This window comes from Bubalus kerabau, chromosome 1, assembly GCF_029407905.1.
Source record: "Bubalus kerabau isolate K-KA32 ecotype Philippines breed swamp buffalo chromosome 1, PCC_UOA_SB_1v2, whole genome shotgun sequence".
NCBI lineage: Eukaryota > Metazoa > Chordata > Mammalia > Artiodactyla > Bovidae > Bubalus > Bubalus kerabau.
This window is the reverse complement of record NC_073624.1, coordinates 107,471,024-107,742,078: the sequence shown is the minus strand read 5'-3', so window position 1 is coordinate 107,742,078 and position 271,055 is coordinate 107,471,024. Positions and strand designations below refer to the sequence as shown.

At 37.0% G+C, this 271,055-nt stretch overlaps 2 protein-coding genes, 1 long non-coding RNA gene and 1 other non-coding gene across 14 annotated transcripts; 2 read left to right on the top strand and 2 right to left on the bottom strand.

Moving 5' to 3' along the window:
* Nucleotides 1–54,039: 54,039 nt before the first annotated feature.
* LOC129641771 (uncharacterized) lies at nucleotides 54,040–56,865 on the bottom strand. The gene is made up of 3 exons (XR_008709426.1): nucleotides 56,535–56,865; nucleotides 56,199–56,306; nucleotides 54,040–54,165 (listed from the first exon to the last, which is right to left on the bottom strand). It is a non-coding gene; the product is annotated as an uncharacterized LOC129641771 (long non-coding RNA).
* An 11,700-nt stretch (nucleotides 56,866–68,565) lies between these two features.
* On the bottom strand, nucleotides 68,566–97,758 carry TSPAN19 (tetraspanin 19). 7 transcript variants are annotated; one of them, XM_055586494.1, is made up of 9 exons: nucleotides 97,687–97,758; nucleotides 86,668–86,759; nucleotides 86,512–86,584; nucleotides 83,788–83,912; nucleotides 78,467–78,541; nucleotides 74,700–74,810; nucleotides 72,336–72,479; nucleotides 70,967–71,050; nucleotides 68,566–68,771 (listed from the first exon to the last, which is right to left on the bottom strand). In XM_055586494.1, the coding sequence occupies exons 2-9, from the start codon at nucleotides 86,731–86,733 to the stop codon at nucleotides 68,703–68,705; spliced, it is 747 nt and encodes a 248-aa protein (XP_055442469.1). In that variant the 5' UTR covers nucleotides 86,734–86,759; nucleotides 97,687–97,758; the 3' UTR covers nucleotides 68,566–68,702. The 7 variants fall into 7 exon arrangements, with proteins under 7 accessions (XP_055442469.1, XP_055442479.1, XP_055442488.1 ...); XM_055586504.1 differs by having other exon boundaries at nucleotides 97,712–97,731; XM_055586513.1 differs by lacking the exon at nucleotides 97,687–97,758 and adding an exon at nucleotides 88,632–88,866.
* Nucleotides 97,759–97,761: 3 nt separating this feature from the next.
* LRRIQ1 (leucine rich repeats and IQ motif containing 1) lies at nucleotides 97,762–239,230 on the top strand. 5 transcript variants are annotated; one of them, XM_055586425.1, is made up of 23 exons: nucleotides 97,764–97,879; nucleotides 100,734–100,878; nucleotides 103,988–104,099; nucleotides 108,699–108,790; nucleotides 109,977–110,094; nucleotides 110,840–111,063; nucleotides 115,629–115,703; nucleotides 119,833–121,461; nucleotides 129,303–129,455; nucleotides 131,595–131,745; nucleotides 168,333–168,526; nucleotides 169,038–169,165; nucleotides 174,321–174,394; nucleotides 180,830–180,923; nucleotides 195,764–195,943; nucleotides 198,522–198,971; nucleotides 202,563–202,773; nucleotides 211,670–211,789; nucleotides 227,113–227,202; nucleotides 227,849–227,970; nucleotides 228,489–228,584; nucleotides 228,839–228,921; nucleotides 238,781–239,219. In XM_055586425.1, exons 2-23 carry the CDS (start codon nucleotides 100,735–100,737, stop codon nucleotides 238,891–238,893), a joined length of 4,653 nt encoding a protein of 1,550 aa, XP_055442400.1. In that variant the 5' UTR covers nucleotides 97,764–97,879; nucleotide 100,734; the 3' UTR covers nucleotides 238,894–239,219. The 5 variants fall into 5 exon arrangements, with proteins under 5 accessions (XP_055442435.1, XP_055442400.1, XP_055442426.1 ...); XM_055586432.1 differs by having other exon boundaries at nucleotides 97,837–97,921; XM_055586442.1 differs by lacking the exon at nucleotides 97,764–97,879 and adding an exon at nucleotides 97,971–98,115.
* Nucleotides 190,910–191,016, top strand: LOC129642491 (U6 spliceosomal RNA). The gene has a single exon (XR_008709761.1). It is a non-coding gene; the product is annotated as a U6 spliceosomal RNA (small nuclear RNA).
* Nucleotides 239,231–271,055: the final 31,825 nt, after the last annotated feature.

Here is a 271,055-nt window from a genome sequence, read left to right as displayed (position 1 = left end):
TTCATAGAAATAGTTCTTCAACATACTTTTTTTAAATATAATGGGATATAAGCTAAATAAATAAATTTGATAAAGCTTTTCTCTGTTTAAAAATAATTTACTCAAAAAATTTTAAATTTTAATTTTGTAGTTAAAAATTGATTAGGACGATCACTAATTTGCATAAAAACTGGCTCATTATCATACCAGCTGCTGAAAAATTTGTGAAACAAATTTCATGTTGGCAAGCAGAACTGCAGGCTGTCTTAGATGTAAAAATATCTGTGGGCATGAAAGATGTTCTGTGCAATTTAAAGAGAAGTACAGACCCAAATTTCTGAGGATTTCTTTTGTGGATGATTTTCATTCTTAGTGAAGATGAAAAGTTATAAGGAAATGTTGCCTGACAAAGGTGGACATCCTGGAATTAAACTGACCTATTCTTAAATAAAAATATTAAGGGTACAGCATCCTATAAGCTTAATGAGCTGGCTTGCTCTCAGATGTACATTTGCATTAAACAGTTTTCATAATAAACTGAAATCAACAGGTATTTCAGAATTTATTTCTGTATCTTCATATTATTAATTTCTGAGATTGTCCAGAATTTTGAGAAATCTCCATGTGGTCCCACTTGAATTATTTTCCACTACATAGTGAAATAGTCAAAGATTAAAATATCTTTATCTACAAAACTTCTCAGTTTTTAAAGTTTTTTATTATTATTTATTGGATTCGCAAAAAATTTGTTCGAATTTTTCCATACCAGTGTACAGAAAACTCCGAACAAACATTTTGGCCAACCCAATTTTATTTTTAATTTTTGCTTGCAAATTTTGGTAGGCATAAAACAAACAAATAAGAAAACCCACAAGTGTGCCGCTGAAATATTTTTGTGATTGCACCTTATTATCAGTTTGGTGGAAGATACTAAAGGTAAATTTTTTTTTAGAAAAAATTATAAAATTATCCAACAAACTCAGATTTTGGAAGAACATATGCTTCAAAGGTACTTTTAAACTGGACTACTTATGTGACATGAGGTTCTACAAAACTTACTAATTATTTTGTCCTATGTCCTAAATGTCTCCAATTTATCATGTATAGTTGCTAATGTTGTGATTATTTATTTAGCTAGAAAAACTCTGGTTTCAATTACAATGAAATTTAAATATTAATGTAAAAGTGTTTATAGTCTGAGCTTTGTGTAGTCAAAGTGTATTATCTTAATGCAAGCAAGATTCTTTCTCTTATATCAATTAGATATGTTAAATTACTTTCTCCATAATCCCTTACCCCTTTGATTTCTTGGATTATGTACCTTCACTAATATTATGGACTTTTAGATCAAAATAATAAAAGATTTTTAGATCAAAATAAAATAATAAAAGATCATCTCACATGCTAGCAAAGTAATGTTCAAAATTCTCCAAACCTGGCTTCAACAGTATGTGAACCATGAACTTCCAGATGTTCAAGCTGGATTTAGAAAAGGCAGAGGAACCAGAGATCAAATTGCCAACATCTGTTGGATTGTTGAAAACGCAAGAGAATTCCAGAAAAAAAAAAAATCTAGTTCTGCTTTATTGACTATGCCAAAGCCTTTGACTGTATGGATCACAACAAACTGTGGAAAATTCTGAAAGAGATGGGAATACCAGACCACCTGACCTGCCTCTTGAGAAATCTGTATGCAGGTCAGGCAGCAACAGTTAGAACTGGACATGGAACAACAGACTGGTTCCAAATCCGGAAAGGAGTACGTCAAGGCTGTATATTGTCAGCCTGCTTATTTAACTTATATGCAGAGTACATCATGAGAAATGCTAGGCTGGAAGAAGCACCAGCTGGAATCAAGACTGCCGGGTGAAATATCAATAACTTCAGATATGCAGATGACACCACCCTTATGGCAGAAAGTGAAGAACTAAAGAGCCTCTTGATGAAAGTGAAAGAGGGGAGTGAAAAACTCGGCTTAAAGCTCAACATTCAGAAAACTGAGATCATGGCATCTTCCTTCACTTCATGGCAAACAGATGGGGAAACAGTGGAATCAGTGACAGACTTTATTTTTAGGGTGTTTCAAATCACTGCAGTTGGTGACTGCAGCCATGAAATTAAAAAACGCTTACTCCTTGGAAGAAAAGCTATGACCAACCTAGACAGAATATTAAAAAGCAGAGACATGACTTTACCAACAGAGTTCCATCTAGTCAAAGCTATGGTTTTTCCAGTAGTCATGTATGGATGTGAGAGTTGGACTATAAAGAAAGCTGAGTGCCGAAGAATTGATGCTTTTGAATTGTGGTGTTGGAGAGGACGCTTGAGAGTCCCTTGGACTGCAAGGAGATCCAACCAGTCCATCCTAATAGAAATCAGTCCTGAATATTCATTGAAAGGATGATGTTGAAGCTGAAACTCCAATACTTTGACCACCTGATGCAAAGAAGAGACACATTTGCAAAGACCCTGATGCTCAGAAAGAGTGAAGGCAGGAGGATACAGGCATGACAGAGGTTGAGATGGTTGGATGGCATCACAGACTCGAAGGACATGAGTTTGAGTAAGCTCCAGGAGTTGGTGATGGACAGGGAAGCCTGCCATGCTGCTGTCCATGGGTTCACAAAGAGTTGAACACGACTGAGTGACTGAACTGAACTGAACTGAATAAAAGAGAAAAATCAGGCTTAACACATGTAAAAGAATTTTCACTTTATAAATACAAATCATGGTTTGTATTGAATATTTTGTTCTTAGTTTAGGACAATATGTATTCCCACAGATCAATATTGAAGTGTATATTGCCCTCAACAGAAAGTAAAAACAGGGCACATATTTTTCAATTTGTTTTCAGATCTAGAAGCTGTAAAATTGGTTTATCTCATTATAGCTTAAACTATAGAAGGTTGTACATTCAGATCAGATCAGTCGCTCAGTTGTGTCTGACTCTTTGTGACCCCATGAAGCGCAGCACGCCAGGCCTCCCTGTCCATCACCAACTCCTGGAGTTCACTGAGACTCACCTCCATTGAGTCAGTGATGCCATCCAGCCATCTCATCCTCTGTCGTCCCCTTCTCCTCCTGCCCCTAATCCCTCCCAGCATCAGAGTCTTTTCCAATGAGTCAACTCTTCGCATGAGGTGGCCAAAGTACTGGAGTTTCAGCTTTAGCATCATTCCTTCCAAAGAAATCCCAGGGTTGATCTTCAGAATGGACTGGTTGGATCTCCTTGCAGTCCAAGGGACTCTCAAGAGTCTTCTCCAACACCACAGTTCAAAAGCATCAATTCTTCGGCCCTCAGCCTTCTTCACAGTCCAACTCTCACATCCATACATGACCACAGGAAAAACCATAGCCTTGACTAGACGAACCTTTGTTGGCAAAGTATGTCTCTGCTTTTCAATATGCTATCTAGGTTGATCATAATTTTCCTTCCAAGGAGTAAGCATCTTTTAATTTCATGGCTGCAGTCACCATCTGTAGTGATTTTGGAGCCCAGAAAAATAGTCTGACACTGTTTCCCCATCTATTTCCCATGAAGTGATGGGACTGGATGCCATGATCTTCGTTTTCTGAATGTTGAGCTTTAAGCCAACTTTTCCACTCTCCACTTTCACTTTCATCAAGAGGCCCTTTAGTTCCTCTTCACTTTCTGCCATAAGGGTGGTGTCATCTGCATATCTGACGTTATTGATATTTCTCCCAGCAATCTTGATTCCAGCTTGTGTTTCTTCCAGTCCAGCGTTTCTCATCATGTACTCTGAATATGAGTTAGATAAACAGGGTGACAATATACAGCCTTGAAGAACTCCTTTTCCTATTTGGAACCAGTCTGTTGTTCCATGTCCAGTTCTAACTGTTGCTGCCTGACCTGCATACAGATTTCTCAAGAGGCAGGTCAGGTGGTCTGGTATTCCCATTTCTTTCAGAATTTTCCACAGTTTACTGTGATCTACACAGTCAAAGGCTTTGGCATAGTCAATAAAGCAGAAATAGATGTTTTTCTGGAACTCTCTTGCTTTTTCCATGATCCAGCAGATGTTGGCAATTTGATCTCTGGTTCCTCTGCCTTTTCTAAAACCAGCTTGAACATCGGGAAGTTCACAGTTCACGTATTGCTGAAGGCTGGCTTGGAGAATTTTGAGCATTACTTTACTAGCCTGTGAGATGAGTGCAATTGTGCGGTAGTTTGAGCATTCTTTGGCATTGACTTTCCTTGGGATTGGAATGAAAACTGATCTTTTCCAGTCCTGTGGCCACTGCTGAGTTTTCCAAATTTGATGGCACATTGAGTGCAGCACTTTCACAGCATCATCTTTCAGGATTTGGAATAGCTCAACTGGAATTCCATCACCTCCACTAGCTTTTTTCATAGTGATGCTTCCTAAGGCCCACTTGACTTCACATTCCAGGATGTCTCGCTCTAGGTCAGTGATCACACCATCATGATTACCTGGGTCATGAAGATCTTTTTTGTACAGTTCTTTTGTATTCTTGCCATCTCCTCTTAATATCTTCTGCTTCTGTTAGGTCCATACCATTTCTGTCCTTTATCGAGCCCATCTTTGCATGAAATGTTCCTTTGGTATTTCTGATTTTCTTGAAGAGATCCCTAGTCTTTCCCATTCTGTTGTTTTCCTCTATTTCTTTGCATTGGTCGCTGAAGATGGCTTTCTTATCTCTTCTTGCTATTCTTTGGAACTCTGCATTCAGATGTTTATATCTTTCCTTTTCTCCTTTGCTTTTTGCTTCTCTTCTTTTCACAGCTATTTGTAAGGCCTCCCCAGACAGCCATTTTGCTTTTTTGCATTTCTTTTCCATGGGAATGATCTTGATCCCTGTCTCCTGTACAATGTCACCAACCTCATTCCATAGTTCATCAGGCACTCTATCTATCAGATCTAGGCCCTTAAATCTATTTCTCACACCCACTGTATAATCATAAGGGATTTGATTTAGGTCATACCTGAATGGTCTAGCGGTTTTCCCTACTTTCTTCAATTTAAGTCTGAATTTGGCAATAAGGAATTCATGGTCTGAGCCACAGTCAGCTCCTGGTCTTGTTTTTGCTGACTGTATAGAGCTTCTCTATCTTTGGCTGCAAAGAATATAATCAATCTGATTTCGGTGTTGACCATCTGGTGATGTCCATGTGTAGAGTCTTCTCTTGTGTTGTTGGAAGAGGGTGTTTGTTATGACCAGTGCATTTTCTTGGCAAAACTCTATTAGTCTTTGCCCTGCTTCATTCCGTATTCCAAGGCCAAATTTGCCTGTTACTCCAGGTGTTTCTTGACTTCCTACTTTTGCATTCCAGTCCCCTATAATGAAAAGGACATCTTTTTTGGGTGTTAGCTCTAAAAGGTCTTGTAGGTCTTCATAGAACCATTCAACTTCAGATTCTTCAGCGTTACTGGTTGGGGCATAGACTTGGATTACTGTGATATTGAATGGTTTGCCTTGGAAACGAACAGAGATCATTCTGTCGTTTTTGAGATCGCATCCAAGTACTGCATTTCGGACTCTTTTGTGGACCATAATGGCCACTCCATTTCTTCTGAGGGATTCCTGCCCACAGTAGTAGATATAATGGTCATCTGAGTTAAATTCACCCATTCCAGTCCATTTCAGTTCGCTGATTCCTAGAATGTCGACATTCACTCTTGCCATCTCTTGTTTGACCACTTCCAGTTTGCCTTGATTCATGGACCTGACAGTCCCGGTTCCTATGTAATATTGCTCTTTACAGCATCGGACCTTCCTTCTATCACCAGTCACATCCACAGCTGGGTATTCTTTTTGCTTTGGCTCCATCCCTTCATTCTTTCTGGAGTTATTTCTCCATTGATCTCCAGTACCATATTGGGCACCTACTGACCTGGAGAGTTCCTCTTTCAGTATCCTATCATTTTGCCTTTTCATACTGTTCATGGGGTTCTCAAGGCAAGAATACTGAAGTGGTTTGCCATTCCCTTCTCCAGTGGACCACATTCTGTCAGATCTCTCCACCATGACCCGCCCATCTTGGGTTGCCCCAGGGGCATGGCTTAGTTTCATTGAGTTAGACAAGGCTGTGGTTCTAGTGTGATTAGATTGACTAGTTTTCTGTGAGTATGGTTTCAGTGTGTTTGCCCTGTGATGCCCTCTTGCAACACCTACCGTCTTACTCGGGTTTCTCTTACCTTGGGCATGGGGTATCTCCTCACCGCTGCCCTTCCTGACCTTCAACGTGGGATAGCTCCTCTAGGCCCTCCGGCGCCCGCGCAGCCAGGGCTCCTTGGACGTAGGGTAGCTCCTCCCACCCGCCACCCTTGGCCTCGGGGTTGGGGCCTGGGGTATTTCCTCCTGGCCACCGCCCCTGACCTCGGACGTTGGGTATCTCTTCTCAGCCGCGCCCCCGACCTCGGACGCGGGGTAGCTCCTCTCCACCGTTCCTGTGCCGTCGCAGTCTGGTACTCTCAGCCACTGCCCCTGACCTCGGACGTGGGGTAACTCCTCTTGGCCGCTGCCCTTCGGGCATGGGGTCCTCCCGGCTTCTGCCCCTGACCTCGGACGTGGGGTGGCTTCTCTCGGCCGTGCTTTAGCGCACCCGTCGCAGCCGCCTGCGACTTTAAAGATTGATAAATTTTAACAGCTGTAAAGACAAAGGTAACTATATTTATTGTACTAATTTTCAAGTCTTTATGAAAAACAAAACTGTATCAAAGCATAATGTTCACTGTTCCTAAAAATATCTCATTAACTTAAATTCACCTCTCTTTCATGGGCCACATTTAAGCTTAAACTAACATTTCAGTCTTTCATTCTTTTTTTCACACTTCTTTTTCACCAGTAGTATCTTTTTATTGCATATTTGCATCAAGAATGTAAAGAATGTTATGTTTGTTCACCACAATAATATCATAACTGATGAAAACATTTAAATGAATTAACATTTGTCATCATGCTATTTTATTAAAATAATCATGAGCATTTATTATCATAAAACATGTTAGATCTCATAAGTTTTAATCAAAGAAGGCTTAATGAACATAACTGAACAAAATTGGAAATTTTCAGAAAGCTTCCACAAATCTTCATTTAGAAAACTAATGAAAGAATGTTTACTGAGCACTTTGTACAGTTAAGGTAGAGTAATATATGAAATTTGCTCTCTATACTCAAGCAATTCACCATCCATGTACAAGATAATGCAAATATGCCTGAAATGAGCAGTAATGTTCTTTTGAGTAATGTTTTGAGTAAGTGTTTTAGCATTATATGACTATTTTGACTGTCATCTCTAGCTGAGTTCTTATAAGAACAAATTAAACCGAATTAAAACATTGTTAACAGAAACAGACTACTTATATTTTCTCTGCTTTACCTCCCTGATGTATTAATAAACTACCATCTATTTCTCACCTGTATTATTCCCATTGCCTCCTAACTTGTTGACCTAATACTAGTCTTGTTACTCTATATTTCATTTCTAATAGTAGTTGAAATAATACTTAGAGGATGGAAGTCAGATCCTGTCACTCCTATGCTTTAAAAAACTGAGATGGCTCCCCATTTCATTAATGGTAGAGTCAAATTCCATACGAAGTGAAGTGAAGTGAAGTTGCTCAGGCGTGTCCGACTGTTTGCGACCCCGTGGACTGTAGCACACCAGGCTCCTCTGTCCATGGGATTCTCCAGGCAAGAACACTGGAGTGGGTTGCCATTTCCTTCTCCAAAGTCTTCCATGATCTGACCCCTTAACGCTCTGCACAAGCTTATGTACAGTTCTCCCTTGTCTATGCCCTTTGTTCATTCCGATTCTGCCATGTTGGCTTCCTTCTTGCCTCAAATACCTCAGGTGTGCTCCACCCTTAACAGGGACTTCGCAGTGACTGTTCCCTCTGTCTGGAACACTCTTAACTTCAAGTATCTGCAAGTCAGATGGCCTAATCACCACCTCTGCTCCAGTATCCTTGACAATTCTCTCTTAAATTTTGTCTTACTCTTCAGCTCCAGCACTCTCAAGTCTCTTTACTCTGCTCTAGTTATTGTTATTGTTATGGGAGAAGGCAATGGCACCCCACTCCAGTGCTCTTGCCTGGCAAATCCCATGGATGGAGGAGCTTGGTAAGCTGCAGTCCATGGGGTCGCTAAGAGTCGGACACGACTGAGGGACTTCACTTTGACTTTTCACTTTCATGCATTGGAGAAGGAAATGGCAACCCACTGCAGTGTTCTTGCCTGGAGAATCCCAGGGACGGGGGAGCCTGGTGGGCTGTAGTCCATGGGGTTGCACAGAGTCGGACACGACTGAAGCAACTTAGCAGCAGCAGTTATTGTTACTGCATTCTAATAAACTGTAATTATTTCATGATTTATTATGTTTATCTTTTTTTCTTTTTGTGCCCATGAACCTAAAGGTCCTTTGCATTGCCCACTGGTATACCTCAAGTATGTAAAGTAGTGCAGGACTCAAAGTGGGCACTTAATAAAAGTGTGTGATGTAAATAAATGACCATGGGAACAAATAGCAAATGCTAGGGTCTTATTTTTCCTAAATGTGCAATTTCTATTAAAATGAAAGCTACAACTGAAGCTACTCAGTAGCAGCAGCAGTTATATTGTATTTAGATTTTTATTATCTTATTTCCAATCATGAGCTTTTTCTGGAAAAACTGAAGTACCATCACCCATGCATGTAGACTAAGCAAAATAATAATAATAATAATAATGTTAGAAAAATTATCAAGAATCTTCTCTTTATTATTATTGATCAAATATAGTAGTTCAAAGTTAAAATCTAATTATTTGGGACACTTGCTATTTAAAAGAATATATCCCTTATCATGCTAAGTTATTAGTCAGATCGTTCAACAGGCAGATCAAAGTCTGAGCTTTGGGCCACTTTCAGAAAGGGGATACCATATGTAGGTTTAGGGGGGAAAAAAATTAAATAGATTCTCCCCTTTGATAAAATCAGACCTCTGCACACTTGCTTTATTCCCTTTGCTCTTTCACTGGTGCTGACACTCTTTTCCCTGCCAGAATATATAGATATGTGCTTAAAGGTACAGAATTATGTGAAATTCATCCTTATGTTAACTAAAGCTCTACTTATCTTCTACAGAAAAAAAGAACATATTGGAATGCTAATCTGGTAAATAATTTTATATCTAATCTCACTGGCTTTCATACAAATGTTTCAAAATTCTCAAACATTGGTTCTTTGCCTACCTGTAACTACAAGGTAGTGATACAGAGTAGATGAAAAAGCAGCACTCAGTTTTGACATGGAATAAATATTTGCTAGAAGAACATAGGAGGGTGTCGGATTCAATTACTACATACTGGCAACTGACTTGAACTTGATTTATTCATTCATTCATTTGTTCAACAGTTACTGAACTCCATGCCCCAGACAGTGTATTGTATAACTTGGTTCAAAGGTAAGACCTGGTCTTTGCTTTAAAAATGGAATGCAAAATAAATAGATATGTCAAAAAAATAAAATAAAATAAAAAGAATGGAATGCAATTATCAGCTAGTAAGAAACCGAAAAATTTTTTTAAAAAGTAGGATGCAATGTATGAATTTCCCTGGACATGCAAACATATGCAAAACTTCCATAGAACAAATAAAATGAAAATTTCTTTCTTCTGAAACTAAGTAGCCAGTATTCACTTGTGTTAGTCTTTCAGTCCAACCAACCATTGATGGCATCACCGACTCATTGCACATGAGTTTGGGTAAACTCCGGGAGTTGGTGATGGACAGGGAAGCCTGGCGGGCTGTGGTTCATGGGATCACAAAGAGTCGGACACAACTGAGCGACTGATCTGAACTGAACAGAGTCTCAGTCATGCCCCACTCTGCGGCCCATGAACTGCAGCCCACCAGGCTCCTCTGTCCATGAGATTTTCCAGGCAAGGATACTGGAGTGGTTTGCCATTTCCTTCTCCAGGGGATCTTCCTGACCCAGGGATTGAACCTGGGTCTCCTGCACTGCAGGCAGATTCTTTACCAACTGAGCTACCAGCTGCTAAGTCACTTCAGTCGTGTCCGACTCTGTGTGTTCCCATAGACAGCAGCCCATCAGGCTCCCCCGTCCCTGGGATTCTCCAGGCAAGAATACTGGAGTGGGTTGCCATTTCCTTCTCCAATGCATGAAAGTGAAAAAGTGAAGTCGCTCAGTAGTGTCCGACTCTTAGCAACCCCATGGACTGCAGCCCACCAGGCTCCTCCGTCCATGGGATTTTCCAGGCAAGAGTACTGGAGTGGGGTGCCATTGCCTTCTCCAGGGAAGCCCCATATTCAGTAAAACTTAGCTTAATCAGTTCCCTATTTTGAGCATTCTATGATTTTGATTATGTAATATCTTTTTTTTTACCTTAAAATTACACAAGAATGTGCATTTATATGGAGAAGGAAATAGCAACCCTCTCCAGTATTGTTGCCTGAAAAATCCTATGGACAGACGAGCCTGGCAGGTTGTAGTCCATGGGGTCTCAGAGTTGGTTATGACTGAGCGACTTAAGCATGCGTGTGCATGTGCATTTATAAATGAAATACCCATGGTGATATCAACATGGCATTTCTGGAATATACAACTAATTATGTTTCTCTGTGCTTAAAGCCCTCCAGTACCCTCTCCCCCCTGCCACTGACGACAGAGCCTTTCATGACTCAGGCCCAGCCTTTACCTCTCATGTTCTGTCTTCACATTTTGCTTTTCTAAAATCAACCTTCTCAATTTTCCTTGCACTGCGCTACTGTTTGATTCAACAATGTGGAGCTTCTTATATCGTCCTCAAAATCAAACTATGATTTTTTATGCTTTGGAATATTTTTTGCGCTGTTTTCCATGCCTAGAATACCATCACAACTTTTCCCTCTGTTAAACTCTGCTGCTGCTGCTAAGTCGCTTCAGTTGTGTCCGACTCTCTGCGACCCCATAGATGGCAGCCCACCGGGCTCCCCCATCCCTGGGATTCTCCAGGCAAGAACACTGGAGTGGGTTGCCATTTCCTTCTCCAATGCATGAAAGTGAAAAATATAGGGAAGTCGCTCAGTCGTGTCCGACTCCTAGCGACCCCATGGACTGTAGCCTACCAGGCCCCTCTGTCCACGGAATTTTCCAGGCAAGAGTACTGGAGTGGGTTGCCATTGCCTTCTCCCTATTAAACTCTACCTGTCCTTTAAAACTTTCTTATATCCACATTCTGTGAAGCCTTCCCTGAGGCCTGTTCAGTTCAGTTCAGTTCAGTCGCTCAGTCATGTCTGACTCTTGGCGACCCCATGAATCGCAGCACTGCCAGGCCTCCCTGTCCATCACCAATTCCTGGAGTTCACTCCTGAGGCCTGTTACCCACTGCTGATTGTACCCTCAGAATTGCATTTAAGTTTTCCTTTGTTACTTTTTTGGTGGTGAGCACTCTAGTGTATAAAGAAGTAGAAATAGAATATTGTACACGTGAAACTTACATAATGTTTCAAGAAAATGTTCCCTCAATACAAAATAAAATTTTAGAAAGTTTTCTTTTTGCATTTCCTTTGGTATACATGTTAAATGTTTGCTGATTTCATTCTGTCTCTACCTGGCTGGAGCACTTTGAGATAAGAGACATAACATTCATGTATATTTCCGTTTTATCTCTCACAGTATTGGTGATAGTAGTTGTTCATAAATATTAATTAAAATGAGTTTAATTTGGCCATTTTAAAAGTTACTGGTTGTTTTTTTTTGTTTGTTTGTTTGTGCCAAATGGAAATGTTTTTTTAAGAATCTACAGTTTGCCTCTCAATAAGAACTAATTGGTCAGATTTTCCTAGCACAAACTAATCCATGATGTTAGATTTATGTTAAAACTACATTAATACATTAAGATTACTCTTCAAAACAGGAAGCACACCTCAAAGAATATGATCTCAGTAGAGCTAACTTATTTTTTAAGCTCACAACCTTGACCTTGAAATATGTTATAGACATATAGACTCTTTTATTATATTTTCACTTGGAACCACTTTTTAAAACTATCAACATTTATCTAACTTTCATTCACACCTCCAGGTCAGGGAACTATGTATCTTTTTTCCCAATAGAGTAATTACTAGTTAACTATATGAAACTTATGCATTTTTCAATGGTGGAGACTCAATCTGACAAAGAAAATCTGTTATTTTAAAAGGGAAACATTTCTATTTATTAGAAAGTGATATGGATACTTTAAATGACATTTCAGGTCAGGTACCAATTATTTCAGATGGAAAGGGAAATGTAAAGAATTCAGTAATACTACAATGAAAGTTCATACTAGCGCTCCCTGTCTATTGGTGTATCTCAGTGTATCACATTTCTACCTCACTGAAATAACACATTGGTCCAGGTTTGTGTATCTAACTTTTGAGAAATAGTCCCATAATGATTTCTGGATATTATTTGAATTATTTATTAATATTTGGGTAATTTACCTGTCCAGAGAAGGCAATGGCACCCCACTCCAGTACTCTTGCCTGGAAAATCCATGGACAGAGGAGCCTGGTAGGCTGCAGTCCATGGGGTCGCTAAGAGTTGGACACGACTGAGCGACTTCACTTTCACTTTTCTCTTTCATGCATTGGAGAAGGAAATGGCAACCCACTCTAGTGTTCTTGCCTGGAGAATCCCAGGGACAGGGGAGCCTGGGGGGCTGCCGTCTATGGGGTCGCACAGAGTCGGACACGACTGAAGTGACTTAGCATTAGCAATTTACCTATCATTGAGAAATATTTTTATTCTCATTAAGTCATCCTGGCAAAAAAAAATAATAATAATAGTTAAATTAGAATATTTATTTATATGCCAGAAAGCTTCTCTAGTCATTGCAGTGATTTGTCTGTATGAGAATGGGGAAGATACATTTTAAGGAAGAATTATGTCCTTAAGGTCCACGCATTTTAAAATTTGGAAAAAGAAATCCTAATGTTCCTAATCATAGGCTAATTTTTAAAAATACAAATAAATGAAATTAGGATACTAGTAACATACAAAAGCTATAGTTGAGTGACAGTGTCATCAGTACCAAATCATAAAGACAGAGGAGTCAGCTCTAGAATAAACTTGGAGGTGATTTATTCTACACTAGTTTAGTTTGGAAACTTATTTATAAAGTTGGTAGAAATTATAACTTTTAATATACTTTTAACTCACCAAGGGACACATATGGACCTATGATAAAGGAATAGCAAATATTCGGACACCTTTTACCTTTAAAAGTAGTCATGTTCTTGGAATTGAAAGCAATGTTTTGTGACAGTGAATGTCACAAAACAGAGGACTGTGTTAAAAAGCCAGTTTCACTAATCAACATAATAGTACTAAGTACCATCTGGATCCTGTGATTCTGTGCTGTGTTAATACCATGACCTCTAAAGCTTCCCTTATTTGCATCTTCAATTCTCATCCTTTATCACTGAATTTCCAGAAGACCTCTTGCATACTCTGTGTTCCTAACCTCATGTTCTAAACCCCAAACTAGAGTGATTTTATGATCCCATCCTCAACACTGTTACTGCCTAAATCTGGAAACTGGACAATTTTATACACAGATATTTATAGGTGGTACAACATGGATATATTATTTATCTGGAAAACACAACAGTAAAAGAGTGACATAATATCCAACCTTGTTACCAGCTTGTAAGTCAGTATTAGAAAATACACATCTTATATACCAACACAGGTCTCCATATCCATTGCTGTAAATACATCAGAGTCACTCTGGTTGGAATATGCATTGTCCATTAGGAATATATGCACGCATGCATGTGAGCTCAGTTATGTCTGACTCTTTGTGACCCTATGGACTGAAGTTCACCAGTCTCCTCTGTTCATGGAATTTTCCAAGCAAGAATACCAGAGTGGGTAGTCATTCCCTTCTCTAGGGGATCTTACAAACCCAGGAATCAAACCCAACTCTCTTGTGTCTCCTACGGCTTCTTCACCAGTTGAGCCACTGACTTTGTGAATGATATTTGATGAAAACAAATTAGGTGATTAATAACTATCCAGGGATAATGGATGTGGAGAAACATTGTTATAAATTTGTTGTCAAGTCTGGAATAAATTAAAACATAGATTTATTAACAACACTTGCCTAGTGCCTTTTGCCATGGTTATTTGTAGCGAAGATCTCCAAACATATTTACATGACCTACTCAGTTCAGTTGAGTTCAGTCACTCAGTCCTGTCCGACTCTTTGAGACCCCATGAATCACAGCACGCCAGGCCTCCCTGTCCATCACCAACCCTCGGAGTTCACCCAGACTCACGTCCATCAAGTCAGTGATGCCATCCAGCCATCTCATCCTCTGTCGTCCCCTTCTTCTCCTGCCCCCAATCCCTCCCAGCATCAGGGTCTTTTCCAATGAGTCAGCTCTTCGCATGAGGTGGCCAAAGTACTGGAGTTTCAGCTTGAGCATCATTCTTTCCAAAGAAATCCCAGGGCTGATCTCCTTCAGAATGGACTGGTTGGATCTCCTTGCAGTCCAAGGGATCTCAAGAGTCTTCTCCAACACCACAGTTCAAAAGCATCAATTCTTTGGCACTCAGCCTTCTTCACAGTCTAAATCTCACATCCATACATGACCACAGGAAAAACCATAGCCTTGACTAGATGGACTTTTGTTGGCAAAGTAATGTCTCTGCTTTTCAATAAGCTATCTAGGTTGGTCATAACTTTCCTTCCAAGGAGTAAGCATCTTTTAATTTCATGGCCGCAGTCACCATCTGTAGTGATTTTGGAGCCCAAAAAAACAAAGTCTGACACTGTTTCCACTGTTTCCCCATCTATTTCCCATGAAGTGATGGGACCGGATGCCATGATCTTCGTTTTCTGAATGTTGAGCTTTAAGCCAAATTTTTCACTCTCCACTTTCACTTTCATCAAGAGGCTTTTTAGTTCCTCTTCACTTTCTGCCATAAGAGTGGTGTCATCTGCATATCTGACGTTATTGATATTTCTCCAGGCCATCTTGATTCCAGCTTGTGTTTCTTCCAGTCCAGCATTTCTCATGATGTGCTCTGCATACAAGTTAAATAAGCAGGGTGACAATATACAGCCATGATGAACTCCTTTTCCTATTTGGAACCAGTCTGTTGTTCCATGTCCAGTTCTAACTGTTGCTGCCTGACCTGCATACAAATTTCTCAAGAGGCAGGTCAGGTGGTCTGGTATTCCCATCTCTTTCAGAATTTTCCACAGTTTATGGTGATCCACTCAGTCAAAGGCTTTGGCATAGTCATAAAGCAGAAATAGATGTTTTTCTGGAACTCTCTTGCTTTTTCCATGATCCAGCAGATGTTGGCAATTTGATCTCTGGTTCCTCTGCCTTTTCTAAAACCAGCTTGAACGTCAGGAAGTTCACGGTTCACATATTGCGGAAGCCTGGCTTGGAGAATTTTGAGCATTACTTTACTAGCGTGTGAGATGAGTGCAATTGTGCGGTAGTTTGAGCATTCTTTGGCATTGCCTTTTTTTGGGATTGGAATGAAAACTGATCTTTTCCAGTCCTGTGGCCACTGCTGACTTTTCCAAATTTGCTGGCATATTGAGTGCAGCACTTTCACAGCATCATCTTTTGGGATTTGGAATAGCTCAACTGGAATTCCATCACCTCCACTAGCTTTTTTCATAGTGATGCTTCCTAAGGCCCACTTGACTTCACATTCCAGGATGTCTGGCTCTAGGTGAGTGATCACACCATCGTGATTATCTGGGTCATAAAGATCTTTTTTGTACAGTTCTTCTGTGTATTCTTGCCACCTCTTCTTAATATCTTCTGCTTCTGTTAGGTCCATCCCACTTCTGTCCTTTATCGAGCCCATCTTTGCATGAAATGTTTCCCTTGGTATCTCTAATTTTCTTGAAGAAATCTCTAGTCTTTCCCATTCTGTTGTTTTCCTCTATTTCTTTGCATTGATCATTGAAGAAGGCTTTCTTATCTCTTCTTGCTATTCTTTGGAACTCTGCATTCAGATGCTTATATCTTTCCTTTTCTCCTTTGCTTTTCACTTCTCTTCTTTTCACAGCTATTTGTAAGGCCTCCCCAGACAGCCATTTTGCTTTTTTGCATTTCTTTTCCATGGGGATGGTCTTGATCCCTGTCTCCTGTACAATGTCACCAACCTCATTCCATAGTTCATCAGGCACTCTGTCTCTCAGATCTAGGCCCTTAAATCTGTTTCTCACTTCCACTGTATAATCATAAGGGATTTGATTTAGGTCATACCTGAATGGTCTAGTGGTTTTCCCTACTTTCTTCAATTTAAGTCTAAATTTAGCTATAAGGAGCTCATGATCTGAGCCACAGTCAGTTCCTGGTCTTGTTTTTGCTGACTGTATAGAGCTTCTCCATCTTTGGCTGCAAAGAATATAATCAATCTGATTTCGGTATTGACCATCTGGTGATGTCTATGTGTAGAGTCTTCTCTTGTGTTGTTGAAAGAGGGTGTTTGTTATGACCAGTGCATTTTCTTGGCAAAACTCTATTGGTCTTTGCCCTGCTTCATTCCGTATTCCAAGGCCAAATTTGCCTGTTACTCCAGGTGTTTCTTGACTTCCTACTTTTGCATTCCAGTCCCCTATAATGAAAAGGACATCTTTTTTGGGTGTTAGTTCTAAAAGGTCTTGTAGGTCTTCATAGAACCGTTCAACTTCAGCTTCTTCAGGGTTACTGGTTGGGGCATAGACTTGGATTACTGTGATATTGAATGGTTTGCCTTGGAAACAAACAGAGATCATTCTGTCGTTTTTGAGACTGCATCCAAGTACTGCATTTCGGACTCTTTTGTTGACCATGATGGCTACTCCATTTCTTCTGAGGGATTCCTGCCCACAGTAGTAGATATAATGGTCATCTGAGTTAAATTCACCCATTCCAGTCCATTTCAGCTCGCTGATTCCTAGAATGTCAACATTCACTCTTGCCATCTCTTGTTTGACCACTTCCAGTTTGCCTTGATTCATGGACCTGACACTCCAGGTTCCTATGCAATATATTCTTTACAGCATCGGACCTTCCTTCTATCACCAGTCACATCCACAGCTGGGTATTCTTTTTGCTTTGGCTCCATCCCTTCATTCTTTCTGGAGTTATTTCTCCACTGATCTCCAGTACCATATTGGGCAGCTACTGACCTGGGGAGTTCCTCTTTTAGTATCCTATCATTTTACCTTTTCATACTGTTCATGGGGTTCTCAAGGCAAGAATACTGAAATGGTTTGCCATTCCCTTCTCCAGTGGACCACATTCTGTCAGATCTCTCCACCATGACCCGCCCATCTTGGGTTGCCCCATGGACATGGCTTAGTTTCATTGAGTTAGACAAGGCTGTGGTTCTAGTGTGATTAGATTGACTAGTTTTCTGTGAGTATGGTTTCAGTGTGTCTGCCCTCTGATGCCCTCTTGCAACACCAACCGTCTTACTTGGGTTTCTCTTACCTTGGGCATGGGGTATCTCTTCACGTCTGCACCTATTGCTAGGGCCTTAATCCAGTATTGTACTAAAGCAGCCAAATGTGTTCTCTATACACCAATGCTGGAAATATGGAAAACATTTATAAGCATGGTGAAAGTATGATATCCTTCCTGATACAACATCAAAAAATTGACAAATACAGTAGTAATTTTAATTTTGAAAATCAGGCCACTCTTAAATCATGTACTTAAAATCCATTGCTAAGAATGATAGGGTTTATAGAATACTTTGTATAATCAAAAATGCAAACTGATCAAATAAGCACACCATAAAACCAAATAAAAAAATCTATCCATACAGTAAGTTTCCATGTTTATACCATTTATATTGTATGTTACATTTGAAATGATTGACCACATGAGGAAGTGAAAAATATTACTACAATATACATAACATAGACTTAAAATAGAGTGATATTTTGTTTGTCAGATTGGGCTGATACTGTTTTTCAGTTTAGAAATATCTTTAATTTTTTTTAATTAAGGCATAAACCCAACCTAAAAAATCTGATACACATTTATTTTAAAATACAAGTCATGCTTCCAGGCAAATTAGTGTAAGTTCAAAAAGTTCAACCGAATTTTAGAAAGGATTAAAGCCATAGTTGACTAAAATTAGTTTAATATTCATATCCTATTATTTGGAATTTATATGAAACAAATTTAAGATTTCTAAATAGTTTGAAATGTTCAAACATTCTTATGGTATGGTTCGTATAATTCTAAGATATGCCCTTTTCAGCTTAATGTATGCTTGATATTATGAAACATTTATTTATAGTAATAGAAATCCACTCCTTTATTTATTCATCTATTTTATTATGAAGCAATTATTTATAGTAATAGAAATCCATTCCTTTATTTATTCATCTATTAAGCTCATATTTATTCATTGCCTTCTTTTGCCCTACACTGAATTGTTTTTAGGAATGTGATATATAGTAATATCGGGCTCTTTTACTCTAGAAAGTATAAATTTCTTCGAGAAAAAGGACCATTTTTTATACTATGTGTTTCTGGTACCACAGAGTTTGAGTGCAAGATCAGGTCAACAACAATGAAAATACTTCATTCCTTTAACTAGCTGATTTTGTTTTTAGGGTTTGATACAGATTCTAAGAGGGAGTGCAGAGAACATCTCTCTCTCTCTCTCTTCTCCTCCCCGCCCCTTACCCTTTACTCTCTCTTTCTTCATAGATGTTATAAACTTGAAATTGCTGGCTTTAATAACTGGGAAAGCCTGCTTCAGAATGAAGTCTATCTACACAGGGGTAAGTTTAGACAAGATGTGCACAAAGCAGTTACATCCACTGGAAGTCAGACAATATATAGAGTTCAGTCAAATTTGAACCTGATTTTGAGCAAAAGATGGAATATCAATAGCTATAGATGAACAAGAATTATATTTCAGGCCTGTTGTTGTTCAGTTGCTCAGTCATGTCTGACTCTTTGCGACCCCATGCACTGCAGCATACCAAGGTTCACTGTCCATTAGCTCCTAAAGTTTGCTCAAATTCATGTCCATTGAGTTAGTAATGCTATTCAACCATCTCATTGTCTGTCGTCCCCTTCTCCTCCTGCCCTCAATCTTTCCCAGCATTGATGTCTTTTCCAGTGAGTCAGCTTTTCACATCAAGTGTTCAGAGTACTGGAGCTTCAGCTTTAGCATCAGTCCTTCCAGTGAATATTCAGGACTGATTTCTTTTAGTAATGACTAGTGTGATCTCCTTGCTGTCCAAGGGGGCCCTTAAAAGTATTCTCCAGCACCAGAGTTCAAAAACATCAATTCTTCGGTGCTCGGCCTTCTTTATGGTCCAACTCACATCTGTACATGACTACTGGAAAAACATAGTTTTGACTATACAGACCTTTGTTGGCAAAGTAATGTCTCTGCTTTTTAATATGCTGTCTAGATTGGTCATAGCTTTCCTTACAAGGAACAAGCGTCTTTTAATTTCATGGCCACAGTCACCAGCTGCAATGCTTTTGGGGACCAAGAAAAAAAAGTCTGTCACTGTTTACATTTTTTCCCTGTCTATTTGCTATGAAGTGATGGGACCAGATGGCACTTAGTTTTTTAAAAGTTGAGTTTTAAGCCAGCTTTTTTCTTCCCTCCTACATTTCTCTCTTCCTTGCCTCCTGCTTTCCTTCCTTCTCTCTCTTCTTTTTCCTTTCCTTTCTTCATTCCCTTCCTTTCTCTCTCCCTTTCTTCCTACATTAAGCATTTTGAAAACAACAACTATAAATGATAATGCATATTGAGAATAAAGATGAAGACTCCCTATCCTTTAGGACCAGAGGGTCAAAATGTGCTACATTTACATTTCTTTTATGGAAGTGAAAATTATTTTTACAAAAACCCCAACATTTTTCTGTCCTTCTAATAATTCGGATAATAAGGCAATTCTAGAAATATATATGTTTTTAAAAGAATACACTTTATAGAAGGTGGTTTTAAATCCTTAAAGTATGTCAAGAGAGCATAAATTATAAATTGCCTTAACCTTATTTGAACATAATAACTTAGATAAAAAGTAGAAGAAACGTATGTTGCTTTTTACAGGAAATATGTAAATTTGTTTGTGACTGTATGGTACAATTAATAGATACTGTCTGATTTCACTGCTATGCTATATGATATGCATCTTGATAATAATGGTTTTAGAACTTTATTAAAAAACTGTGTTGCTGATTATTTTCCATATAGCTAACAATTATCAAACAAAATTTGTGAGTACAAAATCAAATAGAAAGACATTTTGTTTCCAAAAAATACATAATATTTTTTTAGGGACAGAGGGATAATGTATAAATAAATTTAAAACTTATACACATACACATAAAAACACACAGGAAAAGTGTTCTTACTTGTTAAAAGGACAATTTCACCTTAATGTGACAAAATTTCAATTTCAACTAATTTTAATGATTCTGAGAAATTAAATTTATTTTTTAAAACAAGACTTCTTCAAAACAGTGTAATATATATTTTTTTATATTGCCACCTTTGGAGCTGCTTACATTTTATAGCCAGAAAATACTGCTGACAGATAATTTAAAATGTTTTTTAATAGCATTAACACAAAATGGAGACTAGCGTTAAGATTTGAGATTCAAAGTTATTTCTGTTCAATGTGCTTTACTTTGTTATTTTAACAATTTAATGTTGAGCTGTGGCCAAAAATATTTTTCTACTATTATAAGCTGTACCCTTAAGATAATCATTTCATAATTTTTGTCTCTATAAAAATTGAAAAAAAAGTTTCTCTATATATTAGTCTAATTAATTAAATGGCTTAAATTAGGGGTGTAAGATGCAATTATTCATTTTATTTGACATATAATTTGCATAATATTATTTTAACAGATATTAATCCACAACGAAATCAGATTGATTATATTCTTTGCAGCCAAAGATAGAAAAGCTCTATACAGTCAGCAAAAACAAGACTTGGAGCTGACTGTGGCTCAGATCATGAATTCCTTATTGCCAAATTCAGACTTAAATTGAAGAAAGTAGGGAAAACCACTAGACCATTCAGGTATGACCTAAATCAAATCCCTTATGATTATACAGTGGAAGTGAGAAATAGATTTAAGGGCCTAGATCTGATAGATAGAGTGCCTGATGAACTATGGACGGAGGTTCATGACATTGTACAGGAGACAGGGATCAAGATCATTCCCATGGAAAAGAAATGCAAAAAAGCAAAATGGCTATCTGGGGAGGCCTTACAAATAGCTGTGAAAAGAAGAGAAGTGAAAAGCAAAGGAGAAAAGGAAAGATATAAGCATCTGAATGCAGAGTTCCAAAGAATAGCAAGAAGAGATAAGAAAGCCTTCTTCAATGATCAATGCAAAGAAATAGAGGAAAACAACAGAATGGGAAAGACTAGAGATTTCTTCAAGAAAATTAGAGATACCAAGGGAAACATTTCATGCAAAGATGGGCTCGATAAAGGACAGAAGTGGGATGGACCTAACAGAAGCAGAAGATATTAAGAAGAGGTGGCAAGAATACACAGAAGAACTGTACAAAAAAGATCTTCATGACCAAGATAATCACGATGGTGTGATCACTGATCTAGAGCCAGACATCCTGGAATGTGAAGTCAAGTGGGCCTTAGAAAGCATCACTACGAACAAAGCTAGTGGAGGTGATGGAATTCCAGTTGAGCTATTCCAAATCCCAAAAGATGATGCTGTGAAAGTGCTGCACTCAATATGCCAGCAAATTTGGAAAAGTCAGCAGTGGCCACAGGACTGGAAAAGGTCAGTTTTCATTCCAATCCCAAAGAAAGGCTATGCCAAAGAATGCTCAAACTACTGCACAATTGCACTCATCTCACATGCTAGTAAAGTAATGCTCAAAATTCTCCAAGCCAGGCTTCCACAATATGTGAACCCTGAATTTCCAGATGTTGAAGCTGGTTTTAGAAAAGGCAGAGGAACCAGAGATCAAATTGCCAACATCTGCTGGATCATTGAAAAAGCAAGAGAGTTCCAGAAAACATCTATTTCTGCTTTATTGACTATGCCAAAGCCTTTGACTGAGTGGATCACAATAAACTGTGGAAAATTCTGAAAGAAATGAGAATATCAGACCACCTGACCTGCCTCTTGAGAAACCTATATGCAGGTCAGGAAATACCTGTGGCAGATTCATGTTTATGTGTGGCAAAACCATATTAAGAAATAAAACTATTAAAAAAATAAACAAATAAATAAAAAGAAGAAGAACTGGACATAGAACAACAGACCAATTTCAAATAGGAAAAGGAGTACATCAAGGCTGTGTACTGTCACCCTGCTTATTTAACTTACATGCAGAGTACACCATGAGAAATGCTGGGCTGGAAGAAGCATAAGCTGGAATCAAGATTGCTGGGAGAAATATCAATAACTTCAGATATGCAGATGACACCACCCTATGGCAGAAAGTGAAGAGGAACTAAAGAGCCTCTTGATGAAAGTGAAAGAGGAGAGTAAAAAAGTTGGCTTAGAGCTCAACATTCAGAAAATGAAGATCATGGCATCTGGTCCCATCACTTCATGGAAAATCGATGGGGAAACAGTGGAAACAGTGTCAGACTTTATTTTTCTGGGCTCCAAAATCACTGCAGATGGTGACTGCAGCCATGAAATTAAAAGACGCCTACTCCTTGAAAGGAAAGTTATGACCAACCTAAATAGCATATTCAAAGCAGAGACATTACCTTGCCAACAAAGGTCCATCTAGTCAAGGCTATGGTTTTTCCTGTGGTCATGTATGGATGTGAGAGTTGGACTGTGAAGAAAGCTGAGCACTGAAGAATTGATGCTTTTGAACTGTGGTGTTGGAGAAGACTCTTGAGAGTCCCTTGGACTGCAAGGAGATCCAACCAGTCCATTCTAAAGGAGATCAGTCCTGGGTGTTCTTTGGAAGGAATGATGCTAAAGCTGAAACTCCAGTACTTTGTTCACCTCATGCGAAGAGTTGACTCATTGGAAAAGACTCTGATGCTGGGAGAATTGGGGGCAGGAGGCAAAGGGGACAACAGAGGATGAGATGGCTGGATGGCATCACTGACTCGAATGGACATGAGTCTGAGTGAACTCCAGGAGTTGGTGATGGACAGGGAGGCCTGGTGTGCTGCAATTCATGGGGTCGCAAAGAGTCAGACACGACTGAGCGACTGAACTGAACTGAACTGAATCCCACTTTACATTCTCTGTTTAGACATAAGAGTAAAGCAGTTTTTTCAGGCTTGAACTGAAATTTTCTCTGAAGACTTAAGATAAAAATGATATTCATTACAGTAGAAATAAGCATTATTCTATTGTTGGAGTAGAAGAGGGCAAGTTATAAAAATTACTGTCTATTTTTTTTAAGTCGAGTATGATGGATGTTGAATTTTGGCAAAAACATTCTGCTTTATTGAAATGATCATATTGTTTTTATTCTTTAATTTGTTAATGTGGTGTATCAAAACATACTTTCTTTAATCGATATTCTACCACTTTTCTTGAAGTCTTGCAACTTTTTGGATAATTTCCAATGTTCTGAACAGGTGATTTTTAACAATCAATATTTTTCTCACAGCTCTTATAGAGAAGTAGATTACTATTGTCCTTAATGCATCATTCCAGAAATACTATGTTCCACACATTTGAAGGCCTGGTTTCTATTCTGTTTATTGACTTTGCCTCCAATGGAAATTTTATATTAACACAGATGCTATCCCCTTACCCTTAGTGGTTGGAGCCTTTCCTGTGGTCATAACTGGGTCAAGATGAAAGATCTGTATATAGATGCTGGGGTCAGTTACAAAGAAGATATTAAAGATTATGGCATTAAACATGCTAGACTATATATTATTTAAGATTGCATTGGCGGAGAATTCATTTCTTGTCTGTTGATATTTTGGGGGAATAAGGAACTGAGATAAAAGGGAAATGTTATTTGTCAGAGAACATACATAAATCAAGAATTCTAAATGACAGGATGCTGAACTCAAATGCTGAAGAGTAAAATAAAACCCCATATGATGTCATCAGAGCTCCATTCCTTCCAATCTTAATGAAGATAAGCAGAAAAAAAAATGTGAAGGGAGAGAGCCACTCTATATCCATCATCTACAATAGTCAGAGTCTACCTTCTAGTTAACACAAATGACATAAAGAAATCATACTGCTGTAATAGCGTACAGGCTAGGAAGGCAGTTATAATGAGAAACTAATAAAAGCTTTCCCCAGGGTGTGCTTTGCTAAGTTGCTTCAGTTGTGTCCGACTCTGTGCAACCCTATGAACTTCAGCCTGCCGGGCTCCTCTGTCCATGGGATTCTCCAGGCAAGAATACTGGAGTGGGATGCCATGCCCCCTTCCAGGGGGTCTTCTCAACCCAGGGATCGAACCTGCATCTTTTACATCTACCTGCATTGGCACTCGGATTCTTTACCACTAGTGCCACCTGGAAATCAATCCTGAGAGTTGGACTAGAGTAAATAATAGCCATATATATTAACATAATAATAATGCCAGTTTCTGCAACATACAGCCCTCCAGTTTTACAGGCTTATCATACAAAGTGTATTTCTCATTCACATCACATCCAGTGTGACTCAGGTGATGCATTTACATGATATGTACACACTGCTATATTTGAAATAGATAACCAAGAAGGACCTTCTGTAGAGCACCGGGAACTCTGCTCAATATGGGGAAAGAGTTTGGAAAAGAGTGGATACGTGTATATTTATAACTGAATCACTTTGCTGCACACTGAAACACACAACATTGTTAATCAACTCTACTCCCCTATGAGATAAAAATTTTAAAAAAAGAACTCTGTTCTAAGTAATGACTGAAGAACCCAGGTTGTTTCCATCTTACAACTCTACCTTCTTCAAATTGTTTCCACATCTAAGAGGAGAAAAGAGAATGAAGTGAAGAGATCTACTCATCTTTGGCTGCCTTAAATCAGAGTGACTCATCACTTCACTTCTTCCTGTAAATTGGTGATAAATCACCATCTTTACCCAGTTGACATATGGGGTCTCTGAAGTATAAGGGAACACTTGGGTATCTGATGAATGCTAGCAATCTCTCCTAGAGAGATTTTTTCTTTACAAGCTAAAAGCCAAAGAAAAACCAACTGTGAAAAGAAGTCTTCTATTGTGTTCCTTATCTAGTTTGATAGTTCCAACTTCCACAAAGTCATTTCTAGCAGTTAGGGGCAGTTTCTGGAAGCTTTCTCCTCTCAGTTAGGGACTACTAAAACTTTAAAAATGTCTGCTTAATTTAGCTTATTCTTTTTATATATATAATGGTGATGGTCAGAAATCCATGTTCAGTTTTACTCTATATGAAAAGTTTATGGAAAGTAAGTTTTGTATGTGCGTACCTACTAGTGTCCTGCAAGCTGTGCAGGGTGGCCGTAAAAACAAAAAAAATGTTTTGTATTGAGTCTAGTTTTAGCACTGATACAAAAGTTAATTGTAAGCCTTGAAAGGGCAATTATAGTATCTCTTAAGTTTTTTTTTTTCTTTCACTCATGGTAAGAATACAACATGAGATCTGCATTTTTAACAAATGGAAGTACACAAGAGTATGGTTAGCTATGTATAAAAATGTCACTCATCTTGTATAAATGAAAATTTGAACAATTCCCAGCCTGCCCCTCTCCCCAGCCCCTGGCAACCACCATGTTACATTCTGCTTCTGTGAATGTGACTGTTCTAGATACATACCATAAGTGGAATCATGCCAGATTTAGCCTTCTGTGTCTGGCTTATTTCACTTAGTTATAATGTCTTCCAGGTTCACGCATACTGTTGCATATGGCAGGATTTTCCTGTTTTCTAAGGATCGTTCCTCTTTCTTTTGCCCTAAAGTTTCTTACATCTAACATAATGCCTACCAAGCAAAACTTATTCTGTAAATGCTTATTGAATAAATTAACTTTTGCTAGACTAAATAGGAACACCACAGTCAGCTCTATTACTTTTTATGTGTTCTATTTCTCATTACAAATGAGATCATCTGTTTTTGCATCTAGAAAAAAGATAAACATTTTTCTAGATTTTACATATATGCATTAGTATACAATATGAAATTTGATTTCAGGCAAATTTTAGATTTGCCTCATAGCAAACATGACCTTTTCAAAAAGTTACTTATTTTTACCACTTATAGCTCAAGTTTTATATCTATGACATAGCTAGTTTGTAGGGCTGCTGTGATGTTGAATAAGACAAATAAAAATGTTTTAAAATATTAGCACAGTGCTAAAAGTATAGCAGCCTTTCAACACATGTAAGTAGTAATAATAGTTCTTTAGGAGTTAATCAGTAGGTTTTGGTTTTGCAATAGTAGGTAGGGGAAGTATTCCTCAGAATGATAAAATATTCATTCCCATAAGGATTATAACATGGTAATTCTTTCTGCAGTTATCTTCATAACATAGTAATTATAACATAGTAACTCTTCTGCAGTTAAGTTTTATGGTTCAGTATCCTGAGTAGTCTGTTGTTAAATTTCATGGTTAAATAAATGGGTAGCATAATAGGATTACCTAATGTTGTATTATTTAACTGGAGTGGTACATTTTTATTTCAAGGAAGATGAATAAAAGATCCCAAGTAAGTTTGTCTTTAGATATGAAATGTTTACGTGAATACATAATATTGAGTATACTGGGTCACCGCACTGACTCCTATGCATCAACAGTGCATGTCTGATTTTATTTCCATTGGTAATGTTATTTAATGTCACATTTCTACATATTTTTAAATTAAGAAAAAGGGCATCAAAAGGCCTTAATTCCATTTTATACTCCAAAAAATGCCAACAAAAAAGTCTGTGTTGTGCTGGAAATAAGACATGTTTAACTAATAAATGCCACAGGATTTACTTCAAAACTATAGACTAATATTCGGTTATGAATGTACACTTTGAGGATTAGTCTGTGGGTACAGGAAACAACATGTTCAAGAGATCTCCTTTTCAGAGCAATAAAATACCTAGAGCATTATGAGGCTTAATTGAATAAAAGTTCACCATATACACACTTATAAGCTTACAACTCTTAACAAGTTAAAGCTTCACCAAGAATTCAACATCAAATAAAAATTAATTTCTACCAGCAGTGTTTGCGTGAAACCCTAATCCAGATAGGATGATAATACTAACATCTACACATTCCTTGTCCAGGTCACAATTGCCCTACGTGGATTTATTTATTTTTTTAACTTTACAATATTGTATTGGTTTTGCAATTTAAAAATGCGTTTCTGTTTTCTTCTTTCTTCCTAAAAGAAGTGTCATAAGTAACTGGCATGACATTCTCAAGACATTGTTTTCCAAAGGATAAGACTTTTAAAATTCTGTTTCCCTGGAAGGAAACTTATCTTAATCTAAAATAGTAAAACATACATACATAGCTGCAAAATATTCTTAGCGTGTCTTAAATTAGCAGTAGGAATGTAAAGGACTTTCCGTGTGGCTCAGTGGTAAAGAATCTGCCTGCCAATATAGGAGACACAAGTTCAATCCCTGGGTCTGAAACATCCCCTGGAGAAAAAGATGGCAACCCACTCCAGTATTCTTCTCTGGAGAATTCCATAGACAGAGGAGTCTGAAGGGTTACAGTCCATGGGGTTGCAAAGACTCGGACAGGACTTAGTGACTTAACAGCAAAAGGAATATAAGACTGTTAGTTCAGTTCAGTCACTCAGTCATGTCCAACTCTTTGCAACCCCATGAACTGCAGCACACCAAGCCTTGCTGTCCATCACCAACTCCCAGAGTTTACCCAAACTCATGTCCATTGAGTCAGTGATGCCATCCAACCATCTGATCCTCTGTCGTCCCTTCTCCTCCTGCCCTCAATCAGCATCAGGGTCTTTTCAGGTAAGTCAGCTCTTTGCATCAGGTGGCCAAAGTATTGGAGTTTCAGCTTCAACATCAGTCCTTCCAATGAACACCCAGGACTGATCTCATTTAGGATGGACTGGTTTGATCTCCTTGCAGTCCAAGGGACTCTCAAGAGTCTTCTCCAACACCACAGTTCAAAGGCATCAGTTCTTCAGCACTCAGCTTTCTTTATAGTCCAACTCTCACATCCATACATGATTGCTGGAAAAAACATAGCTTTGACTAGTTGGACCTTTTTTGACAAAGTAATGTCTCTGCTTTTTAATATGCTCTCTAGGTTGGTCATAACTTTCCTTCCAAGGAGTTAAGCGCCTTTTAATTTCATGGCTGCAATCACCATCTGCAGTGATTTTGGAGCCAAAAATAAATAAATAAATAGATAAAGTCTGCCACTATTTCCACTGTTTCCCCATCTATTTGCCATGACGGGACCAGATGCCATGATCTCAGTTTTCTGAATGTTGAGCTTTAAGCCAACTTTTTCAGTCTCCTCTTTCACTTTCATCAAAAGGCTCTTTAGTTCCTCTTCACTTTCTGCCAAAAGGGTAGTGTTATCTGCATGCTGCTGCTACTGCTGCTAAGTCACTTCAGTCGTGTCCGACTCTGTGCGACCTCAGAGACGGCAGCCCACCAGGCTCCCCCGTCCCTGGGATTCTCCAGGCAAGAACACTGGAGTGGGTTGCCATTTCCTTCCCCAATGCATGAACGTGAAAAGTGAAAGTGAAGTCGCTCAGTCGTGTCCGACTCCTAGCGACCCCATGGACAGCAGCCCACCAGGCTCCTCCATTGCCTTCTCTGTGTTATCTGCATATCTGAGGTTATTGATATTTCCCCAGTCAATCTTGATTCCAGCCTGTGCTTCTTCCAGCCCAGCATGTCTCATGATGCACACTGCATAGAAGTTAAATAGGCAGGGTGCCAATATATAGCCTTGACGTACTCCTTTTCCTATTTGGAACCAGTCTGTTGTTCCATGTCCAGTTCTAACTGTTGCTTCCTGACTTGCATACAGGTTCTCAAGAGGCAGGTCAGGGGGTCTGGTATCTCCATCTCTTAAAGAATTTTCCACAGTTTATTGTGATCCACACAGTCAAAGGCTTTGGCATAGTCAATAAAGCATGAATAGATGTTTTTCTGGAACTCTCTTGCTTTTTCGATGATCCAGCAGTTGTTGGCAATTTGATCTCTGGTTCCTCTGACTTTTCCAAAACCATCTGGAAGTTAATGGTTCATGTGTTGCTGAAACTTGGCTTGGAGAATTTTGAGCATTACTTTACTAGTGTGTGAGATGAGTGTGCCACATCCTTTGACTGTGTGGATCACAATAAACTGGAAAATTCTGAAAGAGATGGGAATACCAGACCCCCTGACCTGCCTCTTGAGAAACCTGTATGCAGGTCAGGAAGCAACAGTTAAAACTGGACATGGAACAACAGACTGGTTCCAAATAGAAAAAGGAGTACATCAAGGCTGTATATTGTCACCCTGCTTATTTAAATTATATGCAGAGTACATCATGAGAAATGCTGGGCTGGAAGAAGCACAAGCTGGAATCAAGATTGCCGGAAGAAATATCAATAACCTCAGATATGCAGATGACACCACCCTTATGGCAGAAAGTGAAGAGGAACTAAAAAGCCTCTTGATGAAAGTGAAAGAGGAGACTGAAAAAGTTGGCTTAACACTCAACATTCAGAAAACGAAGATCATGGCATCCGGTCCCATCACTTCATGGGAAATAGATGGGAAAACAGTGGAAACAGTGTCAGACTTTATTTTGGGGGGCTCCAAAATCACTGCAGCTGGTGATTGCAGCCATGAAATTAAAAGACGCTTACTCCTTGGAAGGAAAGTTATGTCCAACCTAGATAGCATATTGAAAAGCAGAGATATTACTTTGCCCACAAAGGTCCCTCTAATCAAGGCTGTGGTTTTTCCAGTGGTCATGTATGGATATGAGAGTTGGACTGTGAAGAAAGCTGAGTGCTGAAGAATTGATACTTTGAACTGTGCTGTTGGAGAAGACTCTTGAGAGTCCCTTGGACTGCAAGGAGATCCAACCAGTCCATTCTGAAGGAGATCAGCCCTGGGTGTTCTTTGGAAGGAATGATGCTAAAGCTGAAACTCCAGTACTTTGTTCACCTCATGCGAAGAGTTGACTCATTGGAAAAGACTCTGATGCTGGGAGGGATTGGGGGCAGGAGGAGAAGGGGACGACAGAGGATGAGATGGCTGGATGGCATCACTGACTCGATGGACGTGAGTCTGAGTGAACTCCGGGAGTTGGTGATGGACAGGGAGGCCTGGCGTGCTGCGCTTCATGGGGTCGCAAAGAGTCAGACACGACTGAGCGACTGAACTGAACTGAACTGAGATAAGTGCAATGTGCGGTAGTTTGATCATTCTTTGATCTGTCTTTCTTTGAGATTGAAATGATAACTGACTTTTTCCAGTCCTGTGGCCACCGCTGAGTTTTCGAAATTTGCTGGCATATTGAGTGCAGCACTTTCACAGCATCATCTTTTAGGATTTGAAATAGCTCAACTGGAATTCCCTCACCTCCACTAGCTTTGTTAGTAGTTATGCTTCTTAAGGCCCACTTGACTTCACATTCCAGGATGTCTGGCTCTAGGTGAGTGATCACACCATCATGATTATCTGGGTCACGAAGATCTTTTTTGTACTAGCAATATTAAAAATATTTTTATTTATATTAATTCAGTGATGATTCAAAATCTCCTTTAACAAAGCATAGCTTATGGCTTACACAATCTTTAAACATCAGCTGTTTACCTATTATGTGAAGGGTATGTTGCTTTCTCATTTATCAAAAATAAGGAGAGGATGGATTAAAGCAGAACTAGTGTGTTTGTTATAGATGATAATTTTGTAGATTAAGTTTTTAGAGACTAAGATATTTTACTCATTTTTTATGATTAATTCCAAAAATGTATAGTAACTATTTTACGATAGGTAATTATGAACTAAACTATGTTTTAGTTCATAAGTGCATTTAATTTAATAAGTGCAACTGTGTCACCCAGATAATCCATGAGAAAGGAGATTTTAAATATATTCAGTTGTTTGTACCAAAGTGTTATTCCCTCTCTGTTTCTGCTTTGATTGTGATTCAACTTAAGATGACACATGCTGAGAAAATAGAGTTATTGTGACTTTTTTTGTCTTACTTGTCAAATGATTTGAAGCTGAATTTAGGTTAGCAGCATTTAAAATTCCAATTGAACTGTGAACAACTGAAGGAATGTTTCAAGAAGGATGGAAAGAAATGAATATAGTCATCCTAGATCCACAGGAAAAAAAGAAAAAAAAAAAAACGGGTTATGAAAAGTGTCCCTATCTTCCTCTACTTTTTTCTTTTTCTTCTTTTCCATTTTAAATGTTTTTTTGATGTGGACCATTTTGTAAAGTCTTTAGTGGATCTGTTACAACGTTGCTCTCATTTTATGTCTCACTTTCTTTTGGCCACAAGGCCTGTGGGGTCCGAGGTTCCTGACCAGGGATGGTACCTGCGCTGGTAGACAGCCTTTCACTGGACTGCGAGGAAAGTCCCTCTTCTTTTTCACTTCGAGATCTATTCAAAAATAGCATTCTTGTTTTTCTCCTTTGGTTTTTAGGAAGAACAGATCCCTTAACCTCTCAGTGCCTCACTTTTATCATCTACAAAATAAGGGAGCAGGATTAGAACATGTGATCCACGAAGTTCAGGGTAAATAAGAACTACAACAAGGAGCATGTTAAGGAGTCCCCAGACCTGCATCAAAAATTCTCATTCTCTCGGACTGGGTAAACCTTTGAAATTGTTTGTTTGTTTGTTTGTTTTTAAACAAGCTCTTCAAGATTTTTGGAGCAGATTGTCTTCAGACCCCATTGTGAAATCTGAACATAATGAAAATTTCTCTCTAAGCCTTTTCTCTCCTCTTATCAACCCCCCAAACATCATTTCCTTTAGATTCCATAGAAAGAATGAAAACTGATTTTCTGGCTTACAAAAGTGAAATAGAATTTTGTCATAATTAAAGTATTCCAATTCATCATTCAATTTGTTAACACCCATGTGGAGGTATTAAAACCTATGGAGAGGCCGTTCTCCAAGTCAGCAGAGCATTGCATGTGAAAGCTACCTCTGCACAGTGATCGTATCGCCACTCAGGGAGCATTTCATTGAACATTACACAACTATACAGGGATGCTATCACACTATCAAAGCAAGCAGTCAAATTTGAAAGTGTGCTAATCTCTAAATAACTTCAAGGTTATGACAAAAATGAAATCAATATACAGCTTGTCTTTTTCATTTTGAATTTCAGTTTATGTTGGGACATCGAGAGCAATCAAAATTACACAGTTTTAGCCTAAAGGAGATTCTAGATATTATTACACACATTTCTATTCCCTATAAGGTGTTATGAGTCCTGTTTTACCAGTAATCAGGATATATTCCTGTTTGCATTCTTATTGCACTGCCTCGCTGTAGACACTCAAAACTGTTCACTAGTGAATGAGGGAATAACATGAATGGAATAGAATGAATGAATCCCATTTATTGATGTCCGTGGTTACAGAGAAGCAAGTAAGGCACCTGACATCACTTACTTGTTAAGAAGCAGAACTAGGTGTAGAATTTATGCATATTTCCTGAGTCCCAAGAGAAGCCTTTAAAAATTTGTGCTGTGGTTCTGTAGCACTTCCCAAGTGGTTCTAGGGATAAAGAACCCACCTACCAATGCAGGAGGTGTAAAAGATGTGTGTTCGATACCTGGGTTGGGAAGATCCCCTGGAGAATTCTTGCCTGGAGAATCCCAGGAATGGAGGAGCCCGATGTGTTATAGTTCCATAGGGTCACAAAAGAGTCAGACACAACTGACACACCATGATTCTGTAGACAGAGAGCTCTTTAAGTTTTAACTAAACGGGTTGAAAACTGCCTCTTGCTTCTCCACTGCCATCTTAGACAACATAACTTGAAATACTCAGGGTAGTAAATTATACGTAAGAAATCCTGCTCCTCATAACCTGCCTAAACGCAGAAAATTTTAGATTTTTTTCTGATGATAGTAGATCTTTGTAGCCCCATCATGTGGCAATGACATAAACTCAGTTTATAAATAATGCTCTGAAATTATGTGATTCATAACTTAAGAGTCATTTTTATTTGTGGGATTTGTATCAGAAAGTGAGACTTGATACTTCCTATCACAAGAGCTCAAGTTTGTATGATCCAGATCTGCACAGAATGCAGCCGCAGTTTTGGCAGTGTAATTCTGGGACAGAGTTTCCAAGCAAGTGGGATAAGGCTGTCTTGGCTCTCTCATCTGGCCACCGGCTTTGTATATGGGCTTGTTTGATAACAACATGAGTAACTAGATCTCCAACACATAATGAGGATTAAAGAACTGGATCATGACTTTAGTAATCCCTGGATGTTCGAGGTCCTTCCTGTAAGGTTGAACAAGTGGGTGCCGTGAAAAGGAATCAGAAAGTGGCTTTTGTTTTTGCCTCTAGGGGGAGAACTTTCTTGTCTCTAGGTGAAAACATGGGCAATCTGGTGATTTTACATCTTACCTGTATGTCATTGCAACTGCCTTAAATAGACATCACAAAAGAGCATCGATTCAATGTTTAGAACATCTGTTTCTATGTAGTAGTAAAAGCTGTTGATTTCATTCACGGTTATAGCCAATCCCTCTCAGCTCTCCTTTTAATCATAGCTGTGCTACCTCAGGGTTGAAATAGAGAGTGAGAGGAGCAAGCCAGGTCTTCCTTGGCTGGTATTCTTGGTTCCCAGGTTCATTCTTTATGCACGTACCGGGTATCTAAAACTGACCATGTCCTGTTTAGCTGTGTGTGTGCATTCTTCAGAGCTTCCTTATTCAGAGGCAGTTCCCTCAGTCTGAGCAATTGCCTCTCTCTTTTGTAGATTCTTGCTTAATCTTGCAAGCCCGAAGAATATAGTGTTATCTATCACTTAATGCTGAGGTGCTTCTGCTCTTCTAAAATTATGCTGCTGGCCAAGACCTAATATTATCTGCATGTTAGCTCTCTTTTACATGTGATCCACACGTGGCCCTCAAGAAACACTGAGACATCCTTTGCTCTTATAAGTACTGAGGGGGAAAGTCAATCCTTGCCTGTGAGGCAGCCGCCCAGCCCATCTCCTCCATTTAGATTCACAGCTGAGAGCCTAGAATAAATCTAATATACTTTCTAACCTTAGGAGACATATTTCATATTTTCTGAGAGACTCATCAAAGCCTCTCCCTGCTCAGACTCTGGAGCTGGATTCTTCACCTTGAAGTTCCAACTTACTTAACTTTACTAGCTTGGTTTTCTCTTCTATAAAATGTTCTTTCCCAATTGGTATTAACGCTGCCTGCTTTGTAAGTTCATTGTGATGATTAATTAATTTAATAGTATAGGACACTGAAAAGAGTGGCCCAGAAGCCCAGACAAGAAGAATCTTGTTTTAACATCCTGTTAACATTCTCATTATCCCTGGAAATGTCAATCAAAAACTAGAATATCAAAAACATAAGAGAATTTATCTCTACAGAAGGTGTGTGCTTAGTCACTCAGTTGTGTCCGACTCTTTGCAACCCCATGGACTGTAGCCTGCCAGGATCCTCTATCCATGGGATTCTCCAGTCAAGGATACTGGAGGAGGGTGAATACTAAGGATATTCCAACTTTGACCCAAGGTTCAATTAGCCAGGACACCTGATCAAAGTTTTAACACTTCCACTGAGTAACTAGGATGTATGTGAAAAGGCATTAGTTTCTTAGTTGTGTCCAGCTCTTTGCAACCCTATGGACTATAGCCGCCAAGCTTCTCTGTCCATGGAACTCTCCAGGCAAGAATACTGGAGTGGGTTGCCATTCCCTTCTCCAGAGGATCTTTCCGACCCAGGATCAAACCTGGCTCTCCCATGTTGCAGGCAGATTCTTTGTCCTGTGAGTCACAGGAAAGCCCAGTAACTAGTACGAACCATAGCAAATCCTTAAGTAACCTGTATGTTTGCTTTTCTCATCTGTATGTAAGAATTTTTCCCATTCTAGGACATGAGACTTCTTCGTCAAGGGCAACTTATTCATTCCACAAATACTTACTTATTAAACATGTACTACGTGCTAGATACTCTAGGCACTGAGGATACAGCAGTGAACAAAAACTAAAAAAAAAAAATCTCAGCCATCATAGAGGTTGTATACTAGTGGCAAAATCCAAAAAAAAAAAAAAAAAAAAATACAAAATATTTGTTATATGTTGGAGTTGTCCCAATGCCCTTACAACCACTAGAACTAGAGATGAGAGGAGGAGAATAGACAAGATTGTCTCACCTCCTTGTTGCGACAGAAGGATGCATAACATTGGGTGGGCTAAAAGGTTCGCTGAGGTCAGCAAGGGTTGGTCTCACATGGAGCACATGTTCTGGGCTTCCTCTTGAATTCTGATGGAGTCTAGAGGGTGAGAGGGGCAGTCTTACTTAAAATTCTTTATCCCCTTGTTCCTTTGTTATTTTTAGTGCAAAAAACCTCTAAGACTGTGGTATCTTGCAGATGGGAACATAAAAAAATAGGAAAAAGAATCATTGGTTTCATAGGATTGTTTGTATCTTGGAATTTATTTTAACTAGAATGAAACTTTCTGTGACCTGTAAAAGAATAACTTAGGAATACAGGAGTCATTTTTAATATATTACAACTATCAGAATGTCTAAAATTTATTTTTAAAAAAAAAGGCTGGCAAAATCAAATGTGGATAAGAATGTAGACCAAACTCAGCCCTCATACATTATTGGTAGGAGTGGAGAGTGGTACAATCACATTCAAAAAGCTCTGGTAATATTTATAAAATTAAGTGTATACCTACCCTGTGGCCCTGAATTTACTCAAGAGAAATAAAAACATATGTTCACACACACAGAAAAATATACAAGAATGTTTACAGCAACTAATTTGTAATAGCACAGAACTAGAAGCAGCCCAAATGCTCACCAATAGTACAATAAATGAATAAGCTGGGGGTTATCTATGAGTGGAATACTACTCAGCAGTAAAAAAATGCATGAGTAACATGAAGGACTCTTAAACACATACTGCCAAGTGAAAGAAATCGTACACAAAAGAGTCCATACTATATGATCTATATGAATTTCTGGAAGAAGAAAGACTAAACTATGGGCAATGAAAGAATAATGGTTATTTCCAGGATGCTGGGTGCAAGGATTGTCTGAGGAAAATGAGAGAACTTTCTGAGGTTGTGGTCATCTGTATCTTGAGAGGAACTTGGGATAGCACTAGAGTATGTACTGTGAATGGTACATGAGTTTACTGAACTGTCCACTTAAGGTTTTTGCATTTCATTGTATATAAATTTTACCTCAAAAGAAAAAAAAATTACTCTGTAAAACTTTACTTAGTGCTGTGATGTGCTTAGTTGCTTGGTCATGTCTGACTCTTTGCAACCCCATGGACTGTAGCCCACCAGGCTCCTCTGTCCATAAGGATTTTCCAGACAAGAATATTGGAGTGGGTTGCCATGCCTTCTTCCAGGGGATCTTCCCAACCCAGGGATCAAACCCAGGTCTCCTGAATTGCAGGCAGATTCTTTACTATCTGAACCATGCATGCTTAAATATTTGGGAGACATACTGGTGTCTGCAATTTGTTTGAAAAACCATCAAAAAATAAGATGCTGACGAGATGGCTAGTAGGATGGTTAGATAATTATGTGATCAAGCAAGAACAGTAAAAAGTTAATCATAGAATCTGGGTGGTGGGTACATGTTTATTTACTATACAATACTTTTCTGTAAGTTTGATAATTTTCAAAATAAAGTTTCAGGGAAAGCAGCCTAGTTTAAGATGGAAATATGATCTGTTATTATCATGGCTTACATACTGTAAATTAAAAAAAATTAGTATCACATATCTTTGTTCTGGACCTCTTTCTGAGATAACAGATGATAAAATATGCATCATACACTCAATTTTTGCTTAATAAGCAACTCATTGTTAGTCTTTAGTAAAATCAGGCACAATAGTCTGTTCCCACTCTTATATTCTAATGGAGGAAGGTAAGATATTTATAAGGTTTATGCTAACAAATAAAATGTCACTTACATTGGTAACAATAATTTTAAGCAAAATAATTTTCCTTTAAAATTCCAAACACTGATTATATATTTTTATTTGAAATATTTTCAAAAAAGAATTATAAATTCCTAGAAGACAAGTTCTAGAATAGGTTTTATGGTACCTCCCCTGCTGAACCAATAGTTAGCAAATTATCTCCAATTAACAGTCTTCATGTAGTATCATAAGATACTAGGTTCTGAAATTAATTAAGTCAAAGTAAAACCCAGTTGACCAAGTAATCATTAAAAAGCATAATTTAGGAATTTTTTTTAAATAAAAAAACTTTTTTTTGAAACACAGGCCAACAGCATCACAAGATTTGTCCTTAATACCTACATAATATAAATTATATCTGGCATGTCTCCTCACTAAAGGCACAATGCCCAGAAATAACTCAAGTAAATAGCTTTAAGCAAGTTAATTTATAATCTCATCTAGTGAGTGTATATGCAGCTGTTAAAAAACATTAGCTCTCTAGTTACTGACTTTAAATACAAATCCTATTATCTCTATTTTAGAGAATGCTAAAAGCCAGTTTTGGACCAGGAAGACCTTAAGCTCAGTCTTCGGCCTTCTCTTCTTTCTCTTTATTCTTCTGTGAATTTACCCACCTTACATTTTCTCAAAGCTTGTTTTAATTCTCAGCCATTTGAATACTGATAATCATTTTTAAATATTTACTGGCCATTGATACTTCTTGTGAATTACTGATTCATGTTGTTAGTCCATTTTCTTCCTTTTCCTCTCTTTTTATATCGAAGTATAGTTAATTTGCCATACTGTTTAGTCTATTTCTTATTAGATACTTTGCCTTTGGCCTATTCATTTCACAATAGTTTCACAATCTGTGTGTCTGTCTTCAGCGTCTTAAAATTCTAAATGCTATGTGCTTTATTAAAATATATATATATATATATATATATATATATATAGCTAGTATATCATTTGTTTATCCAGATGGTGAATTGCTCTCCGTTTCCTACAGAATCAAGACTTTAACGTTCAAGAATTCTAGTTTCTCTGAATACTCAGCTTATCCATAAGTATCGGCAATAATGTGTCCAGCACCAAGGACATGTTCACTGTTACTCTTCCCTAATAGCTCTCCACCTGAACCCTGTCTCTCCTGACTCACATTCTCTATACACCTATTCACGGGAATCTTTCCTTTTCTAGTTTACTTTTCCATTGTGCTCCTGCTGGAAATCTGGGGGCCTTTCCTCACACTTTCCTCCTCTTTACCTCACATATGCAGCCCATAACCAAGGACTCTTATCTATTTAAATTCCCTTACTTATCTTTGCTGACACTGCCACTATCCTGACCGTGTCTTCATTCTAAACTACACACAGTATGAATATCCTTCTTCACTACCTATAGTTTATTCTTAGTAGTCAAAATGGCATTGAAAAGGCAAATTTGACCACAGTACTTACTCCCCTGGTTAAAGCTGTGTCAGTACATTTTTACCGCACTTAGGCTAGAATCCAAAACGCTGTGGCCTACAGCGTCCTGTGGAATTTGGCCACTCTTCATAATTATCTCTTACTCCTCCCTGCACCCTCACCTGGGATCACTAGCCTCCTCAAATGCCCTAATCTTCTTGAGTGAGTGAACTTGCTCAGTCATGTCCTACTCTTTGTGATTCCATGGACTGTAGCCTACCAGGCTCCTCCGTCCATGGAATTTTCCAGGCAAGAATACTGGAGTGGGTTGCCATTGCCTTCTCCAGGGGATCGTCCCGACCCAGGGATCAAACAACCCAGGTCTCCCGCATTGCAGGCAGATGCTTTACCATCTGAGCTACCAGTGAAAGTGAAGTGAAAAGTGAAGTCACTAAGTCACGTCCGACTCTTTGCGACCCTATGGACTGTAGCCTACCAGGCTTCTCCATCCATGGGATTTTCCAGGCAAGAGTACTGGAGTGGGGTGCCATGCCCTTCTCCCAGGGAAGCCCCCTAATCTTCTTTAGACAGTGTTTTCCCATGTTCTTCTTTGTTTCATTTACTTTTCTCTTCTCTTCTCTGTACCTACCAACTTATATGTAACTTCCTCAACTTCTCCAAACTAGGTTGCTTTATTGCTGAGGCTCACAGCATATGGCACTTTGCAGCGCTTATGATCATTTTAATCACTGCCTACTTCTTGCAGTTATTTGTCTAATATTTGTTCCTTTTCGCAAGGGCAAGTACCATGTCTGTATGTTCCAGCATTATATCCCAAGCATCTAGCACCATGCCTTGCAAAAACAAGAGACTCAATAATGTTTTGTGGCCTGGAAAAAAAAATGAAAGTCTGATTGATCTTATGCATACAATGCTTATTTGTTGTTCTCCAAACTGTTCCTTTTTGTTTGTTTGTTTTTTTGTATTTTAGGATTTTTTTTTTTTTGGCCGAAGCATGTGAGATCTTATTTCCCCAACCAGGGATTGAACTCATATCCTCCTTCACTTTGGGGGCTCAGAGTCTTAACTACTGGACCACAAGGGAAGTCCCTCAAATTGTTCTTGTGGTTAAATTTTATTTCCCTAAGCATATTTTATCTGCTTCAAGTGAAAAGCCTGCTGTATACTTCTCTGTAATTCCAATAGCAAAGAAAAGGTCTGGAAAATAGCAGACATTAAATATACACAAGTTGAGATAAATGTGCAGTTGAATAGTTACAATACTGACCTTTTGAAAAGAAATTGAGGGACAGATGGTCAAAACAAAATTTGGTACTGAGAGAAAACAGAAGGGGATAAAACATCATCACTGAAGGTTGATTAATAATCAAATTATTAAATTGAGGATGTTCTTAGTTCTCAAGTTATTGTATGCTTGTTTTACTCTTCACTGACATGAGGAAATCTATTAATACAGAAAAATTAAATTTTCTTGAATGCAATTCAAATAAGAGATTGAATCCATTTTAAAAATTACCTTTTTCTTATACATAATAATAAGTATTAGTAGCTTTTTTTCTTTTTTTTTTTTTTACAGTATTATCCTATCAGATGATTCTTTTAAGGATCAATTCAGTCTGGTAAATCAGTTCACTCAAATTCATTAAGCAGTGGGTGATAAGGTCAAAGAAATAATAATATTGTATTGCATCTTTGAAACTTGCTAAGAGAATAAATCTTAAAAGTTCTCTTGACAAGAAAAAGAATGGATAACTTTATATGGTAATGGATGATAACTAGACTTATTATGGTGATCATTTCACAGTGTTTATGAATATTCAATCATTATGCTGTGAAAGTGTTAGTCATTCAGTTGTGTCTGACTCTTGGTGACCCCTTGGACTATAGCCCGCCAGGCTCCTCTGTCCATGGAATTCTCCAGGCAAGAAAACTGAAGTGGGTTGTCATTCCCTTCTCCAGGGGATTCTTCCCAATCCAGGGATGAAGCCCAAGTCTCCTGCAGTTTGAGCAGATTCTTTACCTTCTGAGCCACTAGGGAAGCATTATGCTGTACATCTAAATAAATATATGTCAGCTGTACCTCAGTTTAAAAAAAATCAAATTTAAAAACAAAAATTAGTTAAATCTTGATTATTTAGTGGCAGCTAAACCCAGTTAGGACACAGTGAAGATCAAGTACCATCTCACTGCCATAATTAAGAATAGGCAACAGCTGATGAGTGTTGCCCCAAAAACTAAAGTCTGACACTGTTTCCACTGTTTCCCCATCTATTTCCCATGAAGTGATGGGACCAGATGCCATGATCTTAGTTTTCTGAATGTTGAGCTTTAAGCCAACTTTTTCACTCTCCTCTTTCACTTTCATCAAGAGGCTTTTGAGTTCCTCTTCACTTTCTGCCATAAGGGTGGTGTCATCTGCATTGCTGAGCTTATTGAGATTTCTTTATTTTTGAAATTTTTTTATTGATATTTCTACTTTATTTTTGGGGGGGGGCTCCAAAATCACTGCAGCTGGTGATTGCAGCCATGAAATTAAAAGACGCTTACTCCTTAGAAGGAAAGTTATGACCAACCTAGATAGCATGTTATAAAGCAGAGACATTACTTTGCCAATAAAGGTCCATCTAGTCAAGGCTATGGTTTTTCCAGTAGTTATGTATGGATGTGAGAGTTGGACTGTGAAGAAAGCTGAGTGCCGAAGAATTGATGCTTTGTGGTGTTGGAGAAGACTCTTGAGAGTCCCTTGGACTGCGAGGAGATCCAACCAGCCCATTCTAAAGGAGATCAGCCCTGGGATTTCTTTGGAAGGAATGATGCTAAAGCTGAAACTCCAGTACTTTAGCCATCTCATGAGAAGAGTTGACTCATTGGAAAAGACCCTGATGCTGGGAGGGATTGGAGGCAGGAGGAGAAGGGGACGACAGAGGATGAGATGGCTGGATGGCATCACCCACTCGATGGACATGAGTTTGAGTGAACTCCGGGAGTTGGTGATGGACAGGGAGGCCTGGTGTGCTGTGATTCTTGGGGTCACAAAGTCGGACACAACTGAGAGACTGAACTTATCTGAACTGATGAGTGTTGATGGACAACACTGAACAACCCAGACTGGAGAGTAACATCTCACTTTGGGAATCAAGTGGAGATGTGACTAGTGAAAGGAATCCCTAGCTTAAGCTTCATCTAGAGCAGAAATGCCAGGGGCTAGCCTCCTCTCCTCAGACCATGAGGGGAGCCATCAGCATCAGTTAACCACAGATGGATTTTTCAGTGTCTCTGGAGATGTGCTTCTCCCAGGGTCTGCCACGTCTCAGATTGTAGCTCATCCTTTCCTCTTGCTCTCCACATCAAGGCATGAGCAAAAGTTTTTATTTTATGTTTTTAATATATGGATACAATGCAAATTCTTTCGAAACAATGTAGTTGTACACCTGCATAGGGGCAGTGAGTTCCTTGGCGAGTTTTGAAATGCAAATTTGAGTTTAGGGCCAAAGGGAACTGAATTCGCTCTTCGCGCTTGAAAAGGAATCACACGTTTTAGGAGGTAACTTTAGGGATAAGAGCTAGAGCCAAGTTAGGAAGAGAGGAAAGAGAGTGGGGTTTGGTGGAACAGCTTGGAAGATTGTCACCTGTTCCAACGATGACTTTTTCTCACAAGTCTCCAGTTGAATGCCCTGCAGCCCATAAAATCTGCAGACCAAGTGGACTGCTGGTGCAAAGTATTGAAGGGGCCAAGACTCATGTCTAAAGTGACCTGAGATCAAACAGGGAAGGCAGAAGAGACAGGATCCCTGTTAGAAGCAAGACTCGAAAGAGTGCCTCCCAAAGACTAGAGCGTCGTACGGTCTTTGAACTTCGGAACTTCACACTAAGTTTAGGTGGCTGCACAGGGACCAGTTATCTAAAATTAGCATCCCCAACTAAAACCTGTGTCTCATCTCCTCTGAGAGAAAGTTCCAGCATTTACCAAGGGGCTATGTAAGAGACACAAAATAGAATCATCTAAATTATTTTCAAGGAAAATTTTTCTATAAAGTATGTTCCTGTTCCATTGAAAAATTATGAAAATTGCAGAAATATGAATTATAATCCTATTTCTTCCAAGTCATTTCACAATCTTATTCAACCTACCTCATTTATAAATGTGACTGATAGTATTTGCAGTATATGACAGGGCTGGATGATCTCCTGAGATGGTTATATCTCTCAAAAATATGATTCTCTGAATAACTGAATCAAATATTTAAATATATAATTTGTTCCTATTATTTGCAATTCAATTAGATAAAACAAGCACATACTGATTAGCCAAATGAATGTTACTAAATAGCTCAATTTTCCCAATTTTAATTAAGGACTCTTATGGAAAATGATATATGTGTAGGCAAGGTAAAATAAAAGCATGGACTCTGAGTTCTGAATGATATGATTAGTCCCATAAATCAATAATTGAAAAATTTATTGTCTTTATTTTATATACCATTATTTGTTACATTATGAGATAGATTCCTCAATTATGTGTAAAAACAAATGTGAATATTTATCTTTTAGATAAAATTTCAAATTATGCTGTTAGGCAATATTTTCCTTTCAAAACTCAAATGTTGTTAATTTGTGGCTTTTTCTTTGTTTTTTCTTTTCTGTTTTGCTCTGATCTGATTTTTTTTAAATGGATACTATGTCTGGTGAAGTCCTAAAACAATAAACCAGCAGCTAACAACAATATATTTATATAAAAATGTATCATTTAAAATCATATTTACATGTAAATGTTCCAAACCCCTCTGTTATTGTTTTATGTCATTAGCATATGAGGAAACTGAGACTCAGAGCAATTAAACAAACTGTAATATCATTTTAGAGTCACAGTCAGTGGAAGAGGAGAAATTCAAATCTGGACTTCTGATTTAAATCCATCTTCTTTTGACTTCACCAAAAAAAAAAAAAAAAAAAATGGAGAAGACAGACATGATACAGACAGAGATAAATGGTACCCTTGCCACAATCATTTTGTGTTCCCAGATAATCAGAGGTTTCAGAGGATTCTGTTCTTTAGTAATATTAAGAATTCATATCTGCAGTAGTGATGTGAAACCAGGTTATGTCTCTGTGAGTTAGATTAGGTGATGTGCTTCATCTTCTCTTTTGAATTAGCTGAATAATTGCTTCTGCTTTGCAATTGTCTTTATCCATAGAGACTTAACTTGAGATTCAACTTTCATTGCATAAAAATCACATTCAAATTTTTCCAAGAAAACCTGTTCAATTTTGTTCACCAAAATGATTGACCACTGTTCAGAAAGAACAAAATCTAGACAAAGCCAAGCACTGAGAAACTGATCCATGAAGGAATAGTTTTTCACACTCTCAAAAAAAAAAATAAGGATTTATAATTTAATAATGTTTATATGATTTTATATATGTATATATTTATGTAATAAATGTCATCTGCTTATACACACACACAGACACACATATATATATATATATATATATATATGGATCTCCAGTTATAAGTATTTTTAGAAGAATATGGGATCCTCAAATCTGAATCATTTTATTCCAAGTAAAATCAAAAGACAACACATATAATACAATGGACTTAGCAGAGATATGGACATTAGAAATTCAAATGTAATATAAACTTGACAATATAAACTTTTTACACATAATCTTGTATATTACATATTCTATATGTTTCTTATTGTCTTTGAAATGAAGTTTAGCCAAGTCACAAATGCAATTAATTAATTGCTGTCACAGTAACAGAGAGGAAGTCATTTTAGTTAACTGGATTCCACATAGTATTTAAAGGTCGTGTGATCACATGGAATATAAAATCCTAACACTTATTAGAGGCAAACTGCCCTTGAATGGTTTAAGCTGTTTCAAACCATCATGCGTCTGTGTGTGTAACATGTGATGTACAATAGCCAGTTTTTGCCATCTGTAGTGTTGCCCTTAGCAACAGAAAAACATGTGACCGTGCTTATGTGACTCTGCTGGCCTGCAACAGTGTGTAGAAGGATTTAAGCAAAATGAAACAGACAGAAATATTGATCCAGGCAACTGGAGTTTTCAAGTGTGTTGTAATGATCCTGCAGATTGTTCAGGGAAGAAAAGAAAGAAAACAGAGAAAACTGGAGTGAGAGTAACAAAGAGGGGTATGCAGTATCACAAAGGAGTATGTTTTCCAGAGATCGCTGTGAAATTGAATTTGAAAAGGTATGTGTAGAACAGATATGATCATTCTATTCCTTTGTCTCTGTCATTTTATAGTTTATGGCTAAATCCTGTTCTGCCATGTGATGTGAAAAGGGGTAGTTCTAGAATCACAAACACCTTCTTCTGTCACCATCACAATTAAGAACAAGATTGAGAATTTAGTTAGATATCACCAAGTCCATTTAAAGGCAGTTTAAATAATTCACTTTCAGAGATTCTTTTCTTTAAATTTTTATTTATTTATTTTTGGCTGTGCTGGGGTTGTTGCTGTGCGTGGGCTTTCTCTAGCTGTGGTGAGCAGGAGCTCTTCCCCAGTTGCAGAGCACAGGCTCTAGAGCGCACGGGCTTAGTTGCTCCACAGCATGTGGGATCTTCCCTGACCAGGAATCGCACCTGTGTCCCCTACATTGGCAGGTGGATTCCTAACCTAACCATTGGACTTGTATGAAATAACATGACATAATCATGTCTACTATAAACCATTTTTTTTTACATATAACATTTTTATTTGAGTTTGGGAAACAATAAAACTAGGAGAGTGTAGATTCTGCGATTCCTGTTAGAAACAAACCCAGTTTACTCACTGTATTAAGAACTCTGGGCTTCCCAGGTGGCACAGTGGTAAAGAATCACCTGCCCATGCAGGATACGAAGAAGACGCAGGTTCAAACCCCTGGGTCAGGAAGATCCCCTGGAGTAGGAAATGGCAACTCACTCCAATATTCTTGCCTGAAAAATTCCATGGACAAATGAGTCTGGTGGGCTACCATCCATGGGGTGGCAAAAGAATCGGACATGACTGAGCACACACACATAAAAAAAACCACATTGAGAACTCTGTAAATCCATATGTCTTCAATCAGAAAGAAAAAAATGCGGATGTAACAGCATAAGAACCAGTGTTAGGACTGTATCACATAGACAAATATGCTTCTGGGTCATATCATTGTTCCTTGTAAATCATGATGCATTTGATAGTCTATTGTGAAGAGAACAAATCTCAAAAGGAAAAATATCTTCACTTTTACTATTTTATGTTTACTATCATAGAAAAGAAGAACTACATGAATTTTACACTGACCAGATAATTCAAATTTACCACAGTAAAAAGAAATAGGTAAGATTCATTAGAAGCTGTAGGAATTAAGAATTTAGATTTAAGAATATATATATGAGAAACGCTGGACTGGAAGAAGCACAAGCTGGAATCAAGATTGCCGGGAGAAATATCAATAACCTCGGATATGCAGATGACACCACCCTTATGGCAGAAAGTGAAGAGGAACTCAAAAGCCTCTTGATGAAAGTGAAAGTGGAGAGTGGAAAAGTTGGCTGAAAGCTCAACTTTCAGAAAACGAAGATCATGGCATCTGGTCCCATCACTTCATGGGAAATAGATGGGGAAACAGTGGAAACAGTGTCAGACTTTATTTTTCTGGGCTCCAAAATCACTGCAGATGGTGACTGCAGCCATGAAATTAAAAGACGCTAACTCCTTGGAAGGAAAGTTATGACCAACCTAGATAGCATATTCAAAAGCAGAGACATTACTTTGCCAACAAAAGTCCGTCTAGTCAAGGCTATGGTTTTTCCTGTGGTCATGTATGGATGTGAGAGTTGGACTGTGAAGAAAGTTGAGCACTGAAGAATTGATGCTTTTGAACTGTGGTGTTGGAGAAGACTCCTGAGAGTCCCTTGGACTGCAAGGAGATCCAACCAGTCCATTCTGAAGGAGATCAGCCCTGGGATTTCTTTGGAAGGAATGATGCTAAAGCTGAAACTCCAGTACTTTGGCCACCTCATGCGAAGAGTTGACTCATTGGAAAAGACCCTGATGCTGGGAGGGATTGGGGGCAGGAGGAGAAGGGGATGACAGAGGACGAGATGGCTGGATGGCATCACTGACTGGATGGACGTGAGTCTGAGTGAACTCCGAGTGTTGGTGATGGACAGGGAGGCCTGGCGTGCTGCGATTCATGGGGTCGCAAAGAGTCAGACACGACTGAGGGACTGAACTGAACTGATATATATATGTAATCAACCAAAATGATAATGCGGGAGGTTGCAAGGGTGAGGATTTCTTAAGTAGTATTATGGATCTCACACAGTATGAGGTGCTTTTGAAACCGCACCTCACATGAAACTTGAACCCACAATCTTCCGATTGAAATTGCACAACTTGCCTCAGATTTAATGAAGTTCAGGTTCTTTATGTCTCCTCACAGAAGGAATTTAGTGAGACGTAAAGTGATAGGCAAGAAGTCTAAGAGGAACTGAAGAGCCTCTTAATGAGGGTAAGGGGGAGAATGAAAGAGCCGGCTTAAAACTAAATATTTAAAAAAACCTAAGATCATGGCATCCGGCCCCATTGCTGCTGCTGCTGCTAAGTCGCTTCAGTCGTGTCTGACTCTGTGCGACCCATAGGCGGCAGCCCACCAGGCTCCGCCGTCCGTGGGATTCTCCAGACAAGAATACTGGAGTGGGTTGCCATTTCATTACTTCATGGCAAATAGAAGGGGAAAATGTGGAAGTAGGAAGTAGGAGAAGTAGAGCCTCTTCTTGGGCTCTAAAATTGCTCTGGATGGTGACTGAAGCTATGAAATCAGAAGATGATTATTTCTTGGCAGGAAAGCTGTGACAAACTTAAGCTGAAACAGAGTTTTGAAAAGCAGAGACATTACTCTGCCAACAAAGGTCCATATAGTCAAGGCTATGGTCTTCTCAGAGATCACATTCTGTTGTGAGAGCTGGACCATAAAGAAAGCAGAATGCCAAAGAATTGATGCCTTCGAACTGTGTGCTGGAGAAGACTCCTGAAGGTCCCCTGGACAGCAAGGAGATCAAACCAGTCAGTCTTAAGGGAAATCAACCCTGGATACTCATTGGTAGGACTGATGCTGATGCTGAAGCTCCAATATTTTGGTCATCTGATGCAAAAAGATGACTCATTGGAAAAGTCCCTGATGCTGGAGAAGATTGAGGGTAGAAGGATAAGAGGGCACCAGAGGATGAGATGGCCGGATGGCATCAACAATGCAATGGACATGAACTGGGGCAAACTTCTGGAGATGGCAAGGGACAGGGAGGCCTGGGGTGCTGCAGTCCATGGGGTCGCAAAGAGTCAGACACAATTGGGTGACTGAACAACAGCAAGAACAAGTAGATTTATTAATATAGGATGCTTGTGAAGAACATAAGTGAGCAAGCAAGAGGGCTCTGCCCTGAGAACTAACTGGGCTATGTTTTTATAATCAAAGGAAAAGTCATAAGGAGAGAACACCACCTTGTCCTCATTCTCTGAGTAGACATCAGGCTCACATCATGGGCTTCTCCTTCACATTGGGTGAAAGAGTGCTTGACCCTATATGGCAAACCAGGACTGTCATAGAGCTTTTCAAACAGTAGAAAGGTGGGAACATTTACTCAAATATATTAATTAATCATCTCAGGTTTCTATTTAATGTGGATCTTCTACTTTGGAAAGGCTTCCCTGGTGTCTCAGAAGATAAAGAAGGGTTCCATCCCTGGGCCAGAAAGATCCCCTGGAGAACGGAATGACTACCCACTCCAGTATTCTTGCCTGGAAAATCCCATATATAAAAAGCCCTATAGGCAACAGTCCATGGAGTCACAAAGAGTTGGACATGACTGAGGGATTACTTTCTACTTTGAAAAGGTGACTTTTCCTTGTATTCCTATCCTTGATACATGTAGAAGTGCATGACCAAAGGATCATTGCGTTGCTGATCTCCATCACCAGGATGCAAGCCTCATTTTTTCACTTAATGGCTTGGGGCAAATCTTCTGCTTTTATTTATGGCTTTATTGTTAGGCAAGCCTGCTTCATTTCCTGAAGTTCTGATAGTTTTCCTGAGTAATCATTAACTTACAGTGATCTCCCAAAGTTCTCTAAAGCTTCCTCTCCATTTATAATCCCATAGTGGAATTTCTAAAACTACCTGTGTAACGGTACTCTATCTGTATCATTTTTACATAATTTTATCTCTTTAATATTGATAATGATCCTAAAGGGTAGGTATTATTAAATCAAGGTTTTAGAAGCAGAGAGAGGAAAAGGTCTTTATTTTTATCCATTCTCACACCTATTAAATGACTTATTTGAGATCCAAAGATAAAGTGTCCAATTCCTAATTCTTTGCACATTTTATTACTATCTTGATTAAATCATTTGAATACTAATTTAAATATATATCTACGTAAATATCTATCCAACTCAAATATTTAATATACTTAATCAGAAGGTCCTGATTATGTCTCCTGATACAAACTTCTCCAACTTGCAGACTCTCCTAGATTTGAACAGATTTTTCAGAACAAAGGTGTGTTCACCTCTGCCTGTCCCCAGGAAATGGCACTGACATTTACTAGTACAGTGTTGCTATGGCATTAGTTCAGTTCAGTTCAGTCAGTCAGTCGTGTCCGACTCTTTGCGACCCCATGAATCGCAGCACTCCAGGCCTCCCTGTCCATCACCAACTCCCGGAGTTCACTCAGACTCATGTCCATTGAGTCAGTGATGCTATCCAGCCATCTCATCCTCTGTCATCCCCTTCTCCTCCTGCCCCCAATCCCTCCCAGCATCAGAGTCTTTTCCAATGAGTCAACTCTTCGCATGAGGTGGCCAAAGTACTGGAGTTTCAGCTTTAGCATCATTCCTTCCAAAGAAATCCCAGGGCTGATCTCCTTCAGAATGAACTGGTTGGATCTCCTTGCAGTCCAAGGGACTCTCAAGAGTCTTCTCCAACATCACAGTTCAAAAGCATCAATTCTTCAGTGCTCAGTCCAACTCTCACAACCATATAAAATATAGGTATACATTTATATATAAGCATATACAACTTAGACTTAACCTTTCATAATTTGCTTTGTTCATAATAAGAGGATATTTTGTACATTTGATGGTTCACTATCATGTTTTTCAAATCTTATTTGGCAAAAAGTCCCATGACAAATGGCTTGTTGGATGCAACCCTAAGATGGTAGAAGAAGCAAAGCTTACTCTGTAGCAATATTGTTTGTTTAAATCTCAGATCATTTTATTTCCTAAATTCAGGTTGTTTTGCAAGTTGTTTCATGGCCCTCTGCCTCAATTTTCTCATCTGTGCACAGGGTACCAAGTATTAGAGGTATTAGGTATCAAGTATTAGAGCCTCAGGGTCTGGATTAATGCTAGAAACTCTGTTAATCAAAAGTCACAAGCTTTTGAAAAGCACCACAGACTTTTTTTTTCTAAATAGAAAAAAAATGGCTTGCATTTTCCTCAACAGAACAAAAAAAAAATCACATTATCTACTATATTCTTATCTGTCCATATTCTTTTGCATCTTATTATTTATTTTAGTTTTTGCTAAAATAAAATTTGTTGTGAAGGCTAAAGGAGATAATTTATGTAATTACAGTTGAAGAATATTCAGGATATAGATTGGTAAAATACCCAAAACTTTTTGAACCTTATTCTCACACAGTCATCATTCAATCTAGACATTTATTTTTCCCTTAAGAACAAGTATTAACTCACACTACACGGTTATAAACAAAATTTTCAAATTAGGAAGCACTGTTAAAGACACATTTGTAAATGTGGAATACATTCCTAAAGTCCTAGGAACTGATTTTAAAATCTGTAGGAAGTTGAAGGCTCCCATATAAAATTATATTTCTATACTAAACTTTAGCGCTATATTTATCTTTGTCTTAGCTTAAAGTTTTAAAATAAAAACTATAAATACACATACACATATGCTGATAAACATGCACACACACAGACTATGTGTGAAATTAGAATTTTACTTCAAATTTGGGGATAAGTTATGGGTGATGGTTAGAATAAAGACTAAACTCTGTAATAAGGGACTAAAAAACACAGTATCTTTAAAAAGTTATTTACTTCTCTTTTAATTGTTGGTGTGTTTCTGTTCCAGAGCTGCTGTGCCATCTCCACTGTGTTAGAGACACAGATGTTTTCCATCTTGTTCCTCTCCCGCTGCTAGCTATTGCTGCTGCTAAGTTGCTTCAGTCATGTCCGACTCTGTGCGACCCCATAGACGGCAGCCCACCAGGCTCCCCCGTCCCTGGGATTCTCCAGGCAAGAACACTGGAGTGGGTTGCCATTTCCTTCTCCAATGCATGAAAGTGAAAAGTGAAAGTGAAGTCGCTCAGTTGTGTCCGACTCTTAGCAACCCCATGGACTGCAGCCCACCAGGCTAGTCCGTCCATGGGATTTTCTAGGCAAGAGTACTGGAGTGGGGTGCCATTGCCTTCTCCACCCACTGCTAGAATAGTGCCCTTCTCCACAGAGCAAAGGGCTTCCTAGGTGGCACTGTTGGTAAAGAACCTACCTGTTAATGCAGGAGACATAAGAGATGCAAGTTTGATCCCTGGGCCAGGATGATCCCCTGTAGGAGGGCATGACAACCATTCCAATATTCTTGCCTGGAGAATCCCATGGACTAAGGAACCCAGTGGGCTACCATCCATAGGGTCGCCAAGAGTCGGACAGGACTGAAGTGACTTAGCATGCACAGAGCAATAGGTAGTTCACCCCTTCATCTACACTCCATTCTTGAGAAGTGGAAATGAGAGATTGGGAAGGCATGAACTTTTCAGCTTTATGAGCAATGCCTAGTTGCTGGAAATGTCACTTCCATTCATTTTCATTGACCAGAAACTAGTTACATCACCACCTTAGCTGCAAGAGAGGTGAGGAAATTTAATCTTAGCTGGGTAAACATGAGTGAGTCCAGTTAAGACATAAATAGAAGTGGAGATCTGATAGAGTGCCTGATGAACTATGGATGGAGGTTCATGACACTGTACAGGAGACAGGGATCAAGACCATCCCCAAGAGAAAGAAATGCAAAAAAGCAAAATGGCTATCTGAAGAGACTTTACAAATAGCTGTGAAAAGAAGAGAAGCGAAAAGCAAAGGAGAAAAGGAAAGATATACCCATTTGAATGCAGAGTTCCAAAGAATACAAGGAGAAATAAGAAAGCCTTCCTCAGCAATCAGTGCAAAGAAATAGAGGAAAACAATAGAATGGGAAAAACTAGAGATCACTTCAAGAAAATTAGAGATACCAAGGGAACATTTCATGCAAAGATGGGCTCAATAAAGGACAGAAATGGTATGGGCCTAATAGAAGCAGAAGATATTAAAAAGAGGTGGCAACAATACACAGATGAACTATAAAAAAAGATCTTCACAACCCAGGTAATCACGATGGTATAATCACTCACCTAGAGCCAGACATCCTGGAATGCAAAGTCAAGTGGGCCTTAGGAAGCATCACTATGAAAAAAGCTAGTGGAGGTGATGGAACTCCAGTTGAGCTATTTCAAATCCTGAAAGATGATGCTGTGAAAGTGCTGCACTCAATATGCCAGCAAATTTGGAAAACTCAGCAGTGGCCACAGGACTGGAAAGGTCAGTTTTCATTCCAATCCCAAAGAAAGGCAATGCCAGAGAATGCTCAAACTACTGCACAATTGCACTCATTTCACACACTAGTAAAGTAATGCTCAAAATTCTCCAAGCTAGACTTCAACAGTACATGAACTGTGATCTTCCAGATGTTCAAGCTGGATTTAGAAAAGGCAGAGGAACCAGATCAAATTGCCAACATCTGCTGGATTATTGAAAAAGCAAGAGAGTCCCATAAAAAATCTAGTTCTGCTTTATTGACTATGCCAAAGCCTTTGGATCATAACAAACTGAAAAATTCTGAAAGAGATGGGAATACCAGACCACCTGACCCTCTTCCTGAGAAATCTGTATGCAGGTCAGGAAGCAAGAGGTAGAACTGGATATGAAACAACAGACTGGTTCCAAATAGGAAAAGGAGTATGTCAAGGCTGTATATTGTCATCCTGCTTATTTAACTTATATGCAGAGTACATCATGAGAAATGCTGGGCTGGAAGAAGCACAAGCTGGAATCAAGATTGCTGGGAGAAATATCAATAACCTCAGATATGCAGATGATACCACCCTTATGGCAGGAAGCGAAGAAGAACTAAAGAGCCTCTTGATGAAAGTGAAAGAGGAGAGTGAAAAGTTGGCTTAAAGCTCAACATTCAGATAACTGAGATCATGTCACCCGGTCCCGTCACTTCACGGCAAATAGATGGGGAAACAGTGGAAACAGTGGCAGACTTAATTTTTTCGGGGGCTCCAAAATCACTGAATATGGTGATTGCAGTCATGAAATTAAAAGATGCTTACTCCTTGGGAGAAAAGTTATGACCAACCTAGATGGTATATTAAAATGAAGAAACATTACTTTGCCAACAAAAGTCCATTAGTCAAGGCTATGGTTTTTCCAGTAGTCATGTATGGATGTGAGCATTGAACTATAAGAAAGCTGAGTGCCAAAGAAAATATGCTTTTGAACTGTGGTGTTGGAGAAGACCCTTGAGAGTCCCTTGGACTGCAAGCAGATCCAATCAGTCCATCCTAAAGGAAATCAGTCCTAAATGTTCATTGGAAGGACTGATGTTGAAGCTGAAACTCCAATACTTTGGCTACATAATGTGAAGAGCTGACTCATTTGAAAAGATTCTGATTCTGGGAAAGATTGTATGCAGGGGGAGAAGGGGACAACAGAGGATGAGATGGTCGAATGGCATCACCGACTCAATGGACATGAGATTAAGTAAGCTCCAAGAGTTGGTGATGGACAGGGAGGCCTGGTGTACTGCCGTCCATGGGGTTGCAAGAGTTGGACATGAGTTAGTGAATAAACCACCAACCCCAGAGCTCAGTTTTGGGGTTCAGGTTGGGAAGTTCCCTGGGTAGGGATAGCAAAATTTACTGTGGGCTTCAGGAAGAGGACATAGGAAATAATACTCAAATGTCTTTTCAGTATTGATAACAAGCTTCAAAGGATGAGTTGTTTATGACCTCTTGCTCTCTTTCCTTTACTAAGACAACACCCCAAAGTTAAACAGCAAAGTCTAAAACAAATAATAAGATGCAAAAGAATATGGACAGTTAAGAGTATAGTAGATAACTTGTGATTTTTTTTGTTCTGTTGAGGAAAACGCAAGCCATTTTTTTTTTTCTACTCAAGAAAAAAGCCTGTGGTGCTTTTCAAAAGCATGTGACTTTTGATTAATAGAGTTTCTAGCATTAATCCAGACCCTGAGGCTCTAATAGTTAATAGAACAAAACAAAATAATGGTTAACCTTTTGAAAGTCTAGTATGTTCTTCCCAAAAGGTGTCATGTTTGCTTAGGATTGAGATGTTATAAATAACTGTATAGTTGATCTTAATTTTAATTTCTTTTTAAAACATTTTAATTTCTTAAACTTTGATTCAAAAAAAACAACATTTCGTGCCTGACAGCCTCTGCAGTCAGTGTAAGCTCTGGCTGCACCATCTGAAGAATGAGCATCTATGTGGCTGCTCCCCAATACATCTTTCTCTTGGATTCTGAGGAGGTAACATCACGTGCTGCGGAGACAGTGGGGTTCCTCCTCCCAGTAAAACATGTGGGCACAGGGAAGAGCAGAACCAGTAATTAAAATAAAAACACCATCAGTGTGAAAAATAAAAGATTAGATACAGTTCAAGAAGGTATTAGTGAGTTGGCATGTCAGATTGAAGAATTATTTCAGAAGGTATCAAGATACCATATTGCCATATTTTTTAAATAATAAAGAACCTAAAAGACATATAGGATAGACATAGAAGTGCATTGGGGTTTTTAGTATGGATGAATTATTAACTCATAAGCAAGTAAGCCTGGAGAAGGCAATGGCACCCCACTCCAGTACTGTTGCCCGGAAAATCCCATGGATGGAGGAGCCGATGGGCTGCAGTCCATGGGGTCACTAAGAGTCAGACACGACTGAATGACTTCACTTTCACTTTCCACTTTCATGCATTGGAGAAGGAAATGGCAACCCACTCCAGTGTTCTTGCCTGGAGAATCCCATGGATGGAGAAGCCGGGTAGGCTGCAGTCCATGGGGTCGCACAGAGTCGGACATGACTGAAGCGACTTAGCATAGCATAGCATAGCATAAGCAAGTAAGCCAAGCACATCTAAGTCATGAAAGTATAAAGCTGTGTTTATTTTTTATGGAAAAAAAAGGGGACAGGAAAAAAAGATGATTTCTTAGATTATTGTTAAACATAAAACAAAAGTCAGGAGATCAACGAAATGGGTATTTTTAGCCAGAAAAATATGTTTAAAGAATGACATATCAAATGACACTTGGGCAAGATTTGGACACGATTCATGACACTGTTTCAGAGAGGGTTTCCTTTCTGACAAAAGATAGTTATCACACAAGAGAAAGAACTTGAGTGAAATTGAAGATGTGGTTAGCTTCACACATGAGGCTACAATGAGTAATATGTTTAAAAGAAATTCAAGAGTTTCTACAAATAATTTCTTGAGGCAACATGATGCTGAAGTCACTACTACCGCCACTGAGATTCACTGGGAGTTGGTTTGGAAATTATATTTGCTTTTGAATAGACAATTGAAGCCATGAAGAGATGGCAAGAGCTGACATGTTGCCATGGTAGCATTTCCTTCCCAGCTGAGGAAGCTATATACAAGAGAGGATATAGGTCAGAAAGCATTTACACTGACAAAACAACTGCATATTAAAATCAAACTCTTTTGTACACGTCATACACCAAAGGAGAATTGTGAGGACTAGTTTCAGGCTATTAAAAACAGACATCTTCAGGGTGATGTAGCAAGCTACACAGTGAGACACAGGACATTTGAGGTCAGGAGTACTCTCTTCTTTGCATATTGGCAGTTCAATTTTAAAAAATGAGGTCATGATAAAACTCTTTCCTATGGGCTTCATCTGAATTCCTTGAAATAGAGATGTATTCAACTGAAGAATTCTCCCAGAAGGCAATTCATTTCACAATAAATTACTTCAGGATAAGAAGAATCAACTCTATGCTCAATAAATATCTGGGCCTTATTACTTCTGTACCCTCATTTATGACCAAAATTTCTTAAATGCAATTGAAGTCAGCTATAACTAAAGAAAAGGAGAAAATAAGGGTGAGAAATGAAGAAAGTGATGGAGTAAAATTAGTCAAATCCCAGATTTAGAAAGAATGAAAGGAAGAAATAACAAAACTGCAAAAGAAGAAAGAAAGGAAAGATGGAAGGAAAAAGAAAAAAAAGGGGGAAGTAAGGAAGGGAGGGAGGGAGAAAAGAAAGATATCAGGGAGTAATAGTCTCCCCAGTGAAGGATGAAGGTGGCGTTTGCAAGACAGAGGATGAAATGAAAATTTGTAGTTTGCCTTCACCATATCCATCAGTCCCCAAGCCATCAGACAAATCTAACTTTTCTTATCTGGGGAATTCACACTTTTTAGTTTTATTAACTTTGTTTTGGATGAGGTTAACTGGATGTCTAGATCTAAGGGTAGTATCTAGTAGGCTTAAACTAGTAATAGATCTCATTCTTCACTGAACAAAGTGATTAATTAAGAGAGAGGCAGATGATCCAATCTGAGTCAGTACTTACATGTTCTTTGGAATTTCTAAGAAAGAAGAACTCTTTCAATATTCTCCTGGAGTGGCAGTATGAAGATTTGAGGTCTCTGCAGCTGTATTAGGACCACTAGGAAAAAGCCTGAAGGTAGTAGAAGCCATCAGTTGAGACTGGGGATAGAGATACCCCAGAGAAAGAAGAACCAAGACATGAATTGTGACATTTCAGCCTCGGAGCAAATCACAGCAGAAGGCAGAGCTGCCCATGGACTGTTTAGTTGCAGGGACAACCATATTCTTGATTTTCCTAAGACAATTTGAGTTTGCCATTTCTTGTTTTGGGAAAGAATCCTGGTAAAATTCTACTTACTTCTCAAACCTTCCCGTCTACGAAGCCAAAGGACGGTAACTGAAGTAAGTGAAGCACAAAATAACGATTGTATCCCTGGGTTCAGAATCCATGAAGATCCCTGGAATGTGCTTTTGCAGCCTCCCATATACAAGGCACTAGAAAGGATAGGAACATGAACAAGATGAAGTCTGTTACATTAAAGGTACAGAAATGAGCAGGAGACTAGGATAGTTAACAGATAATGAGCAATGAGTTAGATATTTTCACAATGTACAAATGAGAAAACCGAGGCACTGAATCTAAGAAACTGCCTCAAGAGGTACCGGAATGGATGCAAGATAGAACTGTGAAGCAAGACACAGGAAGGAGCAGAATCCCAATAAATAGTATTAAGTCCTATGTGCTGTATGTATTAAATTCATATGCCATATATGCCATCTGTTAATTGTTATGTCTATTAGTAATACAAACAGTTTAACTGTTGTTACCACTAAAGAATGGAGATGCAGACATGGAGGATGACATGTGGACACATGGGGGAAGAGGAAAGTGTGATGAACTGAGAGATTAGGATTGATGTATGTATTATACACTACCATGTGTGAAACAGATAATGGGAAGCTGCTTTATAGCACACAGAGCTCAGCTCAGTGCTCTGTGCTGACCTAGAGGGGTGGGACGGGGTGGTGGGGTGGGTAGAGGTCTTAGAGGGAGGGGATAAATGTGTACATATAGCTGATTCATCTTGTATAACGAAAACTAACATAACATTGTGAAGCAGTTATACTCCAATTAAAGAAAGAATTAGATTATATTTTGACTCTGTTTCCTAGGAAACGAAATCCCTTGGTTTTCCTCAGTGATAGAAGTTTCTTGTTACTGATGGTGGGCCCTGATAGTTTATACTAATGACTTATGGTGAACTTATACTAAAAGATGATTTAGGATGGTGCAAGACACCGTAGAGAGACCAATCATGTGATTAAAGGGTTGGAGCTTTGAGCCACAAGCTATCAGCCAAAGTTGGAGAATGAGTTCGTTCAGGTAGTCAGTCAATTGCATCTGTGTAATGAAACTGCAGTGAAAGTTTTGGGACTGGAAACTCAGTGAAGCCTCCTGGTTCATGAATACACTGATATCATGAGAGGTTGAGAGCCTCGGATTCCACGCGGAGAGGGCCTAAACGCTAACTGTTCCTTCCCGGAACTCCCCCTCTATGCCTCTTCACTTGAGTGGTCCTCTTTCTTTGTAATCTTCATAATAATACCATAATCATATGAACAGCATTTTTCTGAGTTCTCTGAGTTGTTCTTGAAAATTATTAAGCCTGAGAAGATCGTGAGAACCTCCAAATTTATAGCCAGTCAGTCAGAAGTGCACGTGGCTCCAACGGCTGCTTCAGTGTGGCTGGCATCTGAAGTAAGATCAGTCTTTTGGGGGACTATGCCCTTTAACTTATGGAGTCTTTGCTAACTTCAGGTACTTTGTGCTAGAACTTAGTATAGCCAGTACTGCAATTTGGGTTTGAAATGAAACAATAACATAATACCATGATGAAACTTCTGGGCCTGTACTAAAGCTAGGACAAAACACTGTACTTCACATCCAAGGGGTATTTAAGGAAATACAGTCGTAGGGCTTCCAAGGTGGTGCTAGTTGTAAAGAGTCTGCCTGCCAGCAGGAGATGTAAGTCCTGTTTTTCACTCCTGGGTCAAGAAGATTCCCTGGAGGAGATCATGGCAACCCACTCCAGTATTCTTGCCTGGAGAATCCCATGGACAGAAGAGCCTGGCAAGCTAGGGTCCGTAGGGTCACAAAAGTCAGAAATGACTGAAGCAAGTTAGCATGCACATACACAATGGTATTTAAGGAAAAATACAAATGTCTCCTTGGCTTTTTCTCCAGTAAGGCATACCTGGGGTTTCTCCAGTAAGGCATACCTGAAGAGTTTTAGGGAGTGGCTGGAACTTTTAGGGAACAGTTTGCTAAGAGACTTGGGAACAGGGTTTTCCACAGCTTCTAAATTAGAGCTACTTTGTTCACAGCTCATGATTTGAGCATGAAAACAAACACGAAATTTGGCTTCATATGAAGGCAGCCAGATATGACTTTCCTTCTGCTCCTGGTTTTGTAATAGGGAGAGAGTGCTTTCCAGATATTTTGCTTGCTGTCACAATCAGCTGAGGTAAGTGACAGGAAGGAGCTTCTGAGACTCAAGGGATTATGTGGCTCCAGAGTCTGTAAGAAGTGGATCCAGAGTTTATCTTCAGGTTATTTCATTCCTACTTCTTATTTTTTGTGCCATGGTATACTGGTCTAACGTGAGCTTTTGCTAAATCCATAAACAGGGAACATTTATTTACATATTCATTATTTATGATCATTTTTATGGTGCCTGAAAGAGTACTTCCTCATTTCTCCTTCAGTCTACAATCTTTTGCAAACAATCTTATTCCCCACGAGAAAAGAACTTTACCAGAAAACCAATAGCATTGCCAGGAAGTAGAGAGTGCTGATTTAATGTCAGTGATTGTGATGTATAGTGCCCTGCACAGTCGTAATATTTTCTCCAGCAAACTTCAGGCACACTAAAGCCAGCACAGATTTGGATGCTGAGAGTGAGTGAGAGATAAGTGGGGCTGTAAAGAAGTACTTAAGGAATCATGAATCTAATTAAGTTTTAAAAAGGAGAAGAAAGATGGTAGGTGTGAATAGTGAGGGTGTGGAGGGGTCCACGGACAGAAGGACTACAAGAGTAAAAGAGACGTTTTTATGGGGCACTTATAAGGGCAAAGTGGTGGGAAGTGTGGGCAGATGCCAAGATATTGTTCTGGTCTCGTCTTAAGTCTTCTGAATCCCAAAGGCCTAGAAGCTCAGCCAGCTTAGTTGGTTGGATTTAGAAGAAAAGATTTCTAACTCAAGCACTGGTAGACTCAGTATAAAAACTAAAACTCAGTATATTTTAAAATCCTACAGACTGAAATGTAAACTATTTACCATTGTGACCATTTTGTTCACAATTTATTTTGAAGTTATTGGTAGTATTAGACAAATTTTCATGTAACAATATATGCTGTACGCTCAGTCATGTCAGACTCTTTGCAACCCCATAGACTTCAGCCTGCAGGGCTCCTCGGTCCATGGAATTTTCCAGACAAGAATACTGGAGTGGGTTGCCATTTCCTCCTCCAGATGATATTCCAGACCCAGGGACTGAACCTGTGTCTACTGAGTCTCCTACATTGGCACATGGATTCTTTACCACTGAGCTACCTGGAAAGCCCATGTAACAGTATACTAGACCTTTTAAAACAGTACTCCCCAAGGCATTCCGGAAATCAGGCACAGAACAACTTACCCCATTCTACCTGTTGATCCAGGAGATTGGAAGTCAGTTTAGTCACTTAGCAAGACATGCAAACCCTTTCCTCTCTCAGTCTGTTCTGTCACCCCCACTTGATGGTCTCAGCCAAGGGCACACCATGTACATTCCAAAAAGCAAATAGGAAGCCAGTATAGTATATTCTTTAGATCTGTTATGAAGCCAGTGTAATTTGTTTTATAAATCTGTGAATGATATTATTTTACAGTGTGCTACAGTTTTAAATATTGAATCATGTAATCCTAAATTAGTAGTACCTACTCTGTGGTTTCACTTTTCATTACATGCATTTTTCAAGTAAATTGAACTATAGAATTTACTATAGAACTGAGCCTTGCTCAAGGTTATAGCTAGTAAGTGGCATGATTTAAGCCCAGACCATCTAGCTCCAAAACCATGCACTAACCCTTTTCTGTCTCTCAGTGGCCCTTAAAAAACAGGCTTCTGCCAGTGGGAGAGTTGGAAGAGATACTCAAGGAAATGAGAACAGAATGGGCAAACATATGGAGAGGAATAGATATTATTTGAAAATTTCAGTGTGTTCAGGTTTATTTAATGATGGAATGGAATAAGAGTAGAAATTGAAAATAGTTATGAGTAATGATATAAATTACTCTAATAACATGCAAAACAAATATTGGGTGAAGGTGAGAAATTTCTGTGTATTGACAGCATCCTTCCTGAAACTCAAGCCCTTGGCTAGAAATGAAATTCCCCTTTCCAAGGAGTGTGTTGAGCGTCTCCAAGACCAGTCCAAGTTCAGCGATTCACTAGAAGGACTGCCATGACTCAGCATGTAATTTTACTCCGGGCTAAGATTTTTTACAGTGAAAGGATAAAAAGCAAAATCAGAAAGGGAAAATATACAAAATGTAGGGGAAACCAGGAACCGAGTTTGGAGAATCTTTTGCCTGTGGAGCCACACAATACTCACCTTATCCAGCAGAGGTTCAGTGTCCAGGAGTCTTACCTAGGACTGGTTATATAGGAACTCTGTCTAGCATTTCCAAATTCTAGAATCCTCAAAGGAGAGTAGGGTTTCAGCATGAACTACATTGTTTGTACAAACTGTTCAGGTACAATGAGACACTCTTGTCACTTAAGGAAGTTTCACATCACTGTTGGGAACTGTTTATCAGCCAAGTTCCCAGGTGCAAGCTAGAGTTAATCCTGCAAGCAGGATTTTCTGTAACTAAACAATCTCAGGCCTACTACACACTTTCCTACACAGAAGGTCTCCAGAGATTTTACAAGGTAAAGGATATTGCCTTTTTTTCCAAGTATGGAATCCCAAGTGAAAGATGCATCCATGTTCTCATCAATAAGTTAATTTATTTGATAGATACTTGTGATATGATGGAGACACTAAATCATAATACTCAAAGTGATCTATCTGTAGACAGTTGTTGAGGCCTCGGGCTGAGAATAAATAGCTGCAAAACACCCTTACGTTCAAAAGTATAAAGTAAGCCATTTTGCATGTCTTGCAAAGAGGGTAATGCAAGTAAACTGGGCAAACCTTAGCCTACACCCTACTTTAAGAGTTTACGGGGTGGTGATGGTAGAGGGCTTAAAGAAACCCATATGCTCAGAAAAATGAGAGGACTCTTGCTTTCATCCTCATGGTAACACATGAATTTCCATATAGAAACCTAGGGAAAGAGAAGGCCCACTAGCTATGGTTGTAATGCTGGGGCTTGTAGATTTTAATTTAGAGAAAATGAAGATAGGTTTGAATTTTCTGATGAAAAGTTGACTTCTGACACAGTGTCTATAGACTAAATGGAAAAATCAGAAATAGTATAGAAAAAAGGATTGATTGGCTTTAAAACAGACCAAAACTGAAAGATGGAAAAATGATGTGGACAATATTTTAATGAATATGGATGAATATGTGATATGATAAGTATCATAGAATAATATGTGTAATAAATTGGTATGATGGGATGCAAGGTTATCTGTTTCTTTTGTTTAGTAAGTATTACTAATGCACAGTTATATCCAGGAATAATCCAGGCAGGTTGGATTTGAAAGAAAATGTCTTTACACCAGAAACTCAAACATCAATAGACATAAAAGTATACACTAAAACTCAGTATCTTTATATCATAGAGATTTGAAAATAACACTCTCAATGTTGGGACTATTTTGTTTGCAACTCATTTTGAGGTTGTTGGTAATGTTTACCAAATTTTCTTGTATAAGTACTCCAGACCTTTCAAAACATGTTGTGTTTTTTAACACAGAAGATATTATTATAATCTCAATAGATGTAAATTTGTGGCCCTTTGACACACTGGCCATTTTTCATTCAGTGGTATTTACACACATTAGATAGTAATATGGGCGTCCCTGGTGACTCAGTGGTAGAGAATCCACCTGCCAATTCAGGAGACTCGAGTGTGATCCCCGGGTTGGGAAGATCCCCTGGAGAAGGAAATGGCAACCCACTCGAGTATTTTTGCCTGGGAAATCCCATGGACAGAGGATCCTGGTGGGCTACAGCCCATGAGTTGAAAAAGAGCTGGACATGACTTAGTGACTAATCAACAACAACAAGATAGTGATATGCTGCGTGCTTAATGCTCAGTCGCGCCCCACTCTTTGTGACCTCATTGACCGTAGCCCACCAGGCTCCTCCGCCCCTGGGGATTCTCCAAGCAAGAATACTGGAGTAGGTAGCCATTTCCTCCTCCAGGGATCTTTCCAACCCAGGGATCAAACCCAGGTCTCCCTCACTGCAGGCGGATTCTTTACCATCTGAGCCACCAGGGAAGCCCAGTGATATACTTAGTATAATGTGAAAGTTGCTGATTTGGTTGTTAAATTTGATTTTGTTGTTTAACTCTTTCCCAATACTTTGTGTTTTCTGATTTTTTAATAATAATGAAATACATTTCAAAATGAAAAAAATAGCATATCCTCTGGAGTGAAATAAAATAAATGAATTAATAGTAAACAACTTACATTAAAATATCAGTTATAAAATCTGATTTACCCATACTATGTGTGGGTAAATTTTCTATACTGTAGAATATTATCATGAAATGAGTGATTTTTTTCATATAGTATCTTCTTTCTAATTCTACTGCATATAATAATTTAAATGCTATTTATTCACATACATTTACAGACATAGTAAACCAATTTTCTAATTAAAAAAAAAACTATAGAGATTCTTACAAACATATTCTCTGATTTAGTATCTTTCATACTTTTTCTCTGAAATACAATGTGAAACTTTATTAATTAAAGAATTCATCAGCAGATGAATGGATAAGAAAGCTGTGGTACATATTCACAATGGAGTATTACTCAGCCATTAAAAAGAATACATTTGAATCAGTTCTAATGAGATGGATGAAACTGGAGCCTATTATACAGAGTGAAGTAAGGCAGAAAGAAAAACACCAATACAGTATACTAACACATATATATGGAATTTAGAAAGATGGTAATGACAACCCTGTATGCGAGACAGCAAAAGAGACACAGATGTATAGAACAGTCTTTTGGACTCTGTGGGAGAGGGAGCGGGGGGATGATTTGGGAGAATGGCATTAAAACATGTATAATATCATATGAGAAACAAATCATCAGTCCAGGTTAGATGCAGGATACAGGAAGCTTGGGGCTGGTGCACTGGGATGACCCAGAGGGATGGTATATGGAGGGAGGTGGGAGGGGGGTTCAGGATGGGGAACACGTGTACACCCGTGGTGGATGCATGTTGATGTATGGCAAAACCAATACAATATTGTAAAGTAAAAAAATAAATAAATAAAAAGAATTTAGCAGTTCTGAATGTTTAATTTCATAAACCTTTTCAGACATTCAGGAGAATGTCTGCTGTACTTGAATGCAATTAGTAATAAGCTTTAATAATTTTCCACAATGATTATTACACACGTGTTTTCAAACTACAAATGCTCTTGTAAAAAAATGTTTCCTTTTACTTTGCTCCAAATATTCATAATACTAGCAAAAGCTTCATCTTAATTTGATTTGTCAAGGAATAACTTCTGCTGCTTCTGGTTTTATCATTTATATGGTACTGAAGCCCATTTTCATTCAATGAATATTAATAGATTTACTGGAAATACGCCATTATCCTCTTTCATTTAATGGGTGACTTCAAAAGAAAAAAGAATAGACAAGAAAAATAAAGGAGGTAAAACAATGAAATATAACAGGTAGTGTAAAGATTTAAAGTGTTTTTTTTTTTTCTTTTGTAGTCTTATATCATGTCAGTGAAAATGTTAGATTTTTGTGCTTTCTTCTTGCCCCGGGCTCTCATGTCCCTGAAGAATTACTCCCTTAAAATCAGAGAGAGAAAATAAAGACATATACGCCTTAAACAAATATTGCGAACATTAAGTAAACAGAACTGTCTGTGTTCTTTAAAATTTCCTTTCAGTGGAATCCTGTTAAAGCAGTTTTTGTTCTGCCAACATTTCTCATTCAGGTGCCTTGGAGATAGGAGGTGTGGGTGGCAGTGACTAACCAAATGAACAACTATTATTTACCAAACAAATGTGGACAGATTATACTTGTGATCGCCTCCTGGAAGGAATCAAAACCACTGACCACAGTCAGACAATCTAAGAGGGCAGTAGGGTTTTTTTGTTTGTTTGTTTGGTTTATTGTTTTTAGCCACACCATGCAACCTGCAGGATCTTAGTTCCCCACACCAGGGATGGAACTCATGCCCCTGCCATGGAAGTGTGGAGTCCTAACCTCTGGACCGCCAGGGAATTCCCGGAAGTGGGGTTTTAACTGGTGGCATACTAAGTAATCTGACCAATTAAAGATCATTAACCTTTGTTGGCCATCTACATTGTGAAGTAATGAGCAAGGTTTTGGAGTTGCAAAGACTCCAAATACCCCTAGCCTTGAGTTTCTTGCAGACTAGTGTGGACTGCAGACATAACATATCACTTTAGTAGGATTTTCAAGTGTTAAGTGTTAAACTTGCTTGTACCACAGTCTTTCCCATTTCTATATATGATTGCTCCATTCTCCCAGTTAAGTCATCTTTGACTCCTCTTTTTTCTCATATCTCTGCGTTGAAGCTACAGGCAAATTCTGATGACTCTACCACAAAACATGTGCAGAATCTGACCACCTCTCACCAACTCCACTTTCTGGCCAAACCCACTATCATCTCTTATTTGGATTATTAAATCCAATCTGTTCTCCCTGCCTCCATTTTTGGGCCTTGTAAGTGTATTTTCAACATGGCAACAAGATTGCTCCAATTAAAATATGTCTGTTGGTTTAACTTGTACAAAACCTGCCAGTTGCTTCCCATTTCACTCAATACACTTCCCATTTCACTCCCTGCTTTCCTCCAGTGAAGGAGACTTCAAGTCTCCTCACTCACTCCACTCCCCATACTAACCCTTCCTTGAACTCAACATGCTCACTTTCACCTCAGGTCCTCTCTCCCTTCCTATTTTGTTTCCTCTTGCTCATAGTGTTCTTTCCCCTTATCTTCTCATCTCCTTTGTCATTTTCTCCATGAGGCCACTTTAGCACAGTTCAGTTCAGTTCAGTTCAGTCGCTCAATCATGTCCGACTCTTTGTGACCCCATGAATTGCACCATGCCAGGCCTCCCTGTCCATCACCATCTCCCGGAGTTCACTCAAACTCACGTCCATCAAGTCAGTGATTCCATCCAGCCATCTCATCCTCTTCCTTTATCTCTTGAAGATTGATCTATCAGATCAGATCAGATCAGATCAGTTGCTCAGTCGTGTCCGACTCTTTGCGACCCCATGAATCGCAGCACGCCAGGCCTCCCTGTCCATCACCAACTCCTGGAGTTCACTCAGACTCACGTCCATCGAGTCAGTGATGCCATCCAGCCATCTCATCCTCTTTCATCCCCTTCTCCTCCTGCCCCCAATCCCTCCCAGCATCAGAGTCTTTTTCAATGAGTCAACTCTTCGCATGAGGTGGCCAAAGTATTGGACTTTCAGCTTTAGCATCAGTCTTTCCAAAGAACACCCAGGACTGATGTCCTTTACAATGGACTGTTTGGATCTCCTTGCAGTCCAAGGGACTCTCAAGAGTCTTCTCCAACACCACAGTTCAAAAGCATCAATTCTTCGGGGCTCAGCTTTCTTCACAGTTCAACTCTCACATACATACATGACCACTGGAAAAACCAGCCTATCTCAAATTACAATCATCCTAATTCCCCACCACTCCTTATTCTACTTCCTGACATTTTTTCTCTATAGTATTTCCCACTATCTGACATCATAATTTTGTTTATGGGTTATTTGGGTCTACTGAATTGAATGTAACTTTCATGACTTTTTTTGTTTTGTTTTACTCGATCCTCTTTCTCTAGCACTTAGAAGACTGCCCAACAGAAAGCAGTTGCTCAATAAGTAACTGTTAAATGAGTGACTGTCTTTTTTGAAGTGCTGTCTCATTTTCTAAAGTAAACTTAGGCATTTTCTTTCTGGGTAGTCATAATAATTATAACAAACATGCCATTTATTTGTTCACATGTCAGGATGTATGACTGACTCTGAGTTTAACTACAGAGGCAGAGCTGGCTCCCTAATTTAGAGAGCCCAGGGCAAAATGTAAATGTAATCCCCTTGTTCAGAAACTAAGAATTTGAAGATGGAAACTGCCAAGTATTAAGCCAAGTGTGGGCCTCTTCTAAAGATAGGTTATATGCCCCTGAAGCCAGCACTGAAGAGGAACTATACATGTTTCCATTCATCCTCATGTATCAAAACAGAGCAATGCCCCTAGCACATAGTAGGGTCTCTATAAATGTTTGTTGACTGAATGCATGTATCTTTATCTGAAAGAAGAAAAGAAGATAAAAGGAATTTAAAAGTAGTTCACTTATATAGTACCATCACAAAATAGTTTTAGAAACATAATTAAAATGGGGAGCCTGAAGTAAGCTAAATATGTTTTGCAAGTGACAACTTCAGGGGGAAATCAAGATTGTGTGTTACCCTTAATTTGAATTCAGTGTTTCAGTGTTTCTGATGCAGATTAATTTTCAGAACTTTCTAAGTTTTCTATTTCAGAAATAAAAAAAAAAAAAACCAACAAGACAGAGATATGATCCTGATCTACTCTGTCTTTCCAAATAAATCTTTATTTTACTCAGCATGTAAAGCAACATCCTTTAATAAAATACTTCCTAAAATCATAAAGGTGATAGATATGATCAGTGGTGCATATATCTTGTGATTTAACTGTAGTAACTGAAAATAGGCAATCTAGTATCTAGACATCTTTTTCATTTGCTTGACACAAATTATGTATATCAGAATATATTTCTATAATATTTATTTGATTACAAATAAGTTGGTGCTCAACTCCCAAGTAGGAGAGAGATTTTTTATATCAGTGTGGTGCTGTGGCATATTTTAGAGAAAACAGGAATTTGAAAATGAGCTTTAAATCCCAAGAGAATTTCCCTTAAATTTAGAAGCCATGTCTATTTACAGATCACTTTAGAGGAAATGTTTACTCTATTTTCTTTTTCACTTACTAAAATAAAAAAAAGCCTGTAGGTCTGTGAAATCTGCAATGTACTGAATAGACATATGAAAATAGATATGATTGAATTAATAAATATAAAGAAGAGTGAGCCTTCTATAGCAGCAGGAGCAATGCAGGATCTTCAGTTAATCTATTCTTTCTTCATTTCCTCAAATCAACGCAGCCTTTTCTCATAAAGAACAACAATGATATGATAACACCTCATGTCTGTACAGCAGTTTTTATTTTTTCAAAGAAGTTTTTTTTCTGTTCTCACAGTATCATTGTTAGGAAAATAGAACAGGTAGGTCATTTTTATATCCTTCAGAAAATTGTGTATGCATTCACTGAGCATAACTTACAAAAAAAGGGAAAAATAAGAAGGTAAATGAGTATGAGGCTTCAGTTAGTATTTAGACTAGATTATTTTTTCTATATTTAAAAATTCATGTTTTTAAAATATTTTCTTATTGCCACTTAAGTATATCCAAACTTGTAAAATTGTAAATTTATTATCTACTTCTAAGTATTGTAAGAAGAGAGAAATAAAAGATTAATTCAGTGTAGAGATCAGTGTCATGGAGATTTTCATTCTTTCTTTGAAATCTATAAATCAGTGTTATTAACCTAAAGTTTGTAAATATAAAGTATATGTTATAATTGCTTACACAGTATTTTCTGAACATCATATAGGTATCTTTTTCTACACATGACACTCAAAACATATGTGATAATTTACCATATATTGACATTAGTATATTCAATGATATCCTCTGAATTCAGAAAATGACAACGTACCGAACTGTAGAATTTGATATTAATAAAGGGATTTCTTTGGAAGGAATGATGCTAAAGCTGAAACTCCAGTACTTTGGCCACCTCATGTGAAGAGTTGACTCATTGGAAAAGACTCTGATGCTGGGAGGGATTGGGGGCAGGAGGAGAAGGGGACGACAAAGGATGAGATGGCTGAATGGTATCACTGACTCGATGGACGTGAGTCTGAGTGAACTCCCGGAGTTGGTGATGGACAGGGAGGCCTGGCATGCTGAATTCATGGGGTAGCAAAGAGTTGGACACAACTGAGCGACTGAACTGAATTGAACTGAAAAATTTCATGGAATGATATTATATTCAATAATTCTGTGTCATATATAACCACTGACTTTATTAAATCTTAAACAATGAATGTAATTCAAAACTTTTCTTTTGGAATAGAAGAATTCAATATGATTATTTTACGAGTTAACTGGTTTCTTCCAGACAAATTAAAATCCGGTGATCACTTTTCTGCATATATTCTATTCTTGATGTGTCCGAAGAAAGAAACAGTTAAAGAGAATTGCAAAACCTGGAAAAAAGGGAAACAATAAGAGATTAAAATGTAGTCAATAAGAATAATTTGTAAAGTTAACACCATATAATCACCAAAATGTATTCTGCAAAGGGAAAAGGGAGGAAGGAGGGTGAGACCATTTCCGAATAAGATACATATCATTGTGAATAAGAAGTCAGCAGAGTAAGTCTTGTAGGGTACCCCAGATGTCATCAAGTTCATTTACAGAGAGGGTGAAGGAATGGAGTACTCAATTTTAATTACATGGGCTATCACTGGGCTAGATGCTGTGATAAACTGCTGATGTTTTGTGTTCATCATTTTTCTAATGTCATCACTTCCAAAAAACTGCCTCTTTTTGTTATAGGATCATGAAAGATGGTCTGGAAAGGGTAGATGATAAACTGGAACACAATAATATCCCCCATTCAGTCTTATATTAATTGCCTCAGGAATAATACAATAGAAAATAAACATTTAAAAAGAGGATCAATGCTTATAAGACTGTCTTGTTTACCACCATCCTGAGACTAAACACTCTTACCAGTTGAAAAGAATTTATGGAACTTTAGCTGAGGGCCCTGCTTGTTGTTCAGTTGCTAAGTTGTGTCCTGGTATTTGCATGCCAGGTTTCCCTGCCCTTCATCATCTCCCAGAGTTTGCTCAAACTCATGTCCATTGACTTGGTGATGCCATCCAGCCATCTCATCCTCTGTCACCCTCTTCTCCACCTGCCCTCTATCTTTTTCAGCATCAGGGTCTTTTCCAATAAGTTGGCTCTTCACATCACGTGGCCAAAGTATTGGAGCTTCAGCATCAGTCCTTCCAATGAATATTCAGGACTTATTTTCTTTAGAATTGAGTGGTTTGATCTCCTAGTCCAAGGGACTCGCAAGAGTCTTCTCCAGCATCACAATTCAAAACATTCTTCAGCATTCAGCCTTCTTTATGGTCCAATTCTCACATCTGTACATGACTGATGGAAAAGCCATACCTTTGACTACACAAAACTTTGTTGGCTAAGTGATGTCTCTGCTTTTTAAGACTCTGTGTAGATTTGTCATAGCTTTCCTTCCAGGGAGCAAGCATTTTTTTTAATTTCATGGCTACAGTCATTGTCTGCAGTGACTTTGGAGCCCAAGGTAAGAAAATATGTCACTGCTTCCACTTTTTCCCCATCTGTTTGCCATGAAGTGATGGGACTGGCTACCATGGTCTTAGTTTTTTGAATGTTGAGTTTTAAGCCAGCTTTTTCACTCTCCTCTTTCACCTTCTTCAAGTGACTCTTTATTTCCTCTCTGCATTCTGCCATTAGAGTGGTATCATCTGCATATCTGATGTTGATACTTTGTGGATCAACATAAATTAAATTTGCTATCCTATTTTGGCCAAATCACATGTTATATATTTATTCCGTTATACTCTACACAATAATAATCTATACAGTCTTACAATTTCTTTGAATCCATACCCTTCACTAGCTTTTATTGGTCTTCACTGGGACTGGAGAATTAAATACTATTTCTGAACCTTGATTTTGCAGTTGGCACACCCTGTAAGTCAAGGAATATGTAGATTTTGCTTCCCATTGTATCTCTAGCATCTAGTACAGCACCTGACACATAGTAGATGTTCTTCCCCCTTCCAAATTTATTCAATGAATGAATGAAGCAATGAATGAAAGAATGTATGATTGAATAGATTTACTAATGTCAAACATCTGCCTAGATTTAAGAAATTTGCCAGTGTACACACTGCCAATCATGGTCAACTCACTGCCAAGATAGGAAGTATTTTTTTTTTTTAATCACAAAGAAATGAAATTACTACCTGCCAGGAGAACAACTTATTTTTTTTTATAAAGCCATTAAAAACATGTGTTTATGTTTTTCTGAACATGCTATGAAGCCTGTGGGATTTTAGTTCCCCAACCAGGAATCGAACCCAAGCCCCCTGCATTGGAAGTGGGGTGTCTTAACCAACTGGACTGCCATGAAAGTCCTGGATGATAATGATTTCCAGGTTCCACCCAGGCTGATCTAAGGATATTGCCCTCAGTTGGGACCTCCTGTGTGTGAACAGTTTCAGGGTCCTGGCTCCTATTGGACTAATTAGTCTGCTTAGGTCTGCATCTGGTTGTTCTACAATCTATCCCATATACTTTATACTTAATTTTTAAAAAATCTTTAAACATATAAACAAAAACTTACCTCTGAAGCCAAAAGTCCAAAGTTAATTCCAATTAATGTCAAAGCATTAGCATGATACCATGTGCTGATTTTATTTTCACAACCCTAAGGAAAAGAACTTACTTAGATTGACTTGGAAATATAAATGGTTTTATACATAATTCCATTACAGAGAAGAGACAAAGAGGTTAGTAATGTACGAAAGTCTAAAAAGTAAGTCAACATCTAACTGGAGACTGGACTTTTAGCCCAGAGAGCTTCCTACAATAGCAAGATGCCTCAGCTGCTACTTTTTAAGCTGTTAAGATGTTGTCAGGCAGTTGAAATCAGAAATTTATTAAGTTTTGAGAGGGATTAGATTTTCTGAACACTACTGAAATTCAGCAGGGCATGTACTATTGCCTAACATGATATTTCCCAAAGAGAACCTTTCTTGGAGAATCTTCCAAATGGAGATTCCTTAAATGGAAATTCCTTAAGTGGAGATTAAATGGAATCCTTAAATGGAGAATCCTCCATTTCTCTATGAATGAATGATGTTATTGAAAGACATCTTAAAACTAGAATAACATCAATATATAAACTACACAACGTATTAGAAGTTATTGGATGGAAATCCCTAGTTTATCATGTCCTATATCTGTAGAGAGAAGTTGCTACAGATGAACCTCTTCTCTGGTTTCTGCCGCCTTTATGTGAACACCACCCTTGACACATCTGGGATTTCCTCCCTTAGTTTTTGTCAAACCTCATGCCTCTTTATTTCTGCTGTTGCAGTTCCTTTACCAGTCCTATACAATAGAGATTTACCAAAAGGATTTCCTCTGTTAAAAGATGGTTGCTGCTGCTGCTAAGTCACTTCAGTCGTATCCGCCTCTGTGCGACCCCATAGATGGCAGCCCACCAGGCTCCCCCATCCCTGGGATTCTCCAGGCAAGAACACTGGCGTGGGTTGCCATTTCCTTCTCCAATGCATGAAAGTGAAAAGTGAAAGTGAAGTCACTCAGTCATGTCCAACTCTCTGCGACACCATGGACTGCAGCCCACCAGGCTCCTCTGCCCATGGGATTTTCCAGGCGAGAGTACTGGAGTGGGGTGCCATTGCCTCCTCCAAAAGATGGTTGAGGAGAGAGTTAATGGAGTCCCAAGTTCTAGGCACACTTAGATCACATAACCCAGAAAGTTTAATGACTTTGTTATGTAACTGATATAATCCACTTCACTGTGGTTTCATTAGCAAGGTGCTTAAGAACCTAATAACCATGAATGGCATTGTTTTTAACACAACAATTTGCTCAGGATTCTAAAATGACTTGCAAAAAATAAAAACAAAAACAAAAAAAAACACAGGATACTGTAAACACTTGGAGAAGCCTTGGCTTATATTTACCTGTAGGTACGTTGCATTCAGTGGCTCATCACAAAACCACTTTCTTAATGTAGAATTTGTGCAAGAACATGGCACCTGTTCTGAATTTTCTTTATTCTTATTCTTGGTCCAATCTGTGTAATTTTTTCGGCCACAACACTGAAACTAGAAAAATGATTCTATAAGTTTTACTATAGAATATTCAAAATGCAGTCAATTATATGATCCTATGCTTCTCAAAGTGGTTTTATGATAAATTTATTAATTTATTCTGCATTGAAATATAACAGATTAAACAAATATATTTTTGTTTGTTTAAACAAAAATATTTTTTTGTTGCTGTTGCTGCTATGGTTGATATTAATCAGAATTAAAGATCTCTACTCATATAAGTGGGCTATGTTTAAATGAAATTATTATATCTGAATTTACCTTATAAAGTTCAGGATGAAAGATATACTTGACTTACTAAATCACATTTAGAGCCAGAACATGGGAGGGAGAATCCCTTGAGCCATACCTTCTCCTAACTATAACAGTTTTCTTTATGATTTATCCAAAATATGCTGCCATATGTGTTTAATATACATAGAGACTCAGGGTTGTTTCTACATTCTTAGGATTAATGTAAGATGTTAACCTTATATTTTGTATTGTGTGAAAAGCTGCCACCAAAAAAAAAAAAAAAAACCCAGAAAGGTAATAAGTAAAAGAGTCAGAAGTGATCAAGCATCTATGAAATGTCTCATTTCCAATCCTATCAAGTTGAGTTGAAAGGATGTGAAAGAATCAGCTTATATATTTGTCACCTAGAAAATAAGAGAAAGTTAAAGTGAGTAGATCATTATTTTCTAAACTTGTTATTGTAAGTTATAGCATCAGTACCACCTATGTTGCAACATGTGCCAACAATCTTGCCACAGTCTTGGAAACGTCAAATGGCTAACATAGTACTTTAGAGACTGGGAACTGAAAGTCAGTTAAACAATCAAATCTACATATACTATCTCAATGCTCAATGATATTCATGGCTAGGAAACATAAGCTGGATTCTCATTAATGACAGTGATGTCATACATATAGACATGTTTTCCTGCTGCTGCTGCTGCTGCTGCTAAGTTGCTTCAGTCGTGTCCGACTCTGTGCGACCCCATAGACGGCAGCCCACCAGGCTCCCCCGTCCCCGGGATTCTCCAGGCAAGAACACTGGAGTGGGTTGCCATTGCCTTCTCCAATGCGTGAAAGTGAAAAGTGAAAGTGAAGTCGCTCAGTCGTTTTCCTGGTTTATCAGTTAATGACCATAGGAAGGTTTGATACACTGCTATCAGTCAATGCTATCTGAAAATGCAATACCTTTTCAGATCACATACACCAAAGAAAAAATAAGGTGAATAAAATCATTTATAATAAATTTAAATTCTCCTAATAAGCATTTCTGTTATTAAATATACTAAAAATAGTAACTGTTTATGTGAAACTCTGGTATAGCACTTGAGCACAAAATCTAGTGTAGATTGTCAGGGATTGAATTTTGGCTGTGCCATCTATTAGCCATGTGGCACTGGCTAAGTTATGAATTTCTCTACCTTCATCTGCAAAATGAAGATAATAGTTCTTATCTCATTGGATTGAGAGGACTAAATGAGTTAATATATGCAAAGCACCTAAAAAAGGACCTGGGGCTATGTAAATGTTTGCTATTTTTTTTCTTAATCAAGCACTTACTATGTTCCTGTGTCAATCTATTCTTGTAACCATTTGGCTGAGTACACACATTCCCTTACCTTGCCAAGAAACATGTGAACAGTGAAATATAATTCTAACAACATTAGCTAACAAGTATTAAGTTGATACTGTGTCCCAGATCCAAGGCTTTCTATGTATTATGTATATGTTACTTCCTTTATTCTTGACAACCAGAGGTAGGGGTTATTCTGCCTATTTGTTAATACAGTACCTGAAGTTAAGAAGATTTCTTATCTAGGATCATAAAGTTACTACATGGCAAACCTGATGTTTAGGCTCAAATGGGAACCATCAGGATATTCTGCTGCCCAGCAGGGACTGGGCTTAGAATTTATCTCCCCCTGGATGCAACAGAGTAGATTATTGTTACACTTGGCAGAAGACTCCCAACACTTTTACAGCTGAATCCAGGTTAAAATGACCACCCATCAATTGACCCAGAAAAGCAGATACACCTTATAAAAGAAGGGTAAAACTCAAGATCTGTAAGTTTAGACAATACTATCCCACCTCATTTGTTTAGAAGAAATATAAGAACCTCTCATTCCTGTGCTCATCCCCTGTCCTTCCTTGTCTTCCCACATCTCAGCTGTCACCTTTGCTGTCTAATTTTTTACTTTTATGATAATTTCATCTTACTGTTTTCTGCAGAGCATTCAGAATCATCCACTTGGGTGTATCTTGAGGAAAATCCTCAGATCCATACTCAGAAATGATGGAATCAATTTTATCATGCCATGCTTGGTGAACCTATTGAAAATTTCATTAAAAATGAAAATTTGATAGAAACTTCCCTTATGGTTCCTCATAAAAAGTATTCAAACTCAGTTTGTTGCTTTCAACTTATTTCTAGGTGTTTTATTTTTCTTCCTATCATTATTATTAGCAATGAGCAAGTGTGAATACCTTTGGTATTTTACACTGTGATCTATAGGAAGACTACATTAGACTTCTTTTATGATTAGGAAGAAAGTTATGTGCTGCTCTCCTCAATGTTGAAAGGTTCTAACATTTTTTCTCATAATCTCAGGAAAAATTGCGAAAGACTTATAAATGGAAAAGATGACTGAGGATCTTTTCAATGAAAACTAGGTTTTCTCTAGTATACCTTCAGGGTTCTCTGATTCTATGAGTCTGTACTTTTCACAGTTTTTAATTTATTTTACAACTTTGTAAGTTGTGTGTTTGTTTGTCTCAGTCTCCCAATTCAAATGATTCTTTGTTGGAGAGAATTGCAGATGAACTCTTCCTGGTGGGGATGAAATTGATCCCTTTCCTTTCAAAGTCAGTTTTTATGTCAGTTTTTGTATCTATATAAATGTTTTCTCTTTGTACTCTCCTTCTAATTGGTTTTTATAACTAAACTAGTTCCCACATTAATCAAGATGTTAAATAAAATTATTAACCTGAATCTACTGTATATTTTACAAGAATTACATTTTGCAATTTAAAAATTATCTTTTTATAATGCTAAAGCAAAAATAATCATATCTGAAAGTTTGGGGGGAAATTGCTATTTTGAAGTCTAGATATTGCATGGGTAATTTTTAATAGGAACTTATATAAGCATTTAAAAGTTTATATGGCTTTCATAACTCAGTCCTAATTTGGTCCTAAAAATAGTAAAAGGTAGAAATTCAAGATAGTATTTTCATTTTATGAACCATGATATAGATACTCAGAGAATATGATCATTTCCTTTGTTTACATGAATGAAGAAGAGGTGTGACTTCTAAACCTAATTCATTTGAAATCTAGTCTAATACTTTCTCATTGTCATATGCTATCTTTGAATAATGAAAAGTAAATAACTGGTTGGAATACTACAATAATTAAGACATCTGTACATGTTAAACTCTTACACACTTACCTCTAAGAAGATTAGAATGATATAATGTGTTATTATATAATCTATTTCACATATTCTCTGAGTTAATTTTTATTCAGAATAGAAAATGATGCTTTTCTATTTTATACTCTTGTGATGACAGGGAGACATATCCTCATTTACCTTTTAAAGCTTAACTTGGGAGATTGAGAGTGCCTATGAATCAAACTTTAGTATATGAGTAAAAATGATTTTCATATATAATCTAGGTTACTACTATATAAATAAAATTCCCTCACACAATTTGAAAAATATCCAGTGAAGCCCCAGTGCATCTCTAACACTGAGTCAGCATTGTAAATGACATAAAATATTTAAAAGCTCGTGAGAGCTCAATCCAGTTGGAACTGTAGAAGTCAAGGTGATATAAACTAAGCCACTATCTCTAGGACTGGTTAATAAGTGTTAGAGTTCAGACTCTGTCATTTGGCCATGATATATTTTACATGTATTTCTCTGCTCAAAACCTCAGTTTTATGTTCTAGAAAGCAGGACTTAACAATGCATCTCTAGGGTTTGTTATGAGGATCAATAATATAGTGCCAATAAAGTACCTATCACATTCTTTGGCACATGGTGGTTATTATTAAATGATAGATTTTATTATTCTTAAAATAGGTGGAGGGGAGTATGTGAATAATACTTAAATAAATATGGGTGACATTGATTAACTACATCCATGTGTTAAAGGTCCAATATTCAGGTTCTATCACCAGGTCCAAAAGTTAGAGAATGATGTGTCGGGATCAAGACAGCTTTACAGGACTCACTTGACTGTATGTGCGTGCACACACACACATGCACACACATTTTTTCATGTGGAGAGAAGAAATTTTATATACAAATGCCAAGTCATTAACAATAGGCCCTAGGTAATTAGATACCCAGGACAGATGCCAAGCACAAGAGAGCAAATGAAACTGGAAAGCAATGGTGCTATACAGAAAAGATTTTGTTGAGGTTTGGCCATTAATTAAGAGTTTAATCTTTTGCTTTGATCATATATATATATATATATATATAGAGAGAGAGAGAGAGAGAGAGAGAAGGCAAGTGCAAGTGAGAGAGAGAGTTTGAAGGCTAGAAACCATAGGAATTGCTCAGGGTCTCCTTCAAAATTAAATAAGGGAAGGACTTCCCTGGTGGCCCAGGGGTTAAGAATCCACCTGCCAGTGTGGGGCACATGGGTTCAATCCCTGGTCTGGGAAAACCCCACAAGCTTTGGGGCTATGTGACTACTGAAGCCTGCATGCCTAGAGCACGTGCTCTGCAACCACAGAAGCCATCGCAATAAGAAACCTGTGCAACACAGTGAAGAGTTGCCTGTGCTCACCACAACTAGAAGAAGCCTGCAGGCAGCAACAAAGACCCAGCACACCCCAAAAATAAATAAATAAAAGTTATTTTTTAAAAGTCAAATAAGGGAAGGTAGAGAGCTGTCAAATAGCTACCCTGTTACATGGACTTTACAACTGTCAGTTAATGATAACTCTATAAGGCAGTAGATGAAGATATGGGTTTAAGGACTGACTTCAAGTCCATGCTCTTAGTGCTATAAGACAGTCTCCCAGGATACAAAAACAGACCTTGACTGCACTGAAATACTGAAGTTTCTTAAAGAATTAAAAGTAACTATAGGCTGTAAAGAGGTAAGTTGTGTTACCGAAAAGTTTTCAGGAAATTTATTATGTGCTTTTTTGAACTTAAAAAATATAAATCATCCGTTAATTTTATTGTGTCACTTGAAGGAGATCAGCCTTGGGATTTCTTTGGAAGGAATGATGCTAAAGCTGAAACTCCAGTCCTTTGGCCACCTCATGTGAAGAGTTGACTCATTGGAAAAGACTCTGATGCTGGGAGGGATTGGGGGCAAGAGGAGAAGGGGACGACAGAGGATGAGATGGCTGGATGGCATCACTGACCCAATGGACGTGAGTCTGAGTGAACTCCGGGAGTTCGTGATTCACAGGGAGGCCCGGCATGCTACGATTCATGGGGTTCGCAAAGAGTCGGACATGACTGAGCGACTGATCTGATCTGATCTGATGGCCATAACTATACAAATATATGAATTATTCAGTACATCTTATTGAAATGAAATTGTTAATTTAAAATCAGTACTAATTAGTATCTTTAGAAAGTCTAAAGCTATTTCTTTACAAAAACAGAACATAGTACAGTGATGTGGTTACTAGTGATAGCCAGGGTTGGCTGAGGGGGCCAGTTTTGGATCCCCCACTCTAAGTATTATCTCCTTTTCCCCCACATTTTTTGTCATTTACAACAACATTCTGCGTCTTCTGCAGACAGAGTTAAGACATGAACTCTGTCCTCCATTCCAATCTGACCCTTGTCTCCTTTCCATTACACGATTGAAGTACTTCCATTTCATCCCTTTTCCCCTAAAGACATTTACTTACCTTTAGCTTTTACTATAGGTTTAATATAGGTTCAGGTCTCAATAATCTACAACAACTGATTTTCCTATTTTTCAAATAGAAAGATGACATTTCCATACCTCTTCTTTCTTTGCAAAGATGAGTGTTGAAAGTACAACCTGAACACCAACAGCCCACATCAATAGTGCTGCATACTACGAGAAAAGAGACACAGAGATGAGAACTACGCTCCTAATATATTTTCTAGATACTACAGTGATGGAAAATGCACATCATATGAAATATGAAGTCTTAAAATATACATGGGTATTACTGAAGTTTCCTGTTTCGTATACATGAGTGAAATCCTTACATCAAAAGGCAAAAAAAATCAATGAACATTTGGCTAAGAGTAAGATAGAAAGAAGTGATAATATTTCATGAGAACTCTAACAGACTACTTGGTCTAATGGAGTTGATGATGATACCCTCTTCATTCAGATCTAAAATTCATAGAGGGGGATTTAAATATCTTGACTTTCACTTAACACCATTCCGCTAACACTAGAGAACTCACTAAATTGTGGCCAGACATAAACTATTCCATCATGCACAAAGCAACGACAGCATTAACAACAACAACAAAATAATGAGAAAGTAACAAAGGCAACGATGATAGTAGAGTCTATATGCATATCTGGACTATTGCTTTGAGAACTAAAACTACTTCAAGGCCAAATAAAATGATTTTTGCACTATTTGACTATTTTCTTGTTTTAAAACTTACGGCCACTGCCATCTCCTTCACAATAGCAGCACAGTGTTACATATTATCTAGAATTCAAAATAATTTCTAAAGTAACTTGTCTGAATATTTTACTAAATAAAATACAAGAATTATTTAGTATTATTAGTTTTACATATTTTAAACATTGAATACTTTAAAACAGTCCATTAACATTGCTTACTCGACATACATTGTGTTTCCCATTTTCAGGGATAAAAATAGGTTTTTGTCTTTAGTACTGTTCAGAAGTTTAGGTTTTTAATACTTATATTTGGCAAAACTAATACAATTATGTAAAGTTTAAAAATAAAATAAAATTAAAAAAATAAATAAGCACAATACCTCACTTAATCTTCATTATCAAGAAATAGTGGCGAAGACAGGTAGAAACAGAGAAAATGTGCAAAACAATTTTTTTTTTTTAAGTTACTGGATTTCTTTTCAATGGCAAGCTGGCTGAGGTCTACTGGACTCTCCCGGGTTTCTGATTCAATGGCAGTATGAAATGTTACATTTGCCTAAGCTATTATTCAACTCTGTAGAGAGTTAATTTACAGAACTCTGATAGTATCAATAATACAAAAGTCCCATCATGATGCAAATGATTACTATTCATGAAAATACAAATGAATACAGTTTATAGAGAATATAAATCTCCACAAGTCTAATTCTCATTTAAACCAGTTGTTACTTCTTACTGGTGGTTCCCCTATTAATTAATTAATTATTTAAATAAAGTCTTTGACACATGTTCATTTTCATACAGGTTATTCATGATTTTATCCTTGAAAATTATTATCTTTTAACCTCAGTCTACAGAAATAAGATTAAAACTTTCCTACAAGCCATTTCCATCCCAGTTTCCATATTCAAAATCAGAAGTCCCATGAGAAAACTATGCTAAAGGCCCTAGAATAAAAGAAAGATACAATCTGAGAGTTGAAGGTGTGCCTTTGAGGAGAATAAGAAGAAAGAGCGAGGTCTTTTTTTCCAGGTATTGCCAGGATAAGGTGGCAAGACCCCAGAGGGAAATGAAGGTGTGGTTTCCAAATTTGCCTAAAATGCTTCTGCCCTGGGTAATATTCAGATAACAACAAGTAGCAATTACTAACAATAGGCAGCAACTAATTCCTCTGCCAAAATCACTGCAGATGGTGACTGCAGCCATGAAATCAAAAGACGCTTACTCCTTGGAAGGAAAGTTATGACCAACCTAGATAGCATATTCAAAAGCAGAGACATCACTTTGCCAACAAAGGTCTGTCTAGTCAAGGCTATGGTTTTTCCTGTGGTCATGTATGGATGTGAGAGTTGGACTGTGAAGAAAGCTGAGCGCCAAAGAATTGATGCTTTTGAACTGTGGTGTTGGAGAAGACACTTGAGAGTCCCTTGGACTGCAAGGAGATCCAACCAGTCCATTCTGAAGGAGATCAGCCCTGGGATTTCTTTGGAAGGAATGATGCTAAAGCTGAAACTCCAGTACTTTGGCCACCTCATGTGAAGAGTTGACTCATTGAAAAAGACCCTGATGCTGGGAGGGATTGGGGGCAGGAGGAGGAGAGGAGGACAGAGGATGAGATGGCTGGATGGCATCACTGACTCGATGGACGTGAGTCTGAGTGAACTCCGGGAGATGGTGATGGACAGGGAGGCCTGGTGTGCTGCGATTCATGGGGTCGCAAAGAGTCGGACATGACTGAGCAACAGAACTGAACTGAATTCCTCTGCCAGGCATGACTCCTGTAATTGCTGTGTCATTGGCAGGGTTGAATGTCTTGGGTCTCAGGGGAGGTAAACTGCAGGAAAGGAACTGAGGTAACTGTTCCTTACCAGTCCTTCACAAAAGAATTTTACCAATATGCCTGTACTGGTATATACTGGATGAAGAGCAACCCTGGTTTGCTGCTCTAGGCCATTCAAACAGCAAATGCATAGTCCTGAAGGAACCACATCAGCTGGGAAAGGGAGTGCTTTCATGGTAACTGGTGTAGACTGATAACAAAATCCAGAGTGATTACCAGGACTTTCCATGCTACATAAGAGTTAGGTATTCTTGGCAAGAGGCACAGTTGGCTACATTTGAATTTCCTATCTGCATCACAGGAAAGCGCCTGTGAATTAAAACTGATTTGAGGACTTCCTGGTGGTCCAATGGCTAAGACTCTGAGTTCCCAATGCAGGGGTCCTGGGTTTGATCCCTGGTCAGGGAACTAGATCCCACATGAAACAACTGAAGAGCCCACAGGCTGCAACTGAGACCTGATGCAGTCAAATAGTTGCGAAGTCACGTCTGACTCTTTTGTGACCCCATGGGCTGTAGCCCACCAGGCTCCTCTGTCCATAGGATTCCCCAGGGCAAGAATACTGCAGTGGGTTGCCATTTCCTTCTCCAATTTGATTTAAAGAAAATGTTAAAAGCTGTATTTCATCTGAAGATATTAAGAAGAGGTGAAAAGAACATACCGAAGAACTATACAAAAAAGATCTTAATGTCCCAGATAACCACAATGGTGTGATCATTCACATAAAGCCAGACATCTTGGAGTACGTAGTCAAGTGGGCCTTAGGAAGCATCACTATGAACAAAGCTGGAGGTGATGGAGGTGATGGAATTCCAGCTGAGCTATTTCAAATCCTAAAAGATGATGCTGTTAAAAGTGCTGCACTCAATATGCCAGCAAATATGGAAAACTCAGCAGTGGCCACATGACTGGAATTGGTCAGTTTTCATTCCAATCCCAAAAAAGGCAATGCCAAAGAATGTTCAAACTACTGCACAGTGGCACTCATTTCACATGCTAGCAAAGTAATGCTCAAAATTCTCCAAACCAGGCTTCAAGAGTACGTGAACCGAAAACTTCCAGATGTTCAAGCTGGATTTAGAAAAGACAGAGGAAACAGAGATCAAATTGCCAACATCCTCTGCATCATAGAAAAAAACAAGAAATTTTAGGAAAAACATCTACTTCTGATTCATTGATTACTCTAAAGTCCTTGACTGTGTGGATCACAAAAAACTCTGTGAAAATTCTTAAAGAGATAGGAATACCAGACCACCTTACCTGCCTCCTGAGAAATCAGTATGCAGGTCAGGAAGCAACAGTTAGAACTGGACATGGAACAGACTGGTTCCAAATTGGGAAAGAGCACATTAAGGCTGTATATTGTCACCCTGTTTATTTAACTTCTATGCAGAGTGCATCATGCAAAATCCTGGACTGGATGAAGCACAAGCTGGAATCAAGATTGCGGGGAGAAATATCAATCACCTCAGATATGTAGATGGGCACCACCCTTATGGCAGAAAGCGAAGTGTAACTGAAGAGCTCCTTGATGAAGGTGAAATAAAAGAGTGAAAAGGCTGGTTGAAAACTCAACACTCAGAAAACTAAGATCATGGCATCTGGTCCCATCACTTAATGTCAAATAGATGGGGAAACAATGGAAACAGTGACAGACTATTTTTTGGGGCTCCAGAATCACTGAACGTGGTGACTGCAGCCATGAAATTAAAAGACGCTTGCCCCTTGGAAGAAAAGTTATGACTAACCTAGACAGCATATTAAAAAGCAGAGACATTACTTTGCCAACAAAGGTCCATCTAGTCAAAGCTATGATTTTTCCAGTAGTCATGTATGAATGTGGAAATTGGACTATAATGAAGGCTGAGTGCCAAAGAATTGATGCTTTTGAGCTGTGGTGTTGTAGAAGACTCTTGAGAGTCCCTTGGATTGCAAGATCAAACCAGTTAATCAAATCGGTCTTGAATATTCTTTGGAAGGGATGATGCTGAAGCTGAAAAGTCCAATACTTTAGTCACCCGATGAGAAGAGAGCCTACTCATTAGAAAAGACCCTGATGCTGGGAAAGATTGAGGGCAGGAGGAGAAGGGGACGACAGAGGATGAGATGGTTGAATGGCATCACTGACTCAATGGACGTGAGTTTGAGCAAGCTCTGGGAGCTGGTGAAGGACAGGGAAGCCTGGTGTGCTGCAGTGCCTGGGGTCGAGAAGAGTTAGACTCGACCGAGTTACTGAACAACAACATAGTTCGCCTGAATCTGTGGATTGGCATGTGATCCACACCATTCTCCTGAATGGTAAATGGCTCAACTTCAGATTTGTCTTCCTTATTATGAGTTATCTTTTCATGTATGTGCCTGGGGAGAGAGTGTGTGCTAACCAGATACCAGAGTCTGGCCCCCTCAGCAGTTATGTTTCTCTTTGTTAAATTATATATTGTGATCTCAACTATAAGTTAGCATCCCACATGGTACACCCACAGGGAGAAAATGTGCCAACTACAGGCCATTGTTTCCTTTTTCCTCCTAAGCTTCAATGTTCATTGACTTTAACACATTTTATTCTGATTTTAGTCTTCATGTTTAAGTTTAGTTAGCTGTAGTTCACCTTAGACAATGGATACATATTGACCCTGTGTTGAAAATTAATATCAATGTGTTAAGTGTTGAGGTCCAGATTTGGTCCACTGAAAACTCAGCAACAAAATTCTGTCTAAGCAAAGATTCTTGGGAGGGGGCACTTCATTGCCATGCTTCCAAGAGCCCATTATACTGCAGTGTTCCAGTGACATAAATCATTTTTGCTCACTTGTGTAATTTGAACACTCAAAATCAAAGCTACAAATTCAGACAATTGAAATGAAATACGTACCAGAATTAGGAGCCACCTGATCTCATTGTGAATTCCCAAATAACCCAGGAGACAAAGAAGAAGAATAGCAGATCCAGTTCCAATCAAAATTCGAAAAATATACACTGTCAAGTGATTATTTTCATCTGTGGAAACCACGAAATAGCTATTATTAAGTGATATGTGTTTTCTATTTAATAATAAATGCAGCAACCCAAGGTTTCCCTAAGAAGCTGTTGCCAAATCACTAGGATTCTCTTTCTCTTTCTCTTTTTAATCTCATTCTAGCACCTCTTACTTATTCTTAAGGACTTTTCTTCCTTTAATGACATGATAGAGAATTTCTTCAATCTCGGAAGATCTCTTTAAATTAACCTTGTCTTTAATGTCTTCTATGAAAGAAGACAACTTTTTCTTGAGTGAATTCTTCTATGTATAACATATGTCCAAACATTTATGTATTTATTCATTCATTCATCAAAAATAGTACCTAACATATGTGGGCTTCCTTAGTGGCGCAGTGATAAAGAATCTGCCTGCCAATGCAGGAGATGTGGGTTCGATCCCTGGATCGGGAAGTTCCCCTGGATAAGAAAATGGCAACTCACTGCAGTATTCTTGCCTGGGAAATCCTATGGACAGAAAGAGGCTGGCGGGCTACAGTCCATGGGGTCACAAAAAAGTTGGATATGACTTAGCAACTAACCAACACCCTAACATATGGGTTAAGTTTCCCTTGTATGAGACCCTGAGTTTATTGCTAATATGGCCCGATTAAAAGTATATTTTATTCTCCCCCCATCTAGACTGAGCTCTCTGAGCTAGAGACTATATATATATATATATATATATATAAAAATATATATATATATTTATATTTATATAGTCAACAGACTAATTGTTAAATGCTTAGTGCTATGGCACAGATGTGAAAGAAAAGTGAAAGTGAAGTTGCTCAGTCGTGTCCGACTCTTTGCGACCCCATGGATTGTAGCCCTCCAGGCTCCTCTGTCCATGAGATTCTCCAGGTAAGAATACTGGAGTGGGTAGTGCCTAACAAATACTTTTTAAAAGGGAGAATGAATACATTAAATATGCCCTAGGTTTTATGGGAGAAGACTAGAGACAGTGGGCAGTGGTGTGCTGGAACAAGATTGTTCTGGCACATAAAGCCAAGGCTTAAATTCTCACAAAATCTGTAAGCTAACTCAGTCCACATTGGCACCTTAAAACTGGCCATCCTGGGATTCTTTACACCACAGAAATCAGCACATAAAAAATAAACAAACAAACAATACTCCATCGCAGAATACTTACTGGCACAGCACTGAGTAGAAAAGCGGCTAATCTAGTAGGAGGAGGAGGTGAAGGTAGGCAAGATTACTGGAGAAGGTAACACTTGAGTTTAGGCTCTGAATTATAATTGGAAATCTCTACGTTGGAATGGTGGAAGCATTCTAAGGCACAGAACGGTGCAATGTGTATAGGAAACTTAGCCTTGCTGGCAGTTAACTGTTTCAGGGAGGTGAGACTGGGAAGGTTTGCAGGGGTGAAATTATGTGTTGTTTTCGAGTCTTCCTCATGGAATTAAGCTCCCTGAGGACATGCCCTTTATCTTTCTTGTACACTACTCTATCCTTAGCTCATGGGATAGTGCCTAATGATACATACATATATCCATTCTGTATGTATGTATATATACATATCCTTCTTTATCCATTCATGCATTCATGTTCAGTTGTTTCCACATAGGGAATATTATATTTCTAACCATGTGATAGGATATGGTAACTGAGTCATTTTTTTTTTTTTTTTGGCTGTGTTGGGTCTTTGCCACTCTGCTCAAGCTTTCTCTAACTGTGGAGAGCGGGGACCACTCCCTGCTGCAGCTTGCGGGCCTCTCCCTGTGATGACTTCCCTTGTTGCATAGCGCAGGATTGAGGCGTGGGCTTCAGCAGTTGCAACTCCCTGACTCTAGGACCCATGGGCTCGGTAGCTGTGGTTCCGAGGTCTAGAGTACAGGCTCAGTAGTTGTGGTAAATGAGATTAGTTCCCCTGCAGTATGTGGGATCTTCCCATATTTTGATCCCCGTACTTTGATTCCCATACTTTGATCAGGGTCAAACCCGGGTCTCCTGCATTGGAAGGCAGATTCTTATCTACTGCGCCATAAGGGAAGTTCGGTTACTGAGTTTTAAAAGAGATTATTTAACTTTGGCAGTGAAACTATATTGATCTCCATTATCTTTTAACATTTATAAATCTGTAAAAGTCTAGAGTTAGCAGAACCGCAATCCTCTATTTCTCTCATCTCTCTTGCCCAGAGTTTCTAGCTTTTTCTCTCAAAATTCTCTCTCCTTTATGATCTTGGATTTAAGACTTATTATTTAATAAGCCGTTTATAGAACCAACTGACAAAGACTTTCTGAGGAAAAGTTGAATAGTACTTTATGAATGGTAGGGAAACACTGCCACCTGCTGACTAAGTCAGGTACTCAGTTGCTTAACACTGAATGCCTTTTTTGATTTAGAGCCAGTCCAGGTTCGATGCAGGATACTGGATGCTTGGGGCTAGTGCACTGGGACGACCCAGAGGGATGGTATGGGGAGGGAGGAGGGAGGAGGGTTCAGGGTAGGGAACACATGTATACCTGTGGCGGATTCATTTTTATATTTGGCAAAACGAATACAATTATATAAAGTTTAAAAATAAAATAAAATTAAAAAAAAAAAATAGATACATACCCAAAGCTGTGAAAAAATTATTTCCATCTAATAAAAGCCATGTACCAAATCCCATGAGTAAAAGTCCCAGAACCTACAAAAAATAGCCAATACTTATTTTTTAACTAACTGCTAATAAAAATGTACATCTTCTTTACTAATTATGAAGAAACTTACCAAGAAAGCTCCATTAACGAGATTAAGACAGTATTTAAAAATCAACTTTTTGTTTTTCCTTAACATTTTTTTCTCCGCATATACTGATGATTCTGAAAAGATAAGCACAACTTTTACTATAAACACCACAGTAATAACTTGAAATAATTCTGCTTACTCATATCTTTTATTTGCATATTTTTTCCTCACACCAGCAGTCAGTATAACATTCCTCTTTGTTCTCCCGAATATAACAAAATATTGAAGGGTGTCTTGAAACTGTGTCTGTCTTTATCTGCATTTTTTGTCCAGGCAGTTGAGATCAAAGGGCATTTGTGTAACATGTCAAGAGTTGCCATACTGAATTTCCTGCAGTTTTCAGAAAGTAAATATTTTGTTTCCAGTCATAACACACCTTGTTCTCCTTGCCAGAAATCTTTCCTTTCCATCTGACTGCATTCCTCTTTCCCAGAATAATGTTATCTCAGAAGCCTTTCCCTAATCTCAGTTTGTTGCCTATTTTCATCTTTTCTCCCTTCCCATGTAGACTTAAGGGCCTTTACTCAGAGAGAATAGATCTTGTATATAATAAACCCAAGTCTAACATATAGTGGGAACCATGTGTTACAGATTTGTTGAATCAATCAACAGGTGAATTATATTATTTAACTAGTTTACAATTTACGTTGTTATACAGTACAGTGAAAAGAACTAACTTAGGGTGGTTTAAAAAAACTGTTTTCCAGATACCCTATTTTCCTAAAATATTTATGGAAAAGTCAACACTTATCCTACTGATTTTGAGTGCTTGGTTTATTAGAGACGTAGGTTGTACCTTTTCTTGGGTATATTCCTGGGTTTTATTTTTTCTTTCACTTTTTCAATTCTAGGTAGCTCATATTTTAAAAAGTACTGTGGTTTACAATGTTTCAACACATGCAGTGGATAATTGACACAGTGACACTGTGAAAGTGAAACAGCAATATAAGCCCCTGTGCCCCTATCCTTTGAAGGAAAAGGCTTTTGCTTTAGTCTCCCAGGCCTCCACTGAGTCTCAAAAGACTGACTCAAGAGGTAATGATTAGGAAATGTGACAATGTAGAAACAAAGAATAGCTGTTGGGCTAGGGAACTGGTAACAATTTAGACTAGAAATCGACCACACAGCAGAACCACTGAACTCATAGTTCCCTGAAAGATACAGATAAAGGCCTGACACATTCCTAAGTTATTTTTATAAGAAACAGACCCCCACCAGATGAAAACTGCTGACCATAAGAACACAGACCCTAGAGTGGTTGAAACCCAAGGATTGATGATGCTTAAGACTTCACCTTGATGCCAACCAATCCAAGAATTGTGTATGAGCTGATCATATACCCCCGAAACCGCTTCCCTCACACTGCCTTTAAACCCTTCCCTGAAAGCCACCTGGGAGCTTGGATCTTTTGAGCATGTGCAGCCTGTTCTCCTTGCTTGATGCCCTGCAATAAACATTGTGCTTTCCTCTAGCACAACCCAGTGTCAGTGGATTGGCTTTACTGCATGTGAGCGAATGGACCCCAGTTTGACTCAGTAACAAAAGCAGGTTTAGTGAGACTAATTTGAAGCTGTCTGTCCCTAGTTAGGAAGAAACCAATCCATTTGTTGAACTGAAAGATGCCTTAGAAAGAGGAAACTAAGAGACGTGCAGGACAGCACCCACGCACTTTCCTCTTTACTTCATTCTAAGGCCATATTCTTCCTAAAAACCCCCAAGGTATTTCTCCCAGCTTCAGGAGCGTCTCCAGGCTTTCTCTTCCATCCTCTGCCTCGAACTCTGCTGCTGCTGTTTGGTTTCTCCACTTTCTGTCCTCGAGTCTTATTCGTGGATTCCTCCAGTGCCTGGACTTTCTGGATGGGACACTCAGTGGGAAAGACTGCCCTATTTTTTTTTTTTATTTCCAAGATGCTTTAGATCTACATTTTAGCTTCAGTTTTACTTACATGAGAAAGCTGTGATCCTTTTCTTAACAAGAAAGTGAAAAAGTTGCTGTCGCCTCTGACTCTTTGCGACCCCATCGACTTAGTCTGTGGAATTCTCCAAGCTGGACTACTGGAGTGGGTAGCCTTTCCCTTCTCCAGGGGATCTTCCCAACCCAGGGATCAAAACCCAGGTCTCCCACATTGCAGGTGGATTCTTTACCAGCTGAGCCACAAGGGAAGCACAAGAGTACTGGAGTGGGTAGCCTATCCCTTCCCCAGTGGATCTTCCAGACTCAGGAATCGAACCGGAGTCTCCTGCATTGCAGGCGGATTCTTTACCAACTGAGCTATGAGGGAAGCTACTTAAGCCCTAATTCCTGGCTTCTGTTTCTCTACAAATGAGAAAGAGAAAACTAATAAGTGAGAACTCTCTACAGGGACTCTGGTGTGGAATGTTGAAGAGGCTTGACTGTTGATTTGATAGTAGTTAGCAGGTTAGAGTCAAGGTTAAAATGTTTTATGAAAGGACCCAAATACAAAAATAAACTGAAGTATATTCTCTCTCAGTCCAAGATATGTAATTGGTTCTCTACTGGGAAATCATCCTAGAAATGTGGGGTTTTGCTCCAGCCTGTTAAAATATATGGCTCCCAGTGGAAACAGTGGTTGACTTTATTTTTCTGGGCTTCAAACTCACTGTAGGTGGCGATTGCAGCACTGAAATTAAAAGACGCTTACTCCTTGGACGGGAAGTTATGACCAACCTAGACAGCATATTAAAAAGCAGAGACATTACTTTGCTAACAAAGGTCCATCTAGTCAAGGCTATGGTTTTTCCAGTTGTCATGTATGGATGTGAGAGTTGGACTATAAAGAAAGCTGAGTGCCAAAGAATTGATGCTCTTGAACTGTGGTGTTGGAGAAGACTCTTGAGATCCCTTGGACTGCAAGGAAATCCAACCAGTCCATCCTAAAGGAGATCAGTCCTGGGTGTTCATTGGAAGGACTGGTGTTGAGGCTGAAACTCCAATACTTTGGCCACCTGATGCAAAGAGCTGACTCATTGGAAAAGACCCTGATGCTGGGAAAGATTGAGGGCAGGAGGAAAAGGGGACGACAGAGGATGAGATGGTTGGATGACATCATCGACTAGATGAACATGGGTTTGGGTGGACTCTGGGAGTTGGTGACGGACAGGGAGGCCTAGCATGCTGCGGTTCACGGGGTCGCAAAGAGTCGGACACGACTGAGTGACTGAACTGAACTGAATTGAAATTTACTCAAGGTGCAATCCTCTACAGTCAGCAGGAAGAGGATGAGTAAACTTAGGTGAGCATCTTTTAAACATGTAAGGTGGAAGTTGCATACTTCTCTTCTGCTTATCTTCCTTTGGCACACAGCAGTTAGTCACATGGCAATTCTCAGCTGGAAGTGGAGGTACCTATATGCCCATGATGAAGGAAAGAAGTGAATTAGGGTGGGAAAAGCCAAACAAAATGCCAAACAGGAAATTGTGATATGAAAGATAATCAGAGAGAGAAAAAGATGGCTTTGACATATTTCAGTGTGCTTTACTATGATTAAAAAAAGAATCAAAGATGATCAGAAAGATTTTTTACAATGGGAAAATAAAAGAATAATGATAATCACTGGAATTGTTTGAAAAAATTCATAAATTCTATTAATTTAATATTTAAAAATTCAGGTTGAATTGATAAAAGAAAACCTTGTGGTTAAGCACTGGAAATTTAGGGCAGGCATGTGGAGAGCATAGACAATATAGAATTGGGGGTCGTCCATAGAGAGCTGATATCTTGAGAATAAATGAAGGAGATGAGGGACTAACTATAGATTACAATAAGCAGAGGTTTGATTACAGAAAATGACATAATTAGGAATTTGGATTTTATATTTTTATGTATGTATTTACTTATTTAATTTTATTTTTTGGCCACACCTGTATAGCATGTGGGATCTTATTTCCTCAACCAGGAATCAAACCCATGCTCCATACATTGAAAGTATACAGTTTCAACCACTGGACAGCCAGGGAAATCCCTAGATTTTTAAAAAATCAGACTTTATGAAATGAGGAAACAATCATTTCCAAAATACTGTTACATGAGACAGATGTCAAAGAGGGACAGAATTCTGAACTCTCAAAGTCAGCTGACTTGGTTAAGCAGGATGGTCACGGTAACTTCAAAACAGTAGAGCTTTAGTCCATTTAGACCATTTTCTATTAATTGTTTATGTTTCACCACCTATGTCAGTCAAACTATTTTTTTCCCCTTCCCTTCTATGAAGACCTACAAGACCTTTTAGAACTAACAGCCAAAAAGATGTCCTTTTCATTATAGGGGACTGGAATGCAAAAGCAGGAAGTCAAGAAACACCTGGAGTAACAGGCAAATTTGGCCTTGGAATACAGAATGAAGCAGGGCAAAGACTAATAGAGTTTTGCCAAGAAAATGCACTGGTCATAACAAACACCCTCTTCCAACAACACAAGAGAAGACTCTACACGTGGACATCACCAGATGGTCAACACCGAAATCAGATTGATTATATTCTTTGCAACCAAAGATGGAGAAGCTCTATACAGTCAGCAAAAACAAGACCAGGAGCCGACTGTGGCTCAGATCATGAGCTCTTTATTGCCAAATTCAGACTTGAATTGAAGAAAGTAGGGAAAACCACTAGACCATTCAGGTATGACCTAAATCAAATCCCTTATGATTATACAGTGGAAGTGAGAAACAGATTTAAGGGCCTAGATCTGAGAGACAGAGTGCCTGATGAACTATGGAATGAGGTTTGTGACATTGTACAGGAGACAGGGATCAAGACCATCCCCATGGAAAAGAAATGCAAAAAAGCAAAATGGCTGTCTGGGGAGGCCTTACAAATAGCTGTGAAAAGAAGAGAAGCGAAAAGCAAAGGAGAAAAGGAAAGATATAAGCATCTGAATGCAGAGTTCCAAAGAATAGCAAGAATAGATAAGAAAGCCTTCCTCAGCGATCAATGCAAAGAAATAGAGGAAAACAACAGAATAGGAAAGACTAGAGATCTCTTCAAGAAAATCAGAGATACCAAGGGAACATTTCATGCAAAGATGGGCTCGATAAAGGACAGACATGGTATGGACCTAACAGAAGCAAAAGATATTAAGAAGAGATGGCAAGAATACACAGAAGAACTGTACAAAAAAGATCTTCATGACCCAGATAATCACGATGGTGTGATCACTCACCTAGAGCCAGGTATCCTGGAATGTGAAGCTAAGTGGGCCTTAGAAAGCATCACTATGAACAAAGCTAGTGGAGGTGATGGAATTCCAGTTGAGCTCTTTCAAATCCTGAAAGATGATGCTGTGAAAGTGCTGCACTCAATATGCCAGCAAATTTGGAAAACTCAGCAGTGGCCACAGGACTGGAAAAGGTCAGTTTTCATTCCAATACCAAAGAAAGGGAATGCCAAAGAATGCTCAAACTACCACACAATTGCACTCATCTCACACGCTGGTAAAGTAATGTTCAAAATTCTCCAAGCCAGGTTTAAGCACTATGTGAACCGTGAACTTCCAGATGTTCAAGCTGGTTTTAGAAAAGACAGAGCAACCAGAGATCAAATTTCCAACATCCGCTAGATCATGGAAAAAGCAAGAGAGTTCCAGAAAAACATCTATTTCTGCTTTATTGACTATGCCAAAGCCTTTGACTGTGTGGATCACCATAAATTGTGGGAAATTCTGAAAGAGATAGGAATACCAGACCACCTGATCTGCCTCTTGAGAAATTTGTATGCAGGTCAGGAAGCAACAGTTAGAACTGGACATGGAACAACAGACTGGTTCCAAATAGGAAAAGGAGTTCGTCAAGGCTGTATATTGTCACCCTGCTTATTTAACTTATATGCAGAGTACATCATGAGAAATGCTGGGCTGGAAGAAGCACAAGCTGGAATCAAGATTGCCGGGAGAAATATCAATAACCTCAGATATGCAGATGACACCACCCTTATGGCAGAAAGTGAAGAGGAACTAAAAAGCCTCTTGATGAAAGTGAAAGTGGAGAGTGAAAAAGTTGGCTTAAAGCTCAACATTCAGAAAACGAAGATCATGGCATCTGGTCCCATCACTTCATGGGAAATAGATGGGGAAACAGTGGAAACAGTGTCAGACTTTATTTTGGAGGGGCTCCAAAATCACTGCAGCTGGTGATTGCAGCCATGAAATTAAAAGACGCTTACTCCTTGGAAGGAAAGTTATGACCAACCTAGATAGCATATTCAAAAGCAGAGACATTACTTTGCCAACAAAGGTTCGTCTATTCAAGGCTATGGTTTTTCCTGTGGTCATGTATGGATGTGAGAGTTGCACTGTGAAGAAGGCTGAGCACCGAAGAATTGATGCCTTTGAACTGTGGTGTTGGAGAAGACTCTTGAGATCCCTTGGACTGCAAGGAGATCCAACCAGTCCATTCTGAAGGAGATCAGCCCTGGGATTTCTTTGGAAGGAATGATGCTAAAGCTGAAACTCCAGTACTTTGGCCACCTCATTGGAAAAGACTCTGATGCTGGGAGGGATTGGGGGCAGGAGGAGAAGGGGACGACAGAGGATGAGATGGCTGGATGGCATCACTGACTCGTTGGACGTGAGTCTGGGTGAACTCCGGGAGTTGGTGATGGACAGGGAGGCCTGGCGTGCTGCGATTCATGGGGTCGCAAAGAGTTGGACACAACTGAGCGACTGAACTGAACTGATGCTGAAGTAAAAAGCTTGTTGAATAACTGGACTCTGAAAGTTCTCTCTCTTTAAAGAGAATAGACAGAAAAGAATGTGGTTGGGAATGATGGTAAATCACAAAACTGGATCAGAAATTTTTAAAAATTCCCCCTTTTTAGACAGTGAGTCAATCTGATCGGTTGCAGAGTTATACTATTGACTGATGAAGGTTTGAAAGTTCTCTTTGCAGAAGAATTTTTTTTTGTTCAATTCTACATTAGAAAATAAAATATTGGTTTGGGGATGTGATAAAAATTTAGATATTTTTTCTTTTGGTAGTTGATTCTCAATAATAAATGAACCACTTCTGAAAGTAATCACAAAATTTGGAAAGCTTTTGTTCACAGAGGTTTGACAGTATAGAGAGGAAGATGAGTAATTACTTAGACCAGCCTGTTCTTTGTTTTCTTCATTTTAGGGAAAAAAATTATGTAGGTACCACGTGAAGATACAGAAACAATTGTGGTAAGATCGTGAATCCTGTTGATATTTGAAAAGTGAGAAGAGATTATGGCATTTGATAGTTATTTTTTTCTTTGTTTCCAGAATGGACAAAAGCCCATGATCACACTAAGTTATTATCATTTAGATTTGTTTGCTTTTACAGTTGAGACTAAGCCCCACCCCCTGCCTGTCCCATCCATCACTTGAGACTTCACTTCCATTGTGTGCACGTTTGTTAGAGAACAGAGTGTTAGGCTACAGTATTTGTTTAACCTCCCTAAGAACTGTTCAAGGTATCTCTCCTGAAAGCTGCTAATTTATGGTCTAGCAGACTTACATTATATGCAGATAGTAATTAACTGTGAATAAAAGAATGAGAAGTGTGAGGCGAAATAGCAAACTGAATGCTTCACGAATAGCAACCCAGAACTGTCTCCTGACCCTGCACCTTGTAGGGAGGCAGGCAGTTTTTTGCTCTTGGGTTTTAAAAGCTGGAACTGAATCGTGCCATATTTCCCATTGCTGCTGAAACCACCCATAGAAGACACGCTGCTTATGTGCAATGTCATGTATCTTAATGCCAGTCCTTTGCTTTACATGACATAAATAAGTTGGTGGTTTTGTTTTAGTGTGGTAGAGATTTTTTTTGTTGTTTTTTAGTTTTGCTTTTACAGATGGTAAAGAGTCTGCCTGCAGTGTGGGAGGCTGGAGTTTGATTCCTATGTCTTGAAGATCCCCTGCAGAGGGAAATGGCAACATTCTCCAGTATTCTTGCCTGGGAAAACCCCATGGACAGAGGAGCCTCGCAAGCTACAGTCAATGGGGTCTCTAAGAGCAGGACACAACTGAGTGACTTCACTTTATTTTAGTCCAGTTGGGCTGCTATAACAAAATACCAAAGACTAAGTACTCAACAGAAATTTATTTCTCACAACTGTGGAATCTGGAAATCTGAGATAAAGGTGCAAAGTTTCAGGCTTCTTTTATCCTCATATGGCATAGGGAGCTCTGTGGGATTGCTTCTGTAAGATCACTAATCCCATTCATGAGGGCCCCACCCTCATCAACTAATCACCACCTCTTAAAAGTCCCATCTTCCAACACCACCACATTGCGTGTAAAGATTTCAACATGTGAGTTTTGAGGGGACACAAACATTCAGACCACAGCAAACAGTTCAAGTTAAAGAGAACACATCAAACACAACAAACCAGGTGTCTTAGCGACAAGCAAGGAAGCCCTAAGCCATGTTTGCACAGAATGGTAAGAGATGGTTATGTGCTGATCTTTTCAGTTATAAGCCTCACATACTAAAAAGGTTGTCAGTGAAAATGATTTGCTTACACAAAGGTACACAAGTTAGTGCAGTTCCTATGTAAATATTTGTAATGTGGTAGACATATTTTATTTTGCTATAGACAAAGAATTTGTTTTTAACTTAAATAAAGTCCTGGTATGGTATTTCTTCAGTTTATTTCCTGATGCGTTAATAAATGGTCCAACAGCAGAGATTTTTTTTTAATAGTACAAATGCTATAGGGAAGGACAATTTACAGTAAATCACCTATTCATGTGTCATTTTTCATTAGTTAAATGATACTCTAATAATTGTTTTTAAGTTCCTTCTAAGTGCCAGAAGATGGGAACACACACACAAATGAATAAATAAATAATCTGTGGCCAACTTTCAATTGTGTGTTGTGGGTTCAGAGTCTGGGAATAAATGGAATTGGGAAGTTTCAGAAAGGAGATGAATTTGAGGTAATCCTTGAAGAATAATTAAGAGAGCTCCAGTCAGACAAAAGGGGCTTCCCCAGTGGCTCAGTGGGAAAGAATCTGGTTGCAACATAGGAGACATATGAGATGCAGGTTCAATCCCTGGGTCAGGAAGATCCCCTGGAAAAGGGAATGGCAACCCACTCCAGTATTCTTCTTCCCTGGAGAATCCCAGGGACAGAGGAGCCTGGCAGGCTCAGTCCATAGGATTGCAATAGAGTTGGACAAGACTTAACTGACTAAACAACAACAACTTCCTAACTAACTACATATCACTTATTGCTGGGAAAATCCCAAGGACAGAGGAACCTGGCAGGCTACAGTCCATAGAGTCACAAAGAGTCATACACCACTGAGCACAAAGACACATAGATAAAAACAGGTTAGAAGAGGAAGTTTTCAATACAGATGGAACACTGTTCCCAGGCTTTGGAGTGAAGTGCATGAGGGCTTGAGTAGAGTGGCAAGAGATGACAGATGAGGCTGGAGAAGTAGACCCAGTAAAGATTGTGAGGGATCATGAGTGCTTTGCTAACAATTTGCAAACAGTCATAGGCTATAAATCAATTCAACTTGAAACTACTGTTTAACTATGCAGCATTTAGCAAAAATCTATTTAATTGTACTCTTTCTAGAAATTATACCCTAAGTGGATTATGTTATTTTTTTTCATAACCCTTTAACCTGAGTAGGTTTGTGTGTGTGTGTGTGTGTGGTTTGTTTGTTTTCAATAAGTAACTTGAAAGTATGAGCTGTAGAAACGTGCACCACAAATTAATCTTCAGCAGAACTTCCAGGATTCTTCTTTTTTGCTATGAATTTGTTTGACAAGGTAAGCATTAATAAGGAAAGAAATTCAAACAACATCTTCAAATTAGTTGTTTAAAGTCAGTTTTAGAAATTAATTGATTACTAATGGCTTTTATATTCTTTAGGAAAAGCATGAATAGTTTCACAATTACAAATAAAATTTTAAGTTTAATGTGAATTGCACCAAAATATGTTAGATCAAACATTTTAAAGGGGAACACATGTATACCTGTGGTGGATTCATTTTGATATTTGGCAAAACTAATACAATTATGTAAAGTTTAAAAATAAAATTAAAAAAAATAAATTAATTAAAAAAATAAAAATAAAACCGAAGTTTCTAAAATAAATAAATAAATAAAGAATTTGAAAGTTTGTAAATCAGCAACAAAACTAAACTAAAAAAAGGAAAACTGTTACTTGAGTATGGTCTTTAATAATAAAAATATCCAAAATTCAATTCAAAAACCAGGAGTAGTTTATTTTGAAAATCATTTTCTTTCTTGAATGAAGAGATAATGTGTTTTTTTAATATCAAAAGTCTACTGATTTCTCACTCTGTATTATTAATTCTTAAGTTGACACAATGAATTTTATTATTCAATTGTTACCAGGAAACATGGTCTATTTTCTTTCAAAGGCTCAATGACATTGTTTGCTTTTAGCTTAATGTATATCAGATAGCTTCTACAATTACGCTTAACTACTTCCTCTTGGAATATAATGCTTCATTTTCAAACTTTCAAAAAAATGAAAATCAGTTGTATACAATATATTTTCTTCACCAATAATAGGAACTTTATGATAAATTTTTAAGTTAAAATTAAATGTTATGATATAAACTTAAAATTCATATTTCATATTAAAACAATGTGTGTCACGCTCAATGTTTTACAGTAAAACATATTCCAGAATATAATTTCTTAATTTCTCACCCCACACATCCATTCACTTAAATAATTTTGATAGTCATTGCTGATTGATTTTTTTCTATTTTAAAAGAAACTTGGTGTCATGCAAGGCAAACAATTTATTGGTTTTTCTTCTATACTTTCAGGCCTCATAAATCACTATTCAGGAGTAAGTTTTTGTAGAGTGCACAATATATACACAAGCAACTCAACATTCTCTAGAGTCACATAATAAAAACAGATAGGTAAGAGACAATTTAAAAGTCAGGCTACCCCTAATTGGGTAGCTATAACAAAGTGTCGTTTCTTTATTAATTCTTTCCAAAATTAATTAAATATTAAAATCTACCTGGAATAAAATGCAAGTTCCTCACCGAGCTCCTGAGATGAAGCGTTCGTTCTAGTTTGGAATAGAGATAGTTTGTCCTGCTGGGGCACCTGTAAAGCCCTTCTTCCTTGGGATTGGCGGTTGCCGTGGTTACTCTTTGTTTGGAGGGCGGGCACTGTTTTCCAACCTTGCTGGAGGATTCAGCCGCTGCTGGGTGAGCGAGCACCCCTCAAGACCCGGGTTGATGGAGCGGGAGGTACAGCAAAACTGCGGGAGCGCAAGTGGAGCCGGGCCCCTCTCCGCCAAGGCCAGGCTTGAGTGCGAAGGGGGGTCCCGCGCCCAGGGAGTGCTGAGCCAGTCTGTAGAGCGAGACGCTCTGTAGAGCAAGAGGCTTTTAGTTTTGAAAACTTTTGGTAGTTCACACAGAACTTGAAGAACTAAAATTGAAGGGTGGGGTTCCTTAAAATTTCTCATTTTGGGCAGCTTTATGTGCGGGCTCAGTCGTGTCCGGCTCTCTGCGACCCCATGGACTCTAACCCTCCAAGGCTCCTCTGTCCTTCTCTGCCTGGGATTTCCCAGGCAAGAAGATTGGAGTGGGTTGCCATTTCCTCCTCTAAGGGATCTTCCTGACCCAGAGATCGAACCCGCATCTCTTCTCTCCTGCATTGGCAGGCGGGTTATTTACCAGCTGAGCCACGAAGACTCCCCACTTAAGCCACTAAGACACCCCACTAAGCTCGCTTGGCACCGTTAGCCACCTCCAATTGATTATTATCAACTTGAAGTAGTTTACCTAGCCTCTTTGCAGTGGGATCGATCCAAGGCTGCTGTATCCAGTTCTGTAACCACCGGCTAGAGGTGACCATTGAGAGCTTAAATGCAGCAAGCCTAAATTGAAATGTGCTGTAAACGTAAAATACACGTCAGATTTTGAAGAATTATTAATGTACAAAACAAAGTGTAAACTTTTTAGCTGGCTATATAATGAATGCTTTTCTGTTGACTATGTTGAAATAATATTTTGGATAATGGATTGAATTAATATATATTATAAAAAATTCAACTGTTTCTCTTTATATTTTAAAAAAATTGCCACTAGCAAATTTAAATCAAATATGTTGCTCAAATATGTAATTGGACAGGACTGATTTAAAGAGCCAGTAGATGAGCTGAGGTGGACATATGGAAATGTCTCTTTCCTTTACCCTATTTTTCTGCCTTTCTTTCTACATCAAGTTTTGTGTATCTCTGAATTCTGCTTTATAGCCATTTTTAAAATCTAATTTTCCACCTAGAAAAGGTTTTTCTCCCTATATTCATTCAAAGCTTTTGAATTGAATTTTAAGTAAGTTAGATTGTGGGGTAGCATTTTGCACTGGTTCTGGCTTTGTTTTGGATGGAGGTGGTTATGAGTAAAATTGGAAAATAAAAGCTGATTAGTACAGCATTGTTCAAACTTTTTTTTTTACTTAGACTCACATTAAAACAAAAATTTGCATCGCATTTCATATGGATTCTTTACCACCCAGCCAAGGGAAAGTGAAGGTGAAAGTCACTCAGTCCTGTTAGACTCTTTGTGACCCCATGGACTATACAGTCCATGAAATTCTCCAGGCCAGAGAACTGGAGTGGGTAGCCATTCCCTTCTCCAGGGGATACATGTACATGCATACATGTACCTGCACTTACAATTGAAGCAGAATTTTTTTAACAATTTTTACTTTTAGTATATATAGTACACTTATAGTTTCTTTTCTGACCTACCCTAACTTTTCCTATGCTGTCCCATCATTTAATCTAGATGACCAAAAACTGCTAAATTAATTTCTTAATCCATGAATGGATTACCATCTGCAATTTGAAGTCTGCTGGTTGTTCGGAAAAATTGCTGGGCAGATAATGAGCTTGCCTGAGTTTGGATACCTTTGGATTGTGGGAAAAGCACTGACTTTGGATTCAAAATCTCTGAATTAGGATCCTACTCCCATTACTTTTTAGCATGATGCTATGGGGAATTAACTAACCTCTTCAGACCTTAGGTTTCTCATCTATACAATGACTGTAATGACCTTTAATCTGTGAAGTTACTCCAGAGATTATCAGTCACACAAGTGTCCACTAGTGCCTGGCTTGTCACAGGTACTTAATATACGTGGAAGCTAATGATGGTACTTAACAGTGATGATATGAAGATATTCTGCAATGTACTGCTTGACCTATATCCATTACAAGCCTAAAGATTTAAATGAAATGAGTGTTGAACTTATACATCATATATTATTCATTATTTCATTGTTGTGGCTATCTGGTAGAATTGACAACTCTGATTTAATGAGTGCAAACTAGCCAGATGTGTCCCCATATATAGACTTAGGATGTTCTCTTATAAGTATTTTAATTTCTGAATACTCAAGCTGTTCACAGTTATTTTACCATTAATTATTACCATGAAAATGAGTTTTAATATGAAGTTTCTTGATTCAGGAAGGTAAGCCAAACCCATTCCACATAACTTTTCCTTCAGCGAATTTAAAGAGTGTCATTAAATTTGATCATTTTGTAGTCAAACACTAAAGAAACAATGGATGAAAATAGGGAGAAAGCAATTGTCTTTAATATATGCTGCTGCTTGCTGCTGCTAAGTCGTTCAGGCATGTCCAACTCTGTGTGACCCCATAGATGGCAGCCCACCAGGCTCCACAGTCCCTGGGATTCTCCAGGCAAGAACACTGGAGTGGGTTGCCATTTCCTTCTCCAATGTGTGAAAGTGAAAAGCGAAAGTGAAGTCGCTCAGTCATGTCCGACTCTTCTTGACCCATTGGATTGTAGCCCACCAGGCTCCTCTGTCCATGGGATTCTCCAGGCAAGAACACCGGAGTGGGTTGCCATTTCCTTCTCCATCTTTAATATATAGTATATGTATAATAAGGTGTGATAAAACTTTGTTAAACTAAAGCATTTTTGCATAGAAAATGTTGGATTGGTGTGGCACATTAAAGAACCTATAGTTTTTACTAGCATTTAGCCTCTTCAGTTTTCTCTAAATGGTTCTGTGTTTTATTATGAAGGATGATGGAAGGCAACGATGATGATGATATAAAGCTCAGCGAAGAAATAGAGGCTGAATTGGATAAAATCAGCATTTCTTCCTTGGAAAAATATGGTTTTGATAGTGATTCAAAATCAGAAACCCAGAGTGATAATAGTGATACAGTAAGTTTTGTGTTGTGCTTTTGAGACTTTTAACTGAAGTAAACTTTTTTAGGAGAAATAGTACTTTTCTCAGTGTGTTTTCTATACTCCACTCATTTTTTTCCCCTTAGGGTGACCTTTAAACAATGCATATTAGTAGATATTTAAATATAAAAAGTATATTGATAAATTACCTATAATTTCACATGTATACATGTGCATTTTTTCACAAAATTGAGATTTTACTATTCATATAATTATGCATAGGTGTGTGTATGTGTATATATATATATATATTTATATGTTGTTGTTTAGCTCTAAGTCATGTCCAGCTATTTTGTGATGCCATGGACTGCAGAGTTCTGTCCATGGGATTTCCCATGCAAGAATACTGGAGTGGATTGCCATTTCCCTCTCCAGGGGATCATCCCAACCCAGGGATTGAACCCATGTCTCCTACATTGGCAGGTGGATTCGTTACCACCCAGCCAAGGGAAAGTGAAAGTGAAAGTCACTCAGTCCTGTTAGACTCTTTGTGACCCCATGGACTATCAGATCAGATCAGTTGCTCAGTCGTGTCCGACTCTTTGCGACCACATGAATCACAGCACGCCAGGCCATGAAATTCGCCAGGCCAGAGAACTGGAGTGGGTAGCCATTCCCTTCTCCAGGGGATCTTTGCAACCCAGATATTGAACCCAGGTCTTCTGCATTGCAGGCAGATTCTCTACCAGCTGAGCCTGGGAAGACACAGGATATTGGTATCCTGCTTTTTTACTTAATCATGAGTATATTTTTATGTGATTCAGTTCAGGTCAGTTCAGTTCAGTCACTCAGTTGTGTCTGACTCTTTGCGACCCCTTGAACTGCAGTACACCAGGCCTCCCTGTCCATCACCAACTCCCAGAGTTCACCCAAACTCATGTCCACCGAGTCGGTGATGCCATCCAGCCATCTCATCCTCTGTCGTCCCCTTCTCCTCCTGCCATTAATCCCTCCCAGCATCAGAGTCTTTTCCAATGAGTCAACTCTTCACATGAGGTGGCCAAAGTATTGGAGTTTCAGCTTCAGCATCAGTCCTTCCAAAGAACAACCAGGACTGATATCCTTTAGAATGGACTGGTTGGATCTCCATGCAGTCCAAGGGACTCTCAAGAGTCTTCTCCAACACCACAGTTCAAAGGCATCAATTCTTCAGCGTTCAGCTTTCTTCACAGTCCAACTCTCACATCCATACATGACCACTGGAAAAACCATAGCCTTGACTAGACAGACCTTTGTTGGCAAAGTAATGTCTCTGCTTTTGAATATGCTATCTAGGTTGGTCATAACTTTCCTTCCAAGGAGTAAGCGTCTTTTAATTTCATGGCTGCGGTCACCATCTGCAGTGATTTTGGAGCCCCCCAAAATAAAGTCTGACACTGTTTCCACTGTTTCCCCATCTATTTCCCATGAAGTGATGGGACTAGATGCCATGATCTTCGTTTTCTGAATGTTGAGCTTTAAGCCAACTTTTTCAGTCTCCTCTTTCAGTCTCCTCTTCATCAAGAGGCTTTTTAGTTCCTCTTCACTTTCTGCCATAAGGGTGGTGTCATCTGCATATCTGAGGTTATTGCTATTTCTCTAATCTTGATTCCAGCTTGTGTTTCTTCCAGCCCAGCGTTTCTCATGATGTACTCTGCATATAAGTTAAATAAGCAGGGTGACAATATACAGCCTTGATGTACTCCTTTTCCTATTTGAAACCAGTCTGTTGTTCCATGTCCAGTTCTAACTGTTGCTTCCTGACCTGCATACAGGTTTCTCAAGAGGCAGGTCAGGTGGTCTGGTATTCCCATCTCTTTCAAAATTTTCCACAGTTTGTTGTGATCCACACAGTCAAAGGCTTTGGCATAGTCAATAATGCAGAAATAGATGTTTTTCTGGAACTCCCTTCCTTTTTTCCGTGATCCAGCAGATGTTAGCAATTTGATCTCTGGTTCCTCTGCCTTTTCTAAAACCAGCTTGATTAGACATGCATAAAAATCAAAATGTATGTGAAATCTTTAGATCAAAGAAATAGTTACATGTTTTTGAAATCAAATATATATTCATTTGTGTATTTCCTCCAGTGTTTCAGTTCAGTTCAGTCGCTTGGTCGTGTCTGACTCTTTTCAACCCCATGAATCACAGCATGCCAGGCCTCCGTGTCCTCTTCCTTTCGGATAGACTGGTTGGATCTCCTTTCAATCCAAGGGACTCTCAAGAGTCTTCTCCAACACTACAGTTCAAAAGCATCAATTCTTCAGTGCTTAGCTTTCTTTATAGTCCAACGCTCATATCCATACATGATTACTGGAAAAACCATAGCCTTGACTAGACGAACCTTTGTTGGCAAAGTAATGTCTCTGCCTCCAGTGTTTATATACCTAGAAAACATTCATAGATTCATTCTTTTATATAAAAATTCTTAATCCAATGGAAACTTATTTTCAGCTATATTATAAAAAAGTAAATCTAATTAAAATTTCCCTGCAATAGTTATCAAATATCCCTGGTGTCACTGGTGGAATAATCCACCTTTTTTCAATTGACTTTTCATATCTCCTGTATATACTTAGTTGCTATATTCATGTAATCTATCCAGGGTTATCTATTCTTTTCCATTATTCTGTTAATTTTTGCCCTGTTCTGGTTTTATATTTTTAAGTATAAAATGGGCCAAATTCCTTCAGTAGCTTTGCTGCATCAACTCTTTTCAACTAAGCTTTTTTTCCCAAGAAAACACATTTGTCAAGTTTCTTGAAATAATTATACTTTGATTTTTAATTAGGATTGCAATAACCTACATAATTCTTTAGGAAAAAAATAATATTTTAGTATGTCTTTTTATCCATAGCCAGCTTAAATAAGACAGAAGTTCTGAAATTATTCATTTGGGGATGAGTTCCAACAGAATCACGGATGCAATTTATAGCCATCTGAAAATGAAAAGAAAACTTTAACCAAATTTCTTTGGACTATGCTTTTTATATGAAGCTCTTTTACCTCATTTGCACATTTTAGTCAAAATTTTGGCATTTCAAAACAAATTTTGATGCATAGTTTTAGCAAATAATTTTACAGTTCCTTTTATTCTTAACATTTTTAGGATTCGGATGAGCTACCTGAGTCGGTTCTTCACTGTATTAACATCATAAAGAATAAGAGTAAAACTGCTGAAGAGCTCATTCTTCAGGACTTGGAGGATACTGATGTTTTAAGTAAGTACAGTTTTCATCTGCTTGGTAGATAAGTTTTCTGTAAGTATGAATAGTTTATAATCTAGAAAATTAAGCTGCTTGAAGTTATTTCTTCTCATATACAGGTGTGTGCATTTATCTCTAATAAAATCTCTATAGTATTTGGTCTGTTCAATTTAGTTCACACATCTGTTTTAATTACTACCTTCCTTATATCTCCAATAAATACTAGTCTCTAATAATTTGTTTTACTAGTCCTAATTAAATCCAGACATTCTGTTACTTTATGTCAAAGGAACCCAAGTGTGGGACTGTTTTAGAATTATCAGTTTATATGTATTTTTGGAGAAAATACAATTTATATAAAATCCTCACAACCTTTATTTGCCTCAACTGAGCAAATTTATATCTTTCAATTATTGTAAGAATAATAGAATGAACAAAGATTTAACTCGAAGTAATCCTAGCTTAGTTTATAATGAAAAATGGCAACAGTTTAAATGTTCAACAGGACCTTGGTGTGTCTAACAATATACTCTTTTAAAAAAATGAAAGACAATTTTAATAACATAAGTTTTATGGTATACTATAAAAGTTATTAAGAAATTCAGTGTCATTTATGCTTATATTGGTATAAATTATGTGGATATTCACAGCTGTTTATACCAAAAATATTAGTGTGTGAAAAGACCTGTTGTAGCCACTGAGAATACAGCAGAGAACAAAACAGGCCAAGATCTTGCTCTTTTCTTCTAGTGTTCCCACGTTGGGAGACAGATAATAAGTAAACACATGATATTTCAACAAAATGATAATTCTATGAAGGGAGGATTTCAAGATAAGGGGATAGAGATTGAATTTTGCTATTTTAGATATGTGAAGTCAGGGGAGGCATCTCTGAGGAAGTGATATTTAAGTAGTGTCTGAAATGAGATAGTAAGCCACGTGGGATATGCTGGTGAAGAAGTGAGTCACGTAGCTATCTAGAGAGCTGGTGTTCCAGAAAGAGGGAATTGTAAAGGCCAACGCACACTCAGTGGGCTTAATGTGTTCAGAGAATAGTCAGCCTTTGTGGTTATATTCAAGCAAAGAAAGGGTCAGATACACAGTTCAGTTCAGTCGCTCAGTCATGTCCAACTCTTTGCGACCCCATGAATTGCAGCACACCAGGCCTCCCTGTCCATCACCAACTCCCAGATTTCACTCAGACTCACGTCCATTGAGTCAGTGATGCCATCCAGACATCTCATCCTCTGTCGTCCCCTTCTCCCCTTGCCCGCAATCCTTCCCAGCATCAGAGTCTTTTCCAATGAGTCAACTCTTCACATGAGGTGGCCAAAGTACGGCAGTTTCAACTTTAGCATCATTCCTTCCAAAGAAATCCCAGGGCTGATCTCCTTCAGAATGGACTGGTTGGATCTCCTTGCAGTCCAAGGGACTCTCAAGAGTCTTCTCCAACATCACAGTTCAAAAGCATCAATTTTTCGGGGCTCAGCCTTCTTCACAGTCCAACTCTCACATCCATACATGACCACAGGAAAAACCATAGCCTTGACTAGATGAACCTTTGTTGGCAAAGTAATGTCTCTGCTTTTGAATATGCTATCTAGGTTGGTCATAACTTTCCTCCAAGGAGTAAGCGTCTTTTAATTTCATGGCTGCAGTCACCATCTGCAGTGATTTTGGAGCCCAGAAAAATAAAGTCTGACACTGTTTCCACTGTTTCCCCATCTATTTCCCATGAAGTGGTGGGACCCGATGCCATGATCTTCGTTTTCTGAATGTTGAGCTTTAAGCCAACTTTTCCACTCTCCACTTTCACTTTCATCAAGAGGCTTTTTAGTTCCTCTTCACTTTCTGCCATAAGGGTGGTGTCATCTGCAGATCTGAGGTTATTGGTATTTCTCCCGGCAATCTTGATTCCAGCTTGTGCTTCTTCCAGCCCAGCGTTTCTCATGATGTACTCTGCATATAAGTTAAATAAGCAGGGTGACAATATACAGCCTTGACGTACTCCTTTTCCTATTTGAAACCAGTCTGTGGTTCCATGTCCAGTTCTAACTGTTGCTTCCTGACCTGCATACAGATTTATCAAGAGGCAGGTCAGGTAGTCTGGTATTCCCATCTCTTTCAAATCCAAAGTGTGGACTTTGGATTCTGCTCTGAGTATATGAAGGTTTTTCAGAAAGGAGTGACAGAGTATGATGTGTTTTGAGGCAATCATTCTGGGAACTGTGTAGTGAAGATGCCTTGAGGTAGCAAGTGTCTACAAGACTATTACAGTAGGATGGTTAGAGATGATAGCAGTTTAAATACAAATGGTGGTAAAGGTCATATTCTAGAAAACATTTTTAAGTAGAAATAACCAAAAGTATTTATTGATGGATTGATGTGAAAGAAAAAGAGGAAACTGGTTCCAAGATTTTTGTTCTGAGTACCTGTGTGAAAGAATATGTAAAGACTTCTTAAATGCAGACCCTTTAGATTTTAGCAGTGATTATTGTCAAGTTATGGTGAATTTTAGTAATTTGCTTATTTGTGTTTACTAAGGTTTATTAAATGAAAATTTATTTTAAATATATTGGCAAGTATAGAACCTGATTATGTAAAAATCAAAGGAAATATAGAAAAATTAGTTACATGAAAAACTATAGGAACCAAAGTCATAGCAGTGGTTTAGAAAGTTATAAGATCTCATGTGTATAGCTCTAACAAATAGGTTTGATAGTCTCAATTAATAGACTTATTTTCCAAGAAAATTCAAATTATCAAAATTGCTTGAAAAATCAGAAAACATGCTGAAATCGGTAATTTGGCAAGAAGGTTGAAAGAGATATCTTCTCAAATGTCAATAGGAAGTAGGGATAACTTTGTAATTGAATTGTTCCAATTCATCAAGGAGCAGAAAATCTGCAGATTATATTTCATTTATTAAAAACTGCACATTTTAGATACAAAACTGTGCAAGCATAGTATACACATACATAAGAGAAACTAGAGGCTAATTTTATTTGTAAATATGATGTATTGATGAAAGCTGTCAGTTGTACACAAAAACTATTTTAGCTACTTTAAGCAGTAAGGTTGGGGGGGAGGTATTTGTGTAAAACAAACTTAGAGGTTTAAAATAACAGTGTGTTGTTATCTCTGTATAGTTCTACAGGTTCACTGGGCTTTGCCAGGTAGTTCTTGCTTGGATTTCTTACACTTTGATGGTCAGATGTTGTTTAGGGTCACAGTCATCTGAGGTCTTTACTGGACTGGAATTCTCAGATGGCTCACTGACATGGCTTGCACTGGATGCAATTTGTTGGCTGGAAATTCATTTGGGGCTGTCAGCTGGAGGAGGCACCTACATGTGGTCTCTCTCTGCAGCTTACATGGCACCTGGATTTTGAGAAAGAGTATCACATGAATAAATTATTAAGAGACTAAGGTGGTACCTTGTAAAGCTTCAGATGACATTCGCCAAAGTCATGCAACGTCTTTACTACATCCTGATGGTTATACAGGGTCAGCACAGATTCCGTGCGGGAGGGGAGTACACAGGGTATGTATACCAGGAAGTGTAGGACTTCCTACACTTTACTCCGAAGATGTAAAATCTTTGGAGGCTATTAATAGTAACTACAATAAAGAACAGAATTTTTAATAGAACTGAAAAAATCAGATTCTATGTTTAATATCTAAAGTGTAGGAAAAAATACATGCATGTACACTGAAACTATGCTGTAGCAGGAGCTGCTGATAAAATGAAGAAATTCAGAGATATTAATCCTCTTCTATACACTCCTATCTCCAACCCAAAGCTCCCTCTATCATAGTCTGAGCCAGAAAAATGAAAGTATTTCTCTCTGCCTTTCTTCAGACATAATATTTTTATGAAAATAAAAATTTGCACAAATATATCAATTGGCAGAATCTAAATCAAAAAAAATTTTTTTTTTCCGCTTTTCAGCTTCTCACATAGGAAAACATGCCAGAGAGATTGTGAATGGGTGTTGAAAAAGAAAATCTATAATACTGGTCAAAATACTTGTGAATGGTCAGTTAATTGTCAGAATTGTCATCTGTAAAAAATACTTTACAACCAAGGAATAAAACAAGCTAATTGAACAAGAAAAGATAAACATAACTACCTCTTCACAGATGATAAAAAGACACTAAAATTCAAAAAAACCTCACAAAATTGGGAATGAAAGTTTCTTTCATGAACATGTTAGTCATTATAATGTTTTAAATTAAGACTTATTAAAGCATTTTCAATATCTTGTGCAAGATTATGTTGTTTGTGGCAGATAGACTTGAACCTTTGTTGATTTCTAGTCAAGGTGTTATTGTGATATTAAACACAGCATTATTCTGTATACATGGAAAGTGAACTTCAGTTCTAGAATATGAAAGGTGATAAGAGTGCTCTAAAAATCTGTTGCTTTTATTTTTGAATAAAAATTACAGATTTCCTCTGTTCTTGGTTCTTCAGTATTTTTCTATTGCTTTGATCAAGATTATTCTATGATAAAGAATTTAGGATTAAAGGATGATAAAATGGTTTGGGATTTTAACATGTTGTATCTCGCTTTAATATTTAAAAATGTTATAACTTCTTTCTCTTTATAGGCTGTGGTTATGGAGGAGTTTCTAATAATCATATGCATTTAAGGATAGAATTGCCAACTGAATGTAAAGAAAATCCAGAACAATTAATAAAGGTATATGCTGTTTGACTGAAAGTGCTCAATATTATATAGTTAGAAATTTTCCTTTTCATCTCACATAGGATTTAAAGTTCACTGTCTTAAAAATTAAATTATTTTAAGCAAATAATTGTTGGTTTTATTTTGTATTCTGGCATAGAATATAAAACAATGAAAATTACAGTCTTTAAAATATTAGAAATGGTGATTTAAGCCAGCAATACCTGGAAATTTAATGTAAATAAGACCAGTATATCTATATTGAATGGTAGTTTTTACCTAAAAAATCCAAGGAAAACCATGAAATATACTCTAATATTGTTACCTTGCTTAAGAATGTAGTATGATTCAGTGGAGTCTTTAAATACCCTGTAGAAACTTTAAATGTAGAATGTCTTCTTTTTTTTTTAAGGTAAAATAAAAACATCTGTAAAGAAATGAGAGTAAAGGAAAGCCTAGGATTTGGGGGTAAAACTCCTGGAAATGTATTTCAGAGAAAGTCTCTTCCACAGGCTCAGCATCTTGTTCATTTTTATTACTCATTTTACATAACTCTAATTTTACCTAACTGTATCTTGCTCTTTTTGAGGTGAGCAGAATTTGAAAATTACTTGTATGTATGTTTTTTACTCTATTTTTTGGTAACACTCAGTCCTGATATATTAATTTTGAATTATGTTGCTACTTCATTGGAATAGATATCCTGTACCTTTTAAGCTGGAGTATGGTGGAAGTCTAATTATGGAAAAGTATGAATCAAAATTATAACTTGTATATATTTCAAGGTAAATTAGAAAAAATTGTTTTTAAAACATTGAATATGTTAGCAATTTGTGTATATGTGCAATTGCTGCAGAAAAGAAATATAAAAAGGTGTTAGGAGGAAAACACATATTAATAGAAACATTTGGACATGAGTGTCAAGCAGGTTAATTTTGAATATTGTAAGTAAATATTAGAAAGCAATTAGAATTCTGAAATACATAAGGAGGGTAAAATACAATTTGCTTCTCTGGGAAAAGCATTTTTCTCCACCATAAAAGAATAATTATCAATGTGCTATAGAATTGTATTTGAGAGCAATTTGAAGTAAATACTTTTCTAGATATGTGTGTGTAAATACTTAATACATTATTGAAATGATAACTTTACTCTCTGTTTTGTTTTTCTTTAATCATTGGGACTTTCTTTAACCTCTTAGATGTTATCTGAAATAGAAAAAGAAGAATTTCTAAGAAGTAGAACTCACTGTGGCAGTCCTGATTTGGTTCTGGAGTCTGAGCTTTGTGATTTGCTAGTGGACGAACGTGTTTTGCCAGGTGGACTAACTTGCCTGATGATATTTTTGATTATTTTAATGTGATTCACTTTAATTATCTAAAAAACTTGAACAGTTTTCTTTTGCCATTTAGAAGAAAACAGTCATGGTATTTGAAAAATACTGTACACTTATTATGGTTATTTAATTATGTTTCATAGTTTTTTCAAATGACTCCTAAATTAACTTCACTGTGGCTCAGCTGGTAAAGAATTCATCTGCAGTGCGAGAGACCTGGGTTTGATCCCTGGGTTTGGAAGATCCCCTGGAGAAGGGAAAGGCTACCCACTCCAGTATTCTGGCCTAGAGAATTCTATAGACTGTATAGTCCATGGGGTCACAAAGAGTCGGACACGACTGAACGACCTTCACTTTCAATTTAACTTTATATAAGTATATTTGAAAATTTTCCACATATAGAGCTGACTGCAATAGATGTACCCAGACCGGCATTTTTTAAGTGTCTAACTATGTTCCATATGTATCTCTTAACTACACACATGAATGCATGCCCGTACACACACACACAGATACACACACATCGTTTTCTGGGATAGTTTGACAAGCTATATGATTTCTTTATTGACTGCAATGGAGTTTACATGTATTTTGCACATTAGCACAGTGTCGCTTTCACTTTGGTGATACATTGACATTATTTCTTTATTTTGAAATTACTTTTAAATTTTATATTGGATCAGCTTTGACTGGTTTGATTTAAATTTTTTTTCTCTTCATGAATACAGATGATGCTGATATAAATTTTGGATACCGTGAAGTGGAAGAAAGATGTCGGCAGTCCTTTGAGGCTTGGCAAGACAAACAGAAAGAATTAGAAGACCAAGAGAAAGAAACTCTCAAAGTTCAGAGGGACAGAGAAGAAAAGCAGTTTCAAGAGGAAGAAGAAAAAAGACATTGTTGGATGAAACAATTTGAAGTTGAAAAAAAGAAATTAGAGAATATTCAGAAGGTAAGTTTTCTTATTTTTATTTTTCATTCATTTTTTTTTTTTTTTTTGAATCAGTAACTCCTGAACAGTACTGAGGTTTTGGATTATGGTGTGGCTCGAGCTCCATTCTATGGGTTTTAATTAGTCCTAATAATCAAAGCAGTTTACTGGGAATTAACAGTATTAACATGGACCCCTTGCTTATTTTCCATGAAATTCGTTGTAATTTCAGGTACTGCTTTGGATTTTGAGGTCCCCCAGAGTCTATAAAGTTTCAAAGACTGTCCTAAAAAAGCTGACATTTACAAGATAAATTGTTGCTCTTCTCTAGCCTCCTAATCATAGAAAAAGGCAACAGAATTTTCTCCATCACAAAATGTCCTTGCTCTGTAGTCTGATATCTAGCAATTATGTAGAGCATATTTGGTTAAAGTGGCTCAGGCATGTAGGTAATAGTTGTGCTGCATTCCCATAAATGAGCTGATTTCTGGGACTAGAACATTTTTGGAATAAGGGAGTTCTGTGTTGTTTTCCTTTCTGTTTTCTCCCAGCTGCTCCTCAGGTGGTCCACATCCTGAGGCCACGGTAGTGGCATCTTGAGAAACTGGTGGATTTGGGGGACTCACTTGTGGACCACCAGGATCCTTAGACTATATGGATAACAGGCAGGACTTACATCTGTTTTGCATTACTAAAGTTAGCTTATGAATTACTCCCAACTTACTAGTTTTGAGTCTTCCATGAACAGTGAACACTAGCGTGTCGTCACATAGGCTGTTCAGGGTATCCTGGCCTCCCATGTTGAGTACACTGCATTTCTGAATTATGTAGACAGTAAATACATTAAAAACAATGATAATATTGCAGAACCAGCTTGTCCATGGCTTTTACTAATAGTTACCTACAAATCTTTAGCTTCCTTTTAGTTCATATTTTCCTTTCCACAGACTAGATTAGTTATTTTCAAAAGTCAGAAGCTATTTTTTTCCCATTCCAGAATAGAAGTTAATACAATGTAGATTATTGGAATAGTGTTTCCTGGCTTGTGGCAAAATGTATCACTGCTATTGATTGTTAGTGATATTTTCTAAAAAACAGCTGATTTTAAATTCTGTTTTCATTGCCATTTTTAGTTTGTTTTGTAACAAAAATTTACCGACTACTTCAAGGGCAAAACTTTCAGCTATAGGCTTGATGTTACAAAAGAAATTTAACGCCAGGGCCTTACCCTTAAAGAATTATAACTTAGTTTTTGAAAGCAATTTATACTTTATCATAAATTGATGATTTAAAAATATATATGACATTAGTAGATGAATGAGTTTCCAAATGTGTGCTTTGTTTTACCTTGGAGCTTCCAAGTTTTCCACTGGGATCATTCCATAATTTTATAGTGATGGCTTCTAAATAGATAATTTACATACTCAGTAATTCTCGCCTGTGTCTTTGTTAGCTTCTTCTTCCATTTTCTAAAACTGCTATTATAAGTTTCTTTCCTTAAGAGTTCTACCCAACTCCTTATTCCTTGTTATTAGTAACCGATCACGTTTTTGCATCAATTACGAACTTCTTTTTCTTTCTAATCCCACATCTGCTAAGTCGCTTCAGTCGTGTCCAACTCTGTGCGACCCCATAGACGGCAGCCCATCAGGCTCCTCCTTCCCTGGGATTCTCCAGGCAAGAATACTGGAGCGGTTTGCCATTTCCTTCCCCAATCCCACATCTGGTTAACATTAATTTTTGTGGTCACCTTTTTAGCTTTATTTTTTGCCTTTGCTTTTATCTCCATAAGAGAGGCTTCTTCTACCAAAGGCCAACTTTTCATGCTTTGCTCTATATTCTATCATTTTCCAGGTTACTTTTACTTTTTCCTATGTGTTAAAATACTCTTACAACTTCCTCCTTTCTTACTGCTTATACTCATGTTCAATTTTCGCCTGTCCTAGAAATAAAACAAAACAGAAAACTCAGATCACTGTGATTTAAATATCTTTCTTTAGCTGCTCTTTAGCTTTACTTATCATAGACAGGCTTCTTAAGGAGTAGTTATTTGTGCTCAATCCATTTCTTCATCTTTCATTCAAATCTAAACCTTGTAGCTGCCTTCCACCTCCATCCCAGTGAATTAAATTGCTTTTGACAAAAACAAAACAAAACAAAACAAAACGTCATCTTCTAAGCTGACTTTGATAAAAATACAATCACTTCTAGAACCATACTCACAGATCCTAGTGAAGTTGCTCAGTCGTGTCCAGCTCTTTGCAACCACATGGACTGTAGCCTATCAGGGCTCCTCTATCCATGAGATTTTCCAGGCAAGAGTACTGGAGTGGGTTGCCATTTTCTTCTCCAAAGGATCTTCTCAACCCAGGGATCGAACCCAGGTCTCCCGCATTGCAGGAAGATGTTCTACCATCTGAGCCACCAGTCAGTATTTATTTTTGCCTCTTTTCCTTTTTATGCCAGTAAAAATCTGTTGACCGTTTCATTTTCCCTTTACTTCTGTGGGACCACACTACCTTGATTGTCTTCTTATATATTTGGGCATTTTTCCTTGGTATCTGTTTTTAGGTTAATTTTTTCTCCTTCTCCCTGAATGTGTCCTACCCCGGATTCCATCTTTTGCTCTTTCTTTTCTTATTCCATGTATTTTCTCTCGTGATAGTCTCAAACACGGCAATGGCTGTTCAGAACCAAATCTATAGTTATAAAATAAAGTGAACTACATAACTGTTCCATACTCAGAACTTAGTGGATCTAAAATTGAATACATTGTCTTTCTGAGTCGTGCTCTTCCTCTGGTGGTCGTTAGTCATTATTTTGATGAGCTATGCTCTCATTATCGGAGAAGGCAATGGCACCCCATTCCAGTACTTTTGCCTAGAAAATCCCACGGACGGAGGAGCCTGGTAGGCTGCAGTCCATGGGGTCGCTCGAGTCGGACACGACTGAGCGACTTCACTTTCACTTTTCACTTTCCTGCATTGGAGAAGGAAATGGCAATCCACTCCAGTATTCTTGCCTGGAGAATCCCAGGGACGGCAGGGCCTGGTGGGCTGCTGTCTATGGGGTCGCACAGAGTCGGACATGACTGAAGTGACTTAGCAGCATGCTCTCATCATAGACTAAGCTAAAAAGTTGAGTACCATTTCTGACTCTTCTCTCTCTTTTATGGTCCTGTCCTTCTAATAGTTCATTATCCACTGTCTCATCCATATGTCTACTGCTACCCCATAGTTCAGGATGTCCTAATGTCTATCTTGGAATATTTGCTATACTCTCTAATTGACCTTCCTACTTTTGGTCTTGTATTCTGGAAACTCATGCACAGTAGTGCAGTCAGAATGATAATTATTTTCCAAAAAAAATGTTATTTCCATGCTTAAATGCCATTAAAATTTCCCACAGCTCATATGAGATAATTTCCAAAGAACTTTTCCCACTTCCTTTGATTCAGTCAGTTGGCAGTTGGTGGCAGTTTCATATTTGTATGGTGTTTGCATCTCTTCTGACTCCTGTGACCTCATCTGTAGAAGGCCCTCACTGATTCTCTCATGGACTTCTCTAATACCTACTTCACTGATCCCCCTAGTGTTTCCTTGCCTTACTTTCTTATTAAATGTGTTGGTTTAGTTGTAAGTCATGTCCAGCTCTTGCGACCCCGTAGACTGTAGCCTGCCAGGCTCCTCTGTCCATGGGATTATCCAGGCAAGAATACTGGAGTGGGTTGCCATTTCCTTCTCCAGGGGATCTTCCCATCCAGGGATCGAGCCCAGGTCTCCCGCATTACCGGCATATTCTTTACTGACTGCTATCAAATGTAACCTTATAATTTTCCTAAAACTGAGTTGTAATCATTTTCCTAGTTCAAAAACTTTTTAATAAATGCCTCAAATGTTTATTTAATCTCTTAAAAGCTGAGTCATTTCAAAAACAATCTTTTATATGAACCTTTCATAATCCTCTAATTATTATACCTCTTCCTACTGTAATCCTTATAGTTCTTATCTTGTGATTAACTTATTATGCTAAATTTGGGGTAATGTGTGAACATATGATAGCATTTTAGAATTACTAAAGGTAAAGTTTTTGAGGAAGGGGATTATATTTTACTGACCTTTGTTTATTTTTCAGAGCCTTAACAAAATAGATGCTAATAATGAGTTAATGAAAGAAAACAATTACCCTCTGAGATGATTTATTATGTGAATTAAATGAAATAGTTTGGAGAGAAAAAAAATCTATAATGCAAAACCCATCTTAACATACATTATCATTTGTAATTTTTGCATTATCCAGGAGTATTTCTAGCTAGTGCATTTTATTATGTGAATAAATATACTCAAATTAATAAAACAGCTTTCCAAGATTACAGATATCTTCATGTGCTAATAGGAAACCTAGATATCATTTTATGATATTTTAAGTTGGGATTAAAATTGTTATTCCAGTACTAATAACTGGAGGCCATTGGGTGAGTTATTATCTTTGACCATTGTTTACTAATATATGTTGTAAGAGTCACACAGAATAAACATAATATGTTTTATATTTGAATATCATATTTCAATATTATCATATGTCAGCAAGAACAGGACAAGATGAATGATGAACTTCATAAAGAGGAGAAAATATGGAAGGAGAGATTTAAACAGCATGCGGTATGTATTTATTGTTTGTAAGCAGCACAATAATCATTCTCCATTTGAAATAAATTGCTATGCTTGGAGTGAATATTTTAAAATAATATTGCCCATTGGTATAGGATTTAATTTACTCAAGTTTTAAAAATACTTAGTCACTAGAAACTCTCCTTGAAATGAAATATCCTGACACAGAAGGTAAACTGGTTCAATTATTAAATGTGTCTATGTAAAACTGTAAATGTAAAATTTCTTCTAAGGTTTGAGGAAACATACTGTTATGTTAGAGGAAACGTTATGTATGAGGAAACATACTGTTATTTCATTATGATTGAGGATTGTTATGAAAGGTTACTGCACTTCTTTAATGCAATTGCATTCATCTAATTCATCAATTAGAATGCAGTAACAGTCTTTAATGTGTTAAGTATCCCTTTAAGTTTAAGATGAGGGTACAGGCCTGAGGGTACACGGTGCCTCACACAAGACCTACCCCATCAGAATCTCCAGTTAAAACTGGTGTAAAACCCCCTCTGTCACCCTTAGCCCAGGGTCCTGGATTCCTGAGTAAGTAAGGAAGCGTTAGTCGCTCAGTGGTGCCCGACTCTTTGTGACTCCATGGACTGCAGCCCACCAGGCTCCTCTGTCCATGAGATTTTCCAGGAAAGGACACTTGAGTGGGTTGCCATTTCCTTCTCCAGGAGATCTTCCCAACCCAGGGATCGAACCCAGATAACATATTTATTAATTTTTAACTAATTTACACTGCAGTTTTTATATAAGATTATTTTAAGTAATTGCAAGTAAAAAGTAGATAAACTTTCCCATAATTCTGTAATGTAGTTAAAAATATTACCTTTCTTTGTATTTTTCCAAGTCTTTTTAAAGTTTATATATATCAAAATGAATCCGCCACAGGTATACATGTGTTCCCCACCCTGAATCCTCCTCCCTCCTCCCTCCCCATACCATCCCTCCCAATACAATATTGTAAAGTTAAAAAATAAAATAAAATATTAAAATAAATAAATAAATAAAATAAAGTTTATATAAACACATTCCTGAAAAAGTAGGCATATCCTATCCATCTCTAAATAAAAAAGTTGGTTAGGCATGTGAAGACACAGATTCAACATGAATGACAAGACAAAAATGCCAATGGTGACTCACAGGTAATCCAAACGTTGGCGTTAGGAGAGCCATGAAATTCACATAATTATTATATAGCAGCAAAATAAACAGGAGATATGAAAAGAAAATTAGAATCTTTAATGTAATGCCAAGTATATATTCTTCCCCTGGAGGAGGGCTTGGCAGCTCTCTCCAGTATTCCCTGGAGAATTCCATGGACCATGGAGCCTGGCGGGCTACAGTCTATAGGGTCACAAAGAGTTGGACACGACTGAAGCAACTTAGCACAACACAGCAGCACAAAGTACATATTCTAGACTTGAACAGTTCAGTGTAAAAAAGTAAAATTTCAGTGGATACATTTAACATTAGATATGACAAAACAGATGAGAACCTTATTGAAGCTAAAGGGAAGTCAATAGAAAATGCCCAGATGTAAGCACAGAGAGGACAAAAATGGGAAAAACAGAAAAGAGAACAAGAAATATGTGATACACAATGAAAATATTAAAAATGTGTATAATAGTAATTTGGAAGGAAAGGAGAGAATGGGGCAGAACCTATGGGTAAAGAGATAGTAGTTGAAATGGTTTCAAATTGTTTTAGAAAATTCCACTTGAACATTTAAAGATGAGTAAAGATCCCCAAGTTGAATCGATGCAAAGAAAATCACACCTGGGGATTGAATAGTGTAACTATTAAAATTCGAGATAAGGAAGGAAGATCTTAAAATCAGCCAAGGAAAAGGCTCATTACCTAAAAGGGAGCATCAGTAAACTGGCAGTGGATGTTCATCCGTACATGAAATGATGGAAAGAAGACGACAGAGTAAAAAACCCAAGTGCTAAGCATTAAGGATTTCTTTGATCATTGTTGTTCTGTCAGTCGCTTAGCCGTGTCCAACTCTTTGCGACCCCCTGGACTGCAGCATGCAAAGCTTCCCTGTCCTTTACTATCTCTTTGAGTTTGCTCAAACTAATGTCCATCGAGTCGATGATGCCATCCGACCATCTCATCCTCAGTTGCTCCCTTCTCCTGCCCTCAATCTTTCCCAGCATCAGGGTCTTTTCCAATGAGTTGGCTTTTCATGTCAGGTGGCCAAAGTACTGGAGCTTCGGCCTCAGCATCAGTCCTTATTTAGGGTTGATTTCCTTTAGGATGGACTGGTTTGATCTCCTTGCTCTCTCTGATTAGTGTTCTTTGAATCTCCAGTCTTCCTCTGCTTTCTGGACTCAGTTTTCCTTTCTTGGAGTATACAGCTAAACACCTGTCAAAAGTATACTTTTGGACAGGAAATTTTCTCAATGTTTGCACAATTGAAAATGTTTTTATTTTGCTTTTAAAACTGAATGATTACTTTTCTTGCATGCAGAATGGAGGTTTATTACAATTTAGTTTTAGCAGTTTAAAGATATAACTCCATTACATGTTTATTTTTGCACATGCCATCTCTGGGCTTCCCCTGTGGCTCAGCTGGTAAAGAATCCACCTGCAACATGGGAGACCTGGGTTCAATCCTGGATTGGGCAGATCCCCTGGAGGAGGCCTTGGCAACCCACTCCAGTATTTTTATCTGGAGAATCCCCAAGCACAGAGGAACCTGGCGGGCTACAGTCCATAGCGTCTCAAAAGAGTCAGACATGACTGAGCGAGTAAGCGCACACAAAGCACATGCCGTCTTTGATAGCAAATCTGATGCTCATTTACTAAATTCTTTTGAAGCTTTAAGATTTTTCACTTTTTGCATTCATCCACACATATTTGCTGGTTTTCTACTGTGTGCCAGGTAGGTACCTCTCTGTGAGTACTCAGGATACAGCAGTGAATAAAACAGAAATAATCCTTGCCTTCATAGAGCTTATATTCCTTAGTGTTCTGAAATATTGTTAGTGTTTACTATATGAGCCATCATAGTGTGTGTGAGTGTGTGTGTGTGTGTGTGTGTGTGTGTATGAAATTGACTCATCTTAAGGCCTTTGTTTTTGGTTTAGAAAACATTTTTTATGATTCTCTTCTCTTCAGTTTTTCTCAGTTTTTTTTATTTTGGAACTCCGGTTAGTCATATGTTGAAGTTTCTGTGTTGATTGCCTTTATACCTGAATTTCGTATATTTCCTAACTTTGTGTTTTGTATATTGTTTTGGGAAACATCTAATTTTGAAGTTTTGTTTAGGCATTTAGCTGTTCAACCATTTTATCTTGATTTTTGTTTGTTTGAGTGAGTCATATATTTTTATTTGGGCACTTGCATTTCATTTTTTTATATGAGATTCTTATTTAAACCTTTTTTCTTAAACATATCTTTAACTTTAACTTAAATAGTTTTCTCAGAAATTGGACCTTCCTTTTGCTTATTGAAGCATTTTTGTCACTTCACATCATTTGTGTTAGTTTTTCTAAATATTTGCCCAATTTTGTTGATCTGTTTACTTTTGTTTTAGGAGTTTAGTGACAATGATATTCTCACCCAACTCTGGATTACCTCACTTAGTGCTTTATGGGCTTATCAGCTCTCCTAATAGACAGGATAAGATATATAACTAGACTTATGTGTATCTACCACCTCACCTTCCTTATACTATAACTTAAAAATCATTCCCTGTTTCTGCAGTCCTGTGCTGCTAGCTCTAGGGGTCTCTTTTATCCGAACACCCGTCTTATAAAGTTTGAAGTCCTTTTCTCCTACACAAATTTTAGATTTTGGCTTTTCTTGCCTTTTTCCTCTGTCCTTCTGACTGCATATGCTTTCTATTGTCAAAGAATTCCTCAATTCCCCAATTTCAAGTACAGTCTTAATATTAGAGTATCAGCTTACTAAATTGATAGAAGCTCCTAAATATTTAAAAAAATCAATATGCCCTTTTAAATAAATTACTTTAGTTCCGCTAAGTAAATTTTGTATTGATTTTATTATGATTTCAGTTTCAGTATTTGTTTTAATCTGTATTTCATATGAAACTTTAGTAATATTTCACATTTAGCTTATGCTGACTACTATATATCTTACTTTATTTTAGGAATTTATTAGACACTTACATTTACAAATGGAAGAAGAAAGAACAAAATTTAAAGACCTACAGGAAAAAGAAAAAATGCGTTTGTCAAAACTGCAGCATAATGCAGCTGTAAAGATTCAAGCTAAATATAAATCATTTGTGGCCTACCAAAAATATGGCCCAATCATAAAGGAACAAATAGAAAGTAAGAAAAAGAAAGCACAAGAGTGGAAGGAAAAGGAAACAAAAATACGACAGATAGAAGAAGAAAAACGGAAAAGATTAGAGGAGAAACAAAGAATAGAAGAAGAGAGAGAAAAGCAGATGCAAGAGGGAAGGAAAAGGAGAGAAAAAGAATATATGGGGAAAAAGAACATCCTGAGACAAGAAAGGGAGCAATTACTAAAGATGGAAAGATTGATATTGAGAGAAGCTACAAGAAAACAGCTAATAATAAGTAGAGCATTAAAGAAGGGAGAATATAATGCCAGACATTTATCTATTGAGGATACATCAAAGAATAAGGATGATGGAGCCAAAAGGCTAGGGGATGGAAAGTTAAAAATGTGGGAAGATGCTTCCCCTTGGTTAGCTGAAGAGTCAGATAAGAGAAAAAATGTAGATAGAGAGCTTGTATTGAAAGAATCAGTCCAAGTGCAATTAAAAGAATCTATGTCAAGCCAAGCAATTTTGGCAGTATTTAAAGTGGAAGAAAAAAATGAAAACCTAGCAGTACAATGTTCAGAAGAATTGGTCAAGCAAAAAAGGAATTATGAAAACAGAGATCAAAAAAATCAATTGGAAAACCTGCATCTAAAAGAAAATGTCAAAGAACAGTTTCAATCGCAAGAATTACAGTCTCAAGTACAAAAAGAGGAAGTCTTGAAACCTTCCATAAATGAGACTATGAGACGAGAAACACAAATAATACTAGGAAACAATCAAGAAATTAATGAAGTAAAAGACAATGAATCACAGAAAATAGTTGATGATAACCAACAGAATAAGATGCAAAAAGTAGAAAAAGAAATATCAGGACAGTTAGGAACATTATATGAAGAAAATAATATAAAGGACATTTCAGTGATTTCAATGAAACAAAAACCAGTACCACTGAAATTAGAAAAATCTGAAGATATAGGAGAAAATACATTACTACAAGAAGAAGAAATTGATTTAAAATCTAAAGAAGCAGAGGAGAACCCAAAAGGCAGTGCTCTGAATAGTGACTTGGTTTTTAACACTAAAGATGCTGTGATAAATGTAGAAGGCAAAATAAACAAGCAAAACTATATTGTAGATGCTCCTTGTGAAGATTTGGGTGGCTATAATGCAAAGAACTATTTGGTTTTTAAAGAAGTAAACTCTCTTAAGTCTCAGATTCAAGAAATTCCAGAAGAATGTCATGAAAATATAGCTGAATGTGAAAATATAGTGGCCTGCTCTATAGAGCCAACACTTCTATCTTCTATTGAAGAAAAGAGGCTAGCTTGGATAACATCATTTAAACCATGGTTTGAAATTTTCAAGCAAAATCAACAGAAGAAAATTGTTAAAAGAAGGAGAATTATAAAATGCCCAGTCAACACGATGCCCCCTTTGAATCCACTAGAAATTCTTCGGTGTGGTCCTTGGGATACTTTACAGCAGGTATTTTATAATACTTTTAACATACTGAATTTTAATTGGCTCTCTAAAATGTAACTTCAAAAATCTTTATATAAGGCAGATTTTATTTTTAATCGAAGTATGCTGCTGCTGCCAAGTCGCTTCAGTTGTGTCCAACTCTGTGTGACCCCACAGACAGCAGCCCACCAGTTGATGTACAAAAGGTTACAGGTGTACAATATAGTAACTCATAATTTTTAAAGGTTATACTCCATTTATGGTTATTATAATATATTGGCTATATTCCCTGTATTGTACAACATATCCTTGTAGCTCACTTACTTACTTACTCCCCGCTCTCCTCTCCCCAATATGTTCTTTGTTTCTCAGAGTCTTCTTTTTTTTGTATCCAGGAATTTTCTCAGTCAATGAAGTTACTAATGAAATACTTACCCTATTTGAGAAGAGTTGTACTTAAACGATCTCCTCAATTAAAATTACTCAGTGCATCGTCTTCAGTGAGGCACTATGAAGAGCTTTGATTTATATCTTGAAACCTATTTTCGAGGGGCCTATAGCATTATTAGGATTCTAAGAATGGAGTCATCTGGGAAAGTAGAGTTGAACTAGAGTAGAAAAATTGTAGCTTGATACTCAGCTTGAAGCTAGTTTGCTTTAGTCCTGGAACACAGCACCACCTAGTGGCTCCTTTTGTAATTTAGTCACGCGCTGTATAAACATGGTACATGGCTCCTCCGCCCATGGGATTCTCCAGGCAAGAATACTGGAGTGGGTTGCCATTTCCTTCGCCAGGGCATCTTCCTGACCCAGGGATCGAACCCAGGTCTCCCGTATTGCGGGCAGACGCTTTAACCTCTGAACCACCAGGGAAGCCCGAAATTTAACTGTCACCAAATGCTACTAATTTACTATGCTTATTAAAACATAGTTTCAATCAAAAATAAGATAGAAATTAACATATATGTAGAAAAACAGGAAAGAAATATCAATAACCTCAGATATGCAGATGACACTACCCTTATGGCAGGAAGTGAAGAGGAACTAAAAAGCCTCTTGATGAAAGTGAAAGAGGAGAGTGAAAAAGTTGGCTTAAAGCTCAACATTCAGAAAACGAAGATCATGGCATCTGGTCCCATCACTTCATGGGAAATAGATGGGGAAACAGTGGAAAGAGTGTCAGGCTTTATTTTGGGGGGCTCCAAAATCACTGCAGATGGTGACTGCAGCCATGAAATTAAAAGACACTTACTCTTTGGAAGAAAAGTTATGACCAACCTAGACAGCATATTAAAAAGCAGAGACATTACTTTGCCAACAAAGGTCCATCTAGTCAAGGCTATGGTTTTTCCAGTGGTCGTGTATGGATATGAGAGTTGGACTGTGAAGAAAGCTGAGTGCCAAAGAATTGATGCTTTTGAACTGTGGTGTTGGAGAAGACTCTTGAGAGTTCCTTGGACTGCAAGGAGATCCAACCAGCGTATTCTAAAGGAGATCAGCCCTGGGTGTTCCTTGGAAGGAATGATGCTAAAGCTGAAACTCCAGTACTTTGGCCACCTCATGCGAAGAGTTGACTCATTGGAAAAGACCCTGATGCTGGGAGGGATTGGGAGCAGGAGGAGAAGGGGACGACAGAGGATGAGATGGCTGGATGGCATCACCGGCTCGATGGACGTGAGTCTGAGTGAACTCCGGGAGTTGGTGATGGACAGAGAGGCCTGGCGGGCTGCGATTCATGGAGTCGCAAAGAGTCCGACATGACTGAGTGACTGAACTGAACTGAATTGAACTGAGAAGGGATTTAAGATTAAAGATTAAAATACACATATTTAGGCCTTAAGCTCAAAATATAAAATTTATTTGGTTTCTTGATATAGACAAGATACCTAGAAAAGGAAACATTAATGTTAATATGTATACATTGTTTTATTCATTCACTCAGCAAATATTCATTTATCCCATATGATCAAGTCCATATTTATTGTTAGATTAAAGGGACAGAAACAAACTTGTCTTTGCCCTCATGCTTTTGACTTTGGTAGGCAAAAAGGCATTAAACAAATAAATACGTTACTGTGGATTTTTATTTTTAATGTATCAAATGAGATCAGGGTTCATATTTTCTTTCTGCCATTTACTGGCTGTGTCACCTTGCTCTTTCTGTAAACTGGGAAGAGAAACACCTACTCTATAGGATTGTTGAGTTTTCAAATACTGTATGTGAAGAACTTGGTCTTGGGCTTGTAACGTATATAATAGTCATTGTCAAAAGTGGGTCTCAAACATCTGAAGAGAATGGCAATGGACTTATGATTAGCCTATTTCATCAAATAAGTTAGAACATTGAAAATGCTGAATCATCTACTATATGGAATAGTACTCCAGAAGGATATGACTGAAGAGCAGTGATTATTGACAACTAACATTTTTTTTCCCTAGCAGAATGCTTTAACTAATTCATTTTTCTTTTGAGTATTTTGCTACTAATGGTAACTAGCCTTAAATAACAACTGAAAAAAGGGGTATAGCTTAAGGATTGTTTTCTGTGGCTTTACAATACGGCATGGATGATGATAACATTTTAGGGGCTGATTAACTTTTAGGTCAGAATGTCTCACTTCATTCAAGGAAGACTGTAATTAAGTGGTGGTGTGATGATGCATGACTTAGTTGAAGTTATATTCTCGTTCATTTAAGCCACTAATCATACCTCAGATTCAGTCTCTTTGCAGCTGATTTTTTAAACAATATTATTTCTCCAGGTTGAATAGATTTGCGATTGTGGCACAATCACAAATTTGTTAACACAAAGCATAACACTCATTGCTTCTGTTACTTTGGTAATTGCAGTTTACCGTAGATGAGTGACACTGCTTGGGTTGAATTTCTCAAGTGTAATTGAGAGTGAACTCTATAAAAAATACGTGGCTCTTTTAGGTCATTTTATTTATCAAAACTGTCAAGGATTTAGGGGAAATATAGATGATTAAGTGGAAAACTAATTTGTGATATTTTATCAAGATGTAATGAATGAGTCTTAGGTTGCTCGGTTGGTAAAGAACTTGCCTGCAATCTGGGAGACCCCGGTTCAATTCCTGGGTTGGGAAGATCCTCTGGAGAAGGGCAAGCCTACCCACTCCAGTACTCTGGCTTGGAGAATTCCATGGACTGTTTTGGGCTTCCCTTGTAGCTCAGCTGGTAAAGAATCTGCCTGCAATGCCCGAGACTTGGGTTCAATCTCTGGGTTGGAAAGATCCCCTGGAGAAGGGAAGGGCTACCCACTCCAGTATTCTGGCCTGGAGAATTCCATGAACTGTATAGTCCTTGGGGTCTCAAAGAGTTGGACACGACTGAGTGACTTTCACTAGGTTCTATGAGACAGTTCATTTTTAAGTCATGAAGTGAAGTGAAACCTACCAGGCTCCTCCATCCACGGAATTTTCCAGGCAAGAGAACTGGAGTGGGTTGCCATTTCCTTCTCCAGGGGATCTTCCCAACCCAGGGATAGAACCCAGATCTTCTACATTGCAGGTAGACACTTTACTGTCTGATCTACCTCATAAGAGACCGAAAATATTAGTTTTCCAAATATTTTTATATTACCCTTCGGTAATATGGGAACACAACTATAAATGTTATAAATATTTTAGTTTTGCCACAAGGCTAAGATAATGCATTTGTTCAGTTATTTGAGAAGCATTTAGTGACCATTTGCTATGCCCCAGTTGCTCTTTTATCAGGCTGATCATACACTGATGAATACCTATGGGCATTAGTTCTATATTGACCTTAATTTTTAGAGCATAAAGCAGTTTTATTCGTGTGATTATTTTCATGCATGTATCAAAATGATCAAACTTCCCTGGTGGCTCAGTGGTAAAGAATCTGCCTGCCAACGCAGGAGACGTGGTTTCCATCCCTGGGTCAGGAAGATCCCAGAAGGAGGAAATGGCAACCCACTTCAGTTTTAATTTTCTTGCCTGGGAAATCCCTTGGACAGAGGAGCCTGGGAGACTACAGTCTATGGGAGTCACAAAAGAGTTGGACATGACTTAGCAACTAAATTAACAACAATCAAAATTATTAGGGTAAAAATTTATTTGATCTCATATGTTTGGGAAAATCTAGAGTGCAACAGAAAATACATTGCTGTATCATGAGGAAATTTTTAAAATTTAACTTAACTTATTTTTGGCAGTGGGTCTTCGTTGCTGCACACGGGCTTTTCTCTGGCTGCGGCGAGAAGGGGCTGCTCTCTCGTTGTGGGGCACAGGCTTCTCGTTGCGGTGGCTTCTCTTGTTTTGGAGCTTGGTCTCTAGGTGCACGTGCTTAAGTAGTTGTGGTGTGGGGGCTCAGTAGTTGCCACTTTTGGGGCTTAGTTGCCCCATGGCATGTGGGATCTTCCTGGACCAGGGATTAAACCAGTATCCCCTGCATTGCAGGGTGGATTCTGAACCACTGGACCACCAGGGAAGTCCCAGAAAATGTTTAAATGTTCAGTACAAGGGAGGGGGAAATACCAAGAAATACTGCATATTCAAAAGTAGACACCATCGACAAGTACACTGCAGCAGCTGTCGCTCCTATGCTGCAATCAGAGAGGTTGCCACATTATAACTAGCACTTAATTGTGTTTATATGCTTGTAAAGTAATGTTCAAAATCCTTCAAGCTAGGCTTCAACAGTACATGAACCGAGAACTTCCGGATGTTCAAGCTGGGTTTAGAAAAGGCAGAAGGACCAGACATCAAATTGCCTAAATCTGTTGGATCATAGAAAAAGCAAGAGAACTCCAGGAAAACATCTACTTCTGCTTCACTGACTATGCTAAAGCCTTTGACTGTGTGGACCACAACAAACTGAAAAATTCTTCAAGAGATGGGAATACCAGGCCCCCTTGCCTGCCTGCTGAGAAACCTGTATGCAGGTCAAGAAACAACAGTTAGGACTGGACATGGAACAACAGACTGGTTTAAAATTGGGAAAGGAATACCTCAAGGCTATATATTTCACCCTGCTTATTTAACTTATATGCAGAGTACATCATGAGAAGTGCAAAGCTGGATGAAGCACAAGCTGGAATCAAATTGCTGGGAGAAATATCAGTAACCTCAGATATACACATGACACCACCCTTATGGCAGAAAGTGAAGAGAAACTAAAGAGCCTCTTGATGAAGGTGGAAGAAGAGAGTGAAAAAACTAGCTTAAAACTCAACATTCAAAAAACTAAGATAATGCCATCTGGTCCCATCACTTCATGGCAAATAGATGGGGAAACAATGGAAACAGTGAGACTTTATTTTCTTGGGCTCCAAAATCACTGCTGATGGTGACTGCAGCTATGAAATTAAAAGACTCTTGCTCCTTGGAAGAAAAGCTATGACAAATCTAGACAGCGTATTAAAAAGCAGACTCATCACTCTGCTAACAAAGGTCCATCTAGTCAAAGCTATGGTTTTTCCAGTAGTCGTGTATGGATGTGAGAGTTGGACTGTAAAGAAAGCTGAGCACTGAAGAATTGATGCTTTTGAGCTGTGGTGTTGGAGAAGACTCTTGAACTGCAAGGACATCAAACCACTCCATCCTAAAGGAAATCAGTCCCGATCACTGGAAGGACCAATGCTGAAGCTGAAACTCCAATACTTTGGCCACCTGATGTGAAGAGCTGATTCATTGGAAAAGACCTTGATGCTGGGAAGGATTGAGGGTAGGAGGAAGAAGGGACAACAGAGGATGAGATGGTTGGATGGCATCACTGACTCAATGGAGATGAGTTTGAGCAAACTCTGGGAGATACTGAAGGACAGGGCAGCCTGGTGTGCTGCAGTCCATGGGCTTGCAAAGAGTTGGACACAACCGAGCAACTGAGCAACACCAACGACAAGGCAGTATATTATTAAATTGGGCAGGAGAATATAAATGGTAGAGTAGCATTTGTTGCTATAAAACTGCAGCTGTAGGGTTTTCAGTTTTTAAGTGTTCAATTCTAGTGTGTTTAGTTTTTTTAATGTAAAATCAGTTTTGTAATTATAGAATTTATAGTATCTCTTTTGGACAAATTATAGGGACATTACACAGCAGTTATCCTGACACAGGTAGGTAAATATGTTTCTTTCTGAAAAGTTATAAAAAAGAAATTTGTTTCAAAAGTTGTTTTAGATTATTGGTAATTGAGAAATTCCTAAAGTCATTTAGAAACTAGAAAATTCATTCACCAAATGTTTAACAAATACCAGATATTGCTTTTGCTACTTAAAGCAAGGGGTAGACTAATCCCTTCTTTCTGTTTCCATGAATGTATGATCTTCCCATTCACTTACACAAATATGTAAATGTAAAACTTTATTGCACAGGAAATTTCCACATGAAAAGGAGTTGCACACTTAAGAATTTTATGCTTTCCCCAGCTTTTTTTGAAGTAATAATGCTTTCAATTTCAATAAAACACTTAAAATTTCTTTTGCATGTGTTATACCCTAGTATATATGCTAGTATACACTGCTGCTGCTAACTCGCTTCAGTTGTGTCCGACTCTGTGCAACCCCAGAGATGGCAGCCCACCAGGCTCCCCCGTCCCTGGGATTCTCCAGGCAAGAACACTGGAGTGGGTTGCCATTTCCTTCTCCAATGCATGAAAGTGAAAAGTGAAAATGAAGTCTCTCAGTCGTGTCCGACTCCTAGCGATCCCATGGACTGCAGTGTACCAGGCTCCTCCATCCATGGGATTTTCCAGGCAAGAGTACTGGAGTGGGGTGCCATTGCCTTCTCCAGTATACACTATAACGCTAATAACTTTTAAATTGTTGTTCAGTACATAGGAAATCTGGCCTTACGACTTCCAATGTGGCAATATGAAAGTATTCTTACTATAAAGCAATTTAGTTTATATACTTATTTCAGTGCATACTGTGCCAAGTTTACTTAGGTGAGAGATCCTGAGTTTAATACATGGAGTGCTTTTCAGTAATCTCAAAATATTTATATCTGATATGTTCTTATAGAACTATAAGTATAGTCCTTAATATACCTACCATAAAATTCAATACATTCTTTGATGTTGAATTTTCTTTAGTTGAAAAGACTTAAAAAGAGAAAAATTCCTTAGGAAAAGAGCTTTATGAAGTTGTGAGTGCACAGTAATATCTCAATAATATGAAATGTTATAAATGTATGATAATAAGTATTCATGATTTGTTATACTGCAGATTCTATATGATCTGGGTATATTGCATTATTCAATAGTAAAGGATTATTCTTACTTTTATAATACAGAAGCGTAATAGAATGTTGTTTTTATTGCATGGTTCAGTTACTTTTGCATGTTTCTACTTATTACAAGTTCTATAATATCTCTTCTCAGTTAAAGTTGCTTCATTTTTAGAAGAGAGCTGAGCTATTCTAGTTGAAGCATGGCAGGTTGGTTTTAAAATCTTTTCCTGATCTGTTATGGCTTCTGATACTATCCAGGTATCCCAAAGATATGGTCAAACAAAGATCTTAAATGTTTATATAGTGCAATCCTGAAAATAATGCCAAGAGAAATGAAGAACAGGAAAATGAATTTGATGAAAAGTCAAGGAGTAGACTAATGAATGATTATATTATTATTGCCTCTATGTTTATTACCTTTGATCTTGAGTTGGTCATGAATGATTATATTATTTTGCCTTTCTATGAGGGGAAGAAATGTGACAAAATGGCCAGATAGCTTAAATGAAATTGAGTTGTTAATAAAAGTGGGTTTCAATATATAGCATTACATTTTTTTAGATGAAAAATTTCAAACAATTTTTCAAGGTTAATATAGTTTGTCTTCATTATATTTAGATAATGATACGCTCTGATTTTTTTTGAATTCTCTAGGTTGCAACAATAACATTTCAAGATTTGCCAGGCTGTAGTCTGTCTACACTGGCAGAGTGTCCAAATCTTCAGTTTCTGTCTCTTCGACGCTGTGGATTAACTTCCTTGCACAGTCTAAGTAACTGCAAAAAATTGAAGTACATTGATGCACAGGTGTGTCATATGTTATCATTATTTATTTTATAATAAAATGTAAAACAGATTCAGGTGTACATTTAAGAAGTGACAATTTTGAAGAAACATTTAATAAAATAGCCTGTAACTCAGGGTCTAGAGAGATCAAGGGCCAACATTTGTGAGAGCCATACAGGAAAGATGCTTAGGTGGTATGACCTGGGAAATTATCTTCATTCGTAGGTGACAGAGTTATTGTTTTGTTACTTTTTGTTACATAACAAATGACTGCATTTTTAGTAAATTAAAAAAAAAAAGCAGCCATTTTATTTTATTCTACTTCTGTGGGCCATGAATTGAGGCCAGACTTATTCTGGGCATTCCATCTGTTTCATACTGTGTTGCCTGGATGTCTGATGTACTTTGCAGTTGGGGCTGGGATGTCCAAATACATTCTTTTATATGTCTGGTGCCTTGGAAGGTTGAAATTTCCCTCCCTTTGTATGTCTCTCTCTGTCCCCTCCCACCACCTTGGGCATCTTTACAGGGTGAGCTTTCCAAAAAGACAATCTTCAATATTAGGGCTTAGCAAGCATCTGCCTGCATCATACTAGCTTATGTTCTATTCACTAAACTTTTAGTTCAGGTGGCAGGGGACTGTATGTGTGAATATTGGGTTGTGAAGCTTATAGGAAACTGCTTACAAAATAATAATCTATTGCAATCTGCTTCCTTGTTCCTAATGAATCATATCTTTCCCACATGTAAAAGGACTCCTGTCCCAAAGACCCCTGAGTCTTATGACACAGACTTGGAATTGAAGCACAGAATCTTCTCATCTAAATCAGATCCAAGTGGAGATGATCTGCTCAGAAAGAGTTCTTTCAACTCAGAGATCTGTAAAGTTAAGGGAAAGTAGTCTTCTCTCACTCCCCCATATCAGTGTATGGTGGTGAGACAGCCAGGACTTAGTTAATTACAAGAGTCCTTATCCTTCAGTATGGGAGAGAACAAGAAGCTCATGGCAGTCCTTGGTCCATAGCTAAGAACGTAGCATTAGTTCTTAGTAAGGACTTGGTTCTGCTCCATGGGGATAGTTCTCTATGACTCTTGGTTCTGCCCAATAGTCTTTTAACTCCATTCTCAAGGCATACCTTCTTTTGCATTGCAGCTGAGAATTTTTTTCAATCTGTTTCTTTCTCATTGAAGATTGGGGGCAGGATGCTAGAGTTACATTTTATTTTTGATTCTTTTCAGTTCAGACTGACAGTGCTTCCACCAATATGATTTTCTTTTTAAACTTTGTGTTTCCTATGCTTATTAAGTTTACTCCAGTTAACAAAGATTGTATTCATAGATATTTTTGAGAGAGTGTTGTGGGACTATACCATTAAGAGTCTTAAAAGCCCATTTATCTTTCTGAGAGCTTCCCTTGTGGCTGAGCTGGTAAAGAATCCACTTGCAATGCGGGAGACCTGGGTTCAATTCCTGGGTTGGGAAGATCCCCTGGAGAAGGGAAAGGCTACCCACTCCAGTATTCTGGCCTGGAGAATTCCATGAATTGTATAGTCCATGGGGTCATGAAGAGTCAGACACGACTGAGCGACTTTCACTTTATCTTTCTGAAGTCTTAAAATAGAAATGCTGTTGCATCCCTGACATACAATCTTGACCTTGAGACCAATATTCTGTATTGAAGAAATATCTGTATTTAGTAAAAATATAAATTTTCATATAAGATATATACCAAATTCATGGTATTGACATTGCAAAGGGAACTGAGGAAGGAAAATGTCTCCCATCCAGGACACTGCACTGAAGGGAAATTTTTCAGTGTTTGATTTCTTTAAAGTAAGTTTGTTAGCAACTGTGACCAAATTGTTCACTCTTGTTCAGATAGTTTGAAATGTTTTGTTACTGATCCTCTATATTTTCTCTATTTTTAAAGATTATTAATAATTTTAAATCAGTTAATTATTTGATTGCCTAATATTTTCATTCAGATAGTATAACATTCTACATAGTTATCTTAAAAGTTAGGGACTCAAAAAAAAAAGTTAGGGACTCAGATAATCATTTAAATTCAAGTATATTATCTTTTTTTCTTTTCTGCAAGCTTTAAATGTTTCATTAGTAAGCCATTGAAATAAAACTAATTACATTTGTTCATTGTTTTAGGAAAACCATATTGAGACTATCAACTGTGAAAATTTGGAAAATCTCTGCATCGTTCTTCTTAATAAAAATCAATTGACTTCTCTTCATGGTTTGGATGGCTGCACTAATATCCAAAGTCTTGAACTTTCACATAATAAAATCACTCGAATTGGTGAGAACAATGGGATTTGAATATATCAACATTTATTTTTCATGATTATATATTGTTTCATTTATTCTTCTTTAAGAATAGGACACAATCTCTAATTTGCTAATTTTAACCAAGCCATACTTATTTAATCTTTTACCCAGAAGGAAACAAAACTATTTTTAATATATATAAAAGGAATATGCTCCCACCACTGGCAAATGGGTGGTCATTAGTAGCTCCTTAAATTAGTATATTTACCTCCCTGTTCCTTTTCTTATAACTAACAGTGATCTGAACTCTATTGGGGAATATATTGATATATATTATTATATATATAATATACCCTTGTTTGTTGCCATCATATTTTTATAGACCCTATGCTTACTATGGGCTTCCCAGGTGGAGCTAGTGGTAAAGAATCTGCCTGCCAAAGGGGGAGATGCAAGAGACGCAAGTTCAATCCCTGGGTCAGGAAGATCCCCTGGAGGAGGGTACTACAACCCACTCCAGTATTCTTGCCTGGGGGATTCTATGGACGGAAGAGCCTGGTAGGCTGCAGTCCATAGGGTCACACAGAGTTGGGCACCAGTGAAATAACTTAGCACATACATGCTTACTATACTTCTCAGGAGCTGTCGTTACTGTTTCTTGATAGGACATTTCTCTCTTTACCTACACACATCACTTGTACTAACCTTTCCTTCTTTGTGCATGCATGCTGAGTTGCTAAATCATGTCTGACCCTTTGCAACTCATTGGACTGCAGCCTGCCAGGCTCCTCTGTCCATTGGATTTCTCAGGCAAGAATACTGGAGTGGGTTGCCTTTTCCTTCTTCAGGGGATCTTCCCAAGCATGTCTCCTGCATGAACTCGTGTCTCCTGCAATAGCAGGCAGATTATTTACCATTGAGCCACCTAGAAGCCCTTCCTTCTTTAGATAAGGCTACTAATACCACATAAAAAGAAAGAACTTATCTGTTTGAATCTCCCTCATTGTCTTTCTCCCTCCATCTGGCATTATGAGACATTACTTTGCCAACAAAGGTCTGTATAGTCAAAGCTATGCATTTTTCCAGTATCTATATACCTCTGTATCAATAGCTGTTTCCACCCTTATTGTTTATAATCCATAAAATTCAGTGATGAAAATGTCTTATTTTTAGGTGTTTTTCTTCTTTTGGGATCTATGTGGGATTTTTTTATAAAGTTTAAAATTAAGAAAAAAATTTTTTTAAATTTTGTATTGGGGTATTTTGCCAATTAACAATGTTGTGGCAGTTTCAGGTGAACAGAGAAGGGACCCAGCCATACACATACACGTGTATCCATTCTCCCCCCAAACTCCCCTCCCATCCAGAACACCGCACAACACTGAGCAGAGTTCCATGTGCTATCCAGTAGGTTCTTGCTGGCTATCTGGACATGCTTTTTCTTATTAAGATCAGCCCTCCTGTTTTCCATAAGTGTCTCTGTCATTCTCCTCTTGTATATTCCTCCATCATTTATCACCTTCCTCATGTCAGATTTTTCCTGTTGCCATTCATTTCTGCCACTGCCTCATCTCTCTTTCCCCTTGTGGTCAAGTCTTGTGAAAGACTGTTCTGTTCTTGCTCTCACTTCTCATGTCTTACTACTCAACCTCCCTTTTCTGCCACCTGAAATTCAGCTTCTACTCACTTCTATACATTTTCAGTGGGGTAAGTCTAAAATAAAACTCTCATGTTTTTCACTCATGTTTGGCTTAAAATTCTCTGGGTTTTTATTGTTATTGTGTTTTATTTTTATTTTCTATTGTTGTAGCTTTGAGATTCTCAAGGGGCTTGATAAGGGCTTGTTGTTCAGTGACTCAGTCGTGTCTGACTCTTTGCGACACCATGGACTACAGTCTGCTGGGCTTCCCTGTCCTTCACTATCTCCCGCAGTTTTGCTCAAACTCATGTCCATTGAGTCCGTGATGCCATCCAACCATCTTGTCCTCTGTTGCCCCCTTCTCTTCCTGCCCTCAGTCTTTCCCAGCATTAGGGTATTTTCCAATGAGTTGGCTCTTCACATCAGTGACCAGAGTATTGGAGCTTCAGCTTCAGCTTCAGTCCTTCCAGTGAATATTCAGGGTTGATTTCCTTTAGGATTGACTGGTTTGATCTCCTTGCAGTCCAAGGGACTCTCAAGAGTCTTCTCCAGTGCCTCAGTTGGAAAGCATCAATTCTTTGGCATTCAGCCTTCTTTTTGGTCCAATTCTCATATATGTACATGACTACTGAAAAAACACATAGCTTTGGCCATATGAATCTTTTGTTGGCAGAGTAATGTCTCTGCTTTGTAATACACTATCTAGATTTGTCATAGCTTTTCTTCCAAGGAGCCAGTGTTGTTTAATTTCATGACTGCAGTCACTATCTACAGTGATTTTGGAGCCCAAGAAAATAATGTCTGGTACTGTTTCCATTGTTTCCCCATCTACTTGCCATGAAGTAATGGGACCGGATGGCATTATCTTAGTTTTTTAAATGTTAAGTTTCAAGTCAGCTTTTTCACTCTCCCGTTTCACCGTCATCAAGAGATTCTTTAGTTCCTCTTCATTTTCTGCCATAAGGATAGTGTCATCTGCATATCTGAGATTATTGATATTTTCCCCAGCAATGTTGATTACAGCTTGTGCTTCACTCAGCCTGGCATTTCATATGATGTACTCTGCATATAGGCTTCTCTGATAGTTCAGTTGGTAAAGAATCTGCGTGCGATGCAGAAGACCCCAGTTCGATACCTGGGTTCGGAAGATCCGCTGGAGAAGGGATAGGCTACCTACTCCAGTTTTGTTGGGCTTCCCTTGTGGTTTAGCTCAGAATCTGCCTGCAGTGAGGGAGACATGGGTTTGACACCTAGGTTGGAAAGATCCCCTGGCGAAGGGAAAGGCTACCTACTCCAGTTTTGTTGGGTTTCCCTTGTGGCTTAGCTTAGAATCCACCTGCAGTGAGGGATACCTGGGTTCAATACCTGGGTTGGGAAGATCCCCTGGAGAAGGGAAAGGCTACCCACTCCAGTATTCTGGCCTGGAGAATTTCATGGAGTGTATATAGTCCATTGGGTCACAAAGAGTCAGACTCGACTGAGCAATTTTCACTTTCACTCTGCATATAAGTTAAATAAGCAGGGTGCAAATACATCACCTTGATGTACTCCTTTCCCAATTTGGAGTCAGTCCATTTTTCCATATCCAGTTCTAACTATTGATTCTTGACTTGTGTACAGGTTTCACAGGAAGGTAAGGTGGTCTGGTATTCCTGTCTCTAAGAATTTTCCACAGTTTGTTGTGATCCACACAGTCAAAGGCTTTACTGTGGTCAAGCAGAAGCAGGTGTTTTTCTGGAACAATATTGCTTTTTCTATGATCCAGTGGATGTTGGCAGTTTGATCTCTGGTTCCTCTGCTTTTTCTTTTTTTTCTTTTTATTAAATTTATTTATTTCAATTGGAGGCTAATTACTTTACAATATTGTATTGGTTTTGCCATACATCAACATAAATCCGCCACGGGTGTACACGTGTTCCCCATCCTGAACCCCACTCCCACCTCCCTCCCCATACCATCCCTCTGGGTCGTCCCAGTGCACCAGCCCCAAGCATCCTGTATCCTGCAGAGAATCTGGACTGGCGATTCGTTTCTTATATGATATTATACATGTTTCAATGCCATTCTCCCAAATCATCCCTCTCTCTCCCTCTCCCACAGAGTCCAAAAGACTGTTCTATACATCTGTGTCTCTTTTGCTGTCTCACATACAGGGTTATCGAATACAGCTTGTACATCTGGAAGTTCTTGGTTCACACTCTGTTGAAGCCTAGCTTGAAGGATTTTGAACATTACCTTGCTAGCATGTGAAATGAGTGCAGTTGTGTCTGAACGTTCTTTGGTGTTGCCCTTCTTTGAGATTGGAATGAAAACTGACCTTTTCCAGACTTGTTGCCACTGCTGAGTTTTCCAAATTTGTTGGCAGATTGAGTAATATAATGGTTAAATATAACCTAGCCTTAAATAACGGTTAATCAATAATCAAGATTTTCAAAAAATTCTGAACTAGATAAAAACATTACTTTGGTATACTACTAATGGCTTAAAATATTGTACCCCTAAAAGATACATTCTTCCCACCTTCTCTAACCTACATTTGTTAGGAAATGTGATATGGACTAAATTATCAGGGAATGGGATTGGAGCAAATGAAGGAGTAGAAGTAAGCCTCCTTTCTGTGTTTAGGCCTGGTTCTACTTAGGCCTTCTAAATACTAATTTTATTTGTTTGCTCTTATTTTTTTGTTGTTGTTGAAAATTTCAAACATTTACAAAATAAATACACAGAGATTCCATGTACCATATTCAACATTTGGTACATCATTACTCTTTGTTTTTCTTCTTCTTCTTTTTTAAAACAAATCCCCAAATCAGAAAGTGTCATCCTTTCATACCTTAGGAGATTTTTTGGAATAATACAGTCCCTTCTTACTTAACTACAATGCATTGTGTCACCTAATAAAATTAATAATGATTCCCCTTTCAACTAATAATCCATAATGCAAGTTTCCTTATTTTCTTAATATTATCAGGGTTTGTTTGACTCATAACCCAATGACCACATATAACATTCACATGGGTGACTGAAATTCTCTTTAATCTCTTGCAGTCCTTCCACTTTTCTTTCTCCATACTGTTGATTTTTTGCAAACCTTTATTAATTGTCCTATACAGTTTGGGCAATTTCCCTAAACCATTACTAATATGCCCTAATTTGGGTTTATCCATTTACTTCCTTTTAGTGTATTAAAATTGTTTCATTATGCTTATAAATGTTTCATTTCCTGTTAATGAAAGCTAGTTAACAGGCTTGATTTAATTAAAATTTAGTCATTTTGGGCAGGAATTTTTCATTTGTGCTTCATAATGCCTTACATCAGAAGTCCTACAGTGTTTATTTGCTTTTAATGATGCTACAATTACATATTGGGCATGCTAGTAATAGCCTGAATGCTCCATTATAAGGTTCCCCACCCAACAAGCTTGTATCTAATGCTCTCACTTACTGATTATTGTGGCCTGAATCAATTATTAATGCAACAGGGAATACAAAAGTGAGTTTTTTAATTTGAGCTTTCCTTCCACATTTTTAAAGCTGGAATAATTTATTTAATAACTATTTGGTTACCTTGGAATCATTTGTAGATGAATGATAGGGCTATGCCTATCTTTATATTAACAAACTATACAATAAGGTCTTATTAGTCCTTGTTACTTTCAGTGTTTCCAAGTGATTTTTTTTTTGTTTTATTTTTTTGCATTGTTTTGGCACTTGTTTTCTCTCTCTCCCTGCTTTCTCTCTTTATTAGTATTCTTATGAACTTATATAAATTTATAGTACAGAATATTTCAGTTTCTGTTCTTATTATACTGTTTGATGCTCAGATTGTCCTGTCCTGTGAATTTGAGTAAAGACAGAAAATATTGATATCTCCAATTCAAATTTACTTTTTGAACTTTATAGTTGTGTTCCTTTTCTGTTCCACTATAGTCCTTGGTTGATACCAACACTAACATAACTATTTGCTATATATTATAATATATATAAAATAGCCTTGAAACAACAGTGCCAATATTAGAAACATTCAGAAGAATTTAAAGGAAAACTACTACATTAATTTTGAGATTTTTTTTGCACTTCTTTTGGCCCTGTACTTTGTTACCCAAAGTGGTATGCTTACTTGGAGTATTTTATCCTTGTGATTATGCTATGAATTTGAAATATAATTGCTTCACTTTTCCCATTTAATTCAATTTTATTTTTGAGATGTAAAGCAGATATATGTTTCTAGAGTCAAACTACATTTAAAAACTCAAAGAGGTTGTGCTTTCATGCTTGTTCTTTTCACTCTGTTCTCCCATCTGGTTTTGTATATAGATATATATGTATAATAATACATGTGTATCACATATATAATATGTGTTTATAAATATACATACATATATATATTTAAGAAAATATGTGTATATGATAATCCTTTCTTTCACAAAATATAGAATATTTTAAATACTATTCTTTATCTTGCTCTTTTTCATTTAATAACATATATACAATTAATTCATAGTGTTCTTTTTCCATGGTTTGATAGTATTCAATTGTGTGCATTGAGCAGAGTGTATTCCACTCATCTCTGGTTGATGGACAATGCATGGTTTACAATCTTCCACACTGCTACAATGATTAACCTGATACCTATGTCATTTCATACTTTATCAGATATATCTTTAGGTTAATTTCCTGATGTATATACTTTTGGGGACAAAGGACATCTTTAATCTAGAAACACTGCCAGATACACTTTATATGGGCTATAGGTTGTACCATTTTGCCCTCCTGCTAATTCATGTTAATACTGGGGGTTTGGTGGGGTTTTTTTTTTTGTTTGTCTTCTGTTTATTATGTTTTTCTTTTCAATTTTTAAGTTAAATATACAATTCAATTATTCTTTTTCATTTTTTACTCTTGTTGACATAAGTACTTAAGTCTATAAATTTTCCTCAGAGCAGTATTTATTCTGCAATTCCTGATATATGGATATTTTCATTTGTTCTATAATTCAATGAAGTGTTTTATCTTTTACCTAAAAATTTAAATTTCCATATGGAAAGGCCATTTTTTTTTGTCATTTTTTTTTCTAGTTTTATTGCCTTATAGCCAGAGAATTATTTTTGTTCTTATATCTGCTTTTTGAAACTTGTGGTTTCCTAATATGTGGTTAATTTTCAGGAATGTTTCATGTGTACTTGAAGGGTTTTTTGTTGTTGGACTATATATATTTTCATCTTTTAGCTCTACATTAGAGCTCTTTTATTTTTGGTTTTCTATGTCTACTTGATTCACCTTGGACTGAAGGAGTTGAGCTAGTTTAAATGTATCTTAAAAAAATTTTTTTAATTAATTTATTTTTGTCTGTGCTGGGTCATCCTTGCTGTGCGTGGGCTTTCTCTAGATGCAACGAGCAGGGGCTGCTCCTTAGTGCTGGTGTGCGGGTTTCTGCAGCTGCAGCTCCTTGGCTCTGGCGCTCAGGCTCAGTAGTTGTGGTGCATGGGCTTAGTTGCTCTGTGACATGTGGGAACTTCCAGGTGGATCAGGCATGGAACCCATACCTCCTTCATTGTCAGGCGGATTCTGTCACTGAGCCCCCAGGGAAGCCCTAAACGTATTCTTAATGAGCCTACTTCTCTATTTACATCCTTTGGTTTCTGCTTGATGAACATTGCTTTATGCAGTTACACAGACACTCTTATCTGTGTTATATTTATTGTGGATTTTAGCCTTGAAAATTATAAGTTCCCTTCTTTGTCTCTCTAATACTTTTGTGACTGAATTCTACCTTATCTGATAGGTTTCATTTTGTTTGTATTTGCCTAATCTAAAAAAAAAAAAAAAAAAAGTTTTAAACCTTTCTGAGTCACTTTGTTTTAGGTATGTATTTGTATTCAGCATGGATTGGGATTTTATTTACTGATCTGAGGTTAAATGTTTCTCTCTTATACACTGTGGCTGTTTGGATTTATTAATTTAATTCATATGCTTTGTTTCGGTACTGAACCCACTCAGGATGAATCTCTGTCTTTCTCAAGGGAGGCTTTGCTGGTAGTAAATGGGTTCTTCCACCCCAGGACACCTTTATTTCTTACTTATCCTTTCAGTTTCTGTAGGATTTCCTTTCTTTTATATATATATTTTTTTTTAATTTAAATTTATTTATTTTAATTGGAGGCAAATTACTTTACAATATTGTATTGATTTTGCCATACATCGACATGAATCCGCCACGGGTGTACACGTGTTCCCCATCCTGAACCCCCCTTCTACTTCCCTCCCCATACCATCCCTCTGGGTCATCCCAGTGCACCAGCCCCAAGCATCCAGTATCCTGCATCAAATCTGGACTGGTGATTTGTTTCTCATATGATATTATACATGTTTCAGTGCCATTCTCCCAAATCATCCCACCCTCTCCCTCTCCCACAGAGTCCAAAAGACTGTTCTATACATCTGTGTCTCTTTTGCTGTCTCACATACAGGGTTATCGTTTCCATCTTTCTAAATTCCATATATATGCATTAGTATACTGTATTGGTGTTTTTCTTTCTGGCTTACTTCACTCTGTATAATAGGTTCCAGTTTCATCCACCTCATTAGAACGGATTCAAATGTATTCTTTTTAATGGCTGAGTAATACTCCATTGTGTATATGTACCACTGCTTTCTTATCCATTCATCTGTTGATGGACATCTAGGTTGCTTCCATGTCCTGGCTATTATAAACAGTGCTGCGATGAACATTGGGGTATACGTGTCTCTTTCAATTCTGGTTTCCTTGGTGTGTATGCCCAGCAGTGGGATTGGTGGGTCATAAGGCAGTTCTATTTCCAGATTTTTAAGGAATCTCCACACTGTTCTCCATAGTGGCTGTACTAGTTTGCATTCCCACCCACAGTGTAAGAGGGTTCCCTTTTCTCCACACCCTTTCCAGCATTTATTGCTTGTAGACTTTTGGATAGCAGCCATTCAGACTGGCATGAAATGGTACCTCATAGTGGTTTTGATTTGCATTTCTCTGATAATGAGTGATGTTGCGCATCATTTCATGTGTTTGTTAGCTATCTGTATGTCTTCTTTGGAGACATGTCTATTTAGTTCTTTGGCCCATTTTTTGATTGGGTCGTTTATTCTTCTGGAATTGAGCTGCAGGAGTTGCTTGTATATTTTTGAGATTAGTTGTTCATCAGTTGCTTCATTTGCTATTATTTTCTCCCATTCTGAAGGCTGTGTTTTTACCTTGTTTATAGTTTCCTTTGTTGTACAGAAGCTTTTAATTTTAATTAGGTCCCATTTGTTTATTTTTGCTTTTATTTCCAATATTCTGGGTGGTGGGTCATAGAGGATCCTGCTGTGATTTATGTCAGAGAGTGTTTTGCCTATGTTCTCCTCTAGGGGTTTTATAGTTTCTGATCTTATGTTTAGATCTTTAATCCATTTTGAGTTTATTTTTGTGTATGGTGTTAGAAAGTGTTCTAGTTTCATTCTTTTACAAGTGGTTGACCAGTTTTCCCAGCACCACTTGTTAAAGAGATTGTCTTTAATCCATTGTATATTCTTGCCTCCTTTGTCAAAATAAGGTGTCCATAGGTGCATGGATTTATCTCTGGGCTTTCTATTTTGTTCCATTGATCTATATTTCTGTCTTTGTGCCAGTACCATACTATCTTGATGACTGTGGCTTTGTAGTAGAGCCTGAAGTCAGGCAGGTTGATTCCTCCAGTTCCATTCTTCTTTCTCAAAATTGCTTTGGCTATTCGAGGTTTTTTGTATTTCCATACAAATTGTGAAATTATTTGTTCTAGCTCTGTGAAGAATACCGTTTGGTAGCTTGATAGGGATTGCATTGAATCTGTAGATTGCTTTGGGTAGTATACTCATTTTCACTATGTTGATTCTTCCAATCCATGAACATGGTATATTTCTCCATCTATTAGTGTCCTCTTTGATTTCTTTCACCAGTGTTTTATAGTTTTCTATATATAGGTCTTTAGTTTCTTTAGGTAGATATATTCCCAAGTATTTTATTCTTTTTGTTGCAATGGTGAATGGAATTGTTACCTTAATTTCTCTTTCTATTTTCTCATTATTAGTGTATAGGAATGCAAGGGATTTCTGTGTGTGGATTTATATCCTGAAACTTTACTATATTCATTGATTAGCTCTAGTAATTTTCTGGTAGAGTCTTCAGGGTTTTCTATGTAGAGGATCATGTCATCTGCAAACAGTGAGAGTTTTACTTCTTCTTTTCCAATTTGGATTCCTTTTATTTCTTTTTCTGCTCTGATTGCTGTGGCCAAAACTTCCAAAACTATGTTGAATAGTAGTGGTGAAAGTGGGCACCCTTGTCTTGTTCCTGACTTGAGGGAAAATGCTTTCAATTTTTCACCATTGAGGATAATGTTTGCTGTGGGTTTGTCATATATAGCTTTTATTATGTTGAGGTATGTTCCTTCCATTCCTGCTTTCTGGAGAGTTTTTATCATAAATGGATGTTGAATTTTGTCAAAGGCTTTCTCTACATCTATTGAGATAATCATATGGCTTTTATTTTTCAATTTGTTAACGTGGTGTATTACATTGATTGATTTGAAGATATTGAAGAATCCTTGCATCCCTGGGATAAAGCCCACTTGGTCATGGTGTATGATCTTTTTAATGTGCTGTTGGATTCTGATTGCTAGAATTTTGTTAAGGATTTTTGCATCTATGTTCATCAGTGATTTTGGCCTGTAGTTTTCTTCTTTTGTGGCATCTTCATCAGGTTTTGGTATTAGGGTGATGCAGTAAGATTAGATCTCAATTACAGGAGAAAAACTATTGAATATTCCAAAATATGGAGGGTGAACAACATGCTGCTGAATAACCAACAAATCACATAAGAAATCAAAAAAGAAATCAAAATATGCATAGAAACGAATGAAAATGAAAACACAACAACCCAAAACCTGTGGGACACTGTAAAAGCAGTGCTAAGGGAAAAGTTCATAGCAATACAGGCATACCTCAAGAAACAAGAAAAAAGTCAAATAAATAACCTAACTCTACACCTAAAGCAACTAGAAAAGGAAGAAATGAAGAACCCCAGGGTTAGTAGAAGGAAAGAAATCTTAAAAATTTCCAATGAGTTTGGAAGTTTACCTTCCTCTGCAATTTTCTTGAAGAGTTTGAGTAGGATAAGTGTTAGCTCTTCTCTAAATTTTTTGTAGAATTTAGCTGTGAAGTCGTCTGGACCTGGGCTTTTGTTTGCTGGAAGATTTCTGATTACAGCTTCAATTTCCATGCTTGTGATGGGCCTGTTAAGATTTTCTATTTCTTCCTGGTTCAGTTTTGGAAAGTTGTACTTTTCTAAGAATTTGTCCATTTTTTTCAAGTTGTCCATTTTATTGGCATATAATTGCTGATAGTAATCTCTTATGATCCTTTGTATTTCTGTGTTGTCTGTTGTGATCTCTCCATTTTCATTTCTAATTTTATTGATTTGATTTTTCTCCCTTTGTTTCTTGATGAGTCTGGCTAATGGTTTGTCAATTTTATTTATCCTTTCAAAGAACCAGCTTTTGGCTTTGTTGATTTTTGCTATGGTCTCTTTTGTTTCTTTTGCATTTATTTCTGCCCTAATTTTTAAGATTTCTTTCCTTCTACTAACCCTGGGGTTCTTCATTTCTTCCTTTTCTAGTTGCTTTAGGTATAAAGTTAGGTTATTTATTTGACTTTTTTCCTGTTTCTTAAGGTATGCCTGTATTGCTATGAACTTTCCCCTTAGCACTGCTTTTACAGTGTCCAACAGGTTTTGGGTTGTTGTATTTTCATTTTTATTCATTTCTATGCATATTTTGATTTCTTTTTTGATTTCTTCTGTGATTTGTTGGTTATTCAGCAGCATGTTGTTCAGCCTCCATATGTTGGAATATTTTTTCTCCTGTAATTGTGGAGAAGGCAATGGCACCCCACTCCAGTACTCTTGCCTGGAGAATCCCAGGGATGGGGGAGCCTGGTGGGCTGCCATCTATGGGGTCGCACAGAGTTGGACACAACTGAAGCGACATAGCAGCAGCAGCAGCAGCAGCTCCTGTAATTGAGATCTAATCTTACTGCATTGTGGTCAGAAAAGATGCTTGGAATGATTTCAGTTTTTTTGAATTTACCAAGGCTAGATTTATGGCCCAGGATGTGATCTATACTGGAGAAGGTTCCGTGTGCACTTGAGAAAAAAGGTGAAATTCATTGTTGGGGGTGAAATGTCTTATAGATATCAATTAGGTCTAACTGGTCTATTGTATCATTTAAAGTTTGTGTTTCCTTGTTAATTTTCTGTTTAGTTGATCTATCCATAGGTGTGAGTGGGGTATTAAAGTCTCCCACTATTATTGTGTTATTGTTAATTTCCCCTTTCATACTTGTTAGCATTTGTCTTACATATTGCGGTGCTCCTATGTTGGGGGCATATATATTTATAATTGTTATATCTTCTTCTTGGATTGATCCTTTGATTATTATGTAGTGTCCTTCTTTGTCTCTTTTCACAGCCTTTGTTTTAAAGTCTATTTTATCTGATATGAGTATTGCTACTCCTGCTTTCTTTTGGTCTCTATTTGTATGGAAAATCTTTTTCCAGCCCTTCACTATCAGTCTGTATGTGTCCCTTGTTTTGAGGTGGGTATCTTGAGGACAACATATATCAGATCAGATCAGATCAGTCGCTCAGTCGTGTCCGACTCTTTGCAACCCCATGAATCGCAGCACGCCATGCCTCCCTGTTCATCAACAACTCCCGGAGTTCACTGAGACTCATGTCCATCAAGTCAGTGATGCCATCCAGCCATCTCATCTTCTGTCGTCCCCTTCTCCTCCTGCCCCCAGTCCCTCCAGGCATCAGAGTCTTTTCCAATGAGTCAACTCTTCGCATGAGGTGGCCAAAGTACTGGAGTTTCAGCTTTAGCATCATTCCTTCCAAAGAAATCCCAGGGCTCATCTCCTTCAGAATGGACTGGTTGGATCTCCTTGCAGTCCAAGGGACTCTCAAGAGTCTTCTCCAACACCACAGTTCAGAAGCATCAATTTTTAGGCGCTCAGCCTTCTTCACAGTCCAACTCTCACATCCATACATGACCACTGGAAAAACCATAGCCTTGACTAGACAAACCTTTGTTGGCAAAGTAATGTCATATAGGGGTCTTGTTTTTGTAGCCATTCAGCCAGTCTTTGTCTTTTGGTTGGGGCATTCAACCCATTTACGTTTAAAGTAATTATTGATAAGTATGATCCCGTTGCCATTTACTTTATTGTTTTGGGTTCGAGTTTATATACCCTTTTTGTGTTTCCTGTCTAGAGAATCTCCTTTAGCATTTGTCAGAGAGCTGGTTTTGTGGTGCTGAATTCTCTCAGCTTTTGCTTGTCTGTAAAGCTTTTGATTTCTCCTTCATATTTGAATGAGATCCTTGCTGGGTACAGTAATCTGGGCTGTAGGTTATTTTCTTTCATCACTTTAAGTATGTCTTGCCATTCCCTCCTGGCTTGAAGAGTTTCTATTGAAAGATCAGCTGTTATCCTTATGGGAATCCCCTTGTGTGTTATTTGTTGTTTTTCCCTTGCTGCTTTTAATATTTGTTCTTTGTGTTTGATCTTTGTTAATTTGATTAATATGTGTCTTGGGGTGTTTTGCCTTGGGTTTATCCTGTTTGGGACTCTCTGGGTTTCTTAGACTTGGGTGATTATTTCCTTCCCCATTTTAGGGAAGTTTTCAACTATTATCTCCTCAAGTATTTTCTCATGGTCTTTCTTTTTGTCTTCTTCTTCTGGGACCCCTATGATTCGAATGTTGGAGCATTTAATATTGTCCTGGAGGTCTCTGAGATTGTCCTCATTTCTTTTAATTCGTTTTTCTTTTTTCCTCTCTGATTCATTTATTTCTACCATTCTATCTTCTACTTCACTAATCCTATCTTCTGCCTCTGTTATTCTACTCTTTCTTGCCTCCAGAGTGTTTTTGATCTCATATATTGCATTATTCATTATATGATGACTCTTTTTTATTTCTTCTAGGTCCTTGTTAAACCTTTCTTGCATCTTCTCAATCCTTGTCTCCAGGCCATTTATCTGTGATTCCATTTTTATTTCAAGATTTTGGATCATTTCCACTATCATTATTTGGAATTCTTTATCAGGTAGATTCCCTATTTCTTCCTCTTAGGTTTGGTTTGGTGGGCATTTATCCTGTTCCTTTACCTGCTGGGTATTCCTCTGTCTCTTCATCTTGTTTATATTGCTGCATTTGGGGTGGCCTTTCTGTATTCTGGCAGTTTGTGGAGTTCTCTTTATTGTGGAGTTTCCTCGCTTTGGGTGGGGTTGTATCATGGCTGTCAAGGTTTCTTGGTTAGGGAAGCTTGTGTCGGTGTTCTGGTGGAGCTGTATTTCTTCTCTTTGGAGTGCAATGAAGTGTCCAGTAATGAGTTATGAGATGTCAGTGGTTTTGGAGTAACTTGGGCAGCCTGTATATTGAAGCTCAGGGCTGTGTTCCTGTGTTGCTGGAGAATTTGTGTGGTATGTCTTGCTCTGGAACTTATTGGCCCTTGGGTGGTGCTTGGTTTCAGTGTAGGTATGGAGGCGTTTGATGAGCTCCTATCAATTAATGTTCCCTGGAGTCAGGAGTTCTCTAATGTTCTCAGGATTTGGACTTAAGCCTCCTGCTTCTGGTTTTCAGTCTTATTTTTACAGTAGTCTCAAGACTTCTCCTTCTATACAGCACAGTTGATAAAACATCTAGGTTAAAGATGAAAAGTTTCTCCACAGTGAGGGACACCCAGAGAGGTTCACAGAGTTACATGGAAAAGAGAAGAGGGAGGAGGGAGTTATAGGTGACCCGAATGAGATGAGGTGGAATCAAAAGAGGAGAGAGCAAGCTAGCCAGTAATCACTTCCTTATGTGCGCTCCACAGTCTGGACCACTCAAAGATGCTCACAGAGTTATACAGAGAAGAGAAGAGGGAGGAAGGAGACAAAGGTGGCCAGGAGGATAAAAGAGGGGAATGAAAAGGAGACAGATCCAGCCAGTAATCAGTTCCCTAAGTGTTCTCCACCGTCTGGAACACACAGAGATTCACAGAGTTGGGGAGAGAAAAGAAGGGGGAGGGAGGAGACAGAGGTGACCTGGTGGAGAAAAAGGAGACTTGAAAGGAGGAGAGAGCAGTCAAGCCAGTAATCTCACTCCCAAGTAAAAATGGGTACTGAAGATTGGGTTCTTAAAGGTACAAAATTGATAACAAATACCAAAAAGCAAAGATTAAAAATCTAGAGTAGAGGTTGGATATTCAAAAATACAATATTAAAGAAGAGAAGAAGAAGAAAAAAGTCACAAAAATTATTAAAAATATATATATATATGAAGTTTGCTTTAAAAAATAGGGTCTTTTTTTTTGAAAAGTAATAGTAGGTTATAAAAATGAAAATTAAGGACTAATAGAGAACTTAAAAATTAAAAATAGTTCAAGAAAAAAAGAATGATCATAAAAATAGTAAAAATATATCTAGGACTTTCTCTGGTGTTGTTGTGGGCAATGTGGAGTCAGTTCATTTTCGGATAGTTCCTTGGTCTGGCTTATATTTCTCAAAATCTATAGGCCCTTTCCTATATAGTCGGTACTAACGGCAGGGTTTTAATCTATTGCACCTGTCACTTCCAAGGTGGTTCCCTCTGTTTTAGCTTCTTCTGTTTGCTGGTCTCTTCTGTGTCTGATATCCGCCCCGACACAAGGGGGACAGCAGTGGACACTTTTTTTAGGCTCACTTGTTCATTCGCGCTGTGGGAGGGAGGGACGCTGCAAACAACACTGGCGTGTGCTCGCAGTGTCTCAGCCACACTGGGCCTGCCCCCACTCACGGCGTGCATGCCCTCCCTGCCCAGACTGCTCAGGCTCTAGGTTGCTCCACCAGGAACCATCCGAGGCCGGCTCTGGGCTGCATGCACCTCCCAGGTGTAAGCCACTCAGGTTCGTGCACTCGGGTAGTCCTCAGAGGCGCAGACTCGGTTGGGCCTGCGTTTTGTGCCTTTCCCAAGTCCAAGCAGCTCAGGTGATGAGGTGTTTGGCGAGCGCGGTCACTGCAACTTATCGCCTCTTCCGTCCCTGCTGCTCGGTTTTCTGGGTGTACAACCGGCGCACCTTCTCAGGCGGATGATGACTGTCCAGAACCCCAAGAAGTCTTAGTTAGCAAAAAAGCCTGCTTGCAGTTTTGTAGATAATGTCTCTCTGGGGCTGCGATTGCCCCCTTCCGGCTCTGGCTGCCTGTCACCAGAGGGGGATGGTCTGCAGCCGGCTAGTTCTGTTCAGTCCATTGTTCCGTGCACAGGTCTGGCGGTGTCTTAGGTTAGGGCTATTCGCCTGGTAGCTATCCCACAGTCTGGTTTGCTAGCCCAAGTTAGTTCCCTCAGATTGCCCTCGGGGCATTCAGGCCCGGTCCTTACTCTAAGCAATGCAGCCTGCGCCTCCCTGCCCAACCCCCGCTTGCTAGTGGCGGGTGCAGGCGTCTGCACTGCTTCTCCGCTGCAGGAGTTACCGTTGGGCACATAATCTGTGGGTTTTAATTATTTATTTATTTTTCCTCCCAGTTATGTTGCCCTCTGTGGTTCCAAGGCTCGCCACAGACTCCACAGTGAGAGTGTTTCCTGGTGTTTAGAAACTTATCTCTTTTTAAGACTCCCTTCCTGGGACAGAGCTCTGTCCCTACCTCTTTTGTCTCTTTTTTTGTCTTTTATATTTTTTTCCTACCTCCTTTTGAAGACACTGGGCTGCTTTTCTGGGTGCCTGATGTCTTCTGCTGGCATTCAGAAGTTGTTTTGTGGCATTTACTCAGCGTTTAAATGTTCTTTTGATGAATTTGTGGGGGAGAAAGTGGTCTCCCCGTCCTATTCTTCTGCCATCTTAGGACTACCCCCCAGGATTTCCTTTGTAAAAGTGTGAATTCAGCCTGGATTGTGTTGATCCCAGATACTTATTTTCCTACTTAGAAAAAAAATTTAACTTGTGATTTCTTTGTCTCCCATTTGCAATGAAAGGATAGGTTGTGAGCATTTTGATTTCTTTGCTGCACTTTATGAGTTTATGGCAGAGATTTGGGGAGAATTGAATCTAATCAGTTACCATCAACTCCCCCTTTTGTTGTTTAATAAGGGAAACATATAGTTGATTTCACAAGGCAAGCTTTTGTTTTGCAAACATTTCAAGACACAGTTTTTAAAATGTAGTGTGTATTGCTTTTTAATATGTTTATTTGCCTATGTGTCCATGCTGCCTACTTTGGGACCATTCATGACTTCTCCCATATGGAAATACTGATACTTTTGATACAACTTTTATATTAAAATTTTAATTTAAAATGCATACAGAAATAATTTTGTTGTTGTTGGAATGAAAGCAAGTGCACTGATAATGTATGTTGCTTTATTGGCAAGCACTAAAGCAAGTTTGAGAGAAAGAAAAAGTTGTTTGTAAGAAGAAATGCTTGAACTTCCATTCACTTCATTTTCATTGCCAGCAGTTCTGTATGGGATTTTTTGTAGCCAGTGAATTTCCTGGGATAGGATATCTGCAAGATTTATGTGAAAACTGCCATAGTATTAATTGATGTACCCGAGGCATCTCTGTGTCGTACACTTGAGCAAACAAGGTAAAAGACATCTTTGCTGTCTGTTGGGTACCATGAAATGCTGTATTTATGGAGTGTGAGAAGAGTATACAGGAGAAAGTAGATTTTCTGAACCAGTTGGAGTCTGTTTTTCATCTTCAGGAACTGCTTATGGAGATTCTGGTTGAGCTAAGTGAAAAGCATAGATTTTGTCTTTCAATGATATATTGATGCCAAGAACTCTTATGAAGGGGCACAAAGATAGATTTGTGTTTATAAGTTAATAAGTCACCATTCCATACTATAATATTTCTTAAGGAGGTGAAATAAAATTGGAAGCAATACCACATATTCTACACTTGTATTTTCGAGTTTAATTTGTTCCTAATTCTAACTAAGCTATAATTATTACACTAGTTAATATGTGATATGTTCTAATTACTCTTTTTATTAGAAAATATTGTACAGTTTTATTTGACTTTATTTGCATTTAGTGAATCAAAATAGTAGCTCTGTTATTCTCTTTAAGGCAGTTCATTTGAAATCATTTGTTGGTAAATATTTTCCATTCTAGTTGAAGTAGTTAATTGTAGAAATAGAAACATAATGTGAACTATACTTTTTCAAAGTAAAAGTTTAAAATTTAATTCTATAAATAGAAAGTAATGAAGTTAACACTTTGTTTAAGCATGTTGTTGCTGTGATTATGGAAATGAAAGTTTATAATTGTTAATCATATCTGAAATATTAATTTCAAATATAATTCAAAATTATATCCTTAAGATATGTTACATATTGAGGTACAGATTATTTTCTGGTCAAATGTAGCAAAAAATAAACTATTATGTTGGGTATACATGGTCATATAAATTTCATAGTAATTTAATGATTACTTTTTTGATCTGGATTATTTTGCACACCTTGAATGTGCAAAATAATTGCTTTAAGCTCTTTAAATTAACTTTAGATTGATTATTTTAAAGACAGATTTATTTTAATGGGAAAAGAGATTTTATTATGCTTTTTAATTCTGAATAAAGTTTTATGTTTTTTCCTTAAAGTTACATGAATATTTATCTTTTATAACTCACTTTAATTTAGGTGGACTTCAATTTAAATTTTAAGGCTTGTTACCATCATTGTATTTCATGCTTTCTTTTACCTGAAATTTCCCATAAGAAAATTTCAGGCAAAATTGGTAGGATTTTGTTTCTTTAAGTAATGTTGAGAAAAAAAATGAAAGAAATTTTTCTTAAATAAATGTTGCCACAGTGATCATTAAAGCTGATAAAACTCATCTGTGGGGAATCTTTCATGTTTTGAGTTATTTTTTTTTAAATGAATAGCCAACACAAATGAAAAATAGGTGATTTGTAAATTATAATTCATTTTCTTTTATCCTCCAAAAATATGTTGTGTTTTATTGACTTTCTAGCAGAAACATTTTAAAACTAAATTAATTTTTAAAATGCATGCTTCATGACCAAGATGTTTTATAGAACTTAGTATAATAAATATAGTAATAGATAACTTTTTTTTTTACTACCAACCAGGCATTTATTTTATGTACTTTATACATATTAACTCATTTGATTTTCACATAAGTGGTATGAGTTGGGTACTGTTTAATCTTTTTTTTTTTTACAGATAAGAAAACTGAAATACAAAGTTTAAGTAAGTTGTCTAAAATCACACCATTATTTAGTGATAGAGCCAGGATTTGAAAATCACTTGTCTATGCTGATACCTGATTTTTTAATTGTTTCATTCTATTGCCTCTCTCATAAATATGCATTTAGTATAATTTAAGGTTATTACTGTTTTACTATACCATATTATAAACTCTTATGCTGAAACATATAATTTTAAGATTTATTCACCAATAAGTTTATTAATGAGCAAATATATTGAGCACTGACTATGTGTAAATGTTTTTCCAGGCATTAGAACAGAAAGAAAGAAAATAGGTGTAAATCAATATATTTTCTTTGTTGACTATTGGGTAAAAATGAAAATAAGTGTGTTGTTAATGTGTAAAAGCATATAATTGTTTTTGTTTCCTTATTCATGCAGCTTCTGTCTCTGGTATTTTCGTAAAACTTTAATCTGGAAAAATGGTTTCTTGGAGGCCAATAATTTATAAATCATTAATTTATAAATTTCAGGTAACACATTTGTAGAAAATATTATTGTAAGTAGATAGATACCAGGAGTTTTTTGATGTTGTTGTTTTTTCTTGCTGCTTTATTTTCAGTTAATACTGCCTTCTGAAAAAAATGAAACTAGTATTCTAAGTTTGAAAGATACTGAACTAATTCAGCATGTTCATACAGGTTTGATTACTGTATTATGGCTCATGGAGAAATGTGCCTGAGTTAATTCTTGCTGCCAAATGTTGTCATTGGAACATTAGGAAAAAATAATGAAGCAAAATAAGAGAAAACTGTAGATATTTTGCTTGTAGGAATGTTTTTCATTATACACTTAGTGAATTCTTTGGATTCCACTAGATGGCGCTAGCTTACTAAATGCTACACAATGCCTAGTACAAAGCTGAAAGGGATTTTGCAGATTTGCCAGTCCAGGCTTCTTGGTTTACAGATGGAAAAACAGACCTACATAGTTTTCATCTAACTTCTGGCATAGGTGGGACTAGAATCCTCATTTCCTGATTCCTGTTCCAGTATTCTTTTTTTTTTTTTCTTTTTTCTGTACAACCTGTATGATCCTGAAGGACTTCTGATGGAAATTGAAAATCTCATGTGTAACTCAGCACGTTTGTACATAGCTGTCAAATATAGCAGTCGTGGAGCAACTAAAGGAGGTAGACCTTACCAAACACTTATTTAGTGAAAACCTTCCGCCTAATTCAACATCTTTATTTTTGCTGTTCCTTACAGGAAAGTTTCCCCCCCCCCCCCCCTCCTGTGGTAAGAATGTTTTATTAGACCATTGGCTCATTTCTGTGGGAGGAATTCTTTGAAATAGATATTTATAACAAGTATAGCCAAATGCTAATTTTGCCGCAGGCAATGGCTTTTTGAGGGATAAATGTACTTGACTTCAGTTTTATTTTGTGGGACCTAGGGAACTTTTAAAGGGCTACTAAGGAATTTATTGAAGCTGTAGACTCAAGAAGATTTAAGAAATTTTATATTATATGAAAGTCCTTTGAAAGAGACTGTTGAATTTTGGGGGGTTTTATTGGTTTTGTTTTTGATGGGTTGTAGAAGAAATGTCAGAAATTTTGACTGGAAGAGAATAATTTTCTTAGAGATGTTGAGGAAGTAATGATACTCTAACATAAGTCTTGCTATAGGTCTATTTTGCTCAATTCTCATCCTTTATTTGACAACAAAGAATTTCTAAGATTAAAAGAGGAAGGGCGTCAATTTATTCTAACTTCCTTCCCATCTAGACTCTGCCTTTTGATCCAGTGCATTGACTGGATCAAATTACTGTTTAATCAGTTGTGTATAGACATTTCTGAGTGTGTATTAATATACTATTCCTTCTTTAAGTTTTAGCTCAAACATATCTCTTTGAAGCCTTATTTGGTCACTGCAGTTACAGTTTTCTAACTCCTTGTTTTTATGAGGATGATTGTTAGGAAACAATAACTACTTTTAGTACAAACATGTGAAAGTGTTATACATACTACTGAAAATATTTTTCTTAATCCTCCCTATAGTATGAAATCATTCCCATTCCACAAAAAAAGGAACAAAGGATTAGAGAAGTTAAATAACTTGTTTATATATATATATATATATATATATATTTTTTTTTTTTTTTTTTTCAAATAGGCGTGTGTTATTAAAATTCAGGACTGCCTGCCTCAGGGCCTGTTCATTAGTGATATACCCTGAAGTGAGGTGAAATTTGCTCAGTAGTGTCGACTCTTTGCAACCCCATGGACTGTACAGTCCATGGAATTCTCCAGGCCAGAATACTGGGGTGGGGAGCCTTTCCCTTCTCCAGGGGATCTTCCCAACCCAGGTCTCCTGCATTGCACGCGGATTCTTTACCAGCTGAGCCACAAGGGAAGTCCAAGAATACTGGAGTGGGTAGCCTATCCCTTCTCCAGCAGATCTTCCCAACCCAGGAATCGAACCAGAGTCTCCTGCATTGCAGGTGGATTCTTTACCAACTGAGCTATCAGGGAAGCCTTAGTGATATATACCATACTGCTTGTTGAATGGGGCACTGGTCCTGTTAGCATAGTCCCAGAGAAAACATGATTTACGTGACTCCTGTGATGATTGTAGATTGCAGATCTTGATTGTCATAGCTTTTTTTTTTTTAATATTTTTACTGTAACACTGGAAAAACACAAATGAATTTTTTTGGATGATCCATTTTTGAGGCCATGCTATCTGGTGCACACAAATTTATAACTGTTATCAGTTCAGTTCAGTTGCTCAGTCGTGTCCGACTCTTTGCGACCCCGTGAATCACAGCACGCCAGGCCTCCCTGTCCATCACCAACTCCCAGAGTTCACTCAAACTCACATCCATCGAGTCGGTGATGCCATCCAGCCATCTCATCCTCTGTTGTCCCCTTCTCCTCCTGCCCCCAATCCCTCCCAGCATCAGAGTCTTTTCCAGTAAGTCAACTCTTTGCATGAGGTGGCCAAAGTACTGGAGTTTCAGCTTCAGCATCATTCCTTCCAAAGAAATCCCAGGACTGATCTCCTTTAGAATGGACTGGTTGGATCTCCTTGCAGTCCAAGGGACTCTCAAGAGTCTTCTCCAACACCACAGTTCAAAGGCATCAATTCTTTGGCACTCAGCTTTCTTCACAGTCCAACTCTCACATCCATACATGACCACTGGAAAAAACAAAGCCTGGACTAGATGGACCTTTGTTGGCAAAGTAATGTCTCTGCTTTTGAATATGTTATCTAGGTTGATCATAACTTTCCTTCCAAGGAGTAAGTGTCTTTTAATTTCATGGCTGCAATCACCATCTGCAGTGATTTTGGAGTCCAGAAAAATAAAGTCTGACACTGTTTCCACTGTTTCCCCATCTATTTCCCATGAAGTGATGGGACCAGATGCCATGATCTTAGTTTTCTGAAAGTTGAGCTTTAAGCCAACCTTTTCAGTTTCCTCTTTCACTTAACTGTTATAGGTTTCTGTTAAATTGACCCATTTTATCATTTTTAATGTCCCTTTTCAACTGTATCGGAGCTTTCTTCCTTGGTTTTGTGTGTTTGACAAAATCGAACCAGCTTTCTTTTGAACTCGGGACTTTTCTGACATTCTTAATAATTATTGGGAACCTCAGTTAGCTTCGATTTATATGGCTCATGTATATCAATATTTACTGTATTAGAAAAACTGAGATGTTTGTTTTTATTTGTTAATTCATTCAAAGTTTAATAAAGTCTTTGCATTTGTAACAGTTTTAGAATAATAATTGTATTTTTAAATACAAAAAAAATACAGTGAGAAGAGGGTCATTGTACACATATTTGCAAATCTCTTTAATGTCTAACAACACAAGACAGCTGGATTTCCGTGTGTCCTTCTGCATTCAATTTGCTACAATATCACACCTCATGTAGCCTCTGGAAAGCTCCACTATACACTTTTGAGCAAATGCGAGTAGAAAAGACAAATGGCCTCTTAGAATTATTATGAAAACAGGTTTAACTCCATGAAATCTTTAAAAAGTATCTCTGGATGGGGACACTGGACCACACTTTGAGAACTGCTGTTTTAGTGTTTACATAATACATCTTTCTCTAACCTTTCACTTACAGTATTTCTACAAGTTCTCTTCTTGGAATTTTTGTACTATAACAGAAAAAATGTGTTGTTTTGTTATTGTTTTATCTAAAATGCCTGACAAACTCAGTTTGATTTGTAGCCTTTAAGTCCCTGATAGTGTAATCAATAATTAAGTACAATTATTGAGATATTTGAGATTCAATTACTCTATTACTATTTGATTCTATTTGTTCTTCCTTTTCTGCTTTTTCCCCCTCTTTTCTTGCCTTCTTTTACTTTTGCTGAGGATTTAAATTATTATATTTTTCTTTTATATTTTCAGTTTTATATTCTTTTAGTATTCTTTTGGCTTACCATAGGTGTTATATCATTCCTTCTTTCTTTACCAAATCTAAGTTTATTTACCACCTTCCTCTTTATTCCAAGGCAATTCTAGGATCTTAGAAAATTGAATTTATTCCCTCCCAACTTAATGTACTATCAGTGTGTTATTAACTCTGCATGCATATATATGTGTCTATATGTGTGTTTTGAATGCCTTAAGACAACATTATTTTATAATGTCAATATCATTTAGATTTTCCAAATTTGCTGACATGTTGAGTGCAGCACTTTAATAGCATCATCATTTAGGATTTTAAATAGCTCTGCTGGAATTCTATCACCTCCATTAGCCTTATTGGCAATAGTGCTTCCTAAGGCCCACTTGACTTTGCACTGCACAATGTCTGGCTCTGAGGAGAGACTACACCATCGTGGTTATCCGCGTCATAAAGATCTTTTTTTTGTACAACTCTTCTGTGTATTCTTTCCATCTCTTCTTGCTGTCTTCTGCTTCTGTTAGGTCTTTACCATTTCTGTCCTTTATTGTGGCCATCTTTGAATGAAATGTTCCTTTGATATTTCCAGTTTTCTTGAAGAGATCTCTAGTCTTTCCCTTTCTATTATTTTCCTCTATTTCTTTGCATTGTTCATTGTTCATGCTAGTAAGGTTATGCTCAAAATATTCTAAGCTAGGCTTCAGAATTACATGAACCAAGAACTTCCAGATGATCAAGCTGGGTTTAGAAAAGGCAGAGGAACCAGAGATCAAATTGTCAACATTTGCTGGATCATAGAGAAAGCAAGGGAATTCCAGGAAAAACATCTACCTCTGATTCATTGACTAAAGTCTTTCACTGTGTGGATCATAACAAACTGTGGAAAACTCTTAAAGAGATGGGAGTACCAGTATCCTGCATCCTGAGAAGCCTGTATGTGGGTCAAGAAGCAACAGTTAGAATCCAGTATGGAACAACTGACTAGTTCAGGATTGAGAAAGGAGTATGACAAGGCTGTGTGTTACCCTGTTTGTTTAACTTATATGCAGAGGACATCATGCAAAATGCCAGGCTGTATGATTTACAAGCTGGAATCAAGATTGCTGGGAGAAATATCAGATAAGCAGATGATACCACTCTAATGGCAATAAGTGAAGAGGAACTAAAGAGCCTCTTGATGAGGGTGAAGGAAGAAAATGAAAAAGCTGGCTTAAAACTCAATATTAAAAAAAAAAAAAAGTAAGATCATGACATCTGGTCCCATCACTTCATGGCAAATAGAAGGGGAAAGGGTGGAGTAGTGACAGATTTCCTCTTCTTGGGCTCTAAAATCACTGTGGATGGTGACTGCAGCCATGAAATTAGATGCTTCTTGGCAGGAAAGCTGTGAAAAACCTAGACAGTGTTAAAAAGCAAAGACATGATTTTGCCAACAAAGGTCCATATAGTCAATGCTATGTGTGGTCTTTCCAGTAGTCATGTATGGACGTGAAAGCTGCACAATAAAGAAGGCAAAGCACTGAAGAATTGATGCCTTTGAACTCTGGTGCTGGAGAAGACTCTTGAAAGTCCCTTGGACTGCAAGGAGATCAAACCAGTAGATTTAGGAAATCAACCTTGAATACTGTTTGGAAGGACTGATAATGATGCTGAAGCTCCAATACTTTGGCCACCTGATGTGAACAGCTAACTCATTGGAAAAGACCCTGATGCTGGGGAAGATTGAAGGCAGGAGAAGAGCGCAACAGACGACAAGATGGTTGGATGGTATCAATGGACATGAACATGCACAGACTCCAGGAGACGGTGAGAGACAGGGAAGCCTGGCATGCTGTAGTCCATGGTGTCATGAAAATTGGACATGACTTGGCAACTGAAAAACAACAATAAAAGTCAGTTTTAAAACCTTTCCATTGATCTTTATTCTACCTTTTGTCTGTGATATCCCTTTCCCTTGAAGAATATGCGCATGTGCACACGCACACACACATCTGTGTGTATGTATTTTGAGATACCTGCTTATCATTTGATATGCATTTGCTGCATTGTGATTGTATCCTATTTTATTATGGTTTCCTTGCCTAGGTTGATGTGCAACAACCTAATTGTTGATCCTTGGAAGAAAAAATTATTTCCCCTTTAAAGACTTTTCTTTTGGCCATTGTTTTCATCAGTTTACTCTGATATTCCTACCGTAGTGACTTTTGTATTCACCCTGCTTGAATCCACTGTACCTCTGAAACCAGTGGTTTGGCATCTTTATTCAGTCTTGAAAATTTCTGAGCTATCATTTCTTTATATAAGTATATAGATGTAGATATATATTCCCTCTGTATTCTATAGCCCCCTTTATGTTTTATAATTCTCTGACATTTCCCTTGCATCTCTACGTGTCATTCTGGATGTTTCCTGTGACTCAAATTATAGTTCACTAATTCTCTCTTTAGCTGTGTCTAATAGAATGTGCGATCCATTCATAAAGGCTTGTTTGCAGTTATGTAGGTTTTCAAGTTTAAAACTTTTATTTGCTTCTTTGGTTTAGAATTCAATTCACATTTTATAGTACCTTATACATAAGTTTTAGCTTTTAATTTTCTTTAATAGGCTCAGCAGAGTTTTGATAATTTCTGTGTCTGGTAACTCTATTATCTGGATACCTTGTTTATAGTTTCGATTATATGTTGTTTTCTGGCTCTGTCGTCACATGATGTTATCCAACTGTTTAGTTTTTTTTTGTTAATTTACAGTCAGAGAATACTAAGAAAAACAAAACTACAGAATCAGTTTGAGGCGATGATTTTATTATTTTTTTTCTCCAGTGGTTTTTGCTATTTAAAGCCACAAGCATTAGCAATTTCTGTTCAGCTAATCCATATTTTGGTATTGATATTATTTAATCTGGTCTTCAGTACCTTGGGAACTATTCTATATTTGTATTAATGTGAAGCACATGGAGGTCCTAACCATACGTTAAGTAGGGATTCTTGTTCCTCTTTTGCTGAGAAGAGATGTGGGGTCAATTTTGATCCCCTGGTGCTACAAGGGATCAGATTTTCCTTTTCAAATTAATCGATATCCTGAATGATATCCATGTGTTCACCTCATCTCTTCTGGAACTTAATCCTCTCATTCTACATAATATCATTTATTCTTATGTGCCTTCAGCTACGTTTATATTTTTTCTTATTACCTAGTCCATTGTTACTGTAAACAGAATGTCTTTGCTACATTTTCTGTTTTCCCTCTTCTCCTCTCAGGTCTTCTTTTGACTTACTTGGTATTTCCCCCCTCATCTCCTCCTTTTTTCCTCAATTGTTTTATAGTTATATACTTTATTAATTTAGTGGTAACCAAAGAAATTATAAAATATACTCAGTTTATCTCAAGTTAATTGATTTTTCAGAATTTTAAGTGTATTTTTATTGAAACCTTCAAGCTACACAATTATGGTTATTTTATACAGTCAGTGTTTGCACATATTTGCCCATGTTTATTGCTTTTATGCCCTTTATTCTTTTTTTCATTTAAGATCTTCAATCACCATCATTCTTCTGATACAGATATTTTAAAAATTTTTCTCTAAGAACTGAACCAGTTTGTGGAAGATTCAGTTTTTCTGTAAATGTATTTACTTAATGTTTATTGTTGAATTATAATTTAACTGGGTGTATTTTTCTAAATTGAACTTCATTTTCTTTCAATAATCTATATTATTTTATTACTTTTTAACTTTCAATGTTGCTTTAAGAAATCAGCTCTTAAATTTCTGAAACTTTGAGGATATTTCCCATGTTTTTTCAAGTATTTTTTTCTTGTTATTCCTATTATGAATTTTTATTCTGATGTGTCTAGACATGGGTTTCTTTTTAATTCATCCTGTTGGGGTCTGATGAAATTATTGAACTTGTGATTTTCACTTTTAAATTTTATCTGTTAGTCATTATCTCTCTTCAAAAGTTATTTCCTCATTTTGTTGAAGTACTTTATACAGTAGATCTTCTGACTCTTGTCTCCACATTTCCTATATTCTGTCTTTCTCACCTTTCTTTACTTCCTCTAGTTAATTTCTATATGTTTCAATTAATAATTTCTAATTTACTGTTAATCCTAGTCATTGAGTTTTTATTTTGAGTTAATTCTGATTTTCGTGTGGGTCTAGCTTTGCTGGAATTTGTTATTTCTGATAACTCTTACGGCATCTTATTTCTTTGTGTATTTCATGTACTTTTTGTTACCTGTTTCTTTCTTACACTTTGTGATTTTTCCTAGTTATGAGATTAAAGTTTGTTCTTTAGAGACTTTTTCGGATTTCAAAGGACAGAAGCAATGTAGAATCATTTGTGCTACATCTTTGGTGGAAGTTTTCTGCTCACCATTATTGTGAATTTGAATTGCAAACCTATGGGAGAGTCAGCTTGTGTTTATTATTTTAAAGGAAGGACTGTTTCCCTTTTTCACTGAATTTTGAGGTTTTGAGATAGGTAGCTTAATTTCCTGTCTTCTGGTTGGGTATAGCTGATTGGGGTTCCAGTTTACTTGGGGTTGTCTGTCATACTTGCTTACTGTTGGTGAATTTTAAGTTTTGTTTCCTCAAATTGTGAGGCTATAGAAATTGATCTTCATATTCATCGGATTTAACAAGTTTTCTCACTCTGAAAACTGGCTTTGCCGTTCTGCCTACTTCTCTTTGCCTACCATATCTATTCAGATTTTGGACTGAGAATTCTTCCTTAACAACTCATTTGGAAACACTTTAAAAAAATGTAGTTACTGCTTTTAGTTATTTTCAAGGGTAAAGATCTCACTATCTGAACAGAAATTTCTGGAAATTGAATTTTGTATCTTTTTCTAACTTTTAATCTACATAATCTTATTTTCTATAAATTATAATGTAAAATGATAAAATAACAATCCATATTCCCACCATCCAGATATAGCCAGTACTGATGAACTTTCTAGATTGTTTTTAATCCATTTTAAAAATCACTACTGTTATATTGTTTTGAAATTAACTTTATTCACTTAACAATAAATTGTGAATAATTGTCCATGTCATATTTTTTTTTAATTCTAGTTGAATTTATCAAGTAAATGATACTTGAGCAGATATTCTGTCTATATACATTTTCTATTTCCATGAGGACACAACACAGTCTTAGGACTGTACAAAAAGTTATGAGTTTTATATTACAAGTAAAGCTATTTTTATAAAAACAGATTTTCATATTCCTAATAGGAATGTGAAAACTGTAAATAATTTATATATGTTAACAGAAAAGTTATTTCATGCCTATTATTTCAGGAAGTTAGAAAAAAATTATCACATATAACTAATAAGAAAATAAAAACTGTAATAAACATAGCTAATACCTGAATAGAGATTCAAAACTCTTTGAGGAATAGCAAATGTAAAATGGTAAACAAAATGACCTGCTTTATGAAGAAGATATGTTATACGAAAAAATGTGATCAAAGTATGAAATCACTGGAATGAACGCTATCTGTAACAATTCAGGCAATGATGCCTACTTTTTCTATGTAAATGAATCTACTTAGGATAAAGATTAAAGAAGGTTTAGATAATTAAGTAAAGTTTAATTAAATATTAAAAAATGTTTAATAAAACCTGTGATTATTAAAGTATATGTAAAGAGATGTGTTCTAGGCATATATTTTTTATTCTAATAGTGAAGTAACAATTTATTGTTTTTGTTTAATCCCTAAGTTGTGTCCGACTCTTTTACAATCCCATAGACTGTAGCCCACCAGGCTTCTCTGTCCATGGGATTTCCCAGGCAAGATTGGAGTGGGTTGCTATTTCCTTCTCCGGGGAACTTCCCGACCCAGGGATCAAATCTGCATCTCCTGCACTGGCAGGTGGATACTTTACCACTGAATGACCTGAGAAACCCTCATGGATGTTGCTCCACTGCATTTTGATGTTTGTTTCTGCTGTTAAACTAGAGGCTAACTTGATTTTACTCCTTCATAACTGGTTTCTGCTCAAATACCTGAATAATATATCCTTTGTCCTTGATTAATAAAAACTATAGATTTTTCTTCCTTCATTTCTGGAAGATTTTTTTTTATAAATTTGAAAGCTTTTTTGGTTTGGTTCTATTTCTCAGTCATAGATGATCTACATTTGGTTGACTTTGTCATGTCTGTTTTTATCTAATTAATGTAATCCATGTCATTTTATCTCTGCTTCTAAATATTTTATTCTCACAGTGGCTATCTCTTCTTTGTGAGCCATCCAATCTTTAGCTCTCTGTTCTGTACACTGGTTTTTCCAAATGATTTGTCACTTCTGTTATGGTGCTATTTTGCTCCATTTGTTTACCTACTCCTGTTATTTTAGTGTATTTGAATTCTCATTACATTAAATTTCTTTAAATGTTCTTTCCTAGCCCAAAACATTTTCAACATATTTTCTTCTTCCTCATGTGTTCTTCAGAGTAGGAGCCTTACTGTATTAGTTATATATTTTTCTGAAGCAAAGTATCCCCAAATTTAGCAGCTTAAACCCACAGACATTTATCACCTCCTGTTTTCTGTGGATCGGGCGTCTGGAACCGGCTCGGCTGGGAGGCTCTGGCTCAGGGTTTCTCTTGAGGTTGCAGTGCAGCGGTGCCACCGGGCTGCCACCACCTCAAGGCTCAGTGAGGCTGAAAGGCCTCCTTTCCATCTCACATTCACATGGTTGTTGGCAGACCTCAGTACCTAGTTTTTAGATGATTTCCTTCTCTTTTCTTCATTAGGTATGCACACGCACGCACAAATGCACATCTTCCCCATCCTCCCGCATTGGTAATAGTTCAGTTCAGTTCAGTTCAGTTGCTCAGTCGTGTCCCCTACTCTTCGCGACCCCATGAATTGCAGCACGCCAGGCCTCCCTGTCCATCACCAACTCCTGGAGTTCACTCAGACTCATGTCCATCGAGTCAGTGATGCCATCCAGCCATCTCATCCTCTGTCGTCCCCTTCTCCTCCTGCCCCCAATCCCTCCCAGCATCACAGTCTTTTCCAATGAGTCAGCTCTTCTCATGAGGTGGCCAAAGTACTGGAGTTTCAGCTTCAGCATCATTCCTTCCAAAGAAATCCCAGGGCTGATCTCCTTCAGAATGGACTGGTTGGATCTCCTTGCAGTCCAAGGGACTCTCAAGAGTCTTCTCCAACACCACAGTTCAAAAGCATCAATTCTTCAGCACTCAGCCTTCTTCACAGTCCAACTCTCACATCCATACATGACCACAGGAAAAACCATAGCCTTGATTAGACGGACCTTTGTTGGCAAAGTAATGTCTCTGCTTTTATATGCTATCTAGGTTGGACATTAGTTAGGCCAGTGTTTTACACATACTGCCAAATCTCTTTTGCCATTTCACTAAATTTCCTCTAAAATTTTGATCTTGAAATCTAACAGATATGCCCTCCTGTCTATGAACAGTGTTCCCACAATTTGGCTGTATAGCAAACGCTTCTAATGATTGATAGCATCAGTTTTTTCTCATTTTTGTTCAGTCCAATGACCATTTGGTGATAGTGGTAGTCAGAATTAAATATAGAATAACAATTCTATTCAGTACTTGCTCTGATTTTTTAAAAAATATATTGTTTTTAAAATTATTATAGAATAAGTACACTCTAATTTAAAAGGAGAAGGAAATGGCAACCCACTCCAGTATTCTTGCTTGGAGCATCCCATGGACAGAGGAGCCTGGTGGATTACAGTCCATGGGGTCACACAGAGTCAGGCATGGCTGAGTGACTAACACTTTCGCATTTAAGAATTAAAACCTAGAAAAGTATACAGTGTATACAGTTTAACTTCTCTCTGTCTGCTTCTTCCATTCTCTTTCTTATTTTGAGGAGTAACCACCATTTACAGTTGCTTACAAATCAATCTAGGCCTTGTTCAATGTAATACAGTCATAGAGGTGTATATTTAATATAAGGTATACTCAATAGCTAAAATCCTATGTATGCAACTTGGATTTTACATGCAAAAATGCATCATGGGCATTCTTCTATGTTAGATTAGTTCATATTGAAGATTATACGTATTCATTTAAAGATGCTCCATGATTTATTTGGGCTTCCCTTGTGGCTCAGCTGGTAAAGAATCCACCTGGGTTTGATCCCTGGGTTAGGAAAACCCCCTGGAGAAGAGAAAGGCTATCCACTCCAGTTCTGGCCTGGAGAATTCCATGGACTATATAGCCATGGTGTCACCAAGAGTTGGACATGACTGAGTGACTTTCACATCATAATTTATTTTACTATTCCCTTACTGATAGACATTTAACTTTTATCCATTTCTTTGCTTTTTAAATAATATGGCAAGGAATCTCTCTATATGTTACTTCATAGTTGTGTGTGTGTTACTATATAATTGATTCCTAGAAGTAGACATGCTCAAACATTCCTTAGTATCTGAGGCTTGAAATCATGATAATTTCACCAGATTGGATTCTCTGATGGAATCTCTACGGACAAGTGTACCTTCTCTGTATATTGGTAGAGAATCATGACGTCTTAATATCTGAAATTGGCTGATTTGTTGTTGTCTGGTCACTCAGTTGTGTCCAACTCTCTACAACCCTATGGACTGCAGCAAACAGGCTTCCCAGTCCTTCACCATCTGCCAGAGTTTGTTCAAACTCAGGTCCATTGAGTCTGTGATGCCAACCATGAGATCCAACAATCTCATCCTCTGTCATCCCCTTCTCTTCCTGCCTTTAGTCTTTCTCAGCATCAGGGCCTTTTCCAGTGAGACAGCTCTTCCCGTTAGGTGGCCAAAGTATTGGAGATTCAGCGTCAGCATCAGTCTAATTAGCTGATGAGTTTTAGTTCTTCCTAGCCTAACATGCCACACCCTGATTGTTGTTTCTCACATATTCAGGCAGCCCTGAGTGGTATGTTCAAGGAACAGCCAGGAGGTCAGCTTGTTAGAATGAACCAAGAGAAAGGGATAGTAGAGGATTAGTTCAGAGATGGGGTATTGTGGGCCATTTTAAGGACTTTGAAGGGTCTTCTCACCATTATCAAATATCTAAAAAGTAGTCGACACTCACTGTCTCCCTCCCACTGCACTGTGGCTTTCCTTCTATTACTCGATGGGGACCTCTAGAAAAATTCTGCTGCTGCATCATTACTTGCTAAGGCAGTGGCCTTTTCTCCTCATTTGCCTACTCTGGCTCACACTGTCGACTGCATATAATTTAGTGTAAATAGAAATACCTTCGATAATTGTAAAATGTATATTTATTCATCACTGCCATCAGCACAGAATCTCATTTGCCTTTTCTTTTCCCAATTATTCTCCTGCTTTATGTGCTGTTTCCTTTTACTTTTAGCTTTTGTGTCAGATTATTTGCCTTTCTTCAGTGTATAACCTAAAGTTTCATGTTTGGATCTCCTCTTAAGGTGACCGTTGAAAAGTTTCACAAGTGCATTCCCTGCTCTAAATGAGCTAATAGAAAATCCTGTTCTTGATTAGCTCTGAGAAACTTAAGAGCAATGTGCATGGCTTTAAAAAATATTAAGTTTATGGAAGTAGATTGCTTAAGGCATTTAAATATTTGATAAAGGACATTTTATTTTATACAACTACAAATTAATATTAATTAGCATTTCCTTTTGATTGAAATGACTTATTTGCTTGAGCAGGTTAATTGATGTTCAGTTCAGTTCAGTTCAGTTGCTCACTTGTGTCTTACTCTTTGCGACCCCATGAACCGCAGCACACCAGGCTTCCCTGTCCATCACCAGCTCCCGGAGCTTACCCACACTCATGTCCATTGAGTCGATGATGCCATCCAACCATCTCATCCCCTGTCATCCACTTCTCCTCCTGCTCTCAATCTTTCCCAGCATCGGGGTCTTTTCAAATGAGTCAGTTCTTCACATCAGGTGGTCAAAGTATTAGAGTTTCAGCTTCAACATCAGTCCTTCCAATGAACACCCAGGACTGATTTCCATTAGGATGGACTGGTTGGATCTCCTTGAAGTCCAAGGGACTCTCAAAAGTCTTCTCCAACACCACAGTTAAAAAGCATCAAATCTTTGGTGCTCAGCTTTCTTTAAAGTCCAACTCTCACATCCATACATGACCACTGGAAAAATCATAGCCTTGACTAGAAAGACCTTTGTTGGCAAAGTAATGTCTCTGCTTTTTAATATGCTATCTAGGTTGGTCATAACTTTCCTTCCAAGGAGTAAGCATCTTTTAATTTCATGGCTGCAGTCACCATTTGCAGTGATTTTGGAGCCCAAAAAAATAAAGTCAGCCACTGTTTCCATTGTTTCCCCATTTATTTGCCATGAAGTGATGGGACTGAATACCATGAAATTACTTTTCTGAATGTTGCGCTTTAAGCCAACTTTTTCACTCTCCTCTTTCACTTTCATCAAGAGGCTCTTTAGTTCTTCACTTTCTTCCATAAGGGTGGTGTCATCTGCATATCTGAGGTTATTAATATTTCTTCTGGCAATCTTGATTCCAGCTTGTGCTTCTTCCAGCCCAGTGTTTCTCATGATGTACTCTGCATAGAAGTTAAATAAGCAGGGTGACAATATACAGCCTTGGCATACTCCTTTTCCTATTTGGAACCAGTCTGTTGTTCCATGTCTGTTGTTCCAGTTTATTTTGATCTACACGGTCAAACGCTTTGGCATAGTCAATAAAGCAGAAATAGATGTTTTTCTGGAACTCTCTTGCTTTTTCCATGATCCATCGGATGTTGGCCATTTGATCTCTGGTTCCTCTGCCTTTTCTAAAACCAGCTTGAACATCAGGAAGTTCACGGTTCACATATTGCTGAAGCCTGGCTTGGAGAATTTTGAGCATTACTTTACTAGCATGTGAGATGTGTCCAATTGTGTGGTAGTTTGAGCATTCCTTGACATTGCCTTTCTTTGGGATTGGAATGAAAATTGACCTTTTCCAGTCCTGTGGCCACTGCTGAGTTTTCCAAATTTGCTGGCATATTGAGTGCAACACTTTCACAGTGTCATCTTTCAGGATTTGAAATAGCTCAACTGGAATTCCATCACTTCCACTAGCTTTGGTCATAGTGATGACTCCTAAGGCCTACTTGACGTCACATTCCAGGATGTCTGGTTCTAGTTGAGTGATCACTTCATCGTGATTATCTGGGTCGTGAAGATCTTTTTTGTACAGGTCTTCTGTGTATTCTTGCCACCTCTTCTTAATATTTTCTGCTTCTGTTAGTAGATATGATTACAAAGAATTCTAAACTGAAGTATTTTCTGTTTCAGCAGATTTTAAATTTGCTCAGTCGTTTCTGACTTTTTATGACCCCATGGACTGTATAGTCCATGGAATTCTCCAGGCCAGAATACTGGAGTGGCTACTGGAGCAGCTGTTCCCTTCTCCAGAGGATCTTCCCAACCCAGGGATTGAACCCAGGTCTCCCGCATTGCAGGCAGATTCTTTACCAGCTGAGCCACAAGGGAAGCCCAAGAATACTGGAGTGGGTAGCCTGTCCCTTCTCCAGTGACTCTTCCCAACCCAGGAATTGAACCAGTGTCTCCTGAATTGCAGGCAGATTCTTTACTAAGTGAGCTATGAGGAAGCCCATATTGAAGCTAATATATATTTATTATTGTATGTTATATATTATTTCTAATACCTTGGAGTTGATAGCATATGTTGGCTCATTTTAGTCAAATATCTTATAGGGCAGAATAATTCACTCCTTGATAACATCAGATAATAATTTTCTCTTGGTCATAATTGCCATTTTATATTACAGGAAAATACCAGTACATTAATTCTAAATAAGAATTTTAAAAAATGCGATTATTGTCTGGATTAAAAATTGAGTCTTTCTTTTGTTCCTTTGGGTCTTCTATGCCTTTTCCTGATTCTCTTAGGTATTGCAAAATTTTTCATTATGTGAAAATTTACATTTTAGCATAAAATTTTTTATGAGAAATAATCATCCATAGCATTAAGTTGCTTTATTTTACTCCAACTATTAGATATACTGTAATTAAAATTTTTTTCTTAATATGTATCTTTGTGAAGTATTTTTACAATATACTCAGAATTCAAGTTATTACACTATCTGAATTTTTAAAAGATGATACAAAGAATTAAGTTTTCTCATGAAATCTTGGTAATATTACTTGATTCTTCCTTTTATTTATCCATTGTAGATATAAACAAACCATCTGCCCTTTCTGTAAATCACAGTATATAATAAAAAGATAAATCTTGGATTAAATGCTTTAAATTCCTTCAGGAACAATTAATTACATATATTCCCAATTTTAATTTGTATTCATAATTATGTTTCTTTTAAGATCATCTTTTAATTTATTATCATATAACATTTTTGGTAGAAAAACTATTTCATCATTTAATTGAAAAAGATACCTTGTGCAGACTTGACAAAAAGTCAGAAGGAGGTTCAGTTCTCTAATGTCTAGTTCAGTGACTCCCATCTGCATGATACTCACAGAAGACATTCTGCTTACTAGTACTCACCCTAAAGCTTAAGTTATATTTCAGTTTCTGGAAATGCTTATTTCACATAACAGAGTAGTAACTACAGAGAAGTTATATAGTAGAATGTTCACTCTAAATAAATTTTTTTATATTTTTAATATCTTCCATGAAATTTTTATAGACTTCCTTAGCATCTCTTCCAGTGATCACTTATTTAAACAACCTTCTCAGTTTTTTCTTTATAGTCACTGAGCTGTAGTCTAATCTAAGGCTCCTCTGATATTTTTTAGATGGAAATCATTGATTTTAAGTTTATTTGTGTAAAAAGAAAGCCACTGTCACAATCTTATAATACCAGAAAAATATACTAATATTTTATTGATATTAATAAGTTATACCTACTTCATTAGTGAATCTAAGGTAGATATTTCAATGGTATGAAAATTACATTCTATTAATATATAGCCAACTTAACCAAACATTCAAAAGTCAAAGACTCTGAAACTGAATTTAAAACTGCTATTTTTTCAATGATTACACCCCCTTCCTTGTTATATTTTCATTTGAAATACAACATTCAATGCCCAATATATGACTTCTAGTATTTTGTTCAATTTTGAAGTGGTGTATAATTGTCATTCAAAAATATGTCTCTTCGGTAGAAGTTCAAATAATAATGCATTTTACTCTTGCACATATTTTTTCCTCAGAAAATTGAGCTAAGTCTTATAATTAGGAATATTCAGAAATAAAAAAATGCAGTCATTTAGCAGAAAATTGAAACTCTAGAGTTTGTAAGAATGTATGATAAAGTGCCTGGAAAATTTTTCTTCCAGGTGGCTTAGAATCGTTGAAAAATCTTCAGCAATTGATCGTGGACCATAATCAGTTAATTAGTACAACAGGTCTTTGTGATACACCTACCCTTATATACCTGGATTGTTCACATAATCATCTTACTGAAGTTGAGGGCATTGAAAACTGTGGATTGCTCCAAATACTGAAGTTACAGGGAAATTATCTAAGTGAGGTAATTGATTTGGATTAATTTGATTAACACAAAATTTTTCTTTTGCTGCAAATATCAACTACACATTTTAAAAGCAGTTTAATTTTTATTCTTTTTGCTTATCAACTGAATTTGATTACCATTTTAAACTATTATGTACTTTTCACTATTTAAAAACTGTTCAACATTATTACAATATCTTATAAACAAATGAATTCAACATTAGTTTTTTATAATACTAAAATATAGATCATAACTTTTCAGTTATGATTCAGTGTATAAGTGGGACCAAATTTATCTGCAATTGTAATTAAGATTTGTCATGAAGGCTTTTAATTAAAAATATGCTAATTATGAAAATTATTATTGGAATTTTATTTATAATAACACTCTCAAATATTATACTTTGATTTATGATATGCTGTTTATCAGAATATATCTGTGAGTTTTGGTAGGGTTTATATGTTTAAATTTGTTTAAATGATACAAATATTTTGCTTAATATAAGCTAATAACTCAACTTTAAATATAGCTTCCATTCTTGGGGAATCACGTTCTTCTCAGAGAATTGCACTTGGATGATAACAGCATTTCAACTGTGGAAACATTTTCTTCATACTGGCTGCCTTTACTGCAAATCCTGACTATCTCTCAAAACAGGTACAAGTATAATTTGCTTTATTAAGCTTAAAGGCAGTGAATGATTAATGTAAATGTATGAGCTTCATAACAAGTAGAAAAGCTGTTAGGTTTTTCCAATAATTCAAGGAATGTACATTATAATAACTTGGTGCATAAATTATAAATCTATCTTCATGTATTGACATATCCTCAAATTTTAGTTGGATTTTAATTGTCACTGATCTTACTCATTTTGTTCCTTCTCACTCAAAAATGTACTTGTGGAAATTTCTCAGGGCAGATTTGTTTGTATTTGTAAAGATACCCTCCTTGGAAAATACAGGAGGTAGTTAATTTAATTCAGAAGGATGTCTCATTCTCTCAAATGGTACTTATTAAGTCCTGGAAGAACGATTTTTAATCTGCTCTCAACTTGCATGTCTTTTTGAAACTGTTAAGACAGATTTAAATTTGATTTCCCTAAGGATATAAAGTAACACTTAAAAAAATACCTTAATATTAAATCGAGATGGGTACCTGCCACAGAAGATCCATTTGAAACCACCAAACATCTGGATCTTTGCAGAGAATAGCTGTCTAAAACTGAAACTGAAACAGGAGTACAAGATGTATATGCCTCCCTCTGTTTAATATTTCATTGAGGCCTATTAACTCTAATATGATTAATTTGGTCATCAAAGGCACAAGAAGTAAGGGAAAGGAGCTATCTTTTACAAGAAGTTGTTTCTGCGAGTGGTATAATTCTTGCAAAACAAGTGAACAAAGACAACTCATTGTTTTATATATATATATATATATATATCCCCTCCCAAACATAATTTTCTTTCAATTTCTGTCACAATAGTGCTCATCCTTTGAGTCCTAAATGATTTGACTTCTACCCATTAAACTATTCCACAATTTGACATATCAAAAACTGAATTTGTATTTTAAAATTCCTTCTAGTTGTTCTAATCATATCTGAAATATGAAAGTTGACTTGCCTTTAAAAAGATATTTATTCCTGAACAGCACTGTCAGATAATACTATTTAAGTAATTTAGACCATCACAAACTTATCGGATCTTTTCACAGTATTTTTCAGGTTAGAAATGCAATTTCTGTAGAAATACTCAGTTTATGCTTTGGACAGACAGAGTAAAGCACTCAGTTACTGACATATCTAACATTTTATAGAACTAGATTTATGCCACATTGATGAGCATAATAGTCTTAAAGAATTTAGAAAATATTTAAGACATCAACATTTTTGAGAAATAATTCCATCATTTCTTTGGACAATTTAAATCGTCAAAGGAATATTCTGCTTTTAAAAATTAAAGTTAACACTAGCTAATAGACTTTTGCACTATCAATATGATGTGTCTTCTTTCTCATATCAATTATAGATGACCAGGAATTTTATAAAATGAACTATTTAAAAAATTGTAGATTTGATAACAATAACTGGGATACTTAAACCAAATAATCCTTATTTATAATTTTGTTTGCAGCAATTAGCTTCTTAACACTTGGATATTCGGGTGGTGTTTGCTATATTGGGTGATACGAAACTGAGTAACATATGTCCTTACCCTCAAAATCTCTTAGAAATAAAAGAAAAATCTGGTGCACTTAGCTATATAAAAAAGTGGTAAAATTATATAATATATATTATTTTGCATTTTTAAACAATATCACTTATATTTGAAGGGGTTTTTTTGTGTGTGTGTATGAGTTTCTGAAAGCTTTTAACTAAATAACCTACCATTTTGAGAAGATAAGTGAATAAGTCCTGAGGGCACCAGGGAAATGTGATTGATAGAAATAAACATGTAAATTAGTGAAATTATCTCCTAAAATCAGTGAAAAAATAATCTTTATACTAGGTATTTTTCACAAGAAGCTAATACCATTAACTGTAGAAATTACCCATATTATGTTAAGCTTTTACCATGTGAGTTGACTTTTTCAGAACTACTTTAGGTTTGGTAAAACTCAGGATCAATAGATCTGGCTGGGTTTGAATTCTGAATTAACGACTTACCTGTCAGTTGACACTGAGCAAATCTTTTCTCACTACCTGATCCTCAGTTTTTTCACATATAAAAGGTGTGGTAATACCTACCTTACCTATTTTACAGGATTTTGTGATTATTCAAAACAATACTGTATGTCAGTACATGTTGCAAACCTGAGGAGAATTTTATAAATGTGATATTTGGATTTGTGGTTGGCATGTCTTTTAAAATGTACATATTTTTCTTTTAATTTTTGATAAATATTTTCATCACAAGGAAGAAATTATGTATCCATATGCTTTTTTCCAACAAATCAAATACATATAAAGAATGATGCTTACTGCTTATTGTTTGAAATACTTGTTTCATCCTGACTTCTGTTTTGAATTTTCCTTAGGACATGTGACTGTTTTAAGTTTTTCTCAGTGGAGTTCTAACTGGAAGACTCTCCAGCTTCATAAGTCTTTCCTCTTCCAGTGAGACTCTAAGTAGGAGCAGAAAGTGGAAACTATTTCCCATTGGCTGCTCATTGTACAAATCTTTTGCTTTTTGTCGTCTTTGAAATTTATATCTTTTTTATGCCCAGGGCTAATGTGACAAGGTCAAATGGTATTAGGTTTTCACTAATGTCCTTTGTCTTTCTGGTTTGAATTTTCTTGGAAAAAAATATACACAGAATGTCAGTAAAAGGAAAGTTATAGAGGTTAAAAAAAATGATTCTACTATTAGGTTTCTGCCATCCTAATGAATAGTCATAAAGGTGAATGAATAGCCAGTTTTCTTGATTAAAATTTCCAAAAAAAAGAATATGATTCTAAAAGCATGGTTCTCTGAAAAGATAAAATTCTGCTATTATAAAAAATATGTAGTTAAACCAAATATTTCTTTACCTCAAGAAATACTTTATTTTTGCAAAGAGAATTTTATTTTCAATTTTAAAACTTGATTGGTTATTTTTAGTTGATGTCTCTTATAACCTATATGTTACCAAATGTTGCCACATATAACTTATTTGTTAAAAACATGAGATATTCTGACAAAAGAGAAAAACTCAGTATCTATTAATCTTTCAAAATCCTTTTAGCATAAGGGCAAATATTTAGTATTAGAAATATACTAAAGGTAAAAAAAGTAAGAATTTTCTTTTAATAAATGTATTTATTAGAATTTAATAAATGTATTTATTAGAATTTACTAAATGTATTTATTTTCACTTGAAGAACTTAAATTTCTTACTTGTAATAATGATCTAGAATGCCTGAGTAGGAAATGTCATAAAATTAGAACTCACATCCATTGATTATGTATTAAAAAAGTTTTACATTTCTTTCTTTCTTTTTTAAAATACATGTGATGTTTCAGTAAATTTTGCTATTAAGGAATGTATATGCCGATAATGAACCATATATACAAATGTAATGACCAATATTTGATCACTTTTTCTTTTATTACCTTGGATATTTTCCCCTGGAATTAGTGTTGCTTAGGTGGTGTAAATAGTAGTATTGTACTTAGGATTGAATATAATCAGAGAGATCTTCTAATCTCCTTATTTAGTCTATTTTAGCATCAGTAGCATCTTCTGTTTCTCTTCTAATGTAGAACAGGATAATACAAGAGAGGAGTTAAGCTCAGCACAAGGGTTGGCTTTGTGACATGAGGCTTCCAGTCACAATATTATCCTGTAAACTTCTGATCTTAGAATAATAGTACTTTTTTTTTTTTTTTTTTTGCTGTTGTTGTTGTTTTTACCGTGGCAAGATGTTGGTAGGAATAAAGATGTAAAAATCTCTGCTAGGACAACTGGAAGGACATTATAAACACCAAGAAAGTAAAAGTAGAAGTTAACTTCTTTTATATGTTTTGTACCAGAGGTACTCCTTTAGTAAAAGCTTATTCTGAACATGTATGAATCTTCAGCATTTATAGAGGGTATTAATTCAGAAGACTTTTTTATTTGTAATGAGAATATATTTTATACAAAGAAATTTTCATCTTTTTTAAAGATTTAGATGAACTAGCTTAATTTTTATTGCCAAGTAGCTAGGGTAATGTGATGCTATGTAACAAAGAAAGTATAATCTTGTCTTAGTTTGAAATGCAAATCAAACTAAAATTAATTTTCCCTGCATAGCTTTTTGTTACTAATACTGTGAATATTTTCAATATTACTTATGTTCCTTGTTTAAATGTGGGGTATTAATGATAGTTGTATCTTTAAAAATGATAGAAACTATTAAAAGCCAGAGAAAAGTTTACTGTTATTAGAATTTGAACAATGTTATATTAATGAGTATGAATTTTAAATATTAGTATATGTTTGATAAATTTAAGTATTTTATCAATAGAAAACATTTTCTATTATTCTGTTCCTTAAATGCATATTTCCAATTTAAAAACAACCCCAGTGTAACATTTTTACTTACAAGACTTATAATACTTTGAATCTAGTAAAGGAAACTTTTTAAAATTAAAAACAAAGTTATTGACTCTAATTAAAGTTATATTATTAATATGTAAAAATAAATAATCTTATGTTTTTTTTACTTTTAATGGTTTGTTATATGTTTGAGCCAGAGAAAATACATAGAAATTATGAATTCTTCGTAAATTTAGCCATATACAAAGACTAAACAAAACAACAGAAAGCCCATTTATTCTTATTTTAATACCAAGTACACATTAAGCTTCCTGATATTTATTATTGATATTAGCAATTCCATGATCATTTCTCTTTAGAAATAAATATAAATATTTATATATTTACATATATTATTATAAATATAGAATAAATATTTAGCATCCTATAATTGCTGTATTTTTTTAATTTTATTTTTATTTATTTTTTATTATTTTTTAAGATTTTATTTATTTATTTTTTTTTAAACTTTACAATATTGTATTAGTTTTGCCAAATATAGAAATGTTTTTTTAATTTTATTTTATTTAACTTTACAATATTGTATTGGAATTGCTGTATTTTTTAAAAGTACTTTTAGTTAATGTTATATTATTGTATTTTATTGTGAAAATGCAACTGTTGTGTATTTCTTCCAGAGTTATAATTTATAACATTATTATTGTGTTAAATAAATATATTATTGTATAATTACATCAATAATATTAAGAACACTCCAATTTAAATTTTCTTTAAATTCCATTTTGGTTTTCAGCTTGACAAAAATCGTACCACTTTTTCATTTTGTTTCTTTGGAAAAACTGGATGTGAGCAACAATTGTCTTTCTGGTAAGTTTATAATAATACATAGCTGTTTCTCAAATATTAGGCTTTTGGGTTTCTGTTCTAAATATGGTAAGGAAATGTTCTGGGTAGATGTATATAACATACCTATACCAAATGGTGTAGAGGAGGAAAATTTTCCGTTTTCTCAAACTGGACCTGAGAATTAAACTGATGTAAGTCAGATAAATAGAAGAAAAAAAATACAAGTTTTAATTTTTCTTTTTTTTTTTTAACATATACATGAGAGTCCTCACAAGAAAATTAAGACCCCAAGAAACAGTTAAGGTTGAACTTAAATAGTAGTTGGACAAAGAGTAGTAAATTGTGAAAATGAGAGGAAGCCGAGGGGCTTGGGCACTAAGGTAGTTAATTGGATTGAAAAGTGCCTAGGACATAAAGGCTAGTTTAACAAGCTTGTTTGCATACATATCTCTTGGCGTTAGCTTCCCATCCTTAAGACAAGAATGTCTCTTTGCTTCTGTTATAGGAAAATATCTTTCACATGGGAATTTAATTTCTTGCTTTTAAGAAAAAGAAGATTAGAGTGCTCTTAAATTTGCTCCTTTTTTTTAAGTGCATTTAAAGGTCCGTCTAGTCAAGGCTATGGTTTTTCCTGTGGTCATGTATGGATGTGAGAGTTGGACTGTGAAGAAAGCTGAGCACCAAAGAATTGATGCTTTTGAACTGTGGTGTTGGAGAAGACTTTTGAGAGTCCCTTGGACCGCAAGGAGAACCAACCAGTCCATCCTAAAGGAGATCAGTCCTGGGTGTTCTTTGGAAGGAATGATGCTAAAGCTGAAACTCCAGTACTTTGGCCACCTCATGCAAAGAGTTGACTCATTGGAAAAGACTCTGATGTTGGGAGGGATTGGGGGCAGGAGGCGAAGGGGACGACAGAGGATGAGATGGCTGGATGGCATCACCAACTCGATGGATGTGAGTTTGAGTGAACTCCAGGAGTTGGTGATGGACAAGGAGGCCTGGCGTGCTGCGATTCATGGGGTCGCAAAGAGTCGGACACAATTGAGTGACTGAACTGAACTTAAAATAGTCAAAATGCCAGAATGGCTTATTAGTGTGCCATGTATTCTAAACTCCTTTGAATGTGTGGTGAAATAATTTAATTAAAATTTTCTTTATACTTTTAAACTCATATTACTTCCATATCTTTCTGGTAAACCTTGGAAAATGTGAGAATTATATTCTTATTTAAAATTCATATATCCTATACCTATAAAAAATTAGTCTAATGAAGATAAGTAAACACATTTGTCTAACTTGTTGACACCTAACCATTACAGAGGAGACATCCATCAAAAGTTTATTAAAGAATGATGTATTGATTTGCTTAAACAATCCCTCACCCTCAAACTTCACCATCCCCAATTTTAGTCAGTCCCCTTGTAGAGATAATCACAGTTCTAAATTTGTCACCATAGGTTAAATCTGACTTTCCTACATCTTTATATCAATGGAATCAAATAGTATGTTCTTTGTTGACTCTAGATTTTGGTTGGCATTCTTGGGATATTCCACCACATCAGTCGTTCAGTTGTTTGTATCAGCAATATTTTTTTTTTTTTTTTCTGATGTGTGGTCCCTTGCATGAATAAATCACAGTTTGTCCATTTTCCTGTTGATAAGTATTTTGTTTGCTGTTTGGGGTCAATTCAGTTCAGTTGCTTAGTGGTGTTCAACTCTACAACCCCATGGACTGTAGCACTCCACACTTCCCTGTCCATCACCAACTACCGAGGTTTGCTCAAAGTCATGAACATCTGGTCAGTGATGCCTTCCAACCATCTCATCTTCTGTTGTCCCCTTTTCCTCCTACCTTCACTCTTTCCCAACATTGGGGCTTTTCTTTTTTTTTAATTTTATTTTATTTTTAAACTTTACATAATTGTATTAGTTTTGCCAAATATCAAAATGAATCCGCCACAGGTATACATGTGTTCCCCATCCTGAACCCTCTTCCCTCCTCCCTCCCCATACCATCCGTCTGGGTCATCCCAGTGCACCAGCCCATTGGGGCTTTTCTAAAGAGTCACATCTTCGCATCAGGTGGCCAAAGTACTGGAACTTCAACTTCAGCATTAGTCCTTCCAATGAATACTCAGGACTGATTTCTGTTAGGATGGACTGGTTGGATCTCCTTGCAGTCCAAGGGACTCTCAAGAGTCTTCTCCAACACCACAGTTCAAAAGCATCAATTCTTTGGCACTCAGCTTTCTTTATAGTCCAACTGTCACATCCATACATGACCACTGGAAAAACCATAGCCTTGATTAGATGGACCTTTGATGGCAAAGTAATGTCTCTGCTTTTTAATATGTTGTCTAGGTTGGTCATAGTTTTTCTTCCAAGGAGAAAGTATCTTTTAATTTCATGGCTACAGTCACCATTTGCAGTGATTTTAGAGCCCCCAAAAATAAAGTCTGTCACTGTTTTCCCATCCGTTTGCCATGAAGTGATGGGACTGGATGCCATGGTTTTTGTTTTTTTGAATGTTGAGTTTTAAGCCAGCCTTTTCACTCTCCTCTTTCACTTTCATCAAGAGGCTCTTTAGTTCCTCTTTGCTTTCTGCAGGTGGTGTCATCTGCATATGTGAGGTTATTGATATTTCTTCCAGTAATCTTGATTCCAGCTTGTGCTTCGTCCATCCCTATATTTCACATAATGTGCTCTACATGTTAGTTAAATAAGCAGGGTGAAAATATACAGCCTTGATGTACTCCTTTCCCAATTTGGAACCAGTCCCTTGTTCCACGTCCAGTTCTAACTGTTGCTTCTTGACCTGCATACAGGTTCCTCAGGAGGCAGGTAAGGTAGTCTGGTATTCCTATCCCTTTAATAATTTTCCATAGTTTTTTGTGATCCACACAGTCGAAGGCTTTGACACAGTCAATAAAGCGGAAGTAGACGTTTTCTGGAACTCTCTTGCTTTTTTGATGATTCAGTGGATGTTGGCAATTTGATCTCTGGTTCCTCTGCCTTTTCTAGATCCAGCTTAAACATCTGGAAGTTCTTGGTTCATGTACTATTGAAGCCTAACTTGGAGAATTATGAGTGTGTGAGATGAGTGCAACTGTGAAGTAGTTTGAGCATTTCTTTTCATTGGGATTGGAATGAAAACCGACCTTTTCCAGTCCTGTGGCCACTGCTGAGTTTTCCAAATTTGCTGGCATATTGAGTGCAGCACTTTCACATCATCATCTTTTAGGATTTGAAATACCTCAGCTGGAATTTCATCACCTCCACTAGCTTTGTTCATGGTGATGCTTCTTAAGGTCCACTTGACTTCACACTCCAGGCTGTCTGGCTCTAGGTGGATGATCACACAGCATCTGGTTATCTCAGTCATTAAGACTTTTTTTTGTATAGTTCTTCAGTGTATTTTTGCCATCTCTTCTGCTTCTGTTAGGTCCATACCATTTCTTTCATTTATTGTGCCCATCTTTGCTTGAGATGTTCCCTTTGTATCTCTAATTTTCTTGAAAAGATCTCTAGTCTTTTCCCTTCTATTGTTTTCCTCTGTTTCTTTGCATTGATCACTGAGGAAGGCTTTCTTATCTGTCCTTGTTATTCTTTGGAACTCTGTATTCAGATGGATATATCTTTCCTTTGCTCCTTTATCTTTAGCTTCTCTTCTTTTCTTACCTATTTTTAAGGCCTCCTCAGTATACCATTTTGCCTTTTTGCTTTTCTTTTTCTTGGGGATGGTTCTGATCACTGACTCCTGTGCAATGTCACGAACTTCTGTCCAAAGTTCTTCAGGCACTCTGTTTGTCATATCTAATCCCTTGAATCTATTGTATAGTAGTAAGGGATTTGATTTAGGTCATACCTGAATGGGCTAGTAGTTTTCCCTACTTTCTTCGATTTAAGTCTTAAGTTTGCAATAAGGAGTTCATGATCCGAGCCACGTCAGTTCCTGGTCTTGTTTTTGCTGATATAGAGCTTCTCCATCTTTAGCTGCAAGAAATATAATAAATCTAATTTCAGTATTGACCATCTGTTTGGGGCACTCTGATTATAAAGTTCCTATGGAAATTCATGTACAAATACTTTCATAACATAAGTTTTCAGTTTTCTTTGATATATGTTTAAGGATGTAATTACTGGATAATAGAGTAGATGCATGAAAGTCAAAGTGAAAAGTATTAGTCACTCAGTCATGTCCAACTCTGTGGCCCCATGGACTGTAGCCCTCCAGGCTCCTCTGTCCGTGGAATTCTCCAGGCAAGAATACTAGAAGTGAAGTGAAGTCATTCAGTCGAGTCGGACTCTTTTCGACCCTGTGGACTCTAGCCCATCAGGCTCCTCCATCCATGGAATTTTCCAGGCAAGAGTCCTGGAGTGGGTTCCCATTCCCTTCTCCAGGGGATCTTCCCAAGCCAGGGATTGAACCTGGGTCTGCTGCATTGCAGGCAGTTTCTTTACCATCTGAACCACCAGGGAAGCCCCTGTTAGTGCATTTTTAACTTTACAAGAAACTAATAAAACTGTTTTCCCAAATAGTTGTAACATTTTACTTCCCCACATTAGCGTTCCGATCACTCCATTCTATAGGGTTTTGGTATATCCTTGTATTATCTCGTTATGGTTTTAGTTTGCACTTCCCTAATGGATAATGATATGGAGCATCTTTGCATACCTTTATTGATGGTTTCTGTATATTGTTTTGTGTGTTTTCAAGTATCTTACCATTTAAAAAATTTGGCTATTTGCTTTTATTGGTTTGAATAAATTATTTATGTATTCTGGATGAAATTCTTTGCCAGACATATGTTTTGTGGGTGTTCTGTCCCAGTCTCTCTTTTACCTATTAATTTTGTTAAGTGTATATTTAGATAAGCAGAAATTTAAATTTTGGTTTAATTTTTTATTTTTAATAACTTTTGCTCTCTGTGTCCTTTGTAATATTTTTCTACATCCAGAATGAGATGGTTTTCTATACTTTTTAACTTTCTTATAAAGGTCTTGTACTTAAGTTTTTACTTTTAGGTCTATGACCTACCTGAAATTAATTTTTACAAATGGTGTGGAGTCAAAGATGAGTTGTTGAACAACTAAACAACATTTAGTTTTTCCAGAAACATTTCTTGAACAAACTGTTTTCATCATTGATTGACTTTGGTGTCTTTGTGAAAAAATTGATTTCCATTTGGTCCACCTTGATCTACCTTTTAACTGATTTTCTCGTAATGATAGATGATACTTTCCTGTTTCTTTTTAATGTCCAATACTTTGTAACTGTATGCTGAGCATTGTTCATACTACAAGTTTACTGAGACCAGCTATTGTTATCTTTCTTTTAAAGTGTAGTAAATGTAATTCTAGCAGGCAGTTAAGGTATTGATGGATAATTGTGTTTCTGTCAACCTTAACTTCATTCTCTCCTAGGGCAAATCATTTTAATTTTCAACTCTCAATGCATTCCTCTACCTCTGGGCATTGTCTTCACTCCTAATACATGGTCTTTCTGGATTTTGGCTGAATCTCTTAGATGCTGTATTCGGTTCTTATCTGACTGGGCTAAAATTCCATTGTCTTTCCCTGGTGCATGAACTATAATGTCATCATTCAGCTCTTAGCCTAATAGCAGGTTAACTTTGCTAGGTGTTTCAGAATGTTGCCCTGTCTAGCACTCGTCCAAGGAGTGGTGGTAAACCCTTACATATACTTTTTTCCCAATTCTCTTCCTACCAACATATATACACTCAGCTTCTTCTCAGTACTTTTCACTATAAATTCCAGCCTCATGTCTAAACTTTGCCTCATCACTCAACAAAACAGCCTCTTTGCTTGATTTCCACTTTCTTGCTCTAAAGTGGCTAAATAATTTTAGGCAAAAAAAAAAAAATTGTAATTGTCAGCTCACCATGTGTGTTTGCTGTTTTCTCCCAAGTCAGGCTTAAAAACAGGTGCTTCCTGTTTATTGTCCAGTTTTATGATTGTTTTCTGTGGGAGAGCAATTCCAGTATAAATTACTCTTAATGTACCCTGGATTGCTGGATTGACCTACTGTTTTTACTTTTGAAAGTATACATGTAATTCTGTTTAGGCAAATGTTCAATTTTTACCACTATCCGATTACTTTTGACTTTACTTTTTTATATGTTGTGTTAACGATCTGGCAAAGCTTGCTCTAAGCTGTTTACATGCTCATTTAATTCTCACCCTATGAGATAGATATAAACCTGAGTTACCAAGCAATTGTATGATTTGCATAAATTCACACAGCTGCTAAATGGTAGAAATATGTATTATGATAGCAGAGTCTCTTCTTAATATTGTCTTTTAAAAACATATTATGTAGAATAAATAATTTTTGTGTTTTTCTTTAATAGTCAAACATAAAATGGTCATTTATGTATAACTATTTTTCTTTGTCTGTAATGCCTCATAATAATGTTCATTGTTTGTTTTCTATAGATCTTACAAGTGCCATAAAGTGGTTTGATGCATGCTTTTCTCTCCATGAATTGTCTCTCACTGGAAACCCACTTCTTCAAGAAATAAACTGGAGGTAAATAAATATTGTTGCACCCTATGTATGTACTTTATTATAATTGCAGAGAACACAATTTGATGAAAATTGTTCTGTGTATATTATTAATAATTGCCTGGGAAAAGTGAATAAAGAACAATTCAAAAGTTATTCTAAATAGAACAATTTTATAAAAGTAGTTTAAGAAATACCTTCTGCCTAAAATAATTTTTTGTACATGTAAGAACTAATATAAATTTGAAATGATAATTCTGATCCATACTACTGATTATATGACAATTTTAGTATGATGTTGACTTAGGTTTGTGTTTATAGAAAAGACATTTTTGTGGAATTACTTTTTGAGTCATCTACATCCCATAGTTTGCCATTTAAAATTATTTCCTTTCTGGTAATAATTTGATTTTGTTTTTATTTTCTGAAAAGAGAAAGTTGGTGTCTGTTAAAGTATGTATTATAAGCATGTGTGAATTTAGCCTCTATTTGGAATACTGCAGTAAGTACCTAGATGTAAATGAAAAAATATACTTCGTGATTTTTTTAATGAATTTTCTTTTTTAAAAAGTTCTCTAATCTGAAATTCTCAAATTATACTAACAGCATTTTCCCTAAGATAGCCAACATTGTAATCAGTTTTTTTGAAGTAATTTACATATAATAAAATTTATCAGTTTATTTATGAATATGAATATTGTATAGAAATCATCAAATCATTTTTATCACTTTGAAAGTGAAACTGAAAGTGAAGTTGCTCAGTCATGTCCGACTCTTTGCGACCCCGTGGACTGTAGCCTATCAGGCTCCTCCGTCCATGAGATTTTCCAGGCAAGAATGCTGGAGTGGATTGCCATTTCCTTCTCCAGGGGATCTTCCCTATCTTCATCAAACCCTGGTCTCCCACATTGCAGGCAGACACTTTACCGTCTGAGCCACCTGGGAAGCTTTTTAATCACCTTGAAAAATTAACTTATTCCTCTTGGTGGTTAGTCCCCTCTTCAAGTATTTTATAACCCTCTTCCAATACTTTAAAAATGTCTCTCTCTAATTTACTGGTCTTTTAAGAGCTCTTCCCATAAATTGTGATGCTGTAGCATGATGCTGAGTATCAGTAGCCTGAGATGATAGTGCTTTTGTCTTCTTTTTGACTTGTGCAGGGCCTCCACCTCTTTTGGATCCAGGCATCTTTTCTGGATCTTGGCTTCCTTAGATACCTGCTTTCCTTTGACTCCAAATCACCAGAGATGGTGCGTTGAGCATAGCACCTGTACTTAAAACCTGCCTAGCACTCTGAGGAAAGCTTGCTGATTATCTTCCTGCTCCACCCACCCCAAAAGCAGAAAACAACAAAATCAATAATGTGCTAATTTGTTACTATAAGCGTTGGTGATGATTTAGTCGCTAAGTCATGTCCTACTCTTGCAAACTCATAGACTGTAGCCTGCCAGACTCCTCTGTCCATAGGATTTTCCAGGCAAGAGTACTGGAGTGGACTGACATTTCCTTCTTCAATTACAAGGACTGCTGCTGCTAAGTCGCTTCAGTTGTGTCCGACTCTGTGCGACCCCATAGATGGCAGCCCACCAGGCTCCCCCGTCCCTGGGATTCTCCAGGCAAGAACGCTGGAGTGGGTTGCCATTTCCTTCTCCAATGCATGAAAGTGAAAAAATAAAGTGAAGTCACTCAGTTGTGTCCGACTCCTAGCGACCCCATGGACTGCAGCCCACCAGGCCCCTCCTTCCATGGGATTTTCCAGGCAAGACTACTGGAGTGGGGTGCCATTGCCTTCTCCACAAGGATTAGTTGTACATAAATAGATTTGTAATGAGAATAAGTAGGTTATTCAAAAGCATGTATAATCATTGTAGGACTGATTTAAGAACTACAAAATACCCAAAGTAGAACTTCTATAATATCTAGTGGGGTTTGGGTTTTGTTTTGTTTTTAATGACTGTTTGCAAGCTATTACTATTAAATTCACACACATCAGATTAATCTGAAAAACCATGTTATTGTTGGTTATGGTAGGACTTCTGTTATGGTTTGCAACAAGTGATGTAATCTCTGCTGGGTTTTAGTTTGTAAAATAAATACTAATATTAACCTACCTCAAAACTTGTTGAGGATCTGTGAAATACTGAGTAAATGCCCAAAATAAAATATTGTTATCTTTTTATTAAAAAAAAAAGTCTCTCCACTGTCTTATGGCTTTCACTGTTTCTAAGGAGAAGTCTGTGGACATTCTTGTCTTCATTTCTCTGTCTCTGGGTACTTTTAAGATTTTATCAGTGGTTTTCAGCAATTTGATTATAACGTGCTTTGATATGGTTTTAGATAGATTTACTCTCCTTAGGATTTTTTCCTTGTTTATCTGCTTAGCGTTTTTCTAATTGCTGTAGATTTGTCTTACCATGTTGTGTTAGTTTCAGATGCACAGCAACATGATTCAATTATTTGTATGGGTGTATTCTTTTCAGAATTTTTCTATTACGGGTTATTATAAGATATTGAATATAGTTCCCTATGTTATGCAGTAGGTCCTTATTGTTTAGTTGATACATAGTAGTATATATCTGTTAATTTTGTTGTTATTCAGTCAACAAGTCATGTATGACTGTTTTGCAACCCCATGAACTACAGCCTGCCAGGCTCCTCTGTCCATGGGATTTCCCAGGCAAGAATACTGGAGTGGGTTGCCATTTCCTTCTCCAGGGGATCTTCCTGACCCAAGGATCAAACCTGTGTCTCTTTTGTCTCCTGCATTGGTGGGCAGATTCTTTACCACTGAGCCACCAGGGAAGCCAACTCCCAGTGTATCCCTCTTCCCTGCCTTTATTCTTTGGTAACCACAAGTTTATCTTCTAAGTCTGTGAGTCTATTTCTGTATTGTAAATAAGTTCATTTGTATCACTTTTTTGATTCCACATATAAGTGATATAGTATGATATTTGTCTTTGTCTGACATACCTCACTTAATATGATAATTTTTAGTCCATCCATGTTGCAATTCTGCTTAGAATTTATTGAACCTCTTGGATATTGTGGATTTATAGTTTCCATAAAATTGTGAAAAATTTTGGCCATTGTTTTAAGTATTTTTTTCTGCTTCCTTCTATCTTCTCCTACGAGAACTCCAACTTCACCAATATTAGACCACTTGATGCATCCTTGAAGTCACTATTGCTTTGTTCTTACATTTATTGTCTTTGTTTTCTGCCTATATTTCAGTCTTACTAGTTATTGCTGTGGCTTCAATTCCCCTGATGTTTTCTTCTTGTGTAACTGCTCTGCAGTTAATCCCATCTAAACTGTTTTTCAGTTCAGATTAGATGTTATGATTTTCATTTCTACAAGTTTTCTTTATTTTTTTTAACATTTACAGTTTCTCTCTTAATCATGTTCATATATTCCTGAATCATCTTCAACATATGGATAATATTTATAATAGCTGTTTTAACATCTTTTCCAATGAGTCAACTCTTCGCATGAGGTGGCCAAAGTCCTGGAGTCTCAGCTTTAGCATCATTCCTTCCAAAGAACACCCAGGACTGATCTCCTTTAGAATGGACTGGTTGGAACTCCTTGCAGTCCAAGGGACTCTTAAGAGTCTTCAACACCACAGTTCAAAAGCATCAATTCTTCGGCGCTCAGCTTTCTTCACAGTCCAACTCTCACATCCATACATGACCACTGGAAAAACTATAGCCTTGACTAGATGGACCTTTGTTGGCAAAGTAATGTCTCTGCTTTTCAATATGCTCTCTAGGTTGGTCATAACTTTCCTTCCAAGGAGTAAGCATCTTTTAATTTCATGGCTGCAATTACCATCTACAGTGATTTTGGAGCCCCAAAATAAAGTCTGACACTCTTTCCACTGTTTCCCCATTTATTTCCCATGAAGTGATGGGACCAGATGCCATGATCTTAGTTTTCTGAATGTTAAGCTTTAAGCCAACTTTTTCACTCTCCACCTTCACTTTCATCCAGAGGCTTTTTAGTTCCTCTTCACTTTCTGCCATAAGGGTGGTGTCATCTGCATATCTGAGGTTATTGATATTTCTCCTGGCAATCTTGATTCCGGCTTATGCTTCTTCCAGCCTAGCATTTCTCATGATGTACTCTGCATATAAGTTGAATAAGCAGGGTGATAATATACAGCCTTGGCATACTCCTTTTCCTATTTGGAACCAGTCTGTTGTTCCATATCCAGTTCTAACTGTTGCTTCCTGGCCTGCATATAGGTTTCTCAAGAGGCAGGTCAGGTGGTCTGGTATTCCCATCTCTTTCAGAAGTTTCCACAAAATATACAAATAGCTCAAGTAGCTCAATATAAAAAAAAATAACCCAATCAAAAAATGGGAAGATCTAAAAAAACATTTTTCCAAAGAAGACAGACAGACAGATGGCCAAAAAGCACATGAGAAGAGAAGAAGCTCAACATTGCTCATTATTAGAGAATTGCAATCAAAACTACCATACTACTACACTTTACACCTGTCAGAATAGTCATCATCAAAAAGTCCACAATCAATAAATCCCCTCCTACAATGTTGATGGGGATATAACTTGGTACAGGCACTATGGAGACTGTATGGAGTTTCCTTAAAAAACTAAAAATAAATCCATTTGATCCAGCAATCCCATTCCTGAGCATGTATCCGCAGAAAACCATGATCTGAAAAGATACATGCACCCCAATGTTCACAGAAGAATTATTTACAATAGCGAAGATACGGAAGCAACCTATATATCCATCGACAGATGAACAGATAAAGATGTGGTACATATACATATACACTGGAATATTAATCAGCAATTTAAAAAAATAAAATAATGCCATTTTCAGCAAAAAAAAAAAAAAAAAAGAAGTTTCCACAGTTTATTGTGATCCACACAGTCAAAGGGTTTGGCATAGTCAATAAAGCAGAAATAGATGTTTTTGTGGAACTCTCTTACTTTTTCCATGATCCAGCGGATGTTGGCAATTTGATCTCTGGTTCCTCTGCCTTTTCTAAAACCAGCTTGAATATCTGGAAGTTCACGGTTCACGTATTGCTGAAGCCAGGCTTGGAGAATTTTGAGCATTACTTTACTAGCATGTGAAATGAGTGCAATTGTGCGATAGTCTGAGCATTCCTTGACATTGCCTTTCTTTGGGATTGGAATGAAAACTGACCTTTTCTAGTCCTGTGGCCACTGCTGAGTTTTCCAAATTTGCTGGCATATTGAGTGCAACACTTTCACAGCTTCATCTTTCAGGATTTGAAATAGCTCAACTGGAATGCCATCACCTCCACTAGCTTTGTTCGTAGTGATGCTTTCTAAGGCCCACTTGACTTCACATTCCAGGATGTCTGGCTCTAGGTGAGTGATCACACCATTGTGATTATCTTGATCAAATCAGACAGTGATCAGAAATTATAAGTATTTAAAGAATGTGTGTGTAGATGTGAAAAGGCCACGTGATTATGTTTCTAGACATAATAGAAGCATTTTGCCAGCTTGGTGAAGGACTTCGTCTTCTGGAATAGAAACAGTCAAGGTCCCCATACAGGTGCACTAACTTGCAATCTAGGACTGCTTCTCTTTCACTGAGATTTAGAGCACTAATCCCCAAGTTTGGGTCCTCACTTCTCGAAACCCATATAATGAGTGAAGTTATGTCTGAAGGACTGTTTGACAGGTGATATTATTTATTATAAAGATGTCTAATGGGTTGTTTCTAGAGAGATATTTTTATTTTCCCAAGTAACTATAGAGAATAAGTTATAGAATTGGCATACAATGACAAATCAGAATGGCAGTTGTGTACATTATTCAGAGCAAGGGGATAATGGTTTTACTATTAGGTGTTGGGCAAATAGGGCATGAATTCTGTAGCTGATCTGGTATCAGTTACCATCTGAACAGCTGCCATGTTGCAAGTTGTAGCAGTTTAAAGCAAACCTATGTCCTGAATAATCTTTTATTTATCTTTTGTTATTTTGTTTGTAGAAAACATCAACACTTATTTAATTGAATAAAATATGCTTGTTGTAAAACCTACTGATATAACCTATTGTAAGACATATATAAAGATAATATTCACATTTTACTGCACTTAATATATATACTTTATAGTTTTAAAGAAATTACTTAATTAGAAATAATACTGAGAGAAAATAGAATAGTATTTATATGTACAATTATTTAGCTATTATATTGTCTATGTTTAAATTAGTCTTTGTGAACTAGAACAATACCAACTTGTAAATTTTACCTATCAAATTTCATATAGATCCAGTTGCCCTAACACAGCTTTCATAATTTTAAGAAGAGATTCACTTATCTAAATAGTTTAAAATCTAGTGATCTATAAAATATGGATTTGTTAATGAAACGATCAACTCAAACTTTTACTAGTGTGTTCTGCTGAACTTTACATAACCCCTTGATACCAGCAAAGGGATTAGTTATAGATTTTCCCAATTGGCTTCTTACTTTCATGTCCAGCCAGTGATAACACGAACAAAACTGATGTACTAAAAATTCTCTTTTTAAAACTTAATCCACAGACTCAGTTTGGAATTTCCTTTGGGAATGTGTTTCATTCATGAATGATTAATAGAACTTCTTAAGTGACAGAATATTCACCAGGAAGTTTTCACTAAATGAAATATTGATTCAGCCCTTGACTAGGAGGAGTCCAGCTGGAAAAACTAAGGCTGAGATCTCACAGTGTCCTTATACTTCATTTCAAACATGAATCAACTTGTTACAGCACTGTCTAATATATTTATCATCGAGTCTTTATAAGGCTGCATTTGATTTTAAAGCCAATCCCTGCACTACTAATTTATACAAATCTGACTACTGTTCCTTAAAAAAAGATTCAAGAAAAAAAATTGTTGAAATAAACCATTAGCTCCAATCTGGATATTTATTATGTGATTCACAGATTTCAAGACACTGTCACGCTCTTCAAGATCCCACCAAACTACGTGTTTACACCCAAAGATTCAAAACATCTAACTAAAATAACCTGGGAACTATTTTATGTAAAGGTGATGAGTGTAACATCAGAATATTCCAAACATAAAAATTCAAGGTCTGTTGTCCCCCATTCTCAAGAATTATTACATGTAGCTAAAATATTGTACTTAATGAGTCTGTATCAGTAACTATTAATATGTCCGACATATAGCATTTGATGATAAAGCTGTCACTTTTCGTGTACTAACCTTGTGTCGATTAACATCTCAGTAGCCTCCCCATGGTAACAGTGGCACTGCCTAGAAACAACTCTGCCGCCTGCGTTAACTCTGAACGTACCTTTCATTACTCTGGTTGTCTGGGAAGTAAACACTTATTTTATTAAATAAGATATTTGTGGCAAAATAGTAATCTGATCCTTAATCAGATAAAACAAATTCTAATTTTTTTGCCCCTTGGATGGTATGGGTTTATTTGGTTAAAATGGCTCTCCATTCCAACCATCAATTATTTCTGAATAGAAATAATTGCTCAGAAATATTCAGACACATTTCTGAATTGTTTCTTTATGTATTTGGTATGTACTGTTGAATTTTAGAGTTACAGGGATAGTTCTCTAAAAACACCTTCATACCATTTATATAAAACTAATGGCAATGTTAGCCAGTGACATATCATTGGAATGTTACTGCCCAGAGACCACAGTGTCTCTTATTTTAGCAAATTCTTCTGATATCATTGATATATAGAGTATAAGTTTCCTTAAGAAAAATGCAAGCTATTTTTTTAATTTAAGATAATTTATAACTGGTTTGAGTTTCAGGTTTTTTTTTACACTTCAAACTTGACCATCTCTGATTTTAGCATAACATGCTGTAGTCTATTTTCTTCCCAATCTATTGATTTTATTCTTTAAAGTGCACAAGAAAGACTGAATTTAAACATATATATATACACACACATTTCCCCGAACTTGTCAGTAGAGGTCTATGTGTAGCGGAAGACTCTTCATTTCAAAAAACATCCCAAGCACGGCTGAAGAAGTAGTTCAGGGACAAGCTTTTCAGAAACACTACCCTGGGGGTTGGAGACCCACAAAAAAATCTTCCTTGAATTCTCATCTCAATTAATTTAGAGAGTCACTAAAGCAAAGACTTAGACTTCCCTGGTGGCTCAGACGGTAAAGCGTCTGCCTACAATGAGGGAGACCTGGGTTCGATCTCTGGGTCGGGAAGATCCCCTGGAGAAGGAAATGACAACCCACTCTAATATTCTTGCCTGGAAAATCCCATGAATGGAAGAACCTACAGTCCATGGGGTCGCAAAGAGTCCGACACGACTGAGCTGCTTCACTTTACTTTAAGGCAAAGATAGATGTGTTAGGCCCTGAGGCTCTCATGTGAGCAGCATGAGCATCGCCTTCTTTTTTACTGACTCCTCATTTAGCCGTATTGAGACCTGAAAGACGACTGCTCACAGGTGTCTCACAAGTATTACTGCATCTGCACTGTCACCATGGGTCCACCATCCTGGTGAAAAGTTTTGTGTATACAACCACTTAGTGAAATGATTATACCCTCAAGGAAAAGATAATTAGCTTTACCTAACCCCTAAGAATGCAACTTATAATAATAAGATAATATGCTTTATTAATTTCCCTTCCAAGGTATGCATATGTGTGCAGTTGCTTCAGTTGTGTTCAACTCTTTGAGACCCAGGGGCCGTGGCATGCGTGGCTCCTCTGTCCAGGCTCCTCTGTCCAAGGATAGTCATTCCCTTCTTCACGGGATCTTCCTGACCCAGGGATCAAGCCCATGTCTCTTAAGTCTCCTGCAGCGGTAGGCAGGTTCTTTACCACTAGCGCCTCCTGGGAACCTATTTCAAAGACTGGAGCCTGTCCCTGGCATAACTCATTTCATCAGCTGATCAGGTTCATTCTGGAAATCAAGGTATCAGATTGATATTTGCTTGGTACCCAAAGAATTAGAAATGTTGCTATTCTCAAGAACTATTTCCACCAAGTTATTAAAAGCCTTTTATTTGCTCTTCTATAATTTACGGGATTTAATTTTTTTTTAATTTACCAGTAATAGAGCATTTTTAAAGCATTATGAACACCAGTATAGTCTTAACTTTCAATACTCTCTACTATAACCTCTCAAAAATCATTTTTTCACACTTGACATTTTATAATTATAATTAAATAAGCTATTTTGACATCACAGTCATATCTTAAAGAATCCAACTGGGTATTTTTATGAATAGTTAGAATACAATGTTGCTGTCTTAGTACTGTAATAAATTATTTGGTAGGATTGACTATTTCCTTGCTTTGATGAAAAAGTGAAATTGAAAGTCACTCAGTTGTGTTCGCTCCAGTACTCTTGCCTGGAAAATCCCACGGGCAGAGGAGCCTGGTAGGCTGCGACCCTTAGGGGTCGCTAAGAGTCGGACACGACTGAGCGACTTCCCTTTCACTTTTCACTTTCATACATCGGAGAAGGCAATGGCAACCCACTCCAGTGTTCTTGCCTGGAGAATCCCAGGGACGGGGGAGCCTGGTGGGCTGCCGTCTACGGGGTTGCACAGAGTCGGACACGACTGAAGCGACGCAGCAGCAGCAGCAGCAGCAGTTGTGTCTGACTCTTTGTGACCCCCTTGGAGTTTCTCCAGACCAGAATACTGGAGTGGGTAGCCTTTGCCTTTTCCATGGGATCTTCCCAACCCAGGGATCGAAGCCAGGTCTCCCACATTGCAGGCAGATGCTTTACCCACTGAGCCACAGGAAAGCCTTAGTTAAAGATTTCCTTTACATTTAATATTGTATCTCTGAGGTGAATGCCTCTGCTTACCTTATCACCTGTGATGAATAGCTATTATCTTAAGGTAACGTTCTGCTTTTGAATCATATCTTCAATGACTCTAAGCAGAAACACAATATATGCCAGATATGTAACCCTTTGTGGTAAGCATTATAGGTAGTTTTTGAATTGATAAGCATTCTAACTTCAAGCCACTTCAAAAAGTTAAAAATAATGCTAGCTTCAGAAGCACATATACTAAAATTGGAATGATACAGAGAAGATTAGCATGGCCCCTGTGCAAGGATGACACATTAACTCACGAGCCAATCTATATTTTGTAGCATATGTAAAATAGATAGCCAGGGAGGATTTGCTCTAGGACTCAGGGAACTCAAAACTGGGGCTCTGTGACAACCTAGAGGGGTGCGATGGGTTGGGAGATGGGTGGGAGACTCAAGAGGGAGAGGATGTATGTATAGCAATGGCTGATCCATGTTGATGTATGGCAAAAGCTAACAGAATATTATAATTATCCTTTAATTAAAAATAAATAACTTTTTTAAAGCTCAAAATATATGGGCTCAAATTTTTAACAGCTTAAACTCTTTATTATTAGCAAAGCTTTTATCTGCTTCTTAACATTGTAAAACATTTGATAATTACCCTGAAGAACCAAATCTAAATCTAATTTTTTTTCTCTTATTTGTTATCTGTAAGGGGGAAATAAGGCAGTATTTCTGGAGTGGTTGGAGGAGTGTAGGGAGCTAGTCAGCTGTGTCCCCAGGAAATGGAAAACTGTAGTATTCTTCTATTTTGTTTCATTGAAAAAGATGTATTGTACCTCTCTTATGATGACTTTTATTTAATACCAAGGCTACCAAGATTATAAACTATACACAAGATGCATTATGACTTTGGTTAGCCTTATGCATTTTTGTCTTAATGGACTACTTCCTCCATTAAAAAATAATTAAAATTAAATTTTACAACTGTGTTTGCACAAATAGCTATATCAATCCTGACTATACAACCTAGATAGAAGGAAAAACAGTTATTAGGGCTTTGCCTTCTTAACTCTTAGCATTTTAGTATTCTTACCCTGCCATCAGGGTAGAGTGTTTCATTTAGTGTTTAGGAACTGTTTGTTTCATTTTTTAATTACCAAAATTTATTTTTAGAGCAATTTTAGGTTAACAGCAAAGCTGAGCAGAAAGTAGAGAAAGCACACATACCCCCAGTCCCCACACATGTACAATTTCCCTCACTGTAAACATCCCACACCAAAGCAGCATACTTTTACTTTTTGGCCATGGTGCAGGGCATGTAGAATCTTTGTTCCCTGACCAGAGATCAAACCTGTGTCCCCTGCATTGGAATCATGGAATCGTAACCACTGGACTGCCAGGGAAGTCCCAAAGCAGTACACCTTTTACAGTCAATGAACCTACACTGACACATATTTATCACCCAAACTCCATAGATTTATATTAGACTTCACTCTTGGTGTTTTACATTCTATGGGTTTTGAATGTGCTATGACATGTGTCCACCATGTGGTAATGCATAGAGTCATTTTACTGCCCCAACAACTCTCTGTGCTTTGCCCTTTCATCCCTCCCTCTACTTTAACCTTTTGTTGTTGTTGTTCAGTTGCTCAGTCGTGTCCAGCTCTTTGCAACTCTTTGGACTGCAGCACGCCAGGCCTCCCTGTCCATCACCATCCCCTGGAGCTTGCTCAAACTCATGTCCATTGAGTCAGGGATGCCATCCAACCATCTCGTCCTCTATCATCCCCTTCTCCTCCTGCCTTCAATCTTTCCCAGCATCAGGGTCTTTTCTAATGAGTCGGCTCTTAGCATGAGGTGGCCAAAGTATTGGAGTTTCAGCTTCAGCATCAGTCCTTCCAGTGAATATTCAGGATTGATTTCCTTTAGGATATACTGGTTTGATCTCCTTGCAGTCCAAGGGACTCTCAAGAGCCTTTTCCAGCACCACAGTTCAAAAACATCAATTCTTTGGCACTCAGCCTTCTTTATGGTCCAAATCTCACATCCATGCATGACTACTGGAAAAACCATAGTTTGACTAGATGGACCTTTGTTGGCAAAGTGATGTCTCTGCTTTTTAACATGCTGTCTAGCTTAGTGATAGCTTTTCCTCCAAGAAGCAAGCATCTTTTAATTTCATGGCTGCAGTCACCATCTGCAGTGATTTTGAAGCCCAAGAAAATAAAATCTGTCACTGTTTCCATTGTTTCCCCATCTATTTGCCATGAAATGATGGGATCATCATTTGCCATGAAATGATGGGATCAGATGCCATGATCTTCATTTTTTGAATGTTGAGTTTTAAGCCAGCTAGTTCATTCTTCTACCTTCATCTAGAGGTTCTTTAGTTCCTCTTTGCTTTCTGCCATAAACGTGTTGTCATCAGGATACCTGAGGTTACTGATTTTTCTCCTGGAAATCTTGATTCCAGCTTGTGCTTCATCCACCCTGACATTTTGCATGATGTACTCTACATTTAAATTTAATAAGCAGGGTGACTATATATTGCCATGATGCACTCCTTTCCCAACCAGTCCATTGTTGCTTCTTGACCTGCATACAGGTTGTTCAGGAGGCAGGTTAGGTGGTCTGGTATTTCCATCTCTTTAAGAATGTTCCACAATTTGTTGTGGTCTACACAGTCAAAGACTTTAGCTTAGTCGATGAAGCAGAATTCTGTTTTTCTGGAATTCTCTTGCTTTTTCTGTGATCCAGTGGATGTTGTCAATTTGATCTCTGGTTCCTCTGCCTTTTCTAAACCCAGCTTGAACATCTGGAAGTTCATGCACTGTTAAAGCCTAGCTTGGAGAATTTTGAGCATTTCTTTGCTTGCTTTAACCCCTTAAAGCAACCATTAATCTTGTTGTCTACATAGTTTTGCTTTTTTTCCCAGAATGTAGAACAATTGGAATTATACAATATATGCCTTTTTCAGATCGGCTTTTTTCACTCAGTAATATGCATTTGCATTTCCTCTATGTTTGTTCATGGATGGATAGCTCATTTTTTTTAATGCTAAATAATTTTATACTGTATGAATATATCACAGTTTATCTTTCAGTTCACCTACTGAAGGACATCTTGGTTGTTTCCAATTTTTGGCTGAAACAAATAAAACTGCTATAAACATATATGGGCAGGTTTTTGTATGGACATGCATTTTCAGTTCATCTGGATAAATACCAAGGAGACTGATTGCTAGATCAAAAATAAAGATGTTTAATTTGGTAAGAAACCACCAAACTATCTTCCAAAATGTCTCTCCCATTTTTCATTACCACCAGCACTTAATTAGAATTCCTGTTTATCCACATCCTCACCAGCATTTGGTGTTATCAGTATTTTGAATTGTGGACATTTTACTAGGTAGGTAGTAGTATCTCATTGTTGTTATAATTTGCAATCCATTAATTAATGCTTGTTTGTCATATTTATATATTTTGGTAAGATGTCTTTAATATGTTTGGCTCACTTTTAAACCAAGACATTCATTTTCTTATTATTGAGTTTTAAGCATTTTTTTTTGTATATTTTGGATAACAGTAATTTATCAGATGTGTCTTTTGCAAATATTTTCTCCCAGTGTATGACTTGTCATCGAATTGACAGTGTCCCTAGGTGTGGGAATTTTTAATTTTAATGAAGTTCAACTCATCAACAAATTTTTCATAGATATGTCTTTGGTATTGTATCTAAAAAGTCATCACCATACCCAAGGTCATCTGGATTTTATTAGATTTTTTTTCTTATAGGAGTTTTAGGGTTTTGCACTTTGCTTTAAAGTCTGTGATCCATTTTGAGTTAATTTCTGTGAAGCTTAAGAGGTCTGCATCTGGATGTTTAGATTCTTTTATTTTTTTGCACAGGGGGATGCTCAGTTACTCTAGCACCAATAGTTGAAAAGTGTTATCTTTTCTCCATTGTACTGACTATGTTGGTCTATTTCTGCATTCTCTATTCTGTTCCATCAATCTATTTGATTATTCTTTTGCCATTACTAAATTATCTTGATTACTGTAGCTTCATAGATTATTTTGAAGTCAGGTAGTGTTAGTCTTCCAAATTTTCTTCAAAATTAAGTTGGCTATCTGCCTCTTTTGCCTGTTTATATAACTTTCAAATCAATTTGTTGATATCCACAAAATATCTTGCTGATATTTTAATTAGATATGTTATATCTCCAGATCAAGTTGGGGAGAACTGACTTTTGACAATATTGAATCTTCCTATCCACAGATTTATTTTCCCATGGGACATCTTTCCATTTATGTAGGTTTCTTTGATATCTTTTGTCAGTGACTTATAATTTTCCTCAAAGGAACCGTTAGTTTTTTAGTAAGAAGTTTTACTCACTCAATAAGTTTAGTTTGCCCCTGTGACCATAAACAGCCTTGTGAAAGAAGCCTACATGCTTTCTTGCGTAAAGCTTGGGAAGTACTTCGAAGTGGCTGGGTTTGGTAGACCGCTTTTGCTTTCTGACCTGTTTTTTCGTAGCATTAATCTTTTAAATGGATAAAGGCTTTTGCTCATATTTTGGAGATTATTTATTATAATCCTTACCAAGATTCAAGGAGAAATATAATTTTGGAATTTCCAGATCATGAAATATTGAGTAATCACCACCCTTTTTGTTTTAACCCTATTTTCAGTATGTTTCATTGAGAAATAATCAGAATTCACACCTACTTCTGAAACAGACAGTAACTTTCAGTTACATTATCTTATTTTCGAAAGAGTGTACCTGATATTGTCTTTCTCATAATGCAGACTTTTATTTACTACTCCCAGCCCAAGTTTCCAGCTGCTTGAATTTACCATTTGTGGTTTAGAAGAAAATGATTAAATGTGTATCAAGAACTCTGAAACTTACTTGATACATGGCATGATATCATAATTTAAAAAAATAGAATTTTCTCTATAAAATCAATAACTTCAGAGATATATTCTCTGCTTATATTGTTTAAATAATAGGCACATAAATTATTTTAGTTATAAACTCTCCTTTTCAAGATTATTAATTTTTTCCTATTTTTAATAGGCATTCTCTACTTAAGATATTACCTGCTCTAAGAATCCTCAATGGTGAAATGCTAACCTCTTGTACAGAACGTCACACTGAAGAACACTATCAACTAGAATTAGAGCATTTCCTGGAACATTGTCAGTCCCAAATTAGAGAATTTAACTTACTAAGTGAAAAATATATTACTGGAGACAGGTAAGACTGTTATCATCTTGTTGTAATTAAAAGATATAATGCAATTTATACATAGCATTTAAAATTTTTCTGATCAATACAGTACTACCTTTTTGGACTTTTACACTGTGTTTTAGGAATATTTTCCTCTTTAAAAAAGAAATTTATGAGTATCATCTTTTATTATTTGAAATGCATTAATCTGTATTTTGAGCATATATTAAAGGCTAAAATTAGATCAAAATAAATGAAAGCATGAAGATAGCTTCACACCAATATACAAACACTCATTCATTTGTTCATTCAATTATTCAGTCATACATTTATTCATCAATTATTGATGGACAAGACACATAAGAAGCTAAGTATTGCATTTTGGCCTGAAAGAATTCATGATTTCATTAAGAGAAAATTAGCTAAATAAGTCATTACAATGCAACAAGTCAAGTTTTATAAAACATATAATATTTATTATATATCTATTATATAAAGAATAATATTACACATATTTTTATGTATTAAGTTATTATGGGTGCATAGTGGAGAAAAGCAGTCAAGACATGCACATATTCAGAGGACAGAGGCTGAGAACAGAGTCCTAAAAATATATCAAAGCAAAAGAACTTCCTATCCCCCACCCTGAATTCTGAATTCAGTTCAGTTCAGTCACTCTGTTGTGTCCGACTCTTTGTGACCCCATGGACTGCAGCATGCCAGGCTTCTCTGTCTATTACCAACTTCTGGAGCTTACTCAGACTCATGTGAATCAAGTCGGTGATGCCATCAACCATCTCATCCTCTGTCATCCCCTTCTCCTCCTGCCTTCAATCTTTCCCAGCATCAGGGTCTTTCCAGTGAGTCAGTTCTTTGCATCAGGTGGCCAAAGTATTGGAGTTTCAGCTTCAGCATCAGTCTTTCCAATGAATATTCAGGACTGATTTCTTTAGGATGGACTAGTTTGATCTCCTTGCAGTCCAAGGGACTCTCAAGAGTCATCTCCAACACCATAGTTCAAAAGCATCAATTCTTCGGTGCTCAGCTTTCTTTATAGTCCAACTCTCACAATCATACATGACTCCTGGAAAAACCATAGCTTTGCCTAGACATACCTTTGTTGGCAAAGTAATGTCTCTTCTTTTTAATATGCTGCCTAGGTTGGTCATAACTTTTCTTCCAAGGAGCAGGCATCTTTTAATTTCATGGCTGCAGACACCATCTGCAGTGATTTTGGAGCCCCTCAAAGTCTGCCACTGTTTCCATTGTTTCCCCATCTATTTGCCATGAAGGGATGGGACCAAATTCATGATACATGAATCCTGAATGTATTACTATAAATGAATTACAATTGATATATTAAAACTTTATTTTATAATTTATACTACTCCAAAAAACACAAATGAAAAAGAGAAATTATTTTATATTTTCATATGATGTCTGCATTATAAATGGAACAATGAAATGTGCTTCCAAATGTCTAAACTTAATTACTAAATTACATATTAAATTTTTGCTATTTGTACTGCTCATTCTATGTAAGAGTTGGTTTTTTCTATTTAAATGGTTTTTTAAAATATACTCTATTCAGATTATAAACATATCTTACAGCTTTATAAATAATTCCAATTGTTATGGATAGTTTACTTTGAATAAATAGCTTATTTTACATTTGTATTTTTGTAAACCTAAATTGATATCTCCTTGTGTATTTATGGTAACCTACGATTTTTATGTAAAGATGACTGTTAACCCTCGTGTTGAAATTTAGATTTACAGTTATTTTTAAGAATTTATTGCTATTGCAATTAAGTGTCACTTTAGAATTGGAAATTGACCATTTTTATGTTAGATCATAAATGGTGGTAAATTCAGCACTTAGCCATAAACAGTTGACATCTAATATTGAAGTGAACTTTTTCTGCATTATTCACCAACGAAAAGGATATATTAACATATATTAGAGGAATCTATGCTAATGTCTCCATTTGTAAACATAGAAAGTGTCTATCTCTACATTTTAGGAAATATAACTTTCTTTTCATTTGGAATACTTAAATCCAACAATTATTCAGGAGAATCATAGGCATTTATGTCTTAAAGTATTTGAATTATCTTTGCAACAGATATTTTTTTCCAGAGAAAAATGGAAATAAAAACTTTCCCATAATGTAAGTTATTTGTTTAATTGTCCAATACAAATATTTTGCATGGCAAAAGTCAGTGTACAAAGTACTTTTAATCTTGTTTCATAAATAACATCTCCATATTTAGGCAGCCATGATTTCTCATGTTTATGGCGGTAAAAGCATGGATTTTTCTCATTCACTTGTACCAAAAATACCTAGGATAAAAGTGATTCTAAAACTTCCAGATGTTTTGTCTGGATTAATGGATTGAGATTAACTACAGAAATATTTTCACTTTTTGTGCGTAATGAGATCAGTTTTTACAAAAACTATCAGAAATCAAGTTTTAATGAATTTTGTAGTAAAATTTAATATTCATGTCAGGCCATACAGGGATATTTTCAAAATCTGTACAGGTGTAACCATTTGCTGATATAATTCTTTTTATTAAATGTCCTCATTATTTATTTGCTCAGAAATATATTCACCTTGGATGTTGCACAAAATCTCTGCTATTATTTTAAGAAACTGATGACACTTAGTAAGGAATGTCGATGTGTGCATGAACATGGGGATGTAAGTGTGACCAGGAGAAGTGAATCAGAAGCCCAGCAGAATCATTTGCCTCCTACACACAGTGATAGCAAACAGCAAAATAGAGTTCTTTACTCTTCTGCAAATGAATATAAACTGAACTCACCAGATATTTCTGAGAAATGGATGGACTCTGGCCCTAGTCATTCCTCATCAACCAACCCCTCCTTATGTGAAGATACAAAAGAAAGAAATCAGGAAGAAATAGTAGACCAGAAAAGAGAAGACAGCAAGACAAGTAGTTTCCCCAACAAAAGAATACCATTCATTGAAACAGTAAGGACAAGGTCTCTACTGGAGAACTGCCAGAATACTGAACATCATGAAAAAATGTAAGTTTTATAGATCATTTTTCTTTTACCATTATGTTTTATTGTTTTTATGGATAATGATAATTTGGTAAAGGATTTAAATCCTATCATATTTCATGTTCATTTCCTTATGTTTTATGATATGCACAGATTATTAAATACAGTACAGATTAATTTGGTTGAATTTTGGCAGGTTCTTATTTAATCAACTAGTATTATTTAATTTAAGATGAGTAACTGTGAAATTATTTTTTCTGCCTTCTAATCTCTAAATAATTAAAAAGAACTTTTAATAAGAAATAAAGCAATCTCATTATTCTTAAAATACTGTAAAGACCTCTCATATGAGGGTCTTAGGACATGCTTCCAGGGAAGGTCAGAAAATCCTTCCTGCACAGGCCTTTTCTCAAATCCCTTGAGCTTAAAATAGTCCCTGGTAGCTCAGTTGGTAAAGAATCCACATACAATGCAGGAGACCCCAGTTCAATTCCTGTGTCAGGAAGATCCACTGGAGAAGGGATAGGCTACCCACTCCAGTATTCTTGGGCTTCCTTGTGGCTTAGCTGGTAAAGAATCCACCTGCTCTGCCGGAGACCTGGATTTGATCCCTGGACTGGGAAGATTCCCTGGAGAAGGGAAAGGCTACCCACTCCAGTATTCTGGCCTGGAGAATGCTATGGACTGTGTAGTCCATGGGGTCACAAAGGGTCGGAAAATGACTGAGCGACTTTCACTTTCACTAAAATATTCAGCATGCCAAATATATTGGTATGTTTTGGGGTAGTTTTAGCCAGGGTACCCTAGACATTACTTGTTTGAATCCTGTTAGCTCTAAACACTCCAGACATTGTCCATTAAAATTTCAGATAAACAACATTGAGCTGTTTATTCATGGTAAATAAAATTGCCAAATAATAATAAGAAAGGATGAGGAACTGAAAATATAGACAAACCAAAGACCCAAAGAATAAAGGGAAAAGAAAATGTATGCCCACTTGCTGAACCTTGAAACACTGAACCATTCAGTGTTTCAAGGAGATTCATCGTCAGTTGTGCTGTTTTTTCCTAAGCATAATTTTCATATGTTCCTGTGCTTAGGGCATTGTTAGCATCATTGTTTTTTACTAAAAAAAAATATGATGCTGATGATAGTAATAATATGAACTGCTTTTCCCAACACAGAGAGCACCTAATAACATTCAGGAAGCCCTAAGTCAGCTTCTTTACCTTTTCCTGCTTTCTGTGTGGTGAAAAGCAGTCCCAGTGTTAGTGTTCGGAGAAGGCAATGGCACCCCACTCCAGTGCTCTTGCCTGGAAAATCCCATGGACGGAAGAGCCTGGTGGGCTGCAGTCCATGGGGTCGCTGAGGGTCGGACATGACTGAGTGACTTCCCTTTCACTTTTCACTTTCATGCATTGGAGAAGGAAATGGCAACCCACTCCAGCGTTCTTTCTTGCCTGGAGAATCCCAGGGACGGGGGAGCCTGGTGGGCTGCCGTCTATGGGGTCACACAGAGTCGGACGCGACTGAAGTGACTCAGCATAGCATAGTGTTAGTGTTACTGAGGAAAATATTCCTCACATACCTTTTTATTTTCTTCCTTGGGAAATTTTAAAGATAGTGGGCTGAGGAATTCAAGTGCTAAATGACTGGTCAGCTTTATAAGAAACTCAGGATTATAGTCTGTGAAACTTGCATGTATCTGTAGAGAAATATAAGGCACTGTCTCAGGTTAAATGTATTTTCTTACTAATCTTTCAACCTTTTGTTTTAAACAACTTTTCATTCTTTAGCAGTTATACATTGCAAATATGTTTTCAGATTTTCTTTATCACCCCAATATGGATTGGTATTATTGTGCCTTAAAAGTCCTAAACTCATTTTTTAATCTTTTTTAAAATTGTTTTATGTTGGAGCATATTTAATTAACAGCGTTGTGTTAGTTCAGGTGTACAGCAAAGTGATTCAGTTATACACATACATATATCTACTCTTTTTCAAATTTGTTAACTCATTTTTTGTCCAAAAGATGAAGGAATGAATTAATGGCTGAATGATCAAATGTGAATTAATTCCATAGCAAAATTTACTAAGTTCTATTTACCCTGGTATTTTTGCCTGGAAAACTCCATGGACAGCAGAGGCTGGCAGGCTATCATCCATGGGATCACGAAGAGTCAGGCATGACTGAGTATGCAAGAGCACCATTTACCCTAGTAGGAGGAAACATTTTGTTGAAACATGGTTTTTCTTCGTATAATGAGTACGAGTAGTTTATCTTAAGGCAGAAAGTTTTATCCACTAATTTAAATTCATAGCAAAATAGATTGAAGACTTCCACAGGCTTTACATAAAATGGTGGTGATGCTGATAACAATATTCATAACAACAGAAAATGATTACCTCATTCCATATTTCATGTATGTTGAGTTGCTTCATTCGTTCCTGACTCTTTATGACCCTATGGACCGTAGCCCACCAGGCTCCTCTGTCCATGGGGATTCTTCAGGCAAGAGTAATGGAGTGGGTTGCCATGTCTTCCTCCAGTGCATCTTCCTGACCCAGGGATCAAATCCACATTTCTTAAGTTTCCTGCATCAGCAGGTGGATTCTTTACCACAAGCATCACCTCAGAAGCCATCATTTCTGGCAGTTTATTGCTTAATTCCACTTTGCCTTAAACTCACTTTGTTTGAAATGAAAAAATTTATTTGGGCTCTGCAATTATAAAATTATTGAAAACTTTTTCAAGGGAGCCTGAGAAAGCGAATGTGCATCAGTCACTTCTCCTTTATATGTCTTTTAAAACTGAACTCAAGAGTCTGAAAAGCAATTAAGATAATAGTTAGCACTTTGACTATACCATGTACCATGATAATATTTCTGCAGTAATCTGTGTGGGAAAAAGCATATCCAATGATGAAGCATTAAATGATTAAGCAAACTGAGAACCCAATTACAGTCAACCTACATTGCTATTAAATTTTTGCTATTGTTGCTGGGCAGCTTATGGGGATATGGGAAAAACACAGTGTTGATTGATGGAATGCCAGATAATAGCCAATAGACGTAGACTGGAAAGATGTTAGAATTTACTACTGGGCTTGTAAGAGAATGATTTATATATTTGTCCATAGGCAGGGAGGAAAATGAACCTCACAAAGACCTGATGAGTCCTTATCTGAAAATGAAGGAGGGCCCTTCTTCCTCTCAAAACCTAATCTCCCCACTGTGAACAAGATCCCATCCTCTCTTGCCAACTCAACACTGACTCCTACCTTTGTCCCCCCTCTTTGCATCCTCACTTTTTCCCCCTTACTACTGGCTCAAATTCCCACTATCATACAAAGTCTTGGTAATATCATCCTCCTTAAAAGAAACAAAAATCCCTAGGACTCATATCACTAAGTTACTGGCCCATTTCTCTCCTTCAGATTTGAAGGTGTCCATATTATTTTTACTTCTATGACTACAGTTAAATAAAACAGCAGGTCTTATTTTAAAATAATACTTTATATAGTCTAATTTACAAATAAATATAGCTTATGAAAATCTCTTATCTGCAGCTGTATATTATGGATACTAAAAATAATTTTTTCTTCTCTTAATAGTATGGCAGCTATGGTAATCCAGGCATACTGGCGTGGTTATATTGTGCGCAGGCAGATTCATTTCTCTGCAAAGCTACACCCTGCTACAATGGGACCCCTGACATCTGAGCCAAATTCTTGCATGGAAAACCAAACTATTTTAAAGAAAGAAAAAATTAAAAATACCATGAATATCCAAGAACAGAAGGAGAAGGCTGCTATTCTTATTCAGGTTAGTTTTAGTCTTTGGGGAAAACAGTTAAGCTTGAGAGATGTGTTAGTTTTCTTTCACTGGGTTATTCTGTATAACAGGCAATCCCTGAATCATAGCAATTTACAAATACCTTGATTTATTTCCTACTCGTGTGACATGTATGCTGCAGGTGCCTGCAGGTTGACTGTGCTTCTACTTGGTATCTAGGCTGAAGGAGTAAGTCTGTAATTTGTAAATTCTTATGGTCAAGCTGAACCACACAATCATATTAAAACTTATGCTCCGATGTGGCATTTGTCACATATGCTAACATTTGATTAGTCGAAACAGTCTCTCTTGGCCTCATCTAGAGCTATTTCTAGAAGCATGTTTCAGTTCAGTTCGTTTGTTCAGTCGTGTCTGACTCTTTGAGACTCCATGGACTGCAGCACACCAGGCCTCCCTGTCCATCACCAACTCCCGGCGTTTAACCAAACTCATGTCCATTGAGTTGGTGATGCCATCCAGCCATCTCATCCTCTGTCGTCCCCTTCTCCTCCCACCTTCAATCTTTCCCAGCATCAGAGTCTTTTCCAGTGAGTCAGCTCTTCACATCAGTGGCTAAAGTATTGGAGTTTCAGCTTCAAGATGAATCCTTCAAATGACTATTAAGGACTGATTTCCTTTAGGATGGACTGGATGGATCTCCTTGCAGTTCAAGGGATCTCAAGAGTCTTCTCCAACACCACAGTTCAAAAGCATCAATTCTTCACTGCTCGGCTTTCTTTATAGTCCAACTCTCACATCCATACATGACTACTGGAAAAACCATAGCCTTGACTAGATGGACCTTTGTTGGCAAAGTAATGTCTCTGCTTTTTAATATGCTGTCTAGTTTGGTCATAACTTTTCTTCCAAGGAGTAGGAAGAAAAGTTTTCTTCTCTTTATTTCATGGCTGCAATTACCATCTGCAGTGATTTTGGAATGCCCCGTGCCCCCCCTCCCCCCGCAAAAAACAGTGTCTCATTGTTTCTGCTGTTTCCCCCGTCTATTTTCCATGGAGTGATGGGACTGGATGCTATGATCTTTGTTTTCTGAACATTGAGCTTTAGGCCACCTTTTTCACTCTCCTCTTTCACCTTCATCAAGAGGCTCCTTAGTTCTTCTTCACTTTCTGCCATAAGGGTGGTGTCATCTGCATATCCGAGGTGATTGATATTTCTCCCAGCAATCTTGATCCAGCTTGTGCTTCATCCAGCCCAGCATTTCCAATGATGTACTCTGCATATAAGTTAAATAAGCACGGTGATAGTATACAGCCCTGATGTACTCCTTTTCCTATTTGGAACCAGTTTGTTGTTCCATGTCCAGTTGGATGCAGTCTCAAAAATGACAGAATGATCTCTGTTCATCTCCAAGCAAACCATTCAATATCATGGTAATCCAAATCTATGCCCTGACCAGTAATGCTGAAGAAGCTGAAATTGAACGTTTCTATGAAGACCTACAAGACCTTCTAGAATTAACACCCAAAAAAGATGTCCTTTTCATTATAGGGGACTGGAATGCAACAGTAGGAAGTCAAGAAACACATGGAGGAACAGGCAAATTTGGCCTTGGAGTACAGAATGAAGCAGGGCAAAGGCCAATAGAGTTCTGCCAAGAGAATGTACAGATCATAGCAAACACCCTCTTCCAACAACACAGGAGAAGACTGTACACAGAGACATCACCAGATGGTCAACACCAAAATCAGATTGATTATATTCTTTGCAGTCAAAGATGGAGAAGCTCTTACAGGCAGCAAAAACAAGACCGGGAGCTGACTGTGGCTCAGATCAGGAAGTCCTTATTGCCAAATTTAGACTTAAGTTGAAGAAAGTGGGGAAAACCACTAGACCATTCAGGTATGACCTAAATCAAGTCCCTTATGATTATACAGTGGAATTGAAAAATAGATTTAAGGGCCTAAATCTGATACATAGAGTGCCTGAGGAACTATGGACAGAGGTTCGTGACACTGACAGGAGACAGGGATCAAGACCATCCCCATGGGAAAGAAATGAAAAAATGAAAATGGCTGTCTGAGGAGGCCTTACAAATAGCTGTGAAAAGAAGAGAAGTGAAAAGCAAAGGAGAAAAGCAAAGGTATACCCATTTGAATGCAAAGTTCCAAAGAATAATGAGGAGAGATAAGAAAGCCTTCCTCAGCAATCAGTGCAAAGAAATAGAGGAAAACAATAGAGTGGGAAAGTCTAAAGATCTCTTCAAGAAAATTAGAGATACCAAGGGAACATTCCATGCAGAGATGAGCTCAATAAAGGACAGAAATGGTATGGCCCTAACAGAAGCAGAAATTATTAAGAAGAGGTGGCCTGAATACACAGAAGATCTGTATAAAAAAGATTGTCATGATCCAGATAATCACAATGGCGTGATCACTCACCTAGAGCCAGACATCCTGGAATGTGAAGTCAAGTGGGCCTTAGGAAACATCACTATGAACAAAGTTAGTGGATTGGATGGAATTCCAGTTGAGCTATTTCAAATCCTGAAAGATGATGCTGTGAAAGTGCTGCACTCAATATGCCAGAAAATTTGGAAAACTCAGCAGTGGCCACAGGCCTGGAAAGGTCAGTTTTCATTCCAATCCCAAAGAAAGGCAATGCCAAAGAATGCTCAAACTACTGCACAATTGCACTCATCTCACACGCTAGTAAAGTAATGCTCAAAATTCTCCAAGCCAGGCTTCAGCAACACGTGAACCATGAACTTCCAGATGTTGTTCAACCTGCTTTTAGAAAAGGCAAAGGAACCTGAGATCAAATTGCCAACATCCTTTGGATCATCAAGAAAGCATGAGAGTTCCAGAAAAACATAAATTTCTGCTTTATTGACTATGCCAAAGCCTTTGACTTTGTGGATCACATTAAACTGTGGAAAATTCTGAAAAAGATAGGAATACCAGATCACCTGACCTGCCTCTTGAGAAATCTGTGTGCAGGTCAGGAAGCAACAGTTAGAACTGTTCAAGGAACAACAGAAGCATGTAAAAATCTACTAAAATAATTGTTGTGTGTGTGCTCAGTCACTAAGTCATGTCTGACTCTTTAGGACCCCATAGACTGTAGTCCACCAGGCTCCTCTATCCATGGGATTCTCCAAGCAACAATACTGGAGTGGGGTGCCATTTCCTCCTCCAGGGGATCTTCCCAACCCAGGGATGGAATCTGCATCTCTGGCGTGTCTTACATTGGTAGGTGGATTCTTTACCACTGAGCCACCTGGGAAGCCCATCTTAATTGATAATGTCTTTTAAACACTCATTTAACTTAAAAATTCAGAACCTCACCAAGACTAGATTTCAAAATGAAGTTCAATCTGATCACATTCATCCTTTATTTATTCACTCATCAAATAATTTTTAGAACATCCTGTTGTCAAGCATTGTTTTAGGTTTAAGAAATACAACTAGGAACAAAGCATACAAGATCTTTTCCCTCTTAGAGTTTGTGTCCTGGTGGAAAAGAACAACAAATTAAATATATAAAATAAAATCTGGAAATTTATGGTGCTGCACCTCAATTGAATGCTAATAACTAAAAAATGTAATGTTTCCCTTTATTTACTCATTTAGTTAAATATTACTTGGCACAAAAATTTTACTAGCTTATATCCTGCTGGGATGTGCAGATAAATAAGTGTATTAGACAGTGATAAGTACTAAGGGGAAAATAAATCAGGGAAGCAGGATAGGAGTTTCTAAGGAAAATTAATCATTTTAGACAGAATAGATGTGGAAGACCAGAAAAGGTGACAGTGCAGCAAGAGATAAACCATTAGGTATGTAGCGGAAGAATATTTCAGGCAGAGAAACATCGGATTCCAAGACATTGTTCTGGGAGCGTACTCACAGTGTTCATAGAGCAGGAGGAAGCACTGTGATGGCAGAGGGGTGAAGGGAGAAGAGTAGGACTTATAAATCGTAAATCATTGTAAAGACTTTGGCTTTTACTCTGAATGACATGGGAAGATATTAAAGGAATCTGACCAGAGGACTCACGTGACCAAAGTTACGTAGGTTGTGATAATACTCTAGGAAGGCTATAGTAGAAGCAGGGAAATCAGGCAGCTATTGCAGTAATCCAAATAGTAGATAATGGTGGCATGGACCAGAGCAGTGCAGAAGTGGTGAGAAAGTCTCATTCCAGAATATATGTTGATTTATATTGAGGATATATATATATATATATATATATATATATATATATATACTTTGAAGGTAGACCTAGTGATATTAGTATATGGGGATGTGATTTTGAAAGACAGGAAGGAGTTAGAGATGCCTACAAGGTATTGGCATAAGCAACTGAAAAAAAAATTGCCTTATAACTAAGTTGCTGGTTTTCATTATTAAAGGCATAGTTTTTGAATTGTCTTTGCTATAGTACTAATGAATACATTTAGTATTTTAGTTGACTTAATTTTTCTGGGCTGCATTCCTCAGGGCAATGTATAGACAAAGCTGTTGCTGATGCCTAAATGGCTTGGGAGAGGAGGAAGTGCAATGGATTCGAGGAAACTCTGAGGGAAAGAAATGAACCTCAGTTATGGTCTCAGAATATTGTTCTGTTGCATGAGGAATGAAAATGTCATGCAGTTCAAACTTCCTCCTCTCATCAGTGGATGAGCAATACATTTTTCAACATTGATGGTGAATGTTTGCTTCATTCTATTCAATAAAGTTCATTATTTAATGAAACAGTCTAGCTCAGTGACTACATCTGTTGAATGTCCTTCTGTTAAGTTTGTGTCTGTAACAGAAGTAGGCATAATTCAGTCTTTCTTTGCAACTTAGAATAAATCTCTCCTGATTTATATCATGGTACTTAAAACCACTGAAGTCAACTCAACTTCATTTTATTGTCTCCTCAGTACAATCATCTAGTTTCTTAAACAATTCATCTTAAAAATATGAATTTGCAGAATGTGATATAGTAGAAAGAGCCTGGGCTTTAGAAGGTGCAAAATGAAGATTCATGAAAGATATGGTGGAGACTGCTCACAAGAACCCAAGTCCTCCTCTTCTTCCTAGCATACAGACAGCCTAGGTATTCTAGCTTCCCTTGCACTTTTTAGTAAGGTCCCTTTTTTCTGTAGCTCAGACTGTAAAGAGTCTGCCTGCAATGAAGGAGACCCAGGTTAGATCCCTGGGTCAAAAAGATCCCCAGGAGAAGGGAATGGCTACCCACTCCAGTATTCTTGCCTAGAGAATCTCTTGGACAGAAGTCTGGTGGGCTCCATGGGGTTTCAAAGAGCTGGACACGACTGAGCAACTGTCACTCATAGAGAAGAAAAAGATGTCAGGTGTATCTAATATAGACAGGACTGTGGCCAGGGAATTGATTTGAATGTGTGAGAAAGAAAGATTATGAATGACTATGGGAAAAAAGTGGAAAGCTTGACATGAATAAATAAGTTAGAAGAAGAATCTGAACACTGATTATGCATTTATATTACCTTTATTTCCCATGGCTGGGACTTGAATTTCTGACCCTCCACTGATGCAGGAGGGCGGTATTTCTATGTGTCACACCAGAAAAATACAGTTTAGGGCTCTGCAGAAGTCCTATCCCTGAGAAGTTAGGCTGGATCCACTGTGAGACATGATGAATCAGTCCTTCCACTCTTGTCATTGAAGGTCTGTATTAAAGAATTCCCCTTATACTCTCTTTTCCCCAGAACTGCACCTAATCTTGGTATCTTAATAGTATAAGGGAAAAGGGGATGTTGAGGAGAGGTAACTGAAGAAAAGATGATGTAACCAAAAAAAAAAAAAAAGAGAGAGAGAGAGAGAATCCAGGGAAAGAAAACATGTTTCCCTAATGCTCTTTACTTTGTTAGCACAAGATCAGGGAAGAAGGGATATGAAGGGTACCTCCCTACTGGGATACCTCCCTAACAGGAAGAAATCACAGGCCCATTTGCCATGTTGAGGCAAAGCATTTTGAAAGGTAGCTAGCAAGCAAGAGAGCATAAATGCCAGATAAAAGAATCATAAAAGAGGAGTTTTTAAAAAATCCCCAAATGAAGGGTTCTGTTGACTGAATATTTATGTTCTCCACGATATTCCTAAGTTGAAACTTTATCTCCATTGTGTTGATATTTGGAGATGGGGTCTTTTGGAGGTGAATATGTTGTGATGGTTGGGCTCCCATGAGTGGGATTAGTGCCCTTATAGAAGAGAGCCCAGAGAGCTCTCTAGTACCTACTAACATGTGAGGACACAGTGAAAATAGAGCCATCTGTGAACTAAGAAACTTGGTCTCACCAGACAATAAATTTGTCAGTGCCTTAGACTCCTAGCCTCCTCTAGAATTAGAAAAAATAAACATTTGTTGTGTAAGTCACCAAGTCTATGGTACTTTGCTTACTGCAGCCCAAACAGACTTAAACAAGTGGGAGAAAAGAAAAATAGTTTGTTTTCCCCTAAGGTAACTAGATTCCCTATGTCAGTCACCCACGGTACATGACATACCCTGGTCTGTAATAACAACCCAGTTGCATGAGACTAAAAACGAGGGCAGAGAGCTGATGGTTCTCTCCATATGGGCAAACTAAAACGAGGAAGTCAACTTTCTTAGGCAATACTTTTAAGCATGCTTCTCATCACACAAAGATATCCTCTCTTCTGTTTCTACCATTCAATACTGTTCAAGTTCCTGATTCATATTGAGATCTTTTCCACACACAAGAGTTTTGAACTCTCTTGAGAGGGCAATGGCACCCCACTCCAGTACTCTTTCTTGGAAAATCCCATGGACAGAGGAGCCTGGAAGGCTGCAGTCCACAGGGTTGCGAAGAGTCGAACACGACTGAACGACTTCACTTTCACTTTTCACTTTCATGCATTGGAGAAGGAAATGGCAACCCACTCCCGTGTTCTTGCCTGGAGAATCCAGGGAGAGTGGGGCTAGTGGGCTGCCGTCTATGGGGTCACACAGAATAAGACACGACTGAAGCGACTTAGCCGCAGCAGCAGCAGAGAGGTTACAATTTATTCATAGCAAGTTAAAAAGTATTGGAATATTATTTCTATACCAAAATTCATCTTTAGAGGCAAAATAATAAAAATTTAGTTAATTATACATTTTAAACTTTATGTGATGTATAATATCACACTTTTCTTATTTGATAAACTAAGTAAATAGAATTTTTATAAACAAGGGGACAAAGAAATTGGGAAAATAATATTTAACAAGAGCCTAGTATGTGACAATCATGTATTCATCACTGTGTATAAATGTATATACATTTATCCCACACCCTTCCTTACCTTTGAGTCTTTGCCAGAGGCAACTAATGATGGCTGACTCCCTTGCCATAGTCTGTTTTTTTTCTCGATTATGCAGTCCTTGTTTCCACTAGGTAAGTGCATGTGTGTATACAAACACACAAAGATACACGCACACATGCATACACCCTTGGCCAACTAGAAATGGGGCATCTTATATGATTGGTTGGGGAAGTATGTTTGGCTATCTCTTATTGGTCCACTTGGTCCTGAGATAGAAATAGGAACAAAAATAGAGAAGCGGGCAGTCATTGACCAAGTCTTAACCATTCTTGGCTAACTTGCGGAGATTTGGCCTACTAGGCTGGTTGTCGCAGAGACTGCGTGTTATTTCTGTTGTCATAAATGTTCTGGCAATTATCTGTTTGTATATTCCTCTTCTCAATGTATATATTTTGCAGAATAACAATACCAGTATTATTGCTAACAATACGATTACTAAAATATATTTAAGGTAACTTTTGTAATTAAATTTACCTTTTGATTGCATTTCACTAAGAGTATAGCTAAATAAATCTATTTCAGAGTCACTTTAAATAACTTCTGTGTGGTTATGCCCATAGCATAAAATCTCTTTATATATTTTTTCAGGAGTTTCTTTTATTTAATATTTATTTGTTACAATTTTCTTAAGCATGTGCTCAATTCCAAATTCAAATTTGGAATTTTGAAATTGGAATTCAAATCTAAGCAAAGTGTATATTCAGAGACATCTGGCTTCTATTGCTATATCTTCCCCTCTGTTTTCTATATCTATAGATAATAAATTTTGAAATTAATTTTATACTTTATGCTTTCACCTTGTAGATATTAGCAATGACATATATTTAAATATATAAATTTATATAATATATGAGTTTATTATATATTTATATCGGTTTTCAGAGATAAATGAAGGTATGCAATACACACTTATTTCTACCTATGTTTTACATTTACTATATATCCTGGAGCTTATCCCTATCAGTGTATAAAGACATTAATTTTTTAAAAGCTCTAGTGTTCTTGGAGTTAAATTTAGGAAAGCTCCAAGATTCCTCCATGATTATTGAGGAATCTTAATGTTTTAAATTCTACCTAACATTCTTAATGTTTTATCATGTGCTTGGTTTATTTAAAGATGAAATTAGTTAATTGCTATGGGCCAGGATACCAAGTCTCTAATAGGGCCATTTATAAATGTTGAAGTTTTCTTTAATGCATGTTAGTTTATTTTATACATAATCATTTGAAAATTAACAGAATTGGTTTTCCTCTGTATTTCTTTCTTCTTAATTTAGAATGGGTCCTGGAGGGATTGTCAGATAATTGATTGGTTGACCTACATGTGCAGTTGAGGGAGTTTTAAAGATTCTTTTCTGCTTACTATGAGGAAAGTCCCCTGAGATTCAGAACTTTAGACACAAGCAGTCATTTAATTTATCTTGCAGTTTTAAATGTCACATAAAGTTCAAAAAACAGATTATCGAGCCATTAAACTAAGGTCTAAGATGTTTTATCTTCCTAATGGGATAACACAGAGAATCTGGTTTGGAGTTTGATCTATAACCCTGTATAACATGCTTTAAATTTTTGTTTAGGCAGTTTGGAAGGGCTTTCTTTTGCGAAAGAAACTGACAACAGCTCTAGAGGCTATTAAGAATGAAGAATCTGAAGAAGAATATGAAGAAATAGATGTAGAAGATTTTACATTTGATGAAGTAAGTGCTAACTACAACATAAGGATATTGGTCTTAAAATATTGGTCTTTTGGAGCTAAACCAGTTTCTAAGGTTTTCATCCTATTAACACTGTTATGGATTTTTTTTTAATAGCACTTGAAAATTATGCTTCTAATATTTTAACATCTTCATTTAGGATACAAGCTTGTATAGTGTGTAAATGTGATTATAGAATATTTACAAGAATTCTTGTATATTCTTCAACCTGATTTATGCAATGGTTTATCAATTATTCTTCATTAAATATAACTGAGCTTATTTATGCTCTGTTCAACAACTAATAGTTCTTTATTGCCTAGCAAAATGAGAACAACCTCCTTAAATTGTTTTTCAAGGGTTCAATAATCAGGCAGCAAACTCTGCAGACGTATTTACCACTTCCCATCCATGGTGTCCACATACTCTAATCACATTGAGCTCCCTCTTACCATACAGAGCACTTACCTTTTACATCCTTAGTCGCACTCATTCTGTTTCCTCTATTTCTAGAGAGTCAAACTCACATATTTACCACTCAGATTAAGGTAGAGAACGTATGGCTATACCCAGAAGACTTCCTTGTGCTTCTATAGTATTCATACCCCCATCATCATAGATGAGTTTTGCCTATTTCTGGGCTTCCAAGAAGTAGAATCATCCAGTATTTACTCTTTTTTCACATAATATTATGTCTGTGAAATTCACCTATGTGGATGAATATAGTTGCATATATATCATTCTTTTGAATATAGAATATACTACTTTTAATCTATTATTGAATATACCAATTTTTAAAAGTCTGTATACTGTTGATGGATTATTTGTTATGAGTTATCTCTAGTGTTGCCTATTATGACTAAAGACACTAAGAACATTCTTGTACATGCTTTTTGATGTGCATATTCACCTTTCTTTTGAGAACTGAATTTCTGAGTCATATCGTTAACCTCTGTTTAGTAGCTAGTGTCTAACAGCATCTTAAGGTGATTGTATCAATTTACAGTCCTATCAGCAGAATATGAGAATTTCAGAGGAGCTTTATCCTCACCAAAACTTGGTATTTTCATGTCATTTTCTACCAATCCAGTAGGTTTATAGTGGTATCTAGTTCTTTTGCCTTTTCATACTGTTCATGGACTGGAAGAAACACAAGCTGGAATCAAGATTGCTGGGAGAAATATCAATAACCTCAGATATGCAGATGACACCACCCTTATGGCAGAAAGTGAAGAGGAACTAAAAAGCCTCTTGATGAAAGTGAAAGTGGAGAGTGAAAAAGTTGGCTTAAAGCTCAACATTCAGAAAACGAAAATCATGGCATCCGGTCCCATCACTTCATGGGAAATAGATGGGGAAACAGTGAAAACAGTGTTAAGACTTTATTTTTCTCCAAAATCCCTGCAGATGGTGACTGCAGCCGTGAAATTAAAAGACGCTTACTCCTAGGAAGGAAAGTTATGACCAACCTAGATAGCATGTTCAAAAGCAGAGACATTACTTTGCCAACAAAGGTTTATCTAGTCAAGGCTATGGTTTTTCCTGTGGTCATGTATGGATGTGAGAGTTGGACTGTGAAGAAGGCTGAGCACCGAAGAATTGATGCTTTTGAACTGTGGTGTTGGAGAAGACTCTTTGAGAGTCCCTTGGACTGCAAGGAGATCCAACCAGTCCATTCTGAAGGAGATCAGCCCTGGGATTTCTTTGGAAGGAATGATGCTAAAGCTGAAACTCCAGTACTTTGGCCACCTCATGCGAAGAGTTGACTCATTGGAAAAGACTCTGATTCTGGGAGGGATTGGGGGCAAGAGGAGATGGGGACGACAGAGGATGAGATGGCTGGATGGCATCACTGACTTGATGGACGTGAGTCTGAGTGAACTCCGAGAGTTGGTGATGGACAGGGAGGCCTGGTGTGCTGCGATTCATGGGGTCGCAAAGAGTCGGACATGACTGAGCAACTGATCCGATCTGATCTGATCTAGTTCTTTTAATTTGCATTTATCTCATAACTAATAATGTTAAATACCAGTTCATTTGCTTATTGGCAATTTGGATATCTACTTTTGTGATATGATCAAGTGTTTGTGTGCCTTTTTAAGTTTGGTTGTACATCTTTTTTCTTATTGACTTGTGGGAGTGCTTTTTATAATCTGAATACTATTCTGTTTTCTCTTGCAAAAACATTCTCTAAATTCTGAGATTTCCCTTTTTTTCTCTCTTTGTGGTTTATTTTGATGAACAGAATGTTTCTATTTTAAATTAAAAACAAAAGATTTTTGTTTTCATGACATATAAGAAATCTTTGCTTACTCAGCTCATTAAGATATTCTAGAAACTTTATTATCTTAACTTTCAACATTTAAATCCGTGGTGCATCTTGAATTAAATTTTGCCTGCAATGTGAGTAGGGGGTCAAATTCTCCTCCAAAGATACACGTTTGGTTGTCTCATTGACCCACAGCTATCTGTTGTATAGACCATACTTTTCACAAGAGATTACAGTGGAAGCATTATTTACATTCAGGAAGCTGTGCATGGGTTCTCCTAATTTTCCTTGGCATTCTGTTACAGTTTATCCTTATATCAGTACTCTAATTACTACATAATTTATGGTAAATTTCATTATCTAGTCTTACAAGTGCTCCGACTTTGTTGTTCTTCTTCAAGAAAGATCTACTCTGCTACTTTTGATCCATTTCATTTATGTACAGATTTTAGTACTATGTTATCAATTTGCACAATAAATGTTCAAAGTTTCTCTGAGATTGTAATAAATCTATAAGTCAATTTGGAAGAAGTGATTTTTTTAGAATATTGCATTTTTACATTCATGAACATAGAATAACATCCCTTATTTAACTTAAAATCTCTGTCCACTATACTCTGTATTTTCTTCATTGTGTTCTTGTACATTTTTTATTAGATTTACTCCCAGCTATTTGACATTTTCTGATATTATTTTGTTTTTGTATACCAACCTTATATCCAGCCACTTTCTGAAATCACTTACTTATCTCTCAAGTCTTTTGAATATTCTGTACCCACAATCATATCACCTGAGCATAATAACAGTTTTCTTCTTCTTCTTTTTTTTTTTTTCCTAATTCGTATGCCTCTTGTTTATTTTTCTTGCTCTATTGTCCTGACTAGTACCTTCAGTACAATGTTAAATAGTGGTGATTTTAGAAGTCATCTTTTGCTAGTTCCTGGTCTCAGGGTAAAAGCTTCCACTACAAAGTCAGATGTTTAATATAGGTTTCTTTCAGAAACTCTATATTTGATTGGGTTAACCTCCTTAGCATCTCCTTACCTTTCCAAGAAGTTAATATATGATGATGATGATGTTGATGATTCTAGATGTGATTTGGCTTTTATCACTTTGCAGGCTTATGACATTGATTTTCAAGCATTAAACCATGTATTCCTAGAACAAATTGACTTAGCTATAAAGTATTATTATTTTATATACCACTAAATTTGTTCTGCTAATATTTTTTTTTAGGATTTTTGCCTTTGTATTCAAGAAGATGCTATGCCTGTAAATCTTTCTAGTAAAATTCTGTTCAGATTTTGATGTCAACATTGTGCCTATTTGATTAGGAAATGTTTCCTATGTTTCTGTTTTATGGAAGAGTTTGATGTAAGATGGATGTTATTTGTTTCTTAAAAATTCATCTTAGCACATAATCTTTTGGGGATAATGTTCTACGTGCACTTGAAAGTGCATTTTTTCGGGTGTTACGGCTACTAAAACCTCAGTTACTCCGTTTGATAGTTTTATTTTAAAAAATCTTTATTTTTAGTGATTTGGAGAGTTTTCTAAAAGTTATTGACAGAAGAATGCTAAATCTCTTATTATAATTGTTTGTGTGTGTTTCCTGCTCAGTCATAGCCTACTCTTGGCTACCCCATGGACTGTTGCCCACTAGATTCCGCTGTCTGTGAGACTTGCCAGGCAGGAATACTGGAGTGATTTGCCATTTCCTATTCCAGGGGGTCTTCCCAACCTAGGGATCGAACACGGGTGGGTTTCTCTAAGTTAAGTTTTTAGTTCTGTCAAACTTGGCCTCATAGTTTGAGGATATGTATTAGGGTATACACATTTAGAACAGTTAAATCATTGTATAATTAATTAACCCTTTTAAAATAATAAAATTTCACTCTTTAACTCTAGTTTCCCTCTTTACATATTGAAAATGGTTATAAAATTTTTCCTAAGAAAAATTAAGAGAGCATGGAATCTGATTTTACGATCAGAGAAGGCCTGCATAAGGTGAAATATTTTGATAGAGATGTGAAAATAAAGTGAAGGGATAACCATCAGATAATACTATACATGGCTAAGTGGTATGGAAATGAAAAAAGAAGGGATTTTTTTAGTATACTAAAGGAACTCAAAATTCACAAGAAGTAGAACTGATTAGTGGGCTTCCTTGGTAGCTCAGCTGGTTAAGAATCCACCTGCAATGCAGAAGACCCCTGTTCAATTCTTGGGTCAGGAAGATCCCCTGGAGAAGGGATAGGCTACCCACTCCAGTATTCATGGGCTTCCCTGGTGGCTCAGCTGGTAAAGAATCTGCTTGTAATGTGGGAGACCTGGGTTTGATCCCTGGGTTTGTAAGATCCCCTGAGGAGGGCATGGCAACCCACTCCTGTACTCTTGCTTGGAGAATCCCCATGGACAGAGGAGCCTGGCAGGCTACTCTCATGGGATCGCAAAGTCGGACACGACTGAGCAACTAAGCACAATACAGCACAGTACTGATTAGTGGTGGAGAATAACCTGAGATCAGGAAGAAACATAAAAATGATCAGGGAACAGTCCACATAAAGCCCATGATATGATTTCAAGAACTTTGAATTTTATTCAAATGTGATAGAAAATTATTACTTGGTTTTGAGCAAAGGAGTTAAATGTATTATTGTTTTAAATGGATAAATTTGTTTCTAATACAGAGATTATAGTTTAGGGGAGCTAAGAATTAAAGCTAAATACCAATTAGGAAGGTATTGTTACTTTTCTTTCCTTTGATAATTTTTACTGTTTTTTTTTTATTGCCATCACTTAATTTTCAAATAATCTTAACAACTTCAGATGACATAATCAAATTACCAAAGTATCACTGCTTTGTGTTGTTCTTTCTTTCTTTTACTTTCCTATATACAAATGCAAGACTTATCTAACCAGTCTTATCTAACCAGACTTATCTAACTTCCTTTTCATCTTATTTAGGTCATAACAGTAGTTCCTTTAGATTAAATCTATACTCTTCTTTAAGATATCCCGAAGAGTTGTAGTCATCTATTCAAATTGATTTTTCACTCCCAGCCAACAAATACTGAATGCTTACATATGGTGGGCACCATGCTTGGTACCAGCGTATGTACATAGACAGATATGACACGGTCCCTAGTCTAGGAGATATCAGAAATATATTTGAATTTTACAGTGAATTACAATTGCTATAAAAGAAGTGAATATAAAACTGTCTTAATAAATTTGCCTCAAACAAAAAGCCTAGATAAGTCTGCCATGAAGTTTTTATATTGGTTTGTTGCCTGTCTGAAATGTTTGCATTTAACAAATGGTTAACCAAGGGGACACTGATAACCAAAATCAATTTATTTGGGTTTTTATTAAGCATGTGTGTGTGAATGCTCAGTCATGTCCAACTCTTTGCAACCCCATGGACCAAAGCCTGCTAGGCTCCTCTGTGCATGGAATTTTCCAGGCAGGAATACTGGAGTGGGTTACAATTTCCTACTCCAGGGGATCTTCCTGACCCAGGGATTGAACCCACATCTCCTACATTGGCAGGAGGGTCCTTTACCACTAGCGCCACCTGGGAAGTCCATCAGTTCTCTTCAATTCAGTCACTCGGTCATGTCTGACTCTTTGCAACCCCATAGACTGCAGCATGCCAGACTTCCCTGTCCGTCACCACCTCGCAGAGCTTGCTCAAACTCACATCCATCGAGTCAGGATGCCATCCAGCCATCTCATCCTCTGTTGTCGCCTTCTCCTCCTGCCTTCAATCTTTCCAAGCATCAGGGTCTTTTCTAATGAGTCAGGTGGCCAAATTATTGGAGCTTCAGTTTCAGCATTAGTAATGCCAATGAATATTCAGGATTAACTTCCTTTAGGATTGACTAGTTGGGTCTCTACATAAAGCCCATGCTGCTGCTGCTGCTAAGTCGCTTCAGTTGTGACCGACTCTATGTGACCCCATAGAGGGCAGCCCACCCGTCCCTGGGATTCTCCAGGCAAGAACACTGGAGTGGGTTGCCATTTCCTTCTCCAATGCATGAGAGTGAAAAGTGAAAGTGAAGTCGCTCAGTCATGTCTGACTCTTAGCAACCCCATGGACGCAGCCTACCAGGCTCCTCCGTCCATGGGATTTTCCAGGCAAGAGTACTGGAGTGGGGTGCCATTGCCTTCTCCAACATAAAGCCCATAGTTTGCCTTAAATTTTTAAATGCTGAGAAGTGAGGGATCTGAGATTTTATCCTGCATGCAATCTAACAAGGTAGGCTGCCACACTTTCAAGGAGGCTGGCAGAAGAAATGAGACATGTATTACTTGTCAGGCAGCAGAAATGTCATGCTGATATTTATTCCCCTTTGCCCTCAAGTTCCATAGAGAAGAATTCCCCCTTGGGAATTGGGAGGCCTACGAAACCCTACATTTTATAAGGACTGCAAAAAATCTGCTTGTTTTATGCTCTAGAGGAAGTCATTATTTTCTTATACCAGAACGCAAACAAATTTTGCCTCTGCACCACAAGAAGACACTCATAAACTATATTTTCCAAATCTGTTAGCTATAACATATTAACATCTTTGGAAAGATAGTCCAGGACAAAAGATGTCATAAATCACACAGAAGTGTTAAGAGACGTAAAGAAAGCTATCTCCCAACAATATGTACCCCTAGTATGTATGTGGCAGATTTTCTCACACATAGCCACTCCAATAGCCACTGTGAATAATCTGACAGGGGCTAGGACAAAATTCATTAGGCTATCCTCATGATACATTTGATGAAGGTTACCAGGCTTCATTAAAGGTTACCCAGTTGTAACCTTTATGATGGAAGTAAACTCCAGTGCTATGAAGAGCAATATTGGATAGAAACCTGGAATGTTAGGTCCATGAATCAAGGCAAATTGGAACTGGTCAAACAGGAGATGGCAAGAGTGAACATTGACATTTTAGGAAACAGTGAACTAAAATGGACTGGAATGGGTGAAATTTAACACAGATGACCATTATATCTACTACTGTGGGCAAGAATCACTTAGACTAAACAGAGTAGCCATCATAGTCAACAAAAGAGTCCAAAATGCAATACTTTGATGCAATTTGAAAAACAACAGAATGATCTCTGTTCATTTCCAAGGCAAACCATTCAATGTCACAGTAATCCAAGTCTATGCCCTGACCAGTAATGCTGAAGAAGCTGAAATTGAGCGGTTCTATGAAGACCTACAAGACCTTCTAGAACTAACACCCACAAAAGATGTCCTTTTCATTATAGGGGACTGGAATGCAAAAGTAGGAAGTCAAGAAACACCTGGAGTAACAGGCAAATTTGCCTTGGAGTACAGAATGAAGCAGCGTAAAGGTTAATAGAGTTTTGGCAAGAGAACGAACTGGTCATAGCAAACACCCTCTTCCAACAACACAAGAAAAGACTCTACACATGGATATCACCAGATGTTCAATACCAAAATCAGACATATTATATTCTTTGCAGCCAAAGAATTGAGGAGCTCTATAAAATCAGCAAAAACAAGACCAGAAGCTGACTGTGGCTCAGACCATGAACTCCTTATTGCCAAATCCAGACTTAAATTGAAGAAAGTAGGGAAAACCACTAGACCATTCAGGTATGACCTAAATCAAATCCCTTATGATTATACAGTGGAAGTGACAAATATATTCAAGGGATTAGATCTGTTAGACAGAGTGCCTGAAGAACTATGGATGGAGATTTGTGACATTCTCCAGGGGACAGGGATCAATACCATCCTGAAGAAAAATAAATGTAAAAATGCAAAATGATTGTCTGATGAGGACCTTACAAATATCTGGAAATAGTAGAGAAGTGAAAAGCAAAGAATAAAAATAAAGATATACTCATTTGAATGCAGAGTTCTAAAGAATAGCAAGGAAAGATAAGAAAGCCTTCCTCAGTGATCAATGCAAAGAAATAGAGGAACATAATAGAATGGGATAGTCTAGAGATGTCTTCAAGAAAATTAGAGATACCAAGGGAACTTTTCATGTTAAGATGGGCATAATAAAGGACAGAAATTGTTTGGCCCTAACAGAAACAGAAAATATTAAGAAGAGGTGGCAAGAATACACAGAAGAACTATGCAAAAAAGATCTTCATGACCCAAATAATCACGATGGTGTGATCACTCACCTAGAGCCAGATATCCTGGAATGCGAAGTCAAGTGGGCCTTAGAAAGCATCACTATGAACAAAGCTAGTGGAGGTGATGGAATTCCGGTTGAGCTATTTCAAATCCTAAAAGATGATGCTGTTACAGTGCTGCACTCAATATGCCAGCACATTTGGAAAACTCAGCAGTGGCCACAGGACTGGAAAAGGTCAGTTTTCATCCCAATCCCAAAGAAAGGCAATGCCAAAGAATGCTCAAACTACTGCACAATTGTACTCATCTCACACGCTAGCAAAGTAATGCTCAAAATTCTCCAAGCCAGGCTTCAACAGTACATGAACCGTGAACTTCCAGATCTTTAAGCTCGATTTAGAAAATGCAGGGGAACCAGAGATCAAATTGCCCACATCTGTTGGATCATTGAAAAAGAAAGAGTTCCAGTAAAAATATCTACTTCTGCTTTATTGACTATGCCAAATCTCTTGACTGTGTGGATCACAACGAACTGCAGAAAATTCTTAAAGTGATAGGAATACCAGACCACCTGACCTGCCTCTTGAGAAATCTGTATGCAGGTCAAGAAGCAACAGTTAGAACTGGACATGGAACAACCAACTGGTTGTACGTCAACACTATATATTGTCACACTGCTTATTTAACTAATATGCAGAATGCATCATGAGAAATGCTGGACTGAATGAATCACAAGCTGGAATCAAGATTGCCAGGAGAAATATCAGTAACCTCGGATATGCAGATGACACCACCTTTATGGCAGAAAGTAAAGAAGAACTAAAAAGCTTCTTGATGAAATTGAAAGAGGAGAGTGAAAAAGCTGTCTTAAAACTCAACATTTAAAAAACGAGGATCATGGCATCTGGTTCCGTCACTTCATGGCAAATAGATAGGGAAACAATGCAAACAGTGACAGACTTTATTTTTCGGGCTCCAAAATCACTACAGATGGTGACTGCAGCCATGAAATTAAAAGACACTTGTTCCTTGGAAGAAAAGCTATGACCAACCTAGACAGTATTTTAAATACAGAGATACTACTTTGCCAACAAAGGCCTGTCTAGTCAAAGCTATGGTTTTTCAAGTAGTCATGTATGGATGTGAGAGTTGCACCATAAAGAAAGCTGAGTGCTTAAAAATTGATGCTTTTGAACTGTGGTGTTGGAGAAGACTCTTGAGAGTCCTTTGGACTACAAGGGGATCCAACCAGTCAATCCTAAAGGAAATCAGTCCTGAATATTCATTGGAAGGACTGATGCTGAAGCTGAAACTCCAATACTTTAGCCACCTGATGGGAAGAGCTGTATCACTGGGAAAGACTCTGATGCTGGGAAAGATTGAAGGCAGGAGGAGAAGGGAACAATAGAGGGTGAGATGACTAGATGGCATCACTGACTTGATGGACATGAGTTCAAGCAAGTTCCAAAAGTTGGTGATGGACAGGAAGGCCTGGCGTGCTGCAGTCCATGGGGTCACAAAGAGTCGGACACGACTGAGCGACTGAAGTGAACTGAACCAGGCATTTCCTCTTTAAGCTTCTGCATTGAACTTCCTATTGGACTTCAGCTTTATTCTAGGTACAGCTGGAAGTCTTAGCTATTACACAGACTCTTTCTTGACCCTCAAAGAAGAATTCTAAGGCAATTCTGCCATGTAAAACAACCCTGGCCAGTGAACTGAGACTTACTTGAATGCTTTCAAGGCCATAGTGGTGTTTTCTTAAACATTTGCAGGTGAAATATGACCAGGACACCTTCCAGGTGGCATTTGTCCGCACCATAGGAAGACTGATAATCCAGAGGTATTTTATGAGGAGGTGGAAGTGGGGACTGGTGCAAGATATGGGGCCATCACCCAATATCGTGATAGACTTAGGAAAATGACTGTCACAGTGTAGTCACAGACTCCTGGAAGGGGGTGGCAGGCCCGGCTCTGAGTTAAATTTAAGGTGTTTGCACAAGCTTGGGAGGGCCCCCAAAGGACATTTTTCTTATGGTGGGAGGTTTCAAGAGTAGTTCTGAAGGACAGAAGATCATTAATGTCCTTCCCTTCCCTATACCTCTCAGAATCTGAGGTTTTCTTTTCAAAGATATGAGCAGTTCTCCTAGTTTAAGAAGTGATTCTAACTGGATTATGTGTCCCACTTCAGTAGTTACAACTTCACATTTTTAATGTGATTAAAATGATTCTCTATTCACACCTAGACCTTTTGTCTGGAAGGGTTCAGAAGAGGAACAAGTGCATTTTTATAAAACTTAACCAGAATTAACTTTGTATACCCTAAGCCTCTTTTTGTCAGGCTTCATCCTAAGAATGTGTCAATCAAGCTGGCCTGGAACTTCCTATTAGGGAAAGAAATATATTCTATGCCTAGGAATGATCAGGAGAAAATCCTGGACTGTCAATATAGGTCTGTGTCATCCTCCATGTATTTTTGCATAATTATTACATAGGAAGTAGCTGCAAGGGTATGACCCCTTTCTGAGGACAGCCACATAACTGATTAAATTGCCTTATCTAGGCACGTGGACAGAAGGAAGTGAGAGTAGTGAACTCAGTCTATCAGATCATTGTTAAGTTAGCTTTTGTGATAAAAACCACATAACTGTCAGGCTCTAATGGTTCAGAAAACAGAAAAATTACACAGATGAACTCCAAGGGCCATAGCTATATGGCTGAAGTTAGCTAATAGATAACTGAAAAGGTATCAACATTAATATTGGAAGGGAGGGTTTAGAAAGTGTGTTTTGAGATTCATAATGGGCCAAGTTTCCAAGGATTTTAAGGATTCTGAGGTGCAACAAGTTATCAAGAAGTGTTAGGATTATTTTGAAAATGGCATGAGTCAACTTGGGTAGAAGAGGAGGAAACTGCTGGGGCTCAGAGTCAGGGATTATAGAAAGAAAACAAGATAAAGACATGGCTTTAGAATCTGTAGGACTTGTTCAACTCTAAGTAACCTGTGGCTTAAAGCAAGTCTGATTCTAGTTTCATATGTTAAATGAAAGGATTATACTAGTTGGCATGAAAAAATTTAGATATACATATGCAAATAAGCAATGCAGGAGACCCCAGTTCAACTCCTGGGTTGGGAAGATCCGCCGGAGAAGGGGTGGGCTACCTACTTCAGTCTTCTTGGGCTTCCCTCGTGGCTCAGCTGGTAAAGAATCCACCTGCAATATGGGAGACCTGGGTTTGATCCCTGGGTTGCGAAGATCCCCTGGAGAAGGGAAAGGCTACCCACTTCAGTATTCTGGCGTGAAGAATTCCATAGACTATATAGAGTGGGACACAACTGAGTGAGTTTCACTTTCATTTTCATGCAAATAAGCATGACGGTAACTCCCAGCTCTTCTGATAGCCTTATTTCATAGTCTTTCAAAGTTGGATTATAGGGTAAACATTTCTTCTCTGATAAAAAGTCCAATGTATGTATATTCAAATGTTGTGAATGCATGATTGCAAATTTATCTGAATTCAACTTTATGTTTTTCTTTTTCCCTGGTTTTATTTGTCCTCACATGTGTGTTTAATTCTATCCAGTTTTAACATGATATTATCACGTGTAGACTCATGTATCCACCACCACAATCAGGATAGAAAATTGTTCCATCATTATAAGAATCCATCGTGTTGCCCCTCTAGCCTCAGCCTCCTCCCCAGTCCAGTCTCTTGCCATTGGCAACCATTCATCTGTCCTCCATTTCTGTAATGTTGTCATGTCAAGAATGTTATATAAATGAGTCATGCAATTTGTAACATTTGTGGATTGTTTTTTTCATTCATCTTAATTCCCTTGAGAGTCTTCCAAGTTGTGTGCATCCATGCTGTCTCTGCTTAGTGGGTCAGTCGTGTCCTACTCTTTGTGATGCCATGGACTGTGGCCTGCCAGGCTCCTCTGTCCATGGGATTCTCCAGGCAAGAATACTGGAGTGGGTAACCATTCCCTTCTTCCAGGGGATCTTCCCAAACCAGGGATCAAACCTGGGTCTCCTGCACTGCAGACAGATTCTTTACTGTCTGATCTACCATATTACACTTATTTTTTTAAGTAGATAAATTTAGATTTTTAGTTGGAGTTTCAATATCAAACTCTCAAAAATTAATAGAACAAATAGGCAGAAAAGTAGAAGGATATATTAGACCTGAAAATCACTGTGAAGTGATTTAACATAATTCAGATTATACAATGTTCACACAACAGCAAAATACAAATTCTATTAAAGTTCCCATAAACCAGGAGACATGAAGAATTTTATTTTTAATATGTAAATAAATTTTGATTTAGTCTTCTAATAAACAGAAAGCTTTCCAAATTCTCAGTTGTAAATTAAGGAATATCTGAGCAGAAGATTTTCTTAAGCAATAAATGAAATTTGTATATGCCCAGCAGTAAGAAAGACATATTAATATACATTTTTAAACAGTAGCATATTTATAATTATGACCAATTCCTCCTGATGTTTTGAGTTTTTTTCTTAACATACTAGATACTGCCATGTGTATTTGATATTAATAAGCTTGAACTGATATAAATCAGTAGTCTTGGTAACATTTTTGGTTGAGATTATATAATTACTAAGTATCTTTAGCATTTTATATTGCACCTTCTATTTATGTCTCTAAAATTTTTAAAAGACTAAAGTTAAAGAATTATTCTAGAATCTTAAAAATGTCTGTCACCTTATATTAAAAAAAATTAGAAAAGCTATTTTCAAAGTTTTCTGCACTTTTAGATATCAATAGAACTAAAAATTTCCCCAGACTTTATGTAGCTTTTCCAAGGAAGAAACATCTATATGGTATCATCTATATGATATGGCCACTCACCTCTTTGTACCTCTGTGATCAGAAGCAACAAACAAAGGTCAATCACATATCTCCAATATTTGGAAGACAGCATCCTCATTGTCTGCCCTCACCACTGCAAGCTATGTGCAACCTACTCTGGAAACACATGAACGACTGCCTGCCTTGGGACTGGGGAATGGAAGATAGGTTACTGTGCTAAGAGTTGACATTGACCAAAATTAACCATTTTCCCCAGGGCATTACAAGCCTTCAGTAGACTCTGCTGCTGCTGCTGCTAAGTCACTTCAGTCGTGTCCGACTCTGTGCGACCCCTGAAACGGCAGCCCACCAGGCTCCCCCATCCCTGGGATTCTCTAGGCAAGAATACTGGAGTGGGTTGCCATTTCCTTCTCCAATGCATAGAAGTGAAAAGTGAAAGTGAAGTCGCTCAGTCGTGTCCGACTCTGAGCGACCCCATAGACTGCAGCCCACCAGGCTCTTCCGTCCATGGGATTTTCCAGGCAAGAGTACTGGAGTAGGGTGCCATTGCCTTCTCCGAGTAGACTCTAGGCTTCTAAAATGGTTATAATGGACAGATTCTGCGGGTTCAGTTGTTGTGTAGGTTGGGAGACAGGTTCCCGGTGCTCCCTAATCCACCATGATCCCAGAATCCTCTGGCATTTTGTCTTTTGTAGTATTGTCTCCACATCTCTTCATTTTAGCAGTTTTACAGAATAAGAATATTAATTTAACGATAACTGATATGTCTTGGACCTTGATCTTTTCTGGGATAGACCTAAATTTTCCTTGAATTGTCATACAGAATAAATATTTAAAAAACCTCAGCCACGCATACTGCTTGCAATTTTGCATTTAGTAGCCCCTCTTAAGTCAGATATATATTCTTAAACCAGGTATAACCAGCATATAACTGTGACATAGGTGTTAATAATCTCTTCCCAGGTGGAACTGAACAATGTACTGGTGCACAAGTGTGTTCTTTTTACATAGATATTCAGATAACATAATCTGATTAGATTCCCTAAGACTGAACGCTGTGAGCAATGGTCTGCCATCGCACTGCTGGTCTGTAGTCTGGGTGTCTTAGTCTGGCCTTTCCAATGGTCTTTCAAGAGACAGTCAAGAAACACTGAAACTATATAAATGGAAAATTGAATTTAAGTCTTAGTTTATAGTCATTCCAGTTTTTAAAACATAAATATGTTTGATCATTTTAGAAACTTTTAAAAATCAAGTTCATTGGTATTCTGACCATCCTTTTTCCGTAAAGATTTTTTAAAAATTATAGAACCAAAGATTATTATTTAAACCATATTAGATAAGCCAAGCAAATAAAATTTAGATAATGATATCCTAATTTTTTTATATCCTAAATTATACAAAACTAGTGTAACTTGCACAGTTCCAGTGTAGAAAGATAAAAAGTTTGGAAATTGCCTATGGAATAAAAATGGAATAAAAATCTTATAAGATGAAGAGTGAAGTGACTTAAAACCATTTCAAATTTTATATTTTTATCATTCAAACCTTTGAATTAGAGAATATAATATCAGGAACCATGTTCCATATATTGCCACAAAATTCTTTTTTTCCCCATATATTCAGAAAATTTGTGAAATTTTGAACTAAAATTAAGTAAAAGCTAACCTACAGATAGTATTTTCAGAAAAAGTGATACTAATGTGTTAAAATAATATACATTTTAAATAGTGAGGTTTGCTGGAAAATATTATAATTTGCATAATAAAAAGTTAAACGATTATGTCCTTCAGTTACATTTAGAGTTGGCTCAGAGTCCTAGTTCTCAAACAGTTAAATACACTGAACAATCTGTACTTCTCATTTTTTAGAACATGTGAGTACTCAAGGTTTTACTTTATTCTACTTGGGGATGAAAAATTTTATCCCATTTTTTTAGAATGTTTGCATTAAACAGAGTCATAACGAGAGCAAGTAGCAAATTTTCCTCTAAGTAGAAATGCTGATATACTTTCTTAACATTGGTAGTGTGTAAGACAGTTTAAAAGAATCTTTATAAAAGTTATGCAAACTAAATTATGTACATTAATGTTATTATTTGTTCAGGCTGCCTTAGAGAAGGAATGGCTTGCTTTAGATTCTGCCCGCTTCCCTTCACAAACACTGCTTCTTCCAAACCAGCTGCACTGGCCAAAGGTAACATATCATGGAAATCTCTTAGTGCTCGATCTTTGCTCATTTCTTAAGGTTATGCTATGCTGCAGTGATTAATAATACAATTTATTGACTTGAAAAACACAATTACTTTTAGAAGCCTCTGACTTCCTCCTCATCCCCAGATGTAATTTTTCATGTAGCTTTTCTTTCATTTGCTCCTAATTTTTTTTCTTTATTTTGGATTTCTTTCAACACTTTATTTCACAGTAGCAAAAAAAAAAAAAAAATATGATATGCTTCAGCTGCATAAAATCACTAGTTGACAGCACTTTAAAAATACAAAAATATGCATTAAAAGGGCAACAGCTGAAGATTCTCAGTCAGAGGTCAATGAACTGTAATATCTGTTATTTATTTGATAATCTTTGAAGTTTTTGTCTTCTGAATTTTTTAATGATCTTTTAAATTAATCATTTTGTATACGCAAACTATACAAAAAGCATACCTCTCACCACAGCAAGAAAGAACATGTGTATGTCTAGTCTATAAATTTCATTTTATTACAATTTTTAATTTTTATATGTCTTTCTTAAATTACTCAGTAATATGCATGCAAAGTAATACAATATAAATGTTAGATTTTTTCCATTTATTTTATATGTATGTACTTTTTTTTTCTGGTAAGTTCTCTGGAATCTTAAAATATGATGATACTTCACTTAATTTACCAAGTCATCCAGCTCAAGCATGGCTATGTAATGAGAAAGAAAATTTGCTTTCATCAGAACACACAGAATTTAATAGCAGGTAAGCTAAATTGCTCTTTTAAAGGATCAACCTTTAATGAATGACAAGAATATTATACTCCTTACAGAAATAGTAAGATTATGAAAATATGTATGAATTTGCTTGTTTAGAACATGGCAGAGCATTTGTATTAAAAATTTAATGATTTTATTTTCAGTGTAAGAAAAATGTGTGATGTACATTCATTAAAGCAAATCCAAAGTATCAGTGAAATAATATTATTAACTGTTGTATACAAATGGACTTTTAAATACTGCTATATAGGTAGAGATAAGAGTTAGAATAAAAATTCCAATGTTGTTTCTTTCGACAATAGGATTGAAATATGCTTCAAGTAATTGAAATGTAAACATTTTAAATTAATGGCTGACTTTTATTACTTTTCAAGATAAAGTTTTTTCTGTAACTTAAATATATTTTATTTCCAAGTGTGAGACAACATAAACAGCTTGTAGTTTTAAAAAGTGCTGATATACTTGTGTTGATTCAGTCAAGTGTGGTTTTTGTCCTATTGCTAGATCAGAAAATAGAACTTTATCCAGACCACCTGAAGCAAAGACCAGCAGAAAGAGTCTACTAAAGTCTGAAAAAGAAGAAAAAATTTCAGAAGAATGGTATGTAGTTCATTTAACCCTAACATATTAAGAAATTTAGATACTTTAAATATCCAAAACAGGTATTTTTCAAGATTTCAAGAATATCTTTATTAGTTTTTAAGAAACTATACCTCTGTTAAATTTAGATTCTTAAATGGGAATTCAAATTTGTTTTGGTATGATATAATTCAGAAATGTATGTTTATATGTATATGCATAATATAAATATAGTCTGAGGATTTATGCCTTTATTAAATTTGATCTTTTAATAGGGGTTTTAAGGATATTTCTACTGCTCAGCAGATGCTGAAGAGAGCACAGAAAATGAAATCAAAGAAATTAAGAAAAAAATTAGGTGGGTAATCAATGCTCAATAACTGTGTATCTGACATTGAAAATATAATCATTAAAACTATTTTTAGCAAATTGTATTTAATAAGCATAGAAATAAAATGCACAGATATGAGACTGTCTAAGGTAATACTCCATAAAAATAATAAGACAAATGTAGAGAAATTTATGATATTGCATTTAATGATTTATTACACTCTTAAATGCTATTTTTACTTTCCCCTGTTTCTTATCTACTTTGCTATTGATTATTCTATCTATTGTGCACTGAGAATTATGCTGTAATTGCTTTCTAATTTCTAAATGCTGGTTCGTCGCAGCAAATGGTGATTCTAAAGAGCATCTACTTCACGTGCTTATTCCTTTGTGTGTTTTTAAATTGCTTGATTATTCTATAAACTATTTCCGTACATTTATCAGTTCCATGAATATCAGCTTTGACACTTTGGGAAACAAGCACAGTGTATATCTTTTGTGGTTATGCTGAACTTGCAAAATGTTCAAAGGCATCTTTCTTCTGTCCCACTTGCCAGGCTCTTCAAGTCATTTGTCTTTATTTGGACACCTCTAGTTGTTTTATTAAAATTACTTAATATGTGGAGTAATTTATAGATATTAGAGCAATAAATAGGTGGTTAATGAATTTATAGCTATAATTAAGACAATTTATTTGTATATTTCATATAACTTTGTGTTTACTCATGGACTCATAGGCTCAATATAAGTAACATGACATTCTTTTCTATCTGCTTTCTCTCATTCATCAATTTCCTTTATAAAAATCTTAATGTCAGTGAAATGTTTCCATAAAAGTACGATTACTCCTGAGACAAGGAGTCTATATTTATCCTATAGTTCTAGCTTATACCAGTATACAAAGAAACACTCAGATTAATTTTTACCTTTATTAATTTTCTATTTATTACTTTGATCAATTCAATTATAGAATTCTAAGAAATGTGTGTGTGTGTATATAGGTATATATATAATTTTTAGAAACAAAATAACTAAGATACTGTTGGTTTCTGAGGAATAACTGATATTTGTTAACACAGCAGTTACTAGCCATTGATAAATTACTGATGACTCATTTTTATACTCATAAATGTTCAAACTTTCCTTTTTTGGCCTTATATAGTGGTATCTTAATTTTATCTTTTATCTTTTTAAGATAAGTGTGATTTTTTGTGTGTACTCAAAGATTTTTAGGTTTAAAGAATTAAAATGTCAAGACTTTTTAGAGAAAATGTCAATATTAGCTTTGTTGTCAGATTGTTTAGTGCATCCTGTGCTCTTATGTTGTAAACTCCTACCAAGTCCATCCGGGCTCTGTGAACTGTGGTTACCCAGGGAAATATAACCCCAAACTCTTAAAAATAGTGAGACTCTCCTTCAATTCTAAGGAAGTGGAATTCAGTGCAGTAATTCAGGGTAGTTTGATAATGTTGTATTGCTTTGATGGATATTTCTACTCACTTTCAACAGTATCAAAAGCAACATTTAAATAAATGTTTTGAGATTAATAAGTTACTGAAACTCCTGGAGCAAGTTCAAATACCAAAAGTGGCTTAAGAACTGATTCAGCCAATGTTCAACACATATTTATTATTTATGTTCAAGATCTAATTTTTAAAATTATTTACAGTATTTGCAATAGTCTGTGATAGTGAAGCTAAGGAAAATTTTGTCTTGTTAGACTCTGTCTCTGGAAATATATGTCTTTCTTGCTATTTCTAATAACTGAGTTTTTTTTTTTAGGTTGAGTACATTTTTAATAAATCAGAATAGTAGGTAATATTTTTAGAAAAATTTTAATAAGGAATATATGCTCAACATAAAAATAAAAGTAAAAATCATTGCTTCAGTGGCCAAAAATTAGACATAATATTATGAAGCAAAAGTTAAACTTCTTTTTATCTGTCACAAGGGGGCATGATAGGGTAACAAAAGAAAAAAGAAAACCAGATATTCAAGCTAACAGGTATATCTTAAATTTAGCATTTTGCCAGTGGTCATTAAGCATAACCTGTTAGGTAAAGATCCAAAATGGCAATCATATAATTTTTATAGAGATATTTATTCTAGTTACATGATTGTAAGCCAAATCACATTCTTATTACTGTGTAAGGTTTTGCGTCTTTCTATTAAGCTTTTGTTTTGTTTCTCAAAATAGTATTTTATCAAAATACTATCAGATTGATGAAATGAAACCAATTTTCAAAAATTTGCATTCTGAAGTGTAAAACAAAATGACGACCTTTAAATCCTTCTTACTCTTTTTCTCTATTCCCCCTTCACCACATATACCCAGAATAGATATAGTCAAGGTAAGATTAAAGATGAAAAAGAAAATTAGTGGGATCCTGTACAATTATATTTTAATCTTTAGTAGGTAGATGATGTAGCATTTATCTCTTTTTGCATATGTGAGCAAATAATTTAAGACTCTGTAACTCAGTCTTTCTTCTTATAGAATAAAATTTTTTCTAGTGTTAATGCAATCAATTAATATATGCAATTAATTAATAAGTTGTGATATGCTATTAACTAATTTGGGCTTCCCTTATAGCTCAGTTGGTAAAGAATCCACCAGCAGTGTAAGAGACCCCAGTTCAATTCCTGGGTTGGGAAGATCCACTGGAGAAAGGATAGACTACCCACTCCAGTATTCTTGGGCTTCCCCTGTGGCTCAGCTGGTTAAGAATCTGCCTGCAATGTGGGAGACCTAAGTTTGATCCCTGGGTTGGTAAGATCCCCTGGAGAAGGGAAAGGCTACCCACCTCAGTTTTCAGGCCTGGAGAACTCCATGAACTGTATAGTAAAGAGTTGGACATGACTGAGCGACTTTCACTTTCTTTGACATTCACTTTCTTTCACTTTCACTTTCAGTTTGACTCTAATGGCCATAATTTTAAACTTTTATTACTTAATACATTTAAATTATGTTTTAAAATTTTAATAATGTTAAATACTTCAAAAGTTATTAGTAATTTTCAAATATACAGTTATATATATGTATCTCTTTCATGTCCAACTTGCCAGCTTGAAAATTTCAGGCCACAAGAGGGCAACATTGTTCATAAAACTGCGGGAGACTAACCAGCTCTGTGGGTGTAGTCACTCAGCTCTGTCTGACTGGTGATCCCATGGACTGTAGCCCACCAGGCTCCTCCGTCCATGGAATTCTCCAGGCAAGGGGACTGGAGTGGGTTGCCGTTTCCTTCTTCAGGGGATATTCCTGACTCAGGAATTGAACACAGGTCTCCTGCGTTGCAGGCAGATTCTTTACTGTTTAAGCCACCAGGGAAGTCCTGTTTGTTTGTTTGTTTGTTTTTCCCAAGTACTTGTTTAATTTTCATCTGACACTTATTAACATTAATTTATAATCACATCTATTTTTTCCGGCCTCCTCTGTCCATGGAATTCTCCAGGCAGGAATACTGGAGTGGGTAGCTGTTTTCTTCTCCAGGGGATAGTCCCGACCCAGGGATTGAACCCTGGTCTCCTGGGTGTAGGGAGAGTGTCAGATGGGACATTCAGAGAAGAGAAAATTAAATGGAATCCCTTCAGTCTAACAAAGCAGTGGGGCATAAATATAGAAGTATGGAAGCATTAATCCAAATATCACTGAAAAACCTTATAGCAAGTTGCTCAGTTGTTGATGCTCTTAATAATATTTCCTGTTTGTATCTTGTACATATATTTATTTAACCAAGGATTATGTCAATAATATTTGATTAAGATGAGAGTGAAAATAGGGCAAAAGGTAGGGGGTTAGTTATTTGAAGAAAGTTGCAGATAGGAGCAAGGCAATGGCAGCCCACTCCAGTACTCTTTCCTGGGAAATCCCATGAAGGAAATGGCAACCCACTCCAGTGTTCTTGCCTGGAGAATCCCAGGGATGGGGGAGCCTGGTGGGCTGCCATCTATGGAGTCGCACAGAGTTGAACACGACTGAAGTGACTTAGCAGCAGCGGCAGATAGGAGAGGAATACCACTCACGTTACTGATTAATGGAGAAACAAGGGGCTGAGAAAGCAAACAGTGTGGGAAGCCTTCAGAGGACTTTCAATATTGGTGACTTCCATTAGGATAAATAGGGTCTTCTGCTTTAAGCAGAAGAGAGAGGATGGGGAGAAGAAGGGTAAGGAGGAATTATTTGAAAGCCACAGGATGGAATCTAAAATTGTGAGGAGTTACCATGATTTACTCAGTTTGGTATTGGGTTCTAATTGTTATCTGTAGTAAGTCATTGCTCTTTCCCTCATGATGGACCTAGGTATGAACCAGTGATGACTGATCTTGTGTTTGTTGGGTTTTTGTTTTCTTGTCTTTTTGTTTTTACTGTCGTGTCATGGACAAAAGTGATTTCAGAATTTGGTGATCTGGGTAGGAATTTAGCAGATACCCAGTGAAGTTTGGAGGTTAGTGCTGCAGTGAAGAACATCATGTGTGAAGTGAGAGTTGCTGGTTTATTGAAAATCTAAGGGTCAATATCCTAAAGATATCATAATTGGTAGCAAAACTGAGATGAGCCAGACGGAGAAAGAGAGTGAGTGAGTGGTTTTGATGTGGAGCTCTCTTCAAAGAGGAGAGGTCTGTGTATAGGGATTTTAGTGGAGAAAGAATGGCAAGTTTAAGGGCTAAGAATGTAAGGATGAAAACATAACGTGGCTTTCCAACATTTATCATATTTATGCATATCAAATTTCAGAGTTAGAAGAAAGATAAACCAGATGAAGAAAAGAAGGTAATTTCATTATAAAGATAGAACTCCCATTAGGGATATTGGGCTTTCCAGATGGCTCAGTGGTAAAGAATCTGCCTGCAATGCAGACGACCTGGGTTCAATCCCTGAGTCAGGAAGATCCCCTGGAGATGGCTACCCACTCCAGTATTCTTTCCTGGGAAATACTAAGGACAGAGGAGCCTTGTGGGCTACAGTCTGTGGGGTAGCAAAGAGTCAGACACAACTGAGCACACACACGTGCACACACACGTTACTAGGGATAAGAATCATCTTGCAGCTGTTGATAACGCCTTGCAAAGTATCAAGTACATGGAAAGCATTCAATAAATATGTGCTGATCCCATGTGAATGAAGAAAAAAGCTTGCGACTGTGTTGGTAACATTTAGTTATAGCCAAGAATTAAGCCATATAGAAAATAATAAAAGCTAACTTTTTAGTATGAATTAAGCCGTTCATGAGCTATAGCAAAGAGATCAGGTTGCAAAATGATAAGACAATTAAGACATGTTAAGGAGGAAGGATCACAAGGAAACAGCTTAGACAAAACTGACAAAGTGAAGTGTATTGCTGATTTATTTTGTTCACCTCAGTGATTCCCAAAAGGAACTTAAAAGAATTTTGATTAAATGTTACTTCATTGTGCTCTAAATAAAACAATAATAAAACTTATTTGAACACTAAAATCATGGAGGACTCAGTCTCCACTTGTTCCCCACCAAATTCCCTGAACCTAATACCATAGTGGAGGTTTAGTCGCTAAGTCGTGTCCGACTATTGCAACCCCGTGGACTGTAGCCTGTAGGCTCCTCTGCCGATGGGATTCTCCATGTAAGAATACTGGAGTGGGTTGCCGTTTCCTTCTCAGAGGATCTTCCCAACCCAGGAATTGAGTCCAGGTCTCCAGCATTGCAGGTATATTCTTTACCAACTGAGCTATGAAGGAAGCCCTATTTTATAGTCATTTAGTATTTTAGTGTTATTTTATAGTCATTTAAATACTATAGTAGATGTTCAATAAACAGCTGTTAAGCAGATCAGCAGTAAGTTAGATAAACATCACTAAAGACATATAACTCCATGTATGTGTATGACTGTGTGTGTAGTTTATAGTTATTTAAAGCATAGGTTTATGTTTGAGAAAAAGTGAAAGTCTTAGTCACTCAGTTGTGTCCACCTCTGCAAACCCATATACTAGCCTGCTAGGCTCTTGTCCATGGAATTCTCCAGGCAATAATACTAGAGTGGTTAGCCATTCCTTTCTCCAGGGGATATTCCTTACCCAGGGGTTGAACCCAGGTCTCCTGCATTGCATGCAGATTCTTTACCATCTGAACCACCAGGGAAGCCTATATTTGAGAAAGAAAGAAAAGAAAGTGAAGTCACTCAGTCGTGTCCAACTCTTTGCGACCCCATAGAATGTAGCCTGCCAGGCTCCTTTGTCTATGGAATTTTCCGGGCAAGGATATTGGAGTGAGTTGCCATTTCCTTCTCCAGGGGATCTTCCCAACCCAGGGATCGAACCCGGGTCTCCTGCACTGCAGGCAGACTCTTTACCATGAGAAAGCAAATTTAAATTAATAAATAATACTTGTAATTAAATAATGAACTATAGTCATTCAACATTAGCATAAAACTTATTTTATAGTATTGCTCTGAATGGCACATGCATAAAATGGATAATAACCAGATTTTCAGATTTTCATGTATGTCATTAGTAAGATAAACCAGTAAGCTAAGTTTAGGATTAAAGAAACTGTAAAGAGATTGCTCAGGATCTTTACAGATTGAAATAAAATTATTTTATTTCATAAAATCTGTAAAGGGATTGAAATAATTTTAAGGATATTATAATGCCTAAAGAAAATTGTTACTTAAATGAAGTAATGGATATAAAGTGTCAAGCACAGAACCACATACATAATGGAAACTCAGCTTACTTATTGTTGTTGTTTAATTGCTAAGTCCTATCTGACTCTTTATGATCCCATGAACTGCAGTTTACTTATGGGTTTCTCTAAATAAATGACAAAGATGTATTTAAAATCTATTTCTCAACTACTGGGCAAGTCATACTGGGAGATACAAAAATTTAAAAAACAGCAACATAGACCTGCTGTTGATGATTGCTGCTGCTGCTAAGTCACTTCAGTGGTGTCCAACTCTGTGCGACCCCATAGACAGCAGCCCACCAGGCTCCCCCATCCCTGGGATTCTCCAGGCAAGCACACCCTTCTCCAATGCATGAAAGTGAAAAGTGAAAGTGAAGTCGCTCAGTCGTGTCCGACTCTTCGCAACCCCATGGACTACAGCCCACCAGGCTCTTATGTCCATGGGATTATGCAGGCAAGAGTACTGAGGGGTAGATTTAAATGACTTTGGAATGGTCTTTACAATGTCCTTATCTACTGGCTTTCTTACTCGTGTATTTTTTGAAGGTAGCAATGTTATCATTCATGATGGTCTTTCCAGGGACCATTAGAATCAGGTGATTTTTTTCCCATCTAGAATTACTATATTTTTGGTCTCTTATTATTCGTTATTATTATTCCTTTGTAACTTGAATTATTTTAAACCCATTTAAGGTGATGTAATCAGAATGCTATTATTTATGTGCTCTTGATGAATAAAATGATCTTATTAAGTAAATTAGGGCTTCCCTTGTGGCTCAGACAGTAAAGAATCTGCCTGGAGTGCAGAAGACCCAAGTTTGATCCCTGGGTTGGGAAGATCCTCTGAAGAAGGGAATGGCTACCCACTCCATTATTCTTGCCTGGAGAATATAGAACTAGACAACTCTTCTAAATATTTTATGTGTTGAATTATTTAATCATGATAGTAGTGTGAAGAAAGTACTATCATTATCCGTGGTTTACAAATTAAGAAATAAAGTCATGGAGAGCTTATTATTTGCCCAAAGGAGTACAAAAGAACTTAGAGAAGATCCATTGCTTTTATTTCATGTGCTATATTGAATTAAATGAAGTCAACTATGGATCGAACAGTCTGTTCCTTTATATCCTACCTTATTCTAGTAATGATTTAAGATCTTTCCCAGGAAATGTTATTATTTTTATGTTGTAAATATCTGTTTAGTACCTGCCCTTTATTGAGTACCTACCTACACTTATATCTTGATACTTTGCACACAATTAATTCACACAGTAATATTTCAAAGTTAATATTATTGGACAAAAAGGAAGCAGACTGTGGGACCAATTTGACCAGAATCATACAACTAGTAAAAATTGGAGCTTGGATCTAACCCAGTTTTGTTCAATTGTAGTATTTCTTGTCAGGAAATACAAACAGATCAAATGAAAAGGCAAGAAAGGAGAATGTGTAGAAAAATTAAAGGCTATAATAAGGTATCATAGAATATGTAAACCCATAGTAATCTGCCTTCCCTGACTGACTAATGCTCTTTCATGAAAACATTTATTTGGTTTTGGCTGTGTGGGGTCTTCTAGTTGCGGCCAGGGGCTGCTCCCTTGTTGCGGTGCTCGGCCTTCTCACTGCAGTGGTCTGTCTTGTTGGGAGCGAGGGCTCTAAGCGCACAGGCTTCCGTGGATGTAGCCTGGGGGCTCTCGGGCAAAGCTTGGTAGTTGTGGGCACATGGACTTAGCTCCTCTGTGGCATGCGGGATCTTCCCGGATTAGGGATCCGTCCCATGTCTCCTGCATTGCTAGGTGGATTCTTTACCACTGAGCCACCAGGGACGTCCACTAATGCTCTTTTTAACATACCAGTATTTGTTTACTGATTTAATTGATATATAGTGATTGTTCAGTTGAATATATAGTTATTATTATTATTATTGATAATTCATATTGAATTCATATAGAAGCACCCAGCTCTTACCATACCTTGGTCGCTTACAATTATGAGATGTGTTGACTGATATTTTCCCTAATCTGAAAAACACAATCTCTCTGAAACGTGTGAATCATGCTTAGTAAGGGTAAATTATAACTGGAAGACTAATGGAAATCTTCAGTATACTCATATTGAGAATAACTGCAAATACTCTTCTGCTTTTCTAATTCACATTTTAAAAAACATGCTATCTTAAGATTTAATTAAAATAATTAATTTGGGTTTTATGATATTTTAAATCTCATTTTTCATTTGACATATTCACTTCTATTATACTAGATATTAATAGAAAATTCTTAAAGTCTTTTTGCAAGATGATATAAAGGTATCAATAAAATGTACTGTGCTGAATTGTGGTTTTATGTTAGCCTACTTCATTTATTTTTTTTTTGAGGTATCACTGACATACAACATTATATCAGTCAGATACAACCTATCTTTTTTAAAGTATATTAACCTACTTTAAATGCAGATCTTTCTACTCTTTATTACAGTTCTTTAACAAGCACAAACCTTTTGTCTTAATTAAACCACACCAAATCTCCAATTTCACATGCCTTAGAACCATTTATTATCAATAAAAAGTTATAGGGCCCTACTTTTACATTTATTTTGTAAAATTAATAGATTCAGAATTCTCTTGGCTATAAAAATTACTTAGAATTTGTACATCTTCATTATGTAAAATATCATAGATCAACACAAACCAGAAATCATTCATTTATCTATAAAACCAATGAAAATTACATTTTATGTTTCTTATCTCATTTGTCTTGCTTCCATCTTCTATATCTTACCTTCTTATAGTTCAGAGAAGGAAAAAAGTAGGGTATATGGTTTTTCCTATGACAATAGCTTTTATCTATTTATATTTATGACAAAATGTATTCAAACAAAAATATCAGGAATTTACCAAAAGAGTTAAGAAAATGGACAGTAAAACAACTCCATAAATAAAAAGTTGATGGCATAACTGGAAGATTTAAATGCAATTTTTTCTCATTATTAGTGTTTCTTCCCTGTGTAGTAAGTATTGGCTAGTTCTTAATCCAATAACCAAGAGTATATAGATGTTGGGTACTTTATTATATTATAAAGATATTTTTTAACAATCATAATCAATTTCACAGAATTTTATAGAATGGCTATTATTTTTAATTTTAATATAGAAAATTGTTAGCAATTTGAGAGAAAGAAAGAACCAGAGCTGAACTTTTGTCTTAATCTCTTTTTATCTAGATCCCACTGTACGCCTAGCATTATTCAGAAACAATGAAAATAAAGTTTCTGTTACAAAACCACCAGAGAAAGCACAACTCCAAAGAGATGGTTTCTTTGAAGGTATGATTTAATGACAGACATATAGAAAAATTAAAAAGATGGAAAATTGTCTTTAAAGAAAAATTTAAAAAATCTTCATTAGTCCTAAAGTACATATATAAAAAATTATGTATAAAACATAACTAAGTAAAAGTCAAAATATGGTTCTTGGAGCTAAAATACTAACTTGGTATCTTGATTCATTAGCATGGTCGTTTAATATTTGTATTGTGACATACATAAATTTAAATTCTTTGTATTTATGTGTCAAAATTATAATGCTATATCATCAATGTTACTAACTTTATTTAAATTTTACACTGACAGAATATGTTACCTTATATCAATTGAAGTGAATACATGTTGAAATGATATTCTAATATACTTACTGCCAATATGTGCAAATTGCATTTAAGCATTATGAATTAAACTCTGAAATTTTAAATATTTTACTATATTTGAAGCTTGTCCAACTCACTTCTAGGACAAAAAATCTGCATATATAAGGGCAGTGGCAGATTGTATTCCCTGTTCCTACATTCAGAACAATTATAGACTTATTAAGCAGGAATATTTAAATGTTTTAGAATAGCAAATATGACTTAAAACAAGTTTTCTGTTGCTTTTTCTTTAATATTAAAATGGTAATAATTTTCACCTATAGTTTGGATTGTAATTTCTAATAGGAAAGAATAGAGTCAAAATATTTTACATGGAAGTGAACTACTCAAAAATCTTAATACTTTATCTTCTGTATGTTTTATAGCACCACCTGGGAAGCCCTGTCTTCTGTATGTGTTAAATAAATCCTAAAAATTATGCATCATCATAGCATGATTGAAAATAGATACACTTTATGTTTCTATTCTGTAATGTCTCAACTAAAGAAAAATGTGATAGCTACTAATTTTATATTTATTCAGAGATACCTTGCTAAGTGGATGTAGAAGACATAGGTTCTAGAATTTCCTTTAAGCATATGGTAATAAAAATATACCTAGAAAGATAGATAAACCAAGTGTAGCAAATCATGGAAATTGTTAGATCAGTAGATGATGATATAAGGAAATTTGTTTTAACATCCAATTTTTTTAATAATTGAAATTCCTATAGAAAAACATTAAAAAGGGATAACCATTGAATGTTTAAAAATCAATATTATTTCATAAATGTTTATGGATTAGTGTTTTAATATAACTAAAATATACTTTCAATATAAAACAAGACCAGTTTTAATCAGGGCTCATTTCTTTGTAACAGTCTCAGCTTCGCTGTTTTTGAAAGGAAGAGTAGAAATTCCACTAAAATAAATAACAACTCCATAGATCTTACCTGTTAAGTAGTAGCATCATTACTTTAGGAAGGATATGCCTAGGAGGAAAGATAATTAGGGCATTTTTGCCCTTTAAATTAACATGTACTTCAGAATCAGAAAGAAGGAATCTATCTCAACCTGTTCTGTGACATATGAAAGGTAAAGATATGTTACTATCAAGAATGGCATATAAGTATACACTGTATTTATTGACTTTTGTACTATAGTAGTGATAGAAATAAAATGGAACATTACCAAATATGCTTTCTGCTATGATGTGCATTTTTGTGTTCTTTCCTCAGTATTAAATGTGTTTAGTTTACTTGGTTCTTTTTAAACCTCGAGTGCATTTGGGAGCATGTCATTAATTTCACTGAATGGTCTTTATGTATGCAGCTTATATTCTAGTGACTAATAGTTACTTTAAGGCTTTTTTTTTTTTTTTTTAAGAAATAAATTTTTTAAAAAGTAAAAAAGCATGGGCTTGGAAAAAATGTAAGTAGCAGAAAATTATATTCCCTAGTGTTTATTTCTGCCTCTTTTTTTAATGGGAAAAGAGTGAGGCAAAGATTATTTAATCATTTCTGGCCAGGTTGAACACCATGTTATCTTTAACTGCTGCTCTGGCGTCATCCACCTCCTAGTCTCACATTCTGTATTTTCTGGCTGGTTAGAAGCCAGCCACCTTCCAAGTTAGCTACCTGACTAACCACCGCTTCCCACTGGAGGGCGCGTTTTTAACCAGGTGTCCCTAGATACAATTCACAGAGTGTAAGATGCACCCTTTCTGAATATGATTTATAAATGTCAATATATTTACAGTTACCCAACAGAAATATAATTTTAATCTAATAAGTATCACCACAATCTAATTTTAAAACATGAGAAAAACTGCTTTCCCTTAAAAAATTTCAAATAAAATTAATTGGATATCTTACCCCCCAAAAGTTAGGGAGATCAGAATTAAATTTTACTGTAGATTTAGATTGAATGATTCTATGTGGAACAGTTTCTCAATAGTGGAATAGTTGCATGCTGGCACTGTAATAATTTCATTGGAATTAGATGATAGTATTATTTGAATTTTTTTCTATAATATAAAATATTTTATAAAACATCTGATTTTGTAAAAAAAAAATGTAAAAATACGTATCTACTTTTCAGTATTGCCTATGTGGGGTTTTCATGATTCGTCTTATAAATTTTACTAAAATGCTTTGATTATTTTTGTTGCCTTTATCTGGAGGTCACTAGCAAGACAGAGTGGATGGTAGTTACATCCTATTGGTCTGGGATTTAAAATATGCTTAGATTTAGGGAATATTTAACATGAAATGTCGTTATATTAAATGACATAAGGTAAATAATTATACCCTATTAACAGACCATGTTTTATGAAATGTCCTTATGTTATGCTTTGTTCATGAGTCGTTGGCAATTTTTGTCTAGCTGCCAGATTTAGACCCTTAACTCAGACCTAAAGGTTGAAGCATATTTAACCACACCTGTTCTGAGGATAACTATGTGTCAGATACCAGTTAGTTTTTCCTATGATATGAAACTAAGAGCCTGAGCATTTTATAGATTCAACATTGATTTGCTTGATTTATTTGCTTATTTTTATTTATATTAATATCATGTCCAGTACCTGTCTTGGTGTATTCTATATCACCTATGATTTCTACTTAGGTTTCAACATCTGATCTTGACTTAAAATTTGAAAAACTTTCTTAATTATTGCCTTAAATATTTCCCACCAAGTTTCCTTTTTTGTTTGTTTCAAGTGTTCAATTTGGAACCTGATGGCACTCTCATGCAAAAAGAGGCATAGCTTGAAAGTGGCTCAGATGGTAAAAAACCCACCTGCCAATGCAGAAAATACAGGAGACCCAGGTTCGATCCCTGGGTTGGGAAGATCCCCTGGAGGAGGGCATGGCAACCCACTCCAGTATTCTTGCCTCAAGAATCCCATAGACAGAGAAGCCTGGTGGGCTACAGTCCATGGGGTCACAAAGTGTTGAACATGACTGAACGATTAACACTTTCACCCTTTCACTTTCACGGGTGTAGATTCTATAGTTAGTCAAACACAGTTTGAATCATGAGTCCTCCTTTTATTGACTGTGTGCCTGGGGACGTTATTTAACTTCCCTGTGTAGCATTATTTTTCATTTGTAAAATTAAATACTAACAGTTTCTAGTTGTTGAGGATTACAGGAGATTCAACTTGGGAAAACGCTTAAAGTACACATTATAGACACATAGTGGGTGCTCAAAACTTATAATCTTTGGCAACAGTTACTTTTAAAGTATAAGTGTGGGGCTTCTTTTGTTTTGTTTTATTTGCAATTGGTAATATTTACTGCATTTCTTACTAGGTACTGTGCTAAAAGTTCTACTTAATTTCTCTGATTCAGTCTTCCCAGAAGCTCTTATGTATTATGACTATCAATATTTTACAGAGGAAACTGGTTTTGAGAGTTTGATAAGTAACTTGCCCAAGATCACACAAAGAGTATATGCCTAAAGGGAAATGGACATAATTTCTTTATCAAAACAAAGCTAGCAAAAATCAAACAAAATGAAGACATTAAGGAACACAGGTTCTTGGGTTAGCCTGTAAAGTATACAAGTTTAGAATCAAAATATTTAAGAAAAAATTTAAAGACTGACTATTATATTAGCCAAAACTCTGGGAAAAAATATTTTTTTTTATTCCTTTCTAAGGGAATGGCTACCCACTCCCGTATTCTGGCCTGCAGAATTCTGTGGCCTGTATTGTCCGTGGGGTTGCAAATAGCTGGACACGGTGGGGTAACTCACTTTCACTATAGCTTGCATTAATATAAATTAAGAAACAGTTTAGTGTCCAAATGGTGATAAATATGTTTTTTGACCTATAATTAGCTGCTATCTCATCTAGTTTCATTATGATTGCCTAACATTATTAAGTACCAAAATTTTAGATTCTAGGAGTGATCGTATTTTCAAGAACCTATTCTAATTTTCATATAGATGAGAACCTCTCCATACAGACCAAAAGTAAACACTATATTTTTGTTTTATTTATTCCTCTTTTTTCCATTCATAACTGACATTTTAATTTTATTTTAATCATATTGAATACATTAAATTACTTTACTGCTCTAATCTGCTAAAACTTAACTTTGCTACTCCTGAAGCCAATGCCAAATTTGGACTTCTGGTTTTGGCCAAGAAAGAAAGCTAGTCAAGCTAGGGAGAAAAAAAAAAAAAATTGGATCTGGCCCAACAGCCTTCAAAAGGAGGCGGGTTCAGTCTTGGCTCCTCCAATCCCTAGGACAATCTCACTTCACTCTAAAGTCAGATTTTCATAATTCCCAGTTTGGTGTTGTCATCACTAACATGCTCTCTATTTTCCTTTAAAACTGAAGATTCACACATCCCATATGTCTTTATATATCATAGAAGTTCAAATATTTTTGTATGAAATTTTTGAGTATTGAAGTCATTAAAAGACTTTAGTGTCTATCATTTTTACTCCAGAGCATTTCTAATCAAACCATGTTCTCTTATGGTATTTTTACTGTATGATTACAAGCATTTTCTTCTCAAGCTTTCCTCCTTTTAATACCAGTTTAGAGCACAAAGTCACATTATATATATTGTTTATTTGTAGGTCTTGTGTTAACATAGCTGTATAGAGTACTAGATAATAGTGCCAACACAATTAGGTATTAAGAGCTGGTAAATTAATGCCACAAAATTAATGCAGGTAATCGAAGACTACCTGGAAGGTATGCTCCGAAGAAGAGACTTGCTTATAATTAAAACTCCCTAAATATATTTTAGGCACTATCATACGATTTTGTAGTATAAGGTTTGGAATCACTTCAACTTTCTACAGGAAAAAAAAATGTGATTAGAGATTTCAGTCTAGTGAAGCATAAAACAAACTGCAGTTTAAAAAAATATTTGTCTGTAGATAAGTGGGATTTTTGGGAATGGCAATCCATGACCAGAGAGAAGCTGATTAAACCTTCCTAGGATTTCCTGGGGAGAAGGCAATGGCACCCCACTCTAGTACTCTTGCCTGGAAAATCCCATGGACGGAGGAGCCTGGTGGGCAGCCGTCCATGGGGCGGCTAAGAGTCGGACACGACTGAGCGACTTCACTTTCACTTTTCACTTTCCTGCATTGGAGAAGGAAATGGCAACCCACTCCAGTGTTCTTGCCTGGAGAATCCCAGGGAGGGGGGAGCCTGATGGGCTGCCGTCTATGGGGTCGTACAGAGTCGGACACGACTGAAGCGACTTAGCAGCAGCAGCAGCAGCAGCAGCAGGATTTCCTGGTGGCTCAGACAGTAAAGAATCTGCCTACAATGCAGAAGACTCAGGTTTAATCTCTGGGTTGAGATCTCCTGGAGAAGGGAATGGCTACCCACTCCAGTAATCTGGCCTGGAGAATTCCATGGACAGAAGAACCTGGTAACCTATAGTCCATGGGGTTGTAAACAGTTGGACATGACTGAGGGACTAACACTTTTTTTCACTTTCACTAATATATCTAAGTAATTCATTTATTTCTTACATATATCATATATAAGTATATAATATACATATATAATTGACATATGGGCTATATATATATATCACATATATGATGTGTATATGGATAAAAATGGAAAGGGATTTCAGAATTTTTAGAGTTCTTTGAAAGGAACCCTGATATATAGGCTGTTGGATATTATTAGTTTATTTTTTTACTTGAAAATACAAGAGGGTTTCCACTTCTGGTAATAGAGGACTATTTAATTCAAACCACCTCTCCTTCTGAGAACAACTTTAAAAGCTGGAAAATGTAGTTTAAAAAAAAAACTAGTTGAAGTCATTCAAGAACTAACAAGTAAGTTAAGACTTATAAGTCAAGAAGGACATCTCAAGAACTAAGAAACTGAGCAAAACTTTTGATAATGTCACTACTCTTTGTGAACTGGGACTTTTCTGCTAACCTGTTGCCAGAAACAAATATAAACCGTGTCCCAAAACGGATAACATCATCTCAAGCTTCGAATTATCTCTACATTTTTTCCTGTATAATTTTTGGCACACGCTAAAGAAAAAAATAAAGGCATAGAAGGAGAATGAAACATCACTGAACACCGTGAGAAACAGACAACAGAAATTGAGCTAAGGAGATTTCAGATAATGAAGGCTTTAAAATGAATGCACATAATAATTCTAGGGGTATAGAATAAAAAATTGAGAATTTCAGTATACATATTAAAGCTATAAAGATATCTGAATGGAAAGTTGATAACTTAAAAGTAGCATAACTGAAATAAAGAACTCATTGTATGGGTTTAACCACAGATTAATCAAAACTGAAGAGAGAATTACTGGAAGGACAATAGCTATGAAAAAAATATTAAAGTTGAAGCACAAAATAAAAAAGAATGGAAAATACAGAAAAAAGAGACGTGAGATGCAGCAAAAATATCTAACACACATGTAATTATAGTTCAAGAAAAAGGTGAGAGAGAATGATATAGAAATAATATCTGAAGAGTTAGTATTTGAGGATTTACTAAGGTGAGGTAAAACCTCAATTTATGGATTCAAGAAATTTCATAAACTACAAACAAAACATATACAAGGAAAACCACACTGTAGCACACTACAGTAAAAGCACTAAAAACCCAAAGACAAAGAGAAAAAAAAATTCAAATCCATAAAAAAAAAGTTTATTACACATGAAAAGATGCTCAACATCACTCGTGATCAGAGAAATGCAAATCAAAACCCCAATAAGGTACCATCTCACGCTGGTCAGAAAGGCTGCGATCCAAAAATCTACAAACAATAAACACTGGAGAGGGTGTGGAGAAAAAGGAACCCTCTTACACTGTGGGTGGGAATGCAAACCAGTACAGCCACTATGGAGAACAGTGTGGAGATTCCTTAAAAAACTGGAAATAGAACTGCCGTAGGACCCAGCAATCCCACTGCTGGGCATACACACCGAGGAAACCAGAATTGAAAGAGACATGTGTACCCCAATGTCAATCACAGCGCTGTTTACAATAACCAGGACATGGAAGCAACCTCGATGCCCATTGGCAGATGAATGGATAAGAAAGCTGTGGTGCATATACACAATGGAATATTACTCAGCTATTAAAAAGAATACATTTGAAACAGTTCTAATGAGGTGGATGAAACTGGAGCCTATTATACAGAGTGAAGTAAGTCAGAAAGAAAAACACGAATACAGTATACCAATGCATGTATATGGAATTTAGAAAGATGGTAATGATGACCCTATATGTGAGACAGCAAAAGAGACACAGATGTAGAGAACAGACTTTTGGACTCTGTGGGAGAAGGCGAGGGTGGGATGATTTGAGAGAATAGCATTGAAACGTGTATATTACCATATGTGAAATAGATCGCCAGTCTAGGTTTGAGGCATGAGACAGGGTGCTCAGGGCTGGTGCACTGGGATGACCCTGAGGGATGGGATGGGGAGGGAAGTGGGAAGGGGGGTTCAGGATGGGGAACACATGTACACCCATGGCTGATTCATATCAATGTATGGCAAAAACCACTACAATATTTTAAAGTAATTAGCCCCCAATTAAAATAAATAAGTTATTTTTTTAATTTTAAAAAAGGAAAAAAAAGTTTATTATCCTCCAAGTAGCAATAATAATGAAGCTGGTTTATTAATAGAAGTTAGGAAATTCAGAAGACAATTGTTAAATATCATATGCTCCCCAAAGTCATGGATAGGAGCTCTAAATCTCAATCTGACTTTGGAGAAAAGGCCTTTTAAAGAGTTAATTAAGATTTAACGAGGTCAGATGAGTGGGGCCCTAATCCAATAGAACTGATAATTTTATTAGAAGAGGAAAAGACACAAGGAGGGTATACATACTCACAGAGGAAAGGTCATGTGTGGACACAGCAAGAAGGTGGCCATCTGCAAGCCAAGGAGAGAGGCCTCTGAAAGACTCAAGTTGCCAACAACCTTGATCTGGGACTTCTAGGCTCCAAAACTGTGAGAACATATATCTCTGTTTAAGTACTCAGTCTGAGGTATGGCCGCCCAAGCTGACTAATATACAATGTAATGATATCGTCAGAGTGCTAAAAGAAAGTTTCACCATGAAGGTCTATACCCAACAAAACTTAAAGCAGAAGCAAGAGACACAGATATAGAAAACAAGTATATGAATACTGAGGGCAAAAGAAGGTCGGTGGTAAGAATTGGGAGATTGGGATTGACACGTACATACTATGTATAAAAAAAAGTAACTAATGCTTTTGAACCACATTGTGGTGCTAGAGAAGACTCTTGAGAGTCCCTTGGACAGCAAGGAGATCAAACAAGTCACTCCTAAAGGAAATCAACCCTGAATATTCCTCAGAAGGACTGATGCTGAACCTGAAGCTCCAATACTTTGTCCACATGATGTGAGGAGCTGACTCACTGGAAAAGACCCTGATGCTGGAAAAGATTGAAGGCAAGAGGAGAAGGGGACAGCAGAGGATGAGATGGTTGGATGGCATCACTGACTCATTGGACATGAGTTTGAACAAGCTCTGCGAGTTGGTGATGGACAGGGAAGCCTGGCATGCTGCAGTCCATGGGGTGGCAAAGAGCTGGACACAACTGAGTGACTGAACTGAACTGAGAAACTAACACATCATTGTAAAGCAACCATATTCCAATAAAAATTAATTTAAAATAAGTAAATGAAAAAAAAAAAAAAGCAGGGCACTCATGCCACCCAGCTCTCTACCTGCTGCTTTGTGTAGTCATAAGGAAAATAAGGATGATGCCTGGCTTCCTGAGCCAAAACTTTAGAGACAACATGGGGGAGGAGAGTGACTCTGGGAGAAGCTCATGGCACCCTTTATCTGTGTTGTCCCTTGTTCCCTGAAAGAATCCTCTCTGTCCACGTGTCAGCTGCCTATTTACTTGCTACCCTGGACACTTCCTGTATTTCTGGGATAGCTAATAATCCTATCAAGGTGTTGGATTAATTGTTACCATATCTTAGAAAGTTCATCACTGAGGACTGCAGGTTTTTATCTAAAGAAGGCTACATGAGATAATGAAGTAACAATGGATTTGGACTGAGAAGACTCCAGTATGAATCTTGCATAAATACTCACTGGCCATATGCTCCATGTCTTTGTTTTCTTCTGTAAAGATTGGAAGCACAAATCATTACTTTTCATGATGTTTTGAAAATTAAATGAAAATCCAAAGTCTTCCAGGTAAAGATGATGGATCTGAAAACCCTCACCAATATATGATTCACGTAGGTGACCATGAAATGATTGACATCACACACTTGTTTTATCCTCCTAATGAGTTAATTTACAGTTTCTTATCAGTTTTATAGGCACCCTCTAGATGTAAGCACACAAATGAAGATTCTTAAACATCTGAACTTTTGAACTGTGGCGTTAGAGAAGACTCTTGAGAGTCCCTTGGACTGCAAGGAGATCTAACCAGTTCATCCTAAAGGAAATCAGTCCTGAATATTCATTGGAAGAACTTATGCTGAAGCTGAAACTCCAATACTTTGGCCACCTGATGCAAAGAACTGACTCAATGATTTAGGAGAATGGCATTGAAACATGTATAATATCATATAAGAAATGAATCGCCAGTCCAGGTTTGATGCAGGATACAGGATGCTTGGGGCTGGTGCACTGGGATGACCCAGAGGGATGGTATGGGGAGGGAGGTTGGAGGGGGGTTCAGGGTTGGGAACACGTGTACACCCGGGGTGGATTCATGTTGATGTATGGCAAAACCAATACAATATTGTAAAGTAATAGCCTCCAATTAAAATAAAGTAAAAAAAATAAATTAAAAAAAAAAAGACCCTGATTCTGGGAAAGATTGAAGGTGGGAGGAGAAGGGGACGACAGAGGATGAGATGGTTGGATGTCATCATCGACTCAATGGACATGAGTTTGAGTAAACTCTGGGAGTTGGTGATGGACAGGGAGGCCTGGCGTGCTGCAGTCCATGGAGTCGCAAAGAGTCGGACATGACTGAACGACTGATCTAAACTAAACTGAAACATCTGAAAGAAACTTTTAATAAAAAGTAACAAATACAGTCAACTTCAGGTGAAAAAAATCTTCAAAAATACAATGAATATTTTTAGAGACAAGAAAATATTGTGTCCATGAAATAAGAATGAGATGCTATGATAAGAAAGAGGGAGTTCAGAGAACTAAAAACTCTATTTGAAAATAAAAATATGGTACCAGAAATGAAATCTTGACAAAAGATAAAGTTAGAAGATAGTGTTAAAGAAACTTCCCAGAAACTGGAGCAAAAATACAAAGTGACAAGAAAGATGAGAGAGAACATAAAGAAAAGAGACTTAGTCCAGGAGGTCCAGCCTTAGTAATTGATAGAAGTTCCAGAAAGAACACAATGACAAATAGATTGAAGGAAGCTGTCAGAGAAATCATTCCCCGCAATTCCCCAAAGTAAGGGAATTTCCAGTTTCCAGATCATGTTAGGAAAATGAATAAAATTAAAATCACCTTTGTAGCACATCTTAGAAGATGTCATAAAACAAGGGACAAAGGAAAGACTTTAAAAGTCCTCCAGAAAGAGAAACAGATCTTCTGCAATGGATCAGTTATCTAAAAGGCATTGGACTTCCCCACATTAATCTTGAACCCTAAAGGATGATGGAACAGTATATTCAACATCCTTGGGCAAAGTTATTTTTAACCCAGAAATCGATAAGTGAAAAAAACAGTGAGAGTATTAGCTGCTAAGTCATGTCAGACGCTTTGTAACCCCATGGACTGTAGAGCACTTGGCTCCTCTGTCCATGGAATTCTCCAGGCAAGAATACTGGAGTGGGTAGCTATTCCCTTCTCCAGGGGATCTCCCCAACCTGGCTCTCCCTCACTGCAGGCAGATTCTTTACCGTCTGAGCCGCTAGGGAAGTCCATAATTCTGTAAACAGGCGAATTATTAATATAATTTAAAAATATAAAAGCATATCAAGTCTTAATGTATCTCCCTTGCAGCCTTGATCTGGAAGATACTGGAGGAACCACTCCACAAAGATGGAGAGATAAGCCATGAAAAAGAACACATGAGATCTAGTGAGAGAAACAAAGGGATGGCGAAGAGCGATCCCAAGATGAGAGCACACACAGAGTTCAAGAGGAATACCCAGCAGATAAAGGAACAGGATAAATGCCCACCAAACCAAACAAAAGAGGAAGAGATAGGGAATCTACCTGATAAAGAATTCCGAATAATGATAGTGAAATTGATCCAAAATCTTGAAATTAAAATGGAATCACAGATAAATAGCCTGGAGGCAAGGATTGAGAAGATGCAAGAAAGGTTTAACAAGGACTTAGAAGAAATAAAAAAGAGTCAATATATAATGAATAATGCAATAAGTGAAATTAAAAACACTCTGGAGGCAACAAATAGTAGAATAACAGAGGCAGAAGATAGGATTAGTGAATTAGAAGATAGAATGGTAGAAATAAATGAATCACAGAGGACAAAAGAAAAACGAATTAAAAGAAATGAGGACAATCTCAGAGATCTCCAGGACAATATTAAACGCTACAACATTCGAATCATAGGGGTCCCAGAAGAAGAGGACAAAAAGAAAGAACATGAGAAAATACTTGAGGAGATAATAGTTGAAAACTTCCCTAAAATGGGGAAGGAAATAATCACCCAAGTCCAAGAAACCCAGAGAGTCCCAAACAGGATAAACCCAAGGCGAAACACCCCAAGACACATATTAATCAAATTAACAAAGATCAAACACAAAGAACAAATATTAAAAGCAGCAAGGGAAAAACAACAAATAACACACAAGGGAATACCCATAAGGATAACAGCTGATCTTTCAATAGAAACTCTTCAAGCCAGGAGGGAATGGCAAGACATACTTAAAATGATGAAAGAAAATAACCTACAGCCCAGATTATTGTACCCAGCAAGGATCTCATTCAAGTATGAAGGAGAAATCAAAAGCTTTTCAGACAAGCAAAAGCTGAGAGAATTCTGCACCACCAAACCAGCTCTCCAACAAATACTAAAGGATATTCTCTAGACAGGAAACACAAAAAGGGTGTATAAATTCGAACCCAAAACAATAAAGTAAATGGCAACGGGATCATACTTATCAGTAATTACCTTAAACGTAAATGGGTTGAATGCCCCAACCAAAAGACAAAGACTGGCTGAATGGATACAAAAACAAGACCCCTACATATGTTGTCTACAAGAGACCCACCTCAAAACAGGGGACGCATACAGACTGAAAGTGAAGGGCTGGAAAAAGATTTTCCATGCAAATAGGGACCAAAAGAAAGCAGGAGTAGCAATACTCATATCAGATAAAATAGACTTTAAAACAAAGACTGTGAAAAGAGACAAAGATGGTCACTACATAATGATCAAAGGATCAATCCAAGAAGAAGATATAACAATTATAAATATATATGCACCCAACACGGGAGCACCGCAGTATGTAAGACAAATGCTAACAAGTATGAAAGAAGAAATTAACAATAACACAATAATAGTGGGAGACTTTAATACCCCACTCACACCTAGGCATAGATCAACTAAACATAAAATTAACAAGGAAACACAAACTTTAAACGATACAATAGACCAGTTAGACCTAATTGATATCTATAGGACATTTCATCCCAAAACAATGAATTTCACCTTCTTCTCAAGCGCACATGGAACCTTCTCCAGGATAGATCACATCCTGGGCCATAAAGCTAGCCTTGGTAAATTCAAAAAAATAGAAATCATTCCAAGCATCTTTTCTGACCACAATGCAGTAAGACTAGATCTCAATTACAGGAGAAAAACTATTAAAAATTCCAACATATGGAGGCTGAACAACACGCTGCTGAATAACCAACAAATCACAGAAGAAATCAAAAAAGAAATCAAAATTTGCATAGAAACGAATGAAAATGAAAACACAACAACCCAAAACCTGTGGGACACGGTAAAAGCAGTCCTAAGGGGAAAGTTCATAGCAATACAGGCACACCTCAAGAAACAAGAAAAAAGTCAAATAAATAACCTAACTCTACACCTAAAGCAACTAGAAAAGGAAGAAATGAAGAACCCCAGGGTTAGTAGAAGGAAAGAAATCTTAAAAATTAGAGCAGAAATAAATGCAAAAGAAACAAAAGAGACCATAGCAAAAATCAACAAAGCCAAAAGCTGGTTCTTTGAAAGGATAAATAAAATTGACAAACCATTAGCCAGACTCATCAAGAAACAAAGGGAGAAAAATCAAATCAATAAAATTAGAAATGAAAATGGAGAGATCACAACAGACAACACAGAAATACAAAGGATCATAAGAGACTACTATCAACAATTATATGCCAATAAAATGGACAACGAGGAAGAAATGGACAAATTCTTAGAAAAGTACAACTTTCCAAAACTCGACCAGGAAGAAATAGAAAATCTTAACAGACCCATCACAAGCACGGAAATTGAAACTGTAATCAAAAATCTTCCAGCAAACAAAAGCCCAGGTCCAGACGGCTTCACAGCTGAATTCTACCAAAAATTTAGAGAAGAGCTAACACCTATCCTGCTCAAACTCTTCCAGAAAATTGCAGAGGATGGTAAACTTCCAAACTCATTCTATGAGGCCACCATCACCCTAATACCAAAACCTGACAAAGATCCCACAAAAAAAGAAAACTACAGGCCAATATCACTGATGAACATAGATGCAAAAATCCTTAACAAAATTCTAGCAATCAGAATCCAACAACACATTAAAAAGATCATACACCATGACCAAGTGGGCTTTATCCCAGGGATGCAAGGATTCTTCAATATCTGCAAATCAATCAATGTAATACACCACATTAACAAATTTAAAAATAAAAGCCATATGATTATCTCAATAGATGCAGAGAAAGCCTTTGACAAAATTCAACATCCATTTATGATAAAAACTCTCCAGAAAGCAGGAATAGAAGGAACATACCTCAACATAATAAAAAGCCATATATGACAAACCCACAGCAAATATTATCCTCAATGATGAAGAATTGAAAGCATTTCCCCTAAATTTAGGAACAAGACAAGGGTGCCCACTCTCACCACTACTATTCAACATAGTTTTGAAAGTTTTGGCCACAGCAATCAGAAAAGAAAAAGAAATAAAAGGAATCCAAATTGGAAAAGAAGAAGTAAAGCTCTCACTGTTTGCAGATGACATGATCCTCTACATAGAAAACCATAAAGACTCCACCAGAAAATTACTAGAACTAATCAATGACTATAGTAAAGTTGCAGGATATAAAATCAACACCCAGAAATCCCTTACATTCCTATACACTAATAATGAGAAAACAGAAAGAGAAATTAAGGAAACAATTCCATTCACCATTGCAACGGAAAGAATAAAATACTTAGGAATATATCTACCTAAAGAAACTAAAGACCTATATATAGAAAACTATAAAACACTGATGAAAGAAATCAAAGAGGACACTAACAGATGGAGAAATATACCATGTTCATGGATTGGAAGAATCAATATAGTGAAAATGAGTATACTACCCAAAGCAATCTATAGATTCAATGCAATCCCTATCAAGCTACCCACAGCATTCTTCACAGAGCTCGAACAAATAATTTCACAGTTTGTATGGAAATACAAAAAACCTCGAATAGCCAAAGCAATCTTGAGAAAGAAGAATGGAACTGGAGGAATCAACCTACCTGACTTCAGGCTCTACTACAAAGCCACAGTTATCAAGACAGTATGGTACTGGCACAAAGACAGAAATATAGATCAATGGAACAAAATAGAAAGCCCAGAGATAAATCCACGCACATATGGACACCTTATCTTTGACAAAGGAGGCAAGAATTTACAATGGATTAAAGACAATCTCTTTAACAAGTGGTGCTGGGAAATCTGGTCAACCACTTGTAAAAGAATGAAACTAGACTACTTTCTAACACCATACACAAAAATAAACTCAAAATGGATTAAAGATCTCAACATAAGACCAGAAACTATAAAACTCCTAGAGGAGAACATAGGCAAAACACTCTCTGACATACATCACAGCAGGATCCTCTATGACCCACCTCCCAGAATATTGGAAATAAAAGCAAAAATAAACAAATGGGACCTAATTAACCTTAAAAGCTTCTGCACATCAAAGGAAACTATTAGCAAGGTGAAAAGACAGCCTTCAGAATGGGAGAAGATAATAGCAAATGAAGCAACTGACAAACAACTAACCTCGAGACTATACAAGCAACTCCTACAGCTCAACTCCAGAAAAATAAATGACCCAATCAAAAAATGGGCCAAAGAACTAAATAGACATTTCTCCAAAGAAGACATACAGATGGCTGACAAACACATGAAAAGATGCTCAACATCACTCATTATCAGAGAAATGCAAATCAAAACCACTATGAGGTACCATTTCACACCAGTCAGAATGGCTGCGATCCAAAAGTCTACAAGTAATAAATGCTGGAGAGGGTGTGGAGAAAAGGGAACCCTTTTACACTGTTGGTGGGAATGCAAACTAGTACAGCCACTATGGAGAACAGTGTGGAGATTCCTTAAAAAACTGGAAATAGACCTGCCTTATGATCCAGCAATCCCACTGCTGGGCATACACACAGAGGAAACCAGAAGGGAAAGAGACACGTGTACCCCAATGTTCATCGCAGCGCTGTTTATAATAGCCAGGACATGGAAGCAACCTAGATGTCCATCAGCAGATGAATGGATAAGAAAGCTGTGGTACATATACACAATGGAGTATTATTCAGCCATTAAAAAGAATACATTTGAATCAGTTCTAATGAGGTGGATGAAACTGGAGCCTATTATACAGAGTGAAGTAAGCCAGAAAGAAAAACACCAATACACGCATATATATGGAATTTAGAAAGATGGTAACAATAACCCTGTGTACGAGACAGCAAAAGAGACACTGATGTATAGAACAGTCTTATGGACTCTGTGAGAGAGGGAGAGGGTGGGAAGATTTGAGAGAATGGCATTGAAACATGTAAAATATCATGTATGAAACGAGTTGCCAGTCCAGGTTTGATGCACGATACTGGATGCTTGGGGCTGGTGCACTGGGACGACCCAGAGGGATGGAATGGAGAGGGAGGAGGGAGGAGGGTTCAGGATGGGGAACACATGTATACCTGTGGTGGATTCTTTTTGATATTTGGCAAAACTAATACAGTTATGTAAAGTTTAAAAATAAAATAAAATTAAAAAAAAAAAAAGATACTCTAGGCTGACAGACAACTCTGAAGAGCAAAAATTTTTTTCATTGTCTTATCATGAACATGCTCCAACATATCAATAGGAGATACAGTCCTCAGGAAAAGAGTTTGGGAATGACCTATAGATATGTGTGTGGAGGCTTCCCCGGTAGCTCAGCGGTAAAGAATCTGCCTGCCAATGCAGCAGACACTGGAACCTCGGGTTTGATCCCTGGGTCAGAAATATCCCCTGGAACAGGAAATAGCAGCACACTCTGATAGTCTTGCCTGGACCATCCCATGGATAGCGGAGCCCTGCTGGTTACTGTCAGTGGGGTCGCCAAGAGTTGACACGAGTGACTGAGCATGTACATGTGGATATGTGTGTAGAACGCGAATTCATGAATCTGTGGTAGACATACCCTTCTAACAGAGAATTTGAACACTGATGACAGTACAAAGAAAACTAACTAGATGTAAAAAATTGGCTAACTAAATGTGAAGAAAATCAGTTACACAAGGAAGGAAATGTAATCCGTAACAGTTATGCTATTTTTTTTTCTATTAGAAGCTGTGTGTTTTGAATTCAAATCAAAACTTAAATGAATGAAATGTAATAGGCTTCACACAACACTAAATTTACCTAACTTTAAGGAAAAACAAAGGAGAAGAGACCTCAAAACCTGTTGAGTATAACGAGGACGCTGTGACATACATCTAGGCACAATCTGTGGTGTCCTACTCATTCCATTTGGCTCTTAGGAAATGTGTGGGCATGAGAGGTGAGTCAAGTCTGTGAGTGTGTAGATAAACTGAGTCAAAGCCATCCATCATCTCTGATGATCCCAGCAGATTTTACTGTTCATCGGTCATATCGTCTTCTCAGGTGTATGATCAGCTAGTAATCCAGTGCACTGGCGGGTGTATAGCTAGAGGTCAGTTGCATTTTATCCATATTGGTTACTTATAGCTCAGTAAACAATCTCAATAATGAGGGCTTGGTCTGGTACAGCTAAATTCTCATTTGTTGGATTCAGTAGAGATTAAATTCTAACAATTACTTTACTGGGGGATTAAATCCTCAAGCTTCCTTGCAACTATAGGAAAACCATAGAACTAGCTATTATGCCCTTCCTGGGCTTCCCTGATGGCTCAATTCTTAACCCCAATAGGTTAAGAATCCAGAATCCGTCTACAGTGCAGAAGACACAGGAGACACAGGTTCAGTCCCTGGGTTGGGAAGATCCCCTGGAGGAGGAAAATGCAACCCACTCCAGGATTGTTGCCTGAAAAATCCCACTGATGGAGAAGCTTGGTGGGCTACAAAGGGTCACAGAGTCAGACATGACTGAGAAACTAACACATACAGCACCCATGGCTCGTATTTAAGGCTCAGGTATAAATGATATTTACATTGTCATAAATAGTTAAATTCTAAATTGTGATCTAGCCAAAAAATTATTATTTGTCTAAGAAATGGGAAAAGAAGTATATGTGTTAATGGTATACATGTTATAAAAGGACTAAATCTTTATCATTTCTCTTGTGAGGCCAAAAGGTAATATACAGAAATTTCAAAAATGAAAACATCAAGATATATGCAGGCCAGCAGTGGAATAAAAGACCAATGTGATTGAACATAATTGCCTTTAAAGTATAAATTGAGAATGGAACTCAGACTTATTTCCTTGTCTTTCCTATTTAACCTAGCAACACATCTTTATTGAATATCTATCACGTGCTTGGCATTGTGTAAGGAGGTGAGGATACAGTGGTGAATGAAATAAACAAAGGCCATAAGTAATGGGGTTCACTGTCTGACAGAAGCAGGGAAGACGGTGACTGACATTTATTAACATTCATATAAGTGTATAAGTGCCAACAAACGTCCTTCTAGTCAAAGCCATGGTTTTTCCAGTGGTCATGTATGGATGTGACAGTTGGACTATAAAGAAAGATGAGCACTGAACAATTACTGCTTTTGAACTGTGGTGTTGGAGAAGACTCTTGAGACTCCCTTGGGCTACAGGGAGATCCAACCAGTTCATTCTAAAGGAAATCAGTCCTGAATATTCATTGGAAAGACTGATGCTGAAGCTGAAACTCCAATACTTTGGCTACCTGATGCGAAGAACTGACTCATTGGAAAAGACCCTGATTCTGGGAAAGATTGAGGGTGGGAGAAGAAGGGGATGACAGAGGATGAGATGGTTGGATGTCATCACCAACTCAATGGACATGATTTTGAGCAAACTCTGGGAGTTGGTGATGGACAGGAAGGCCTGGTGTACTGCAGTCCATGGGGTCGCAAAGAGTCAGACACGACTGAGTGACTGAACTGAACTGAAGTGTGTAATGACACATCAGAATAAAGTTCTATTGAGGAAAAGTAAGGGAAACTCATTATGAATTTAGGGAAGAAATGACACTAGAACTGAATTTGAAGACTGGGTAGGAGTAACTAGACAAAGAGAGAAGTTGTGGATAAAGAGTGTTCCAGGCCAAAGTGTGGGCCTAACGAAAGACTTTGAAGATATGCTAGCCTTGGCCATTAAAGGAATTGAAAGAAGGGTGGTTTGGCCAGAGAACAAGAAGTCAGATGAAGCTGGAGAAGTTGGCAGGGGACAGAGCAATTTTATATCTTAATTTTTTGGAGAGGAGGTATTAGTCTTTTTATTGGAATAGCACCACTGACTCAATGGGCATGAATGTGAGCAAACTCTGGGAGACAGTGAAGCACAGGGAAGCCTGTGCAGTCCATGTGGTCACAAAGAGTCGGACCCAACTTGATGACTGACAACACCTGCTGTGCAGTGAAGTGAATCCGATATGTGTATTCCTATATCCCCTCCCTCCTGAACCCCCCTTTCACACCTACCCACAGCCCAGCCATCTAGGTCACCGCAGAGCACTGAACTGAGTTCTCTGTGCTAAACAGCAGGTTCCCACTAGCTATTTTATCCCTGGTAGTGTAAACGTCAGTGTAAATCAAAACTCCAGTGAGGTACACCCTCATACTGATGAGAATGGGCATCATCAAAACATCTACACACAATAAATGCTGGAGAGGGGACAGAGAAAAGAGAACCCTCTGGCACCGTTGGTGGGAGTGAGGACAGAGAAGTTTTCATTTGTCCTTGTTAGTCCATGTCAGGGATTTGGCTTTCTGTGTTCCAAGGACAATAGTCATTATAAGCAGACGATGCAATGGTCAGATGTGTTCTTCAAGTAATGACTATGAAACATGTGGTATGGAGAGCAGGTAGAAAGGAAACAGCAGTGAACATGATGAGAAAAGTTGGGTGGTCAGAGCAGTAGTCCAGCATGGAGATGGTAGCCTGGAGCAGGCTGAACACGGTAGACACGAAGATGTAAGGGGAAAGTAGAGAAACAGCGATCACAGGTATGAGTGTGTTTTAAGTCGTGTGCTCAGTCGTGTCTGACTCTTGGCAGCCCCATGGACTACAGCCTGCTGACTCCTCTGCCCATGGAGTTTTGCAGGTGAGAATACTGAAGTGGATTGCCATTTCCTACTTCAGGCGATCTTTCCTACCCAGGGACCAAACCCACGTCTCGTGCATCTCCTGTGCTGGCAGGCAGTGGCACCACCTGGGAAGCCTGTGTTTAAGTTACTTCTCTCCTACTGAATGAAAAGAGTAATACTCACCCCATAGAGCAGTTGTGAGGAGCCAAACCGTTGCTTAGCCCGGTGTTCAGTATGTGGCAGCAATCATTTTTATTCCCACTGACATTCCAAACTTCACTATAACTCTCTCCTTAAATAGTGGTCTCGCTTTCTTTCCAACGCTAAACTTTTCATCCTTGCTGTGGATGTTATTCTGCAGATCCCATGATGTTCTCACATTTAGTTGTCTTCTGCCTTGTTTCTTAAATTTCTGCCTGTATTATATCTATTGCTTAAAGTCAGCCTATGAATAAGCTGCATCTTTATTGTTGAAAATGTGATGCTACCTCCTTTTTGAGCCACTATTCCATCCATCCATCTCTCTTTTTTATCAACCTTCTTAGGCAGTCTAATTAGTATCTTCATTTCTCACCTTCTGTTTATTGAGCATTTTTTATTCTCTAAAAAAAAAAAAACATTTTTAAGCTTCTGCTTTCTTTTATTGTACTTGAGGCTGTAAGCAGAAGTAAAAATCAGTTCTTGATTTAGAAACTCAGCCTAACAAGAGACAAACTAATAAACTGAAATTTATAATCTCACATACAGTCCTTTCATAAAGCTATGCAGAGTGTACATTCTGGTCACATTCTCATCATTGTACTCAAACTACCTTCATTACAGAAATCAGTGTTAACCTCTTAATTGCTGAACTCAGGAACCTCTTTTCTGCCCTATTTCTACTTGCCATTTCTTTGGGATTTCTCTCTCTAGAATTTTTCTCCCGTTACACCCTCATTCCAGTTCTCTCCTGGTTCTCCTTGTTATCTTACTACTCCTCTTTATTTGTTTTCTCTGCCTATTTCTGTTCCTAAAAGAGAAGTATCCCTTAGTTTTGTGTGTGTCTGATGTTATTCTATACTCAATCCACATATTTATTTACAAATACAACAGATATTTGCTTGGCCAGACATTATAGTAGGTGAGGGGATACAAAGATGAGTAAGACATAATTTTGCCTTTAAAAAACTACCCTCGAGTCCAGTTGATGAGACATATAAATAGGCAAAAGAAAACATCATGGAGGTACAAATTAGACCTATTCCCAAGGTGTGATGACGAGATCAAGAATATAACACCTAATTCCCTCGTATAGCTTATGTTTACAGGCAGTAACAACTAAATATCCACCTCCATCCTTCACCCTTTGATTTTTTCCTGGGCGCTTGAAACCCAGTATGTCTGATATGATATGTATATGTACATTCCACTCCACCCACCTATTTGATCCTTTTTGCTCTCTCTGTTAGGAGCATCAGCTGTCATCCACTGGCTTAACATAGATAAATGAGAATCATTCTTAATTCTGTTCTCTTTTGCATTTGTTAAGTGTAGGCCCTACCCCCGCATCAGCCATGGTCTGCAGTGTCTCTTGCCCTGAAACATTGTAACGGTTACCTTTATAATATTCACACATCTCTTAATGTTCTCAATGCTGTCCTCTATACTTGCACAACAATGACTTTCTAAACTCTATTATTCACACAGCACACCCCTGTTTAAAATTCACAGTGTCTTTCTGTTTCCCCTCGTACAAATTCCAAGGTCTTAAACGTACAATACCATTTACATAGTGTTCCCAGCATACCTTTCCACCTTGTGTCATTTCTCCCCCAAATACTCTGTAACCATATTGAACTACTTCAGTATATCCCCAACTATAATAGAGTGCTTGTTCTTTCCAAAAAAATGCCCTGCTCTTCATATTTTCATGCCACTTTCTTTATCTTTAATGCTTTTCCTCACCTTTCTGATTTTAGACGTTTACTTATCCTTCATGACTCAGATAAATAAATGCCATTTCATCTGTAAGGCATTCCTAGTAACACCAAGCTTCCCACAGGCCTCTGTCATGTCTGCTTAATACTCTCCTATAACTATATGTTTTTGTCTATTTCCTGCCTGACTATAAATCTTTTTAAAGCCAGGGATCAAGTTTTAGTCATATTTCTGTTTCCTCCCATCTCCAGAACCTAGCAACATTATTAGATTCATCTATACTAGGCATTCAGTAAGTATTTGTTGAATTAATAAGCAGTTCTGACTCTAAAAAAGAAATATCTTTGGAGTCTCAGAAACACTCTTCCTGCCAATTGCTATTACTCAAAGTCAGATACTGGCCTATTCCCAAGTTAAACTTACAACTCATTTAGTGTTCACATCCAGGCTTTAGGTCCCACTGTCTCAGCCACCCCTTAGATCTACTTAGCACACTTTGGAATTCATTTAATCATTTCCTACTTAAGCTCCACCAGCTGTGAAGTTTTGGATTTTGAAAATTTCCTCGTTATAAATAGCATCCTTTCATTTTATGGTTTCATAGTTTTTGAGACATTTTCTAGAAGAGATGGGTAATAAAGTCACTATTTGTTTTTGTGTTTAAAGAAAACTAAATGATTTCTATATTCCATTGATATTTTATAGCAACTTAATAAAACCGTAGGATCCAATGTGTTTTCCCCAAAGCTTCATTATCTTCCATAAGACTTTTTCAAAGCATTATTTTAGTTTAAAAACAATACTCAACCTAACGGTTAACAGAATGAGCTATGGAGCAGACTGTCTGGGTTTAAATTCCAACTCTGCCCCTTGCTACAGGTATGACTCTATCACACCCTCAATTTTTCAGTGTCTGTTTCCTCATTTATGAAATTGGTATAATAAGGTAAATAATGCACAGTTCACAGAGTTGAGTAAATAAATCAGTACATATAAAATGCTGGGAATAGTATCTAATGCATAGTAAGCCCAATACACGTTAGCTATTTATATTAACAGGAGCAGTAGTCATTTACAATGAAATCTGTACAAATTAGAATTTGATTATAGTAACTCCATATACTCTGAAACATTGGTGTATGTGTATTGGGGAAATGTATTATTCTACTTAGCTGATCATTTTTCCATGGAAAGGGATTTTTCAGGTGAAGGTAAATGCATATACCTGAATAGATAAGACACAGATTCTGGTCAGTAATCCATTCTACTCTAAATTTTAGCTGGACAAATCTGATAGGCAGCTTTAATCCAGATTTTTTAAAGTCATGTCAGTCAATCAATCAGTCACACTTCTGGCATTAACCTACCACCCCCAATGTATATGCTATCCCTTGTCATTTCTTTTCTTCATTCTGTAGAAGGTCTTGAACTTGGGTAGCCCATTGAAGCATGAATTAAAGAAGAAACTGATATCTTTAAACATTCCAGTAATAATCTAATTATAAAAATTAACTTAGCTTTATCCTCCACTTAGAGAGAAAATATTCTCAGATATTGATATATATTTTGTAAAGATAAAGTTTATTTTGCAACTTTATTCAAGAAGAGTAAAAAGACTAATATGGAGCATGAATTAATTTCCTATAATTCTTGTGATTCTAAGATTTGTCATTTTGACAATTTTGCAGTGTTTTGTCCATGTGAGATGGAAGTAAAATTATCCCTTGAAGTTTTCTAAAATATATCCTATGGTTCTTTGCACCAGTAACCTTAAATTATATAAGAGATTATCCTAAAGAGAAAAGATTATATCAATTACTATTTGTAGATTAGTTTTCTGAATTACTATTGGAAGTAATATTTGGATTTAATCCTGAGAAATTAAAACTTATTTACCATAGAGTCAACATTTTGTCATCAGCCAGATGCTAAACTCAAAGTTTTGATAAAACTCAAAGTTAGCTCCCAGAATTGCTGCTTATAAATGACACGCTTATGTTGAAATGGAATTATCTGTGTTTGTGGTGCTGTAAGACTTGGAAGCTGCTTTCCAATCTCATGCTGTGCTCGTGTCCATTCTCATGTAGTCGCACGTATACCTCTATACAAATTTCTACCTCATGAAATGAGTTCTTATTCTTGGCATGAGATGTTACATTCAAATTTATACATTTTTTCCTTAAACTGCTTGTCTTAGCAGACAGTATATTGAAACTAAGGCTTTACATTGTAAATGTCCCCTAAATTTAACTTTATGTCTTTTTCCTTTGATACATTTCTATTAATTTTAGAAGAATAAATGTTCAGATATGTTATTTAGTAAATATTTCTATTCCTATGCTTAATTTATATATTTGAGTGTCTTAATATTTAAAATATTTCTTCAATATGTTTAAAGTAACTCAAATGTTCATAACGAAAATCCTGTTTCATTTGGAAACTTACATCATCCTAACAGAAAAAAAAAAATCTGTTAAAAAACTATGAAAATTTGACCTTTTTGCACTGTTTCTTCAAAGAGGAAAAAAATGTCTTTTTTTAAAAAAAAAAGTATTAATAGTCATCTCTAAAGAAGTCATCCAATCACCTCTTAGTTTAAAATATTTTACTTAGAGAAATATATAAAAACACCTGGATTATTTTCCTACAGCTCATCTCACCCATGATAAGAAAATGCCATCGATACAGAAACAATGACAGGGATTGACATATAAGAAGGAGAACAGACTCTTCTATATATTTTTATTTGACTATTAACTAAACTGTGTATGCCAAGATTTAGGTTAGTTGAAACCCCCTACAAACTGGGCTTATGGAAACAGTAACTGATCCTTCTCACATTGTGTTTTTTAATACACCACAAGAATGCATTTCCCAAAAAGTAGAAGATCCTTATCTTGAGATGTGTTGAAATGCTTTAAAAAATTCTATACTAGAGGAGAAACATCTTTCTTAAAATTTTAAATCATACAGTTAATATGAACTTACACAATAGAGCCCAGCACACTGACATATTTTCTCATTTTTTAAGGGAATTAATGGCTCTCCACCAGTACTTTAACATGTAAAATGAGTAAGTTACTTGTGTCCAGTACATCCAAAAAAGAGCCAGGATAAAATAAACATAAGGGGTTGGATATCTTGGAAAAAATCTGTCATGGGTTTGGGTTAATCATCTCCAGAAGAAATTCAACTTGATGCCTGAAATGTTAGACTTCTTGGAGAAAGCAGAAAGGCCTGAGGCAGTGTTGATCTGAAGGAGTGCTCTCCATGGGTCAGAGCTGCTCTGCTGGCAGAGTGCAAACCCAGTTCACAACCGAGGCCTCTGAAAAGTTGTAAAAGACTGCAGGGGCCTTCCAGTGCACGCACTCCAGCTTTGGTTACATAGTTTTAATGGCCCAGTTTCTTATTATAAAATAAAACTTAAAAATAAAATCTGTGCCTAATTTTCCAACTTTCTGTCCATCAGTGATAGGATTGCTTCCTTTAACATTTCTGGAATAAAACATCTATTTCTTAAAGTTTTAGTGATCATATGGAAAAGTTATGTAAATATGGAATACCTTAATTTGGTACAGTTTTAATAATGTCCTTTTCTTATACTTTCAAACATTAGAAAATGAGTTATGCAGGCAATACTTCGGCTTAATTCTCTTCCATCACCTTTCATACATTAAACTTCTTTTATTCCAGCCACAAACTTCTCTTTACATAAAATCCCTGACATTGCTTGCCTTGGAAACTATGCAAAATGATCATTTTGATTTCTAATAATGGTCCTGAACTCTAGAGAAACTGATCCAGTGCTAAATGATATATCATGTATATACTCATTTTGCCCCAACTTCTATTTTGCCTGTTTCTGTCATTGGAGATAGATTGTATTCACTTGAAGTAACATCAGATGAATATAAAAATAGGCTTAGGTTAATCATTATAATACAGGAATAATTATATGATTTTATCCTGTATGACAGTAAAGTGTGCTGCTAAACAGTATGGCATGTTATTAGTCTATTCTAGAAGAAAAACAGCATAGAGAGATAACATTTATGTTCCCTTTGCTTTTATCCCATTTTGTTGCACTCAAATACCAAGGAACTTACATTAGCCTTGGACTCAGATATATTGTTAATTAAAATATCTGTGCATATCCTAAAGACTGGTCCTTTTTTGTAAATGTATAAGGCTGTTCATTTATACTCTTACATATGTTTGTACCCTGTAGATTTTTCTTAAAATTGCTGTGATCACATAGGCATAATCTGACTAGTTCCAGTAAAGAAACTTCAACCTTTAAACAACATAGAAGTCAATCATTTCGATGAGTGGAGGCCTAAGTGCTGAAGCATTTCAAATCCTTTTCGTTTGACCACTCAGTGACCTGATAACTATTTCCTGTCCCTAAATAAGGTTGTGACCCAGGTCCTAGAGTGCGAAACTCAGATAATTTTAGAAACAAGTCAAATGCCATAGGATTTAAAAAAGTAGAAGACGGTTTAACTAAAGTTTTTCCCTTTTAAAGTGAAATCATGTATCTTAAATATGAACGAATCAAAATGAAATGTGCTATCTTATTGTTCATCATGTTTAAAGCAATCAAAATTATTGATTTTACTGTCTATTAGGACGGAAAATCACCAGGTGTCTCTAAAAAAAATGAACTGTAGTACAGTTCCTCAGTTCTACTCTTTGAAGGTGATTCAGATTATAAAATAAATAAGTAAATAAATCAAAACTAATAGTGTTTCAGTGACTCACCAGAATAGTTTGAGAACAGGGATGTTAAAATTAATTCCAATTATATATGCACATGCGTGTGTAAATAAGTTTGAGTAATCTTCTTTTTCTATTAGTATTTATAGCTATAGAAAGCGGAAATCATAAAAGAATAGCAACAACAACAAAGCCCTGTATATTTCAGAAATCATGGCAGAAATGTTTCTAACCACCTATTTGAGCTGCTAAAGTGCCTTTGGCAATTGGATTAGGAGAAGAAAGACCCTTACAAGTGCATCTTACTGATCTGAAAATGTAATTGACTGTAGTTTGTTTTGATAATTTTTTTTTGCTTTTTCATAACTTGGATGTGAAATATAATGTTATGAAACGTTAATTATTTTAATGAGGTCAAGAAGTGTTTCCTTAAAATAACAGTTTTAATGTTTAACATATGTTTGATACTTCTTCTCCGTGTACAGTTAATAAACTTATGTATTAAAAATATATTAGAGCTAAACTTAAAATATACTTTTAAAAGAGTAAATATGGAAAGAAATCTCTGAAACTGACACTTAATCTGAGCTGTTTAAACTAAGCTGAGATTTACACTTCTCACAGGGATATGCAGTTTATCAAACTACACATTCTCAGTTTTGATCTCACACATTCTTAAGAATCATTATAAAATAAGCAACTAAAAGCTATAGAATTAATTAAACAGTGAGAATAGTATGATTTTAGAAGCTAGTTTAGAATGTGATATGTCCTATTACTCATAGGACCATAGTTTTCTATTGAAAATATGCTAATTATGCAGCTGGAAAAAATAGACTTTCAGTCTTATACACTTGAAAATTGAACTATTGCCAGTTTTAATCTTATAGCCTTATATTTAGTTTATTGAGTATTTCACTTGGAACTATACTGTGAGGTTGTGTGGTGTGCGTGTATATTTGTGTACAATTTAAACATTAAATATAAGCATTTTCAAATTGAAATATAACATAAGGTAAAACCAGGAGTCAAACTCTTGATTTTCTTATATCTTAGAATTTATATGAACAAAAAGAGAGCTCTAGAATATACAGTTTTCCAAGTGTGATTTGTGAAAAATATACAAAGCAGTAACATTTTATAGTAAAAATAATAAACTCTCAAGGATTTTTATTTAAATTAAGCCATAACTAAAAGAGTAGGGCAACTAAAGATGTTTTAAATATTTGTCATAAAATTAAAAACATAGACCAAAATTAAAAATAAATATTGATGTGTGATTTCAGTATAATTCATAAATTCCAAATTACATTGAGGAAAATGTGAACTAATATTGCACATCATATATCTAATATAAACCTAAATGTAACCCTATTCATATATATTTTATTTTCCCTATTTGATTTAAATACATGATTCAGCTACTTACTTGTAAATATACCTTTTGTTACATTTTAATTACTATTTGTAAATTTCACACCTTTTATATAAAATTGCTATTTTGAATTTAGTTGCTCTTATATAAATGATACATGCAATGATACATAAATGGTATTAAAATTTGAGATTCATAAACTTGAGTATAAGATTATTCTTATTATTTTAATTATAATACCCTATATACACTAAAATATGAAGTTTAAATTGTGATTGTTGTCATATAGTCAGAATTTTAAAATTACATTTGGCAGCAAATAATTAAATGGAATTAAGTGACAAATGAATGCATTTAAATGAAAGTTTGCTCTTGTTAAGATCAGAAAACAAAAATAAACTTATTAAGCATTTACTTGATCAAAAGAAAATTACAGTTGTAAGTTTAAAAATTATACGAGATTAAGACTAGAAAGTAAGTTCTAAGTACTAGGAAAAAGAACTGAGATTTAACCTACAGATGACCTGGACTTGTTTGTTCAGATGACAATTCTAAAAGTGTGCAGGGAATATTCCTGTTTAATACAATGATTAGCCGCAAGCCTTGACCTCAGTGACTGTCAGGGACCAGATCTGAATTGGCCCATTCTCTGATATAGTGACATTGCTCCTGTTGCCTCGATTGTGACCTCTGATTGCATGGTACCCTTGAGAGTTCTATGTAACAAGCGTAACTCCTGGTTCTTAGCCAGGAAGGTTAGTCTGCCTACATAGATTTGTCAGCCCTCTTAGTCTCAGCTACATATGCTATCTATCCTGTCATGGTTAAAAAAAGCTATGCTACTTCTGTGTATATGCATCTCTCTGAGTACTTTAATAGTAGCATTTCACAACTAGTGAATATGCAAATTTTTTCAAATAAGACGTTTGTGTGATCTATTTACTTCTAGAACAAATGCTAATTTGTTTTCAAGCAGGTTTATTGTTTTAGTGCATTTTTAAAGTGATACATGTAACTATGTCTTTCATACATCCCTTTGCCTGCCTCAGAGAAGCACATAGCTTCCCATGCCCATCTTTCTAATGTAACCATATCTAGGTTATAGAAAGTTGATTGAGAGAGATGGCATGACCGAAGATAAGTACTAGAGAATACTACTGACTTTAAATGAAGCTTCACCACTGTCAACATGAAAAATTACTTAATTCTTTGAACCTCCTCACTTTAAAGATAGGGAGCATCCCTCAGAGTTTTTATAAGAATTAAATAAAAATTAATGTAATGTGAAGGGCATGTCAAAACTCCTAGCACATTTGCCATCCTTATTATTATGGTGATATGCTTTTTTTATATACCTTACAAAGAAGGAAGACCAAGAATATTCTGACACATAATAGATACAGGAGAGTTCCAAAATTCCTGTAATCACAGCATGCGATGAAGGCTGTTCCAGGCACAGCAGCCCAGCTAGAATGATTTGCATAGCTTTCTTCACAGTTTAACTGAAAGCTAGGATCAGAATCACTTGGAATCATTTGTTTGTCAGTCGTGTGTTTAGACGTGGTTTGGGTTATTTGAAGTCAAATTATAAATGGGCAGTAGAGTTGGAAATTTAATTTAAACATTTTCATGCTGAAATTCATGCTTTGTCCACCAGATCAGTGGTTTTCAAACTTTGTTTTAGCAGAAAACCTCTTTCTTCAAGTGAAATATTACCCCAAATGCAATATAGTGTGTAAAATAGCTGAGTACATCTGCTCTGGTTTAGGAAGTGGGTCTGATCTCTTGGCTACTTCTGATAGCAGCCATTGAGATGCATTTGCAAAGACTCCTAGGCCTCCTCAAAGCACAACATGAAAATACTGTACCTAATAGTAGTCTGATTAGACTTTAACAAAGAATAATTCCCATCTTATATATTCTCACTGAACCCAGGACAGACTTACTTGCCTTTAGTACTTATCATATGCAGAGGTGTATGTTTCATAGCTATAACTAAAATGTCTTTATTCTGTATGCTGCTGAAATTCAGTATTCTATCAGTTCACGACTAGATCCCCACCAATTAGAATAATACCTGGAGATAGTCAGCACTCAATAAAAAAAACAATGAGGCAATCTGTGCAAAATATATCAAATTTATATTAGAGTAACAATCAAATATCATGTGGTATTCTTCTTCTGGGTAGGCTAGTTTAATGATCCAAGATTTACCATTAGGGATAATTGCATTTCATATTGTAGAACACAGTGAGCTAATAAAAATAGTAATAACTTGTTCACCTTATTTTATTGATGCCAAGATATGCATTTTTTTTTTACATTTTATCCTCTCTGAACTCAGAATGCTTTTGGTAATAGATAGAAGCTTAGAAGATAGCCTTCCCAGGTGGCTCTGGTGGTAAGTAACCCACCTGCCAGTGAAGGAAATGTGAAAGACCCAAGTCCGATCCCTGGGTCAGGAAGATCCCCAGGAGAAGGACACATGGCAACCCACTCCAGTGTTCTTGCCGGGAGAATGCCACATTCAGAGGAATCTGGGAGGCTAGAGTCCACAGAGTCGCACAGTCTGACAAGACTGAAGCAACTTAGCACACAGAGCCCCCACTCAGGTGGTAGTCGACCTAGTATGTGAAAACCTCCAATGGTCATTTTCCAGCAAGATCGAGATCAAAGCATCATAGATGCTATGAAATAGCATAATGCTCTAAACTTCGGAAAGCACTTAAATAGAGCTGATACAAGACTGGCATATTCAAAATGACTGGAACAGCTAGTTTAAGTGCTGAAATACATCCTTATCTTAAATAGCTACTCCTGGAGTGTTTTTTCACTACTGCCATACCAGGCACTGTGGCAGCTTTAGCTACTCCCCTGGAAATCCCCTTCCAAGTTGCTGATATTCAGTAACTAAAGAATCCCTAAACAGTCAAGGCCCTCCAGAATTCTGTCCCAGTTCAAAGCCAGGTCCCTCTGATTGACGAACACGCATGTCATAAAGCTTAAAAAGGTTTTTCTATTACCACTAGTGTACAACAATTTTTTAAAATGTGATTTAACTCAGAGAGTAAGGCAAAAGAATTGTTGTGATCCCTTCATTTTACAGGTGAAGAAATAAGGCTCAGCAAGGCAACATTACCTTTCCATTTCTGCAAACCTCATCCTGAACTGATGCTTTAAGTCGTAAAGACAGAACAAGGTGGAAAATCTCAAATCCCAAGCAAGTACAGGCACAAAATTTGTGGGTTTGAAATATCAAGCTAAAATTAGAAAAATTCAAGTAAAAGATAAACATAACTATTTCAAAGACATTCCCTCAGCCAGGGTAAGCTTTCTGTTTAGTGAAGTAGTTCATGTCCAAAATGACAAGCATGGAGCCTACAGATGGAAGAGCAAATGGCTAGATTCCATATAGAGAAGACATTGAGTATCAGCACTCTCTCACCAGCCCTGCCATTACTCAATGAGTGGCATGATCCCTCCAAGAGGTGCCTTTATAGACTGGTTTTCATCTTCTTTCACTGTTGTCGAAAATGTGGTCTGTATTCTTGCCATAATATGAGCACTGAGAAAAAAATGGAAGGGCAAGTGTAACTGATGTAGGGGAAAACAGATGAGTAAAGTCAAAATATCAAGTAATTGAATAATTAAGAGACATATTGAAAAGCAGAGCAACAAAAGTATATGGGTTATGATATCAAATTAAGAAATGTAGAAGTATGTGCACCCAACACTATCTAGCTTCAGAAAGACACCATGAAATGTAGGGAAAAAATATATGTATAGTGACTGTATAAAAAATTAGTTTTTGATAGAAATTTAAAGTACTTCCTGACTCCCACATTCTACATATGAAGGTAGATAAAATTGAGACCTGGACTTTCTTTCCCTGGTGGGGATGTAAAAACTTTATGATTGTATAAGTTAAAAAATATTCTGGTAGGAGCTTCAGATTAATTTAAATTTCCTAGCTGTACCATTTACTGTGTATTGTTATATGTAACCTCTCTGGACTGAAACATTCTTACCTTTAAGATGGCAATAATGCTGTAGACTTCTGGGGTAATGTGAGATATGTGTGTG

What these genes read in the sequence shown, in the direction of transcription:
- LRRIQ1 (XM_055586425.1), top strand. Translation starts at nt 100,735, where the DNA reads ATGATGGAAGGCAACGATGATGATGATATAAAGCTCAGCGAAGAAATA. An exon ending in CTGACTATCTCTCAAAACAG is followed by an intron (nt 169,166 to 174,320) that starts GTACAAGTATAA and finishes TTTGGTTTTCAG; the next exon opens with CTTGACAAAAATCGTACCAC. An exon ending in AAGATTTTACATTTGATGAA is followed by an intron (nt 211,790 to 227,112) that starts GTAAGTGCTAAC and finishes TTATTTGTTCAG; the next exon opens with GCTGCCTTAGAGAAGGAATG.
- TSPAN19 (XM_055586469.1), bottom strand. Translation starts at nt 88,142, where the DNA reads ATGTTTATTGCAGGGCATCAAGCAAGGAGAACAGGCTGCACATGCTCA. An exon ending in TAATTTTTTCACAGCTTTGG is followed by an intron (nt 83,913 to 86,511) that starts GTATGTATCTAT and finishes TGGTTTCCACAG; the next exon opens with ATGAAAATAATCACTTGACA. An exon ending in TTGGACTTTTGGCTTCAGAG is followed by an intron (nt 68,772 to 70,966) that starts GTAAGTTTTTGT and finishes CCTTTTTTCCAG; the next exon opens with GTTTTGCAATTCTCTTTAAC.